Raw genomic sequence first — 288,358 nt, 5'->3', positions numbered from 1 at the left:
GCATTAGTGGGAGAAGCAGTATTTGAACCCCGGCTTCCCTAGTTCTCAACCTGCAATTCTGACCACTAAGCTACTCCCTCCATACCAAGAGGAAAATCCAAAATGAGTTAATGAGATGCATATTTTTGCAATGAAAAATTAACATGCTGCACATGTGTTTTCTTATTACAATTATTCTTTACTCAGTCAAGAATAAAATGTATAGTGAACTATGAGGGCAACACATACTTCTTTCAATTTATATTTTAAATAAATGCGAAGCGAGTTTGAAAAGGCACACACTTCATTCTTCTGACACAGAAAACTGAATTTAAACTTAAGAATAAAACTAGCCTTAGGCTTCCAAATAGTGCCACCTTAACTTAACCTTGACATTCAGAAAACCATTGCCATTCCTATAGAACCTTATATAACACTCTAATGAAATGGACAAAGCCTCCAATTGTTTGGGGTTTTTTTTAATATAGTATCTTTCCATATGTGAAGCATGATGTTTCCGACATCGTGGTTTGGATAAAATGCTAGAAAGGGTGGGGGCAGTGGCGTAGTAAAAAAAAAAAAAAAAGAAGGGGGTCCACTCTGGGGGCCGTCATGGGGGGCACCTGCTCTCCTCTCTGCCCCCCGCTCCTTCCCACTCCTCTCCCCCACCGTACCTCTAGCTTTTCGCCAGCACGAGCACCAACTCCAACCTGTTGCTCACGCCAGTCAGCTCTCTCTCCGACATCACTTCCGGGTCCAGCATCTAGGAAGTGACATCAGAGGGAGAGCTGACACAGACAGCAAGTTCGTGATGCTGCTCGCTGGGAAAATTAAAGTGGTACGGGGGAAGGGGGCGCACATGCGCGGCGGAGGTGGGGCGGAAAAGAGGACGGGTGAGGGGCACCAATGCCCCAGGCATCACTTGCCCTTGCTACACCACTGGGGGAGGGGACAGTGATAGCATTCATTCTTTTACATAAAAGCAGGAATCTCAAGTTGCATAAAACAGATGTGCTTTTTTAAACATAAGAAAACTTGCAGAAAATATACTTTGTGCATATTGCCTAGTATCATAACAAATCAGTCAATGAACAAACAGGTGCAAAACCTAGACATGCAAGAACTAGATGACCCTTTGGCTCAAGAATGGTAAGTATTTATGAATACAAATTAACTAATATCTTTCAACCACAGTTGATGCACTCGAGATACAACACCTACTCTCCAAATATATTTGAAAAGTCATGCTGAAGGAGAAATTGCAGTGGCTTTGGTGCACCTCATGTATAAGTTAGCTTTAAAGGAATGGAAAAATCACCCATGCCAGAACAGCTCCAGACCTGAATGTTACCCATCAGATGCACTGAAATCACTGCAAAGCACTTGCTAACGTGGAGAGTAAAAGCAGCGAGAAAATGCTCCAGAGGAGACCGACTTACTTTGGAGGCCCATGGTTGCAGACAGTTGGCATAACAGCGTACAAGGAAAGCCATCTCCAGGATAAGAATGCAAAGTTTCCCTTCTAGAGATTTATTTTTTTCCAAGAAATCCTTTGCCAGTTCTCTTTATAAATCATGAACCAACACAGTGACCATAGAGCTAGGTTATGTTGCCTTGGACTTGCTTTTCAAATTGGTACAAGTGGGCTAAAATTCTATTAGCACCATATTTTTCTTACAGTGATGTAACAGAAGTGTACCAGCTCAAAAATGGATCAAAAATACCCAGTTTCCAACACAATTTTGCAGACAGACATATGGCACTAGAGGCTTCCCCAGGCATCCAAAATAATCAGTATTATCTGAATGGCAATGTTAAAAACAAAGCCTGGTCTGAAACAGATTATACTACACCAAAAAAAACAGGAGATGCTGGTATGCAAAAGAAAGCTCACTAACACAGGAAGCTGTTTCTAAAACTTAATATTTTATCCTGCAGGCAAAATGTTGCATATGCTTCTATATCTTGAGGAGTTTAAAGAGTCACATCTTAAAAGTTACCATTTTTCATTCTTACTCAGGGAAAAAAAAATGCAGAACTGATCCGGCATCCAAACTGTAATTTTCTCTGTACTCTAACAGGTTTATGCTGCAGAGGGGGTGCCTTCAGATCCCTCCTCATCACACCAACTTCTTTTCTCTTCCTCTTCTTTCTTTTTCATACCCTGCACAGGTTGAAACATCCACTAATGCTGTCACACAGGGATGGTTAGCACAAGCCTTTGCTCTGCACTGCAAAAAAATAAAAAATAAAAAAATACGAGGTCCACAGCCTGTGTGAAGACTATGTGCTGAAGCCCTAATTCCTACTATCTCTGCTTGGTTCTCAGCAGCTCCCTCAGGAGAAGCTCCTATCGATTGGATGCTCCGCAGCAAGATGAAATATCTAATAAGCAGAAAAGAGAGTGGGAGGGAACAGAGCAAAAAGGATGACATCACCTGTATAGAAAAAGCCTTTAAGAAGCTGCATTAGATCAATTGGCTATTTGAAGATGCAGGCAACAGACCTTTATTGACAACACACATACACACAAACCACGTTACAATAGTTCAGCAAAACATTCCTACTTTGTATTTTAAAAATACATCACATTCCCTGTATATCAAGTCTTGAAATCCGCCTGTCCAGCTACTGTACCACTCCTCTGCATATTTTCAAATGAGAAATCCATGGCTACGGTCACTTTTAACCAGTCGAGTATCCTTGAGTTAAGAGGTAAATTTCCTAATTTGTCCTCAAGCCTCAGGTCCAGAAATATTTAAAATACTGAAATAAAATTAGCTATGCAATCTTTCATTAACAATAAAACACAATAACATAACATAATTCATGTTTTTCAACCTGGCTCTCAGCTGCCACCTTTCTTTTCCTTCATCTAATTGCACAAGGGTTTGGTTTTTCTTCTTTTTTTTTTTTTTTTAACCTGCCTGTACCAACAGAAAGCATCTCATTACTTCAAATCTATATTCAAGAAAATATCAGAAACAGCTGGATGAGTTCATAGTGCTATGCTTATTTATCAGTTTATATCACAAAGTTCAGGTTTATAAAATAAAACCTAATTTAAGGAAATACAGTTTTAGGCCCAGCAATTGAAAATGTATTAAGAGAAAGCTGAAGAACTATGATCTAGATTTTTATTTTAGATTTAATGACTCACCTTTCCAATCTCAGTTCAAGGCAAGTTATAGGTACAACTGCAGAATTGTACCTCTTCTTTCCATCAATAAAGATTTCATTTGGAAACATCCCGATTGACCCACTTGTTTCTGCTTTGATCTAATTTAAATACTCTGCCACACATGGGTGTGCGACACTAAACTAAAGCAGTATACAATCCTAGAACAATGTAAGTCAATTTAGGATTTACTCCAGATGCTCCCAGTTACCCTCTATATCAAAGGGGAGATTACAAGGCAAAAAGTTCTGTAGGGGCTTTGTGTATTATTATTCAGGGAGGAACAGAGGGAGGGTACACAAACCCTTTTGTCAATCCCAAAATGCAAAGGAACTAAATGTAAAATTATTTTACTTCTGAAGACGTACCTCACCACATTTTAATCCTATGCTTCCTCGGGGAGCATTTCACCCACTTTTTTGAGCTGGTTAGGTTTTGGGTTGCTTCAAAGACAACATTCAGCCAGTTCAAGCCACAGTTCATCAGTGTAATACTTTACCATAGTTTATTTTCAAATTTGATAAACTGCTTGATAACAAGATGCAGTTATAAATTAATCCAGATCCTCACCTCAAGACAAGGAAGAACTCCGAACCCTTTTGCCTTCCCTCCACTCAAGGGCACTCAACGCAAAAAGATGTTTGATAACCTTCTGGCGACGCAAGCAGCAAAACTTAACCCCTCCATCTCCAACCTGTTGACGGCAACGGGCGACTTCAAAACTTTTCGAAAAGAAATCAAAACCCTGCTTTTCAAAAAATTTATCCAGATATCTTAACCCAACCCTTCCCCCTCCTCCTAGATAAATTCTCCCCCAAAACCTCCACTTAATCTCTTCCTGCCTAAAACACCAACCAAGTATTCAGATCCCTGAAATGTAACGTAATCTTATTTGTACTCTAACTGTAATCTATTTGTTATATCACACAGTAACGTACAGTCAATTTAATATCCAATTTGCAAGTTCTTCCAGAATTAATCCAGGTACCTCTCTCCTCCCTTGTAACCAAAACAAAAAAACCCCCAAAACTGTTGTAACTTCACTGGAAATGTCCAGTTAGTTCTTTTGTAATCCGCCTTGAACTGCAAGGTATAGGCGGAATAGAAATCCCTAATGTAATGTAATCATAGTAATACACCATAAACAACACCCAAGAACTTAAAAAAAAATGCCATCAATACCTATGTGGAGAGAACTGAGCCACACTGCATCCTCAATGTGGTTCCTGGTGCTCAGTTATCAAAGTATATCTAGAACATAAGAATAGTTTTGGGTCAGACCAATGGTCCATCAAGCCCAGTAGCCCATCCTCACGGTGGTCAATCCAGGTCACTAGTACCTGGCCAAAACCCAAAGAGTAGCAACATTCCATTCAGAATCCTAAAGAATAGCAAGATTCTGGAATCCCAAAGAGTAGCAAGATTCTAAGCTACCGATCCAGGGCAAGCAGCGACTTTCCCCATGTCTTTCTCAATAAGACTATGGACTTTTCCTCCAGGAAACTGTCTAAACCTTTCTTAAAACTAGCTATGCTATCTGTTCTTACCACAACCTCTGCCAACGAGTTCCAGAACTTAACTATTCTTTCCACGCTCCTGCCCCGTGCAGATCGCTCACAGGAAATGGCTGCCTTGAGCTCCCGTAGTCTCTCGAGCCATTTCCTGTGAGCGATCTGCACGAGGCAGGAGCGTGGGAAGATCGCTCCTGCCCCGAAAACCAACTAGACCACCAGGTAAGGCTTAAGGGGGGGGGGCTTACAGGGCTTAAAATAGCCCAAAAAAGAAAAAGGAATTTTAGTTTTAAAATCGCGAATAAGTGAATCCGTAGATACGGAAGCCACGAATACGGAGGGGGAAGTGTACAAAGCAGTTATGATCTGTCATCAATTTCTATATGATACGATCCCTGAACTTTAAGAGTAAGATGGCCAATTACCAACTGAAAAGATCGTTGCTCTCTGAAAAATCAGCTCTCTTAAAGGCAAATGTCAATCCAAAATATGTTGAAAACCAACGCAATTACTTTTTGCTGTGCAAGGGTAAAATTATGGAACTCACTTGTAGGGCAAATAAGAAAATGTGGTAGCAGAGATAAATTTAGAAAATTATTCAAATCATAATTGTTTGTAAATACCTTTTGGTAGGCATTGAATTTTCCCGACTGCTGATTTTCTGAGGATCTGATGATTTATGTTTGTCTTTTATTTTAAAACCTATGTATGTAATATTTTGTAAACAGTTTAGGCTTGAGACAATATAGAAATTTTTAAAATAAATGAAAGAACAAACAAAATTCTAGACAGAACCAACTATTCTGTATACTATATCATCGTTTGTTCATTCAAGGTTCAGTCAGCATTCTCTGTTTCTGCATTCACACACCTACTAACACTGTGCAGGCAATGCAAATATTTCTAAGTAAAACAGTGTGTGAATGTCATCTATTACAACTACCATAAACACAAGCTCCATAATGAGATCGCAGTTCTATTCCCTGCTATTTCAGCCCTTAAGTGAAGATGACATCATCCTTTCCCTCTTCCTACCAATCAGATCATAGCAGCCTCCGTTCCTGGGAGACTATTTCTCTGAGCCCCTGCATGCAAATCTGCCAAGCAAGAGGTTGAGCAGAAATGACCTTTTTCTAAAATCAGCGCTCCCCTTCTACTAGGCCACCTTTACGATTCATTCACAAGTCAAATTGTTAAATAAACCATTTTCAGGCTTCCCTGAAGGTAATTGCTAGCATTCACTACATTTTCATGACCAGTGCCAGGGAAAGGTGGGAGGGGCGAGGCTGGGGATGTAGCATATGCAGAGATGGTTGTATGCTGATCACAGCAAAACAGATCTGAAAAGAACCGAAAAAGTAACGCTGGGTTTTTAGCAGCACGTGGTATGAATTACACTGATTCTACCTAACGAAAGGTGGCTTTCCCCACATCCTTCCCCTGCCACGTCACATCTGCTAAAAAGAACGAAAGATTGAGGCTTATCTACATTTTACTGGCTGATTTCCTGTCACCACTGTCAAAGTAGCATGCAAATAAATCTGGACACAAATATGGCAATGGTTTACCCTGACAGTTTTACAGTTTGCCTTATTTCACTGCTCCAAACACACATGAAAAAACACAGGAAGACAAACGTCCCACACAGGCAAAACAATGTAGCTTTTACACAATGAAATAAGGTGTCCTGCATTTACATATAGCAGAAAACCTAATGCCCCCAGCCAAGAGTGGGTGTCGCAGGCACAAAAACAAAAATACAACCTAGGTTGTGAGTATCTGTATATTTTGGACTTGTCCCACCATATCTTGTTGACAGATTTGATATTTTACGTGCATGCTCGGTCAAGGGTTGTAAGAGTAAGAAATATCTCTTATTATGATAAAGATTTCCGACTACTATTAGTTAGATCTACTTCATATGAACACTTCAGAAAGTTGCTGAAAACCTCTCTCTCGTCTAAATTTTTGATTAGATACCTTTGTATTCTTTATAACATTTTTTTTTTCTTCATTAGTATCATCTTTTGTTAACCGCATTGAACTCATGGTTATGCGGTCTAGAAATCTGCTGTTATGTTATCCTATATAATAAAACGCTAGCCGCGCATGCGCACTCCAACTTTTGTGAACTGTAATCCCTGTTCCATGTTCAGTAGGTCCGCGGCCAAGCAGGAGTGCGCATGCGCGAGTCCCCAGCTCCTACCTACACGCGCAGCACTGGCCGCCATTGCTGGACTCCCTGCTCTTCGGTAACTCAGCAGTGGATAGAAGACACCGCCGATCTCCGTTCCTCCGGGGGCGGGGGGGTCTGGGAGGAGAGGGATCGCGGCCAATCAGCGCCCCCACCGAGGAACCCAGCAACTTTCGCACTGCAGCAGTAGGGAACAAGTCGACGACTCCCCCCTCCCGCACCAACCGCTGCCGCTCCTGTTTGAAGCGGCTTGATGAGGTTCGCGGCCGACTGTAGCAAACCTCGCAGGCCACTCTCCACATGAAGCACGTTCCCTCTGACGCGATCGCGTCAGAAGGAACATGCTACCATATGGAGAGCGGCCTGAGAGGTTCAATACAGCCGCCCATGAACCTAAGCAGGCCGCTTTGAACAGGAACAGGAGCGGCAGTGGCGGCAGGAAACATGGATGCATGGAGGAAGGTAAGAATGGGAGGGAAAGCCAAAAAAGAAGGGCCCTGGAGCAGCCAGAAAAGGGAGCTGTTTTGGTGGGAGGGTTGTGCTGAGTGCACGAAGCAAGCAGGCAGCCATTGCACAACAGAGGGAGAAGCAAAGGGGGCTGCTTTGGGGGAATGGTTGTTCTGGGGGCAGAAAGCAATCATGGGGGGACACAAGGGGGCCACAGAGCAGGCACAACTGGGGGCCAGGGGGGGGTGAGGGAAAGGGGGCTGCTTTGGGGGATGTTTGTTCTGGGGGCAGACAGCAATCATGGGGAGAGGGGAACAGAAGGGGGCCAAGAAGCAGGCAGGCATTGCACAACAGGGGGAGAGGGAAAGGAGGCTGCTTTGGCAAGCAGGAGGGCCAGGGAGACAGACAGAAAGAAAGACGCACAGACAGGGAACCAGGGAGAGACACAGACACAAAGAATGACAGACAGACAGCGTCCAGGGAGAGAGAGAGAGAGACAAATAAAAAACAAAAAACAGACATACAGACATCTACTCTAGCACCCGTTATTGTAACGGGCTTAAACACTAGTTTCTTATATACCGCTTCTATTCAAAGTGGTTTACATTCAGGCACTCTAAGTATTTCTCCCATCTGTTCCAGTAGGCTCACAATCTTAACTATGGAGTGTTAAGTGACTTACCCAGATTCACAATGAAGTGGCATGGGGTTTGAACCCATGACCTCAGGGTGCTGAGGCAGGGGTTCTAACCACTAGGCCACTCCTCAAACCAATTTTATTGTAATGACAAAGGGGTATATCAAATCCCATCCCCCTCCATGTTAATTGGAATTTTAATCCATGTTAGTTGATTGGACCCCAGCATGCATTGCAGGTTCAATTCCTAAGTGCAAGAAGAGTCCAAGTGGATTAAAGCCAACTAGCCAATGTGCACCAGCAGTGTCTACTATCCTGGTTTGTTGTACATGCATGTAAAGGTTCTGGAGGGAGTCAAGGGTTTTGACTCCTAACCAACAAAACTGTTGCCTTCAATGGCTGGACTATAAAAGTGATGACAAATAGAAGACCCAAGTTCGAAAGGAGGTGAGAGGGGGAAGGGGTGGAAGATGTGCTGGAGCAGACGGAACATCTGATAAGCATTGAGAAGGAAACATTTTATTTAGATTGTTTTATGTAGAAAAGATGAATCAGAAATCTAACAATTATTCACAAACGATGCCAAACACGCAAGGTTGTAGCACAGAAAACTTGCAAGCAAACTTTTTATTCCTTGAGGGCGACAGGATGGCTATCATCGATCTATATCAGTGCTCTTTAATGCAAGGCCCAGAGGCCAATGGCAGCCCTTAGAGACCCCTGGGGTGGCCCTCATCACTCTGGCTTTTTTTCTGCTACTCTTTGACTCTCTAAAAGTGAAAGGGGAAAGTGCATGGGAGTAAAAGTCGCATGTTTGAAGGACAAGGCATTTCTCAGCAGATGAAAAGAATGTATTTGGAAACAGTGACCTCCTTGAGGATACCCTCAATAAAAAGTTTGAAGGTAGAGTATCTACTGGTCAGCAGTGTCGTGGCCTCACATGGAAAAATATTTAATGGCTCTCCTTCAGCTCATTTGGATCTAAAGTGGCTCTAACTTAAAAATTAGTGAATACCACTGATCTATATCCTTCCTCATGAACTACTTGGATGGATATGCTTCAAGCACTAGTTCTGCTTTGTTTTGTTTTCTCAAAAATATATATACATACAGTGGTGCCTCACACAACGGACGCCTCGCACAGCGCACGCTGCGCACAACGAACTTTATGTCTTGATTCGTACAACGAACTTCGTTTCACACAACGAAGTCGCCCGAGCTGCATCCTTCCGCGCAGGCACTGCGCTTAACTGCCCTCTCTCCGCCTGGCTCCCTCTTGCCCCCCCGACTCCCCGACACGATCGGGGCAAAAAGGAGCCCAAGCCCTCTTGCCCCGCCGATTCCCCAACTCCCCGACAATATCGGGCCAGGAGGGAGCCCAAGTCCTCCTGGCCACGGCGACCCCCTAACCCCACCCTGCACTACATTACGGGCAGGAGGGATCCCAGGCCCTCCTGCCCTCGACGCAAACCCCCCCTCCCCCCAACGACCGCCCCCCCCAAGAACCTCCGACCGCCCCCCCAGCCGACCCGCGACCCCCCTGGCTGACCCCCACGACACCCCCAACCCCCTTCCCCGTACCTTTCTGTAGTTGGCCGGACAGACGGGAGCCAAACCCGCCTGTCCGGCAGGCAGCCAACGACGGAATGAGGCCGGATTGGCCCATCCGTCCCAAAGCTCCGCCTACTGGTGGGGCCTAAGGCGCCTGGGCCAATCAGAATAGGCCCGGGAGCCTTAGGTCCCTCCTGGGGGCGGGGCCTGAGGCACATGGGCCCAACCCGACCATGTGCCTCAGGCCCTGCCCCCAGGAGGGACCTAAGGCTCCCGGGCCTATTCTGATTGGCCCAGGCGCCTTAGGCCCCACCAGTAGGCAGAGCTTTGGGACGGATGGGCCAATCCGGCCTCATTCCGTCGTTGGCTGCCTGCCGGACAGGCGGGTTTGGCTCCCGTCTGTCCGGCCAACTACAGAAAGGTACGGGGAAGGGGGTTGTGGGTGTCATGGGGGTCAGCCAGGGGAGTTGCGGGTCGGCTGGGGGGGCGGTCGGAGGTTCTTGGGGGGGGCGGTCGTTGGAGGGAGGGGGGGTTTGCGTCGAGGGCAGGAGGGCCTGGGATCCCTCCTGCCCGTAATGTAGTGCAGGGTGGGGTTAGGGGGTCGCCGTGGCCAGAAGGACTTGGGCTCCCTCCTGGCCCGATATTGTCGGGGAGTTGGGGAATCGGCGGGGCAAGAGGGCTTGGGCTCCCTTTTGCCCCGATCGTGTCGGGGAGTCGGGGGGGCAAGAGGGCTTGAGCTCCCTTTTGCCCCGATCGTGTCGGGGAGTCGGGGGGGCAAGAGGGCTTGAGCTCCCTCTTGCCCCGATCGTGTCGGGGAGTCGGGGGGGCAAGAGGGCTTGAGCTCCCTCTTGCCCCGATCGTGTGGGGGAGTCGGGGGGGGGCAAGAGGGCTTGAGCTCCCTCTTGCCCCGATCGTGTCGGGGGTGCCAGGGACCACACGGAGTCACCCACCGTACCACCCGATTCGGGTAAGCGCAGGTATTGGTGGGTGGCTTATTTGCGGGGGGGTGCCTTATTTTACATTTTTTTCTAAAAAGGGGGGGCTGTCTTATTTGATGGCCCTGCCTTATCATCGGGGAAACACGGTAGAAAAAAAAAAAAAATGAACAGTTAAGTCCCAGTTTTTGCCGCTGAGACTCTGCCCTCTCTCACTGTAAAATTAGACTCTACTTAGTCTGTCTTTAAATTTAAAAAATGTGTGTTGTTTTAAAAAACAATTATGTTTTTAGATGTATCTAAATAAAAATAATAACCAAAAATTTATCTTTTTTTATGTCATCTTAGCATATTTTATGCTACAGAACGAATTATTTTTTTTAACATGTATTGTTATGGGAAAACGCGTTTCACATAACGAACTTTTCGCATAACAAACTTGCTCCTGGAACGAATTAAGTTCGTTGTGTGAGGCACCACTGTATATACAGTATATTATACACATGTATTATACATATGTACACACACATTGTAAGTTCATGCAAATCATTTTATAATCACGCTAAGGGATTCAGAAAATGTATTAAAGGAGAATATCTGCAGCTTTTGAGGAATTTTGAGACAGTGCCTCAACAGCGTACTTGAAATTCAAGGATACCCCACAGCAGCATGCAGCCAGTGAAATTTCTCTCTGCAATAAATCAACATTTGGTTCTTCAGGCTTGTGCTTTTTCTTCTAATTGTGAAAACAATGCAATAAAAGAAAAAATTATTTTTCTTTAAAAGCAACATGATTGTATGGTCCTACAGCCAAGAATGCCTCACCCTTTAAGCCTCATAAACATTCTATTCAGAAATAACAGAAGTAAACTGTGTGCTTTCTGGTCCCTCCCTTAGATGGTCACTGGGTTTTGTCCTGGTTGCATCAACTTTAATGGCAGCTAAATGTCTGCTACACACGGTGCAGAAATCCCTATACTAGCACCAACAGGATTCATAATTGTTGTGATGATCCATCCTTAGGGAAGAGTAGAAAGGAGGGAGAGGGGGAAAGATTGTCATCACAACTAAGCTGATGTAAGCTTCTAAAAATAGAATTGGCAAGGAAGGAACAATACAGTGGTGCCACTGCCTTCCCAGCAGCCACTGCAGCTGCCTCATCCACCGGCTTCAATATTTTCTTGTTCAATTGGAATGTTGAACGAACACAAAGGTCACTCCTGCATGAAATATATGCTATTTACTCACCAGACTAATCTGAATTCTGCCCCACTGCACATCCTTCATTTCAAACACTCTGTAGATACACATGTTCAGCACATGCTGCTTGCATAATTATACAGGCCAGAATGTTAGGATTAGGCCCTGAGCTTGGGTTTGGCTGTCTTCACCACGAGAGGTACAGCAGAGTGAGAGGCAACCTTCTAAACGGGGAAGAAAAGCAATCCAGCAAGGAGAGTGGAGAAAGGCAACATTGTCATAGTTAGGGTTGCCAGATTTTACTATAGTAAAATCCAGACCCCTAGACCCGCCCCAGACCTGTCCAGTTCCACCCATCCCTGCCACATTGGGCAGGAGGAAATCCATGCGTGCATAGATGCCGCATATGATGTCATCACATGGCATCCGTGCATGCACAGATTTCCTCCTACCCGACACAATTTAGAGGAGGCTTTTCAAAACCCAGACCACATGCTGGGTTCTGAAAAGCCGTCCGGATCCCCGGACAAGTCCTCAAAAAGGAGGACATGTCTGGGGAAATCCGGACATCCGATAACCCTAGTCATATTACTTTATATTTGCAGAGATTACATTGGTTGCCTGTTCTGTTTGGAGTAAGGTTTAAGGTGCTCATGAGACACCATTGTATGCACAGAAGAAGCTTAGTTTGTATTGTCCTACATGGGTGTCGAGATCAGAGAGCTCCCATCAGCTTGTTGTACCTTTGCCATTAAAAACGAGGGAGTCTGCATTTTCCGTGATGGGACCTCTGGAATGGAATAAACTTCCAGTGGGGTTGCAGCAAGGTAAATACAGCATCAGTTTTAAAAAGTGATTGAAAACTTTTTTCCACGCATATAATGGGTAATAACGAGTGTGCAGTGCTATTCAGAAGCTAAGGGGAGGGGGGGATTTGGGGAAAGTTTATGTTTTGAGGTTTATGTTGTATGTATACTGTAGCCTGCCTAGAAATACGTAATCAATCAATAAAACACTCTCCAAATATTTCATTGCTTTGGAAGCACTAGAGGACAGGAACCCACATGTGATGCTGTACATTTTAACATCTCTGTTTAATATTTATGTGCTTTCATAAAACAATCTCCACCAAGTACCACTTCTCAGATCATTATAACATCAATGACCTCTGCTCGCTGCTGAAGGATTACTAGTGTACATAATGAGAGAGGCTGCATAATCCCTATACACAGCAGAGAGAAAACATAGTGACAACAGTCGCATCTAGACTGCCTCTGAACCCCTCTTTACAAAGTCATCTACCTACCAGGGGGTAGGTGGGGGGGAGCGGGATTAAGCAACTTCTTAATGATTATAGAGCAAAATGTTGAAGGTAAGCATGGCACCTGTAATCCCTAGGTTATACAGATTTGGGAGTTCTAGCATTACAGTTTATATTTATATTCTGCCTTTATACAAGGCAGGTGATAGATAGATAGATAGACAGACGTTGTGTGTGTGTGTGTGTGTGTATATAATTGGATGTATGTATGTTTCAAGTTTCAAGTTTGACCTTTATTTGATGGATCGCTTATAATAATATCTAAGCGATGTACAGAATTAAAAACCATCAGAATGTGGTAATACAATTAGTTTACAGTCGTTACTCATAAGACAGACACAATTAGACGAACAGGAGGGGGTGGGAGGGAAGGGGAAAAGTTACAATCTTGTTCTTTGTTAGAAATTGACATCGAAGGGGAAGCACATTGGGTAATAAAGGGTTAGGAAGAATATTGGACCTAAAAGGTGGTATTTCATATGTCAAACGCGTCTTGAAATAGATAAGTTTTTAAAATTTTCTTAAACATAACAAGGTCAGTTTCGTTTTTAATGAAATTTGGAAGGGAGTTCCACAGTGTAGGAGCTTTTACAGAAAATATATCATTTCGCCTAGTGCCTATGACTTTTAATGAAGGGACCGAGAGCAATTGTGAAGAAGAAGATCTAAGAGAACGTAAAGTTTTGTGTGGGACAATCATTTTTGCAATATATTGAGGTTCATTGAAGGTTAAAGTTTTATAAACCAGGAATAAAATTTTAAACGTAATTCTATGGGTTATAGGAAGCCAGTGTGATTTAATTAATAAGGGGGTGACATGGTCAAATTTCTTTGCGTTATGAATTAGTTTGATTGCTGTATTTTGGATAATTTGGAGACGTCTATTTTCTTTTTGAGTTATATTAATTAGAAGAGAGTTGCAGTAGTCCAGTTTGGAAATAATAAGAGAGTGAATTAAAATATTGAGGGATTTAGTATCCAAGAATGTAGAGATTGAACGTAAAAGCCGTAGTCTGTAAAAGCATGATTTGACTATTACACTGATATGATCATGATAAGATAGATCTACATCAAGGGTTACACCTAGGATTTTTAGCTTAGGTACCGGTTCTATAGGAATATTGTCAAGTGTGAATGGTATTTTTTGGGATATATCTCTTTTCCAAGTGAAAAGCATGGATTTTGTTTTTTGAGTGTTTAGAACCAGTTTGTTATTTTTTAGCCAGTTTTTAATTTTTTCTAGTTTGTCATTGATGATTTTTATTTCTGCAATATTTTCTGGATTGAGAGGGTGCATTAGCTGAATGTCGTCAGCGTAAGAAAAGGTTGTAAATCCTAGTGATTGTGACATGGTGATAAGTGGGGATAGGAAAATGTTGAATAGAAGAGGAGAAAGTATTGATCCTTGTGGAACTCCAAAAGATGAGGAGAAGAATTCGGAATAGGATTCATTGAATTTAACTCTAGAGAGACGATCCGATAAAAAGGAGGTTAACCATTGTAAGACTTGGCCCTCTACTCCTAGTGATTGTAGATGATTGAGAAGGATTTCATGATCTATGGTATCGAAGGCTGCGGATAGATCTAAAGAAAAGAGAGCTACAGATTTGTGATGGTCAAGGAAGTAGTGAATGTTTGTAACAAGACCAATCATGGAATATTCGGTACTGTGATATTTACGAAAACCTGTTTGGTTTGGATGTAACGCATTAGAGGATTCAATGTTCCAGCATAACTCCAAAACACATGGACAGATTTCAACCAAACTTGGTATACATAGCAATTACTATCTGGGAACAAACACTGTGGGGGTGGGAAGGGGGTGACGTAAAGAATACAGATATTGCTTTAGCCAATGGTGTGAAGCTTGGGCAATGATGTCACACAGTCAGAATGATGTCACAGACAACAGTATATAAGGAAGTGCAGCTGTGGTGTGCTGAAGCCTAAACAGAAACTGAAAACGGAAAATTTGTGTGATGTTAATCCTCAAGTGAATGTTCCTCAAGGGAATTTATATCCGGGCAATGCTAGTTGATCAGCTAGTACATAATAAAATACAAAACCAAATGACATACGAAACATGTTACAAAGCAATCGATAACATGCAAACATCGACAAGGACTCATCACAGAAAAGCGCCTGGAGGAAGACGATCTAAATATCAAACTTCACATCAGGAGGCAAAAAAAGATGCTGCATCAACAGCTGCTTAAATTGAACCCAATCTTTCTGCTCTTGAACAAACGCTGGAAGTTTGTTCCACTCCACAGTCCTGTGGTTATAGTTCATCACTAAATTTTGAGCTCTCGTTTCTTCCCTCCCCTTCATTTTATAACCCTACCTCGGATTCCCCTACGATGGGGCCTGAACTGAAAAATAGTTTCAACACACCTTCCTTTCCTCCGACACAAAGCACTATCCATGGTTTTTGTCATTACTTCTGCTGGTGTTCCAAATAGTTTGTCACAATTTCATTGAAACGAGAGTAAAATATTGGGAGACATTTCATCCCCTGACACTAGAGTGAAGCTGGGCAGTAAAGAATATAGGGACAAATTTGTCCCCGTCCCCATGAGCTTTATTACTGGCTCTGCCTTAACCATACGAGCTTCAAACACTTAAGAACATAAGAATTTGCCTCCGCTGGGTCAGACCAGAGGTCCATCGTGCCCAGCAGTTCGCACCCGCGGCGGCCCATCAGGTCCATGACCTGTCATGTTATCTTGATTTAGCCCTATAGCCCCCTTGTTTTTATCTATACTCTTTCCATACTCTTATCTACCCTTATCTGTATCCCTCAATCCCCCTATCCCCCACTTATGATTTTAAAGTGTTTGAAGCTTGTGTAGATGAGGACAGAGCTTGCAGGAATGGGGCAGGGACCGGAAAAGAACTCACGGGGATGGGAAAATGAGTTCCCACAGGGAAAGGGAACAATTTGTCCCCGTGTCATTTTCTACTGAGGAGTATAATCTAATGGTTAGAGAACTGCAATTTCTTTGCCTCAGGTACAAACTCAGACTGTGAACCCTCTGGTGACAAATACCAACTATACCTGAATGTAAACCACTTCGATAGTTTTCAAGCTTGCAGATGACATATAAGAAATGAAATAAATAAATAAAGGTCTTGGAGTTCAGATTTCAGGTCAGGGTTTTGGTAATTAATGCTCATGCCTGCTGTCGCTTTAACTGCAGTCAGCCTATCACAAACTGAGCCCTCGGTACATGTCAACCAACATTCAGCTTCTGGAACGAGAGCTGCCATGCTGAGGATGCCTTTGCCCAACTTGCAATGTTTAAACAGGCAGACAGGCCTGAACTTTACACAAACCGCAGAAGCCAGAACAGCAAAGCAAGCGAGATGACAAGAGAAGAATCTGAGAACCAAACAATTCAGATCGCTTCTACTCTGATCAGCATACACAATAAAAGAAAGAAAAAGAGAGAGAGAGAGAGAGACTGACTGGACAAAACCATACGCTGCCTTCGTCTGGTCTGATGTCTCAGAGGCCAATGCTCAGTGCTGCTATGGAAAAGGATACAAGTACAGTAAAACCTTGGATTGCAAGTAACTTGGTTTGCAAGACAAGCAAAACATTTGATTAAATTTTAACTTGATATACAAGCAATGTCTTGCAATACAAGTACATATGGTATACACATATCACAACTGAGTCGATGGTTCTTCTCTCTCTGATATTACAAGAATGTAGTGTCCGTTCTAAATGAGCAAATATAGTATACACGCAATACGAGTACATACAGTATACACGTGTGACTGTTCTAAATGAGCGAGGTCTTGCAATACAAGTACATATAGTATTCTGTATTAAAGTTTTTGGGTTGTGGAACAAATCGTCTGAGTTTCCATTATTTCCTATGGGGAAATTCGCTTTGATATACGAGTGCTTTGGATTACAAGCATGCTTCTGGAACAAATTATGCTCTCAAACCAAGGTTTTACTGTATTCCCAAAACTGACACAATAATCTAGAATTCTGCAGAACATTTCCAGCTCCTTGTTTGAACAAAGGACATCTCAGTAATTGCTCAACAACCCAAATTAGCTAGTTTGTCCAAAGACTCAATGGCCACATTAAAGTTGAGAGTGCATTTGAATATGGGGAAAATCCTCAGGTAGTTGCAAAGAATGACACGGTGACAAAATTCATCACCACTCCCATCTCACAGATAGCCACGGGAAACCATCCCCTGTCAATCTTTAGTGTCTATCTCAACCTCAGTCTTTCTCCACCAGCATTCTTCAATACAAGACTTGAAGGTCAGTGGCTTTTCCCATTCATACTCTGATTCTTCCCTCTCTCCTTAAAGAATGACACGAGGATGGTTTCCCATGGTCAACTGCGGAGACGGGGACAACTGTCTCCATGTCATTCTCTATGGCAAATCTTATGTTCTTATGTGAACCAAGCATAGAACAATCAAGCCACTGTGACATCACTGATGAGGTTGGTTCTTAGGCATTGGCGGAATGTGGCATTATTGGCATCACAATCTCGGTTTCTTCAATCAAAAAAGGGGGTATGTTGGATAATCCACAAAAATTTTTTTTTTTAATTTATTTACACGCTAGTGTCGCGATTTTATATGTAGCTAAAATGTACCATATAGCTCCTATTTCAATTGAAACTGTTCATATGGTACCCCATTTCATCAACAAACTCTCTCAAGTGAAAAATAAACTAGGAGGTTGAAGTATCATATAAAGGCTATAGACTCAGTGTATAGAATCTTTATAACCTATACGTTATTTCAGGTCCTTATCTTGGATTAATATGTTAGCAGTCCAGTTTCTCCCAGCCCCCTCCTCCAAGTCACTTTGCATGCAAACTCATCCTCCCACACAACCATTGAAGTGATACCATGTCAGAAATGCACATCTTTCTGTAAGGTCTGACACTATCATTCAACAACAGTAAGTATGGGAGAGAGAGGCCCCGGCCCTCTTCTATCTCCCAACCCCTGCTAGCAAATCAAAGTCATCAGCCCTGCAAAATATTTGCATCTATCAATTCGTAAAATCAATCTATGCTGCCCGATAAAAGTCCCCTGCATAACGTGCTCGTTTCCCTTTGCTTAAAAAAAATAACAGAAATGAGCAAGGGTAAAAAGGCATGCAAAACTGCAGCCTTTATTTAGCTCTTAGAACATAAGATTAAAACTGCCTGCGGCTCACAGACTAGTCAGGAAATGATCAGGCCGCAGACACAGCATCTCTCTTTTCTGCAGAGGAAAAGAAAAAAAAAAGCAAACCCACAAAACAAATGCAAGAACCAAATGGGCTCTTTTTTTCTTGGCTGTGTTTCTTTCACTCTTTTGCTCTTAGCTGATACATTGTGCATGTAGAACTTAAAGTAAAATCATCACTGAACCCTCTATATCCATCACGGCTGTTTTTCACCAGGCCACAGAGTTCACTTCAGGAGAAGCTGATGCATTTTAAGCCAGTGGTTCCTAACCAGTAGTCTTTACAAAAAGAAAAGAAAAAATTTTTTTTCTGAAAGTTCGGTTCAAAGCAAGCAGATGACTAATGGTGGTGGAAGCAGCAACAATAGAATGCACGAAACAGTGAAGGCAGGAGCATGTATAGACCGAGACACCACCATTGCAACAGGAATTATTAGATGAAGGGAGAGAAGAAGAGGCAAAATGTTGTGCGGTATGGTCTGGTTATTCTCCTCTAAACACGAGTTGTGTAGAACAATGGTTCCCAACCATGTCCAATTTCTTGATGTTTAAAATTATAAAAGACTGTGGTGAAATTTTAAAATTTTGGGCAATTAGATAACAAAATAAAAATATTAGAGACCAATGAAGAAATGTGTGCCTACATACCCAATGATAAATTGGTTCCTGGACTGAGGTCCATGTAGTTGAGTCTAGAAGAGCATTATATTGGACAAGTTTTAATGAATGAGACATGTCACCTAGTTATGCCTTTTTGTACAGAAATTTTCTGCCATCAAAACTTCACAGCCTGCTATAAGATGAATGGCCATTCCAGCACTCTCTTACAGAATCTACATACAGGTGTTTGTTGTACCAGTTTACTTTCCTATACTTGTCGTGAACCATCTTATCCATAATCTGATATCCTGTGCTTTAAATATCAATTGCTCATCCCTATATTTTAATTCATCTCTCCTTAACTATTCACGTGTCTGGTTTTGATCAACAAAGGGGATCCAGGAGTAACAATTTTTCTATTTCCCACTGTGGAATGGGATGGCGTTTTCCAAAGCACATGATGGCAATAGCGTGAAAAAGCTACAGAATGGGTGCCAATTACTCCAGTCAACTATGCTATGTAGTATTTCAGCTCTAACACCTTACAAATGCATTTCACTCCAATCACCACAAGTCAAAATGCATCTTTAAAACCAACTTCAGAATGCAGAGCAAACAAGCAACATTTATCTTTTGTACTGCATGAGCATGCACAAGCAGACATTATACGAATACTCAAGGGGCCACTTATATTTCTTGACAAGTCGAAGGAAACCCCTCAGGATAGCATTTTCTTCACACAGGACAATGATATCACTGTAAAATGAGCCTAATGCCCATGGATCACATCAAAGGTCATGGAAGGACATCAAAACAGGATTAGACCAAATTTACAAGATAACCCTGAGGAGTGTCAAGATAAGTTTAAACTGGACCAAGTTAATCCATTTGAGATCTGCCTTAGGGAAGTCCTAATTATTTAAATGCTTTTTTTTTTCTCTGCCCTCCCTTTACACTTAGTTCTGACTTGTGGGAGAACCATTCCTTCCCAGTGCCATCATATTATGCCAGACTCAATACTGCTTATCGAGAGAAAAAATATTAAGTCTGTCAGGTTGAAATTGTTTCCTTAGGGCTCCTTTAGTGTTAACTGTCAACTTAAAAATTCAACTTGATTTCATTTGTTTGTCTGAATTTGTTTTTTTATTTTAAAATTTCTTTCCCACTTAAATCCTAAATGAGTCACAAACGAAACATACATAAAATGCAACAAAAAACAAAACAAAATCATCCTAATATTCTCTTCCTTTCATCCAATCAGTATATGAACAAAGAGTTATATTCAGGTACAGTAAATATTTCAAAACAGAAACATGCTAATTAGAAACACGGTGGCAGATAAAAGCCAAATGGATCCATCCAGTCTGCCCATCTTCAGCATCCAATATTTCCTCCTCTCCCTAACAGATCCTATGTGCCTGACCTACACTTTCTTGAATCCAAACAGTCTTTGTCTCCACCACCTTTACTGGGAGACTGTTCCATGCATCTGCCACCATTTCCTCAGATTACTCCTGAGCCTGTCACCTCTTAACTTCATCCTATGCCCTCTCATTCCAGAGCTTCCTTTCGAATGAAAAGAGACTCACCTCATGCGCATTTATGTGACATAGGTATTTAAATGTCTCTATCATATCTCCTCTCTCCCGCCTTTCCTCCAAAGTAAACATATTGAGATCTTTAAGTCTGTTCCCATAAGCCTTCTGATGAAGACCACGCACCATTTTAGGAACCATCCTCTGCACCGACTCCATCCTGTTTATAGATTGTAAATGAGGTCTCACCAGACTCTTTCACAGGGGCATAAATACCTCCATTTTCCTACTGGCCATACCCCTCCCTTTGCACTCTAGTATCCTTCTGGTTTTTGCCACCTTAAGATCATCACACCCAAGTCCCGGCTCCTCTTTCGTACACAAAAGTTCTTCACCCCCTTCATTTCCCATGGTCTTTTGCAGTCCAAATGCATGAACTTGCATTTCTTAGCATTAAATTTTAGCTGCTAAATTTCAGACCACTCTTCAAGCTTCACTAGGTCCTTCCTCATGTTATTCATGTGGGGAATGTGTAGTGCAGTGGTTAGAGCTACAGCCCCAGCACCCTGGCGTTGTGGGTTTAAATCCCGCACTGCTCCTTAATCCCCCAGTGCCCCAGGTACATTAGATAGACTGGGAACCTGCTGGGACAGATAGGGAAAAATGATTGAGTACCTGAATAATTTGTAATCCGCATAGAATTAATTGTAGGATATGCGGAATATAAATAAATTCACAGCATCAGGTGAGTCTGCTCTATTGCAGATTTTGGTATCACCTACAAAGAGGCAAATCTTCCCTTACAAAAACACACACACACAGAGGCTGATGCAGAAAGCAACTATGATCTTAGCTGCAGGCTTAATCAGGGATTGAGCTGAGGAATGCAGAGAACATGTGTGTGCAGGTGTTAACTTGTGCAGAAGACAGACACATATTTTATGAAAATATATGCCGATGAGGTAATTTAGGTATTCTGTGTTGTGCAGAGAGTACACTGTGCACCCATTAAAAGTGGCAAAGTGAGCAGGATTTCATATCTTATGTATATGCTCGAATATAAACCGAGATTTTTGGGCTAAAAAAATGGGAGTCTCAGTTTATATTCAAGCTAACACCATCCTGCCTCTGGTACTGCTCTGGTGGTCCAGTGATGCGGGGAGCTGGAGCTGCTGTCAATCCCTACCTCCCAGCGACTTTGTACAACTAGCCTGCCCCTCCCAGTCCACCTGCAGGTCTATCTTAGGTCCCCGGTGGTCCAGCGGTGAGGCAAGGCAGGGGCAATCCCTTCACGCTCCTGCCTGGCAGTCTCTATAGTGAAAAAATGAGTACTGCAAGATCCCGCAGTAAAGTTCACGCAATCTCACAAAATTTGCCCGGGATCTCGCAGCAGTCATTTTTTCACTACAGAGAGTGCCAGACAAGAGCATAAAAAGAACGCTCCTGCCCCATCTCACCACTGGACCACCAGGGGCCTAAGATAGACCTGCAAGGGAGGGGCAGGCTAGTTGCACAAAATCACCAGGAGGGAGGGAATGAAGGCAGCTCCGGTTCCCTGCTCTACTGGACCAGCAGAGCAATACTGGAGGTCCGCGGTGGGTCTGGGAAGGGGGTTTCAGACTGACTGTCTGTCTGCATCCCTGGACCACCAGGGCAGTACTGCAGGCCTGCTGGGAAGGGGGGGGGGAAGATTGTCTACCTGTCTGGCTGCAGAGCCAGCAGACAGGACACCAGGGAAGGGAAGAGGGGATCGCTTCTACCCTGTACTAGTACTTGAATATAAATCACTGGTTTATATTCAAGTCAACCCTTATTCCTCCTTTTGGGGGGGCAAGATTACTTCGGCTTATATTCAAGTATATACAACATCTTTCAAATTAAAGTGCTGGTTTTGTCTTCTGCAAGCAGAAAGAAGCTCATGCAAGTTTTGAAAGGCAGATGGTAAATAACAAACATGTAAGTATGTGCACATGCCCGAACAAAACTGAAAATGAAAGCACACGCTGGCACCTGTTCTTATGCATCTACAGTAAATGTGAACCTCTTGAAATTTCAAGTGGAAAACAATTTGTGCATGGCTTATATTTAGGCACCGGACAAGCAACACTAATTGTGCTGACACTTTCATTTTTTGGTCTGGACATACCAACAAGCTGTTCTTATTGCTTGTGCATATGCATCTAGAATAGTCCTCCCACATTTATCGGTCATAAAATTTGCATGTACTCAGTGATGTAGCGCGGGTGAGATATGCCTAGGGCAGTGACTCCTCTCCCCCTCCCTCGTCTCCGCACTCCCCCCCCCCGTCACGAGCGCGTGGCCCCCTTTCCCTTCCCTCGTACCTCTAGTTGTTCACCACCACGAGCAAAAAAAACTTCAACGTGTTCCTCAAATGCCTGTCAGCTCTCCCTCTGAAGTCACTTCCTATGCACGGCACCCGGAAGTGACATCAGTGGGAGAGATGATGTGGTCACGAGGAGCATGTTGAAGTTGTTGTTCACGATGGCGAACAACGAGGTACAGGAGAGGGGGGCGCACGTGGCAACGGGCGGAGAGGAGAAGGGGTGCCAGTGCCCCCACCAACATGATGCCCATGGTGGACCACCCCCCTGCTCCCCCCAACCCTTACTATGCCTCCGCATGCATTTTGCTTCCTGTATAATGAGGTATTACATTTGTGGTAAAAGCAAATGCATTCTACCGCGAGCCCCTCTGCATCACCCCTAGTCACCAACACTATTAGCACCCATTCTATCCATTTTACTGCTGTCTACGGCACAATCAGATAGAAACATCCCAGAAAACCCCCATCACTTCTCTGACAGCTTTTGTATTCTAATGCGGATGGTTTGATCTACAATGTGCACATTTCCTGAGAGTAATGGCTGAATTTCCAGCTCCTCTTGGAGCAACAGCAAAGTATGATTAACACAGTGTCACCCAGAGACTCAGTTCAAGTCACATAAACAAGACAATGCTGTCATCTGCCATCTCAATATACAGAAACATGTCGTCATTAATTGTACACAAGGAACAACTTTGTACCAAAGAGAACCAGGGGGGGGGAACCCCAACCCCCAAAACATGCATAGCTAATTAACAAATAAAACCTTCAAAACTTCTTTTCATATTATTCTGTTCACCCACGGTGAAGTAAGAGTATAACAGGTAAGCAGAGGTTAAAGCAAGTGTAATTTCACTAGTTACAGTGTTACAACCACCTGGGGGGCCGTATTCACAATTCCAATCAGCAAGCGGTGCGGGGCCAGGCTAGATGCTAAAAAGATCGCAACTGCCCTGCAGCGCTAGAGATTCGAGGAGGCAGCCGTCCAGCAGGTAATATATCAATGAGATCGGCTGGGGCGGCTTATCTACCGGTTTTAAAACATAGATCGCAGTTTGCTGTGGCCTATATATGAGGAAATACAGGAGTCATTTCTTCAAACAATTTCTCGACCCTTTCACAGATCAACTAAATGCACAGATTATGAGCTTAGATAACATTAATAAGCCCATCCCAATCCTGTTGGCCCCCAACATTCTGAGAAACTGCTAAGAGATACAAACATGGCAATTCAAAAGTCCCATTTGCTGCTTTTGAGCCATTCCTGCCCCAAAACACTTAATATTTATAGATGTACAGAAATGAGTGGAACATAAAGTTTAAAACTGTAGGGCCGTAAAGGTGGATTTAAATGCAATTCTGCCTTTTATGTCCCTCCTGAACACAGCCACAGAAAAAAAAAAACCCCAGTTAGTAAAAATGATATAATCAAGCAAAAATAAACAAACATAAAACCAGCATCCCCTCCCACAAAAGCAGTACTTACAGAGAGGTAACTGCTGGTGTCCACGTTGTCTATAATGGTCTGGCGCTCTCCCCTCTGGTTGATTTTCCTAAATCTGCGGCGAGACTGCCTGAGGATCGTGTCCCTGTGCAAGGCCTTCTCGTCATGCTCTTTGGTGTTTTCCACCTGGAACACATGTTCAGGATCCTGATTAAACATCCAGTTCTTCCATAGCAATGAGAGTCTATGAACCTTGAACAGGTTCATTAAGAAAACATGCAGGACTGTGACCCAAAAAACTCAGTCCCCCTAAAGCAGCAAATGTGTGAGCTTCTGGAGTGTCTCACACTGTTTCAGAAGACGTAGCAATGTTATTACAATGAGTTAGAGGCCATTTCCTTCCAGGAAACAGTAAAAAAAAAAAATGAGTATATATGCCCCTCACAGAAAAGTCACTTGCCAGCAACAAACATCTCCTTACAGGTCAAATGCTTTCATTAATTTAATGTTAACTTTTTCTTTTCCCTTACCAGCTAATATTTTTCTAGCAGAAAACCATTTCTTTCTTTTTGGCAGGAAACATTCATTCTCTCCCATGAGAGCACATTTAAAGTAAAGAAACGTTTACCCTCAATGGTTTGCTCTGAAATTTTCAGTACGATTAAAGCAGTACTGCTTCCTACTTGAGACAATGATGTAAAAGCAAAGAAATGTTGGATCTTCCTACACCCGAAACAGTTTATAAGACACATTATTTGTAGAATAAACTTGAAATCTAGAAAATGAGCCATGAGGTCTTGCTTGGTCTTCTCCCATCTAATTTAACCGTTCATGCACACTAATGCATTAACAAATTATTTAGTGCAAGTCTTGTTTTATTCTGGAAGCCTAAAATGAACAAAAGCAGAACAATCCCTTTGACTCCATAACCAGTTGAGTTTTCAGAATACCCACAATGAATGAGACAGATATGCATAAACTAGGAGCCTAAATTTACATACAAATATTTAATTTACATTCACTGCATATGGCCTGAAAATCCTACTACCTGTGTAGTTACCAGGACAAGTTTGGGAAACCCACAGCAAAAGAAATCTAAACAAAAGTCACTACTGTCATCTTACTTACATTACATTACATTACATTAGGGATTTCTATTCCGCCTGTGCCTTGCGGTTCTAGGCGGATTACAATATAGAAAATATCTGGGAATATTCCAGTAGAATTACATTTCAGGATAGGAGTAAGTTACAGGAACAGTGAAGAGTTATGATATTACAATTTCACAGAAGATATTACTTATTTCAGAAGATAATACATATAGTAGAAGATAATGCATTTTACAGAAGTAATACATGTCAACTCGATCAGTTAAGTCGGGTGTAGTGTAGAAGAGTTACAGTATATTCTTGATCACAGACAAAGAGGTAATATGGATGAGTGATTCCGAAGTCGTTGATTGGGAACTCATTGGGCGGTGGTTAGAGTGATGGGAGATATTTTTTGAACAGTAGTGTTTTTATTTCTTTGCGGAACTCTTTTATGTCTGTTGTTTTGGTCAGTAATTTAGAGATGTCAGAAGTGTGGAGGTTGTAGTGGAGGTTTGAACTAGAGGTCAACTGAAACCAGATTTTTCAGTTTTAGCTGAAGCTGGCCTAGCATCTACCCTCCCTTCCCCTCTCCAAGCTCCGGTAGTCTAGTAGCCAAACTGGGGGAAGCAATCCTTAGTGCTCCTGCCATCTCCACCATCAAAATGGCTGCCGAGACTGCCACTGAAGGTCTCGGCAGCCATTTTGACAGTGGAAATGGCAGGGGGATCACCCCTGCCCCAGTTAAGCTACTTGACCATCAAAGTTTCTATGGTATGCCTGAGAAGACCTATGGAAGGTTGGAGAATGGTGATTTTGATTGGGGGCAGGGGGTTGGTTTCAGCCTTAAATGCACTAGCATTTTTGGCCCAAACCAAAACATAGCTGAAAATGAATTTCGGACTAGTTTCGGTGTCAAAACCAAAACTCTGTCGGCACCTAGTTTAAACGTTAGCAAATCTGAGCTACCTGATGCTGAGTAAGGGTGTTCAAGTCAGATATTTTCATTTTCTTTGTAATTTTCTTTAATTCATTGCTTCAAGGGCAATGCCATCATTCTACTGCTCTGCAAAGTGTACGATTTCAGCAATAGGGAAAACTACTTGAACACTACTGAAAAAGGGAAAAAAACGGTTATTCCCTGTCAGTTTGGCTTAAATTTTATCAGATAAAACATAGGAAATGACAATAACATTTCTTATGTCATTTCAAACAAATGCACGTCCTTAATGCTGAGATTTCTTTTCTCTAAGTACCGTATTTTTACACATATAATGCGCGCGCTATACACGATTTTACAAACCGCGCAATAACCATGCGTGTAATATTCGTGAGCGTGTTATACAATTTTTTTTACATTGCTGATACCACATTCGGCGATGCCCATATGGCAGAGACAGCGTCGCCGCCGCATGGATCGCAACAGCATCGACTGTATCGTCTATGAGGACCGCTTGTTATTAGAATACGTTTGGCGATTTTTTGTACAGGTTACATAGTCACTTTTAAAGGATATTTTCACAGCAATGACTATTTTCACCTTTACCCCAGTGACATTGGTAGAAATAAAACATTGCTGTACGCCAAAAGTATTCTGATAACAAGGGGTCATCATAAACAATGTTATAATATACAGTTGTGGGGTGCAGTAAACCTACATACGCCAGTTTGCAGCAAAGACATCCTATTACATTTATTCCTTTAGCCCTTAGTTCTGTAGGCTGAAGTCAACCGGTCTTTCCATTCATCCCGGGTCTTTGTTAATCCTTCTACTGGTTTGGTCAGTGGGCCGACTTTATGAATGTAAGCGCCCCTATTCACCTGGTCGAACTCAAATTGCCCCGCTACGATAGAGTTGAGACTAAGTTTTTCAATTCAGAAGTTTTTATTTGGCAGATTTTAATATTTAATCAGCGGTCCAGCGGGTTACTTATAGAACATTCTAATCCCCTTCACACCAATGGGGTGGCAGAAGGAGTTTCTAGTTCAATGAGGAGCATGCACGGTATATGCGTGGGCGCGCTATAAGGAAATTTTTGTTACATAAATGCTTTGTTCCTGCATGCTATACGCATGGGCGCATTATACACATATGCGCATTATATGCGTAAAAATACGGTATTTCGTTCCCTTCTCCTCTTCTACAGCTCCTGGATATAGCCTTGAGCAAGTGGAGGACGAGTCTTTAAAAAAGTGCCACGGATAAAACGGTAAATAGACGACCTATTTCAAATCTATTATGCAAAGGCTTTATTCTCCCCGCATTTTTTGTGGTTCAGTAAGTTTATAGTGCAGGACCTGACACTTGTCTGAGTATTTTTAGTTATGTGCATACCGTGAGAATAATGAACCTGACATCAAATGTGTATGTCTAATTTAAACATAAAGTGGAGTTCCTTGATTTGGGGAAAGAAAGAGCAAGAGAGAGTGAGAGAGAGCAGTCAGTTCTGGGACAGGGGATTCCATGCATAGGCTTCTCCAAAAAAAGCCGCAATTATTTGTGTTCTGGCTTCAAGGATTTCCTGTTTCTATAAAAAGCAGGAGCATCCTTCCTTTGCTTGCTTTGATTTCTTGGGGAAAAAAAACATTTCTTGAGAGGACATCTTTATGAGGACTTTTAGATGAAAAAGCAAATCTCCTGACGCCCTGGTCCTCCCCTTTCCGTTTCCATGTTTCCTTTAATTTTTTTGTTTGCCCAACAGTTTTCTCCCATTTTATTTGGAATTCAGCTCAATCATATTTGCCTCAAAGTGAGGGTATCAAGAACAGAATGGCAGCCTCTTGGTTCAAGCAGCAGGTTGAGAATCAGAGAAGTGAGGGTTCAAATCCTGCTTCTTTCACTGATGTTCCTTTTGACCTTGGGCAAGCCATATGTATTCTCTATTGCCCAAGGTACAAACTTTGGGCTGAATTTACCTATATGCATGAATGTGTTACAAAATAAAAGCCCCATTAGTCTCAATACAGCCAACCTACCAAGTTTACATTTAGTAGTTCTTAAATGAGGGGTTTATATTTGTGCAGTAGAAACATATTTAGAGTATCTGAATTGAAATGTCCTGGTTGTAGGTTTAGACAGACAATTAATTCAAAAACAATCCAACATTGTGCACAATAATTAGGCAGCATAAAAAAAGGGGCAATCCAAACATAAAACGTATTTAGCAGATGAAATTCCCAAGGCTCCCTAAACAAATATTACAAAATGAGAAGATTAGAGTTTAGACTGGATTCATTCATTCCATTTCTATACCATTCTCCCAGTGGAGCTCAGAACGGTTTACATGAATTTATTCAGGTACTCAAGCATATTTCCCTGTCTGTCCCAGTGGGCTCACAATCTATCTAACGTAGCTTTAACCACTGTGCCAAACTTTTTACTAGGTCATGAGAAGATACTATGTTATGGAATTAAGGGAAAAGGAAAGGGAATGGGGACTTGTACGAGGGCTGTTCAAAAAGTATCAGACCTTTATTCATAAAAAATACTCGTATTCAGATACAATAATCTTATACTAATCTCCTTCAAAGTAGTCCCCTTGGGCTGCCACACACTTCTTCTGAGCCTTTGTGTTGCTTTGGTATTTCAAAGCTGATATTCAAAGTGGTGGGCACTTCAAGATTAAGTGACTTGCCCAAGGTCACAAGGAACATACACCAGAATTTGATCTTTGGGTGTAGAGGCAGCAACCTAACCATTGAACCACAGCCCTTCATCCCCCAACCAGTGAGCTGCGGTCCTTCCTCAAGGGACTGGGACTTGTATACCACCTTTTTGCAGTTCTACAACCACACTCAAAGTGGTTTACAGACATGTATTTCAAGCATTAATATTTTTTTATCAAACCATTTTTTAATTAAAAAAATTAAAGCCTGCTCCTTGGTTTACATCTTTGAGTGAATCAGGGCACCAGAAGGCATAGGTCAGAGACCTCATAGTGCAGATGTCACTCCTCTATGAGATGTTCTAGGTAGTGAAAACAAATCTTGTCTTTTCATCATGTGTCCAATTGCTTAAGTACAAGCAATGTTCCTCAGTAGGCCATTAAAAAGCAAGATTTATATCCCAGTGTTCATAGTGTTTACAGCTAAGCATGATATTGGCTTCCAAGTACAGTAGTCTTAAATTTAGTATGTTGACAGGCCTTGCTTTTGGTGAAGACCACAAAACAAAAGCTATACAAATAATTTTTATACTTTAAACACTTCAAGAGTTTTGAGAAGCAGTAAAAAGTAAGAAAATGGTTATATCAAGGCTACATAGTCTTTTTCTTATGATAATATTCAAACACACTGTAAGTAAGGTGACAGCCCTTCATTATTGTCTAATGTTAATACTGCAGTTTCCACTTGCTCAGGGCATCCAAAATCTATCCCAGTAGCCCTGTTTATTAAAGCCGAGGTCTACAGCGTGAAGCTTGGGCCAAAAATGTTTTCCTGACTTACCTGGAAGAATCACTAATCTCCTCTTTGTGGAAAAAAATAATTAACTTCTGCCATAACACATTCTGGTCCTTTAAATTAACGTGCCATTAACCAGTGAAATCTCTAAACAACAAAATCTTCTAATCCAAGCTGTAGGCATAGAAAAGTGAGAACCATAACTCCTCATAAAATAAATATTTAATATTTAAAAAAAAAAAAAAAAAAAGAAGCAAAACTGGCAACCATTCACAAGGGGGAAAGAAATTATTCATGCTTCAATTCAATCTAAAATCTGCAGTTGTAATCTGATTTTTATAAAAATTAAAAAAAAAATTGTAAAATTTGTTTTAAAACATTGTTTAAATGAACCTAGTTCAATCATCTCAACATGAAGGTGACTTTAGGAGAGGGGTAACGCGGGTATAGCGGCTCTCACAGAATATGAGCCATGCAGCTGAATTTTGAATGGATTGAAGGGGAGAAAGATGGCTGGGCAGAAGACCTGAGAATAGCGAGTTTATTTTATTATTATTTTCATTTTGTGAGATGAGTTTAATTCTAAGGGGCACTTCCTGATATTTGTCCTGAACTAAAACAAAACAAAAACTCTAAGGGGCAGGTCTAGCTGCAAATGAAATAAAAGGGGGAAAAAACCCAGTTGTTTTAAATAATTTTAAACAGTGGAGTAGTAACGGGGGGCTGCCCAGGGTGCCAGCACCTGTCCTCCTTCCCCCCCCCCTGCTCCTACTGCACCCCACCCCCCACGTGTGCGCCCCTTCCTTTCCCTCATCTCTAACATTCTCAGTGCGAGCAGTAACCCCAACCTGCTGCTCGCACCAGTGTCAGCTCTTCCTCTGTCACTTTCTAGACTCGCACCTAGGAAGTGATGTCAGAGGAAGAGTTAACGTTGGCGTGAGCAGCAGGATGGGGTTGTTGCTCGCGCCGGGAACATTAAAGAGGTATGGAAAAAGGGAAGGGATGCGTGGGGGAGGGGCGCTACCGTCCTGGGCGCCTCTCACCCTCGCTATGCCACTGTTTGTAAAACAGTTGTTTTAACAGTGGCAAATTGGAGTTTTATAGTTAAAAAAAATAAAAAAAACACACTGCTGTGTTAATTTGAATATAATAAAGGGCAGTGGGGATTTCCTGCCTGGTCACTGACCCGGAACTTCATTATAACTTGCTTCCCTTTGTCATTGCAACTAGAGCAAATAGTGGAAAGCCCCCATGGCCACAACCCAGGTTTTGGTTTTTCTTTTAATAATGAAAATTAACAGTGACAAAGAAAGCCCAACGAAAACTTGCAACTTCCTAATCGGTAAATGTGTGCATTTGGTGACTCAGACCTAAACCACACTTAAACTCTCTGTACTGAGCTGATGAGTGCTGAAATTTCACATGCAACTTTGCTGTAGGTCCCTAAAAAAAGGTGTCACAATTCAGTAAGAAAGATTCCTAATTTCACCAGAATCAATTTATCATGTACTATAAGGCAACCAGCAAAAAGAAGTGGAGTAGCTACTTAATGATGAGAGAAGTGAGCTGAAAACCAAAGAAGTCAGGTTTCAAATCACCACTTGAGATATAGGGTTAAGTCACTTAACCCTCCATACTTCAGGTACAGACTTACATTGTAAGCTCTTCAGGGACAACAATACAGGCAGTCCCTAGGTTAAGAACTGGGTTTTAAGTCGGATTTGTATGTAACTCAGAACTTGTAGATTTTAAGATGCTTTTTGCTTACCTCTGCTCCCAGCTGAGAAAAGGGTCAACTGTCCCTACCAGTGTTCCCTTTTAGGGACAGCATGAACAATCACACACTGTTCTTAATGTGGCCATGCATCATTCCTGAATCTAATGCAGGAGAAATGAAGTTTATGCCACTGGAAATGCTGCTTATTGAAATTAAATGAAGCCGCAATTGTGTTCTTAAGTACGAGTCATATTTAAGTCAGGCATATGTATTTCAGGGACTGCCTGTAATAATGATCTTGCTGTCCATGAATATGACCAACTCTGAACCATTCTCTCTCATGCATATTCATTAGGGATATCTTGAAAACCCGACTGGCTGGGGGGTCCCCCCCGGACAGGGTTGGGAACCACTGGTATAGAGTACCAGCACCTTAAAAAAAAAAAAAATGCACTTCCTTGAACTATTGAGAAAAGTGTGAGCAAACTCCTCCCCACACCTTTCCTTCTGAGTTTTCTTAACTTGTTCTTCAAATACCATGCTCAGTTAAGAGCCTCTGCTACCAAAATTTCCTGCATTCATGTGGCAACAGCCTTAAAATTGGGCAAAAGGTGGCAGACAAATATGTGTTAAGAAGAATGAATAGACTTCCTGTGTCTTTATGTTAGAGGTCAAACCTTTGCAGTTATCAAATACACTACTCTTCTCTTCAAAACAAGAAGGATGTGGACTGAGTAACATATCTCACACCAACACTGATGAAACGTTGGAGAGTTCAAGTTTGTGTTTATTAAGAAAAACACACACACACAGGGAAGCCTTTATGACTGCACAGGTGATTTCCTAGTTAAAATAATTGCAACTATCAAAATATTGGACTTTTCTAACCTGAATTTACTAAAGTGGAAAACAAGGGCGTAGCCAGATACCTATTCTTGAGTGGACCTGAGCCTAAAGTGGATGGGCACAACACCACCCAGCATCTCTCTCTTCAAACACCCCACACCACCACCACCACCACCAGTGACCCAATCATTTCTCAATTCCACCCTTCCTTCCCTCCGTACCTTTTCAACCCTTCACTGCTTCTCTAGCAGTGAACAGAAACTCATACTCACTACTGGGTCATTCCATGTCAAGTAGCCTAATACTGAACATCATCCCCATTCGACCTCCTCCAAATTGAATAAAATTTTGTGTTGATGTTCCCTATAGCCTCAAATGAAACCATGTAAAATTTTTCAGCTGGATCTCTATTGGTTTGAGATTTAAGAAGCTGTCAAATGTAGGTCACTCTTGGAGTACTGTGCTCTGTGTAACACAAAATGGCAACTTTGTCCAGCCACTTCAGCCCAACAAAGCCTCCAAGAGAATTGAAATTTGAATACAACCCCTGGCATTAACTTCAAGTGCAAGGTTTGGAATGTAACATTAGTTTACCTCCCCTTTTATGCACCAGCAAAGTAGGCAAAAAATGTTATAAAAGAAATGTAATGCCTACTTCGACAACTCATTGCTCCTGACCTATATTTTGACTTGAGTCATAAGAGTACCAGCAGTCATGGAACATGATATGCCTGTAGGATTTGCATTAAGAGACTAGCAGTCAATTGGAAGCAAAGATATAGCTATACAAAGAAATGATATTAGTGTTTTAGACAAATTTTGGCCATTTTGGGGGTGCAAATATCTAACTGTACATTGTCCAATTTATTATTTTTTTTATATCACTTGAAAAAGTATCATTTTTGCTACAAAAGCCATTCTGTTTCATATTTGACCTGGCCTTGCTTTGGCAGGAAGTTAGGTCTCAAATGTATGCATTATTCACATATGTATACATGCAGTGGTAAAAAAGGACATCTTTGGCATTCTATTGTGTAATATGAAAATGAGCTAAAGGTGTGAAATTGTGTGGTGCGTCTAAGTTTCTTGGGCTTGCCACGCTAACTCAGGTTACGACATATACTCTTGTAAATGTCCCATCAAAATGGACAATAAAGCTGATAATCCTTCTTCATTTATTCAACCTGTTAACCTGCAGCCCTGCAAATATGTTGCTTAAAAGTATGACAATTATTGGTGGATTAGAAATATCTCTGAAATCTCCTCAGAACACAATGATGCTTTAATTAACTTTTTTGCATCCACAAGGTCCTGCTCAAGCCTTTCATTAGCACTTTAAAAAAAAATAAAAATAAAAATATCGTATAGGTTTCAGAGGAAGATATTTTTTGGGTTCTTGAAGCTCCAATGACAACCTCAACAGGAAAGTAACACAGCTAATCACGAACTGTGTTCTCCAATATTGACAACAAATTTAAGACAATGTACTCAAGCTAGATGCAAGATGAGCAGCATTTGAAGTAATAGTGAAACACAATTTATCTTTGAAATTGTTACTCTTTCCTCGCCATACTGTTCCTTTGATCGCATTAATTTTTTGTCCTAATAAAAAATTACAGTTATTAGAAAGCCACAAATTTCCAATTCAACGTTTCTCTCATTATTCCAGTGTCTGACTACATCTCCAAAATACTTTAACATTAAACGCAGGTTGAAACCTTGGTGTACTTTCAGGCCTATTTTAAGCTATTAGGACTAGTGGGTCAAAAATGTGGCTCAGTGAGTTTTGTAGCCAAAAACTTGCTCTTTCAAATGGTGCAAGAAAGAAAGATTGGAGGATGTACAGTTGCGATATATCCCAAAAACTAGGGAAACAAATACAATCTCGTAGCACACTTCTAAAATTAAATATGTAGTACTGTACATGCAAAAGAAACAAACTAGAAGTGGCTAATACTTCATATGTGTCACATAAAACTGTGGTTAACACAACCTTAAAAAATAAAATTTTGAAAGTATTTACAATTCAAAAGTCAGTGCGATGATTAGAGGAGAAAAATACAGACGTTCATCTGCTCAGGCTTGTCCCATGGTCTGACATCAAGTAATCTCCGAGCACTGAAGAAAAGGATTTGTCTCTGTTTCAGTTGCGATATATGACATTAAATATAGGCAAAAATTTGCATACTTTTTTTCATTAATCTTAAGATTTATCTCATATACGAAAAGTGTAGTGAGTCTAAAGGTTTATGGGACAGTAACAGACCTTATTCTCTTCCAGTTCCTAAAATCTGAACCCTATTGTGCTTTCTGTTCAGGAGCTAAGTTGTGTCAAATATTTGACTGTGCATTCCACGATAAACTTTTTCATCAACTTTGTGATCCCCAAAGCATGCACCAATGATCTGAGTGGTATATTTAGATTCAGCACAAAATGTTGTACTAGAAATATGACTTTTAGCTTGGTCAAGCAACTATCCTTTCCACAACCTGAACCAAAAGTTGACGTTTTTTCACGAACAAAAAAAATGGCCCCAATAACGAAGCTCCTAACTTTGGGAGAAGTTGAGATCCTGCTCTAAGACTTTGCACATATTGATTTCATGTCCTATTGTACTTCCAGTAAAAAATTCATCAACTTCTGAGATAGTCAAGTGGAGAGGCCTAGACCCCTTGACATGGAATGGCCCTACTCACATCAATCCAGAGCCTTCTCTCTGACCTGTTCCTGTCATTGTAGAAACAGGAAATTGCATCAGAGGGACGTCTCTGGGCTGGCACGAGCAGCAATTATGAGTTAGAAGCATAGAAACATGATGGGAGATAAAGACCAAATGGCCCATCCAGTCTGCCACTACACCCCTCAAAAGAAAAAAAAAAATACCAGCCATACCCCAGGGAGAAGTTCTCACTTTTTCACCATTAAAAATCAAGGTGAGATATTTAGTACTGCATGCAGATGTTGCTTATCTCTGGATATGAACAATGAGAAATTGGATCTCTTTTTTTGGGATCTGCCAGGTACTTGTGGCCTGGACTGGCCACCATCAGATGCAAATTCCTGGGCTTGAGGGACCTTGTCTGACTCTACCTGGCTTATCCTGTGTTCTTAAGAAGCCAGAGTTCAAATCCTGCTTCTCCTATTCACGTTCTTTGTGACACTGGGCAAATCACTCAAACCTCTCATGTGTATGCACTACAGATATCCTGAAACCCCAACAACTGAGTTGAAAACCACTAGCCTAAAGCACGATCGGGAAAGGTGGACTAAAAAACCAAGCATTTATAAATAAACAGAAAATTGTGAGTGTTGTGTTAGCCTACTTAAGATATGTGGAAGTAAGGTTCAACAACCAAGTTGCAATATATCTTTGATAAGCTTTTGAGAGCCATCAGCAAGGATTAATTCACGGAAACCCCCAAAATGTGCTATGTAATGAAAAATATAATAAAAGCATCAATTGTATGAAGTATAATTAAGACTGTATCAAATGTATGCTTACCACAATCATTTCAGAAGGTTCTAGCACAATACATTCACAGCCTCTCTTGCCACCAGACTGCTTGCCAAAACTGAAAAAGATGAAAATAAATGACATTTTAGCCATCTGAAAGCTATGAAGCATTGAACTGGCAATGGGACAGCTCAACAGATCAGATGAAAAAAAAACCTGATCTCTCTCATGCTGATTTCCAAACTCATCCTGAAGGCTCCCCAAGAGAGAAGTGAAGCCAAACCAATGGAAAAACAGGGTGAGAGGTAATTAAAGGACAGAATATAAAATAATTATCCCCCCCTTTTACAAAACTGCGCAAGAGGTTTTTAGCACCGGCGTTGAATATTCTGCGCTGATCTGATGGTCAAAGAGTTCCTAGGAGCATTCAGTGTGCCAACCGGTACTAAAAACCTCTTGCGCGGGGAGGGGGGAGATATTTGTATATATGCATTATACAGTTAAAGTACACAAAGTACAATATTGTTAAATGATAACACTTTTCTAGTATCAGAAAGCCAGCTAATAACAAATTATTACTTTTATAATATTAATAAAACATATTTCATTTAGAACATTCTACTGGATGTATTTATTCATTCATTCGCTTTTCTCTACCGTTCTCCCAGGGTTTACATAAATTTATTCAGGTACTCAAGCATTTCCCCCTGTCTGTCCTGGTGGGCTCACAATCTATCTAATGTACCTGGGGCAAGTCTGACAAAGATGGCAAAACATAATATTACAAAGCATGGTAAAAATACAATATGATAAAACATGATATGGTGAGACATCTAGAATTCTGGGTTTCATTCTGGATTCTTCACCCTCATTATCTAATCAAATTAATCATGTTACTAAAAAATGCTTTTTCAGTTTAAAGATGCTTAAAAGAGTACATCATCTTTTTTTTCAGCAACATTTTGCAGTTTTGGTCCAGGCCACTATTTTATCTCAGTTGGACTATGGCAACTCGCTTTACGTTTGTTTAAACAGGAGCACGATACAGGGGTTCAAAGAAGATTTGGATAGGTACCTGGAAGACAAAGGGATTGAGGAGTTCAGATAAGAGTAGAGGTAGATTATAGGGATGGGATTAGAGGTAAGTTACAAAATTAATCAGGGACCATTGTTCAGGCACTAGGCCTGATGGGCCGCCGCGGGAGCAGACCGCTGAGCAAGATGGACCTCTGGTCTGACTCAGTGGGGGCAACTTCTTCTTTCTTTCTTAAGTAAATATAATTTGAGGAGGCTACAACTTATCCAGAATATGGTGGCTAAACTGATATACGGTAAACACAAATATGATCATGTCACACCTTTAATGATTTCCTTCACTCGCCGGTGCTCTGGCTGCCCTCTCCTGTCTCCCCCCGCTAAGAAACGTTTGCGGTTTTTCAGCATTCGTGGGGGTTCCTGGAGCAGAACCCCCATGAATATCAGGGGGGAGTACTGTATTACAAAGCATGGCTAATATAGTATGCCACTCCCCAGGGATCACTAATAAGAGCACCAGGTGGTCCAGCCTCCTAATGCCACAATAAGAAAGAAAAAAATACCCAGCACCTCTTTCCTGAAGGATAGGTTCTTTTAAACCATGCTTTTTGAGGCAACATTGCAAGAGCACATTCCTGTTTGTAATGTTAAAATGTGATGTTCTTTTCAAATGTTTTCTTGGCAGAGGATCAAAGCTGCATTCATCTTACCCTACTGCATGACAGATCCCCAGTGATAATTCAAGGCACTGTGCCTGAATGGCTGATGTCAGACTGCCGTATCTTCTAAAAACACAAATCCCCTCAAATACACTGTGAATTGATCACTACAGAAAGCAGAGTCCCTGTGACATTTAACTGACATCAGCACTGCACCATTTCTGTGCATCAATCAATGGCGTCGTGAGGCATTAGGAATGCTTCGCTACTGCTAAAAACAAAAAGAAGTGGATACGTTAAACTCTTTCTTGTCAAAAGGCTTGATGGCACAAGATCAACAAAAATAGAAGCTGATGTGAAAAGAACCCAATAAGGTTTGTGTTTCGGGATACAGTGCCTTCCTCGGGAGTCCTGTTTCATCACTCACTTCTCTTTCTTCTCTCAAACTGCGTTCTCCTGGATGACATCATGGACAATGATCAGAAGTCAGGATAAACTTGCTGGAAGCGTCCAGCCACCCTCACAGCCTATTATCCAAAAACATCCTCTCTGATTTATTCATTACTTTTGGGTCATAGTCACTCCCCAAGGAATTTCAGCCTCTGGAACATCTTGCTTCTGACTTATTCACTGCCCAAAGGGGTTTTAATCTGTGTGTATGTTCCTCCTGTTGTCCTCTGCACTTAACATACAAAAACTGCATGCTTGCCATTTGTGGAGCTTACACATTGGTTTCATGACTGGCATAAGTGCTGGAATGCTGCCTAACTTTTAAGTGCATATTTAAGTGGATACACTTGTTTTCTATAAAGGAAAGCCGGCGTCTACATTCCTTCGTCTCTGGCCAAGTAAAAATCTTACCATTCCACTTCCTTAAGCCACTGGTGAACCTCTCAGATAAGAGCACCCTCTCCATGTCATGCCATGCTTTATACAAGTCTATCATTTAAAAGGCCATGTCCTCCAGTCCAGCAATTGAGGACAGCTCTGGTTCTGACTAATGGATCTTTGTAAACGTCAAAATGGCTGATACAAACATGCAATGCAATTCATTAAAAGGGAAAGACCCGACAGCTATAAAGCATAAAGACAAACCCTTCCCCACTGTTTTACTTCTCTAAGGTATTGTGATAATATTTTGAAGCCTTATTTGATATACATTGGATCATCATCTAAAAGCCAATAAAATGATGAAAGGAAGACAGACCATTCATTTTTTCCCACAAACCTATATCCCTGACTTATAGCAGGTGACGTCCTTTACTTCAAGCTGGATGAACACACGAGGCAAGAGCACTTGTGATGCTGTTCACATACAGGAATTAATATGGGAAATAAGGCTGAAATTACAACAATGGATCAGGAGATCTGCCTGCTGAGAAAGGAAATTACCTACAAAATCTTAGAAAACCTGTGATGCTAAGCAATACTCCTACCGTGTTTCCCTAAAAATAAGACACTGTCTTATTTTAATTTTGGGCCCAAAAAAGGCACTAGGTCTTATTTTCGGGGAGGTCTTATTTTTTTTTCATGTACAATGATCATCACTCATTTCCTCTCCTCCACCCCAATTCTTCCTATTTCCTTTCTCTCCCTCACATGTGCAGCATCTTTCCTCCCCTCTCACCAATCCCCTTGTGCAGTATCTTTCTATCCCTCCCCCTCCCTCCCATCCCCCTGTGCAGCGGTGGGTAACTGTCTACTGTGACATCAGCCAGAAAATTAGTAAGTTGAGATGGTCTGAAGAACACATATTTCTTATCTTCATATCTTACAATACATTTACATGGAAAACTAAGAAAAAATACTCCCCCTGAGTAACCCCTGATTTCTGAATAAGAAATTGCTTTTTATGATTTTGAGTTTCTCTGCTAACATCTGGGAAAACCTGTATTTTCAGGCCTAGAAACTCCTTAAATTCATTCCTAAAGTACATTCTCATTATCCAGTCCTTGTCTGGTAGTAATGACACAGATAATAGCAGCGTAGCAGGACTTGAGTGAGACACTGTTCTAATGCATAACAGTTAAGGTGTTTCATTTTTATTGTGTTGACAACATATCTATAATAAATGTTCTTCATGGGGCAGGAGCATAGTAAGATTGCTCCTGCCCCACTTCACCACTAGGTAAGGTTCGACGAGGTGAGGATGGGTCAAGATTTAGAAACTCACGACAAACTAAAGTCTCGAGTCCTAAACCCACCAATTTGGAGGGAGAGGTATTAATTGCCAATTATTGGTGCTGATTAAGCCTATTTATTATTCAGTTAAGTTGTGTGCGTACATTGGCTACTCTCACTGATGTATGCACACAGCTTTAGGCACCATTTCTAGAATTTGGGGGTTGCCTCAAATCCAGACCTTTAGTAAAAGGAGCTGTGAGTTTGGACAACTGAGATAAAAATAACTTGTGTTTTGCAGATTTTTACTTACACTTTCAGTAAGCTTAGTTGTAAGACAATCAAATCAGCAAATATTATGTAGAATGTAATGGAGACAGATCATATCACAGTAGAAATCATCAGTTGAAGCAGTTCGATACCAGAGCTTCAAGAGCCTGCCTTATTCAAATCTCCAATGATAGAACATTCTTTATGCAGATTACCTGGTTCTGATTGGACAGAATTTACCTCTCTGCTTTAGTTTAGAAACGTGAACACACACACACTGCAACCGACTATCCACCCACAAGAGTCTGCCTTATTCAAATCTCCAATGATCAGTGGAGTGATCAGTGGAGTGCCACAGGGCTCGGTCTTGGGTCCAATCCTATTTAATATCTATTTAATACCTGGCTCAGGGGCTTCGAGGGAAAATTACATTATTCGCCGATGACGCCAAACTATGCAACATAGTAGGCAACAGCACAGTGCCCGATTATATGACGCAGGATCTACTCTTACTGGATCATTGGTCCTCAACTTGGCAACTAAGTTTTAATGCCAAAAAGTGTAAGGTCATGCACCTTGGAGCAGAAATCCATGTAGAACTTACACCCTAAATGATGAGACCTTAGCAAGAACTGCAGCAGAACGGGACTTGGGAGTAATCATTAGTGAAGACATGAAGACTGCCAATCAAGTGGAGAAAGCTTCATCCAAGGCTAGACAAATGATGGGTTGTATCTGAAGAGGTTTCATCTGCCAGAAGCCCGAAGTTATAATGCCGTTATACAGATCCATGGTGAGACCTTATCTGGAATATTGTGTGCAATTCTGGAGACCACATTATCAAAAATTCTGGAGACCATATTATCAAAAAGTCGGTTCAGCGAATGGCGACCAGGATGGTCTCAGGACTCAAGGATCTCCTGTATGAGGAACGGCTGGGTAAGTTGCAGCTGTACTCACTCGAGGAACGTAGAGAGAGAGGAGACATGATTGAGACGTTCAAATTAGTCACGGGCCGTATTGAGGTAGAAGAGGATATCTTTTTTCTTAAAGGACCTACGGCGACAAGAGGACACCCATTGAAACTCAGGGGTGGGAGATTTCATAGTGACACCAGGAAGTATTTCTTCATCAAAAGGGTGGTTGATCATTGGAACAGTCTTCCACTGCAGATAATTGAGGCCAGCAGTGTGCTGGATTTCAAGAGAAAATGGGATAAGCATGAGGGATCACTTCAAGGAAGAAATTAGGGGGTGGGTAATTAGAGTGGATAGACTTGTTGGGCCGTGGCCCTTTTCTGCCGTCATCTTCTATGTTTCTATTCTTTATGCAGATTACCTGGTTCTGATTAGTCAGAACTTACCTCTCTGCTTTAGTTTCGAAATATGCACACACACACTGCAACCGACTATCCACCCACTCCACACCTGGACTAGCATATGATCTTGTGGGGTTAATAACAAAAAGCTGCTAACCCAGCAAAATGTCTTATCTAGAGGCAAAATCTTCTAATGCTGTGCACTAAAACCCAGAGCCTAGTGAGGAAAGAAAACTGATGCATCAACTAGACCTTATCCATTCCAGGTCTCTAGGTCTAATGTGACTAATTCAGTTCAAATTACTAACATTTCTATAACTGGGCATCAAAGTTAGACACCTAGATGCACAGAGCACTAATTCTGTAACAGCATCTGGGTGCCCAGGTTTGTTATAGAATGCTAGCGTAAATTTGTCTACAATTAGGCATGTCGATAGCAGGCATAAATGTGTACCCCCTTAAAGCAGCACTTTAGCACGTAACTTACAGCATTATGTTAGGTACATACCATGGTTTCCCTGAAAATGTGATTTTAAAGTACCAAATGCACGAAACCCCATGGAACTGTCACAGATGTAAATGACAAAGTCCAAACAGATTTTCAGCTGAAAGAGCAGTTTGAGTATGGACAGGTTATATTATATGAACAATATCTGAAGCACAATCAACATGCATAAAGCTATACAAATGGGTGGACAAGAGGTCCCTATGCTAGAGCACAATACAGGTGAAGTTTGAACTTTGGGTGATTTTTCCCAGCTAAGTTGTGGATAAAGGGAGAGTACTGCATCCAAATCTTGAAGCTCTTAAGCCTGCACCCAATACATTATACGGAAAAAAACTTTTTTACAGTGTTGATTGGAAAAGGTTTTGCTTCCGTATACACTATCAGAGTGAGCTTAGACCACAGATCACGAAGACAACAAGAAAGAGCCCCCACGGCCTGCAAACAGGCTGTGCCTTTATCAGCTCTAAGCAGGTATAGGCATCCAGGGTAATTGCCTCTTACAAGCAGCCTTCTTCTATCTTGATGCTTCAACTAAAGCTTTAAAACTTATTCAAAGACTTGTATTCAGAGGATGCACTGTCACCAGCCTTGTGTAACACAGATAAGTTAGGTGATAATAAAGTGATAGCTGACAGCCTTACTATGCTCTTTGTGACGTTCTTTAGAGTAAGGAACATCTGAAACAGCCAAACCTACGCAATATCCTCTTACAGAAGGATTTAGAAATACCCTGGGCTACCTTGCATTTTACTATTATTCCACTGGAATCTTTAAGCATCCCCAATTGAGACTGAAATTCCTGACACAATCTCTTTAATATCTTGATAAGGTAATCTGTTGGTTTTTTTTACCAAAATAGCACAACCTCAAGAGCATAGGATAACAAGTCCAAGTGTTACTCTTATGGGAGAAAAGACCTCAGTGTCTAATAGGGAAAATCAAAGCAACCCATATAGACAGGCTAGTTGCAAAAATCACTTGCAGCCAGCAGACACATCCTCGGTCCAAAACTCCCAAAAAGTTAAGGACACAATTTCACAGCAAATTTCAACAGTCTTAATTCTAAGTCTCAAAAAGTTTTCAAAAAAACACTTATCTGAAAATTGTTGTCTTCTCAATCAAATTGCAAACACAAGAACGTGATCCTGGAGCTTGGAAGCAGGAGAAAATCACTCCATAGGAGACAAACTCAGAGCATAGCAGCTACTAAATATCACCACTAGCATAATCCAACAGGGTTCCCTGTTTCGCTGGTGCACTTCTTCAGGGATTTGAGCATCGATTCACCCGCTTCAATTTCTGTCTGGACATGTTGATATTTTTTTTACTATAACAGTTTTAATGTGTATTAAAGCTGGTGATTCTACAAAAAATATTTACAGAACTGAAAGTCGGTGAAAAGAAGACAAGGATTTCCAAAGAGCAGTGAAGACTCTCCTTTTCTGTTTCAAACATGTTCACCCATGACTTTGGCCAAGACACTGTTTAATCTTTTGTTGCAGCTTCCTCTTCAAGGCCAAAAAATTTGCACAGATTTTACTTTTTTTTTTTTTTATTTTATCCTTATTAGAATTTCAATATTAATTCACAAAAATAATCTCTTTTTATAAGCAACTCAGTTAACTGGTTTAAATTTAAAATTATGCATGTAAATTTAAGCATGGAATCTGCGCCTAAAATTTACACTCAACACCAAAAAGGGGATACGGAAATGGTAGAGTCATGGACAGACTGGGGGCGTTTCTCAGGTACATACATAATTATAGAGTAAAGAGCATCTGCTCTTAATTTTAGGTGCAAGGTTTTGTAGCATGTTAGTGCAAATGGTTAGGCATGGCTCTTGGGTGTAAGCGTTATTCTGTAAACCAGGCAATGTTTATGCAATAGCACTTCGTGGGGAGGGTTTTAGCGCCGATTTGTAGGCACAACATAGAGAATTCAGTCCTAAAGGCAGTAAAGTTTGCTTATTTATAAGGACAAAAAAATAATGCGAGATTCATTGATTTTTATTTATTAAATTTTCTCAGAACAGTTTACATGAATTTAATCAGATACTCAAGCATTTTTCCCTGTCTGTCCAGGCGGGCTCACAATTCATCTAATGTACCTGGGGCAATGGGGGATTAAGTGACTTGTATCAAAAAATTATATATACAGGAAATAAGAGAAGAAAAAAATCTTTTCAAAAATACCTCTCCTTTGTGTACTTTAAATATAAACTTTATCAGGGATAAATGGCGGTGAAAAATCTTCTTCCCCACCTTGTCTCTAATGTGTTTTAGTGCATATAGTATTTCAAAAAGGGAAGGAGCCTCAGATCCCCGCGCACTGTGAAGTGAATTGCCCAGGGTCACAAGGAGAAGCGTGGGTTTGAACCCACAACCTCAAGAGTGCTGAGGCTTTAGTTTTATCCACTGTACCATACTAGAAATCAAAATGTAGTAAAGGTGAGCAAAGTATAACAATCAAGCCATTGTGACATCACTGGTGAGGTTGGCTCTTAGGCATTGGTGGAATGAGGCATTATGATGTCACAATACCAGCTACCACCTCTGGTTATAAGAGGCTGAAACGTTTCACACTATTTTATTTAATTTTCTATACTGTTCTCTCAGGGGACTCAGAATGGTTTACATGAATTTATTCAGGTACTCAAGCATTTTTCCCTGCCTGTCCCAGTGGGCTCACAATTCATCTAATATATCTGGGGCAATGGGGGATTAAGTGTTTAGCTCTGAGGAAGTTTTTTTATTTTAAAAACTTATCTAAAAATTATAAAATAATTAATTTTATAATTTATAATTTATAATTTGATTATGAAATTATAAAATTGATAGGGAGTTATAAAATTAACAAAAAAACCTAGGGAGGAGGAGGTTTTTGAGCCAATGAGGCAGGCTGGGAGTCTGAGGCTCTTTCCTCCTTTCCTTATGGTATCCTTTGAGCTGGATACAGTATGATAGCATAACATTATATTGAAAGTTAATTCCTTTTAATTAGGGAACAAGTGAATTTATCCCCTAGGTGTTTGGAGTATTGAATTGTTGGTTTCCTTGGAGTTGTGTGATTGTAGAGTGTTTCACTTGGTAATTAGGATTAAGTGATTTTCCCAGGATCACAAGGAGCAGCAAGGTTTGAACCCACAACCTCAGAGCGCTGAAGCTGTAGCTTTAACCACTGCGCCACACTCCTCTTGTTTTAGAGTCAGGCTAAATTGAGCACATTCATGTAATTTTTTATATATTATACATGTATATAGGAAACATGTGAGGTACTGGCCTGCTTACGTCATGCTTCCCTTGAAATCTTTACTTGGCTTTGAGGTAGATTATCTGAAGAAGGATCTTAAGGCAAGATACTTAAACATACTTTTCTCTGAGGCAAATTCAAATGGGATGCTTTCCAAGCCTTTAATCCTCAGCCTTCTCTATCAGAATAATCAACATAATAGATCCCCAAAGCAATACAGTAAAAGCATCATCTCTCTCTTTCCAACTCTTCAAAAAATAGGCTCACATACACTGAATTATACCATACCAACTTGCATAAAAATTAGCAGGTACACACATGCATGAAAGATTATAGGCAAACACTTAATGAAATAAAATTAATAAGCAGATAGAAAGCAAATTTAATTCCAGTGCTGGCCCGGATCTTCTCGCTGACGGCAGAATTGACATCGGGGGTAAGGCTTCTGGGCTGGCGGCATGCAATCACTGCACCCGCCTGGCCTTTCTCTTCCTCTACTTTCGGCGGCAGTGAAGTCCACCAGAAGCAGCAGCGGGTGAGGGGCGGGTGGTGGTCTAAATAAGGTAACCGGGGGGGAGGGGTAATTTGGGTATTTGCTCCATAGGATGCACCCTTTTTTCCACCCACTTTTTTGGGTGGAAAAAGTGCATCTTATGGAGTGAAAAATATGGTACCGCATTTGGAAATCCAAAGCCTACTAACAGTAAAATAATTCTCAGGTTCATACTGTTCTTACTGTTGAAGTCAGTAATATTTCCCATGCCATAGCCAATTGAACCTTTCCCATTTTAAACACCCTAAGTCAGGGGTGTCAAAGTCCCTCCTCGAGGGCCGTAATCCAGTTGGGTTTTCAGGATTTCCCCAATGAATATGCATGAGATCTATTTGCATGCACTGCTTTCATTGTATGCTAATAGATCTCATGCATATTCATTTAGGAAATCCTGAAAACCCGACTGGATTGCGACCCTCAAGGAGGGACTTTGACACCCCTGCCCTAAGCAGTCCCTTCCCCCCCTCCCAATGTAATGCTTAAAAGGAGAGGGAACTACCGCAAATATAACTTGAATTACTACCACATTCTCCAACAACAAAGATGCACCTACCTGCTAAGAAAAGCTACGTTACCTCCATGTTATATCTACACTGTAAACGCTACAATTTAGTCCATCCTATGTCCACTAAGTCTGTATGCTATGTCTTCACTGTAAATGCTGTAACCTAAACTCCCTTTGTCTATACTGTAAAGTCTGTATTTCTCAATAAAGTTTGTCCTACCCATACTATGAATGTACTCTTGTATCCCCGTTTTGTGCTCCTTTGGGAGGAAGGGCTAAATAATTGACTTAATTAATTAATTAAATTTTCTATACCGTTCTCCCAGGGGAGCTCAGAATGATTTCATGAATTTATTCTGGTCCTGAAGCATTTTCCCTGTCTGTCCCAGCAGGCTCATAATTTATCTATTCTAACTACTTTCACCAAATATAATATGCCCATTTAAAGAAAGAGGAAGGGAAAGGGGACTTGCATACTGCCTTTTTGTGGCTTTGGCATTCACTAGAGGATTAAGTGACATACTCAGGGTCACAAGAAGCAGTACTGGGATTTGATCTCACAACCTCTAGGTGCAGAGGCAGCAGCTCAACCAGTGAGCCACAGCCCTTCCTCCTTATCTGGGGCTTTTTTTTTTTTTTTTATTTCCATGGCACCCTAACTTGCCCTGCCCCACTGTGAAGCCTTCTATGCCAAGTTTTTGAAATCCTTCACAAGGCTTCATTTCCTATTTCTGAGAAATTCTAACAGTTCAGATTTCCATGAAACAGAAAGCAACTAAAGCAGCTGTATCAGATGAGATTCTTCAGAGTATTAATCTGCCTACTCATACTACTGCAACTAATCATTTCTATAAAGCTACTAGATATACACAGTACTGTACACATTATATGCAGGTACTTTCTCTGTCCCTAGTGGGGTCACAATCCAAATTTTTGTTATCTGGAGCAACGGAGGATTAAGTAACTTGCCTGAGGTCACAAGGAGCTGCACTGGGAACTGAACCCAGTTACCCAGGATCTCAGTCCAATGCACTAACCACTGGGTTACTCTTCCATTGCCTTCCCCTTTAGTCTTACTCTTAAATTTCCTTTCTGCTTCATGTGGATGCATTTCATTTCTTGCATATGTGCTCTTATTTTTGGTTAAATACAAGGATATGTACTGACCACACTTGCTGCTTTTATGAACCCCTTTTCCCAATTTCACTCTCTCATTCTAGAGCCTGCTTGAAATTCTAATGGGGCTGCATTCACTCTGTAGCCCTTCAATCTCTTTTATCTCCTCCCTTATGCTCCCTCCCATGAACTTCATTCATCAGGTAAGTCCCTCTTAGCCATACTCTTCTCCTCTACTGACAACTCCAAACTCCGTCTGCACCGTATGCCTGGGACAGGCTGCCAGAGACAACAATCATACTTCTTCTCTAGCAGTATTCAAATCCAAGCTAAAGTCCACTTTTTTGAAGCTGCTTTCAACTCTTAACTCTCAATCACTGTCAGATAGCTATACCCATTGTATTATTCCTTCTGCCAGAACTCCCCATTCTGAAATGTCCTATTTGTCCAAATTAGGATTGTAAACTCTTTTGAGCAGGGACCGTCTATTGAATATTAAATATACAGCGCTGCGTATGCCTTTCAGCACTATAGAAAAGATAAGTACTGTAGTAGGGTCCGCAGAACAGCTGCCCAATCCATTTAAGGTTCATAGCAATGGAAGTAGTTAAACAGAAGGTGCTCAAAGAACAACCATTAACACTGGCTTAATGTGTGCTTAATTTTTTTTTTTTTTTTTTAAATCAGAGGGAAAATGTTATTGTCTGAGCTGAGCAATCACCCAACTGGGTTTGCAAGATTTCCACAATGAATATGCATGAGCTCTCTTTACATACTATGAAAGCAGTACATGCAAAGTTATTTTATTTTATTTATTTAAAAACACTTTTATCCTGCATATAAAATCTATGCAGGTTACAAAAGTATATGCACCAATCAGTAAACAAACATAAAACACAATTTCTTAAACATCGCTAGAATCGTATTTAACATGACATAACTTTATTTTTCTATACCACTTCAGTCAAAAGAATTCTAGGCAGTTTACACAAAAGAGAAAAACTGGACAATCAGCGAAATACAAAATGGTAATAGTAATACAGCATATTAACTAAAAAGAAAGTAAAAAAAATTTAAGTTAATACAGTAACATTATTATACTGAGAATAAAATCTCAAATTAAGAGATAAATTTATCAAATAATACTGTCTTGATTTCTTTTCAAAAGGCGCCGTAGGACAGCATGGCTCCGCTAATAAAGTTACCCAACCAGGACTGTTTGCTTGCTTGAAATGCAAGTATCCTGTCTAAAAAAGACCTAAATTTACAGCCTAAAATCTTCGGGTATGCAAATAAGTTACAATTCCTGGTTATCCTCACGGGGTTATATAGCACAAAATGAGATAAGAAGTAGGTAGGGGCCAATCCCCAAACCAATGCAATGATCGACAATAGGGACTGATATGATCGCTTTTCTTCAGCCCAAATATCAGGCAAACGGCCGTATTCTGCACCCAAATAAACAATATTACAGTAGTCCAATATAGATAATACCAATGCCTGCACCAACAATCTAAAAGATAGCAAGAGAGCAAGACTAATGATTTAACAGCTCAATTGAACAGATCTCCAATTCCAAAAGCTTTCTGAAAAATATAAGCCTTCAACGACTTGCAAAAGAACAGCAGCACCAGAATCTGACAAATATTAATAGGTCCAGCAACACTAGAAATTCTCAAACATATTATAGTTTTGGCAACAGACTTCAATGAAGGAGTTCCCAACAAATGTTGCGACTCCAACCTAAGAGATCGAGAGGGCATGTATGTAGACACCAAAGCACTGATTGCCTTTGGCAGAACGTCTTGAATGGCTTTAAACACTAGTACCAGGATCTTGAATGGAATTCTCCAAGATACAAGTTTCAAGTTTTTATTTAAATTTTTTATACCTCTCAATCGAACTTCTGACAATAAAAAAGTTTTACAGCATTCAATAACAATATCACAGGTTAAACAACAATATAACAGGTTAAAACTTGACAAAAACTAACAACTGGGGGAGTAAGTGAAACAAAAAGACTCAAACTAAGACAAACGGGAACAGGAGGAAAAATATAATATTCAAAGAAAAGAGAACAAAAAAGGGACAAATGATAGGAAGGCATGTATGTTCCAACGGTAAGGATTTCGCCCTGATAAGGGCAGTTTAAATATCAAAAGCATCTTGAAATAGGAAAGTTTTTAGCTTAGTTTTGAAATGGGGTAGAGATGCTTCTTGGCGAAGATAGTTAGGGATGGAGTTCCAAAGAGAAGGTGCAGTCACAACAAAATTGTTATGATATAATTGTATTAATGTGCTTTTTTAGGAGGGAATTGTTAGGAGGTTTTGAGTCATAGAATGGAGGGCTTTTGATAAACAGTAAGGTATGAGAAGGCTGTTGATGAATTCAGGTTGATTACTTGAACGGGTTTTAAATGTAAATAGAAGGATTTTATAACTAATTCTGTATTCAACTGGTAGCCAATGTGCTTTGCGAAGAAGGTGGGAAAACATGATCGTATATTTTAGCATTCAATATAATTTTTATTACAGCGTTCTGCACGATTTGAAGGCGCCTAATTTCTTTTTTTGTTATGCCTTTAAAAAGGGTGTTGCAATAATCTATGCAGGAGAATACTAGACAGTAAATTAGAGTGTTTAAGGAGGAAAGTTCCAGGAGTTTGGCTAGAGATCTGATCATTCTTAGTCAATGGAAACAACGCTGAACTACAGTACTGATGTGACGTGATGATGGCCAATAATGGAGTTACATGCTCATAACGAGAAATGCCACCAATTACTCTCACCGCTTATTGTAGGAATCTTTGCAAACTTAGCTGGATTGTAGCCCTCCAGGACCTCGGTTGCCCACTCCTGAAATGTCATACAATTTGCTCCCCTACAAATGCCACTTTAAAGTTTGCTTTGAAAACCAGCCACCTTAGCAGTAGGTTACAGAGAAGCCACATCTGATTAATCAGTGCAGTGTAATGTGACCTGATGTTCTCTGCTAGCAAGCTACATGTTTATTTATTTGGGGAGGGGGTTTATTTTATTTTATAACCTGCAGCTTCCTCCTGTTCCTTTTGTTTCCAGCACAGCAGGAAGGCTTCAAGTCTTCCTTCACAACTACCCAAGGATGTTTCCCTTATTTTATAGCCCCTCAGTCACTTTAATGACATTCCTCATCCTCATCTTCTGGCCATACATCAACAACGGTCCTTCTGGAACTCTGCAATAACAGGCCCTAAAACCAGTCACTAGGTGTCACCATTGCACAATGACCGACTCACTCCCCAGTAAATCATGTGTGCAGCACTGCCACTGGGCCACCAGGTCCTGCATATATTTGTTCATTTTTATGCACTGTAAAACAATTCATCATCCCACACTAGTAAACAAAACTGAAAAAAGCAGACCCCTCTCCCGCATTTCCTTTTCAAACCTATTAGATGTTCTGCTCAACAATGACATAGGTTACAAAATGACCTTTTTTTTTTACTAGAGGAAGTCAGTGCTGCAGAACCCATCATGCCAGTGATTAAAGAGGATGGTGACCTGAATTTATAAACAATCCATGTTCAAACATCAAAAAACTTTTTTGAGGTTGTTTTTAAACTCCTAGTCCGCACTCGCTTGCAAAACGCCCATGCCCGAGAAACTTTCTAATCCCCTACTTGTCCTGTTTGATTAGACTGTAAGCTCTACTGAGCAGAGACTGTCTCTTGAATGTTTTAATGTACAACGCTGCATACGTCTAGCAGCACTATAAAAATAAGTAGTTGTAGTAAAACAAAATAAGGAAATAGATCATTTAAGAGATGAGTGCATTAGACTCCAGAAGGAGCAAATTAGAAAATGCAGACCTAGTGTGACACAATGGTGTGCTTCCCTTTCCTCCCCTGACTATATTAGAGAAGAAAAAAATGGAGGATCAATTCAAAAGCAAACTAAAATGCTACTTATTTAGAGATGCCTTCAATCTACCTCAATTAATAGTCAGGTTTGCTAGCTTTTCCTTCAAATTTTTCATTTCCATTTCCCATCCATACTGTTTTTTTCTTAAGTTTCTTCCTGTCCTATTATAAAAATGTATTTCTCCCCCTTTCGTCTCGGATCATGTAAATTGCGTTTGAGTTATTTTTATTATTTATTAATTCCCTTTTATTCCTTGTACATTGCTTAGGATTTGGATAGGCGATTTATCAAACTTTAATAAAAACTTGAAACTTTTCTGGTCCATAAATATGACAGCAGAAGTGGGGTTAAGCAGGCCCTGTTAAGTTGCACAGGGTTGTTCGTGAACACTCTTTACCCATGTCTAATGTGGCCATTTTTTTTTTTCCTCAAAATGGGACAGGACCCCCCACCCCCCGTTCAAAACGTTAAATATAGTGCAAAATATAGACAGCAGATATAAATTCTCAAAACTGACACATTTTGATCACTAAATTGAAAATAAAATCATTTTTCCTACCTTTGTTGCTGGTGATTTAATGAGTCTCTGGTTGTACTTCCTTCTGACTGTGCATCCTTTCTTTCATTTCTTTGTCTTTTTTTCTCTCCCCCTGCTCCCCCTTTCATTGTCTTTCTTTCTCTCTCCCTGCCCCCTTTCTTTCTTTGTCTTTCTTTCTCTCTTCCTGCCCCCCCCCCCAGCCATCGACTTCTCCAAGCCACCACCGCCAACACAACAACAGGTCAGGTGTGTGCAATAACTGTACAACCCCCCCCCCCCCTGACATCAGAGAGGAAGTTCTGGACCAGCAAGGCCAGCCAGCCTCTCCGACTTCAGAATTTTCTTTGGGGGATGGGAAATTTATGTTTGTTCTTTGTTTTATATGTTAAGCAACTAAAGGGTGATCAGAATAATATGTATGTAGCAAATGTGTAAACCGCATAATTCTATGCAGTATATAAATTGTTAAATATTGTATGTGTCTGCATTTTATAAGCCTCCTAGGAATAGGCGGATGAGAAATTTTTTAAATATATTAATTAACAGACAACAGGACAAGTAGGGGCTGCACCTCTAGCTCCTGAAATAATACAAGACCCTAGTGCTTAGGATATTTTTCTCCCCTTTAACTGTGATCATAAAAGAACTACAGAAGCCTGAAACCTTTCCTTCCCCTTTTCAAAAAAATACTCATATTTAAATTGTTGTTGTAACAATGCATTTCTTCATAAATCTCCTGGCCTTCTGGAATTTTTCTTTTTAAATTTCACTGTGTGAGAACAAATATTTGACTAAATTTACACAGGAAGAACAAACAATTCTAGACAGACTGCGCACCACCACCATGTGGTCAATGGATAAAACAGCAACAACAGTGACAAAAATTTCCCAATCAGTGTATGTAAAACGCAAGACAGAATTACACAAAAATGATTGAAAAGTCACCGACGCGAGAGCAGGAAGGCAAGTTTTCAACAATGAAACGCGTCATCTTAGCTCCGCGGAAACTAAGAAACTGAGGGACCGCACGCCTATGTCGGGTGGGAAGGCACTCACGCATGCGCGGTGTGGGCTAATCGCGAACTTTCTAAAACTTAAAGATGTGATTCACTTTTCAAGTGTCCGTACCGAGGCTCCGTCGGTGACGTCACCCATGTGTGAGAATACGCTGCCTGCTTGTTCTAGGATAAAAAAATAAAATCTGAGCTTTGCTGCAATCAAAGAACTTTGCTAATTTTCTATCACTCAATAACTATTACACACACACAATGAAATCCTTTCCTAGCACTGCCAAAGCCATTATTGAGTCAGAACGGTTAACATGAGGCTGGCACAGTGGCATAAATTCCACTCAAGCAGCTTCTACCACACAACAGAGATCCAGGGAAAGAATGGAACCACTTAAAGCTGTTTCCATATTTTCTGAAGTGGATCTCTCCCCCTACTCTAGGGCTCTTAATCTGAACTTACATAAAACATATGAATAGCCTTACTGGGTCAGACCAATGGTTCATCAAGCCCAGTAGCTCGTTCTCATGGAGGCAAATCCAGGTCCCTAGTACTTGGCTAAAACCCAATGAGTAGCAACATTCCATACAGATTCCCAAAGAATAGCAAGACTCTGGAATCCCAAAGAGCAACAAGACTCTAGAACCCCAAATAGTATGAACATTCCACGCTACCGATCCAGGGCAAGCCAGTGGGTGGAAGAGTCCACAGCTTTTGCATCAAAACCCAAAACAAAAATAGAAGAAAAGCAATAATGTCATATGTTTTTTTCTACTTCCTTTTTCATCAGCTCAGCCAGCGTTATCCATAGTTTTAACATTGAGGTTTCTTTATTCTGCGTTTGTGGCCCAATCATTCCCTCCAGTAATTAGCAGAATGAAACACACACCACCACTACCACCACCAATAACATTTCTCCTTTCTCTGGCTAACGTATGCTGAATTTTTGAGTTGCTAATGGTTGTTTTCTTTGGGCACCGCTGGACCCACCAGTGACGCCACTGACATCTTAGCTCAAAACTCACTCCAGCCAGGGAGAACATGGCCAGAACCACAGACGACTGTGCCATACTCAATGAAACAGCAGAAGGCTGAAGGAGCTGAACTCAAGCCACAAACCAGTTCTTGACTGAAGTAGAAAGAAATTACTCACAAATATATAACTACAAGACTTGTACCTTAGGTAACATACACATTTTATACATATGTATAAAATACCAGTTCTTAACCCATCACTTTGGGGGCCCATCCCAAGATCACTCAGTTTATTTATTAGATACTCCCCCGTTCTATGTAAGGGTGCTTAATTTACATGTCAACTGTGCATATAATTTTATAAAATACTGCCATCTTACAGATGCTCATGGCAATAGAGCATCTAAACAATATTCTGTAATCGCACACTAGACTGCCATAGCACATACATATCTTGATGTATTTTTTTACCACCTATTGTTTCTCCCCCTCCTGTTAGTCTTTCTTGGTTTTGTGACCCCCTCACCACTGCAAATGTTATTAGTTGTATGTGGAGATTATTTACTTTTTTTATATGTCATTTTAATCATTGTAAACAGTCTAGATAAAATTACTGATAGACGGTATATCAAAAGAACAATAAACTTGAAATTACATGCCACTTTCACGCGTAAGAGGACCGAGACTTGGGTGTGATGATCTTAAGGTGGCCAAAAAGGGTTGAAAAAGCAAGGGTAAAAAGATAGAAGGATGCTAGGGTGCATAGGGAGAGGTTTAGCCAGTAGGAAAAAGGAGATATTGATGCCCCTGTATAAGACTCTCACGAGACTAATTTAGAATATTGTGTATAATTCTGGAGGCCGCACCATCAAAAAAAGATATAAAAAGGATGGACTCGGTCCAGAGGAAGGCTACTAAAATGGCAAATGGTCTTCGTCATAAGGCATATGGGCACAGACTTAAAGATCTCAATCTGTATACGCTGGAGGAAAGGCGGGAGAGGAGAGATATGATAGAGATGTTTAAATACCTACGTAATTTAAATGTGCATGAGTCGAGTCTCTTTCATTTGAAAGGAAACTCTGCAATGAGAGGGCATAGGATGAAGTTAACATATGATAGGCTCCAGAATAATCTAATGAAATACATTTTACAGAAAGGGTGGTAGATGCATGGAACAGTCTCCCAGAAGAGGTGGTGGAGACAGAGACTGTGTCTGACTTCAACAGGGCCTAGGATAGGCACGTGGAATCTCTCGGAGAAAGAGATAATGGTTACTGTGGATGGGCAGACTAGATGAGCCATTTGGCCTTTAACTGCCATCATGTTTCTATGATTATTCTTTCCAAAAATACTAGGACTAGGGGGCATGTGCGGCGGCAGCGAAAAAGGCAAACAGAATGCTTGGAATGATTAAGAAGGGGATCATGAACAGATCAGAGAAGGTTATCATGCCGCTGTACCGGGCCATGGTACGCCCTCACCTGGAATACTGCGTCCAGCACTGGTCGCTGTACTTGAAGAAGGACACAGTACTACTTGAAAGGGTCCAGAGAAGAGCGACTAAAATGGTTAAGGGGCTGGAGGAGTTGTCGTACAGTGAGAGATTAGAGAAACTGGGCCTCTTTTCCCTTGAAAAGAGGAGACAGAGGGGACATGATTGAAATCTTCAAGATAATGAAGGGAATAGACTTAGTAGATAAAGACAGGTTGTTCACCCTCTCCAAGGTAGGGAGAACGAGAGGGCATTCACTAAAGTTAAAAGGGGATAGATTCCGTACAAACGTAAGGAAGTTCTTTTTCACCCAGAGAGTGGTGGAAAACAAACGCTCTTCTGGAGGCTATCATAGGGGAAAATACCATCCAGGGATTCAAGACAAAGTTAGACGAGTTCCTGCGGAACTGGAATGTACGCAGGGAGGGATAGTCTCGGTTAGGGCGCTGGTCTTTGACCTAGGGGCCACCGCGGGAGCAGACTGCTGGGCACGATGGACCACTGGTCTGACCCAGCAGCGGCAATTCTTATGTTCTTATGTTAATGAAGCTACTAAAAATATTTCTTCACACAATATGTAATTAAATTCTGGAATTTGTTACCAGAGAATGTGGTAAAATCAGTTAGTTTAAAAAAGGTTCGAATAATTTCCTAAAATTAGTCCATAGGCCATTATTGAGATGACTTGGGGAAATCCACCACTTATTCCTAGGACAAACAGCATAAAATGCACAGTTACATACTGTAACAGATGTTATCTGGGGACAGCAGGCAGATATTCTCACATGTGGGTGACATCCCTCCCACCTCCCCTGGTGGAACTGAGGAACCGCGAGCTGATGTAGGGCAGGTAGGCATTCATGCTTGCTCGGTGTGGGCAGTCTCAAAGCTTTGCAAAACTTATAGCGACAGTGCACTTTTCACTATTCATACTGGACTCCGTGGATGATGTCACCCACATTGTGAGAATATGCCGGCTGCTAGTCCTAGGATAACCTGCTTTACTACTTGGGATCTAGCTAGGTACTTGGGACCTGGGTTGGCCATTGTTGGAAACAGGATACTGGGCTTGATGGACCTTTGGTCTGTCCCAGTATGGTAATTCTTATGTTCTTATGTGAGCCAAGTCTAGGACAATCAAGCCATTGTGACATCAATGATGAGTTTGGCTCTTAGCCATTGGTGGAATGAGGCATTATGACGTCACAATCTCAGCTCTGGAATGTTGCTACTCTGGGTTTCTGCCAGAAAACAGGATACTGGGCTTGATGGACTTTCGGTCTATCCCAGTATGGCAATTCTTAAGTTTTTATTTTTTCTGTTGTTGGTAATTTGATTTTGTCCATCTTTCTTTGCTGCTCTCTCTTGCTGTCAAAGAATGTTTTCGTACAGTTCAGCTTATCTATTGCATTTTTAAAGAATTTCTGATACCAAGTTGCAAAGGCAGGATGAACGTGGCAAGGAATTTTTTTATAGATTTGCTAGTTGCCTTTTGTCAGAAACACAAGGTATTTTTGCCTGCCCTGCTGAAAAGAGTAAAAAATCTTCCAAACAACACTTAATGTCAGCCTGTGGCAATCACAGTGTCTCACATTTAAATGTTCTGAGCTTGCTCATTAACTGAGAACAGGAAATGATATGTTGGGTTCTACAGAATTAAATCTGGAATTCCCTGAGCCACTATTAAAGGCAGAAACTGATTTGATGGCTTTTCCACCTACGCTGCAAAGGCGCATGCTTTGCTCGCCCTTCTTGCTGGGTATCTCGGCCTTCTGTTATATCTGTGCAACATTTACATGACTTAACACTGCGAAAACAGAAATTTGAAAAACAAAACGTTCTGTTCTTGGGCTGTAGTCAAAGAATACCATACATAGACCCTGGGACATGCTTTGTAATGATGATCACTCCTGGACAGGAAGGGATGGGAAAGGAAGGGAATCTAATTATTAGATTCTTTTTTGATTGACAAAAACAGCTCTGAGCATCTGCTGGTGCAATGAACAGACTGTCTTCTGCCTAGCGTCAGAAGGTCCTGCCGTTAATCTGTCTCTTCTCCACCAAGAGCTGCTTGTACCATAAATAAGAGCTATAGATCACTCTGTCACTAATACAAGTGTTTTGATAAAGTAACACATTCCAACTCTAAACAGTTGGTTTGTTTTACTAGTTTCATCAACAGTAGACATCCATTTGCACCCAGGTTCCCAACAAAGCCGGTGACAAGGCCTATGTCTCTGTATCATTTCTAATATTATGTAAACTGCAATGATTCCTAGCTGACATTTGTGGGATACAAGAATCAATATGGTATGGTATGTTATTCTTGTAAATTTTTCAGGAAATCTATCACAGGGTGACAGCAGAGAGATAAGAGATTAGCATTTTCCCAGAATACATACACCGAGATAATCATGTTACTCATTAATTGTTGCCTTATAAAAACATTTTCTGCCAAGTCAGTATAATGGCTAATGCAGGGGTCGGCAACCTGAGGCTGGCAAACCACATGCGGCTCTTCTTGCATGTTTCTCTGGCTTTCTAGGCCCCGACCCTTTAATCTCCCTCCCAATCCCATGATCCCCCCTCCCCCCCGGGCCTACCGATGTATCTGCTGGTCCAGTGAGAGTCTCTGTGGCAAAAGCGCGACCCTCACGCTCATGCTTCCTCACGGCTGCCTTCTAAAATAGCTGCCGTGACCTCTCGCAGCTGCTTGCGGCATTTCCTGTAGTATCGCAAGCAGCTGCAAGAGGTCGCAGTAGCCATTTTAGGAGGCAGGAGGGCCGTGTTCCTGTCACAAAGACTCCTGCTGGACCAGCAGGTACTTCAGTAGGCTGGGAGGGATCGTGGGGTTGGGAGGGAGATAAAAAGAGAGTACTGGCCTGGAGAGGAGCGAAAACCTTGGTTATGCTTGGGAGGATGGGAACGAGACAGTAGGGTTGAGAGGTGCAGAGACCTGCAAGGGGGTGTAGAGAAGAGAAGCTACAACATGCGTTAACACTTTTACTGACACCAAATCATCTCATCACAAAGGGAAGATATGAGAGAGACGTTTAAATACCTACGTGATATAAATGTGCTTGAGTTGAGTCTCTTTCATTTGAAAGGAAGCTCTGTAATGAGAGGGCATAGGATGAAGTTAAGAGGCGTTAGGCTCAGGAGTAATCTAAGGAAATACTTTTTTTTACAGAAAGGGTGGTAGATGCGTGGAACAGTCTCCCGGTAGAGATGGTGGAGACAGACTGTGTCTGAATTCAAGAAAGCCTGGGACAGACATGTGGGATCTCTTAGAGAGAGGAAGAAATAATGGTTACTGTGGATGGACAGACTGGATGGGCCATTTGGCCTTTATCTGCCTTTATTTGGCCTTTATTTGTCTGCCTTTATTTTGCCTTTATCATGTTACAATTGTTTCTATAACCATAAAGTTCTATAACATCACAATGCAGGTGTAAAGAGCCTTAGAGGAGATAATGGATGCTGTGAATCAGTCATTTGACCTTTATCTGCCGTCATGTTTCTATTACTTCTCCTCTTATCCTGCAGGCAACAAACTGCACTGTTACAGAATTGATAGCAGCAGTTGAATAGGACGGTTGAATTTCTCTTCCCATTCTTATTTCTCTTTCCTTTTCTCTGCCCTAACTCCCGTGACACACTTTTCATTGGTGTTCTGCTGACTGAATTTTAATCTTTTTTACATCTGTTTTGAGATTACGGTGCTACTTCATTTGCTCTGAAGTGGGCTTTCTGAATGAAACTCTTATCACATTCTGAATATTGAGATGGTTTCCCTCCTGTATGTATCATTATGCTTTCTGAGTTTACTTGTTCAGTCCCCTGAAAAAGGCATTCCAGATAGCCGAAACTGGGATCCTAGTTGGGACTTTTACTCTGTGGTTTCATCAAGTAAATGTACTAGGACTTTTGTACTAATAAATGCACCTTTTAGTTGTTTTATGACATCTTGCTTGCCTTTCTTTGTTTAACCTATATTGAGGCAAGTCTTCTTCCTTTTTCTCGTCTGTTTATTTCTCAGCTTGAACAAGACCTAAGAGAGGAAAGAGAGACTTGCAGACACAAGAGGGTGCTCTCTCCACTGTAATTTGTGGTGTTCGGTAAGGAAAAAAATAAAAACCCAGCACTACTTTCTCCCTCAGTTTGCACACTGAGTATCATTCAGTGCATTAAGGAGGAAATTTTATAATGCGTGGGAGGAGGCGCCCAGTTTAAAGCACCTATGTTAAAGCCATTTTACTTGTCTTTATAAAATACTAATATGAGTGGCAGCTGCAGACATTTACACAAGCCTCAGAGCAGATGTAAATGTCTATCAATATATTCAAGGAAATTTATATTTTATAATTTGTGTGTAATTGCTTGCTCTTCCCAAACTCCACCCCATACATGCCCTTGAGCTAAGTATGCATCATCATTTTAAAGAACACACAAAAATGCTACCAAAGTGGATGTGTACTTTACCACTTAAAAAGTACACACCCAAAAATTACCCTGCACAGGGGTGAAGGTTCTTCTGCATGCAAATGCTGTTTTAGATACTTAAAAGGCCTTCTACAAAACTGTGATGTTATACACACACAAATACAATGTATAGTGTGTGCACTTTTAAATGGACCATGCACGGGCATTCTCAGGGGTACAGTTTATATGGCGTAGAAATAGAGCTGTGATGCACCTGCACTTTATACATGTAGAGCATACATATGCATTGATATCTACTCTGATGAAAGTGTAAATTTGTGTGCACATTGGCACACTACTTAAGATTGTTCCTTGAGCGTATTTTATAAAAGGCATATAGGCACCTTTATAAAATGTAGATAAATAAGCCCTTTCTTTATTATTACATTATTACAATTCTTATATCCTACTACTTCGTTAATTAGGTTCAGTGCAGGTTACACACAAGATGCTCTGGATAATACCAGGGAGATACAATAATATATATTAAGACCTTAAGAATAGCCTTACTAGGTCAGACCAATGGTCCATCAAGCACAGTAGCCAATCCCCAAAGAGTAGCAACATTCCATGCTACTAATCCAGGGCAAGCATTGGCTTCCCCCGTATCTTTCTCAATAACAGACTATGGATTTTTCCTCCAGGAAATTGTCCAAACCTTTCTTAAAACCAGCTATGCTATCTGCTCTTACCACAGCCTCTGGCAATGCATTCCAGAGCTTCACTATTCTGAGTGAAAAAATATTTCTTCCTATTGGTTTTAAAAGTATTTCTCTGTAACTTCATCAAGTGTCCCCTAGTCTTTGTAATTTTTGACAGAGTGAAAAATCGATCCACTTGTACCCATTCTACTCCACTCAGGATTTTGTAGACTTCAATCATATCACCCCCCTCAGCCGTCTCTTTTCCAAGCTGAAGAGACCTAATCTTTTTAGTCTTTCATCATACGAGAGGAGTTCCATCTCCTTTATAATCTTGGTCGCTCTTCTTTGAACTTTTTCTAGTGCCACTATATCTTTCTTGAGATAAGGAGACCAGAACTGAATGCAATACTCCAGGTTAGGTCACACCATGGAGCAATACAGGGGCATTATAACATTCTTAGTCTTGTTAACCATTCCTTTTTTAAAATAATTCCTAGCATCCTATTTGCTTTTTTGGCTGCCGTCACACATTGAGTGGAAGGTTTCATCATATTGTCTATGATGACATCCAGATCCTTTTCTTGGGTGCTAACCCCCAAGGTGAACCCTAACATCCAGTAACTGTGATTTGGGTTTATCCACATTAAATTTCATCTGCCACTTGGATGCCCAGTCTTCCAATTTCCTAAAGTCTGCCTTCAATTTTTCACAATTTGCATGCTTTTTAACAACTTTGAACAGTTTAGTGTCATCTGCAAATTTAATCACCTCACTCGGCGTTCCAATTTCCAGATCACTTATAAACAAGTTAAATAGCACCAGTCCCAGTACAGATTCCTGCGGTACCCTTTATCTTCACTATCTGCTAAAATCCTCAAAACACCACCCACACACCTTTACTAATCAAACATTTATAAAATAAAAAGGTTTATAGCACCTTTTTAAAAACACTATTATCAGATACAACACAAACAGCAGCTAACAATGCGTTCTAAATCCCGGCCCCTTGATATGATATATGGACAGAAAGAAAATTCTCTCAGGATTTAATTTTTGATGGACTAGGGAAGCCTAACATCATTTCATTTTGGAGACATTTATTGTCCCCTGATAAATGTTTGCATCATAGACTTTTATGCATTCTGGGCCAAACCATATAAAAATTTAAATATAATCATGCGAAGTTTAAATTTCATCCGTGCCTCCACTGACAGCCAATGTAACCTAACCAAAAGAGGACTAATACTTTTAGCAAACACATTTACTTATTAAACTGGCATCTTTGAGTTAGGGGGTAACTGAAATCTTGAAGGACTACAAATCGGTCAAGCTTTCAGAACAAACCTAATGAATTTTAATACTTGGTATACCAAAAACTATATAAGATAGGGTATTTAATAAATATTTCACTTCCCATTTCACCATTGAAATATACAAAAGAAAGCTACTTAATTGATTTCAACAAAAATTCTATCGATGTAATATAAGGTATGATAGAAAATAGATATTGTAAAGTATATTATATTGCTTAAGGAGAGTGTGTTGCGCAGTGGTTAAAGCTACAGCCTCAGTATCCTGAGGTTGTGAGTTCAAACCCACGCTGCTCCTTATGACCTTAATCCCTCCATTGCCCCAGGTATATTAGATTCGTGAGCCCACCAGGACAGACAGGGGAAATGCTTGAGTGCCTGAATAAATTCATGTAAACCGTTCTGAGCTCCCTGGGGAAAACGGTATAGAAAACTGAACAAATAAATAAGTATATGAATACAAGTAAATATAAGAATCAATATTTTAAACGGTATGGTAAACGGTACCCCTTCCAAAACGTCAGGTGTGATCAGTGGAGTGCCTCAAGGCTCGGTCTTGGGCCCGATTCTATTCAACTTATTCATAAGAGATATGACCCAAGGACTTAGAGGAAAGGTATCAATGTTCGCCGACGACGCCAAACTTTGCAACATAGTAGGTAAAAGCATTTTGCCTGATAATATGACGCAAGATCTACTACTGCTTGAACGGTGGTCAGCAACATGGCAACTAGGCTTCAATGCTAAAAAGTGTAAGGTAATGCACCTGGGTAAGAAAAACCCGCACAGAACTTACATACTAAATGGTGAGACCTTGGCCAGGACCACGACGCAACGTGATCTAGGGGTGATCATTAGTGATGACATGAAGGTTGCAAATCAAGTGGAGAAAGCTACCTCCAAGGCAAGGCAAATGATGGGTTGTATCCGTAGAGGTTTTGTCAGCAGGAGACCTGAAGCTATGATGCCGCTGTACAGGTCCATGGTGAGGCCTCACTTGGGAGTATTGCGTTCAATTCTGGAGACCACACTACCGGAAGGATGTGCAGAGAGTCGAGTTGGTTCAGCGAATGGCCACTAAGATGGTCTGGGGGCTCAAAGATCTCACGTATGAAGAAAGACTGAATAAACTGAGGCTGTAGTCACTTGAGGAACGAAGAGAGAGGGGTGATATGATTGAAACATTTAAGTACATCACGGGCCGTAACGAGTCGGAAGAAGATATCTTCTACCTCATGGGACCCTCGACCACCAGGGGGCATCCGCTGAAAATCAGGGGAGGGAAGTTCCATAGCGACTCCAGAAAATACTTCTTCACTGAAAGAGTGGTGGATCATTGGAACAAACTCCTACTGCAGGTGATTGAGGCCAACAGCGTGTCGGACTTTAAGAGAAGATGGGATATTCACAGGGGATCCCTAGGGGAGTGAAACCAGAGGGCGGGTATTTGGAATGGGCAGACTTGGTGGGCTATAGCCCTTTTCTGCCGTCTTTTTCTATGTTTCTAATATTTTAGGTGATATTACACTTCTCCCTCCGTATTTGCGGTTTCAGCACTCACGGTTTCGCTTATTCACTATTTTTCATCTTGTACGTGCACATTTAATTTTCCTTCCACCTCCCCTTTTGTTTGACAAGGCAGATTAGCGCAAGGAAATAAACAAAACTGGAAATTACAAAAGAAGCACGCCAAAGCCGCTCTTCTGGTTTTGCCTGCTCCGCAGCTCTAGCAGCGACGTAGGATTGACGTGCAGGGCGGGATTTGTAGCTCATGGGTCTTGGGGAAATGGCCTGGCGGCGCAGAGCTGTGCCTGTGGGCGGGACTGGAAATGCAGAGCGGAGACTATGGATGGGCTAAGAGAGCTCTCGGAACAGAAAAGATGCTATTCAGTGTTTGTGGGCAGGGCTTAGAAGCACGAGGCAGTCTTTGGGGTGGACTCCCCTTGGCCCTGGTTGTAGGCCAATGACTGCCAGTGCAGAAGCCGGGGCCAGGATGAGCCGCACTGAGCTCCCGATCCTGCACTGCCTCCTTTTCTATTGGGACCAGAGGTTCGGGGAGCTCGGAGTTTCAGTGCTTGCTTTCCTGGACAAGCTGGGGCAGTTTGCACGGTAAGTGATTCCTGATAGGGATGGTTTGGCCCTTCAGATGTAGTTATTCACGATTTCATTAGTAAAAACGCTGGCTGTTACAAAAAACCGCAAACAACAAAAAGTTATTTGCGGTTTTTCCATATTTGCGGCTATGTTCCGCCCGCATCCACCGCGAATACGGAGGGAGAAGTGTACACTCACCCTGAGGAACCCTGGTTTTTGTCTCCACTCTTGAAGATGCTTTTCAGCAAAACACAGTTTGGTGTTGAGCGGGGCTTGGATTTATTCATCCAGAAACACATGTTTGAAGTGGATTTGAACAAATTTTCAAAGGTCTTTTGACAAAGGTTGAACAATATCCATCTACAGAGCATATTTGGAAGAATAATACTTTTTAATCTGGACTCAGCGATCAGTGGATGATCAAGGACTGTACTAACTTAAGTATATTAAGATATTGTGGTTTTGTCAGGAGTGGGGAGGATTGTAGTGTACTAGGCATATGTATTTATCAATAAAAACAATAAATGATTTGGAATAATATATTTCATGACAGTTGAGTGAAATAATATCAGTAGAATTTTTGTTGAAATCAATTAAGTAGCTTTCTTTTGTATATCGCATTAATGAATTTTAATGCGATATATTTGTATTCATGTATTCTTTTCTATGCAAAACTTTCATGTATATTCATTAAGGATATCCTGAAAATCTGGTTGGTTTGAGGCATAAATATAATACTTAGTTCATCCAGTTATTAATTTAAAAATTTTTTAATCTGTATTTTTATTCATAGCGATGCATCACCTTTCTGGCTTGCAGACAATCATAGCCACATTTTTCATGCAATTATATTTCAACAGCTGGCTGTCACTACAGTATCAACAAGGCACAATATACTGTCACATTAATTTATAAATGTATACAGTAAAGAAATCAACACAGTGAGACTACAATGATTAATTCATCTCATGCTAGCACATGAGGAATTTTCTTGTCTAAGGAGCTAAATTTCAGAAAACATGACACTTGAAAGGGGGTGGAAGGATGGGGGGCATTGCAGCAGACAGTATGGGAGCAGGTACACTGAGTAACACTATGAGGCATGTTTACTAAAGTGCATTAAAAATCATGGCCACAACGCTCAAAAACTCCCTGTGGCAGTAAGTCTTTAAAGCACTCTTTACTTAAGACCCACCTTTTCTCCTTGGACCTATAACAAAATCCCAGGAGCCTACCTCCTATCCTTCATTCAATGTTCATGTCCTCAGTTCTTAATCTTGTTGTAAAATGCATTGAATCCTACCTGAAATTTGCGGTATAGAAGAAAAATGTATGGTATGGTACAGGCACGGAAAGCTGTTCTGCCGATGCACAAAAAGGTTCTCCGTTGCTGCTACCAATCATTAGAGCAGCCACCAAGAATTCTATGCTAATGCATTACAAGGAGTTTATTAGTATTATAATGCTAATGCTGATGGTGTCTCATATACTGCTGTATCTCCTACTGAATTCAAAGCGGTTTACAAAAGATTACAAAAATTTACAAAGGGTGATTAAGAACAAAAATACTGACACTCAAAGTTATAGGGAACTACTTAAAACCAAAAAGAGGAAATATTTTTTCACTCAGAGAATAGTTAATAATAATAATAATAATAACTTTATTTTTGTATACCGCAATACCAAAGCTCTGGAACACACTGCCACAGGTTGTGGTAACAGCGGATAGCGTAGCTGGTTTTAAGAAAGGTTTGGACAATTTCCTGGAGGAAAAGTCCACAGTCTGTTATTGAGAAGGACATGGGGAAAGCCACTGCTTGCCCTGGATCGGTAGCATGGAATGTTGCTACTCTTTGGGTTTTGGCTAGGTACTAATGACTTGGATTGGCCACCCTGAGAATAGGCTATTGGGCTTGATGGACTATTGGTCAAACCAAGTAAGGCTATTCTTATGTTCCTATATTGCTAAACATCATGGTTCGAGTGATAGGTTTTCAGTAATTTACAAAATTTGCAGTAGCTAGGTCTAGTTCTAATTACCTTTGGAAGATAATTCCAGATTTTAGCACCCAGGTACTGAAATGTGCGATCATGATGTCATTTACATTAGACAGATTTTAATGATATAAATGTAAGTAAGACTTTGCTCTTGTGAAGTCTCGTGGTATCTACATTATGAAGTTGAAGACAGCTTGCACTTAATGAGGATGAATTTTGGACAGCTTTTGCCTTTAAAATAATGTAAGCAAATCTGAATTTGATCCTATCTTGTATTGGTAACCAGTGCAGATCACATAGTTCAAGTGTTAGTCTGTCAAATCGTTTTAGCCCACTAATTAGTTTGGCTGCCATATTTTGCAAGAGCTGAATTTTCTTTGTGATGCCATCATATAATGAATTACAGTAGTCAATTAGAGACAATATAGCTTGAGATACTGTGCGAAAGCTAATGTAGTCTAAAGATATTTCAATTCTGGGATGCACTGGGAGGGGTCTAAGGCCCTGATTGGCTGAGCACCAAGAAGGGACTAGCCCGCCATTTTGAAAAGGCGGGCCCGAAGAAAAAGGGAGTAGGCTGAACATTTCTACAAAAAGGTACTCGGGGGGGGGGGGGGGGGGTTCCCAAGGCATATAGCCGGGCGGGGGGAGGCCCACTGGACTATCAGGTATATTTTGGTGTTGGAGGCTCTGTGGGAAGGGGATTGGTGGGGGGGTTGGGGTTTGTTTGTTTTTTAGTAGTTACAGCTCTTGTGCTCACATGCACAAAAACTGCACCCAAAAATAAAAAAACTGTTAATCATGGATTCCCTTGCCGGCTCAAAAGCAGGAGCTGCCAGGGGAAGCCATGATTCAGCTAAGCCTGCAGCCGCCCCTCTTCCCTTTCTCAGCTGCAGGCAGGAGATGGAGCTGTACTTAGCGATTAGTTTTTTGAGCAGGCACCAGTTCCTCCCCTCTTTTACTGGTGCTGCCCCACATGAATAGCATGCATATAATTTGCATGCTATTGTGCTGAGCATCGCCAGTAAAAAAATATATATATATATATTGCTCCCAACATGGTATTTAAGATCGTGTTGTCAGAGCTTTGAGCATTGGTGTCCATGAGTTTTTTAACTCCCGGTATGTTAGCGCAGGCCCTGCAAACAGGCAGGCAAATGTGGTGTGAACTTAATTCCACTGAGATGGCATTTACATCCGGGGCTTTCTAGGTCAGGAACACTCAAAAGTATTTGGTTCAACTTTCCCTTTTTAGCCACCCCCCCCCCCCTCACCCCATCTTCTCCCTGTCCTCTCTCAACTGGAAAGTTCAGCATTACAGGGGGAGCATTAATATCCATGTTGAGTAGTTTCATATCTCATATCTGGGGACTTGAAAGAGCAGAGACAAAGTGTTAATTCCTTCCCCCCACCAACACACACCTTAGAAGGGAAACTCAGATGAACTTCAAAAGTCAAAGGGCACATCACAGCATACAGGCCAGCTGCTTTTCTTGGTTTGACATTCCACGTTATCCTCAGGCTGTCAAAGTTCTGAAATGCGCTCAGACTCCTGCCACCTACAATTACGGCAGACTCCGTGCATTCAAGTGACAGCAGATGCAAAGGCCAGGAATATGAAGCAACTAAGACAGACTCTCACGAGCGCCGACCACCAAAAAGACTGAAATCACATGGACTATATCAAATTGCTACTAATAATCTACAAACCAGTCTCTACATACCTGCATTGAGGCAAAAACATGGAGTCTTTCATAAGCACAGAGCCGGAAAGCAGAATATACCAACATCTGGCAAGACTTTCAGAGCTACAGAAGAGAGAAATCAGATATCTCTATTTAGTAAATGAATTTAAACAACAATAACTCAAATTTTCATGCACAGAATGAAAAATATTACAGCAGTGATTTCAAAATTTAAGGGTCACTGTGGATCTAGCTGGTTACATTTTTAAATATCCTTTTAAAGTTTTCCTTAGAAAAACACGTAAACTGTTCTTAAGCTTGTTGTTTGCTATGAATTCAGAAAGCACAAAGTATATTGAGATATGGAACAATGATCACAATAATCATCCATTATTGTTTAGAGTCAGGAAACCGTACATGCTGTCTTGTGTACGCACTGGCCGAACACCACATTGGCAGATAAGTAGCTACGCTGCTCTGGCAATAGGGAAATGAGACATTTTCATCCTGCAAGCTTTGCATGAGAGCCCATGTTTTCCATTTATGTGCATCCAGCCCTAAAGCTGATGCATTTCTCAGTGTTTGTTTGAAGGAAAGACAGCAGCAATTCTGCCTTTATTGGACCCTGGAGGAACCAAAAAGAAGAATTGCATCCCCTTCTTTACTGGAGCCGATTCAGGATATTTTGTAATCTCTGTCTTTTTATCTTTTTAAATAAAGTTTTTCCTCATCATGAATTTGGTTAACATTACTGTACAGATGCTTACCAAAAAAGAACTTGATTGCCGATATATCTTTCATACCGTGCAGTTGCAGACATCAATCTGCGAGAAATAAACAGTTTTATTCACATCAGAAACTGTGTTTCTAGGACAGTAATGAAAAACCCCAAGCACAATCTATATAATGTCAAGTAAAAACTATTTTGCTGAACAATCAAAAGGAAATTCTGTTCTGTACATTTCAGATATAAAGCAGGGTCTTCAAGCATTACTCAAATGGCATTTTTTTCTCATTATATCAGTAGAAAACATGAAATAAAGTTTGAAATTGCTTCAACAAAAAACAATTGTCCATGGTTATACAGCATGCTAGAAACTGAATATGAATTAGTTTTAATTTTACAAAGAGGTAAAATTAGTAAATCATTACCAAAAGAAGTATTATGGCTGTCATCTTGCTCAGAGTTTTGAGGCTGCTTTTAACTCCTTACTTCTACTCAGGAAAGGGAAGGGGGGGCAGTCCACCCCAGGCACCATCATGTTGGGGGCACTGGCACCGCTCCTCCTCTCCGCCCCCCCCCCCCCACCTCTTCCCACTCCTCCCCCCCACTGCATGTGCATCCCCTTCCCCATACCTCTAGTTGTTCATCGCCACGATTAACAACTTCAACATGCTCCTTGCAACTGCGTCAGTTCCCGCTGATGTCACTTCCAGGTGCCATGCATAGGAAGTGACATCAGAGGGAGAAGATACGGCTGCAAGGAGCACATTGAACTTGTATCCTCTCCCTCTGATGTCACTTCCTATGCATGGCACCTGGAAGTGACATCAGCGGGAACTGACGCAGTTGCAAGGAGCTCGTTGAAGTTGTTAATCGTGGCGGTGAACAAGTAAATGTTGCACACCTGTAACAGGTGTTCTCCATGGACAGCAGGATACAACAGCCACACAAACCCTCCCATCCCTACCCTTGCTGAATTTATTAGTATTTAGTACTATTTATTTTCCTTTTAAGCTACAGTATTTAACTGAAGGTATAGTGAGTGTTCTGTTGCTATTAACTACGTATGGGTAGGGAACTAGAGCATGAGCTCTGAACTTTAAAAGTTCATTCTGAGCTCTTGGACAAGGGCCGCTAGGCAACATCAAATGTGACGTCACCCAGGTGTGGCTGTTGTATCCTGCTGTCCATGGAGAACACCTGTTACAGGTGTGCAAAATTTGCTTGTTCACCGCCACGATTAACATCTTCAACGTGCTCCTTGCAACTGCGTCAGTTCCCGCTGATGTCACTTCCAGGTGTCATGCATAGGAAGTGACATCAAAGGGAGAGGATAAGGTCATGAGGAGCATGTTGAAATTGTTTGTAGTGGTGTGCGCCCCCCCCCTTCCCTTCCCCTGTACCTCTAGTTGTTCACCTCCGTGACCAACAACTTCAACGTGCTCCTCACGACTGCATCCTCCCCCTCTGATGCCACTTCCTATGTGCAGCACCCGGAAGTGACATCAGCAGGAACTGACGCAATTGCAAGGAGCACGCTGAAGTTGTTACAGCGGTGAACAACTAGAGGTACGGGGGAAGGGAAGGGGGTACATGCCACTGCAGGGAAGGAGCGAAGACTAAGGAGGGCACCACCACTCCGGGCGCCTCTCATCCTCGCTAAGCCACTGCCTACTCATTTGTAAAGTACCCACATCTATTTTAATCATTCCACTTTTAAGCAATTCCCTAAGCCCTATTTGTTGTCTATTTTGATTAGATTGTAAGCTCTATCGAGCAGGGATCGTCTCTTCAATGTACAGCGCTGCTATGTTTAGCAGCACTATAGAAATGTGTAGTAGTAGTATTGTAAGAACAAGAGAATTTGTGTAAAAGCAAGAGATTTAGCCCATCTTGTTGATCAAAAACACAATTATTCAACCCAGGTTTGTATATCAAGGAGAAATATTTATTGTGGACATTGTTGCATGACTGGCTCAGTGGCAGAACTGCACCCTGCCATGCAAAGGACACAAGTTGACTCCTGGCTCAGATATTCTACCCCTTGGGGACAGAATATCTGACAAAGCCCCAATCATTATACAACAGCTCAACCACGAGACTAGATTTGAGACCCATGACTGCAGATTTACAGGATCTCAGGTACATGACTCCCTTCCCTCCCACAAAGCGAATAATTGCTCTAAAGTCCATCAGAATGAAACAAAAACAAAAAAAAATGAAAATGTAAAAATGATTCAGCATTCTGAATATAGATTGGGATGCCAGAACTCAGCCCTAGAACAACTGAGCTGGAAGTACAAACAGGAAAAACAATTGCCAGGTCATTCATTCATAGGGGAGAGTGTGGTGCAGTGGTTAAAGCTATAGCCTCAGCACCCTTAGGTTGTTGGTTCAAAGAACCCATGCCGCTCCTTCTGACCCTTAGCAAGTCACTTAATCACTCCACTGTCCCAGGTACATTAGACAGATTGTGAGCCTGCCAGGGCAGATAGGGAAAAATGCTTGAGTAACTGAATAAATTAATGTACACCATTCTGAGCTCCACTGAGAGAACAGTATAGAAAGTTGAATAGTGTGAAAAGTTTCAGCCTCTGATAATCAGAGCTGGTATTGTGACATCATAATGCCTTATTCCACCAATAAGAGCCAACCTCATCAGTGATGTCACAATGGCTTGACTGTCCTATACTTGGCTCACTTTTACTACATTTTGAATTCTAGAGTGGTACAGTGGTTAAAGCTACAGCCTCAGCACCCTGAGGTTGTGGTTCCAAACTTATACTGCTCCTTGTGACCCAGGGCAAGTCACTTAATCCCTCCACTGCCTCAGGTACATTAGATATATTGTGAACCTGCTGGGAAAGACAGGGAAAAATGCTTGAGTACCTGAACAAATTTATGTAAACTGTTCTGTTTCTGTTGTAAGGGTGTTTATGTAGAAGGGCTATGATAAGCCTGGAGTGATGCCTATCCATTTATTTATTCAGTTTTTTATACCATTCTCCTAGGGCAGGGGTGGGCAACTCGATGACCGGATTCCAGTCGGCTTTTCAGGATTTCCCCAATGAATATGCATAAGATCTAATCTAATCTAATCTAATCCTTAGGTTTGTATACCGCATCATCCCCACGTTCGTAGAGCTCGACGCGGTTTACAGTAGGAGAAATAGGAAGGAACTACAACAGAGGGTTAGAGGTAGAAGTGTGAAGAAAATTTAGAGGACTTGGGATGCCAAGATATAAGTTTCCTTGATTCCTAAGTTGGAGGGAGACTTACATTTTTTGAGAAAAGCCAGGTTTTCAGATGTTTGCGGAAAACTTGGAGAGAGCTCAAGTTCCGAAGAGGGGAGGTAAGGTTGTTCCAGAGCTCAGTGATTTTGAAGTGGAGGGAGGTCCCTAGCTTTCCTGTGTGGGAAATGCCTTTTAGCGAGGGGAAGGATAGTTTTAATTTGTGGGAGGATCTGGTGGTATTAGGGTTTGAGGAATTCCAAGAAAGAGGGATAAAGGGAGGGAGGATACCTTTTTGGATTTTGAAAGTTAAACAGGCGCATTTATAGTGGACCCTGGCGATTATCGGAAGCCAGTGGAGCTTGGCCAGGAGCGGGGAGACATGTCAAATTTACTTTTAGCGAAGATGAGCTTGGCCGCGGCATTCTGAATCCGTTGGAGTCTGTGGAGGTTTTTCTTAGTTAGGCTTAAGTAGATAGAGTTGCAATAGTCCAATCTGGAGAGGATGATGGATTGGACAAGGAGGGTAAAATGTTTTTGATGGAAGCAGGATCTAACTTTCCTCAGCATGTGAAGGCTGAAAAAGCATTTTTTTACCAAGGATTGGAGGTGGTCATTGAAGTACAATGTGGAATCAATGATGATGTCCAAGACCATGCTCGAGAATTCAAGCTGCTGAGAGGAGCCAGAGAGTAGTGGGATGGAGGTGGGTAGGTGATCTAGTTTTGGACCGAGCCAAAGAAGTCTTGTTTTGGACTCATTCAATTTCATTTGCACAGTGTGGGCCCAGGATTGTAGGCTCATTATACAAGAGGATATGTTCTGAGACAGGTCGGTGAGGTTCGAATCGGTCTCGAGGAGGACAAGGATCTATTTGCATGCACTGCTTTCAATGCATATTCATTGGGGAAATCCTGAAAACCTGACTGGATTCTGGCCCTCAAGGACCGGAGTTGCCCACCCCTGCCCTAGGACAACGGTATAAAAAACTGAATAAATAAATGGATAGGCATCACTCCAGGCTTATCATATCCCCTCTACATAAACACCCTTACTTTTCTCTGTCCCTGTTTTTTGGATTATTCGTATTTTTTCTTTGATTTCCCTTTTGTATTTTGTTAAAAATTTTCAATAAAATTTCATGGAAAAAAAAAAAAAAGATGAGTCTCAACTTGGTTTCAAGCAAGAACACACAGCTCCTTAAATAAATTTCATTGTGAAATGAGAATTCTCCTACCTCAGTTGATGCTCCCTGAGATGGGACAAGATGTCCATCCCATGAAGACAGCAATAAATAGTATGTAAATCCTGCAAAGAAAAAAAAATATAAAATTTATGAACAAAATGTTGAAATGCTTCCTATTCACCCTGGCACACAGAAAACTTAACTTCAGATTCTTAACATTTTTGTAGCCAATAAAACTTAATCTGACAATTTAGGGATCCTTTTACTAAACCCACATTAAGTGTTAACATATCGTTAACACATAGTGACAGGCAAACTAAGCCTTTTTTCTGAAGTTAGCTCATGTGACAGCTACTTTAAAAAAATATATTTTTACTGGGGTTGTGTCATGGGGGAGAATGGATATTAACCAGCAAGTGCTTTCATAGTAGCATGCTAACTGGTTAACACAGAGTTAACATAGGAGCACTTTACAACCTCAGATACAAGGGATCGGCAGAGGAGGTGCGAGGGCAGGGAGGGGGGACAGGGTACAGAGCCTGACGGCGGCGGCCTGAAATAATTCTGGGAGGCATGCGCTGGCCCAAATATAAACCGGGACCCCCATTTTTGGGCCCAAAAATCCCAGTTTATATTTGAGTATATACAATAAACCTTCTCTCAGATAAAATACAATAAACCCAGTAAAAACCTATAAATCCTGTTCTTTCCCTTTAAGTACTCAACCCCTTCCTTAGCTCGATCTTTGGTGGGGAGTCAGGGAACCCAACTTAAAACAAGCAAAAACAAGAAATCTCTCACAAGGACATATGTGTGTGTGTGTGTGAGGGGGGGGGGAATCCAGCATATACGGAAATCTTGAAAAGAAAAGCAGCATTTTCAGCAGGGGGGAGGTGTGACTATCTTATAGAAGTGTGAAAGCAATCAACATAGGAAATCAAAAAAAGGAAAGCTTCAATTACACCTGGTCCAAAATGTTAAGAACTGTGTCAACTGAAACAGTAAGCATCCCCTGCACCCACAATATGAACACAATGGGTTTAGGTTAGCAAAGATGCAGGCAGTGGCCTAGGTTCAAGGTGGAGGAGTGGCTTAGTGGTTACAACCCTAATGTTGAGAGTTTGATTCCCTGCAACTCTGGGCAAGTCACTTCATTGCCTTATGTAAACTGCTTTGATTGTGTAAACTACACAGAAAAAGTGGTGTATACCTTCCCCTTCAAAATGGTGCCTCCTCCATAAATATTTTGCTGAAAGCCCCTTGTTCCTACCTCTCCTGCAAAGCCTTAAACTTAGCAGAAGGTAGCCGTGAATTTCACAAAACTCACATTTAATAGAAAGATAGTGTTGCCACAGGACCTCCCGATATCTTTCTCCAATAAAATTAGCCTACTGCTCAGGAGCAATAAATGAGATGGCCCTGCTTACATAATCCTCTAGCAGCCTATTGAATAGATTGGAAGGTTCCACAGCAAATTTGTTAAAAGTAAAAAGTGCTCGTGTTCTGTCTCTGTCCTAGCAGTGTGGAGGGGTCGCTGGGCCCCCTTCTTGACTACCCTCCTCTCTCCATACTGTGGGGGGCTGTTCCAGCAGAATTTACACCACTAGCCACAGGGCTCACCAACCTTGACAGAAGTTAATTACAAATCAACTTCCTGACATCACAGAACCTTGCACTCTTCAATGCCTCCTCCTCAGAGTCATTCAATTTGGCAAATCTCTAGCCAGAATCTGGAAACATCTCCAGTATACAACAGGCTCAACACAAATTTTGGTCAGACAGCTTTCTGATTCATTGAAAAAACTATACGGGTGCTAGTTAAAAGATACATCCTTTTTTTTTAAAGGTTGCATTTCTTTGGTTGTCAACTTAAAGTGGTGCTAGAGAGTTTCTTTAAGTATATGGGATGTTTTATGCATATTCAGAAAATACTGTAAATACATATAAGTTTAACTGTTATCTGTAAAAAGCAAAAGAATGTCTTTGTCTAGATGAGACCTGCCTCTTAAAGTGACATACTAGCTGAACATTGGCAGACTGGAGTGACGTGTCACCAGTCATTGCAAGAGTACATAAGCAGGCCCCCCGTCTCTGATCAAGGGGAGGAGACCCCACTCTCCACAAGGACCAGTTAGTCCTTCGGAGAGACAACCCCCCCCCACACACACACACACACACAGAATGTTTTACAGAGTTGGCAATGCATGTAATGCATATAATTAATTGGCAATTTAATCAAGTTTAACTGGATATAAATTGAATATTATCTTGATTAAAATACATGTCTGTGTATGAGTTATTGGCATAGAATACCCTGTATGTTGGAATGCGGCGCAGCACATGCGTACTCAACCCTTGTCCATTAACAGTCAGCATATTTCATTAGTTCACCACCATCAGCACTTGTTTCCGGAACATGTTCAATTATCTTAGTCTAAGAACTTTCAAATAATATCATAAGAGAGTTGCCATACTTGGACAGATGTCTATCAAGACCAGTATCCTGCTTCCAACAATGGCCAATCCAGGTTACAAGTTACCTCACAAGATCCCAAAACAGTAAATATACATGGCAAAGTATTACACAATGCAATGCAAAGATATAAAATCCAGATCAGTAAATAGTAAGGAGAAGGAGAAACCTGTAGAAATAAGGTAGAGAAGGGGAATTATATATCATCACAAAACAGCTCACATCCCTGTTGGCTGACCCATGGGCCTACCTACTGCTTAAATTATTTTTTTTAAAAACCCTTCACTCCTTGCTACTGAGATTATTCTGCCAAGGGTGACAGATGGCCAGCCCACAAAAGTCAGAGGTGAAAAAATATAAGTTTTGCAGGACACAAACAGGTTCGATATTCTAGGTCAAAGCATGCAAGCTATGCACAGTAAATATCAGTTTATGGCCCTTGCCATTGTATAGTATATGTCTGAACTAGGCCTTTCTAACAGAAATGAATAAAATGGTGTGGTAGTTTTGCCAGTCCACTTTTAAAAGTAATATATAAATAAATAAGAAATAAAATGAAATAAGATAATACCTTTTTTATTGGACTAATCAAAAAGCACAGTTACTTACCGTAACAGGTGTTATCCAGGGACAGCAGGCATATATTCTCACATGTGGGTGATGTCATCTACGGAGCCCCAGCGCGGACAGCTTTTCAAGCAAACTTGATTGAAGTTTCAAGTTTGCTATGCTGCACTACGCATGTGCATGCCTTCTTGCCCACTAGAGGGCGCATCCCCACCTCGTGGTCCTCAGTTCCATAGCCAGCAAAGAAGCCATCCCCGGGGAGGAGGGCGGGTTGTGAGAATATATGCCTGCTGTCCCTGGATAACACCTGTTACGGTAAGTAACTGTGCTTTATCCCAGGACAAGCAGGCATGATATTCTCACATGTGGGTGACCTCCAAGCCAACCAAAAAAGGGCAGGTGGGAGGATGGCAATTTAGGAAAACAGATTACGCAAAACCGACTGGCCAAACCGGCCGTCGCTTCTGGACAACGTATCCAGACAGTAGTGGGAGGTGAAAGTATGAACCGAAGACCAAGTGGCAGCCTTACAGATGTCCTCCACCGGAGTAGACCGGAGGAAAGTGACAGAAGCTGCCATCGCTCAGACTTTATGTCCCGTAACCCGACCATGCAGCGCGAGACCAGCCTGAGCGTAGCAAAAAGAAATACAAGCAGCCAACCAGTTAGACAAGGTGCGCTTGGAAACAGGACGTCCTAACCGATTAGGGTCGAAGGACAAAAATAATTGAGGAACCTTCCGATGAGACTGAGTGCGTTGAAGATAAAAAGCCAACGCCCTCTTACAGTCAAGCATGTGGAGCGCCACCTCGCCAGGATGCGAATGGGGCTTCGGAAAGAACACCGGAAGAACAATGGACTGATTGAGGTGGAAATCAGACACAACTTTAGGTAAAAACTTTGGATGGGTGCGAAGAACCACCTTGTCATGATGGAACACAGTAAAAGGCGGGTCCGCAACCAAAGCCTGCAACTCACTAACTCGCCTAGCTGAGGTAAGTGCAATCAGAAAAATCACCTTCCAAGTGAGAAACTTAAGATGAGATTTGTCAATAGGCTCAAAAGGAGGCTTCATCAACTGAGCCAAAACCACATTAAGATCCCAAACTACAGGAGGGGGTTTCAGAGGGGGATGAACATTCACCAGACCCCGCATGAAACGAGTCACCAGAGGATGAAGAGAGAGAGACCGACCCTCAAGATGCCGATGGAACGCCGCAACAGCACTAAGATGAACACGAATGGAAGTCGTCTTCAGCCCAGACTTGGACAAATGTAACAAATATTCCAGAACCGAAGACACCGGAGCCGAACTCAGATCCAGACGGTACGAGGAACACCAGGATGAAAATCTGGTCCACTTCTGGGAATAACAAAGCCGAGTCGAGACCTTGCGCGAGGCTTCCAAAACCTCCCTGACAGACTGCGAAACAGAAACCGAAATCAAGGGGAAAGGAACCAAGCCATCAGATGTAAGGACTGAAGATTGGGATGCAACAGCGAACCCCGACTCTGAGACAGCAGAGAGGGAAAGACAGGCAGAAGCAGAGGCTCCCTGACACTGAGTTGAAGGAGCAGGGAGAACCAGTGCTGACGAGGCCAACGAGGCGCAATGAGAATCATAGTGGCTCTGGACGATTTGAGATGAACCAGCGTCCTCAAGATCAGAGGGAAAGGAGGAAACGCATAAAGGAACCTCCCTCCCCAGTCGAGAAGAAAGGCATCGGCCTCTAGACGGTCCGGGGAGTACATCCGAGAACAATAGAGGGGCAGTTTGTGAGTCTCCGGGGAGGCAAACAGATCCACCTGAGGAGTCCCCCAGCGGTCGAAAACCTCGTGCAGAACTCGGGAGTTTAGTGACCACTAGTGCGGCTGGAGAAGACGACTGAGTTTGTCGGCCAGACAATTCTTCTCTCCCTGAATGTAAACCGCCCGCAGGAAGATGTTCTGGGAGACCGCCCATTCCCAAAGGCGCAGGGCTTCCCGGCACAGGGGCCAGGAGCCCGTCCCCCCTTGCTTGTTCACATAGTACATTGCCACCTTGTTGTCCGTCCGCACGAGGACTACCTGATCGTGCAGCAGGTGGCAAAAAGCTCGAGCGGCCAGAAAAATGGCACGAAGCTCCAACACATTGATGTGACAAAGACGGTCCTCCGCTGACCATAGACCTCGAGTCCGCAGACCGTCGAGATGAGCCCCACACGCGTACTCCGAGGAGTCCGTGGTCAGGACCTTGCGATGCGGAGGGATGAGAAAGAGCAAACCCCCGGAAAGATTGGAAGAGGTGGTCCACCAACGGAGCGAGCATCTCAAGGAAGGAGTCACTGTTACAGGAAAGGACAGCGGGTCCCGATCTTGACGCCACTGGGAGGCCAAGGTCCACTGAGGGAGTCTCAGGTGCAATCGGGCGAACGGTGTGACATGAACCGTCGACGCCATGTGGCCAAGTAGAATCATCAGACGGTGTGCCGAGACGGAGCGCTGCAGCGAAATCTGACGGCACAGTTGAAGTAGAGCCTCTGCCCTCGGAGGGGGGAGGAACGCACGAAGGTGAACTGTGTCCAGCACGGCCCCGATAAACTGAAGGGATTGAGCAGGGCACAGCTGCGATTTGGGAAAGTTCACTTCGAACCCCAGACGTTGAAGGAAGATGATAGTCTGTTGGGTCACTAAGATAACCCCCTCCCTGGATGATGCCTTGATCAGCCAATCGTCCAGGTAGGGAAAGACCTGTAGCCCCTGAGATCTTAGGGCAGCCGCGACTACCACCATACACTTCGTGAAGACTCGAGGCGACGACGCCAGCCCGAAAGGGAGGACCCGATACTGAAGGTGCAACTCCCCCTCCTGGAACCGTAAGAACTTGCGGAAGGCGGGATGCACCGGAACATGAGTATACGCTTCCTTCAAGTTTAGGGAGCACATCCAATCCCCGTCCTGCAACAGAGGGTAGAGAACCGGAAGCGACAACATACGGAACTTCTCTCGGACCAGGAACTTGTTGAGCTTCCGGAGGTCCAAAATGGGGCGTAAGTCCCCGGTCTTCTTTGGGACCAAAAAGTAACGGGAGTAAAACCCCCGCCCCCGTTGGTTTGGGGGGACCGGCTCCACCGTCCGAAGGCTCAACAAGGCCCTGGCCTCCGAGAGGAGAAGAGGAAGCTGGGCTCGACTGTAAGGAGAGGCCCCTGGCGGTTGTTCCAGTGGCGTGGTTGAGAAGTTCAGCGAGTAACTCTCGGAGATGAGACGGAGCACCCAAGCGTCTGACGTGATCATAGCCCAGGCCGAATGAAAGGCCCGCAGCCGGCCCCCGATGGGCAGGGGGTCCGGCGAAAGTGCGGAGGGGGCCCGCCCCCATCCGCTCATCACGTCAAAAAGACGGCGCCGGCTTAGACGCCCCTTGCACCTGAGGTTTTTGTTGGCCCGCTCTGCCCTGCTGCTGGGGGCGCCAGGGCGGGGGCCTAGAGAATGCCGGTGTAGACTTTTGAGGGTATCGCCGCGGTGGAGGTCTAAACGGCTTCTGCGGCGGCACCCGGGGTTTAGGACGGACCAAGGAGGCGATGGAGCGCTCATGTTCGGACAGGCGTTTGGTCGCCGCCTCCAGGGACTCATCGAACAATTCCGATCCAACACATGGCAGATTAGCCAGGCGCTCCTGCAAGTTCGGGTCCATATCAACCGTCCGGAGCCAAACGAGACGGCGCATCACTACTGCAAAGGCGGAGACCCTGGAGGCCAACTCAAATGCGTTGTAAATGGCATGAAAAAGGTATAGACGCAGCTGTGACAAGTTGGCCATAAAAGTACCAAAGTCCCCCTTATGGGAATCCGGCATGACCCCATGATAACGGGGTAACGCCTTCACCATCTGCCTCAGATAGGATGAAAAAGTGAACGCATAATTTAGGACCCTGGCCGCCATCATGGAATTGGAGTAGAGGCGGCGACCAAACTTGTCCATGGTCCGCCCTTCCCGTCCGGGAGGCACCGCAGCCGAGACCCTAGAAGGCTGAGACTTTTTTAACGCCGACTCCACCAGCTACGACTGGTGAGACAGTTGCGCTTTCTCGAAGCCCTTGCACGGGATGGTACGGTACTTCGACTCCATCTTTGATGGAACCGCTGTGACTGTAAGAGGGGAGTCCAAATTTCTCAGGAAGGTCTGATGGAGGACTTTATTGAGAGGCAGACGAGGAGTCTCCCTCAGGGGAGAAGGCAAATCCTGCTCCTCCAAAAATTCCTTCGTATATTGAGAACCGTATACCAGATCCAGGTCCAAAGCCCTCCCCATATCAAGCACAAATCTTGAAAAGGAGGAGGGTTTGGAAGGCGGGGAGGGAGATCGAGAAGCCCGCACCGCCAAAAAAGAAGGGGAAGCCTCACGGGAATACCGAGGTTCCCTACCAGTGCCAGACCCCGACCCGAGGGCGAGGAGCCCCGGGAGGACCTCGACGAGGAAGAAGTGGAAGAGATCCTCCTAACCCTACGCACCTTGTCCCGCGGCCGCACACTCCGCTCAGGCTGGTCAACCGAGGTCGAGGGCAAGGTCGGGGTCGAGACCGGAATCACCCCGGGGCCCGAAGTCGAGGGAACCGAGACCGAGACCGCCGAAGCAATGAGTGCACGGAGTAAATCCTGAAAAACAGGAACTCCCATCATAGCCAGTAGATCCGGGGCCGGCGGGTGCTCCCTCGAGGGCGACCTCGGTCTCGAGTATTCCTGCGGGGCACCCGACTTCGATGCTCGGGGCGGGGCCGAGGACGACCCACCCGCCCCCGTCGATGAGCCCGAGGATGGCTTCTTCGAGGCTGGAACAGAAGAAGGAAGTGAGGACTTACCCACCGTCGACTTCGGGGTCGAGGACGCAGGCTTAGACGAAGCGGGCTGTCGGGGCGAGGTCGAGGGAGTCGAGGTCAAGGCCGGGGCCGAAGCCGAGGCCGACGTCGAGGCCTTCCCCGCCGCGGGGTCCACAGCAAAGAGCTCCGCCATTCGGGCACGACGGCGGCGGAGAGCTCTCGTCTGAAACGTCGAGCACCTGGTACAGGGGTCAGTCGGGTGCTCAGGACCTAGACACAATAAGCACCACCGGTGGGGATCGGTAATTGAAAGCAACCGATCGCACCGGGTGCACTTTTTAAAGCCCGTCAAGGGACGGGACATGAACTCAAAAATGGCCGGGAACGAACGAGGTCCCGCGGCCGCGGCTACCGGGAGCCCCCGGAGCCGAACAAACAACTTTTTTTTTTTTTCGACGATAACTAATACACGAACGAATGAAAACAACAAATCAAGCACAGCGACCGAGAAAACACTCCCAGCCGCGGTGTCAGAAGGCAAAAGATATAGAGCACAATTTCCACAGGGCTTCTGGCTCCGCGGAAAAAACTGAACTGAGGACCACGAGGTGGGGATGCGCCCTCTAGTGGGCAAGAAGGCATGCACATGCATGGTGCAGCATAGCAAACTTGAAACTTCAATCAAGTTTGCTTGAAAAGCTGTCCGTGCTGGGGCTCCGTACATGACGTCACCCACATGTGAGAATATCATGCCTGCTTGTCCTGGGATAAATGTACTTAGTCAATCTTAAAAAAAAAAAAAAAAAGTTATCAACTTATTTGTTTTCTATCTATATATTACCTCTAACAGAAATGAAATATGTTCACCATAGAAAGTTTCTCAAAGCATGCCATCCAAAACAATGCTAACATGGGAAAGGAAAATTAAAAATTAATTTTATCCCATCACAGGCTGGACATGCAAAAGATGGAGTAACCCGATTATGCATTTATTCTCTAATCAATGGATGCTTTCAAGCTGTAAAACGAAAGATTACGTGAGAACTTCTTGAGCTAACAGATGACTCTAAAATGAAGTTTAAAAGAAATGAAGCAACACAAAATGTGTATAAAAATAATGTTCTAAAATAAATTTCCATGGTTACTTTGGTCAGCTGCTTTGGTTGATATCTCTAGGGTCTTCCTCTTCCTTCCAGCATTGGCTCCACCCCTCCTCACGTCGTCCATCAATCCTACCCTGGTCCTCCACCCAGAAAAATTTGTGAATGGTCTCTTTATGATGAATTTCTGACTCACCAGAAGATCTGTGTCACCTCCCCACCATATCTTCAGTTTCAGGTCCAATACATTACACATATGGAACAAAAACATTAGCCTTAATGTAGAAGCCAACAGTGTCTGATGTACATTAGGATAAGAACCAGCAAACTTGTTAATTAACAGCTTGAAAAGAAACTACCCCCCCTCCCTGCTTTTACAAAGCTGCACTAGCGGCTGCGGTAACTGCCCCAAGCTCATATGGATTTAAAGGGCTTCGGGGCTTTTGCTGCACGGCTTTGTAAAATAAGGGGTAGGTGATCTATACTGTGTTACAATCCTGATGTACTATAAGAAGGGGTATGCTATTTAAAAGTGTTACTGTGAAGGGAAAATATTCTGTAAACCAGTAAAGTCAGAAGTAGTAATGAAACATGGGGAGAGAGTAAGGGAGATGTTTGAAGGAAAGAGTGCAATAGAGGGGAAAAAAAACAACCCTCCCCTTATACCTTTTACACACCCGTGGCCTGGTTTTTGCTTCCTAGACTAGAGATTGTCAATTAGTGCATACAGCTACATGTCACATCTGCATACTTGATCATAAACTGAAATAGGCTTTTATAAGTGAAAGAGAAAGGAAGAGCCTTAGAAAGAGTTTCATAATTAATTTTTTAAAAAATTCAGAAAAATTAACAAGGGGATCCTTAGACCTGCTGATAGGTTCTTCAGTGAGTTTTATTATTTGTAAAATAGAATTTCAATATTTGTATTTTTTACTGTATTATTGTATTTCGCTGATTGTCCAACTCTTTTTAATGTAAACCACCTAGAACTTTTGATTATGACGGTATAAAGGAATAAAGTTATTATTATTAAAGTTATTATTCAATTCCCAGGCACATGGGGAGGAGATCCCTAGGGCTTTGCTGTTCTCGATACCCCAGGGAGTAGACGGGAAGGGAAAGAAGTGGAGAATCACTAAATGGCAGGAAGTGTGCTGTTCACACACTTTTCTGTGAATTATAGCCATCTCCCTCTCCTGTCTATCCAGCCCCCTTTCCTCTTCCCCGCTCGCTTCACGTTGCAGAATCACTGCACCCTCCCTGTTCTGCCCCCATAGTTGAGCATTGCAATACTATATAAATTAAAGCTAGCATCTACTTCCTGGTAAGACTTATCTGTTTTCACAAGTCTTTCTTCATTATATGTGAGCCATTTCCTCCAGTTGCTGAGAAACCTGCCAGGTTCTGTCTTCAGCTCCCCAAGCACATGCTTTGACTCTGTTGGTCATTTCCTGAACCCACTAATCTTATGGGTATTCTCTGCACCCCTCCGTGAACAGCAGAATTCTTCATCTTGAGATCAAGAGCAAGCTGCCCCCAACTCTCTTCGGGGGGGGGGGGGGAGGGAACATCCTCTTTCACCACAAAGCGATCAATATCCTTTGAGAAGAGGCTTTTTTAAAAAAATTTTTACAAGATCAAGATCTTTCCTGCACTGAGCTCTATATCTGTCCAGTCACCTTTTTCACTGAAGTTTAATTTCAACTTCCGCAATAATTTAGAAACCATCTCTCCAGATGGGCAGAATTCTTCATTTTCAACTATTTACAAGCCTAAATTTATCTGTTTTACTTATCTGTAATAGATAGTTAGAAGTTACAGTACTACATCCATCTTCCTTTAAGGTTAAACTTGGTTTAACTGGCTTTTTAATAATGCACAGAAAAGGGTGTGAACAACTGCCCTTTAGTGATTCTCCACTTCTTTCCCCTCCCCTCTACTCCCTGGGGTATCGAGAACAGCAAAGCCCTAGGATCTCTTCCCCATGTGCCTGGGCATTTAAGAACCTCTCAGCAGGTCCAAGGACTCCCCTGTTAATTTTTCTGAATTTTTTTTTTATTTTAATTATGAAACCTTTTCCAAGGCTCTTCCTTTCTCTCTCGCCTAATGAAAGCCTATTTCAGTTTATGTTCAAGAATGCAGATGACATGTATTCTAATGCCTGTAGCTGCATTCTTTCCAAACAGGTGGCAGTCTGACAAGTTTGATCTAAGTTATGCAAACAGATAAGTATTTTGCACTTTGTTTTATATGCCTAATATACTCTGAGAACAGATTAAGGGAGGTAATTTTTTTTCTTCCTTCAGCTGGCACAAAGTTATGTTACCTACACCCAGTGCATGCAGTTGTATAATGAAAATTTACTGTAGCTATTCTTTACACCAGACCCATTTGCATCCCATAAGAACCAAAGCTCCACACCCATGTTAAAGACAAGGATTATGGAATTTCAGTTAATACTAAAAGCTATAGAGTCACATACTAGCCACAGTGACTTTAACAGAATAACCACGCCCTGCAGTCTGGATAAAACTCGTTGAATCTGAGTTTGCATCTTTGGCTATAGTTTTAGTAGAGGAAGCAATCCCCCCAATCCCCCAAAAAAGTTAAGCATTGATTTTAGAGGAAGCTAAACTCTGGGCCTCAGAATAATTAATACAGTATATAAACATGTCAGGATCAGCGTCACAAGGGATAGCCAACAGTCACACCAAACCAACACATACTATCCAACTGCTTTCTGGTGTACGGGATGCTATTTTGAGTACTTCTTCTGATGTACTCCATCTTCAACCTGTTGACGGCAACGGGCGACTTCAAAACTTTTCGAAAAGAAATCAAAACCCTACTTTTCAAAAAATTTATCCAGATATCTTAACCCAATCCTTCCCCCTCCCCCTAGATAAATTATCCCCCAAAGCCTCCACTTAAATAATCTCTTCCTCCCCAAAACACCAACCAAGTATTCAGATCCCTGAAATGTAACGTGAAAAGAATTATACAGAAGTTATCTACCCATCTGCCAGAAAATAATTCTCTCAAAACTTAATATAATTGGATGAACTTGGCACAAGGAACAAACAGATAAACAAGCAAGTTTGAAAGTGGACCAGATTAACATAACAACTAGATTGATTTCCCAAAAGGGGAAAGCATGTTTTCCTGCAGGGGACCCCAGGAATGGAATCGGCTACCTTTGTGCATTAGAAAGCAATGCGATTTTGATGTTTTTAAGAAGTTATTGAACACACCAGTGTCAAAACGCCAATAACAAAAAAAAAAGAAGTTATTGAAGACATCTATTTTGTAACATGAAATATGGGCATTAAGGCATTTGCAATTGTGTAAGCACTGGTCGCTTATTTGTGTTTTATATGGTTTTTTTTATTATGTGAGATGCCTTGGGAAAGGCGGGTTATAAATAAAACAAAAAAAGGGTCAAATACAAAAGCGTCTCTCCACTCCTGAAGGAGTTACACTGGCTCCCCGTGAAGAGAACAGTACAAGACAGCATGGGGATAACTCCACAGGACTTAGCGCAGACATTACAGTTATGCACGCCTTCCTCAATGCAACGGTACAAACTAGCCTCACAATGCAGGTTAAAAAGCCTTAGCCAATAGGGAGAGGAGGAGATGGTGGATGGGCAGACTGAATGGGCCATTTGCCCCCCCCCCTATCTACTATAATGTTTCTATGTTCAGTAAATAAGAAGATGGGAAAATATAGAACACAGAAGCCTAAAAACACTGGCAAGTCAGTTCATGGCCAATGAATGAAGCAATTGGAAAGACTATTCATATGAAGATGTGACACCCACAAGAATAACCCCCCTACCCATGATAATCACCAAGGAACAAAGACTAGCCTGCAGAAGCTTATCTGTAGATGTTTGTTCATGGAACACATTAGCAAGTGAAATAGGCACATAAGCAGAGCAAACACACAAAGAACAAATCTCATCACAAATCAGATTCTGAAAGCAAGCAATCCTATGCACTAATCAATATATCTTAGGACATATTTAGCACAGCATGCAGATAACATGGCCCTGCTAGGTTACCATTTCTGCAACTAAGATAATAAGTTTCTAATATTGAAGGATCCAAGTGGAGCAGGAGGGTAGCTGAAAACTGAGGCAAAAAGAGTCACAATTTTTCTTATAAAATCACTTCATACTTCCAAAATATACATATCACTGCTTTAACAATACATACAGAGAATCAGTACAGATGTGTGTTTTAATGGCTCTTCAGGAAGAGGCATACTGCCAAAATCTAGTGCTATACACCCCATGAAAGTTACTGAAGGAGTTTAGGATTCTCTGAGGGGTCAGAGTATGCAGGGGCAAATCTTGCACTGGGTCTACAAAGCCCCACAATGCAGGGGGAAAACAATCATCCGTGCAGACATGTTACATACTTTGGTGGAGCATTTCAGCTAAAGTCAGCAAAAGTTAACATGTTTCACTAAAAGGTGACCAGAGAACTTAGAGTAATTCTGCCTTACTACCATAAGTTAAAATTGAACAATCCTTTTCTAAATTGGAAACCCACCTGAAAACATTTTATTTTGAACTGAGGGTTTCAATGTACTGAATGCTCTAAGTCAGGAGTGTCAAAGTCCCTCCTTGAGGGCCGCAATCCAGTCATGTTTTCAGGATTTCCCCAATGAATATGCATGAGATCTATTAGCATACAATGAAAGCAGTGCATACAAATAGATCTCATGCATATTCATTGGGGCCCTCGAGGAGGGACCATGACACCCCTGCTCTAAGTAGTTTCCTTTCCTCTTTCTTGCCCTCCTCCTCCTCCCCCCCCCCCTTTTTTTTTTTTTACTTCCTCCTCCTTGTCTCCCTAGCCCTGCCCTCTGTGACTAATTACTTTAAAGTATGAATGGATGGTTTTCTATTCTTTAATTTTATGGAGTTCTGCTCCCATAAGAAATACTTCAGCCTAACAAAACTAACTTCTCAAAGAATAATAGCAAGCTCTAGGACCCACCAGGGCCCACAGTGGTACAGGGCTGATGACGATCTACTGCCCACAAGGGGACTGCCTTTTTGCTCTTCTGACCTGGAAGTGATATCATTATGAGTTCAGCCATCTGACTTCGGAAAGCACTAGAATCAAGCAACATCCTAAAGGGAACAGAGGAATGAAACAACTAGCAGCCGAGGTGGAAATAAGTTCTTACTTCCAGGCCAGGTGGTCCAGTATAAGACACTGTCCAAAAAGAGACCATCTTTTCACTTTTTCAAGCCTACAGGAAACATCAGGGATAAAGCTGGTTGCTGCAAAGGAATGCAGTAGCTAGAGCAGTGGTTCACAACCCTGTCATGGAGGACCACCAGCCAGTAGGGTTTTTGAGATAGTCCTAATGAATATGAATGAGAAAGATTTGCATATAATGGAGGTGACTGGCATGCAAGTCTGCTCCATGCATATTCATTAGAGCCAGAATACTCTGGAGAGCAGAGAGGACAAGAAACATCCACAGCACTGTCCTGCTGAAACCGGAAACAGTGGAACATTTTTATTGCTTTTAAAAAGCTTAAAACTTTATTTCTGCAGTATTATGAAGCATAATAGTAAAGCAAAGCTGATTGTATTATGAATTTTCTTAGAAGGACAGTATTTGACTGATTTATGTTAGTTCTGTTATGTATGTCTACTTGATATACTGTGAATGTTTTATTTTTGTGAATTGCTTAAGATTGTTAGATTTGTGGTCTATAAATACTGTAAATAAAAAAAATCTACACAAAACCTCAAAATCACTTCCCCTTTCCTCTTATCCCTGACATCAGAGCCACAAACAGAAAAATAAGAATAGCTGGAAAAGGCAAGGCAGCATTAAGACAAGACAGCGGCTCAGACATATACCCAAATTAATGATCTGGGAATAGTTTATACAATAATATCAGACCAGTGGCTCTGTGGTAGTGTTGTGCATTGTCTCATAGAAAGATCTATGTTTGATTCCTGGTTCTAATTTTTCTGGACTGGATGGGTTTAGATTACTTCAAAGATAGCATTCCATAATTGCAGGATTATAAAAGGCCCCACAGTGATGGCCCCTACCCATGGGATGTCACTATAGTGACCGATTTCAAAAGAAGTGGAAGGACACACAATTGCACAATCGTCAGGTTAGATCCTGGTCTCAGTTAGTGCCAGCAGGTGGAGAGTTCGAGAGATAAATAGGTCATGGATGATGGTAAGCTTGTTGGAGACAGACTGGATATTCTACAGGGCACATGAGAAAGGCAGAGAGGAGAGGGGAAGAGAGGACCAAAAATAAGATTGGTTACATTATGGTATGACCTACATGAGTAGTATGAGGATTGTTTGGGCTTGATGTTCCCAGCAGAGAGAAAGAGGAAGAATAAGAATATTGATGCGTGTAGGAGAGGCATATTGGGGGTGGGGGGGTCATGTCGTGATCGAAATGCACATAGGAAGAGTGTGGCTGGCAGGATGAGAGACAGAGAGAAAGTGTTGAAGCTGTAGGGCTGAGAAGACAGTGGAAGACAGAAGGGAGAGTGAGGTGGTGAATTCAAAGAGTGAGTGACATGGTGGGTGGGGGGGGGTGAAGTGGGGTGAAGAGAGAAATTGGGAAAAATCAATATTAGGAGGAGGAGGAGGTGGTGCACAGAAGTGATGGGGAGCTAGTGTCATAGGGTGAAGGTGAGAAGTAGCTTAGAACAGACTTACCAGGGAGAGGTCACGCACAAGAGGCAAGGTTATATGAAAAATGAGAGCAAGAAAATAGGGTTTAAGAATGGGTACAAATAAATGGGAAGGAAGTGAGGGAGTGAATGGGTGCTAATGAGCAGGTGACAGGTTTTGTGCCAAACAGACTTCAAAGAGACAGGGGAAGATCTTGGGGAATCTGTTTATCTTTATATCTGTACAGTTTTTTGGTTTTTTTTTATTAACTAGACAATACTAGGAAATATTCTTTGTTTAATCAGGTAACTCAGCTGCAAGCATGTCGTCTGAAATACTTGGACCACTGTCTTTTGTGGAAACTTACAGTGCAAGAAGACATGAGTGAGCAGAAGTTGAGGTTCTGCTTTTTTTTTTTTGTCATCTTCTGGAATTGTGTGGATTTGTGTATTCTGATAGCTTGTGAGTGCTGCTAAGAACCTATGGGCTAGATTCACTAAGGACACTGATCGTGCCCTGACCACTTTGCAACCCGATTTTCCTCCAACCCGATTCACTAACCTTTGTGCCGATCATCCTCCGATCCAATCCATGCATGCAAATGAGGAGAAACAGCATGTTAAGTAGGCAGGCAGCGATTCACTAAAAAAACTGGAACACCGACTGGGCTGGCCGATCAAGAAACTGCTGGGGACCAGTCGCTGACGTCCTTTCCGACTGCATCTCCTGCTCTCTGCCCCGATCGCCACCCTGCTTCTGCCCCAATTCTGCTGCTCTCCTGCTCTCCTTGCCTTCCCCTGCAGTGCGAGCCCATGGTTTTAACCCACGAGTTTAAAGCGGGCTAAAACCACAGGCTCGCAAAGTAGTAAAAAAAGTTTAATAAAAAGTCACTGGTCTGTGCATGCATCGGGATCGCTATTCAGCGATCTGTGCAGTCGATTGGGGGCGTGATTCCGATCATCCCCATTTGCATGAGGACGCGTCGTGAATCTGCCCCCGGCCATGGATTGGTAAGGGTTTAGTGAATCTGACCCTATGTCCTACAGCTTTTCAGTGTAACCTCCTAACAATCTTCTGACAACCAGAAAATGAAAAAGAGAACACCCCTAACCACCACAAAAGGCTGTCCTTTCCTCTCCCCCAACTCCAAGTCATGAATCACAGAGATTGGCTGGAAGCCCAACAGACTTAGAAATGTTGAAAAAATATATGTTGGCTCCAGTAGATAATTAAGGCTTCTTCTGGATTCCAAATTTGCTGACTCGTGCTGAGCCTTTAAGCAGACCATTTGAGAAGCACCATCTCCTCAATAAGGGACAATCCAAGTTACATTATTTCTGCTCCAATAAAACATGGATTTTCCAGTATGACTGTAAAGGCAGACCAACAAACCATTACTTCTGCTCAGAGCCTCACTGACTCTCGCTGCAGCATTTAGGAGCCAGCTCCTTGCAGGATAAACAGTAGGCCTGAGGCATTAAATCTACCACCCAGCTGCATAGTCATAAACAGAAAATTCCACCATCAAGTCCAAGAAAGAAATGTGCAAAATGTCTCCAAAATAAATTTCTGGAAATTTTTTTAAGCTGCTCTGTTTTATTTTACAATAAGACAGGGTCGCTGAAATTAAAAGAAAAAAAAAAAGGTTTGGACAAGTTCCTGGAGGAAAAGTCCATAATCTGCTATTGAGACAGACAGGGGGGAAGCCCACTGGTTACCCTAGTAGCTGGTTTTAAAAAAGGCTTGGATAAGCTCCTGGAGGAAAAGTCCATAATCTGCTGTTGAGACCGACATGGAGGAAGCCACTGCTTGCCCTGGATCAGTGGCATGGAATGCTGCTACTATTTGGGTTTTTGCCAGGTACTAGTGACTTGGATTGGCCTCAGTGAAGACAGGATACTGGGCTAGTTGGACCATTGGTCTGACCCAGTTCTTATGATGTGAACAAGTCTTCAGACTGTTGGAGAACAGTAATGTAATTTTAGCATATTTTGTTGCATATTTCTCTTTTTCAGCTCTTGTAAGGGATTATTAGTGGTTTTCTTTGTTTATTAAAGCAACAAAAATAAAAAAACTTTTGCTGAATGGAAGAAGCTGAAATTGTTTTTCTTTTCAACATTGTGAATAACAGTGTTATGTTCTGCTGCCTCATAAGTTTGTGTGTTTTTATTTCCTTCTTCATGTCGCCATCTGAATAAAAATTTCTTCGTACAATAGACTCTCAGTTATATGGAGTGAGAGAGCTGTAAAAACACTGAAGGCAGCAAGAGCTCAGTGAACCGAATTGCTTGATTCTTTCCGACATCAATTTCTTGTTCACGCAGTGACTGGGGCAACTGTACGACTCAAACGTCACAGTCTGATAGGAGGAATCTGGGATAAAGTCCTCTTTCTACTTGGGTCAAAATACAGTACAATGTACTGGGGTCCAACAGGGGTAGGAAGGAATTTCAGGAAAAACCTTAAGCATACTTTAGGGAGGAAGGAGAACAAACCGTGCAAGTCTGCCCAGTACTGAGGCCAGTACTGGGCAGACTTGCACGGTTTATGTCTGTATATGGCCGTTTGGTGGAGGATGGGCTGTGGAGGGCTTCAATGGCTGGGAGGGTGTAGATGGGCTGGAGTAAGTCTTAACAGAGATTTCGGCAGTAGGAACCCAAGCACAGTACCGGGTAAAGCTTTGGATTCTTGCCCAGAAATAGCTAAGAAGAAAAATTTAAAAATTTAAAAATTTAAATTGAATCAGGTTGGGCAGACTGGATGGACCATTCGGGTCTTTATCTGCCGTCATCTACTATGTTACTATGAGGATGAGGGTATAAAAACATGAAAGGAAAAAAAATCTTAACAATTTTGGAAATAATTACCCATAACAGAAGTAGTCAAGATAATAAAATAACCATGAATTCTGTGTTCCATCTCACAGATTAAAAATAGAGGGAAAAAGTCCAGGGCAGCAGAGAGTTGGGGAAGAGAGCAGAAGATGATCAGCCAACCCAGTCGGTGTTCCAGTTTTGGGTTTAGTGACTTGCTGCCTGCCTACTTTGCATCCCATTTCCCCTCATTTGCATGATCGGCCATGAAGTTAGCCCTACGTTGAGGTAGCGGGAGAGAGAGAGAAACCCACCTCTCTAAACAACAATAAAAGTGACAATAACAGTGAGAACTTTCTACCTGTTATATCAAGCTTTCCTTTCCACACAAAAATGCAAAATAAGTTACTTATATTTACCAACCTATCAGTGTAAATTAGAGAATGACACAGGGACAAATTTGTCCCCATCCCCGGAGGTTCAATTTCCCTGTCCCATTCCTATAAGCTCTGCCTTAACCACACAAGCCTCAAACACTTATGACTTGTGCAAATGAGGACAGAGCTTGCAGGAATGGGGCAGGGGCAGGAAAAGAAGTTGCCGGAAAGGGACAATGAGTTCCCGCAGGGACGGGGAAAAATTTGTCCCCATGTCATTCTCTCGTGTAAATCTGAAGTTTGCTGCAATATTATTTCACCTTTACGACGGAACAAAGACATGATTTGCACTGGCCTGAACCCAGCGAAGGATTAACCTTTTGAAAGGCTGAAGAGAAACAAGCATAGTGTGTTAAGTGCCAAGATACATCTAATGCAGCTTAAAATGGTATACTAAGGGACGCTTTCAGGCATCCTTCAGTAACTGCCAAATCAGAATGTAGTTCTTTTTGGAGGGGCATGTCTGGGTATAAAGAGTGGGTACTGTTGTGCACTAACTGGCTAGCACAGGACTGAACTGTAGACGGCAGCAGTCAATTGGGACGAATGTTTTTAGACAAAACCCAGGCGAGGAAGGTCACCTACATTGTAGGCATCTGTCGCAGGTCTACCCACTCTGGACTCTCTCTAGACTACCTGTATGTTTTTGAAGATGCAGCTTCCAGAACTGGATATTGTTTTTCTATTGGTTATCTCTATGCACCTTAGCATCGCGATAAGCTGTGGGCCAGTGCCGTAATCACACTTTCTACTATCTATTCTAGATCATCCCTATTGTTGATTCACATCAGTTTATTACCATCCACTATAGAGAGCCCCACAGATTCTGCATCTCTCTAAATCAGGGGTGTCAAAGTCCCTCCTCGAGGACCGCAATCCAGTCAGGTTTTCAGGATTTCCCCAATGAATATGCATGAGATCTAGTACTATTACAAATGAAAGAGTACGCATCTTCTGGTACAACAGTAATTTCTCAAGTTACTCATTTTCAGAAGAAACAATCAATTTGTAAAGCCTCTGCTTTCATTTTTTTTTTGTGGCAGATGGTTGCAGATAGAGCCCTAGGCATGCATGCATTTTCCTTTGCTCTGCTGACCTCAACCAATCTGTACGCATATAGCAGCTGTGTTTATCCATATGGCTCTGAAGACCACCAAAAACCACCAAGGGGACGTGTCTACGAAGAAATTAGTGTACAATAGACTAGTCAAAGATCTTTTTAGGAAACTGTATTAAACTGGAAAGTTGGGCAGCCATACTTTGAAAATTTTTTCACTAACCCCTCCCCATCTTTTTACAAAACCGTAGCACGGTTTTTAGCGCCAGCCACAGCGGTAGCTGCTCCGACGCAGCCGATGGTAAAAACCACACTATGGTTTTTAAAAAGGATGGGGGGTAATTTTGGTAAAAACTAGAAAATGACAGGTCAAATTTTCCCTCGTCCCTGCAGGAATTCAATTTCCCCATCCCCGCAAGTTTTGTCACTGTCCCTACCCCATGCCTGTAAACTCTGCCTTAACCGCACAAGCCTCGAACACTTATGAGTTTAAAGTGTTTGAGGCTTGTGCAGATGAAAACAGAGCTTGCAGGAATGGGGCAGGGACAGGAAAAGAACTCACCGGGATGGGAAAATGAGTTCCCACGGGGAAGTGGAAAATTTTGTCCCCGTGTCATTTTCTAGTAAAAACCACAACCACAGGGAGGAGGAGGAAGTCTGCCCTACATCCCCTGCAGGTATACCTCCAAACCCCCTAAAATCTTTCCCTTATTTTCTCCTTGTATAGCCCACAGTACCCCCCTCTGCTAGAACCTGACTCCCTCCACTCTCACATACACCTCTACCTCTCCCCCCCTTCCTCCTCAAAGACTCTCTTTGTTTTCACTCCTAGTTAGGGACACCAACAGGTCAAGTTTTTATAATATCCCTAATGAATATGCATGACGGAGATTTACATGCCTACTATCCCCATTGCATGTAATACTCTTATGCATATTCATTAAGGATAACCTGACTCAATGGCTGTCCTTGAGGACTGGGAGTAAAGAAGACCAAGGCCATAGATATACACGAACAACCCCACCCTCGTCACCCTACCAAAAATAGTTTCACCACTCCCTACCAATTGCCCCACAAGGGTCAACAGAAGGACAAGAAAATGTGATATGTCAAGCTACACTTTCACTTTCCAACTTGGTTTTTATGATTTTATTATTATTTGCACTTCACCTTTAATCCACTTGAAGAATGCCCAAGAAACTGCAAACTATTTCAACACAGGTAAACAGGAAAATTAGTCACAAGTTGGGTTAGCAACCAACAGAAACCTATGCCTAGAGATTGAGAATCTTAATTACTTCAAGAGCGGACCTCACATACAGTATTATATATAGATGAACACCACTTTCCCATGATAAACTTACCTCTGATGCACCAAGACTTTTTTTTTGACATGGGAAAAAAATCAATGGTAAGACTGCTATGCTAAAATCGCTATATAGCATGGTGGTTCTAGCAGTATAACTTCAATAGCGGTTTTCTTTTTATAGTTTCATAAAGCAAACAGAGAAGCAAACAACTGAGAAAAGTCTCTTCATCTAGACAAGCGTTATGTCGTTGTTTCTAAGCAATTTTTGTTTTGTTTTGTATTGCTTTGTCTTCACCAAGTCAATTCTGGTGATTAAGAGCTGTGCTTTAGTTTCCAGGCACCTTGATTTTTTCTGGACATCTTAACAACTGCTCCCTCTGTTTAACTTGCATCTCTCCCCAGTTTTCTTCCTTCACACATTTATTCTAATCTGAAGTTAAAATAAACTACCCCTTCTCTTTTCCAAAGAACCATGTCAAAAACCCATTCCAGAAGATAAAACACCATCTAACAGCAGTACAAAGCAGATACCACAAGAGTTTCCTTCCTAGCTCAAGATTTAAACATTTAAGGATGGTTCTAACAAATGTCCGCAAGCTTCCTAAAATGCAAAATCAAGTATTTCTCAAGCCTATATCTATAGTCTTGGATAAAGCGGCAACAACATGATAAGAGGGGCTTGAGAAACTAAAGCAAAAGTTGGTGGGGGGTGTCATCTCTAGGCAGGCAATAACCCTGCAATAAAAGTATTTTGTACAATTATTTAAACAAATGAAATACATTGACAATTTCTACTGTATGGAATGCACCAAACATCCCTTACAGCCACGTTTCTCAACCAGTGATATAAATATAGGGCTGCCAGATTTTTCCTTTCAGAAAATCTGGACCCCTAGCCCCGCTCTTAGGCCCGCCTAGTTAAGCCCACCACCGCCCTAATACCACCCTAGCCCTGTCCCCACTACCTGCTCTTGTCGGGCAGGGAGGAAGTCCACGCATACATGCACGTGCATGCAATGTCCAGCCGAGCATGCGTGGACTTCCTCCCTGTCCGACACAGCTTTTCAAACCCCGGACAAAGAGCCGTGTTCTGAAAAGCCGTCTGGACCCCCAGACATGTCCTCAAAAGGAGGACATGTCCAGGGAAATCCGGACATCTAGGCACCCTATATAAAAAGGTACTTGCTAGCATTTCCTCCCCCATTACTGGTGCCCTCTGTCTTCCTGCAGGTTAAAGTGAGGCCCGAATGCACTAAAAATGGTCACTCAAACTGAGTGGGTGTCACTGTGGGTCGATTCATTGTCAAATTTTAAAACAGCAATCAATTTTCCAACGACTTTGTATACAAATTAGTTTTTGCAGAGCTCTGTCGTAAACCAACTGACACATGCGAAAAGCTGGAAGGGGAAATCCCAAAGCAGCTTCCTGCCGCTCAGCTGTTTGGGGAAGACTTTTTTTGATCTCCCACTAAATTAACCTTAACATGCTAATATAATTTTGAAAGTTTTCTGTAATATCACTGTCTGTATACAGTCTCTTCCTCTGTAAACCGCTCTGAACTATTTGTGGTATTGCAGTATATAAAAATAAAGTTGTTATTTTATTTTTTAATGGGCATGGATGTTGTGCGTGTGTAACACACGCACAGTATTTGTCCCCTTAAACAAACAAAAAAATTTGTGGCCCCCCTTGATGACTGCTCTCCTTCCCCCCAAAAAACAAAAACAAAAAAAGAGAGAGGCAGGAGGGATGCCTCCTGCCTTGGCCACCCAGACCCCTCCATGAAGATCGTGTGACAGACACACATCCCCTGCAAAGATTCTTGGCAGGAAGGATGCTCACTCCCTCCTACCTCTGCCACTTGGCTCCACTTTGCTCCCATACCTTAAAAAGAATATGACAATAGGAGGTATGCCCAGTTCCTCCTGCCTGCAGGCCCGCCTCTTCAAAATGGAGGCCTTCCCCTTCCTGGTGCAGCCTGTAATCCTTCCTGCCTGCAAGCCTGCCTCTTCAAAATGGAGGCCTTCCTTTTCCTGTGCATCTCTAAGGCCCTGATTGGCTCAGGTGCTTAAGGACCCTTCCGGAGGTGGGGCCCTAGGCCAAGACAGGAGTGGGCATCCCCCCTGCTGAGGATCTACCCGAGGGGGGTCCGGGATCTTTGAGGGAGGGGGGAGTGTGGAAGGGTCCAGTTCGCCAGGTTCTGCGTTACATACAAATCCAACTTAAGAACAGTTTTAAAAACATAACTCATTCTTAACCAAAGGACAGCCTGTACCCGATTATTAAGTGGTGCCAGAACTCCAATACCACCACTACCCTGTAGAGGAGGCTCTTGACACCCCACCAACCAAGACTACTAACCTGGTCCAGAGAGATGTTTAGCAGTGCCCTGCTCCTCCAATATTGTTTTGCAAGACCCCACGGACCATTTTACATGTTAATGACACAAGAGGCAGCAACAAATGTAACACAATAAATGATGGCAAATAAAGGCTCACGTGGTCCATCCAGTCTCATTCCAAAGAGGGGCCAGGGGTGGGGGAATCAGGGAGGAAATTAGGGGATCAAAAGGGTCATCTGACAAAGTGCTGCACTTCAGCACTGAGCTGCAGTAAGTGAATTTTACTGCAAGGCAGAGGAGCACCAAAACCTGCCATAATCAGTGCTCTAATATGGTTTCCACAACCCTGACCACATGCATGGCTTAGCTCTCCAGCTTTAAGCTGCAGAGTGCAGAAAGGAACTCCAGTGCAAGCCTTGCGAGACTTCCTGCACCATGCAGCAGCGGGAGCAACTTGAAGGGGAGGGGAAGAGTGGTGACAACTCCAAGGGGGTGAGTACCAGAAACCTGCACATACAGAGAATCGGACATACTCACATCAACATGCCGTTTATGGCAAAATCTGAACTCCATTCTGGGAATTTTCTTGCCAGATGCTCTGCCTGAACTCAACCACCACACCTACATCTCCCCCACTGAAATCATATAAAAGCTTCACTGTTTCACTACAATGCTCTCTTCTTTCTCCCACACACGCACACACACAAATTGTCACATTACCAAGAAATGCACAGGGAATGTTTACACATGACATCATGCACACACAAATATTTCACACAATCAGCTAATTATAAATGTATCTTTATAACGAAATAAGAAAGTTTAGCTGGTGCTAAATGGAATAAAACAGCATTGCCAGATGAAGAACTTATCACAACCCCAGGGAAAATGCCACTCTTTTCCCTTCTATTAAGGTAAAAGGAGAAGGGGTGAAGTCTTTCCTCTAACAACCTGTGTACACTTGTCCCTCCGTATTCGCGGGGAATGCGGGTGGACCATAGGCGCGAATACGGAAAAACCACGAATAACTTTTTTAATGTTATTCGCGGTTTTTGGGAAAAGCCTTCCGTTTTTATTGGAATCGCGAATAACTTTTCTACAGTGATTTCAGGGCAGGCATGCTGGGAAGAAGCCTTTCTCTCTATGGATCCTGGGAGATAGCGTTTTTCTCAGTGCACACTGGGAAGCATCGAAGCAGCGAATTTGTGGGAGAAAGCATGGTAGCAGCGATTTTCAGAGTGAATGGTAAGCGATACACTTTATCGGTACAGTAAAAGGAAAAAGAACTTTAATGATGATGTAATTTTGGGGTGCAGAGGCAGCTTCCGAAAAATCACAAATAAGCAAATCCACAGAAACGGAAATCGCGGATACGAAGGGAGAAGTGTATGTAGGCATCTTCCTGCTGGTGACTAATGAAGTATTGGAATGATTTCTGTAGTATCATTCCCACCTAGATTTTAAAAAAATAAAAAAAGCGAAAACACCCCCCCCCAAGCTTTATAATTGATGTTTAGTTACATGAAGAAAAGACTAACTTTTCAAAGTAGAAATACCCTCTTTCCATAGTTTAAAATAAATGATGGCCTAGTTCTAAAAAGTCTGAAATCTATACGTTTGCACCACATATGCATTACACTTCCTCCTCCAAATTCATGGGGATTAGGCAGGGCTGTGGAGTCAGAGTCGAAGACATTTTGAGTACCTGGAATTAGAGTTGTGGGTACCAGAAACCGAGGAGTTGGAGTAGAAGGATTTATTTACCAATTCCACAGCCCTACCAGGGCTGTGGAGTCAGAGTTGTAGACATTTTGGGTACCTGGAGTCAGGAGTCGTGGGTACCAGAAACTGAGGAGTCTGAGTCGAAGGATTTATCTACTGACTCTACAGCCCTGGAGTTAGGTCCCCCTCCAAATTCACAGGGGTTAGAGGCAGAGATGATCTGCAAATATGGAAAAATCGTGACTAAATTTAGGGCCAACTGACCCACCCCCACTTCCCTCCCACCTCCTGAACCTCTCCACACCTTAACTGGTGGTCTAGCGGTGAAGTGGGGCAGAAGCGATCTCCCTATGCTCCTGCCCCGTGCAGAGCTGTGAACAAAAATGGCCGTAATCTACTTCTGTATTCTGCCATGAAAACTTTGATATCATTATCAATTCGCTAGGACTCAAGCATAACTCAATGGCATCTATTTTAGTGGTCAGTACAGAGGACCAAAACCAAGAAAAGCAGAGAAATCTCCATTCATAAGCAATTTCTAGCAACATTACAAAAGACTCTCTAGACTGTTTACATATTAAAACAACAAAAAAATCAAGATACACAAAATAAGCAACATAGATCAACCCAAAACTGGAGAGGAAAAGCATCAAAATCATGAAAGGTCAGCATTCATGACTTATAAACACTGCCACATCATACTTAGGTTTATAAATGTCTAAGGGCAAGATTTATTAAAAGGTGCTGTTACCATCTGCTAACACCAGATTAACATTTATTTACAGCAGGTTCTGTTTCCTGCAGGAGGACCATCATTAATAACATATTAAACAACAGTGCAGGCTAATGTGGAGAACCTTTTTGGGTTTTTTTTTAGAATATTGAAATATTTAATTAATTTAAACACAGGCTGAAAAACGCATCTGAGTCATAGACTTTCATATAGAAGAGGGCAGGCTGGAGAAGGGAAGATCAGAAAAAGATTCTACAGAAAGTGTCCCGTCAGGAAAGGGAGAATATGGAAAGACTGAAAAAAAAAAAATAATTTAAGGACAGCCCTTCCATTTCCATGTTAGATTCTAGATGGCAGTTATGCGTATAACTACAATTTTAGAATTTGTACTCATCCCAGCACCTAAATTTAGGTGACTTTCTGAGAATTACCCACTAGTTGTGAAGGTCATTCCAAAAAACTTTATGCTACCTTCCTGAAAATACTTTTATGTTTGATTGAGAGTAGTTTTGAATCGTTGCCTTGCTGAAATGTCTGGCCTCTTTTCAGCTTCATTTCTTCACTGACAGAGAGACATTAACTTCTCCAATATGTTAATCTTTGAACACATTCTTCCTTTCAACTGTACAATATTTCCTGTGCCACTGGCCGCCACAAACCCCCAAAGCATGATAGAACTATCCCATTTTTAACGGTTCACCAGGTGTTCTTTTCTTCAAATCCTTCACCCCTTGTTCTCAAAATATTTTGTATGGTTGCAGCCCATCAGTTCAACTTTTGTTTCATTAGTACTTTGCTCCAAAATGTTTCACACAAAGTTTTCTTTGTGTACTTCAGACAATGACTTTTGTGATGAGGTAGCGTGGTGGAGTTTCCTTCTGGCAGACCACTGTTATTGAACACCAGTGTTTCTCAACCCGCAGTACACATACCCTAGGGGGTATGCGGGCTGCCTGTTGGGGGTACACAGGCTGACCACCATCCGCCTGGGATCTACCCCCTGCCTGCCCCCCTCCCTGCTGAAGCCACTGCCGTCGATTCCTCCCTGCCACCCGACACGCTCCATCCATCCATCTCCTGTAACTCTGTGCCCGGACAGGCCAGGCACGTGCACCCCCATGTCTTCCCTGGACTTTTCCTCCAGGACATTGTCCAAACCTTTCTTAAAACCAGCTACGCTATCCGCTCTTACCACAACCTCTGGCAATGCGTTCTAGAGCTTAACTATTCTCAGAGTGAAAATTTTTTCCTCCTATTGGTTTTAAAAGTATTTCCCTGTAACTTCATTGAGTGTCCCCTAGTCCTTGTAATTTTTGATGGAGTGAAAAATCAATCCACTTGTACCCGTTCTACTCCACTCAGGATTTTGTAGACTTCAATCCTATTTCCCCTCAGCCGTCTCTTTTTTAAGCTGAAGAGCCCTAACCTTTTTAGTCTTTCCTCATACGAGAGGAGTTCCATTCCCTTTATCATCTTGGTCATATCTCTTTGTACAATAGTGCCATGGCACAGTTTGCAATACACTGACTTAACTTCATTGCATGCTCCCCTAGTCCTAGTAGTATTTTTTGGAAAGAGTAAATAAGCGATTTCACATCTACCTGTTCCATTCCACTTAGTATTTTAAAGAACTCATCATATTATTGGTTGTTTTCCAAATCTGTACTGTTTTCGAGCATTTATATTAGATTTTTCTTGGTTTTCCACATCTTGCCTTGACCAATAGATTCATTTAACTGCTAAAAAACAGAAATGTCTCTAGCCGCTGAAATTACAGCAGTTTTTATTTACAGAGGGATTTTTTTTTTTCCCCCTTTACAGATTCAAAAAAAGAACACCATGCACTGGAGGTACAAAAATTTAGACCCCTTTGCAGTCGATTCACTACTATTTATTTTTCAATTTGTTAATAAGTATACTCATAATAACACTTCTAACCTCTCAGGACCGTGATTGTTCTGTTTACCTTCAATAATCATGACTTTCTCTAATGAACTTGCTGAACATTTGAAAAAGTAAAGAATATAAAAAGCTCTTAAATATATTCAGCTAACAATTATGTATTAAAATTTGCTGAACAATATTGTGTATATCCTATTCTTTGCCCATACAATTTGTTACATTATACTTATGTTTATATATTGCCTCCCTGAAACGAAAACTCATCCTAAGGCATGCTTGTTGCAGTTTTCTATGTCTCACCATGTCAGGGAAGGTAGAACAGAAGTTTCAGCCATCAGGCCATAGCTTTCTTCAGGGTGTACCATGTAATGCAGCAGTCTCAAACACGCGGCCCCCCCAGGGACTATTTTGCGGCCCGCGATCTGTCCTCGCCTAAAGCAGGGGTCCCCAATCTGCTTCCCTTCCCACTGCTCTCCCCCAAGCCGCCGCAATCGGAGAACAGGCCGCCACCACCACAATTGGGGAACAGGCCAGCGCCAAGGTCTTAACTCTCCCTGCTTATCTTCTCCAGCTCGGAGCCGACCAATTCTTGAAACCCGATGTCAATTCTAACATCGGGGAGGAAGTTCCGGGCCAGCCAATCGCTGCCTGGCTGGCCCGGAAATTCCTCCCTGACGTTAGAATTGACGTCGGGTGGCGTGAATTGGTCGGCCCCGTGCTGGGGAAGATAAGCAGGGAGAGTTAAGACCTAGGCGCTGGCCTGTTCCCCGATTGTGGCGGCGGCAGCCTGTTCCCTGATTGCGGCGGTGGCGGCCTGTTCCCAAATGGTGGTGGCTTGGGGGAGGGCAGGGAGATAGAAAGAAAGAAGGGAAACGGGACACAGACAGAAAGGGGCATGGAGAGAGAAATACAGAAAGAAAAGGGGCACGGAGAGAGAGAGAAAGACAGACATATAGAAAGAATGGAGGCATGGATAGAGAGAGAGAGAAAGAAAGAAGGAGGCAGGTGAAAGAAATAAAAAGTTGGGGGAGGGAAAGAGACAGATGCCAGACCAGGGGGAAGGAAGGAAGGAGGGAGGGAGGGAGAGAAAGGAAAGAAAGAGATGTCAAACCATGGAAATAGGGACAGAAGAAGAGAGAGATAGAAGGGAAGGGAAGACATGGAAATGTAGATTTTGAAAAGAATGCAGAAAAATTGAATATTAATGCCAAGATGGATGCAAGGCAGAAAATGAAGACGGAGAGAAAACCAGTCAAAGGACAAGAAGACCCTGGAAACATAGTTAAATGCACAGAAAAATAAAGTCACCAGACAACAAAGGTAGGGAAAATGATTTTATTTTCAATATAGCGATTGAAATGTGTCAGTTTTGAGAAAGGAAAGATATTAAACTTTAAATGAAAAAAAGTTAATGACAATTTTGCATAAGGTAAAACTCTTTATAGTTTATAAATCTTTCCTTTAACTGTTAAAGGAAAGATTTATAAACTATAAAGAGTTTTACCTCATGCAAAGTTGTCATTTCTTTAATAAGACATTAACTATTTTTTCTGCGGCCCTCCAAGTACCTACAAATCCAAAATGTGGCCCCACTAAGGGTTTGAGTTTGAGACCACTGATGTAGTGGGTCCTCAAACCTGATTGGTTGGGGCTTGAGATGATTGAAGCAGGAAAGTCCGTTGGTCATAAATTTGAATTTTGGCAGGAAAGTATAAAGTGGCCTTAACACGCCCTTATGAAAGTTTTTCCCCCATGTGATAAGGCCATTTTTAAATTGCAGCCATAAATATGGCATTTTTCCATTTTTTGTATTAATGACTATGTGCTAAAAAGTTGCCATTAGCTTGTAGTAGTAAAAAAAAAAAAATTAGCTCATGAGCACTTCCTGCCATCCATTTTGTAGGCAGTAAGGTCTCGCACAATATTTCTGCACCAATGGTGCAAGGTAATATTGCTGCGCTGATTAGCACAAGAACACCCACGCTCTATCCCCCAGAAAAATTAAAAATTTTTATTATAGTTAGCAAATGAAAATTTGGCTGATACCATAGGACATCCGAGCGTATCCAATGGTATGCCATTTTAAGCTGTGTTAAATGTGCCTTAGCGCTTATTAGAGCTTAGTAAAAGGGCCCTTAAGAGATTCATTGGAACACACAATTTGACCAACGCTGACTAAGCCTTTACATTTATCTCCAGAACTAATGCAATCAGGGCACCAGGGAGTTGACAAGGAAGGGTAATCAGAGTGATATGCACAGCTGATCAGTCCAAATTTTAAAAGTAGCAGCGTTTCAGATTTGAGATTCCACAGAAAAACAAAGTATCTTACTCCTAGATTCATTCACAGGGTATCAATGCTGATCTATCATAGGCCAAGGTATTCTTTATAACTTGTTTATCAACTTAAAAATTCCCACGTCTCCAACAGTACGGATACATTGGACTGAAACCCCTGTATGATCTCATACAGAGACATGCAGATGTGTCAAACTTTATAAAACCCCAAAAAGAAGCCACCAGAAACCAAGGAGCATGAAGAAGAAATAGTGAGCACAGACATTACACAGGAATGCTGGACACATACCACATACATTACATCATTTAAAAAAAACAAACCTGCACAAATTAATCTCATCCTATTAATAAAATAAAAGGAGCCCATCTCTTCATTACCACCCCCTTATAGGAAATGAGCATGGAGCATTTGGTCTTGGAAAGCTCTGAATCACAAGACCCACCGAACAAATCGTTTGAGCAGATGAGCAGTTCAAGTCATTCACCCATTCCCAGTTTTCAGAGACAAGACAACGCTTGCAAAAATCTTTCCAGCCCATTTCCTGTGGTGAAATAATCCTACTCACCCATCCCAGCTGCAAGGGGTCGGGTAGATATTTGAGAATTACAATTGCCAGGAGGAAGGAAGCAAGTTTCTTTGTGCCAGGAAACAGGGGCTCTGCTAACAGGTTAGCTTCTAAAAATCAAATCCAATTTCCATGCTCGCAAACCTAAAAAGCCTATTGTTCAGCTTTTGGAAATCAATATAAAATCAGGGCTGTGGAGTCAGTACGCCAAAACTTTGACTCCTGCTGATATTAGGTTTTACATCTTTTTATTTTGGATTTAGAATGCTGATAAATATAACATTCATCAGTACTTTAGATCCAAGACAAAAATATAGGACCTTTTTACTAAGCCATGATAGAGGTTTCTACCACGGTCCGGGGTGCTAAATGCTCTGACGCTCATAGGCAATTTATGAGCATCGGAGCATTTAGCACTCTGGGCCGGACTACAAACCTCTAGTAGTAAAAGGAGGGAAAAGAGAAGCATAAAATGATAAACTTACCACAAATTGTAACGTTGAAAGTTTTATTCTGAAGCTGGAATTGGTACATTTTTACCAACTGGCTGTATCCAAAATTGCTTCCAACTCAGACTCCACAACCTTATATAAAATTATTCCAGTTTTTAATGACAATTTATTTTTTATATTCTGCCATAAGCCCAAAGGTTATTAAAGTGATGTAAGTTCAGGTACAACAGTATTAAAAGAGGAAGTATAATTTCTGAAGGCACTCAATATACACCCTGTGACAAGTTATTTTATTAATATAAGATGGTTAATATACTTGGTGTGTTGCATTATTTGAATAAAACTCACCTAGCAAGTCCTGTGCTGGGCACAAAAATACTCTACTTCCAATTGTTATCTATATTTTTACATTGCTTCTAATCAGGAGGAAAAGACCTCAGCAGCTGAATGTGCCTCTAAAGAGGCATCACAGCCTCACAAACTGCTCACTATCTTTGGTCATAAAACTCCTCTCCTTCCTGATTTTTTAACTGAACAATTTATTTATTTATTCATTCAATTTTCTATATCGTTCTCCCAGAGCAGCTCAGAACGGTTTACATGAATTTATTTAGGTACTCAAGCATTTTTCCCTGTCAGAAACAATCTATCTAATGTACCTGGTAATGGGGGGATTAAGTGACTTGCCCAGGATCACAAAGAGCAGCGTGGGATTTAAACCCACAACCTAGTTCTAACCACTGCGCCACTCAAGAAATCAAAATGTAGTAAAAGTGAGCCAAGTATAAGACAATCAAGCCATTGTGGCATTACTGATGAGGTTGGCTTTTAGACATTGGTGGAATGAGGCATTATGACATCACAATACCAGCTCTTGTCATCAGAGACTGAAACTTTTCACACTATTTATTTATTCAATTTTCTATACTGTTCTCCCAGGGGGAGTTCAGAACGATTTACATGAATTTATTCAGGTACTCAAGCATTTTCCCCAGCTTGTCCTGGTGGATTCACAATCCATCTAATGTACAAGGGCCAATGTGGGGATTAAGTGACTTGCCCAGGGTCACAAGGAGCAGCATGGGTTTGAACACACCTCAGGGTGCTGAGGCTGTAGCTTTAACCACTGCGCCACACTCTCCCCTGTACCACAATTTCCTTATATTCTTCACTCTTTCTTTAAAATATTGATGTTTTAAATATGTTTTTCCAGGGTCAAAAAGGGTATAGTGGAGCTGCGGAAGAAGTCATCGGCAGCAGGAGGGCAATTGTTGGCAGGTCCTGAAGAAGCCAGTTGGCAAAACGGACAGTTCTACAGAGCCTTGATAAGCACGCCAGATTTAGAATTTAAAAAAAAAAAAAAAAAATCTGTGTGTTTTAAAGAAGTACTTTATTTAAGAACATATAAAAATAAGGAAATTATTTAATTAAACAAACAGGAAGGAGGGAGGTTATGACCAATGATGGTGAGCAGTTTGTGAAGCTGTGATGCCTCTTTAGATGCACATTCAGCCACTGAGATATTTTCCCGATTAGAAGTGATGCAAAAATGTCGATAAGTAGAGTATTTTTGTGCTCAGCATAATACTTGCTAGGTGAGATTGGTATATTACAAAAATATGTTTAAAAAGAATTTGTAAAAAACAGAAAATAAAATTACTTTTTAGATTAAAACTTAGTCACATCTAGTATGCGCTATAAAAATCATAACAATGGCTTGCCAGAATATGAAATAGATATCCACCTTAATTTGCAATGCACAAGCTTGGACTGTATTAAATTAAAGCCGATCTTGTCTAATTACAGCTTCAGATTTGCTCAAAATCATCCTAAATGGTGGCAAGGGAAAACGGAGGTGGGATGCACAGGTTTGATCTAAGTATTTCACCAAGCCTGCCCCAGAGGAACATTTAACCAGTCTGGTTATTAGGACATAGTACCTGCAATCCAGGAAAGCAGAGCTGATTAGGCCCAGCTTTAGAGTAGGGCTGAGCTGGAAAACTTTGTTTCAGCTATTACACACACACACAAACACCTCTACTGAACCTTCAAAAGATGACAAATTTGTTTCACTACCAAAAGTTGTCTTTATTTAATTGAGGCTCATCACTACTTTCTTTGGGCATTGTTCCAGCAGACCTCTTGGCAGGATCTTTGCAGCAGAGGCTGGTCCCAGCTATGGATTCAGAAGCACTACCTCCAAAGAATGTTGGCCCAGGTCAAACTACTTAACCCAACCAGGGAGACAGCCTGCCATCCATCTCACTACCATTTACTAAGATTGCAGCCAGAAATAACCTAACACTTTCGCCATAGAAACAGACAATAGATAATTAGGTGAAAGGGAAGTCCATGCTCAGATTTCAAGGTCAACTGTCCAGCAAGAAGACACTAAAATCACTCTGGTGGCTGAAGGAAAAGTTTAACCCAAAGCACATGGTAAAACAACTTACGGTAGCTCAATAGCTGAAAAAGGAATAGTGATATCCTGAACCCCTTTTCCATGTTTGGAATACAGAGGGGCTTTATTATATTACATTAGAGATTGCTATTCCGCCATTACCTTGCGGTTCAAGGCGGATTACAAAAGAGTTATAGAAGAGCTTCTCTGTGGGTACTGACACAAGTGGATTAAAATGATGCTCTGGGAAGCAGGACTGCAAGGCTTTTTAATAAAATAATTCCTCAGTACGCTTAGGCCTAAAATGGCCAGCAGAAAAAAAAGGCCTCTGTATGAATCTCTGGGGGAGACCTAATTTACAGTACCATGTACAAAAAGATATGATTAGGATAACCACCCTCTTCCGCTTTGACTAAGCCATAGTAGAGGTTTCTACTGCGACCCAGAGCATTAAATGCTCCGATGTTCATAGAATTCCTAGGAACGTCCGAGCATTTAGCACCCTGGGCCGCGGTAGAAACCTCTACTGCAGTTTAGTAAGAGAGGGCCAAAATTATTCCAGAGGGTGGCTACTAAATGCTCAGTGGTTTTATCACAGAGCATGTGAGAACAGACTTTTTAAAAATCTTAATATGTACACTTTGAAAGAAAAGCAGAACAGAACAAACAGCAGACCAACGGATATAAAAATTTAATGCAAGGACTTTAATTCAAGAGATAATCATATGTGGTCTGACTTGGGTCACATGTCACCGTGAGGCTGCGACAGCGGAAACAAACTAGAGAGGAACAATAAAAAAAGCATGCTTCTCTCTAGATTAACAATGCAGATAAACTAGCAGCCCAAATCTTCCAGAATTCGTCCAGCAAATTAAAAAAATAATTCCCTACAGTAAGGATGGCGGATGCATGGAACTGTCTCCCAGTGGAGGTGGTAGAGACAAAAAAAACACATTTGAACACCAGAAAACATGGGACAAAAACATAGGATTTCTAAGGGAGAGGAAGGAAGGAAGGAAGGGACAGTATATAGCAGGGATGGATAGAACATATGTTCTTCATCTGTTGTCATTTTCTATGTATTTATATTTTTCATTCATAGACTTAATATAGTGTGTAGTTAGAAATCTGAAAACAGCATACGAGGTCTGTTCAAAAAGTTCCAGGACTGATTTTATAAAATTGTATTAAACAATCTTACAATTTATTCCATTGGGTCACCTTTAAAATACTCCCCTTTCCTACATATACACTTTTTACAATGTTGTTTCCACTTCTGGAAACAGTCCTTAAACGCATCTTTAGGAATCGCCAAAAGTTGCTGCATCCAATTTTGCTTTATGTCTTCAATAGTGTCGAATCACTTTCCTTTCAGTGTGGATTTAAGTTTAGGATCAAGAAGTCGTCGTGTTTTTTTGCACAAAATTTGGGAATATTGACACATTCAAAACAACTTACAGACTCAAGACATGTTCCCCATAAGCCACTTTCAACATTCAAATTTTCCTGTATCTGCTTTAAGCTGATATCGGGATTATCTCCAGCTTACCTTTTTCCTCATTTTGTATTGCATAGACCATCAAGAGAAACTAGAAACTTCTACTAATTTGCTTATCCAAAAATTAATGGATGTAGATATATGACCTTCTTCGATAGGACCCTGGCATTTCAAGCTGGTAGGCAACAATCTTGGTTAGGTAAATGTATTCAGCAAGCTATGTTATCCTATTGCAGTTTTTGGAAATTAGTTAAGACCACTTTGTTTGATAAGTTTATTACTTAGTGAGTTTTATTATTGAAATTCTATTTTACAGATATTTGTATTTTTTACTGTATTATTGTATTTCGCTGATTGTCCAGCTCTTTTTAGTGTAAACCGCCTAGAACTTTTGGTTATGGCGGTATAAAAGAATAAAGTTATTATTATTATAAGTTTCTGCCACAGTCTTACCCAACTTAAAACAGAACTTCACGCTGTAGCATTGCTCATATGATGAAAAATAGCCGATAACAAAAACACACTTCACAAAAACTGCTGTAGCTCGGAGATGAAAACAGGTATCAATAAAAGGAAAAAAGGAGGTTGCGTGTGAGGTTTCAAGCTACTCAGCGCCCCCAAAACAACCTGCTCTACCTTTTTTTCCCCCTGATAAGGACCAGATTATCTTTTGTAATCCTCTTTAGCTCTTTTGTAATCTGTCTTAAACCACAAGGTAATGGTGGAATATAAATCCCTAATGTAATGTAGTGTGTCTCAAAAAAACTTCCCATTGTCCTGGAACTTTTTGCACAGACTTTGTACATTTAGAGTTTCCATGAGCCCACAAAATTCCATATATCCAAGTGTACTAGCAGGGCAACCATGCTATGGTATTCCTCCTTTGCTCTAGTTTCAGTGTGATAAGGAGGTTAATTTCTACAGTTATCTTTTCCATGTGCTTATTTAATTTGAAATTGTATTTTTCACTATATGCTACAGAGAACTAGGACTATACTGCTGACCATCCTGTCTTGGCCTATGGACACTTGAATAGTCAAATAGCATCCTGGGGTAACCTTAGGTAATGTGAAAGGATAAATTCTCCCTAGACAAGAAAAAGCAATTAGGCTCAGTAAAGGCCTGCCCTCTTTCTTTGAAGTGTAAAGGTACAAGACGTTTTACAAGAAAACTGAACTATTAACAACCTTATCTGGAAAATCCAGTGGGGTTTTTTGTTGGTTTTTTTTTTTACTTTTTTAAAGATTAAAAAAAACCCCAACAAAAAAACTGAGATTAATATTAATCCTAGGAAACTCAAACAAGCCCACATTAAGGGAGAAATTCAGACTTTAGGTAATATAAGATCTGTACATTTGTACTTGGAGCAAGATAAACAAAAAGTACAAAACTCTTCCTAGAATAACAAACAAATTCACAGTTTAAGCCTTCCAGTGGTGTATTTTTACATTAACTCCAAACAAAAGTCATAAATCCACTACTTTTAAGTTTCATGTAATTTCAAAAAACTGCTCAAGTTGCAAAGGGTCCCAAAAAATATAATCCAGTGTTTTATATGTTAGTTTTAAAACATTTCTCCTAATTTAAATACCAGTACTTAAAAACAATCCCAGAGCATGAGCACACATCTCAAAACAAAGGTTTGCAATTCAGAAAACTAAACCAGTTCCTTTCACACCCAACATTTTTCAGCCACGGTAGGCACGGGGTGCTCTTGTCATTCTGCCGTTATACCAAAAGCGCCTGGCACAGAGATAAATAACTGAAGTCGTTCCAAACCCTCCAAGCAGCTTCTTTCTTGTCCCACCCCACCAAAACTTAAGTGAACTATGAACATTTTTCCTGTTTCACGCTTCCAGAGAGGCACTGGGTAGTCTCTCAAAGAGCCACAGCATAACCCTATAAGGAGTCTTAAAATTTGTAGAAGTTATACAGGAGAGGGGAAAATAACATGGAGGCATTAACACACCCCAAATTTACAAGTAAGAGAACAGGAAGCCAACATCAGTGGAAAGGAAGTTACAAGAAAATGGGTCAATGCAAACTCAAGTGTAACTTATTTAACCCTGTGGAACCTATATAAACTTGTGTTTACATAAGAGTATGGGCTAGAACAGTGGTTCTTAATCCTGAGCTGGGGGACCCCTAGTCAATTAATTTTCATGATATTTCTAAAAAATATGCAAGAGAAATTTGCATGCCTACTATCTCCATTATAGGCGACTTCCTCTCATGCATACTCATTAAGGATATCCTGAAAACTGACTGGTGATTGCCAGGACAGGTTTGAGAACCCAATGATCTAGAACAGGGGTAGGCAATTCCAGTCCTTGAGAACCACAGACAGGTCAGGTTTTCAGGATATCCACAATAAATCTGCATGAGATAAATTTGCATCTCAAGGAGGCAGTGCAGGCAAATCCATCTCGTATATATATTTTATCCAATATGTTTCTCATAGATTGTAAGCTCATCTGAGCAGGGACCGTCTCTTGCTGTTTAATGTACAGAGCTGCAGGCATCTGGTAACACTATAGAAATAATAAATAATAGTAGTAGCAACTGTAGTAGTAGACTTCTCCAGGAACTTGTCCAAATCTTTTTTTAAAACCAGCTATGTTAACCACTCCTACCATGTCTCCTGGCAATGCGTTCCAGAATGTAACTAAAATATTTCCTCCTATTGGTTTTAAAATATCTCACTGTAACTTCATTGAATGTCCCCTCTCTTATTTTTTGTTGGAGTAAAAAAAAATCAAGTCACTTGAACCCACTCAGGATTTTGTAGACTTCAATCTTATCGTCCCTCAGCCGTCTCTTTTCTAAGATGAAGAGCCGTAACAAAAGGAATTCCATCCCCTTGGTCGTTCTTCTTTGAACCTTTTCTAGTTCCGCTTTATCTTTTTTCAGATAAGGCGACCAAAATTGAACACAATATGCAAGGTGAAGTCACACCATGAAGTGATACAGAGGAACTTGGTCCAGAGCAGTTCAAGGACCTGAAAGAGCCATATCAGTTCCATGAATAAATGGATCATAGTCCTGTGAAGTCTCAAGAATCGTACACTGACCAGTAGCAGGGTTCTGAGAACAGCATCATTTCAGAGGGTACCCCCAACTCTCAATGGTCCCAGAAAGAGACAGAAGTGTCTGTGAAATCATCAGAAAAGAAGAAAATCTATAAAAAGTAACCATCCTAGGCAGAGGAGAAAAGCTGGGGCAATGTACCCTGTCTGTGTCACAGCCAGGACTCAGAAGTGCAAGATCCCTGTGCAGGAGTTTGCTAACAAATCAAAAGCTAAACAAACACCGACAACTTGTGAATATCTGGAGACTCTTAAGGAACACTGGCTTGATATTTCTGCCCTGCCCATTACCAACTTGTCAAACACTGAATGCCCAACCACTAGAGGCGACTTACTACTTTGGAGTAAGCCTATTATAAACACAAATACTGGCAAATCAGATTAAAAATCATTTCAGGCAATTTGCAATTCACTTTTAATTATCAAGTCATTATGTGCCACAACTCTGACCTATTACCACCCAAATCTCCTTAAAACATAAATACTAAATTAAAATAGTCAATTTTCTGTGTAATCAATGTAGTTTTGCAATGGTTCAATTATATTGTACAGAATGGAATAAAGAGCTAGTTCTTGTGCTACTTCTGTGCATTGTGAGATGACAACAGGAAACTCTGCTAAGGTACCAAGACAAAAACCTATGAAATGTTAATGTATCCATAAATATCATAATAAAAGCACAAAAGACAAAAGAAGTAATTGGAAGATCACACTTGAGTCAAAGAACAGTAACGGTCGTCAAAATACTAGACATGAAAATCCTTCAAACCAGAAATTGAAAATAAGCAGGAAACTAATACCCTTCCCCCCCCCTTTTATGAAGCCTCATTAGGCTTTTTTTTATCACCAGCCATGGTGGTATTAGCTCCAACGCTCAAAGGAATTCTATAAGCACTGGAGCTAATACTGCCGCTGCTGGAGATATAAAAGCCTAACGTAGCTTTGTAAATGGGGTGGGGGGGGATTAAATTATTTTCCAAAAAAGGGGGAATGAAAACTAAGATATCCCAATATCCTGAAAATTCAGTATTAAAAAATTTGAAAGAACTTCAAAACTAATATATAATAAGACCTATTCACATGGGATCTCTAAGGGAGTAAAATCAGAGGGGCGGGAATTTGGAATGGGCAGACTTGGTGGGCTATAGCCCTTTTCTGCCGTCTTTTCTATGTTTCTATGTTTCTATGTTTAATCTAGAGTAGAAGCAAGTGAGAATCACACAGTTGATTAACACAACTTCCAGGGTGTGGCAGGAGACCAGGTCTACCGGGTTCCAGTCCTTGATATCCATGGGGCAGGGCAGGTTTTCAGGATATCCACAATGATGATTGAGAAATTTGCATACACTGCCTACTAGGTATGCAAAATCTCTCATCCATATTCATTGTGGATATCCTGAAAACCTGGCCTGCCTGTAGATCTGAAGGACTGGAATCGAGTAGCCCTGCACTAGACGCATTCAGGGATCTTCTATCTACAATATATCATCTACATCAGTATTTCTCAACTCAGTCCTGGAGTAACCCCTTGCCAGTCAGGTTTTCAGGATATCCACAAGGAATATGTATAAACTTGATTTGCAAACACCGCCTCTGTTATATGCAAATTTATTTCACGTATATTCATTGTGGTTATCCTGAAAAACTGACAGGCAAAGGGGTGCTCCAGGACCGAGTTGAGAAACACTGATCCACACGGCCTAACAATATAAAGAATGTGCAGAACCTTATGAGAAGTTTCAACAGAGAGATGCATAAGGATGGCAGATGAATGGCAGTCTCCCAATGGAGATGATGGAAGCAAAATTAATATGAAATTTAAGAAAGCTACTGGCAGAGCTACACTGGCTGCCAATGAAAAAAAGAATACAGTTTAAAATCAATTGTACAAGAACTCCAATGGGTTAATATCTGATAGCAAGGTCACAAGCGCCTTCTCTAGTTCAAGAACAATACAATGCTTAGGTTGACTTTTTCTTACTTTACACGAGTCCAACTATATAAAATCAGGACAGGCGGTGTCTTCCCAATGTGAAAAGTGCCAACCTGATCCTAAATACTTTGTTCATGCTTTTTGGAGCCTTCCCGTGATTAAGATATGCTGGAGGTGGGCAATTCACTATTTGGAACATTTGGTGGGACACTCTATTCCTTTTCCTCCTGTAGGTTTTCTTTTGGACAACTATGAGAACTTCCAATTGCCGGCAAGATATAGGAGGCTTTTAACCAAAAAGGCTGGTTTATTAGCTAAAAAGGTTATTTTGGGCGAATGGACCTCGGCCAATTCCCTGTCAATTGGGCGTGGTGAAATAGCTTATATGCTCCTCGAGAGAGGTCGAGTGTGAGATTCTTTTTGATGCTTCCTGTGCTCTTTCCAGTTCTCCCCGGTTTTGTCCTTTTTCCATATCAAGCTCTATATTCATTTATAGTTCAAGACTTTCACTGTAACTGTGATGTATGTATATCCATGAATCTTATTGTAAACTGCAATGAATCCTTGATGAAGTTTGTGGGATATATGAAATTGAGTGCTATGGTATAGTAAGAAAACTGGCAAAGGAAGAGATGATCCCTAGGTCTGAGGAAATGATGTTGGGGCAGGATATCAAATAAGCAGGGCTGGCTCAGTATTAGGCAAGACTAGGTGGTTGCCTAGGGAAGCAGCTTTTTTTTTTTTTTTGGGGGGGGGGCAAAGAGCTGTTGCAAACAAAGCAAAACAATATATCCCGACAGCCACAAACATTCCTAAAAACCACTAGCCTATACTTTTATGCAAAGGGAAAATGAAAATTTCCTAGGTAAATGATTTTTGGGAAATGCCCTTGTTAAGCATATATTAAAGTTTAATATTTAAATGTACGACATTCAATTATACAACTGGGAAGTGCTTAAAAGTCTTGAAATTAATCAAAGGGTGCACACCTAGGCCCTGCAAGTATTGCAGCAAGAAAGCAAGAATGGTACACTAGATTAGATGGTCTCTGATCTTTATGTTGTGTCATATTCTGCTTGGTTTAAATTTTATTTAATTTCCAGGATAAGGAGAGGAATGGAATAATAGTGCAAGCAAATATTTACCTATTTCCAAATTATTGTCCCTACCATCTCAATATACAGTGCACCAGGTACATGCTTCCCATAGCTTTGAAGTAAAATGATTAACTCATACAGGCCTGATTAAACACCTTCCTACCTCAGAATTGGTAAATATGCACTACAGTATTTCCAAAATATTCAACCAAATCAACCCATGAGCTGTCTCTGCACTTTTTATGCCCTGCTTTGAATCAATTTTAAATTTTGCACTTAGTCATCAAATACAGGAAAGAGGCAGCTTCCAAGTAATCTTGAACTTGCCCTTCAGCTTCACTGACTAATGCATGAGTGTGTACATGAAGAACAACTCTGACTATAAATCATGAATACAAATTAAAATTCTTGTTAAACATTATTTTTCTAAATCTGATTAATTTTCTGTTATATTTACAGAACTTCATGGCTCAAACATAAGGAAGCTACAGGACTTTTTCAAACTAAAAAAAAAAAAAGTGCACAAATCAGGCCTGAGTCACCAGTGATCCCCACTCCCCATCCTAGATCTTTCAGACACCATTAGTGCAAACTCCTGTAAAATGTTTCAGATGGAAACAATTTAATGTGAGAGCAGAGCAATTACCGTATTTTCTCGCATATAACGCGCGCGCTATACGTGGTTTTTACGTACCGCGCATACCCTTGCACGTTAAACGCGTGAGCGCGTTGTACAAAATTTTTTTTACATAGTTCCCCCCCCCGACGTCCGATTCACCCCCTCCCCCGCAGGACCGCTCGCACCCCCACCCTGAAGGACCGCTCGCACGCACCCGCACCCCCACCCTGAAGGACCGCTCACACCCCCACAGCCTCCCGACCCCCCCCCCCATCATGTAGAAGCTCCTACCGGTGTCCTGCTACTTCCTCTTGGCGGTCCCGACACCCGACACGATCGGGGCAAGAGGGAGCTCAAGCCCTCTTGCCCCAGCCAACCGCGGCACCCCCGACACGATCGGGGCAAGAGGGAGCTCAAGCCCTCTTGCCCCCCCCCCCCGACACGATCGGGGCAAAAGGGAGCCCAAGCCCTCTTGCCCCGCCGACTCCCCAACAATATTGGGCCAGGAGGGAGCCCAAGTCCTCCTGGCCCTGGCGACCCCCCCCCCCCCCGCTAGTTGTTCGGGCCAGGAGGGAGCCCAAACCCTCCTGGCCACAGCGACCCCCCCTACCCCCACCCCGCACTACATTACGGGCAGGAGGGATCCTAGGCCCTCCTGCCCTCGACGCAAAACCCCTCCCCCCAACGACCGCCCCCCCAAGAGCCTCCGGCCGCCCCCCCAGCCGACCCGCGACCCCCCTGGCCGACCCCCACGACACCCCCACCCCCCTTCCCCGTACCTTTGTGTAGTTGGCCGGACAGACGGGAGTCAAACTCGCCTGTCCGGCAGGCAGCCAACGACGGAATGAGGCCAGATTGGCCCATCCGTCCCAAAGCTCCGCCTACTGGTGGGGCCTAAGGCGCCTGGGCCAATCAGAATATGCCCGGGAGCCTTAGGTCCCACCTGGGGGCGGGGCCTGAGGCACATGGGCCCAACCAGACCATGTGCCCAAGGCCCCGCCCCCAGGAGGGACCTAAGGCTACCGGGCCTATTCTGATTGGCCCAGGCGCCTTAGGCCCCACCAATAGGCGGAGCTTTGGGACGGATGGGCCAATCCGGCCTCATTCCGTCGTTGGCTGCCTGCCGGACAGGCGAGTTTGGCTCCCATCTGTCTGGCCAACTACACAAAGGTACGGGGAAGGAGGGTGGGGGTGTCGTGGGGGTCGGCCAGGGGGGGCGCGGGTCGGCTGGGGGGGGCGATCGGAGGTTCTTGGGGGGGCGGTCGTTGGGGGGAGGGGGGTTTGCGTCGAGGGCAGGAGGGCCTGGGATCCCTCCTGCCCGTAATTTAGTGCGGGGTGGTGGTAGGGGGTCGCCGTGGCCAGGAGGGTTTGGGCTCCCTCCTGGCCGAACAACTAGCGGGGGGGGGTCACCAGGGCCAGGAGGACTTGGGCTCCCTCCTGGCCCGATATTGTCGGGGAGTTGGGGAGTCGGCGGGGCAAGAGGGCTTGGGCTCCCTTTTGCCCCGATCGTGTCGGGGAGTCGGGGGGGCAAGAGGGCTTGAGCTCCCTCTTGCCCCGATCGTGTCGGGGGTCCTGCGGTTGGCTGGGGCAAGAGGGCTTGAGCTCCCTCTTGCCCCGATCGTGTCGGGGGTGCCGTGGTTGGCTGGGGCAAGAGGGCTTGAGCTCCCTCTTGCCCCGATCGTGTCGGGGGTGTCGCGGTTGGCTGGGGCAAGAGGGCTTGAGCTCCTTCTTGCCTCGATCGTGTCAGGGGTGCCGCGGTTGGCTGGGGCAAGAGGGCTTGAGCTCCCTCTTGCCTCGATCGTGTCGGGGAGTCGGGACCGCCAAGAGGAAGCAGCAGGACACCGGTAGGAGCTTCTACATGATGGGGGGGGGGGTCGGGAGGCTGTGGGGGGTGCGAGTGGTCCTTCAGGGTGGGGGTGCGGGTGGGAATGCGTGCGAGCGGTCCTTCGGGGTGGGGGTGCGTGCGAGCGGTTCTTCGGGGTGGGGGTGCGAGCGGTCCTGCGGGGGGGGGGGGGGTGAATCGGATGTCGGGGGGGCATCAGGCTTTCAAGGTGGGGACAGGACTTCAAGGGGAGAGGAGAGTCGGGGCAGGCGAAAGGAGAGTCTTGGTGGCCAGAGGAGAGTCGGGCAGCATGCGCGGTATACGGGTGTGTATGGTATATAAAAATTTCTGTACATAAATTTGTGTTTTTCGCGTGCTATACCCGTGTGCGCGTTTTACACGGGTGCGCGTTATCTACGTGAAAATACGGTAGACAAAAATGTTCTTACTAGATCTGAATGGAGGCAGCACACTCCTACATAAGTCCCACATGCACAAAGCTATGAATGCCTTTTATTCAGAAAATGAGTACTGAAGAACTTATAAACTACTGTAGTTTTCATCTGTCCCTTTGGAGAATGACCAAACCCTTTTGACATTAAAAAAAATGCAGAAACAGCTCATGGATCTAAGACTATATAACCCAGGATCAGAACGCTAAAACAAAAACAAGATTATTGGAGCTGGGAGAGGGCAAGAAACTTCACAGTTTATCCGTGTTATTTATCTTAAGCAGCAAACTAATCTTGGGAGTGTTTGCCTTGAAAACACACAGACATCTTTCTTATGTTTGGATTAGAAGATTTGGCTACTGCTCTCGGAAAATACAATTTCTGAAACAGTTACACACGGACCTCCGCAAAGTCAGCTTTAAGCAAATGTTTTATACCCACAATGAGGTTTGTATAATGCTATTAAATATGTAGATAGCTATAGCGCAGGGTTTTTCTCTTCTCTTCTCGCTCTTTTCTTTGATTTTTAGGCTGTCGTCAACAACAAAATAAAAGTTCATAGCCCCAGTACAAACTGGCCAAACCTGTGGTCAAGGGCCCTAAAGAAGTCGCATCCCACACGGAATAACAGCATCACAAAGTTTTGCAAAGTCCTCAGAAGTGCCAGTCGTTAGCCAAGTGTTTTCAATGGCTAAAGAAGCCTTGTCGGCACTGCCCTCGACATAAGACCTGCTTTACTCCATAAACCATTTTTTTTGTTGTTGTTGTTCAATGTTTTCATTGTTTTATAGTAGTAAATGATTGGAAACATCCTGACAAACTCTCATTTGCTGCATGGTGGAATCTTGCCTGCAATCTTGTACAATATGAGGGCATAGCTGCCAAAAGGATGCATAGACTCCATAAACCATTTTAACATTTTTTTATGTTATAACATTTTTATTGAAGGAATCAAATAAATATACAATAATTTGATACAATTAAATTCATAATAAAACATTTGCATACATATTTTATCATTCCTCCAAAATATATATACCCAATCTATTTTTTTTTTTTTTTTTTTGCTTTCTTAATGCTCCGTGCTCATGAACTATTAATTTAATACTTAAAACTTATCGTGGTGGTGGTGGTGGTGGTGTCCCCCCCCCCGGTCTAGGAAGTGGTGGTGGTGTTGTCCCCCCCCCCCCCCGTCTAGGAAGTGGTAGTGGTGGTGTTGTCCCCCCCCCCGTCTTGGTGGTGGTGGTGGTGTGTCCCCCCCCCCGTTTTGGTGGTGGTGGTGTCCCCCCCCCCGACTTGGTGGTGGTGGTGTGTGTCCCCCCCCCCGTCGTGGTGGTGGTGGTGTGTCCCGTCCCCGTCCCCCGTCTTGGTGGTGGTGGTGTGTCCCGTCCCCCCCCCGTCTTGGTGGTGGTGGTGGTGGTGGTGTGGTGTGTTCTCCCCCCCTCCCCCCCTGTCTTAGTGGTGGTGGTGGTGGTGGTGGTGGTGTGTTCTCCCCCCCCCCCGTCTTGGTGGTGGTGGTGTGTTCTCCCCCCTCCCCCCCCCGTGTTGCATGCACTCACTGCACATTTCCTAAATCCTGGGTTTTCAGCGCGCGCTCCGCAGACTCTATTAGGGCTTTCACGTGAATTACGCACCGCCATAGTTTTGAAGCTGCCGAGCGCACAATCCCAGACGGGGCTGAAGTTTCGAACTTTTTCCTGCCAAATGAAGCGCAAAGCGGGAGCCGCCTTACCTCCGGGGTCCTTTCCGAGGGACGTTTCTTCAGAGCCTCTTTCAACTTCGGATCCACCACCGAGGTCATCATCGTCGCCCCGCGCGCGCGAGCGAGCTCACGAGGAGGAGAACGCGGGCTCGCGCCCAGCGCCCGCCAAAGCCCCCCGACCGCCGTCAGCCCCGAGCGCGGGACAGTCGCAGAAGCCGCCGCCCCCTCCCCCGGAGGACCGACGAGCGCACGCAGCCGGGGGCGAAGCAGCGAGCGAGCCGGAAACCAGATCTCCTCATGCCGGCTCCGCGTTCAACTCCGCCGGCGGACCGGGACAGGGCGGGGGAGTCACGGCAGCAGCCCGTGGCCACGCCGCGCGCCCCGTCCCCCTCCCGCAGACGGGAGGAAAGAGCGCCGGCAGCTCATGCTCCGCCCCTCCAACTCTCCAAAACTAACCCGAGCAAGAAAAACAGACAAAAAAGAAACGGTTCCGAGAACCCCGCACAGTTGGTTGGTCCCAACCGGCAACACCGCGCGAGACGAGGGAGAGCAGGGCACATGCGCGCGCGGCTGCCACGGCCAGTAGCGCAACTCCTCGCGCGCGCCCCACCAGAGGGAAAAAAAAATATACGGGATCCCTCTTTCCCCCACCCTCCTCCTCCTCCTCCTGCCCACGAAAGCTCGCGAGACTTCTGCAGCAAGCGGCGCGTTCGGCACTACGTCCGTCTCTTGGCGCGTCGGTTGCCGGGAGAGAGCGAGCGTTTACTGGTCAGTTTCGGGAAGTCCGGCGTACGGGGAGGAGGAACGCGGTATCAACCGTTCCTGCCTTCAGTTCTGTTGGTTTGGACTTTTTTGGTGCGTTTTGGTTTGTTTGGTTTTTTTAAAACACCGGCCGCTAAGAATTCTGGGGACTGTAGTTTTTCTTTTTGACATAAATCCGGTACAGAATAAGGTTGAAAACTATCTGTGAGCTAAGTTTAACAAGCTTGGAACGGCCCATTTTGACCGGTTGCAGCCGGTTTTGCACGTACCTTACCTTGTGCACGTAAGAAACCTAATCAGCTCTAATAATTGGTAAGTAACACCTTGGCCCAGACTAGTGGGAGCTGAGCGCATCCTAGACAGACTTATAGGGTCTGTGTCCCACCCAGGACTAGAGACAAGTAATTGTAATGATTCATCATAAATCTTATTGTTAAATTAATCCCGCTTGACATTTGCAGGGTATGGCCTAGATTCACTAACCTGCCCAATCTGTGTGCAGGCCAACTAATTCTCATCCTCATACAAATGGGGGCGATCCTCCCACCAACTGCACGGATTGCTGGAGAGTGATCCTTGAGCATGAGCGGATCATCTTCTTTGCCTGCAATGGAAGAGCTGGAAACTTTTTTTTTTTTAATAGCTGGAAACTTTCACAAGCCCATGGTTTTAACCCACGGGTTAAAACCACATTCACAGAAACTAACCAATAACTTCTGAATCTGAACTCAAAGATGGGCGTACAGAGAATACTTAAATGCACTGCCATCATCATGCACTCTCTCACTCCCACCAAAAATACATATCTTTCTATGTAAGCAATAGGCCATAACACACCTTGCATTAGCATGAATGTGTCACTACTATCATCCTTAGGGTACTACACAGAATATTGAATAATCCTCTTAATTCTACAGCTGCTAACACTTTAGTTATCTTTTCAGTGAGAGTCTATTGCCTGCAACTCTACAAAACATTCTCTGCACATCAAGGTATAATCTACAAGAGGATTTATTATGTTGACTTTTGAAAGCATCAGATTTGTTTCCTACTTGGATACATTTTTGTTGATTTCAAGATTAGCATTCAAAAAATACTTTCTATTAACCCCTCCCCCCCCCCCCCAACACATACACAAGTAAAACAATGGGTGTATTTTACCCAAACTGAATAGAGAAGTTAATAGAAACACGGAATGCAATACACATAGTTTTGTTTTCTGAAAAGGAGATAAATACTCAGAAGAAGAAAAAAAAAAAACAGGTACTTTTTATGCAGGTTTCAAAGGGGAAGTACAGAAATACTTCCCTTTGTGCAATAATGTACAAAAACCCCATGAAAAAATGTGCCCCAGACTACTTGCAAGTGTTTGAACTCTGCCTATCCATAAACATTTCTGTTGATACATCAAGCATTGAAACAATAGGCACCTCGATATTTGTTCAGGGTGCTAACTTTATCAGCCAGGGTGTAGGTTAAGATCCTATGGAATAGGCCTTTTAGTCATTCCAATTGCTGGTCATGGATGTTGGAATCAGCTTTAAGAATGCTGTCTGATGATACTTGTATTTTTAAAAGGCAGCTGAAAGCTTTCTGGCATGAGAGCATATGGAGTAAGTAAGTACTTGATACTGTTTAGTCTTAAATGATGCTACATACTTGATTGCTAGTAGAAGACCGGGTATGTTGCCATACGGGTACGAGATAAAGAAATTGCTATGTATTGTTTTTGTGGTTATGATCATGTGTTTTATTGTATCTAGTTATAGGTGGGTTATAAATGTAGCAAACAGTAAATTAATTTACCAATCAGGTCTATACACCTACTATTTACAAAGACAAACTGCAGACCTCAAAGCATACCCTAAAGAAAGACACGGCATGATAGCTGAAACGTCAGTTTCTACCTGACAGGATGCAGCGAGACCCAGAGAGAACATGTAAATTGACAGCCTGATACCAAACTGGAACAGTTTCGATATTTTGCAATTAAACACAGCACACCTGAACATCCTTTGTAAATTTCAGAGGTCAGAACACATACCGAGATTGGAATCCAATACAAATAATTGCTACGTGATTAACTACATAGCTACACTATGGACTTTGGCACTGTGAGACTCAAAGATGGAGGGGAGGAATAGATAGAGGCTGACCATGATGAAGCAGAATTGCTCAACAAATATTTTTGTTCTCTGTTAACAAAGAACAAATACAAACAGGCATAGAGGTGAGGTATACCAACAAGTTTCATAAGACTGTGTCTGGGAGGACCTAGTTAAATGAAAGAAAGCAATGAGACCAGATAGAGTATTCAATTCATGGATACTGAAAAAAACTTGGGGAAGAATTTTTCAATACTTGGTATCCAGAGTGGTCTGGAGACAATCAGATGTGCTTTTTCTGCTATGACCATCGTAGCAGCCATGGAGAACCCTTTTCTGTATTGGCAGGAGAGTTTCCTGAAGAAAGCATGGGAAAACCACAAAAGATCTCTAAGAGGGAGGAAGGGATTGTAGAGCTTAATAGTTGATGTGGATTAACAGAGCTGGTATGTCATATGGCCTTTACCTACTGCCATTTTTAAAGTTGTAATAATGCTGTTTGCTCTAGAATGAACCTGTGTTATTGAAGCATATTGTACTGTTTAAAGGTTATATAAAATGGTACTTCTCTTCTCATCACTCATATCACTACTTCATGGAACAAGACTTCACCCAACTACTCTATGCCTTTGTCCTTACACGCCTGGATTACTGCAATGCTTTATTCATTAGTCTTACAGCAAAAAAAAACAAAAAACACCAAACGACTACAGTAAGTTTGAAATGCAGCAATAAGTCTACTGAAAAACCTACAAGTCCATGACCCAGTCTCTCCAGCACTGATATTGGCCCACTGGCTACCCATAACCAAACGCTGCATTTTCAAAGGCCTAGTGTTGTCATATAAATCCCTCCACAAAATGACACCCAAATACTTCTCAGACAAGCTTCCTCTCTCCACCCCAAAGAGAACGCTATGCTCCCAAGATGAAATAAGCCTACATACACCATCAGGACACTCCCTCCAACTCCAGACAGCCTGGAAATGTTCCTTTTCCCATTTTTTACCAAACCTCTGGAACAGCCTACTTCCTTTCAGAGCTTATAAAGGACTTCTTAACTTTAGGAAAGCTGTAAAAAAAAAAATACCTTTTTGCCTAGTCACTCCCTCAACCCCATCAGTAAGTAATCCTATATGAAGATATATTACCACACACTGTATGTAAATCCTATATTGTAACACTGAATGTAAATTGTAACCCATTCTGAACTCTTTGGGCAGGACAGGATATAAGTCTAGATAAATAAATATAAAACAGGCCCTTCTCCATTATGGATTCTTATGATTCTCACAGTAACTTTCTGTTAAAGTTACACCCTTTAAAATCAGAGCACTGATCAAGGAAGGAAGGGTTGCTTGAAGTAGTGTGAACTTTAAGTTTTAAGTAATGAGATCTTGTACTTGCCCCACCCAAGCATGAGTATTCCTGTTTTACTTCAGAAAACAGGAGACAGCACAATTAAACCATTGATAGGCTCTGCCTAAATGTACAAGTTACAGAGAGTTCTGGTGTTTGCTGTGAATGAATAGCCAAGGACATGAACACAAGAGGGAGTCTATTTTTAAAACACACTTATACATCAAATAGGAAGAGGTTTTTCCCAAGATAATGCCCAAAGCTTGTCTCATATTTACAAATCCAAGTACCTACACTAAAGGATAGGAAAAGATTCTGGACAGACTGAATTCCACTGGGATCTTTTTTTTACCCTTACCCATAAAATGTGCTTTCTTGCAATTCCATTTTTAGGTGCTGACCTCTATGCTTTAAGTTAGGGTCAACAGGGAAAAAGCCATATGGTGGCCAAGCTTTATCTGATGGTGTCGGATTTTCAGCAGTTGTATGTTCCACCAAAAGGTGGACTCAACGGGTGGCATAGATCCCTAAATGAACCTCCCTGCCTAGTGTAGGAGGGGTGATATTAAAGGGTAGTCAGGACAGTAAAGTGTACTTGTTCAAGTGGCCATTTGAAGCTTTGGCTCTAGGAACTAAAGCAGGGATCTCAAAGTCCCTCCTTAAGGGCTGCAATTCAGTCGGGTTTTCAGGATTTCCCCAATGAATATGCATTGAAAGCAGTGCATGCACATAGATCTCATGCATATTCATTGGGGAAATCCTGAAAACCCGACTGGATTGCCGCCCTCAAGGAGGGACTTTGAGACCCCTGAACGAGGATCCTCTGTGGAGTAAATTGTATAGTGGATGCTCTGTATGATGAATTCAGAGTTATGAGCAAGGTTTCAGCCTATGCTATCTTGATCAGAGAGTGGGCAGGTGACTCTGCCTCTAAAGCTAGGCTAAACAGGCTTCCTTTCAGGGGCAGATGCTCTTTGGCAAGGACAGACCATCGAGCAGACTTTCTGGACTGCTCGAAATTCAAGACAGGGCAGTTTTCGAGGCTCTCAAAGATTCTGTCCTTATGCGGAAGGCCAAGTGATGCAGAAGTCCTTTCAGGGACCACATCAGAGGTTCAATGGGGGCAGGAGACAGCAAGCCTCAAGGCTCTTCACTCTCCACCACCATATCTCCCTCTCATCCTTTTCTCCCCCATGCATCTTTACTTCAATCCTGTCTCGACAAATATGTAGGGTTTAGTTTGCTTTTAATATCAATAGATGCTGCAGGACTTTGAGATGGAACTTAAATCAGCAGGACAGTGGCATCATCTGCTCATTTGATTCTAACCCCAGATCTAGAATTCCTTAAGGTTAAAGGCATATAAATAGATCGATCTAAGAGGTAGCATATGTAATTTAATTGTGAAAACTCTACCAGACTGTGTAATGTCTTTTCACTTTTGTGTTTGAGCACCACCTAGTGGATTCACTTAAATGTTATACAGTTTCCCATCCTACAGGTACTAGAACAGTGGTCTCAAACACAACCCCTTTGCAGGGCCACATTTTGGGATTTGTAGGTACTTGGAGGGCCTCAAAAAAATAGTTAATATCTTATTAAAGAAATGACAATTTTGCATGAGGTAAAACTCTTTATAATTTATAAATCTTTCCGTTTAGCTAAGTCTTAATAATAATATTGTCACATATCTAAAAAGACATATGATCAAGAAACTGTTTTATTTGACTTTTGTGATTATAATAAACATACCGAGGGCCTCAAAATATACCTGGTGGGCCACATGTGGCCCCCGGGCAGCGAGTTTGAGACCACTGTACTAGAACAAAGAACTGCTGAGTAACTTTTAGGAAATTAAATGGATTATAACTCATGTTTGTGTTCTCTGCAATGGCTCCCAGGTTTTTTGGTTTTTTTTTTTAGAAATGTAAGGTACTTTTTTTTATATATAGATACTGCAACTTATTTTCTCAGTTAAAATGTTAAAACTCCTGACTCAGAAATATCAGTAAATTTAAATTCATTAAAAAAGAATTTGAATAGAATAGTCTGCCATTGGAAATCAGGCTTGCATATACTTCATTGGTAAATATGTGTATGTAAATCTGTACTCTACCTGGAACTGGCAATAGCATAGATTATAAATATTTTAAATAATTATTGTCTGGATTCAGTCAAATTTTTTTTATTGGAGTGCTTTCCAATTTAGTTGACTTTTTTTGCAATTTATGTAAAACGACTATGGAGTCCTTTTACTAAACTGCAATAAGAGCTTGTGGGCACTTACAGCACGTTAAAAGGGCATACCGCAGGGTGTGCACTGCTGACCCTATCTGCACACGTACACCACATTTGTATGAGGTATTGCCACTCACTAATTAATGCATTAGTGTGTGGGCCCTTACTGCCTATAAAATAGGCGTCTAAGAGCTCACACAATAACATTGTTTAATTATCCTGCACCAATAGCAAGATTAGTGTGAGACCATTAATTAGGAAAACAAGAATATTGGCCATTTTCTGGCCATGGCACAAGTGACCTTAAGTACACAGGAAAGCCATGTATTAATTGTGTCCTAAGGTAACTTTAGTAAAAGGTCCCAGTATAAAAACAAATGACTCCCAAGTTAGGTGCCTATTCTTGTCCTTTAGCTTCAGTTTTCTGCTGAAAATTCACTAAATGTAGGCTTCCCATTCATTTACCTAGATTTATGACCTTAATTTTGGTGCTGAAAGGCTTTGCTAAGCTAACTTTATTCCCACCCATTTGGGGACATTCCAGTAAGTATTTGACAATTAATTTTAAGTGCATGTTTTAAAATTTAACATCAAGTTAACTCTTTCCATGCAACACAAATGATCGTATTCATATTGCATGCAATTAGGACTGCCAGAAACTGTAGTGAACACATGGACAACCAGAGCTGGATTTATCCGACATGTAAAGTAATAATTAGAAATTCTAACACCCACCGACACATTAGGAACCTGGGAGGCAGATATTTAAGGCAACCGATACACTAATACCAGTAGTTTATATTATTACAAAACTTTGCAGTGAAGGATGGGATGCTGGGAACCAACTAAAGGGTCCTTTTTACTAAGCACTACTGTGCACCTATCGCAGGATGTGGTCAAGGTCCTGCAGTGATTTCCTAATCTGTGTTTAGGAACCACATACTATTTTTTTTGTTTGTTTTTTCACAGGATGGTCTGAAAAATTGAAGAACTAAGGCCAGTACTGGGCAGACTTACACAGTCTGTCCCATATATGGCAATTCAGTTTAGGATGGACCGGGGAGGGCTTCAACAGGAACTCCAGTAATCTGGAGCATGAGGGTGGTGCTGGGCAAACTTTTATGGTCTGTATCACACAAACGATGAGATGGTTTGGACAGATTGTGATTCGGGTTAATTTTCCCAATGTGCATCACTTTGCATTTGTCCATATTAAGTTTCATCTGCTACTTGGATGCCCAGTCTTCCAATTTCCTTAGGTCCGCCTGCAATTTTTCATAATCCGCATGCGTTCTAACAACTTTGAACAGTTTAGTGGCATCTGCAGATTTAATCACCTCACTCGTCGACTGCTGCTGGCTGAATACCACTCCCTTTCTTTTACTTTACAATTGTTTAATTCTTGTTATTGGTTGCATCATTGCTTCCCCCCCCCCCTTAGGTGGTGGTTATTCCCCTGATGCATTTTGTATATTTACTCCCTCTTACTAAGGCACACTAAATATTAGCATGCACTAAATGCTAATGTGTCCATAGAATATAATGTATATAGATGAAAAACAGATCTCCAAAAAGAATTTAGATTGAAATTCACATACACTCAGAATTGTGTAATTTGGCCAACAGCCTGAGCTCCTATAGCCTAACTAGACAGTTTGCTTATTCATATGTGTGTTTTCTCAAAAAAATTCACAAATGGCAAAAAGAAAACTTTCACTTAGCTTTTGGGATGGTAACAGTTCCCTACATGGGCCATGTTTCGAAAATCTTTATCAAGGAACCCAAAAGTAAGAGTTGGTAACTGAAATTGCCAAGCCAGTCAAAAGCGTGCTATTCTAAAAAATAAAGAGCCGTGCTTAAAACTTACTACAATATTGTATACAAGGTTGCAACAGTGTGCAATTGTGAAAGGCATTTAAAGGCAACAAAGAGAAGGTACCTGTCATTTGTAGCTCTTGTAAGATGAGGGCTGCTTAATTGCATTACTGCTATCTTTGTGTGACGGTTAAAAAAAGGACGCCATAGATTTTAAAAGAGGATGTGATGACATCATCCCGCTGAAGACAGAACAGCTGAGAACGACGTCCTAGCAGAACGAGGAAGGCGGGAATTATAAAAATGCCTGCAATTCTAACTCGCTATTGAGACCTCCAGGATGTAAAGTATGTAATTTGAAAATAAAGCACTCTTCACGTGTCCACAGTACATGGGCTAAATCACCTCCCTTGTGCAGTAGGGTACATCTATAATAGAGAAGTGAAGATCATCAGTTGCATGCTGATTGTCTGTCCAGTGTTGAACCAATGGGGCATCCATTTTGCTGGTGCAGATTTTGCTTAAATGTTCCGCGAGCCTCAATTTTATGCTTTGCGTGGTCTGTCCAATATAATGTAAGGAGCAGGGGCATTGGATGATATATATAACCCCTTGGGTATTGTAATTGGCTTTCTTCTTAATCCAACTAGGTAGCAAGTTGGGCTAATTTAGTGCTGTATTGATAGTACTTACAGCAGCCACAGCACAACTGTATCGCGTTATCTCTAACAAGGTACTGTTTTAAATTTGAACCTTTAGAGAACATAAGAATTGCCACTGCTAGGTCAGACTAGTGGTCCATCATGCCCAGCAGTCCGCTCACGCGGCAGCCCTCTGGTCAAAGAACAGTGCCCTAACTGAGACTAGCCCTATCAGCGTATGTTCTTGTTCAGCAGGAACTTGTCTAACTTTGTCTTGAATCCCTGGAGAGTGTTTTCCCCTATGACAGACTCCGGAAGAGCGATCCAGTTTTCTACCACTCTCTTGCTGAAGAAGAACTTCCTTACATTTGTACGGAATCTATCCCCTTTCAACTTTAGAGAGTGCCCTCTTGTTCTCCCTACCTTGGAGAGGGTGAACAACCTGTCCTTTTCTACTAAGTCTATCCCCTTCAGTACCTTGAATGTTTTGATCATGTCCCCTCTCAATCTCCTCTGTTCGAGAGGGAAGAGGCCCAGTTTCTCTAATCTTTCGCTGTACGGCAGCTCCTCCAGCCCCTTAACCATCTTAGTCACTCTTCTCTGGACCCTTTCGAGTAGTACCATGTCCTTCTTCATGTACAGCGACTAGTGCTGTATGCAGTACTCCAGGTGAGGGCGCACCATGGCCCGGTACAGTGGCATGATAACCTTCTCCGATCTGTTTGTGATCTCCTTCTTTATCATTCTGTTCGCCCTTTTCACCACTGCTGCACATTGCTCGGACGGCTTCATCGACTTGTCAATCAGAATTCCTAAGTCCCTTTCCTGGGAGGTCTCTCCAAGTACTGCCCCGGACATCCTGTATTCGTGCATGAGATTTTTGTTACCGACATGCATCACTTTACACTTGTCCACGTTAGACTTCATCTGCCACACAGAACAGTATTGCATGATACTGCAATGTTTTTTTGATGATGTGTTTGATATTGAAAGCATGATGTGAAGAAACACACAGACAATAGATGGTTCTTGTTCTGTTGAGGTTGTAAAAGAGCTGATCGGTTGGCACTTGATGCTCGTTTATACGCTTTTTAAACAACTGTTCCAGGGTAGCCTCTATCTGAGAGCCTGTTTGTCATGTCCTGTGCTTTTTCAGTGAAGTCTTCCCTGAACGAGCATAGTCTTTTAAGCCTCAAAAATTGTCCAGTCGGTTTGTTGTCTCTTAAATGTTTGGGGTGGAAACTGTCATATTGTAACAGATTATTTCTGTCAGTTTGCTTCTTATATATGGTAGTGGAAAAATAACTATTATTAAGGGTGATCAACAAATCTAAGAATGGAATCTGCTTATGATGAATTTGTGCTGTAAACTGTTGATCCAGCTCAGGAACACATCTAATTCTGGTTGAGAGCCTGTCCAAACTGCAGTATCTTTTCTAACACGTTTTTGAAATGATCATATGGGTACAAAAATTGATTTTCAAAATTGGCCACATAGAGGCACGCTATTGAGGGAGCCATCTTATCCCCCTTTATTTGGACATAAAAATCTGGTCCAAATTTGAAATAATTTTTGCTTAAGGCTATCTGTGCCAATTGAGTAAAAAAATTGATTCTGTTGTCAGACATGTCCATACATTGAGGATGAGTTCTAATGATTGTAACTGCAGCTCTCCAAGGAATGTTTATATATAACGCAGATATGTCTAAGGTGAGTAAAACAGTGTTGGAGGGAACTTCCTGTATTTGATCCAAGAGGTTAATCATATCCATAGTATTCCTGACGTATGATGTGATTTTAGGGACTTCTTGTTTAAGAAAAAAAATCTATAAATTCAGACAAAGGTTCCAAGGCTGAACCGATCCCAGGGGGACAAGTCAAAGATTTATGTATTTTAGGGACTAGGTAGATGACGGGTATCCTAGGGTATTTCTTATTGAGCAATCTGTATATGCGTGCACTAAATCGGCTAACGCGCCTTATTAAAAGGACCTCTTAATCATTACCACCAAGCAAATAATGCTGAAGATTCTATTAATTTTTGCTATAAGACATGTATGTTTCTATCTGTAAATTAACTTTTTAGAGCATTTATAAAACTTGAAACAGGGATTTAGAATCATATTAAATTTAAAAATCATACCCAGTCTAACAATTATATTGAAAATATATTTAAACATGTAAGAATTTTTAACATATAAACAAGCATGATTTAATCTGATTTATTGAATCTCTTAAATTCAAAAAGTTTTCTATATCTGCTCAGTTTTAAAACGCAGAACCCCCAAGCATCTTGCATCAAGCATCTTGCATCAAGCTTGGCATCCTGCCAATAACACCACAATGACCAAATAAAATAATAATGTAGCTGTCTCTAATCCCATGTGTTCAGATGGCATCATGCCAGTACAGCAGGTGGTAGTAGGCTTCAGTCGGACACCATGCTAATTAAAGATGGGCAGCTTCTATACTATTGTGCAAGCCATCTCTTTTGCAGGAAGTGCTTCCTCTGTTTGCCCCATGTCTGTCACATGCCACCCTCCACAGCTGTTGACAATTATGCACAAAAATAGAACACCAGGGGAATGAAGAGAGCTCCATATATAGGCAACAAAGGCAGAAAAATAGAGCAGTGCTATTGCTTGAATACCTGGGAAACCTTTGCTCGTTAAAACATCAAAGGCTCAACAGAAGTTAAACACCCAGAGCTGCACTGTACATGTCAGTGTTTCTCAAGGTGGCTGGTTTTAAGGATATTGGCACATTTACATGCAATTTCAAGCATTTCGCATGTGCATATTCATTATGGTTATCCAGGACCAGTTTGAGATATACTGGTTTAGGCAAGCCTGTAGTAGATATGGTGCCAGGGACCAATTCATATATGTTCTGTATGCAAAACAAAAGGGGAAAATACTGAAAAGGGGAAAGCAACCAGCTAAACACCCCAATCATCAACTCAATCATTTGTGTTACATGGAAAGAGTAAACTTGATGCAACTTTTAAAATATGCACATTTGAAAGCACCTTCTTATGAGCGCTTTTTAGGTAAAGGAAGGCAATAGGGAGGGACAAAATACAGAAATATCCCCTCCCCCCTCAGTTAGTTCTATTTACATATCTACATAGTGGAATCTTTCAGACTGGCATGGAACCAAATAAGCTTAGTAGTGATCAGATGCCAACACCAGTAATTGAGAAGCAAAGCCAGTGCTGGACAGACTTTTATGGTCTGTGCCCTGTGCAAACCCACGCTGCTTCTTTTGACCCTGGCGAGTCACCAAATCCCACATTGCCCCAGGTACATTAGATAGATTGTGAGCCCACCGGGACAGACAGAGAAAAATGCACAAGTAACCATTCTGAGCTCCCCTGGGAGAATGGTATAGAAAATGAAATTTAAAAAAAAAAAATGAATCATGGCTGGAGAGATGTCCACTGTCCGATCCCATTATATTAGCAATTCATTCAACACTGACCACCACTGCTTTGAGACAATCAATGCTTTAACTCTCTCAGCAAGGAGCCCAGCCTGTGAAATAAATCCCCCCCCCTGGAGTTTCAAGGACAGTTTTAGTAGTTGTAGAACAAGGTTAGACCCAGGCAGATTTCTACAGTCTGTGCCCTGAAAATGGCAAGGACAAAGCAAGATCAAGTACCACATCATACCTTATGCAATGAGTTTATCTTGTTGGGGAGCCTGGATAGATCAATCCAGGTCTTTATCTGCCATCATTATTATGTTGCTAAGTATTTATGATTGATTGACCTGTGGTTAGCACATCACTAAAATGCTGCAGTTTAGGAATCTTTCAGACTGGCATTTTCACCTAGTTTGGAACATGTTCATTTATAAGAGATTCACATATTTATTCCTACTGTACATTAGCACCCAGGCAAAATAATTCAGTTCTCATTTTTTTTCTAACTTCCAGGAGTTTTTTTTTTTGGGGGGGGGTTTAGTTTCACACATTAAATAACACACACTATTAGACAATGCCTGTTAATTTGCAGGCTAGTGCACTAAGTTTAAGACGCACTAAAAATTAAATGCACAGCAATAAACATACATCCCTTTTTGCATTAGATTAACAATTTAGAAAACCCAAACCTTGGAACTTAACATTAATGGTGTGTTCCATATACAGCTGTGCACTCTCTTTTTACCTGCACAAAATAGCTATAAAAGCGAGACAAAAATGAATCTTCATAAATTTATATGAAATCATTTCATGTTGAATTCCAAGCTGCAAAAGTCAAATACAACTCTGCAAACCCATATGGGGCGGAAAAGTAAACAAATATACTTTCTTAGCTACAAACATTCTAATACTGTACTGGCAATATCTTTCCTTCCCAGTCAGCATTTGTATTTCTAAGAGAGCAGCAGTGTGTTCAGTCCATCTGTGACAACCTATTCCAGTGCATTTGAAAAGACAGATCTTACGCCATAAACCCTGGCTTAGGAGTAAGGTTCATTTACTCTCATGATGTGCACACAACTAATATGGAGACGTTCCCCCTTCCCCAAAATGGACACTATCAGATCTAGCTTCCTCATGAGTGTACAAAGGATAGCTACCAATACACAATTCTTGTACAACCCCACTCTATTCCTGAACATTCAGGTAGTCAATCCCATCTTGCGTGATCTCTTGTAGGAAGCTTCATTTGCATAGCTTTGCTTCTCCTTTCTTACCTCTAGATTGCCCTCCAACTTCCATTGTCTTCCTACAAGCAAGACAATAGGAGCTAGTCTTTTCTGCTCATGTCTACTTCCTTTATCTTCAAAGATGTGGCAGCCAATTCTGGTAGCAGGCTCATCAGTCCCACCATGAATTTCAGGGACTGCTCGGTTATGTCCCAAATGTTCAGGAATAGAGTAGTGGTGTACAAGAAGAAAAGATTAGGCTCTTACCTTGGTAATCTTCTTTCTTGTAAACCCTCACCCTATTCCTGAAGCCCAGGTGTACCAATTCTCCGGTTGTCTGTCTCAATAAGTACCATTAAGTTGGACTTCTGTTTCTTTGACCAGCCTTCATGCACTTTGCTCCAGGGAGGTCTCTTGCTAATGTGCCCCCACACTGTTAATGCAGGCTGCATCTCCTAGTTTTCAGTGTTTTATCGTTTATTCTTTTGACAAAACCTGTTTTGATTGTTATTGTTTATTAATGAGCAGATTAGACTTGTTTCTCAGGGACTTCCCCCATACCCCTGTGTTCTCTTCAGAAATGGGTGTCTGCTTTGTCACACACTGGAAGTTGGAGGGCAGCCTAGAGGTAAGAGAGGCAGAGCAGATTTGTGCAAATAAAGCTTCCTACAAGAGATCTTGTGAGATGGGATTGACTACCTAAGCGTTCAAAAATAGAGAGTTTTTACAAGAAAGAATATTACCAAGGTAAGATCCTAATCTTTCCTTTGTAGATGACCAAAGGCTGCAACCAAAACACAAAATTGTGCATTGTAGGTCAGTGACATAGATTGTACTCATTTCTAGATCAGGTGACAAATCACATTAGTCCAGCATTTAAAGAAATGCCAGATGTGTAAAAGTTTGTGGTATTTGTTTCCATGATCACAGTATTAATCCATGCCAGTGCCAACATCTACTGTTAGAGTAAAGTTGATTCCAACTATTAACTAAAAACAGAAAAAGATGGAACCTCAGGTTAAACATACATGCAATGTGACATATGTGGTCAGCGCAGAAAGAATATAACCAATTCTGGCTTGGGGGTGGGGAGGAGGAGTCAGATTCTGTACCCTAGTTAGCAAAAACCTAAACACCAACGTAATCCATTGCCATGGATTAGTTCTTTAAAAATTAGCTCCACTGAGCTGACAGCTATAGGCATATGGCTGAAAGGGTGTGCCCAAAGGGATATATGCCCCTTTGGAGCCTCAGAAGAGCAAATGAGGTTTTTTTTGTCTTCTCTCTCTTACATATAAAGTATTTAGGCACGTGCATTTACATCAGCCTTTGGCATGGCATAAATACTCACACCTGAAGTTTGGAGTTCAAATACCAATTTGTGTTAGCATTCTATGACTACTTCAGTGCCTATATGTGCCGTTGTAGAATACTTGCAATTTTGGCACCCTTTCTTGAATCTACCCCTAAATGTAGAATCTGGATCTCCTTTCCATATGCTTGACCTCAAAATACTTACATGAAAAACATAAGAAAATATTTATATCAGCCAATAAACTGACATACTGTATTTATTGCACAAAGGTTCCTTAAAATTAGGAATATACAGTGCACATTTAAAATATTTACAAAACAAGGAAATAAAAGGTATGTACATTTTACACATACAATCTAAATAACTTAGGGAAAGCAGCAATAGTTACAAAACATCTATTACATCTAATAGGCAGGAAGAAGTATGCAAAATCCTGTTTTTTACATTTTGTCATTTGATCTGCACGCTTGAATATACATCTCATCAGTTGATTCCAAAACAAGTGAATCTGAAAGTTTAACATTTATTATTTTATCCTGTAGTTAAGACATTAATGAATGTAGGGGAATATATTACAAAAAGTGTCAGATCAGTTAAGTCTGTGTACCAAGAAATATGTGACAATAAAAAAGCTCTCCATATTACAGTACTAACAAAAATTCATAGTTTGTTGCTGCGAGAAGCATTTTTCCTGGTTTATGTGCCGTATTTTATGTCTGTACCATAAAAGTTAAGTATGCTGACCAACTTATTTTGCATTCCTATCAGTCATCATAATTTTAAAGAAAATGTAAACACACTTCGGGTCTAAAAAGTATTCAGCTATTGAGAGTTGGGGTGAAAAACAGGAACGACTGAACATTGCTGTACTTCAACTGGTAGATGGGAAAGTTGACAATGTCAAGAGTTGAGTAGGTTTCTGGTTACTCAGCCAATTCTCTTTACAAAGATTGTTCTTTTATAACAATCTTGCTATTGGCTATAGAGTCCATTGTGTTCCTATGGACCTTGTGGCATACAGATACCATTAGTAAATGACCCCCTTTAAGCAACTATTCAAAATGGGGGTGGGAGAAGATGGGCTATCAGCAGTTGCTTAGAAAACATTTATACAGAAGCTATCAGTGTATGGATTTTTTCCCCCTTCTGGATTTTAGTGCCCTACTTCCCCCTTTCTGTTGAAAACTAGGATAACAAAGTAAACGAGTTTGATTAAAGAACAGCAAGGCCCATCCAATCTGCAGGGCTATAGCTGCTGCTCGGTACAGATTACCTTTCATGTCTTCTTTGTAGTGCAAATATTTCACTGTTTCAAACTGAGGCACACCTACTAAGGGAATTCATGTGATAAGGTAATACGTTTCCATGAACCAAAGCTCTATAAATAAAACATTCAGAATTTGCTTGTTACTCTTGTAGTAAAAATTTTAAGAACCCAAACCCTAGGGTTAAACATTAATGGGGTATACTTTCTATATACAGTCGTGCTCTCTCTCTCTCAGTACCTGTTTAAAACAGCTATGAAGTGAAACAAAATTGAATCTTCTAAGCCTTCATAAAAATTTAGATGCGATCATTTCATATTGAATTCTAAGTTACAAAATGTTGAATACAAATCTGCAAACCCAGCTAACACTTTCAAAACATGTAATTAAAAAAAAAAAGATTATGTATTTTGTGAAACCAGAATCTCAGTTTTAAATATAGGTAATTGTAAAATTGCCAATAAAATTATCAAAATACCAGTTGAATGAATCAGCAAAGGAAAAGAATACATCGTGCCCAGCTCAACTGAGGTAGTGCAGAATGCTGAGAGATTAATCCATCAACATGTACTAGTAGTTACATCAGATCTAAGATCAATTACCAGCAATGCACAAGAAATGACAAAGGAAAATCAATAAAAAAGGAGCTACTATAGGTTGGTGGTTGGTTTTGTTTTTTTTTTAGAATCAAGTGGCTCCTAACTTCGGGAAATTTACATAGATCACAACACAAACAGGACACAAAAAAAGTGAGAATGTTATAAGATCTCCTTTTGAGTGTACTTTGATTACCCATGCTGAAAAAAAACTTTTTTTTTTTTTCTCTCCAAAATGAGGGAATTCTTCTTGGGGGAGTATTAACAGCTAATCTTTGTACAGAAAATGTTAGAGTTGAGTTTTCATCAGTTATTCCAGAACTCTAAGAGTATGCTGCAGTGTGTGGATTGAGTTCAGATGAAAAAAATAAAGGGGTCCTTTCACTAAGGCGCACTAGCTGTTTTAGTGCATGCTAAATATTATAGTCTATGGACGCGATAGCGTTTCGCGCATCTTAGTAAAAGTACCCCAAAATCTGCAAGTTAGGGGAAAAAGAATGGCACAAAATGCAACTTTGGATACAGTCTATTAAAATACCATCAGTATGGATCACACTGCATAAGAAGCACACACCAGTAACAATTGTTCAGTTTTGAAGCACATCTGTAGAGAAAATCTTAACACACAAATTATACTTTTTTCCTTAGTGTGTGCTAATGGAATTAGCATGCACAAAATGCTAAGCGGCCTATTTTATACCAATGGGCTGCTTAGTATTCATTGTGCACTAATTTCATTCGAATGTGCTAGGAAAAGGGCCCCAAACTTTAACCATGGACGGCTGGCTCTCTGTAAGATAATTCTAAAGTCAATTCTTTCAAATGGATTTGATTCCTTCAAAGTATATAGCTTCTAACATATTAACTCTAAAACATCCTTAAGAGAGAACATTTGTAGAGTGATTTTTGACTTTATTAACTAATTAACAGGTATCTAAGGGTGGCTTTTACAAAGCTATGCTAGCGATTCCTTGTATAGCAAATGCAACTAAACATAGGCATTGAATGGGTTTTGTTGCATTAGCTGCGTGAGAATTGCTAGTGCGGTTCTGTAAATGGAGTCTAAAATGAGCTGGAAAACATTTGGTATAATCCGTACATAGACAAGATGGCAAAACACTTGTCTGAAAATTTTACAAAATCATTATAGAAATTGGTGACAAGTGCTATTACAATTCTATAAAATCTAAGTTTTATTACTTAGCCTGAGCAGTAACAGGGTAAAAATCTTTTTGGCCAGGGCCTTCGTACAGTAATTCCTGGATCTTATTTTGTAATGTTATCTTGATTTAAATGAATATCAGTCCTTGAAATATTAAAAGGAATGTTTCTACTAGATTGGGAAAAAAAAAAAAAAAAAGCCCCTCAACCTCTGCTTTTAATTTAGCTTTTGAATTGAGTCTACCTCTAACAAGGGAGCCAAGATTGGCTACCAACTCAGCACAGGCTTGCCATATTAAGCAAGTTATTTCCAAGGCAATGCTGCCTTTTTCATTTATACAAATATCTGAAAGCAATTTGTATGCAAAATATGTTAACATTCAGTACATCACCAAATTGCAATCGGGGCAAGTCTTACTTAGCTGGAACTTCTACTGTATATCAGATGCTCTCCCAGCAGATTTAAATATTGTACATTAAATTCAACTTTTGCCCTATTAAACACCTGTGCCTTAAAAAGAATACTAGAGGTTACTAAAACTGCTTAGGATGTGATAAACAGAAAGTGCTGCACTTTTAAACACCCCTCCCAGACTCTTCTTAAACATAAAGCTGTTTTCAGTACCATAAGTGAAATAATTTTATTATTTTTTTTTAGAAAAGGCTTTATCATCTTTTTTTAAGTACTATATATTTTTTCTTTTCGGTATGATGGTTCTATACTTTTTCACGGATATATTTACTTGATGAAAAGTGCACATGGCCAGTAGGGAAGCGCCTTCCTGTTAGTTTTGTCTCATGGCAATAGTATCCCTGAATCCCCTGAGAACATATCACTCACAAGCAACCTTGCAGGACACTCTGAAATAGTTAATGGTTTGGTATACATTACAGCAGGACACACCTAGCCAAGTCAGGTTTTCAGGATAGCCACAGTAAATATTCATGAGATAAATTTGCATACAGTTGAGGTAGGGCATGCAATCAATTTCATGCATATTTACATGGCTATCCTGAAAACCTAGCTGGCTAATTGTGTCCTGAGAACCTAGGCTGAGAACCTCTACACTACAGAAACACGGGGGCTACATGTGATTTCTCGGACCACACCGTTGCCAAGACTAACGTATTCTTATACGTTAACTAGACACATGTGTAGAAACAATGGTGCAAATCTAGCACAGCAAAGCAAGTAATAAAGAGAGCTCCGGGTTTATGTTTGTTACTTTCTAGCAACATGTGATCCATACACATAAAATATCTTCCAAACACGATATCTTTCACAAATATTTACACAATACTTTTTCCGGTGAGAAAGGTCCACATTCCGGTTGTTTGATCATTAAAAAAAAGGTGCCACAAAAAAAAAAAAGATAAATAATTATGGGAAGCTGGGCCACTGTCATCCAAAGAATTGGAAACACTGCATTAACTCCAGCCATTTTTCACCCCCCTCTCTGTCTCTGTCCAAATTCTGCTGACACAGTCCAGTCTTGTTATTGAACAATGCAACTGTTATTTTATACTTAAATGTTCTGCATCTTTGCAGAAAATGTCAAAAGCATTAAAAAGACTCTGGCCTTTAACATCTTTGCAGCTGAAGTATCTTCTTGGTTTATGTAGCTAATATAAAAAAATAAGCCTCCAAGGTTTTGCATAATACACAGTTAGAGATCAGCTGTGGTAATGGTAGCAAATGAAGAGTAATTTGCTTTGACCAGGGGAGTTAAAAAGTATATGCAGTGCTTCTGTCTTCCCATTCACTTCGCTCGCACACAGAGGGTATTTTTTTCCTTTTTACCTTGTGCCATTTTAAAGAAGAATCTGAGCAACATATGGAGAATGAGTGCTTGCTACAGCTGCCAATAGAGGGAGATCGCTGGATTCAATTCTAAAACATAATGAGATAAACACATTTAAGTCCATTAACCCACACAATGACATTGCAGATAAACATCAAGAGCACTTCTAAGAAAGCTGATCTTGTCCTTCTGAGCCATTGGTTTTCAGATCAAAATGTCTACATTCCTGATAGACGTGGGGAAAAATTTGTCCCTGCAAACTCTGTCTGATCCCATCCACAAAAGTTTTGATTACAGTAGTTATGATTTTATATTGAAATGGTGTTAGGCCAAAGAGTGCAATTAGGGCAACTGCCCCCTGGCTAGAGAAAGCTCTAAGCCTGCTGGAAGCTAAAGGCGGCAAGGGCTAGTAATGGACTTTGGGGTCCCTCTTCCAAATTTCTGCCCTGGGCCCTACCTACATCTCAGACCAGCAATAGCAGGATAAACATTTCAGTTCTCATATTTTCTAATCATAAAAAATAAAATAAAATTTTTCTACATTTCGTTGTCTGGTCATTTTATTTTTCAAGTCATGTTGGTCCCAGACTCTGGTTTCTGTTTCCCTCTGTTTTCTCTTAACTCACTCACCAGGGTCTCCTGCTCATTTGATATTTTTTCTTCTCTGTGCTCACCATCCATCTTCCATCTTTGTATACCTATCTTTTCCTTCTCTGGGTCCCCTATACTTTCCTGTCCAGTATCTCCCCTGTGTCCATCTCCCTGTATTTATCATCACTACTCTACGTCCTGCATTACTGCCTTGTGTCCCTATTCTCTCCCACATCTTGCACTTTCCCTCTGTGTCCATATACCCCCTCCCATGTCTGACATTTCTCCCCTCTGTCCATATACTATTCTTCTATGCAGCATATCCCTTTGTATCCCTGTCCCTATTCTCAACTCCATGCCCATTATTTTCCCCTATGTTTCTGATAACTCCCTGTGTCTCTCCCTCTTCCTTCATCTGCTTAGTATGGCATCTTTTTCCCTTCTCTTCCCCTTCAGCCCTTCCCCCAACAAGTCCAGCACCTCTCTACCTTCCCTCCAGCAGCCCCCCTTCCACAGGTGCAGCAGCTCTTCCCCTTCCCTCCAGCTCCCCCTCCTGCAGATCATGTAGCTCTCTCTTTTCCCTTTAGTTCCACCCCATCATGTGTCCCTTCCTCCAGCCCCAACACCCCCTCCTGTGCCCTTTCCTCCAGCCCTTCATCTGTGCCTTTTCCTTCTGCCCCACATCTACTTTGCTGACAGCTCCAGCTCCCCCCTTGCTGGTCCGGTGGGTTCATCCCCTCTCCCTCGTGGGTCCAGCAGATTCAGCCGGCTTCCTTCCCTCCCTGTTGCTGGCATATACCTTGAAGAGTGAGCCAATCGACGGTGCTCACAGTGATCAATCGGACAGGAGAGATGGGGGATTATGACAAACCTCTGCACAAATCATTCGCATGCAGAATTTTTAGTACATCAATAGCTCTTTTGAAATCGGCCAAAAATCAGATCGGACCTACACGGTCTTCCGATCCTGTTTAGTGCATCTAACTATGAGAGACTGTATGGCTGATAACTTTATTGTCTTAAAGAAAATACTAAGGGGTATTCGGTGTTAATGCTATCATTAGCTTGGTCTTCTTACCAACATTCATTTTGCTTTCAATTAGTAAGAGATCTCTCAGCTTTCAGTTACGTTATTCATAAGTATACATGTGGTGTCAACTCCTGTTCTAGCAAACTCCAACAGCTGCTAGTCTGCAGGCTTGTGGTACTCAATCTGAAGTTTAGGTCAAGGACAGCATATAAAGGAATTAGCTGAATAAAACACTTAAGATAAATACACCTGAGAATATATCCCACACATAAAAGATGTATATTTGAGGCCTTACCCCAGCACCATGCTCAGCTCCTTGACATGAACTCGTGTCTGGCCCTTAAGGTATTCAGAAAGCATTCTGCTTTTGAAATATAGCTCTTGCAAGCGATCTTCCAGGTGCATAATGCACTGTGAAAAGACATTACATATCAACATTCATCCTTCTCAGAACTACAAACAACTCCATCTAAACAGCACCTCGCCTATCTGCCAAATGTGTTACTTCTGCCCCCACAATATTTACTTATTTATAAATATTTATATTCTGCCTATCTTAACATCGTAAGCAGATTATCAATCAAGTATTATCTGCACTTTTGCACTGAAAAATGAGAATTATGAGACAGAATTATTCAAATCAAGACACCTGAAATGCCTTTCAGAGAATGAAGTACATATGATTAATGCTTATAAATATTATTACAGAAGCTAGTTGACAGCTGGTAAAATTCAGAAGATTCTTCCACATAACTCCAAAACTCCCCCCCCATCTTCCCATTCTCACCACCCTACCAAACCAACCACTGATGGCTAGAATATGGGTCACTGTCACATCCGTTATTGTAGTGATTTTTAAAAAGCAAGTCATTCTCCCAAAAATGCTCATGCAAATGAGGTTGGTGGAGAGTAGTGAAGATTCGCTAAATTTGCATGTGCATATCACTGGTGATAGCGATGGACACATGCACAGAATAAATGCAAAACAACCAAAAAAAAAATCCCCACTGGTTTAGCGTGCACGTTAAAGGCAGGTTTTAGTTTTAAGAATCTGGCCCTCTCCATTCCAACCTCATCGCTCATCCTCTGTTTCACATGCTTGTGGAGTTCACAGGCTCCATCCACCAGTTGGTACAGTCCAATACCAGCTACTGACACAGAGCTGCAGCCTCTGTGACCACAAGAGTCTTGCAGAAAGGTGACAGAACAGATTATACAGACTCATTGTGGAAAATAACTGCAGAAATGACAACTTATGTAATTTCTAGTAGATACTTATGTTGAATTTTGCAATTCGATATAAGGAGAAGCTGATGTCTATTCAAATTTCTGCTTTTATGTATTTCCTTTATAATATTTTAACAGTTGGACCTAGTTCAATCAAACTTTGTGGGGAAACACTAGAGTCTAGTGACTAGACCATTTTCATAATTAAACTCAGAGGGGGGTGGGTATGGGAGGAAGGCACATTTAATAATTTTGCCATAGGAAATGCACCAACACTTGAACCACGGCTAGTAATAAGGCTGCTTCTCCATGTTGATTATTTGAATTGTCCTCTCCAGAAAGTGATTTCAAAACAAACTTCAAATGGCCTTCTGGCCTGACCAGTTACACTAACTTTAATAATAATTCAGAATTTGATAATACGTACAAAGTTTGGAGATAAATTGTGCTTATACAGCTGAAGAGTGGAATGCAGCAAATTGGAGACAAGACTTGAGACTAGCACCTCTTTCCCCAACTTATTATCTGTTATCCGTCGCTGGCTACTGGCCACCTGTACTGCCCACTTATCCACATCTGCGAGAATGCAGACAGCTTCTGCAATAGGTTCATCCAATACTGGATGCTAAGGGAGAAAGAGAAGAGAAATACAGAAAACTATTATTGTAGTTAAGGAAATAATAAAAATTTACACAAGTACTTCTGAGCATTGTATATTCAAGGATTGTAAGTTAATTTTATACACAAACTGTAAAAATCAATAATTTTTTTTTTTTTAAATACACCTTTATCAGCATGCAGTCTCCCCTTCCTGAAAACCTGGGAAGGGAAATCTGACCCTGTGTGCTTTTTCCCCTCCACAACAATCGCGGGAGGAGAGATGCCCAGTCTCTCCTGCACACACCCCCAACCCCACCACAATCTTTGCCGGCATAGGAGGGGCCTAAGGGATCTGGCAAACTGGAATCTTAGGCCACTCCCTGTGCATCCCAGAATGTACTGGGAGATGAGCCTAAGATTCCAGTTGGCCCAGGTGCCTAAGGCCGAGGGGCTTTAAGCGCCTATGCCAATCAGGCCCCTCCCCGGTGCATCTCAAGATGCACTGGGAAGGGGCAGGCACGCCATTCCAGCGAAGGCAGGCATGCTGGCTGGACACAGGCAGGAGCTGTCCAGCCGGCCAACTAAACCAGGTTAGGAGGAGGGTCCTGGTAGGGGTGAACTTTTGGGGGTGGGTGTCTGCAGGAGGGACTGGGCATCCCACCTTCTGGTGAACTTTGGGGGGGTGGTGGTTGCGGGTGTTGGCAGGAAGGACTGGGCATCCCTCCTGCCACAATCATTAGTGGGGGTTCGCAGTGGGTGTCGGCAGGAGAGATTGGGTATCTCTCCTGCCGGTGAAGAGTGTGTGTGTGGGGGGGGATTTGGGGGGTATTCACGGGTGTTGGCAGGAGAGATTGGGCATCAGTTGAATATTTGTCTCTATTTACATGTTTGAATACCACACAATCTTTCTAGTATGATCACCAGTATCTAACAAAAATTTGTTTCAATAAGCCTCAATGAGTCAGATCCAGCTTTGTACAAAGAGAAACCAAACGAGTATCTGATGCACACAGTGAGTAGTACCATAGTGCAAGACTTTTTACACCTGCCATAGGGACAGCCAGAGCCAGTTGAAACCCAGTATATATGCAGCTTTCTCATGAGTATGCATTGTGGACATCCTAAAAGCCTACTGGCTGAGGGTCCGCTGCAAAGTTTTGGGAAGCTCCAACATAGTAGAAATTTAATCTTGGCTCCAAGATTTCTAGTTTTTAGGCTACAGCATTAGGTGAATTAGCCTTCCTCAGAAGTATTATAATTACCTACCTGCACTGCATGTGACAAATCAGACATCAAACAATGTCTTAATTTCTCATCATTTCCAATCCCCTGCAAAACAAAATCGGGCACGTAGGACGAGCAATAGCCAGCTAGCAGGGATCTTCCAAAATTGGCAATACCGGGTTTGACAGAATTCATCTCAACTAATTTTGACCTGCCAGAAAGGTAGAAAAATGTAAGCAATTGGGTACAGATTTCCATCAAGATGACAGATGTTGGAAGTATCCCAACCTTGCACATCCAACACAATGACTCTGAACAGGATAAGCACACAAGCTAGTGGACCGATATATCACACCATTTCAAAAAAGGCCAAGCGTATCATAAAGTAAAAGGTTATTAGTAGTTAATTTCTTAAACATGGAAAAGCATGACCAGAAGTATTTGAACACAACTGCAACAGAAATCATTCTTTCTGAACACATTTTATTTATGTATTTATTTTTTAGTCTACTCGAAGGGAAGGCAGACTTATGAGGTACCTGTGTATTCTCTTAATAACTTTTGTATCTGATGCCCAATGCACACCAAATATTCAAAACATATCAGGGGGTCAAGATATTCTGACTAGGATTTGTTTGTCTGTTTTTAAGATCCATGCATATGTGCTGACAAAAGACAAGCATGTTCTTCCCAGAAAGAAGGCTCGATTAGTTCTGAAGGAAACTTCTCTGTATGGTTTGTAATGCCTGCTAGTTAACAAAACAGGGCATTAAACCATTGGTGGTAGTCCTCATCCAATCGGCAACAAAGAATATTAACATTTCCGTCGGACATACAATTCAGTAAACACAACAGAAATAAAATATGTTTGAACATTTGTATAATGCAAAACAATAAGAATACAAATGTAACCATATTTAGATAAATCCTTCTCTCTACAGATTGTATGATACAAAATCTTCAGAGGAATGCTGGGCCCGCTTTTCAGTGTCGATGGCCTTATTAAGTGTCAGCATTTAATGTGTATATTCAGCAGCACTGAACATGTGCTATCTGTTTAGGTCTGCAGTTAGACAGGCTTATCCAGAGAGCAAGCAGTTGTATTACAATTCTATGGATAATGTTCATAGCCCACTCTTGCTTGACCTCCATAGTATATGAACAGTAAGTTGATTAAGATGGATTTTTGGTCCAATATTCCCCATATAGTGGCCAAAAATTCATGGATAAGCAACTTATATATTCACCAGCTGCCAGTGAACACAACTTGTTTTGAACGTCAGTCCCCATTATTCCTTATAACATTTGATTTAGTTTATGCAAAGGCTATTCTGGGGAAAAGAGAAATCTGTGGCAATCGTCTTCAATTCCATCACACAAATTTAGTAAACATTTTTAAAATGATATATGTATTATGGAATTCACAAATACATTTCCACAATTATCAGATTAAATGTATTTAATATTAATGTTTTATGATAAAACAGCTCAAATCTCCATAGAACAATCCCTCTGGGTTATCACAATTTCATCACTGCCCTTTATTTTATAGTCCATATAAAATCCCCCCCCCCCACCCCCACAATTAAAACTCCAAGTGAACTTATCTGACTGACTCATCTCACTGTTGGTCCAAAAAACACAGAATCATACTTTTTTTTTCAATATTTAATTATGTATGGAATGAAAATATATTTTCTCCGATTTGTTTTGAATGTGTTACTTAGTAACTTCATTGCATGTCCACTACTTTTTGTACTTTTTTTTTTTTTTTAAAAGAGTAAACAATTTATTTACATCTATCCCATTCCACTCGAATTATTGAGGTCAGAGGGAGGAATGAAGTTAACAGCAACTAGAGAATTGGGAGTGCATTATGAAGCAACAAAAGCAAAAATGTTTTCGATTGGTGGTGTGAATCTATGGAATGCCCTTCCAGGTCATCTAAGACTATGCACCGACTGTGGCACTTTTAAGAGACTGCTAAAATCAGTTATTTGTTGATGCTTATATGTAATGTATGGCAGGTAGACAGCTTAATGCTGTATCTGGCAACTATGTAGTACGTCTTGCATAGTGGTTAGGCAGAGCTAGAGAATGACACGGGGAAAAAATTTGTCCCCATCTCCGCCTCGTCCCCGCAAACCATCTGATCTCATTCACACAAGCCTTGAATAGTTTTATACTGAACTTATTTACTTAAAGTATAAAAAGAAACAATATTCTGTACAATTGCCATTTTATAAATCAAAGTTCTGGCTGCTGAACTAGAGAAAGAGATGTTCAGCTGGCAGGGCTTTGTTTATAAATTTTTATCAACACAACTAATATACTACTTTATCCTAAAGCAAAAAAAAAAAAACCAAAAACACAATAAAACAAATAGAATTTTTTTTCTACCTTTGTTATCTGGTTTCTGCTTTCCTCATTTTCTCCTCATTCAATTCCTTCCATCTACTGTCTGTCTTCTCTCTGCCTCTTCCATTTTCTCTGTTACTGTGCCTCCCCCCCCCCCCCCCCCTTTGGTCTGGCATCCCTGTTTTCTTCCCTTCCAGCATCTTCTCCCCACTCTCTGTTCTCCATTTCCCTCCAGCGTCTTCTCCCCACTCTCTGTTCCCCATTTCCCTTCAGCGTCTTCTCCCCACTCTCTGTTCCCTATTTCCCTTCAGTGTCTGTTCCTTTCCACCCCCTTTCCTCTCTCCACCCCCCTTCAGCACCCCTCGCGCGGTCCGTGCATCTCCCTCCCTTACCTTTGTGGCACATTTTAATTTAATTTGTTCAAGCAGCCTGAGCCTGAAGTCGCGTGCATCTCCTCTGACAGAACCGGAAGTTGCATCACAGAAGAAGCTTTCGCAGAAGCATGCAACTTCAGGCTCAGGCTGCTTGAACAAATTAAATTAAAAAGCGCCACAAAGGGAAGGGGGGGAGGAAGATAGATGTGGTGGTGATCGGTAGGTAGGAAGGAGGGAGGGGGCTGCATGCGATTGGTGACTGCGCGTGTTCCCTCCTTTAACTGCGGAGATAAGGCCATTTACCGCTCCACAGGGTGGTGAATGGCCTTGTCCCCATACTCGTGGTGAGCACTTTCTTTTTTCACACCATTTTGGCGGGTTACCCGCGGCTAACAGCCACCGTGTCATTCTCTAGGTACAGCATGATCAGACAATATCTATGTATTATGTGGTGTTATTGTTCTATAATATGTTTGTTTGTTTTTGGAAACCACTTAGATTTAAACAGTATATTAATTTTTAAAATAAATATGAGCCCTAACCAATTTAGTCTTTCCCATAAGGAAGCTGTTTCATCCCTTTTACAGTTAGTTTATTTGATATGCCACATTTCTTAACAATTGTAGTCAATTTTAGCATTTTGGTCACCTTTCTCTATACCTTTTCTGGTTTCAGGTATGCGTTTCTTTTCAGATGTGGGAGATATGGAGGCCACTTATTTAAGTGTAGACTAGCAATTGAAAACTCTTACCCTGGAAAAGGTATTTCATCTTCTTCTGTCCAGTCATCTTGTCCTCCCCCATAGTAGATGATACCTGGTCTGGTTGGATCATGACCAGTGTCTTCACTTTCACTGTCACCAAGGGCACTGTCCGAGCTTTCATTTCTCGGAATGTCCCATTCAGTTCCTATGGCAACCTTTTTCTCCAAGTTCTCTTTATCCCCATGGGGGACAATAATAGAGATTTCATCTCTTTGGTCCTGCTCAGCATAACAGTTTCTGCATAAACCTTGAGGAACAGAGTCCATAAATTTACAAAACCCACTGGACAATTTACTGGTCTTTAGCCTATTACAACAGTCTAATCTTTCATTAGCATATGAAATGTCTTTATGGGTTGCCATTGGAATATCATCAATAGTCCTAGTTTCCACAGAACCATTCTCAGTAAAATACTCTTCAAACAAACTGTTGCATTCGAGGCTTAAGCAATCTTGAAGTTTGCTGGCCACTCTGGGGATTGTTTCTTTTGTCTCACAGTCATTGATTTGGTCCTCAGTTCTTTTTGTTTCACAAGCTTGCTCAGCAGTTGCATCTTTCTCCACCACTGGCATCATATGATGCTTACTAATTTGTTCTACGACTGCCTGACTTCTGGTTTCTGTATCAGAGTCTGGCGACATGGAGTCACCAATCTGAAAAGTCACCTTTGTCTGAGGCTGGCCTGCAACACAGGGAACTGCAGCCGACAAGAGCTTATCCGGAGGCTTCTTTTCCACAGCAACACCATTTGGTCTCAGTTTATTAGCCAAGTTACCACCATCTTGAGACTCCTCATTGTTCCTCACTCCTGATAGTTCTAGAATGGATTCCACCAAACTGCATTTATCTGCTGAAGCCGACATCGTGGGAAGCACTGTTTCTAGCCTAGTATCCAGACATGGTCCTGATTTATCTTTGCATGGCTTCACGTCAACAGTATTTTCTTGGCAGGTGACAGAAGATGGGTTACATTCCGCAGAACGAGGTTCAGTCAGCTTTTCTACTGTGCTTTGGATTTCTTCAGTCTCTGTTCTTGAACTCTCTTCTATATCTTGCCCAATATTAAGAGGGCAATTGCAGCATCTACAGTTACCATTCGGCGTTCTGATTTCTTCTAGTTCTCTGAACAAGCAACTGTTATTCTTGTGCATTGTGATAAGCACATACTCAGAATCCTCTACTTCGCCTTTTTTCAGAGTGGTAGTAACAACAGTCCCAGGCATAACGATAGCTTCATCCTCTCCGTTCTCCAAAAGATGGGTTTCCTGTAGCTCAGAGCACCTGATGAAGTAGGTAAGAAAATAAAGTATCCGCTGGACAAGGTCTTGCCTTTTGCCAATAACCACTGTTCTTGATAACCTGACTGGAGATCCTATTGCTCCATATAAGTCTCCTAAAATACAGAAAATAAAGTGTAAGTTCAATGTGTTTTAAAATTTGACAGTTAGTGTAATTTGTTTGCTGGGCCGAGTCTTTAGCGGGCAGAATAAAAATAAATTTATGAAAATCAACATCCAGATTGTAATACAAATTGAGAAAAAGGAAATACAAATAAAATATCAGACTTAAAACCACACTTTCTAGTCTCAAGATTAAGGCTAGTTAAGTTCAGGAACATTAAAAACTAAGTGGCCTTCAGTGCAGAGCTAAACCTGTGTAAGGAAAAAGGGAAGACTATCTGAGACTGGGTTTTTTTTTGTTTTTGTTTTTTTTACAAAATAGGGATTTTCACTTGTTTCCCAGAGCTCCGGATAGCTTCTCTGTACTTGAGTTCAAATTCTGCACCAAGATGAATTTGTTAATAGGCTTTTTACTATTTTATGCTTTCTTAAAACAATTTAAAAAGCATAAAATGGCCTACTTAAAGTAACTTGGTTCTTCAAAATATTTTGAATGTGTACCATAACACGCCATATTTTAAAAAATAAAAGTGATGCAGTTAATACATCACATTTTCACAGAAACATACAAACCCAGAAAATGATGGCAGATATAGACAAATTAGCTCATCCAGTCTGCTGATCCACACCGACTACTAATCTCTACTATCCTTCCCTCTCCCTTAAAGAGGCTCTATGCTTGTCCTATGCTTACTTGAATTCAGAAATACCTATCTAAAGAAGGATATAATACTACTGGAGAAGGTGCAGAGGCGAGCGATGAAGCTAGTAAAAGGTATGGAGAATTTGAGCTACAAAGATCGCCTCAGAAAACTGGGACTTTTCACCCTCGAGAAGAGGAGACTGCGAGGGGATCTGATCGAGACTTTTAAAATACTGAAAGGATTCGACAAAATAGAACAGGAAACACCTTTATTCACATTGTCGAAGGTGACTCGGACAAGAGGTCATGGACTGAAGCTGTGGGGAGACAGGGCCAGGACAAATGTCAGAAAATTCTGCTTCACACAGCGAGTGGTGAATGCCTGGAACGCTCTCCCGGAAGAGGTTGTGGAGGAAACCACCATTCCAGGATTTAAGGGCAAGTTGGATGCATATCTTCTTGAAAGACACATTGAGTAACTAAGGTATTCGCCAGGGTAGACCTGGCTGGGCCTCCGCGTGTGCGGATCGCCGGACTAGATGGACCCATGGTCTGATCCGGTGCAGGCATTTCTTATGTTTCTTATTTCTAGATGCAATCACCACCTCCACTGGGAGGACTTTCCACACATCAACTACACTTTCTGTTAAAAAAAAAAAAAAGGTTACTCCTGAGTCTATTTCTTTTCACCTTCATCCTATGCTCCCTCATTACAGAACTTCCTATCATTTGAAACAGATTTGCCATGGAGGTATTTAAATGTGTCTACCATATCTTTCCTCTCCTACCTTTCTTCCAAGTATTCATAGTGAGATCTAAATCTGTCCCCCATAAGCTTTATGATTAAAAACAGACATTTTAGTAGCCATCCTCTGGACTGACTCCATCCTGTTTCTCCAGATTTGTAAAGCACTCTTATTATAATGACAGGTATATAAAGTCAATAAATCTAATCACATCAAATTGTACACAGTACTCTAAATGAAGCCACACCAGAGACTTTACACAGATGCACTATTCACCTCCTTTTTCCTGCTAGTTATTTCTATCCTTATGCACCCAAATCATAGTAACATAGTAGATGACGGCAGATAAAGACCCGAATGGTCCATCCAGTCTGCCCAACCTGATTCAATTTAAATTTTTTTTTTTTTTTCTTCTTAGCTATTTCTGGGCAAGAATCCAAAGCTTTACCCGGTACTATGCTTGGGTTCCAACTGCCGAAATCTCTGTTAAGACTTACTCCAGCCCATCTACACCCTCCCAGCCATTGAAGCCTTCCCCTGCCCATCCTCCACCAAACGGCCATACCCAGACACAGATCGTGCAAGTCTGCCCAGTAACTGGCCTAGTTCAATATTTAATATTATTTTCTGATTCTAAATCTTCTGTGTTCATCCCACGCTTCTTTGAACTCAGTCACAGTTTTACTCTCCACCACCTCTCTCGGGAGCGCATTCCAGGCATCCACCACCCTCTCCGTAAAGTAGAATTTCCTAACATTGCCCCTGAATCTACCACCCCTCAACCTCAAATTATGTCCTCTGGTTTTACCATTTTCCTTTCTCTGGAAAAGATTTTGTTCTACGTTAATACCCTTTAAGTATTTGAACGTCTGAATCATATCTCCCCTGTCTCTCCTTTCCTCTAGGGTATACATATTCAGGGCTTCCAGTCTCTCCTCATACGTCTTCTGGCGCAAGCCTCCTATCATTTTCGTCGCCCTCCTCTGGACCGCCTCAAGTCTTCTTACGTCTTTCGCCAGATACGGTCTCCAAAACTGAACACAATACTCCAAGTGGGGCCTCACCAATGACCTGTACAGGGGCATCAACACCTTCTTCCTTCTACTGACTACGCCTCTCTTTATACAGCCCAGAATCCTTCTGGCAGCAGCCACTGCCTTGTCACACTGTTTTTTCGCCTTTAGATCTTCGGACACTATCACCCCAAGGTCCCTCTCCCCTCATCCTTCTAGCTTTTGCTGTTGCCTTTTCTGTTTGGCCACCTCAAGATCATTAGATCACCCCGAAGCCCTTTTCTTTTGTGTGCAGAAACACTTCACCCTTATACTGTATCACTCGCTTGGGTTTTTGAAGCTCGTTTGTGTCAATTTTATAGATATGAGAGAATGAATTCTGAACAACTGGGACATAATAAAAAATTTAAAGAAACTTGGGGTCCATTAGCAAAATTTGTAAAAACTAATTAATCAAGTAAGCCTTTGATTCCTAAACTAAACTAAACCTTAGGTTTGTATACCGCACCATCTTCGCAAGCGCAGAGCTCGGCACGGTTTACAGAGGTTGAGAGGAAAGGAACTACAAAGATGGATATAGGAGAGGGACTGAGAAGATTGAGAGGGACAGGGTACTAGAGAACGGGGGGGTGATTAGATTTTTAAAAAGAGCCAAGTTTTCAGGTGTTTACGGAAGGATTGGAAGGAGCTAGCATTTCTGAGTGGGGATGAGAGGTTGTTCCAGAGTTCTGTGGTTCTAAAGGGGAGGGATGTTCCAAGTTTTCCTGCGCGGGATATACCTTTTGTAGATGGGAAAGATAGTTTCAGTTTTTTGGAGGATCTAGAGGAGAGTGGGTTAGAGGAATTCCAAAGGAGTGGGATAACGGGGGGAAGGATGCCATGTAGAATCTTGAAGGCTAAGCAGGCACATTTATAGAGGACTCTGGAGTATACTGGGAGCCAGTGAAGCTTGGAGAGGAGTGGGGAGACGTGATCAAACTTGCCTTTTGCGAAAATAAGCTTGACCGCGGCGTTCTGAATTAGCTGAAGTCTATGGAGGTTTTTCTTAGTTAGGCTTATATAGATGGAGTTGCAGTAGTCCAGTCTAGAGAGGATGGTGGATTGAACGAGGATGGCGAAATGAGAATGATGAAAGCAGGATCTTACTTTCCTCAACATATGGAGGCTAAAGAAGCATTTTTTTACCAGGGAGTTGAGGTGATCATTGAAGGAGAGAGAGGAGTCTAAGATGATGCCTAGGACTTTGCTTGAAAACTCAAGCTGGAGAGTGGGGCCGGAAGATAGTGGGATGGAGGTGGGTAAATGATCTGAAATAGGGCCAAGCCAAAGTAGTTTTGTTTTGGACTCATTTAGTTTCATTTGTACAGATTGGGCCCAGGATTGGAGGTTCGTAATACATGAGGATATGTTTTCAGTGAGGTTAGAGAGGTTCGAGTCGGTCTCGAGGAGGATGAGGATGTCGTTGGCGTAGGAGTAGAGAGTTTCTAGGGGGGATAGATGAAGGAGTTTCAGAGAGGACATGTATATGTTGAAAAGGATAGGGGAGAGGGGTGAGCCTTGCGGGACTCCACATTTCGGCTTCCAGGGGGGGATGAGGTACAGTTTGTGTTAACGGTGTAGGAGCGGAAGCGTAGGAAATTTGAGAACCAATCTAGGACAGTGGAGCTTATGCCTATTTCGGAGAGTTGGAAGATTCCTAATTGATCTTTACGCACATCCAGGGAGGGGGGGGATGTAAGTGCTGATTATTGTATTAATTGACTATATATTCTTTGCACTTTTGTATTTGATTTGAAAATTAATAAAGAATTATAAAAAACCCCACCAACTTTGTATAAAAGCAGTTTTACACAAAGGGTTCTTCCAAGTTTATTTAAAACTTACTATACCATTGATCGGCTAAGAGCCATCTGAGCGGTATACAATCTAAAACCACATATATGCAAAAGTAGTACACACACAGGAAGTGTACCCTTCCTATTACACAATCTGCATACAGGTATTTCCAGGGGAATAGTTTGGGCATAATAGTGTAAGCTTGTGATGTACATACATATTTTATTAAATAAATGGGTACATCTGTAGAGTGAATGCATGCATTTACACCTGTTTTCCAGAGTAAGTATAATTAAGCGTTGCCATTTGTACACTATAAAGGCAAATAGGCTTAAAATACATTTTTTATATTTCTCACTTAACTGTTCTAAAATCAAGCCAATATATTATTAGTTCATCAAAATTACAAACGCTGGCTTTATTTTTTTTGTGCAGAGAAATTGTGTATATTAATATATTTTGTACACAGTTTATGATATTAACTGATATTCCAAGAAAAGGCAAAATTCTATTAGATAATGCACATTATGAGCCATTCAGAAATATTGGTGAAATGTGCTTTGCATGCTGACACCTGTTTGAGTATATGCAAACCATAATAGCCAGAAGATGGCAGTAATGTCTGCTCCATAACTTCCAACTCGTCACACCCAATCGTTACATAACACAATGCAGCACTGTATAACATTTCTGCCTATGTTAAGCTGATGATAGCAGGATATAAAATCTATCATGGGCTTCAGCAATGCAACTTGGGCTTCCAGTTTAACTGGAACTATTAGGTTATGGCATCATACGCCTTCATGCACAATATTTTTTTTTGGGGGGGGGTTCAACCATACCTCCTCATTTTATTAGCCCCTTCCCCAAATCACTGCAACAAGAGTCATCAGACTAAGGCATAAACCATAAAGCTTGGCTCTTAAGAACCCTATAGCTGTTCATTAAGTATTGCTGTTTTTACAAGACTAGACACTCATCTCCAAGGGCTATGAGAGCAGCTTCAACAGCACCTCCAATACAGGCAGTCCCTGGGTTAAGAACATCCGATTTATGTCGGACTCGTACTTATGAATTGGGGTCTGCTTCTCCCTTCTATGTTCCAACACAACCCTCTTCCTCCCTCCTGTGTCCGAACGTGCCCCAAGCAGTCCCCTCCCTCTGCTCTGTCCCCCAAACTCATGCATCCCTCCCTCCCATGGGTGTTTATGTTCTCTGGCCGGCTCCCTCCTCCCAGCCGCACTTCTCTTCACAAAGCTGCGAACAGCAGCTTCTGCTCGCTCCCTGTAGCTGACCCATAAGCCTTCCCTCTGCTGAAAGAGGGAAAGCTTCTGGGTCAGCCATAGGCCGCATATGTAGGAACCGTGGCCACAGCTTTGTGAATAGAAGTGTGACTGGGTGGAAGGAAATGGCCAGAACAACAGTGTGTACCAAGGAGGTGGGGGGGGGAAGCGGTCCACCCTGGGTGTAGCCAGCATCATGAACTTCTTCCGACAGTAGCAGCATTCCCAATTCGGTGCTCTGCCAGCATCGGGCCTTCCTTTCTGCCAGGTCCTGCCAGGAGAGAGGGGAGAAAAATGCTGCACCCAATTGGGGACAGAGAGGGAGGGAGAATGAAGACCGGGGAAGGGAGAGCAGAGGAAATAAATGGTAGACCATGGGGAAGGGAGGGAAAGGAAGGAAAGAAAGAGATACCAGACCAAGGGGAGGGAGAGATGCCAGGGCATGGGAGGGAGGGAAGAGGAGACAGAAATGCTAGAGCAGGGGGGATAGAAGGAGGGAGGGAGGAAGGGGAAAGGAAGGAGAGGAGATGCTAGATCATGGGGGAAGGAGAAAGGGAAGTGAAGGAGAGGAGAGATGCTAGGGCATGGGGGGAGGAAAGGGAAGGTTTGGAGGCACAGGGGAGCAGGAGAGAAAAAGTCTGGTGTAGGTGAAGAGGCATAGGGGAGCAGTGGAGAAGAAGAAAGGTCTGGTCTGGAGGCAAACGATTTCGGAGGAAGAGAAGGAAGGCAGAGCTCAAGACCAGGATAAGTGACATCTATTATCTTTTCTTTCTATTTAAACCACAGTACTTTGAGGACTGTTTCTTTAATGTTTTTATAGACTGTATACTATACAGGAGAACATAAATACACACAGATTCTCACATGAACTGAGTTACATACAAATTCAACTTACGGAACTTGTTCTTAGCAGACACAGACAGCAGAAGGCAGGCCTCAAAAAACAAGTCACAACTATATCTGGATGCATCTGAACAGGCCAAACTGAACTGTAATATGATATTTGGGAATAAGTCATGTACACATATGGATGTTTTCTGAACATACCTAGCTGTGCCCATAGTGGGTTGTATGGATGAGTCTTGGCCAACATATGCACACTTTGTGAGGAGTGTTTTTCCAGGAAAATTTTTATGGGGGGTTGTCCATTGGGCATGACAGTAGGGACCCAGGCAAGATGGTTTGTTAGGACTGCAGTCAGAAGGGCTGGTAGAAATCTGAAAATTAAAATTAAAACAATTTTTTAGAAAAAACATGGAATTAAAATTTCCTCCCCACTTACAAAATTTAGCATCAGAATAATAGCAGTATAATACAGTTCATAAGGAAAGAACAGAATATGGCTTTAGAATAGAAAATCCTGCAAATATTTCCACAAAAAAAGAAAAGAAAACCACACACTTCGGTAGTGCAGAGGAGAACCAAGTTACATCAATTGGGGACTTGAACCTTGCAATAACTGAGTTGAGAACTCCTGGTATAGTGTCATATATATTTCTTACAGTATGACAGACCTATCCCACATTCCATAATATCAGACTAGGACTCAGATAGCCCTATAGCCTGAAACTATTGACTTTTGGAAAAAGTTATAGATGACACAGAACTTAAAGTGTGAGGACATGATTCTTTCTGAAGTAATCTTCCAGTGTCTAAAGCTTCCAATGGGGGATTGTAAGGTTTGAAATTGCAGCCCTCTAGATGCAAAGCAATAAATGTACCACTGAACACAATAATTTAGATCTTTTTAAAAGGATTTTCAACATTAAAAAAGATAAGGAAACTGTACTACATGAATAAAATTATTTTCTTTTGAAAGATAGTTCCATTATTCTTATTCTGAAGAGCATAAAAATATTTTTTCATATGCAGAATTGTAAAATTCCACTTATTTGCCTGCCTGGTGTAAATGGATTTTCTCAGTCAGTAGACAGGGAAAAGCAGATAACAGTGTCTCCCTCAACGATGCAAACCAGGAGGAGCAAGCAGTAGCAGTCTGATGCGGGAAATTAGAGGCATCACCTGAAAGACCAAGTGGACTCCTTGGTTTGAAAGGGCTTTTTTTTACCCTCTGGAAGCTTTGGTCCATCAGAGCATACTTTGATGCTTCATCATTCAGAATTCTAGTACAATCCCTTGTACTAGGCCATCTTGATTACTGTAATATCTCCCATTTGGCAATTTCCCAGAAGAACATGCAGAGACTACAACTGATGCAGAATGCGGTAGTCAGGTTGATTTTCAGGTTGAAGAAGTCCGATCACATAACCCCTTCCTACCAACTCCTGCACTGGTTACCGATGGAGCCACGTGCAAAGTTTAAGCTGGGATGTTTTTGCTTTAAGGTACTATCTGGTTTAACCCCTAAATATATAACTGACCTCTTCTCCTTCTCAACCAATAGACATAAGAGAAGCTCACATCTGAAGTTCGTCTCCCCACTGGTTAGAGCAGAGGTAGGGGACTGCGGTCCTCGAGAGCCGTATTCCAGTCGGGTTTTCAGGATTTCCCCAATGAACATGCATTGAAAGCAGTGCATGCAAATAGATCTCATGCATATTCATTGGGGAAATCCTGAAAACCCGACTAGAATACGGCTCTCGAGGACTGGAGTTCCCTACCCCTGGGTTAGAGGATGTAAATTTAAGAGACACCATCAACATCTTCTCTCTTATCAAGCAGCATTATGGGGCAAAGACATGGAAAGATTACTTATGCATGCAAATAACTATGGGGAATTTAGGAAACACCTAAAAACATATCTGTTCTTGAAGTACCTAGGTAACTGATCTGCACAATCTCTCCCACAACAACTGATCTCATAAACTGTTAGTTGCCAATCTCCAACTATGTAAGTTCTACTCAAATTTGTAGCATTTTTTCTTTAATCATTGTAAACCACATAGAACTTCACGGTCCTGCGGTATATAAACTATTATTATCATCACCTTCATCTGGGCCTCCAGGGGCAGTGATACAGTCCAGTCGGAGGGGGAAGGGGGAGGAAAGAAAAAGAGAACTATACTGTTGGGTACCTTGAAAGAGAATCAGCCAACTTGGTTGGGAAGGAAGGGATAAGGAAAAAAGTAAAAGGATTGCAGGGTTTAATGCATGAGATGACTGTGCCTGGTAAGGCTGGAATGTGTCTTCAAGCCCAAGTCTAAGGCCTAGGAGTAAGGGGAGGAGGGGCAGGACAGTTAAGGCTGAAGCAAAGCATCGGGGGGTTGCATCTGAGGGATTTGGGGAAGGAAAGTGTGTATGCTGCATCAGTATAGAGTAGAAGAGGCTGAACTCACCAAGGGAGAAATAGTTACTATGTACTCCAGCTGATTCTCCCCCAAAGACTATATTTTTGGGGGGTGGGAGAGGAAAAGTACATGACACATGCATTTTGTCCACAACATATTTACTTCCAAATATGGAAATGTAACACCATCTAAAAATAATAATTACAATAGTACATTCTTCCGTTCTCATTTCACTGTGTGTTCCTGACTTCTCTATGAGTCACTGCTAGCTATTTGTTCAGCCAACAGCACTGACTGAAGTCATTCAAACACTGGGTTAGAGTAAAAGTGACATACTTGAGGAGTCTTATTAGATTCAATATTGACCTATGTTTTAAAAGTGTTCTAGTGGCAGTTGAGGTTTTAAGGCATTTTGGGATGCCCTTATAAAGAATACAGCAAAAATGAGGATTTTTATTGCAGTGAAACAAAATTATTCAATACAGAGTTTTAAAACACTAAAAACAAAAAATAATACATCCTTCCTTTCAACTTTTCCTTAAAACCTGATTGATCTCTCTCTCACTGTGGTGACCCTTTGCATAAAATAACAAAGTACATGTAAATACATGAGTCCTTTTATTAAGCTGGGTAAGAATTTGGCCTTACCCATGCCCTTACATGGATCTTTCTGGTGCACTAAAGCCATTTTTACTGTAGCCATAAAAAAAGCCTTTTTAACAATTATTTTCATAAATAGTCATGCAGTAATGTTACCAATGGCATTTTAAAAAACTTACAGCATGAGCACTTACCTATTTAGGCTCCCATGTTAATGGTATGCTAACCAGTAAGTATGTGGTAATGTAGATGTGCCAACAGGTTAGCAAAGAAACACCCACTCCCATGAAAAAGAAAGAAAAGCTAACTAGGAACACTTTAGTGTGTACTTTTTTGCTGCATAGGCAGCTTAATAAAAGGACCCCCTAGTTTATTTGGATTTAGCGCACATCTCTTCAGTAGGAGCTCAAGACAAGTTGCATTTAGGCACACTAGATCTCCCTGTCCCAGGAGGGCTCACAATCTAAGTGACTTGCCCAGGATTTGAACCTGGCTTCTCTGGCTATCCTGATGCTCTAACCTTATGCTACTTCTTCATTCCTGCAAGTATAGTGCCCATTTGCAAGGGTGGGACATGGCCAGAGTTCCTAATTACTGTATAAACCGAGATTTTGGGGCCACAAAAATGAGAGTCTCGGTTTATTTTCAAGTCCTCCCTGGTTCTGCACTACCCTGCCCCCTCCCGGATCCACTGCAAGCCTCCCCATCCTGTCCTGGCCAGCTCTGTTCCACCTCCCCTCCCCTCCCCTAGACCCATCCACATTCTACCTTTTACACCTTGTTGGTCCAGAGGTGAATTGGGGCAGGAGCAATGCTCTAATGTTCCTGCCCCATGCAGAATCGCTGTTCAAAATGGCTAATGCAAGTTCCCGTATCAACCCTGCACACTCTGCAGCCTCGCAAGGTTGCCATGGGAACTTGCAGAAGTCATTTTAAACAATGAGTCTGCACGGGGCAGGAGCATAGGAGCATCGCTCCTGCCCCAGTTCTCTGGACCACCAGGGCATAAAAGGGAGGCTGTAGATGGGTCCAGGGGATAGGAGGGAGGCGGGATGGAGCAGTGCCAGCTGGAACAGTATATTATTTTTAGTTTGCCTTTATCTAAAGCAGATTACAAAAACGTCCTATATAATAAAACCATAAGCGCACATGCGCTCTTAGGGTTTCGTGTTCCCTGCCGCTGTGGTGTGTGTTCCGTGGCCATGTTCCATTTTAGAACCCGGCGGCAGGGAACATTCTGACCACTCCCCTCCTCCCGCCCTCACTCACCATTTGGCCAGGCAAGCTCTGTCCCTGCCCGCGTTCTCAGCAGGGAACACACCTCCCGCCCTCACTCACCACTGCCGCCGGTCCTCCTCTTCAGAGCAGCCTGTCCTGCCCTCACTTGCCACCGCTGCTGCTGCTACTCTTCTAAAGAGCAACCTGCGATGGTGGCCGGCTTTAGTGAACCTCGCAGGCCGCTCTCCAACCTCAGTAGCACGTTCCCTCTGACGCACGGGATCGTGTCAGAGGGAACGTGCTATCGAGGTTGGAGAGCGGCCTGTGAGGTTCGCTAAAGCCGGCCACCACGATCGCAGGCTGCTTTGAAGAGGAGCAGGCCAGAAGACGCCGGGATGGAGGGAAGGTAAGAAGCGGATCAATACCGGAGGCTAGGGGGAGAGGGAAAGGGAAAAGGAAAGGGGGCTGCTTTGGGGGGAGGGATGTGCTGGGAGGAGACAGAAGGGACGATGGAGAGGGAAAGGTGGCTGATTTAGGGGACAGGTGTGCTGGGGATAGACAGTTTTGCTCTGGGGGGGAAGACAGAAGGGGCCATGGAGAGACAGGGAGAAGAAAAGGGGGCTGCTTTGTGGGGAGGGGTGTGCTTGGGGCAAACAGCTTTGCTCTGGGGGGGAAGACAGAAGAGAGCCATGGAGAGACAGGGAGAGGGAAAGGGGGCTGCTTTGGGGGAAGGGGTGTGCTTGGGGCAAACAGCGAGAGGGAAAGGGGGCTGCTTTGGGGGGAGGTGTGTGCTGGGGGCAGACAGCTTTGCTCGGGGGGGGGGGGAAGGGAAGACAGAAGGACACAGACAGCGGCCAAGGAGAGAGAGATAAAGAAACACAGACAGACAGACACATCTATTCTAGCACCCGTTAATGTAACGGGCTTAAAGACTAGTACATATATCACAGAGGTCTCAAACTCGCGGCCCGCCAGGTACTATTTTGAGGCCCTCGGTGTGTTTATCATAATCACAAAAGTAAAATAAAAGTTTCTTGATCATATCTCTCTCTAGCTATAAATTACAATATTCTTATTAAGACTTAGCCCAAAAAAAGATTTATAAACTATAAAGAGTTTTGCCTCATGCAAAATTGTAATTTCTTTAATAAGACATTAACTAATTTTTTCTGAGGCCCTCCAAGTACCTACAAATCCAAAATGTGGCCCTGCAAAGGGTTTGAGTTTGAGACCACTGATATATAATAAAACAATTAAAAGTACATACACCATCAATTAGCAAAGACTGCTTTCCTTTACAACCCAGACATTTTACCAAATGCTATACTCACATTACAGAGCAGATACCTTCCTGACAACTGCTTAAGCTATTACATATCACTGAGTACCATATTTCATAATGCAAAACAAATGCTTTTTTAACATTCACTTAAATTCCTGCAGGTCTTTCAACTGCTCTAAATACTCAGGTAATTTGTTCAACTCCATAGGCCTTACACAGGATGCGGGAGAAACCGCTCCTGTTCCACCGTTAGACCACCAGGGCTTAAGACAGGCTCATGGGAGGCCTGCAATGGCCGTGGCTGAGGATGCAGCTGGAGCTGCCAGGCTGGGATAGGTTAGGACTGGACACTTTAATGAAGATTATTTTTTTAGGGGGGGTAGGGGGAGGAGGAAGAGAAAGGAGAAAGAGCATTATTGTACTTGGATATAAACCCTCAGTTTATATTTGTGTCAACCTTTTTAACTCATTTTTGGGGGGAAAAGATTACTTCAGTTTATTCATTTGAGTATACTGTATACAGAAACTATAAATTACATGTATTCCTGTTGCTTTTAGGCAACCCCCCTTCCTCCAGCTCTTAAGTTAGCGCTCTTTCTATTTTTTTAAACTTACCTTGCTGTTACACTGAACATGTAAACAAAATTTGTAGTATTTATGCTCAATCCAGTGCTAAAGTTCATATGATTTACAGTTTGATTAGTATTTATTACCATCAGCAAAACAAGCAACACTAAGCTTAAAAGACAGCTGTTTGCTCTCAAAAACTAATATAACAAAGGTGGAGAAGCAAACAATTCAGAAAATTCCTCCCTTACCAGTTTAAAGCAATAGATTAACCAGGAACTAAAGTGTTATATTAAAAGGAAGGTAGTAGCCTCGGTGAAAATTTATGATATTTATTTTTACAACTAACAGTGGAAAAGATGTTCCAAGTTATTTTACCAGAAAACCTGCATTCTAAAACATGTCAAAAAACTTTTGGGAAAAGGGAAGGGGGCGTGGGTCCAACTTAAAATGTAAACAGGACTGGAACAATCTTATTTCAAATGTAAATCCCTACTTAAAGCACATCTTTTTCAACAGACATAATATCCAGTCCAATATTACGATTTTCAAAAAAATATATTGACTTTTTTTGCCCATGAATTTTCTACCTGGTCTTGTCGTGGACCTTAACCGCTATAGTCTGCTTTCCTTCTTCCTACCCCTGGACTCTGGGATTTTCCTATTTTACTAATTTTTATCTTTCCTATTATAAACTGGCATTCCTTTATTTTGAGTTTTAAAATATCAAACCACCTTATTATCTTTTGACATTGCTAAATATCAGTTTTTTTGCATGAAGCAATGCAAACAAATACACCACAATGAAATAAAATTATATTTCAGGACATTATAATTTTAACTTATAATCCAGAGGTTAGTCTTGAAGCATACCATAACATTTTTCTCTCTGAACAACTTGTATAAAGCATTATTGCTCACCTTAACAGGTATTTTTTTGTAGAATGCAGAATTAAGACATACAAGTGGGTGGCATAGTGGTGCCAGGACAAAAAGCTCTCTCAAATAAAGTTTAACGTTTTGAGAATGAGCAGCCCTTCCTAAGTCCATCAGTTTAATTCCATAACTCAAAAAGGAAAGGCAACTTCAAGGGAGGTAGAAGGGACTGTATGCCTCACAATCCTGTTCTCTATGGAAAACACTTTATACAGGTGAGAAATGCATGCTTATTCTGTTGACATATAAGACAGAGTCAGGCATACAAGTATGCAACTGCCAAATGCAGGACTGCTCAATTTATTAATAGTTTGTTGTCTAGGAGCAACCTGTTTCAAAGAAAAGATACAGAGCTGCCCACATTACAAAGTTATTCATGCAGTAGTGGAAATGAACAAGAGAGGACCAAGCAGCTGCTTTGCATATGATGTACATCAATAAATATTTCAGGCTTCAGGCGGTGCAATATTCAGCATTTGTGACTGTTATTTTTCCTATTTTTTGGTGGCTAAAATCCTTGTAGGTTTCTGATGGTGAGCTAGCCAGGTCCTACTGCAGCAAAGCATCCCCAAACCATGACACTTCCACCTCCATGTTTCAAGTTGGTATGAGGTTCTTATCTTGGAAGGCTGTATTTGGTGTACGCCAAACATGCCCTCTTTTCTGGTGTCTAAATAGTTCCATTTTAGACTCATCTGTCCATAGAATACACACTATTCCAGAAATCCTGGAGTTTGTCTAAGTTCTCTCTGGCAAACTTCAGTCTGGCCTTGATGTTTCTCTTTGAGAGCAAAGGTTTCCTCCTTGCACACTTCCCATGCAAGTTAAATTTGTGCAATCTCTTTCCGATTGTAGAGGCATGCACTTTCAAATCAACAGTAGCAAGAGCCTGCTGTAGGTCCCATAATGGCATTTTAGGGTTTTTGGAGACTTCTTTTAGCTTCTTACGGTCTGCTCTGAGGGTCAATTTGCTTGGACAGCCAGACCTGGGAATATTGGGAGTTGTTTGGAAAGTCCTCCACTTGTACACTATTTTCCAGACCGTGGAATGGCTAATGTCAAATTCTTCGAGTTTTTTTTAAATCCCTTACCAGAGACTTATAAGCTGCTACAATCTTCTTTCTGAAGGCCTCTGACAGCTCTTTTGATCTCACCATGGTGTTCACTCTCACTGCAGCAGTCATGAGCACACCAAACTAAATATCTGAGGTTTAAGTAGGGCAAACCTCCTTCAAAATGCTGAGTAACGATGTTCTAATCATGTGCACCTGATGTGAAACACTTGTGTGTGATTTAAAGTGGGAGGATATGTGGGGGTATCCTAATTTATTCCTCAGTTAGCATACACATTTTTGTGGAAACCTTTTGTTTCATGAGTAAATCAAGGAAAATATTTGTTGTTCACTTGCAATTACATCACTTCCTTTTCCAGAGATAAATAAAAAAAAGATCCGACATTGATATGTCAACATTTCTTAAGAAAGAACTGAATATTTCATAGGGTGTCCTAATTTTTTCACATGACTACGTTTGATACACTTTCTGACTGTGGTTTGTTTTGATTGCAGTAGTTTTTAATGTCAACTGTTTGTACAACTTTTATTGTTATGTAATCGTGTGTCATTTTATTATGCATGTTTTATTGTTACCTGCCTAGAATTGCAGGATATGCGGGTTATAAATTTTTAAATAAAATAAAGTAGATAATGCAGATTATGTCTATGCAGGTCTCTGCTTTGGGGTAGCATTCTAGTAACATCTACACTGAAGTATCTGTGCTTCTCCAGTGATTTAAATAGAATCTGCAGTATCACCTGATATCAGGCCTGTGCAAGTGTGCTGAAGCCTGAGTTTTTGGCCTGGAAGCCCCAAAGGAGGTTCATACCCACTTTGGAAAATCCTTGGTACTGTTCTTTGTGGCTGGATTCAGTTATTGTGCAGGGAACAAGAGGAAACATTCAGTGATGAGGATTTGCTAGAGAGGGCAGAAAGCAGATATTGTTCTCTTTTCCTCTTTCTTGATGCGTTGTCTCTTCTCTGCCTCATAATGACTATGGAGTCAGTTGAAGTGGTCCTTTTGGGTTTGCAGAGACAACCTGCCACAATGTTTGCAATCATCCTGATTATTACAAGCCACAACAAATCAAGCATATGGAATGAATGTTGGAGTTTGGATATTTCTCCATTCTGAGAGCAAGGCCAAGAGCCCAAATGAATCTGGGAAATTTTCTATTTCTTAATTTTGTGGGGGAAAAAAAAAAGCACTAATAAAAATAAGTAAGAAAGATGATGAAAAACAATGGGTACAGGCAAACTTTGTTTTCATAACCATTCAGCCAAGCAGACCCCCCCCACCCCCACAAAACAGAGGGGCCAACTGCAACCTGCAAGGCCTATTCATATTCAAAACTTTATACTACTGAGTTCCGGGAGAGCTCTTCCATTCTAGCATTATCAGATAATGGCACCCATTTGTGTTTTTGGATTTAATCTTGCAGGTCTGTAAAATCTGAATATGTGCAAAAAGATTATTAACAGGATAATATCTAAAGTCCAGAATCAAATATCAATCAAATATATTTTTTTAAACACATAGCAAGAACACACTGTAGGTCACATATCTTTAGGTCATTCAAAAATGAAAATGACATTAAATGTTAATTTTAAAAGCAACTGTGTTAGAAGGCAGAATCGTAGATATCAACAGGCGGTGGCCTAGTCCCAGTGAAAATCGTACAGACTGGCAATTTGTCACATCCACTACTGAAGAATACATTATGCTTTTATGACATAATTGTCTAATACAAATACTAAAAACCTTACATGATGCACTAGTCTACAAATATCGTCTTTATATGTGGCATAGCCATGTGTTTGATATGTTGTTCAGAATTACATAATAAAATACCGTACTGGTTTTTGGAAGCATGCTCCATTAAAAAAGCAAACTCTCTCATGAATCGATGGCAAAGCTGGTGTTTCTCTGGGGCCCCAGACATCATGGTAAGCCAGACTGGCTCTGAGATCCTTGGCATGGTATACAGATTGCAAACAGTTGTCCTAAATAATAAAAATATACTCTAGGTTAGCAAAGAAGAGCAGTATCTGAATCTAGAAATACAAGTGTTACAGGGTGCTGATCACCACAGGTGTGCTAACCTCGGTTCTGGAGGGTTGTAAACAGGTCTTTTCAGAGCAGAAAATATGCAAATCAACTAATGTTTGGATCAAATAAAAGCAATTACATTTCAAAATTTGCCTATAAATCAGATCTTTTTGCAATCCTCTAAAACTATTTGTGTACACCCTATCTACAAATACAGTTTCATAAAATCTTTTTATACCAGTGTTTCTCAACACACGGTACAAGTACACTTATGAGTACCCTTCCTCCTTAATGGCTGCTGCTGCCAAGGATCCCTTGCCCTCCTTATTGCCTGCCCACCCACCTCTGCCGAAGCAGAGGATTCCTTGCCCTCCTTTCTGCCTGCCACCCACCTCCACCAAAGCTAACCCAGAAGGCTTCCCGCTGATGTCGGAGGGAAGCCTTCTGTGTCAGCGGGGGATCCCAGTTACCTCCTTCCAGGGGGGCTGTTCCTTTCTGCCTTCAGTAGCACTTGTTTCAAGGATGTGTCAGCAGCTCCTTCACATTGCACGTGGCTGACCCGGAAGCCTTCTCTCCGACATCAGAGGGCATACTTGTGGTCAGCCACATGTAGCATGTAAGAGCCGCTGCTTGTGTGCCACTGAAGGCAGAAGGAACAGCCCAGCTGGATAGCCCTGAAGGGAGCGAGCAAGTAAAGGAGATCTCCCTTTGTCTCAGATCTTTATTCCTTAGGTGTTGGGATGAACACCTAAGGAATAAAGATACTATTGGTTGAAAGGAAATTTCTCTTGCCTTTTGTGTTGTTTTGTTTCCCTAGCAAGGCAAGGTTTTCTCTGCTTGTCAAGATTGTATATTGTTCACATCATTCCTTGCCCACAAGTACTAAAAACTGAAGCCAAGGTAACCTCTTTGCAGCTGTCTAGCCCATAAGAAAACATAAGCCAAAATAAAGGGCACATTTATAGTATTTTAATGCTAAACCGAGATCTTAAATGCTTGTTTGTACCGAAAAGATAGACTGGGTCTTATGACACATTATTTACTATTCTGGTAACCCTGGCTGAATCTGTAACTGATAGTGTTTCCTCTGAGAGAGATCATGTTCCACTGGCTGCTTGCCAACAGGCATGTGACTGCAGTAAAGGGAACCCTCAATACCACACATGCCAGTAATCACGGGGCACGGACCAAGGGCAACAGATTAACCACTTAGCAGTTCTCTGAACACTGCCACTCCCTGTAAAGTGCTCTTCAGCAAATTAACTATGCTTCATTATTTCACTCTTCTTTTTTTTTTTTTTTTTATAAGTAGCAACCAGCCAGTTATACAGACTACCTTTAAATGTTGCATGGTGAATAATACTTTTTTAAATACTTCCTGTCTTTTGGTCAGCAGCACTGAAGAAAAGCTTTTATTATTCATAAATTGTATCAGACTGACAGCAAAAGGGGGAGGGAGACAGTTGCTAAGGTTAGTTTGGCTTCCACCAAACAAAGAGTGTTCTGCTCCCTCCACATAGAGCAGATTTAACATGAACTAAGTCCATGCAAGCTCCTGCATCTTGCTCCTTTGTTTAATGGTGACAGTTTGAGCTAGGGTGGTTCTTTTTTATGCTGTTTCTCTTTGGTAGTTGTATATCTGTCTATCATTTAGTGTGATTGTGTATGTAATTTTTGTTCTCCGCTTAGATTTGTGGATAGGCGGGTTATAAAAAATTTTAAATAAATAAATGGTCTCTCTATTCTTATAGTAGATTGAAATAAAGCAATTTTGTCTCTCTTAAGAACATAAGAAGTTGCCTCCGCTGAGGCAGACCATAGGTCCATCCTGCCCAGCGGTCCGCTCCCGCGACGGCCCATCAGGCCTCTTTTCTCTTGTTTGCTTTGGATAGGAACAGTGTCTGTGAGAATCCCCCTAGTTTCCTTGCTTAAATTAGTATAAAAACTTTTACATCTAGCCTAGGGAACTAACAGCCACCTCAATACTATACATCCAATAATCTGATACCAAAGGCAAGAACCTTCTGTCTATTAATAAAGTCAAAATATAGTGGATAAAGTATGAGGACAAGGTGTCTCGGCCTTATAGTGATGATGCTCTAACACAAAAGCTTTACACATAAAATTTATTACTGGGACCAGTAAAGCATAACTTTAAGATGTCCTTTGTACGAAGATTTAACCTCCTATTATAATTTTCAATTAGTTCTAATTTGTTATGTATAGAGGAATTATCTTTGATTGTTGCTATTTTAAACAGTTGCAACTGCTGTATATCATCCTGCATCTGTTTGGTTTGGTTTGAGAAATCCATTTTAACTGAGTCAATAGTTTTAGTAAAGGTATCAATCTTAGAGTTAATGTCTGTTAACTCCTCAGTGGTTTTGGCCATAGCAATCTCCAGCCATTGTAGGAGCAACCAAATGTCTCCTAAGGACAATCTGCCTGCTTTTAAATATCAGCAGCAGTGGAGATCAACTGCTTTTACACCTAAGCAGCAATGAGACCAGCCACAACCACCGAGAGCACACAGACCCGATCCTACCAAGAGTGTGAACTCTTCCCCCCCTGCAATCCGCTAAGAAGATCGACTGTCGGCTCCGGGCGGCTTTCCCGCAGAGGAGAGAATCCTGCATTCACCGTGGGCCTCATCTGGGGCAGCCTCCTTGGAGCAGCTGGGGCACGGGCAGTGTGTCTGGGAGGGAATGCATGGATGGGAGAACATCGCAGGGGAGGAGACATAGGCATCCTGGGACTGTCTGCCAAGTCTCTTCCCTGAAGAAGCCCCTTCTGGAAACGTCAATTGCTCCTCCTAAACTTACTTGCTCCACTTCATCACTGACGCTGAAACCGTGGATTGAAGACAAAGTTTTATTTTATTTTTCTTTCCAGCTTCTGATTTATCTTTAATCTTATCTATTGTTTTGCCTTTTGTCTTTGTTTTGTTCTATTTCTATCATTTAAATTTCTCCAGAATTCTACTGTTCAACGGCTCCCCCTTCTGCTTCTATTCCTTTCTCTCCTCTCTTCTACCTTCCAAAGTATTTAGATCAATGCTGTCTTGTTAAAATGTTTATTTTATTTTTATTTTTCCTCTAACTCTACTTTTCACTTCTCTATTACCCTCCAGGTACTTTAGTTAGATTGTGAGCCTTCGGGACAGTAAGGGAATTTTTCAAGTACCTTTCTTATTTCTAATCTTAATGTATATTTTCTGTAAACCGCTTAGAACCTAACGGATGTAGCGGTATATAAGAAATAAATTATATTACATTACATTACCTCCGTAGAAGGATTAGTTCCCTCTCTCTCTGTTGGTGCTGGTGTTAGTTTCTTCAGCTGTCCTGCGATTACTGGCGCAATGCCCTCGCCAGGAAGCCCCTTTGATTCCCTTCCGGGATTGTGGATCTCCCGCAGCTTGAGCCCCGACAGAAGCTGGACACACAGGGGTAGTTGGAGCCAGAGGGGATAAAAATATTTTGATCCCCGAAAGGGGAAAAGACTCCCCACCGCCTTCCCCCAAAGCCGGGTCACTTCCTCCGGGAACAAGTTGTCCACCTTAAACTTTCACAAAACTCTAAAATAAAAACAGGCCATGTACCCTCCAGTTCAGGATTTTGGGAGGAAATTAGTAAACTATGACACGCCTTTTAAGGAATCCTATGGCCGGGTTGTTATTGGATGAACATAAAGCGTTTCATCTCCCTCACAGGGAAGCTCGTCTTTTTATGAGGAAGGCGGCAATACTTGGCAAGAAAGAAACATTAAGTTTGGGTGGGAAACAATCTGCCCTAGTATTGGGCATGGAGGAATCGGCTGCATGCATTGTTGCTTTTAGAGCATAGAATGGCCAGATCTTCCCCAAAGAGGAAAAAAATTTTTCTTCAAACCTGGAGACCCTAAATATTTTCTTTATCTCATAAGGCCCGCAGTGATATTTTGAATGGGTTGTAGGGGTGGTATTCCTGTTCTCTAGTGGTTTGGTGATCCCATACGAGTCTCTTCTTCCTTTTTATTATTTTTTTCTTCTTCTCTCCTTTTCTTTCTCTACAACTTTTTCTTTTTTCCTTTTTGTCTATCTACTTGCTGCCTGTTTCATGCTGGCTTGGGGGGGAGGGGATTTGGAGATTCTGGGTTGTGGGGTGGGGTTTCGCTCACTTTGGTATAGGTTGGTTCCTTCCCTGTGAAAACTTGTGTGGCTTCTGGATTGGATGGGTGGGGGGGGTTGATCTGCTCACTGTTATGCAATGTTTATACTTGCTTTGGGTGCTCTTTAACACTTGTTTATAGTGGTGGGAAGGGTGGGGGCAGGAGGATTCGGGAGCAAAAGGAAAACTGAGTGACATGTTTGTATTTTGTTGGTTCATTGGCTTGTTTATTGTTGTTCTTGTATTGTCCTCAATAAAAACTTTTTAACATAAGCACGAAAAAAAAAAAAAACCCAGGCCATGTAGGCACCACATATAATGCTGCTTATAGACATGCTCCTAACTCAGTACCTTATAAACTGCTTCTTTATAACCACACTGTTCACTGTAATATTCCACTGTTCTTCATTGCAAGGTTCCATGAGCCAATGGCAGCCCATGGGGATCTCTTGTGCGGCTCGCCGTTCCCCATCGAGTTCCAAAGCCCTCCTCACCTCAAAAATTACCAGGGTGTTGGTGTGGCAGCGATTCTCCAGTGCTGCCAATTTTTTGGCCCCAAAATCACGGTTTATATACGAGTATATACGGAAAATTACGTGCCCTATCTCCACTATATGCAAATTTCATAAGAATATAAGAACTACCATACTAGGACAGTCCGCAGGTCCATCAACCCAGTAATCTGTTTCCAACAGTGGCCAAACTAGTGGCAAGATCCCATCTCATTCATATTCACTATGGATTCACTGCAAAATTTAATGGGTATGACCCAAGCACTGGGTTGAGAACCCCTGCTCTATATCACATCCTCAAATATCAACGTTTTCTCTATGATCCTGTAACCCGCTATCATCAAGGTAATGTACTATTCAAGTCTTATTCTCCCTTTACTGTATTCAGTTTGCTAACTTACTCTCTTACTCAAAAATGTGCTAACAATTTCTTACCAAATGGTTCTCATCAATCCTCATCCTCTTTTTTCATAAAATAATTTAACATAGGACCCTTAGGAGCCTCTAAGAATCTCCTGCAGCATATTACTGCACTTCACGTGTGCTAATCTAAAAGACAGAAAAGGTAACACTACAAGAGGGACAATTGAAATGTGCCTGTTCTCATGCAGATTAAAGCATATGTAAATAAAAGAAACTCGTGGATTTAAAAAGATTACTTCTGGGTATAAATCATTTCAAAACATGCCTTTAAAAAAATCTTAGATTTTAGATGCTGCAATTGCACTATTTTCTTTCCATTGAAAATGATCTTAATGTATTTGATTCCATTAGCATACTTTATTATGCTTGTCAAAAGGCAGCAGGAAACACCCTTGTCTTGCCATAATGGACACTGCACAGATAAAATAAGCATGTTTCTTATTCTGTTTCCAAATTTGTTTGGCTTGCTGCTGTGGGAGAGCACTGCAAAGTGCAGGTATACACACCGTACCGAAGACAGACAATGTATCAAGGCTGCTTCTGAGCACAATACTGCACATTCACAGTTTTTACTTCAGCAGAAAAAAAATAAAAGGCGTCCCTTGTGAGACTTTTCTTCTACATGCATCTGCACGTTTATTGAAACTTCAGTCACATGATACTGCACCAAGGAGATATATTTTAAGACAAAGCCAAATGTTTTTTTTTCTTCTTTATGAAGCGAGCCAAGTTCTATGTCTCCAAGTACAGTAGTGACTGTTTCAAGTCATTAGCCGTTTAAATGTCGAGGTCCCCACATACTGCAACAATGCAAAGCTATTCTAACATTACAGGGTGAGGGTGGATTAGATGAATGTTTTTCCTTGATTATTCCATACCAGGGTCTCAAAACATTCTTTTTTTTTTGTTCAATATCTTTATTGAATTTTAAACATACAAACAGGAACACCAATATATATTACTAATATTAATCTTGTACCAGAGGAGTCATATACATATGTATTCATTTATAAAAATTTAATTCACTAAGTGGTTTACAAAATACATACACAGCTTCAGATAACATACCAACAAAAACAGCATTCTATCAAATCTTAATAACTATCACTTCCCATTTAATTAAAAGCCTCTAGAAACAAAGTGATTCTCACTACCTTTTTAAATTTCTGATCAGAAAGTAATCTTAATGGTCCTGTCATATTATTCCATAATACTACACCTGCAACTGAAATCACAGACGCTCATGTAGTTTCATAATGCATATGTACAAACCCATCCATTGACAAATGCATTGCTCCCTCAGACCATAACAATCTAAGTGGTTGATAAAGCTTCACCATTTGTGTCAAATACCAAGGAATCTTATAATGAATGACTTTAAAGGTCAACGTGAGAACTTTATAAACAATGCAAAATTTTTACAGATAACCAGTGGAGTTTCTTCAACCATGGTGTTATTTGCTCAAATCTGCTTCCACCGCATATCAAACGTAGTAACAGTATCATCATCTACATTAAGAATACAAGTCTGCAACAAAATAGGAATCTAGTACTGACCATATTTTGGGGGGCAGGCTTAAAAGCGTTAGGTTGTTATTCTAAACTCACACAGCCACCCCTCTGAAAGTTTGCATCAGAGAAAAAAAACACATTTAAAGCACTGGTCAATTAGAATTTAAACAAAACATAAAATGAAAATAGTATTTATAAGGGCTCACCGGAATTCATTCAGAGCATCTACAATTCTGTTGTAGGCCAGACTCCGTTGACTGGCATCAACTGATCTCCGGCTTATTTTCATGGCCTTGAAAACAAGAAGTATGCAGATCCACAATTCAAGAGTGCGATATGTACAAACAATGGTGAATCACTACCTAGGCACCTAATCCTACAAAAACGATTCTTCTCAAGTAAACTGGCAAGATACAAAGCCAAGATACAACATGAACACATAGGTGTAATATTTTTCAAAATTCTAGGTCAATAAATGAAAGGATTCAACAATGTTGTGAAGCCTTTCATAACTTCACTGTAGTTCTTCATTAATGGTACCTGTGATTACTTTAACAAATAATGCTGTATAATTCTGAAAAGAACTAATACCTAAAGTCATTTTGCAATCCTTAAATTCTCTCTCTCTCCTCAACCAGAAAAATTAAATGTCATGACTTTTACGAATATAAAGTTCCAGAAACACTCAGCTTTTTATGAATTCTGAGCTATGCATTTATGACACTGGATGGAAGTTCATTAACCCTCCAGCTAATGCTTTTATTCAAGGCAACTACAAAAATAATCTAAATGTTTATATGTACCTGTTCTATTGCACTTTTCAGCTTGTTCATGTGACTTTCAAAGATCGGGAAATGTGAAAAAAAGAATTCATGGAATTTGCCATTTTCATCGTCATCCTTTGAAAGTGAGAAGATCACACCAATTGCAATTTTCTTTTTCCTAACAATTCCTGGACTGGCACCGCAGCTGTCATCTGACATATTAAAGCTCTCTTCTACAGACCTTTGAAAAGAGTTAAAATAAGCCAATTGCTCAAGACTGTCAATCGTGGCATCTTTATTAAAAAGAACATAGAATATACATCTTACAAAAATCTTCAAGTTAATTTTACAGACCTGTGAAATTAACTCATTTCATTTATAATTACAGTAAGAATCTAGCATGTGTTTGGAACTTTCACAAGAAGGCATAAGACAAAATATTTTCTGCACACATCAAACTGCATTCACAAAGAGGGAATCCCCACTACCTTTTTACTACACAGAAGAAAAGAACATTTGTATCCTACAAACAATCACAACGTCTGGAAGCTAACGAAGACTATCTGGTGAAATCTAGAACTGTTAAAACAGCAGTCAGAGATGCCAAACTCCAGATGGAAGAAAATTTAGCTAAGAATATTAAAAAGGGGGATAAATCCTTTTTTAGATATGTTAGTGACAGGAAAAGGAACACAGACGGGATAGTGCACCTAAGGAAACCTGACGGTAACTATGTAGAATCGGACTTCGATAAAGCCGAACTACTCAATGAATACTTCTGCTCAGTCTTAAACCTGTGAGGAGCTGGGATCCGGTCCACAGCTGCAGACAAGGGAGAGCTCAGAAGACCCGTTCCAGAATTTTGAATTTATCGCCAGCAGCGTCTACCAAGAGCTATCAAGGCTCAAAGTGAACAAAGCCATGGGACTGGATAAACTGCACCCCAGAGTGCTTAGGGAATTAAGAGATGGCGGACCCGTTAGCTGCACTCTTCAACTTTCCCTAAGCACAGGAAAAGTCCCATTGGACTGGAAAACAGCTTACGTCATTCTGCTCCACAAAAAGGGATGCAGGTCAGAGACTGCAAATTACAGACCGGTAAGCCTCACATCAATAGTGTGTAAACTTATGGAAAAGTTGATTAAACACAAATTAGATACGATTCTGAACGATAAAAGGCTGAGGGATCCCCACCAGCATGGATTTACAAAAGGAAGGTCCTGCCAATCCAATCTGATCAGCTTCTTTGACTGGGTAATGAAAAAGTTAGATAAGGGAGAGTCCCTGGATATCGTGTATTTGGACTTCAATAAGGCTTTTGATAGTGTCTCACACCGCAGGTTATTGAACAAGATGAGTTTGATGGGACTAGGAGAAACATTGACTGCATGGGTCACAGACTGGCTCAGTGGCAGACTTCAAAGGGTGGTGGTAAATGGTACTCCATCCGAAACATCGGGAGTGATCAGTGGAGTGCCGCAGGGCTCGGTCTTGGGTCCAATCCTATTTAATATCTTTGTACGGGACCTGCCTCAGGGTCTTTGAGGTAAAATTGCATTATTTGCTGATGATGCTAAACTGTGCAACGTAGTAGGCAGAGAAACCGGGCCCGACACTATGACGCAGGACCTACTTTTATTGGAACAATGGTCCACTACTTGGCAGCTGAGTTTTAATGCCAAAAAGTGTACGGTTATGCACCTTGGTAGCAGAAACCCCTGCAGAATTTACACCCTGAATAGTGAGACCTTAACAAGAACTATTGCAGATCGGGACCTGGGAGTAATCATTAGTGAAGATATGAAGATTGCCAATCAAGTGGAGAAAGCTTCATCTAAGGCTAGACAAATACTAGGTTGCATCCGTAGAAGTTTTGTAAGCCGAAAGCCCGAAGTTGTAATGCCGCTGAATAGGTCCATGGTGAGACCTCATCTGGAATATTGTGTTCAATTTTGGAGGCCACATTATCACAAGGATGTGCTGAGAATGGAGTCGGTTCCACTAGGATGGTCTCAGGACTCAAGAATCTCTCATATGAAGAACGTCTAGATAAGTTTACAGCTATACTCTCTCGAGGAACGCAGAGAGAGGGGAGACATGATAGAGACGTTCAAATATGTTACTGACCGTATTAAGATGGAAGAAGACATCTTTTTCCTTACAGGACTTACGATAACAAGAGGGCATCCGTTAAAAATCAAGGGTGGGAGATTTCATGGTGACATTAGGAAGTATTTCTTCACCGAAAAGGTGGTTGATCGTTGGAATGATCTTCCACTTCAGGTAGTTGAGGCCAGCAACATGCTCGATTTTAAGAAAAGATGCGATAAACATGTGGGTTCACTTCAAGGAAGTGCTTAGGGGGGAGGGTTCTTGTGTGGGCAGACTTGGGCTGAAGGCCCTTTTTCCTGCTGTCATATTCTATGTTTCATCATAGTAATGCAACATACATATTCAGCCAATATCACCTGCTTAATTTATTTGATTTGATACAAATCATGATAATAATGAAAGACATGTAATTCTTGAAAACTAGTCAGGAATATATGGTTAACGCAATTTAAAAAAATACTATTACCTACAACTTTTCATTTTCCTTAGAAAAAGGCTGACAATAGGACGATGATAAATCCTTTGAAAACCAATATAGTTCATTTGGTCAAATGTTAATAAATGTGTTTCGATAAGTGTGGCATGAAAAGGATACTACCTAAAAACAACTGGAAGAGCAAACATTCTAGATTTTTAAAATTATGGCCCTTGGTACAAAAATATTCACATATTTAAGCCCTGTCAGCTAGAATTTTTGAATTTAAACTATTTCTCTGGTAATATTCCCAGCTCACCATCGAGGAAAAACTCCATTCTCCAGGCTGGTAGTTTGACTGCGACGCACTCGCCGTTGGTAACTACTGGCACAGCTGCTGGTAAGTGATGAGCTTGGGGAAGGAAAGGGAGTGATAAGGAGGCTACTCAGGGATGCTGTTAGGAAGAAAGAAATGGAAATCTATAAAGAGTCTATCAACAAAAAGTGAAATAAACACAGAAAATGCAATTCTCTTCCACAGTAGACATAATGCACTGATTTTTCAACCAATACAAATCCATGAAAACTGTTTAAAAATGTGTTTTAATTTCAAATCACAAATTAATTGGAGAGCCCACTAAACCTACATAATGAAGCTTCCTCTGAAACTATGGGCTCCTTTAACTAAGCTGCGATAGCGGTTTTAGCGCAAGTTGGCGTTAGTTCTAGCCACATAGCGCGGGTTTAGTGCGTGCTAAAATCCTGTGTGTACTAAAAATGCTATCGCAGCTTAGTAAAAGGAGCCCTATGTGGGCAAAATGATTCACTGTCCTTGACAGAAGAAAACCTGTTCATAGGTATTTGGTGAGAATATTTTCATATATTTCAATCTGATTAGAATACAGAATTTGGATTTGAATCTGGAATGAGAATGAATATTGCAAAGCTTTTTTTTTTTATCTTCTCAAGTATTAATTTTTCAATACTTTGATTAATGTTTAACATATGTACAAAGAATTCAAGGATACTGATGAACATCAGCAGATAATGTATATAATAAAAAGTGCACTGACAGTAAAGATAGTTACTTCTACAGAAAATTCTCTGTAGAAAACAGGAAAAAAAAAAAATCAGACACAAACGGGTAATGTCATCTAACAAGCCAATCATCACTATCTCATGTCTACTGCAGATCTTAGACATCCCTGGGAAGGTGAAAGATATGTGTCCAATCTATCTGGCATCTACAGAGACCTCATCAAAAGACAAGCAGCTTTGCTTTATTCATCAACAAGCAGAATGAATCAGTCACACAAGAGCAGAGTCCCATAGCTAAAGGCTGCCGTATTTTATTAAGCTTTAGGATTTTTAGGGCAATTCTGACAAGTATATTAAGGTCAACTGATTTAATTGAAAACCCTCCTAAACTGGTTGTTCAAATGCATTGTATCTTTGAAGACATTGTTTTACAGTAATGAGATGTAAAAGGTGTGGCTGGATGATCATGTAGCAACTCTAAATGTTTCATCAATTGACATCAAATAGAGATAGGAAAAGCAATCTCGTCACAGCTCTGCCCTTAAAGTGCTTTCACACCATCATTCAATTGCTATGGGCTATGCAGTCTACTACTGTAATCAGTTTGATAATGTTCTTCTAGCTATCGTAGTTTCTAATCTGTTTGGTTCAAAGCTAATAGAGTGGAATGGCAATATGGTTGTATTTTTTTCATATAATAACCCAGCAATCTTTTACAATGTATTGTATGCAGGGCCTATTCTTCTTTTTGGGCTTAAGGCTTTGAGATGAAAGTAGGATGCATTAGATTGACTTGAAAACTAGATATGAGTTCTGTATTCACTTTTTCACGCATTAGAGAGTTCTGTATTCACATTTTCACTATTCATGACCATGCAGAGTGTGTTCCCATGAGAATGAAGGTATTCATAGAGCTGTGCGTGAGTATTGTTACAGTAAAAGACTCTACACACTGTACTTTTATTTTTTTTTAAAAGTGTGTAAAGTACATTTATAACAGCTGTTCTTTACAAGAAGTGTAAAGAAGCAATTATGGACAGTTAACATGGTTGTACAGGAACCTAACTTCCTTTTTCCATAGGATCAATGGTTCTATATTTGTGCTTTCAGTATTCACGTGGTTTTCTAGGAACCCCAGCAAATAGCAAGAATGCACTGTAGTTAGGACAAGTTTGAAGAACTGTAAATATTGTAGAAAAATGACAAATATGTTGAATAAGAGACCAGGGCTTGACATTCAGTTTCTTTTAGATTTAGGTTATTGCTAATAAAAAAAAAAGAGTGCTTTCCAGTTAACGAATTTCAGCTCTGCTTGTTCCAGGACTGTATCAAGCCAGAATTGTACCTTGCATGACTTGCCCTCTGGTACCCTTAACCCGCCCGCTGTGCCATGGCTAAGAGGAGACAATGATAGGGAGCAACATTGGCACCTTACTTCCCTTCTGCCTGCACCACTCGCATAGCCTCAGTTTGTGGTTCAAAGAACATAAGAATAGTCTTACTGGGTCAGACCAATGGTCCATCAAGCCCAATAGCCCGTCCTCACGGTGGTCAATCCAGGTCACTAGTACCTGGCCAAATCCCAAAGAGAAGCAACATTCCTTGCTACCGATCCAGGACAAGCAGTGGCTTCCCCCATGTCTATCTCAACAACAGACTATGGACTTTTCCTCCAGGAAATTGTCCAAACCTTTCTTAAAACCATTTACGCTATCTACTTTTATTACAACCTCTGGCAATGCGTTCCAGAACTTAACTATTCTCTGAGTGAAAAAATATTTCCTCCTATTGGTTTTTAAAAGTATTTCCCTATAACTTTGAGTGTCCCTTAGTCTTTGTAATTTTTGACAGAGTGAAAAATCAATCCAATTGTACCCGTTCTACTCTACTCAGGATTCTATAGACTTCAATCATATCTCCCTTCAACCATCTCTTTTTCAAGCTGAAGAGCCCTAACCTTTTTAGTCTTCCCTTATACGAGAGGAGTTCCATCCTATTTATCTTGGTCGTTCCTCTTTGAACCTTTTCTAGTGTTGCTATACACTTCATCTTCCTGATTCGCACTTTTAAGACTCGTGACTTTGGTTATTTACGATTTTTTAAACCCAAACCCAACCCCGCCTCCCCGACCTCTGTACAGCTTACCTCATGAGACTACAGCGGGAATTCACAGCAGCCATTTTTGTGGACAGCTCTGCATGGGGCAGGAGCGTAGGAAGAGCACTGCTGCCCCGCTTCACCGCTAGACCACCTGGTAAACTGTATAGAGGTCCGGGAGGAGAGGGTGGGTTAGAGTCGGCTCTAAAAGTTATTTGTGTTTTTTTCAATATTCGCGGGCTGGCTCTGCCCCTAACCCCTACGAATATTGAGAGGAAAGTGTATCTTTCTTAAGGAGACCAGAATTGAACAATACTCCAGGTGAGGTCGCACCATGGAGCGATACAGAGGCATTATAACATTCTTAGGCTTGTTAATCATCCCTTTTTAAAAAATAATTCTTTTGTTTGCTTTTTTGGCTGCCACCTCCACAAATTGGGCAGAAGATTTCATCGTACTGTCTACGACACCCAGATCTTTTTCTTGGGTGCTAATCCCAAATGTGGATCATAGCATCTGGTAAATGTGATTTGGGTTATTGTTCTCAATGTGCATCATTTTGCAATTGTCCACATTACATTTCATCTGCCACTTGGATGCCCAGTCTTCTAATTTGCTAAGGTCTGCCTGCAATTTTTCACAATCTGCATGCGTTTTAACAACTTTAAACAGTTTAGTGTCATCTGCAAATTTAATCACCTCACTTGTTCCAATTTCCAGATCATTTATAAATAAGTTAAATAACACCGGTCCCAGTACAGATCCTGGTGGCACTCCACTGTTTACTCTCCTCCATTGAGAAAAATGACCATTTAGCCCTACCCTACCCTCTGGTTTTTATCTAATAACCAATTCCTAATCAACAACTGAACTTTGCCATCTATCCAATGACATTAATTTTCTCAGGAGCCTCTCATGAGGAGCTTTGTCAAAAGCTTTCTGAAAATCTAGATACACTACATCAGCCGGCTCACCTGTATCCATGTTTATTCACACCTTCAAAGAAATCAAGCAAATTGTAACGCAAAATCTCCCTCAGCTGAACCCATGCTAACTCTTTCCCATTAAATCATATTTGTCTATGTGTTCCACAATTTTATTTTTTATAATTGTTTCTACCATTTTGCCCGGCATTGAAGTCAGGCTTACCGGTCTGTAATTTTCTGGATCTCCCCTGGACCTCTTTTTAAAAAACTGGCATAAAATTGGCTACCCTCCAATCTTTACAAGCTGAACTAAAACCACTTTGGGTTCCACAAAACTAGCAGTTTCTATGCCTTCATAAACCTGATTGGTGAAGGATGAAATGATGCAACATTAAACATGAGTATGGTATGCTGCTATCATAACAAGATACAGTTTACCGAGGAGATACTTGGACCAGGTAATAAGAGATTAAAAATACTGAAGTAAAGCCAGTGGAGAACAAATAAATGGGTCAAGCTTTGTCTGACCAGATCACCTCTTCCACTTGAAGCAATCTGATTTCCTAGTGGACAGCTTTCTAGGAGCAATTAGAGTGGCATTTAGAGTGAGCAAGCTAGACAGATCCTACTGAGCATTCTCTTCAACACTGGGTAGACAAATACAAGTGCACAAACCACATCTGAGTGATGGCACAGCTGAAAATAGTCAAACTTGGGAGGTAGCAGATATGCAGAAAGTCCTGCACATGCTCAGAAAAACCTGCTAATTTGCTTTCCTGAAAGAGTTGTCTGTGTCACCACCATCAGATGTCGTCACCCACTTGTGTGGCCAATTCATCCTTCTTGTCGACAAGAGAACTTCTATTACACAAACACTCTTGAAGTCAACTATATGTATATTATACCTATTAACAAAATGTTTGCTAGAGCTACATATTTCTAAAAATAATATTTCTCTAAGTGTAATGCACTATATTTCACATTAAGATCTGAAACTGGGCTCTTTACACCGCAGAATTTTTAAGATGCCACAAAATAAAACAGGTGCACACACATTTAAAGCAAGTTATATAGCTATGAAGGCCCTATTTCTTTTATAACAACTCAGTAAGACTTTATAATAGAAAAGACTCCTTTTCAAAAACAACATTTTTAAATAGGTTTATTTTACATATTAAACCTAAGCTCTCAAGTTATAATATTTTAAAACACATATATTCAAATAACTATGTTATTTGGATCCCTATAACAATAACTGTTGCAACTCTACTAGATATATTACCTTTGTATTTTTTTTCTTTTTAATTACAAAGCCAGAGGCTAAGAAGAGAACAACTAACCTAGAAAATGCTATAGACTGCCCAAGTAGCTCCAATGAAATCTATAGAATCAACTGAGAAATATAAAAACCGGCCTTACCTGATCTTGCTATTCCACTGTCTCTGTCATCATTCAGTCCTCTACCAGGCATATCCATTGGATTACTGTGAACTGTAAAATATACATCCATTATCAACTTGATATTAAAAAGCATTGTTTTGGACTTTTGTAAGTCTAAAATAATATCCATGCTAATCCTATTTATTTTGTTTTTTTCAAAGCACAGCACAAGTCCATCACCAAACAGTTTGCTAGAGATAGCTGAACAAACGTTCAAATCACCATTACTTTTGAGTATTACTTGCTCAAAACCAACACATTTATTCTTCAATTATAAGTAATAGTGGCCTGATATAGATATTTTGTACAAACAGGCCACAAAGTTCTCCATATATATACAGGGGGAAGTATCACTGCAACATGCATGCAGAGACAGGGTGCAAATGAACTACAGAAGTGCTATTTATATACATGCAGAGATTGTTATAGTATTTAATAAATGAAAAGGAAGACTAAATAGGAGGAGAAGAGATTACTATTAAAATATATTTTGTTTGTTCAACTGAGCCGTGAGAGGTCCAAATCATTAGATATTCCCAAGTATTTCATTTTGATTTGATTAAAAATTAAATCCATCTTTCCCAAACTGACAACTCAGCCATGGAAATAACAGTTGTATCATAAGACTAATAGCAGCTCCTTATGATTTGTACTAAATACAAGCTCATTCTTAATTTCAAAATTATAGGTTGACAAACTCCAGATGTTTTAAAATTTCATTTGTAGTCTGAGCTTTTACAGACATCAAAGTTTTCAGTTATATTAAACCTCATGAGAAACATTTTAGAATTCTGTTGGATTTGTATGATACGAACACATACAAAGATCCCAAAATGTTGCCATACAGGGTCAGACCAATGGTCCATCTAGCCCATTATCCCATCTTCACAATGGCCAATCCAGGTCACAAGTACCTGGCAAAAACCCAAATAGCAGCAGTAATTTATCAGCTACTGGTAAAATTTTTCCCTAGAAATATTGGGAAAATATTATTTTTATTTCTATAGCTGAGCAAGTTCAACTAGCATTTTTTTACACCAAGCTACCCACACAGCACATGGCAAACCTGCAAAGAAAGAGGTGCTCCGGTTCAGGCGGAGCGGACCTTGCTCAGAGAATGCCCGCCTAGGGCTGCAAAGCTGTGAGAGACCTACATAGCAAAACGTAAAACACATAGGAAAGAATGAAATTAGTAAAGCAAAACAAAGTCCTGGGAGTGGGAAAATAAGGGGAACCTAGGAGCAGACCAAGAGATACAGAGAAGGTTGTTGCTGGGGGGGGTTTCATTGTTTGTTTTTAAGAATTAAAGCAGCAGTGCAGCCAGGCCAAATAGCATTTTCAGTTAGGACACACTTTCTGAATGGTGTAAAATAGGATATGCCAAGATTTGTTCTTGCCACCCCCAAAACATGTTAGAATACCAGAAAGAATTCAGTGTTTTTTGGTTTTACCCTTTTAAAATATCAGGACTACATATCCCAAAACAGTTTGGCATCATGGAAATTTAAAAACTGCAACAGAAAAGCAAAATTGATACTGTGGGAAGTGTATGGCACAGTGGTAAGAGCTACAGCTTTAGCACCCTGAGACTGTGGGTTCAAATCCCATGCTGTTCCTTGTGACCCTGGGCAGGTACATTAGATAGAATGTGAGCCCAGTACCTGAATGTAAACCACTTAGGATATAAGTGGTATAGAAATACTAAAAAAATAATAAATACTGGAATTTTGAAGTGTTTCCCTGGATTTCTCTCCATTGCTTTTTAACAGAAAAAAGGGGGAAATGGATAGAATTACTTAGATTGACATGCTTTATTTAAAGGGCTGTGGCTCACTGGTTGAGCTGCTGCCTCTGCACGCAGAGGTTGAGAGATGAAATCTCAGGGCTGCTTTTTGTGACCCTGGGCAAATCACTTAAATCTTCCAGTGCCCACCGCTTTGAATGTAAGCTTTTAAATGCCAAAGCCAGAAAAAGGTGGTATACAAGTCCCTCATGCCTTTTCCCTCCAAAATTATGTGGTATAAAATAATACAATACATAGGAGTGGTGTTCAGTTTTTCTGAAAATGTTTATTTTGGCAAAATGGTAACTACTGCTTTAAAAAGGTTTAAAAACAAGCTGCCATAGCCCCAAAACAGTCCAGGTTAAAGATCAGAAATAATTATCCATTACCAAGGTCGAGCAATTCTTAGAGGCGTAAAACAAGCGTAACTCAAAGCGGTAGCATTGATCAGATACTTCTCCGTTCCAAGCTCTATTGCTTTCTCTTATATCCTAGACCTTATTCATTCAAGAAATTTATTGTTTCATGCTGTATGGCATAAAAGCTGTCTATCTCTGATTAATGTCCTTTTCCTATTCCACTCCTTAGTGTCTGCCTTGTATTTATGATGTCTGCTTGGGGTTCTGAAACAGTACAACATCATTTCAACTAGGAGTGGAAAACTTCTGTATACTTGCTTGCACGGGCAACTAAATTCTGCTTGCTAGTACCTGCTACTATTCTCAAACTAAGGAGCCAAGATGGCCTGCAAGGTTCCCGTTCAGCAGCCACCACCATGATCCATGGCAGCCTCTATTATCAGCCCCACAGAAAGAAAGAACCACTGTTTTGTGCTGAAGAAATTGAGAGGAGGGAAGGATGGTTTGAAAGGAACATGGCAAAGCAAACAAGAGGTAAAAAATACAAATTCCCCCACTTCACTGAGTAAATAAAATAACAAAAAGCAAAAAAACAAAAAAAAAACACACCCCCAAAATGTAATTAGAATATTCTCCCTCCTACATCCCCCAACCATATAAAAATAAACATTACAGTAGTTAGATAGGAAAATATTTTCTACTTGCATCTAAAAACTTCGGTTGGTTTCTAAAAATTTTCTAACCCTAGTTGAAAGCTATGCCATCGGTAGTTTCACTACCAGTAGGACCTCCCCAAGGCGGACAGATTTCAGTGGAGATGTCAAACTAGCGGTGTACCACCCATCTGGGCAGCAGAAGATAGGCACTGCTGGAGGTGGTGGATCACATTTGATGCGACAAAGGTGACAACATCAAATTTATACTGCGCAGAAGAATGACCCGGCAATCTACTTCTGTATTCTGTCAAGGAAACTTGATGATGATGAGACAAAGAATCAATGTATAGTGCTGGAAAACAGTTTCCTAGGTTAAAAGGCACTCATCACGCTACTAGGGAAGAGCTGATTGTCACCCAGAGTATGCCCACAAATAAAAGCTGCCAGGATGTCCTGATGCTGATATTGCTGGACAGAAAAGGGAGATCAGAAGCTGTAAAGATATTCTCAACATAGGAACATGGAACGTACGAAGCATGAATCAAGGAAAATTGGAAATTGTTAAAGTTCAAATGGAAAAAACAAAATTGATTTGATAGGGATCAGTGAACTCAAATGGACAGAACAGGGCCATTTTCAATCAAACGAGCACTGGATCTGCTACTCTGGCCATGAAACATACAGGAAAAATGGCGTGGCATTCATCCTCAACAATAAGCTTTCAAAGACAGTACTAAGTACAATGTTATCAATCTGTCTACAGGGAAAGCCAATCAATGTCACCTTGATCCAAGTATATGCTCCAACAAAAGACGCAGAAGATGAAGATGTAGAATTGTTCTATGAACAACTTCAAAATGTAATAGATCAAACACCGAAACAAGATCTATTGATCATTATGGGGGACTTCAACGCAAAAGTAGGTAGTACACCTGAAGATACAGTGGTTGGAAAGCAAGGTATATGAGAAAGAAATGAAGCTGTCAATCAAATTGACTACATCTTCATAGGACAAGAGATGGAAATCTGCAGTTATGACTGCAGGGACTAAACCAGGAGCTGATTGTGGAAGAGATCACAAGCTTTTGACATGCAAGATCAAGGTAAAGCTTTACAAGAAGATATTGGAGACCTCCTAAAATATGATATTGAAAATAATCCATCAGACTATTGGAGAAAACTAGACAACAGATATGCCTTTTATGATACAGGAGACAGCTCAGTTTGGAATAACATCAAAACCATAATTAGTAATGAAGCTTAAAAAAAAGGACTCCAGAAGAGAAAGAAAGCCAAGAAATTGGATCTCAGAAGAAACCAGAAAAGTAGCAGAACAAAGACTATGAGCAAAATTTTCCTGTGATAGAGAAAAAGTATCATAAATGAATCGAGTGTTTCAATATCAAGTTCAGCAAGACAAACAATGATATCTCAAGGATATTTGTCAGAAAACTGAACTGGAACATATAAATGGATAAACCAGATTAGCTTATCAGGATGTTAAGAAATTGCGGCAGACAAAAGTCAGGACAAATACTGGAACATGGTATAAAGAAAGAATTATGACAAAAACTGTGAAAAATAAGACAGGAGGGCACAAAAAAATTTGAAAGGTTTGATGCGTTATGGGAATACTGAAGACACAGCTTCTCAGTTCCGTAGAAAACTAAAACTGATGGTCCTGCGAGCCAATGTTGAGTGGGAAGATACCGGCATGTGTGCGGCATAGCCACTGCCCAAAAAATTTAAAGTGACAGTGCACTTTATATTGTCCATACTGAGTTTCATGGATGACATAGAAACATGACAGCAGCTAAAGGCCAAATGGCCCATCTAGTCTGCTCATCTGCAGTAACCATTATCTCTTTCTCTCTCTGAGAGATCCCATGTGCCTATCCCAGGCTCTCTTGAATTCAGACACAGTCTGTTTCCACCACCTCTTCCGGGAGACTGTTGCATGCATCTACTACCCTTTCTGTAAAAATAAGTATTTCCTCAGATTACTCCAGAGCCTACCACCTCTTAACTTCATCCTATGCCTTTCAAATGAAAGAGACTCAACTCATGTACATTTATATTATGTAGGTATTTAAATGTCTCTATCATATCTCCCCTCTCCTGCCTTTCCTCCAAAGTATACAGATTGATATCTGCCTTATCACGAAGACCACACACCATTTTAATAGCTTTCCTCTGGATCGACTCCATCCTTTTTATATCTTTTTGAAGGTGCAAGAATATTATGTGACTGTCCTCAGAGAATTTTGTTTTCACAGTCACACTAGAGTTATCTGTCTATTCTTTTGCTACTTACCAAGAAATGAAATATTGTGTATATCACTGTAATTGAATAAAGGAAGTAAAATCAAAGCTGAAAACTAATTCCATAAAATATCTGTACATACTGTACATACTTAAAAGAGATTATAGATTGCCTTACCTATGTTTCCAAGAAGTCCATTCATAATTGTGTTATGGTCAGGTTTCAATGTGTTGTTGTCTTGGTTAATGAATTCAAGGCTATCTTGAAGTCTGAAAGAAAATGTATTTGTGAAATGTACAACACAACAAAAAAAGAGAGACATAACTTGCCTTACTAGAGGAACAAAACAGAAAAGGCAAGTAAGATGTCTAAATCCAACAAAAATCAGTTTAATTATATAGATTATGCCCCAACAAGGATCCTAGTTTTGGTATACATATATGCCTTCCTCAGGGGACACTGAGTGTTACGGTAAAGAAATCTAACAGTCAATTGTAATATAGACTCGGTATAAACCAAAAGGACTAAATATAAACTGGAATATAAATACTTGCACAGGGAGAACTCTGATAAGAAATTGGACATCTTAATTGCCTTTTGATTGTCTTTGTGATTGAAAAAAATGATCAAGGTGGCTTAGAATAAGAATATCCATTAAAAACAAAACAAAACATGATACCCTAAAATTCAGTCTTTTTTATTATGCGAGACAGGCATTTTTATACTCTGATTGCAGAAAGGTCTATGTTTTATTTATGATATATACCAGTAAAAGTGGCAATCTATGCTTTACATAAGATTCACATAATATATGAGGGCTGATTGAAAAGTAATGCGACTTCCTCAGTTTTTCTTTCCAAGAAGTAGGCGTGGCAACGCTGTGCTGGTTCTTGTGAAGCTCATACATCGAAGTTTCTGAACCTGCAGTTGGACTGCCTTAGTCTTCATTGTTGGTTCACATCAAGAGGATGAACTTTGTATATTTCATCATGGCAGATGAGGAAGGCATGTCTGTGACTATGCCAGAGGTGTGCGATTGTTTCACAACCATATGTCTGCCACAACATTTCAAGAGTTTCATTACTGCTCTTTCCGAGTTTAACATAAAAATTCAATCATACACCTGTGGAGTACTCTTAGGGACATGTAATCCTCATTTGCCATGACAAAATGTACATAGTTCTTACTCTTGCTGTGACCCAACAAAGATGACTATGGCAGTCCAACCACAGGTTCACAAGAACTAGCACACTATGTCTACCAGATAATGACACAGGGACAAATTTTCCCCCTCCCTACGAGAACTCATTTTCCTGTCCTGTCCCAGCGGGTTCTTGAACGGGGACAAATTTGTCCCCGTGTCATTCTCTAATGTCTACTTCTTGGAAAGAAAAACAGAGGCAATCTCATTACCTTTCAATCAGCCCTCATAAACAGAAAGGTGGCTATTTCAGAGCATTGGGATCTCAGAATTACTAAACTGATGAAAAATATAAAATGCCCTCAAGATGTGGCAAGAGGAGTAAGTATGAAGCAGAGCAAACATTACATTGTTGACTATAACTAGAGAATGACACAGGGACAAATTTGTCCCCGTCTCCACAGGAACTCAATTTCCCCATCCCATCCCCATGAGTTTTGTCGCTGTCCTTGTCCCTTTCCTGTAAGCTCTGCATTAACTGCACAAGCCTCAAACACTTATGATATTAAAGTGTTTGAGGCTTGTGCAGAAGAGGATGGAGTGGCAGGAATGGGGCAGGGACAGGAAAAGAACTCGACGGGGCGGGAAAAGGAGTCCCTGCGGGGACGGGGAAAAATTTGTCCTCGTTTCAGTCTCTAACTATAACCAAAGACTATGAAAATTTCCATGATGATTGTCTAGTCCTAGAGCAGGGGTCTCAAAGTCCCTCCTTGAGGGACGCAATCCAGTCGGGTTTTCAGGATTTCCCCAATGAATATGCATGCGATCTATGTGCATGCACTGCTTTCAATGCATATTCATTGGGGAAATCCTGAAAACCCAACTGGATTGCGGCCCTCAAGGAGGGACTTTGAGATCCCTGTCCTAGAGAGACTAGAGTAAACATTTTTTAAATATTATTGCTGTGAGAAATACATCCTGGCATTGCTCCCGAGTCGTACATCGTGACCTCTTACTTCTACAACTTTCTTTCCATGGAAAAAGTTTTACATCTCGTTTATGATACCTTTCAGGAATTTCAAGAAATATTTGAGGGAAGGGTGGGGAGGGAATAAATTTTATGTACTTACGAGGACAATAGAAAGAAATTCAAGTGATGTGTAAAAGTTTTAAATGATGTAATATTGTGTACTTGTTATAAGATGAAAAAATGAATAAAGAATTTGGAAAAAAAGATATGCAAGTAGTTAATATATTCCATCCATTACAGAGTCCTTAAGTACTTACGTATTCAGGCTTCCGTAGATGCTACTTCCAGTTCGTGCTGTAAAAACTTTGCTGATCATAAGCTGGGGAGGTGAACTGACAGAACAAGAAAACTTTTGCTTAGAAATATGCTGGTTATTGCTCATCAAACGCACTCCAGGCAAAAATAAGCCATTGATTATAAGTAGGGCTGCATAAAACACTCATATTTGAATTTAAATCACTATTTGGCTGAATATGAATAATGTATTGGGCCACTATTCGGGACCAAATGGAATCGAATACGAATAACCCAGGGCTCTACTGTGCTAAATCCTACTAAAATAAACACCTGATTTCATGTTGCTTCTTTTATTTATTATGTTAAAGCTCAATGTTATTATTTGAATTTGGTACTTGTATTTGGCTGAATAATAAAAATGTACTATTGCATACAGCTCTAAGGACTATGTTCCAAAAAATGAATATGTATTATCAAACATCTAGAATAGAATCCCATAAAGTTATGGTTATCTTGAATTATTTTCATTTTGAATAAATAATGCATACTTACACTTAAAAAAAAATTACACTTATAGCACAGTTAATAATATAGGTTACAGTGAAATAAAAACCCCATACAACAAATACAATTAAAAAGTACTTGTAAGGGCTTCCAAACACTTGTAATATTATGGTTCATTTGGACTCACCGAATCTGATGAATTTTTAGCGTTGAGCCTTTGTAACTCATGGCTACAGAACCAAACATCATCTCTCCAAGCATATTAGCATCTGAGGAACACCGAGAACCCTATAAATGATATATTTCAATAAACACACATTGGTCAGTACGCCAGCCTAGATTTACAACTAGCAAGACTTAGGCTGTATGTGTAGGTGATGTGTATGGTAGAGAGGGAGAATAGCTGTGCTTTAAGAACAATCAATCACAAAAGAGGGCACTGAAGGGTTCCTTCCAGCTTTCTATTATGAAGTTCCAATTGCCACAGCAGTCATCAGAGGTGATGATGGTGGGCAGGTGGAGACAGAGAAATTAAAATATATCCTGAAACAGAATTACAAAGTGGGTGGTATTGACACTCCTTTAAGTGTGGTGGGGAGCTTAATACGCTCTCTCATTCTTTCTGGGGTTATTAGTGTATTCAAAAGTTTTGGTCATTTATTGTGTGTTATCTGACTAAATTATTGGGCTGTGCAATAGCAGGAACAGTAGAGCAACTTCTGTTTGACATCCCTGGTACCTTTCAGGGATTGCCCAAAGATGGGGTATTGATGTGTCGTAAGATGTGTCTCCTGGCTCCAAGAGTATACTACAATCCTGGATCTCATCTGAATCACTATAGAGAAGTCAGGTTCATGACCTGGTCCTGTAGGAAGCTTGGGCTATAGGGAGCTACCCTAAGAGAAGGAAACAGTTTCTGCTCTCTCTGGGGGGCCTACCTAGACTCCCTGAGCCCCAGGGGCTGGAGTTTGATATAGAATACATTGTAGTGGTGGGACTGGTGCTGATTTTGGAGGGAGGGGCTCATGTGGATTTTTCTTTTTTGGTTGGGGGGGATCCTGGAGGCTATAAAAGTCAAAGCCTCTGGAGCAATTACTTTTTTGTACGGGCACTTGGGTCTGACCTTTTTGAGAACATCTTGGGTGGGGGGTGGGTTGGCGGTTCCTGGGGAGTTTTTGTAGTTACTGGTGGTCCACTTTATCTTTGGGAGTATCTATTAGTACTTAATGTTTTCCTGACCCCTTGTTGAGTAGGGGTCCAAGATTATCTCACTGTTTTGACACCCGCTGTTCAATTATGGGCTCTTTTGTAATTTCTTGTTTGTTACTCAGCAGGAAGCTCATTGTTACTGTCTTGGACCTTGCAGACTAGGGGGGGGGAGAAGGAGGAGGCAGGGTTGGTGGGGGCTTTCCTGTGCTAATGCTATTTGCTGTTGAAGCCTTACCGTCCTGTAAATGTTTTTATGGGATTTTGTCTTTCCATCTTGTAGGATGAATTTGAAAAAAGGTTTTCATAATGATACAATTAGTTAATGTTTTATTGTGTTTGTTCTGTCGAAACATGTTTTAGTATTTTTAATATGTATGCATGTAATTTTGTAAACCACATAGTTTTTATGCGGTATATACATTTTTAAATAAATAAACGATACTGTACACAATCGTATTATTCACTGTCTTTGTTCTTGTTAATTGTTTTGTGTGGTCATCAATAAAAATTGTTCAACTTAAAATATGTCCTGAAAATTCACCTACAAACTGAAGCAAAGCACAGACTGGCAATTAGCGCCTTTCTAGAGAAAAAAATGGTTAAGGATCTACCATGCAACACTATGTGGACTTCTGATCAAAATCTCTTATTGCTGGAGTTATTTTACAGCACAGCATCATAGGTTGACAAATAGAAATCTGTGGACATGTATATAGACTAATCCTTAGACAAACTGCAAGAAGAGTCTTAATGGGTTTTGAAAGGACCAGCAAACAAAGGATGTTGTAGTACATATGCTTTAAAAACAATGCTTCTCAACCATTATGCTGCAGAAGCTTCTGCAAAATGTATTCCTAAAACACCCTTCTGGCAGACACCTCACATTGGCAGGACAACGATATGTTTGGGGGTTTTTTGTCTCCTCCAACTTAACCACCAAGCAAGTTCTCAATATTGGGGGAGGGGGAAAGAAGAGATTGCTAATGAGCTTCCTTCCTCCCTCATGGAATACAGAAGCAGCAGAAGGAAAATAGTAGCAAGGAGCCTTGCAGCCCATGTGGGTGCTCAGCATCTGCTGCCTCGCCCCCTCCAACCTAAGAAGTCACATGGGGGAGACGGTACTGAAGATGCTGAGCATATGCTTGGGCTGAGGCCCTGCCCTGCCATTTTCTACTTCTAACATAGATTCAGGCATGAGGATGATGATGGCAGCAGTGGAGAGGTATATCGGGGAAGATGCTAGACATTATTTTAATGCACTGTTTACTACATTAGCTATTTTTCCATGTGGGGAAAATGTGATTTGTTATTCTTCTGTTTAATGACCATTCATTCACATCTGAAGAGACTGAATTGTATCCTGCCCTGGTCTCCTAAATCTCTGTCTACTTTGGCTTTTTAATACTGCATATTTTAAAGCACAATATTTGACATTTTACAATCAAGTGGCAATATGACAACTGCCAAAGGATCAAAGTGAAGAGCATGCCCTGAAATAAAGGTTGAGAAGCAATGCTTTAGAGATCATACAGTTGTTAAATAGTACATGTTCCTCTCTTTTCAACTGGCTGAGCTACAAACTAACATAGCAAACAGTGAAATTTTCTAAAGATAGGACTTAACGTGGGTTTAATAGCTTATGTACCACATTTTTCTGTGGATTCCTTAAAAGGGAATCAATGCGCCACTAAGACACAGTTTTTCTAAGTCAAATATAGTGCCAGATTGCCCACAAGGATAGTAATTCTCTAACATTCACTGCAGGACTTGCAACAGCACACAAAATATGAGGTAGGAGACACCCCAGCAATCCCCATAATGCAGAAATAGCAGCTTTGGGGTGTGGTAGTAGGGAAACTCAAAACATGCTGAAAGCTGATCAAGACAGACAGCACAAGCCTACATTAGTGCAAGACAATCCTGAGAGACATGAAAGCTCAGCTGGGAGCCAACAATGAGCAGAGCATGCCACAGGTGTTTGTGCAATTGGCATCACATATGCATAAAACCAGATACACAAAAAGCAAAAGAATAGCTGGCCCCAATGAAAACAGCATAGGTCATTTTTCAATCTTTTTCAATCTCCCCACCCCTCATATACGAGTAAAAAGTCAAATAATACAAGACCAGGGAGCTTTGCAAACTCTGTACAGTAGTTCTTGGAAACAGCAGCATAATACAATTCTGGAAGAAGATCTTATAAGTAGAAATTGGATTTTTTTGTGTGTGTTTCTAATTTTGAATCCCCCTTGCAAATGAAGAGTTGGAAAAGATTAGGGACAAGATCAGAGCCATTTAGATCATCAGCATCAGTGATGACCTCATGAGGTTGGTTGTTTCAAAAAGTTTTTGGCACAATGCATGTATAGCTTTTAGCTGTTTAAGATACTATATAATCAAAAGTTAAATTTTTAAGAGTGGGATAGGATTTGAGGCAGACCCAAAAATAAGGATAGACAGGCTGAATACAGAAACAGCAAAGGATAACTTTATACAGATAACTTATCTGTATAAAGTTATGCTGGCATGTGCAGTGTTCAAACTTGAATGCAAGGCTGGATTGAACATTTGCATAAGATATATAGATAAATATTCATAACTCCTTATGTACTCCCTATCCCGCTGCATATCTACTTAAATGGTCATATTTTCTTCTCTTATGTTGAAATTGTAATAGAATAGTTTAGAGCTCTGATTCACTTTAATATTTATTAAGTCATGTGATCTTCAGATAACTGCCACACCCCTGGAGAATCTCTGAATGAATCATTTTAGCCAGTCATGTTGTATCTTGCCCAATACTTGTAATTTTCTGGATTAACATGATGGTTTCTATTATACAATTGGAGATATAGGATATGATGTTATGACTACTGAATTTCCTGTCATGTGTCCATTGAGGTATATCCTACCTGAAGCTGTCATTACACTGCTGGACTATGAAGAATAAATTTCAGTATGGTACAACAGTTTCTGGATAAATTGATGCATATTTCAGAGCAAAATACATACATTAACCTAAAGGAAAATCATTCATGTGGCCAGTCCAGGGCCCTCAGATTGGAGGATGCTGTTGGGAATACATCTGAAGGCCTCCACTCAATGAAGGGAGCCATACACAGAAGATGCCAGCAAAAATCCAGTGAATCACTACTTGCAGCATGAGAGTTAAAGTCATCATAATTTATTTATTTCATATAACAGTTTTAGTGGATATGTTTTAGAAATGTTAATTTCTTTGATGTTCTCAAGCTCTGCCAGTGACAGATCTGTGAAGTGTGCTATGCCGAGAGTTGTATTAAGACCTGCACTAAAATATTAACACATAACAATAGCTGTCAATGAAGAGAGAGAGAGAAAAAAAGAGGGTGACAGGAAATCTGTTAGCTGAAGAGGAAGAGCTGATAGCAGTGAGGCTAGGGTTCAAACCTCACCTCTCTCACAGATACTCTCCTTGTGGTCTTGGGCAAGTCACTTCACTCTCTATTAGCTCTGGGACAAACCTGGGGCTAGGTTTATTAATGTGCATTATTTAACATGAGCCACATTACTGTCAATAGTCATAAACAGAATCCAAAGAGAAAGAAAAATAAAAAAAAATATCCTTCCTCTTTCACTTATACAATGCACTATGAAGAATTTCAATACATCCACGATCAATTAAGTGATTAAGTAAAGCAAAGTGAACATCTAAGACTGAATTTCTCATACACTGGAGCTCAATACCATGACTTCTAGAATTGCTGCTTTATAAGTTTTTGCATGGATAAACTTCTCTCTACACACGATTACTTCATCACAAAGAGCCTTCCAGCTCAAGATTCTATTTTAGGATGTTGTAATATAAAACACTTGTGATCTCTGCAAGTCAAGATGACAGAAAGAATATATTCATGTCAGATGACTCTGCTTCTAGCTTTAGCCAAAAAATTCAGCTCTTATGTAAAATGTAACCTTAGTTCACTGTAGATATTCCCAACACACACAAGGAAAAACTACAAGTTGCATTTGTAGGTCATTTTGAAAACAAGACAACAATCCAGTAAAGGGGTTTTCTATTTTAAGGTTATGGGGACAGGAATGAAGGCTTAAGACAATTTGTAGTATTACCTGATCTTTGGGATATTGTTCTTTTGTATCAGAAGCTGATGAGCTTATTGAACTGTCCAAAGAAGTGGAGCTGTCTCCACCAGGCTTCAGTTGGCAACACTTTCCAAAAACCCTCACTTGTGCATCACTGCAAAGCTTCTGAAAAATAGAGAGTTCACATTATTTAACTATTAAAAAGGATTCCATCTTCTAAGTAAAAGCATGGCCTTTATTAGATTTTTTTTAACTTAGAAATAAGTGTTTTGAAATTTACCACCCTCCCCACCTCTTTTACTAAGCCACAGTAGAAGCATCTACTGAAGCCCGGAGCGTCAAGAGCATTTAGCGCCCTGGGCCGCGGTGGTAACCTCTACCATAGCTTAGTAAAAGGGAGAAGGGGGGGAGGGGGAGGCTTTTACAATGTTTCACTCACTGAAGGTACAAGAAATCAACCAAATTATGTAAATAGATATGTTATGTTCACCTCACTGAATCAGAATAATGCAGTTCAGAATCTCATTGGGATATCTGCTATGTAATTTTTGGAAAGATATTCTCAGCCATTTTGCCCTTAGACTACTCCATTATACAATGGAGAAAATAGGAAAGAAAGTAACAAAAAAATCTTACTATATAGCCATGAAAGACATGGAATTCTAAACTTGTTTATAGGTTGAGGATCTGCATCTGCACCCTGTGTGGATGGTATATATTTTTAATTATACCAGCACTCCTACATTTGTTGGGAACCTTTGATGAAGTCTATCAAAATGACCATTTTTCACCTTTTTATAGGTCCTAAGCCTTGGCCCATTGCAAAGGATGGACAAGCACACAACAGCCAGGACGCCCAAATCAAGGAGCAAAATACTGTCCTTAAGTCAGAATCTGAGTGCCCAAAAGTACAGGAAGCCTGTGGAGGATGTGGGATTATATATGCAGAGCCTAATTGCGAGACCTCATTTACATTAGTCAGTAAGGACTAAAAGCAGAAGTGGAGAGAGGCAATGTGTGAAAAACAGTTGCTCAATGGGAGAGCCAGCCCTGTCAAAAAAAAGAAGGCGGTACCAAAAAACAAACCTTGCCCAGGCTGTTGCGTTTTTCAGGAAGTGCACTGCCTAATCCTACTACTGTATATACCCAAATATAAACAGAGGTAACCTTCCCCCTCCCCCCAAAAAAAGGAGGAAAAAAGGTTGACTCAAATATAAACCAGGAAGGGGGGGGGGTTTAATATTCAAATGCAGTGCCTTTGCCTTGCCCTGTACCCTGTTCCCTCTCTTTCACTGTTCTGCCAGGCTCTGCACCCAGCCCCCCTCTCTCCCTGACAGGTTCTGTACCCTTTTCCCCCTTCCTCCTAATGCCTTGCAGGCCTCTGCTGGGCCTGCTGTGAGACCTGATGGTCCAGCGGTGTCCAGGACAGGAGGAATCCCTCCCGTCTCCTGTCCCAGTCAATTTTAATTATTTTTATCTCCCTCCCACTTCTTCCGTGTACCTTTTAGTTTCCCTGGTGGTCCAGAGGTGAATCACAGCAGGAGCAACCTTCCTTCCTCTTGCCCATGCAGAGCTGCGGCAGCCAATTAGCTAGCAGCTCTGCATGGGCAGGAGGAAGGTTGCTCTTGCTGTGATTCACCACTGGACCACCAGGGGAACTAAAAGGAATGTGGGAGAAGCGGGAGAGTGATAAAAATTTGTATTAACATGTGCCGCTAGCGGATCTGCACGGGAAAGAGCAAAGGAAGGTCACTCCTGCAGCAATTCACTACTGGACCATCAGGGAAACTAAAAGATACACAGGAGAGGCAGGCGGAAGATAAAAATAATTAGAATTGACTGGGACAGGAGGTGGGAGGGATCTCTCCTGTCCATTGCTGGACCACGAGGTCTCAGGGCAGGCCCAGCAGAGGCCTGCAAACGGGTTCGGGGGGACGGGGTGGCAGCACTGACCCGAATATACATAGTAACATTGTAAATGATGGCAGTTAAAGACCCAAATGGTCCATCCAGTGTGCCCAACCCGATTCAATTTTTTTTTTTTTTTTTCGCTATTTCTGGGCAAGAATCCAAAGCTCTGCCCGGTACTGTTCTTAGGTTCCAACTACTGAAGTCTTCATCAAAGCTCACTCCAGTCCATCTACACCCTTCTCTGCCATTGAAGCCCTCCCCAGCCCATCCTCCACCAAACGGTCATATAAAGAGACAGACCATGCAAGTCTACCCAGTACTGGCCTTAGTTCTTCAATATTTACTATTATTTTCTAATTCTAGATCCTCTGTGTTCGTCCCACGCTTTTTTGAACTGTCACCATTTTCATCACCCCCATTTTTTGGCCATTTTTTTTGAATCTTGAGAACTTCTCATCCGTGCAGAGTTACATCTAAGATTGCTTTTAGTTTCTAATCCATGAGTTTCTGCATCAGGACCTTTAGGGACCCCTGATGAAGATAGCATCGTCGAAACACGGACCGTGTTGGGTTCAAGTTTTTAAAAAAAGTTTCAAGTTTATTAAAAATTTGATTAATCGCTTATTGGGTCCTAGATATATTTTTATGCGGATTATTAAACTGTATTTTTAATAAAGCTTGCATCCAGAACATCACCTTCTCCACAGAGTTTTTTTGTCTCATTTACTAGTGGATTTGTTTCAGGATGAGAATTTATATAGCTGTTTTGATAGTCAAAACCAATGCCTTCATTTCATCAACCTCTTGTCCCGATACATAAAACGACTCAGTTGAAACTGAAGAGAACTATATACAAACATGCCAGAAGAGCTTCTTCTCATACAGTACAAGGTGCTAATACACTGTGACCAGAAGCTTGCAGAGAAAGCTGCAGACCTATCGGCACAAAGCAGTTCATTTATCTTAAAACTGAAGACAACCCTAGTTGACCTTTTACACAGCTCCTACAGTTACCAGGATCCAAATACCAGCTAAAGTCCTCAACAGCATGCACTATTTGCTAATGCATACAAAGAATGGGGGGTCTACAGTGCAAATAACAACATAGCATATTTTATTCTAGCACAGAGTTGAGCAAGAATGAATGACATTATTGGTGGATATCATCAAGAGGACAAATGTAAATAGCTTTCAACTACAGTGGTACCTTGGATTACGAGCATAATCCGTTCCAGGAGCATGCTCGTAATCCAAAATGCTCGTATATCAAAGCAAGTTTCCCCAAAGGAAGTAAGGGAAACTTGCTTTGATATGTTCCCACCCCAAACCCCCCTCCCACGAGAACCGGCATTGCTCCCCCCGAAGGCCCCCCCCCCCGCGAACGGGCATCCTCCCCCTTGCGATCCGGCACCCCCCCGCCGCCATCATGCACCCCCCCCCGCCGCCATCGGGCACCCCCCCCCCGCCACCTGAGATCCCCTAACCCACCCGAACCCTCTTCTTACTTCCAGTGTAGCCTCCGCATCGGCATCGCCGGCATCAGCATGGCCTGTGCCCGAAAATCTGCTTCCTGTGCCGGGCCTTGAGCATGCGCACATGCTCAAGGCCCGGCAAAGGAAGCAGATTTTCGGGCACAGAACATGCTGGTGCCAATGCGGAGGCTACACTGGAAGTAAGAAGAGGGTTCGGGTGGGTTGGGGGATCTCAGGTGGCGGCGTGGAGGTGCCCAATGGCACCGGGGGGGGGGGGTGCCGGATCTCGGGGGGGGGGGGTGCCGGTTGGCGGGGGGGAGCGCTCGTACAGCGAGGCAAGCTCGGTTTACGAGGCACCAAATTTGCGAATGTTTTGCTTGTCTTGCAAAACATTCGCAAACCGGTGCACTCGTAAACCGAGGTACCACTGTATATGTAAAGTGCTAGCCTTAGAAGAATGTACCTACTAGAATGGTTCACAGCAATTTTAAAAGAAAAGAAAACAAATAGAGCAAATCCAACTCTGAAAACAATTGGAAAATAGTTGTATAGTGGAAGTTTCATATTGTAAGTTGTGATTGTTTAATTTTCTCAATAAAAATATTAAGTTCAACAACAAAAAAATAAAAAGGATATAGAAAATACAGAGATCCAAGAGCCATAAAGAAATCATAAGAGCAGGATGACCAGAGAATTGGATAGAGGGAGTGCGCTAGATGAGGTGTATTTAGATTTTAGCAAAGCCTTTGACAGTGTTCCACACAGATGTCCAATAAATAAACTGAGTGCCCTAAGGAAGGGCCCCAAAGTGACAGAGAGGGTAGTGGTCAATGGAGATCACGCTGAGGAAAGTGATGTTACCAGTGGTGTGCCTCAAGGTTCTGTTCTTGGGCCTGTTGTTTTTAACATTTTTATAAGCGATATTGCTGAAGGACTGTCAGGTAAGATTTGCCTCTTTGTGGATGATACCAAAATCTGCAATAGAGTAGATACCCCAGACGGTGTGAACAACATGAAGAAAGACTTAGCGAAGCTTGAAGAATGGTCTGAAATTTGGCAGCTAAAATTTAATGCTAAGAAATGCAAGGTCATGCATTTGGGCTACAAAAACCCGAAGGAACACACCACACCTTCAAAAAGATATAAAAGGATGGAGTTGGTCCAGAGGAAGGTTACTAAAATGGTACGTGGTCTTCGTCATAAGGCATATGGGGACAGACTTAAAGATCTCAATATGTATACTTTGGATGAAAGGCAAGGGGAGATATGATAGAGACATTTAAATGCATGTAAACGCGCATGAGTCAAGTCTCTTTAATTTGAAAGGAAGCTCTGGAATGAGAGGGCATAGGATGAAGTTAAGAGGCGACAGGCTCAAGAGTAATCTAAAGAAATACTTTTTTACAGAAAGGGTGGTAGATATGTGGAACAGTCTCCCGGAAGAGGTGATGGAGACAGAGACTGTGTCTGAATTCAAGAAAGTGTGGGATAAGCACATGGGATCTCTTAGAGAGAGGAAGAAATAATGGTTACTGCGGATCGGCAGACTGAATGGGCCATTTGGCCATTATCTGGTATCATATTTCTATGAGGTCCTTTTATCAAGCTGTGCTAGCGGGGTTAGCGCGTCAGACATTTCATCAAGCGCTAACCCCCGCGGCCAGCTAAAAAAACTAACGCCTGCTCAATACACACGTTAGCGGCTAGCGCGGCAGGCGGTTTAATGCGCGGTATTACACGCGTTAAACCCCTACTGCAGCTTGATAAAACGACCCCTATGTTTCTACATTATTTCCTATCAAAGAAAAGAAACAATTAGCTAGAAAGAGAACAGCAGCTACTGCAAATTTGCTTACATTATATTGAACATAAACAAAACCCACGAAAGATACCTGAAGAACCACACTTAACATGAAACTTAGGGCTCCTTTTACGTAGGTGCGCTAGCATCCCTGTTGTTTTATTTCATTGCATACTTAATTATAAATAATTTGAATACTTTAAACAAGTTAGCTTTTAAGTAGTGCTATTTCATGGTTCAAATGTATTTCTCCAGCATTTCAGTAATGCTCCCCTTTGCCTTTGACTGGCATAATTAAGTATGCAATGAAATAAGACAACAGGGATGAATGAGGAATTGACAGACCCGATGAGTTAGATAACTCAAAAGGTCAATCGGATATTCCGTATAAGCTACATCAGAGCTGTCCTACTTCTGTTATACCACTGAGGAAAGTAAACAGTCATACTTACATAAAAATACATTCAAACTTGTTTTTAGTGAACACAAAACAATACTAATCAAAATTATACAAAATAAATCACAACAAATCAAATCAAATGGATATGATCGAATCCTGAGAATGCGCAACTTATGTCTATGAAAGTGCACGGTGGAGAGTCTAAGGCAGTCATGTGGCAAAACAAAAAAATAGTGGGCCGCGGACTACATGGCCCCAGAGGATCGGGCAAGGTGGTGAATTGCCCAGCTGATGTGGTGCAGACTCCAGAAACTATGTCTGCTGTGGAGAGTGAGCCATCATCAGTTCTGGGAGTGCCCTAGCTTGACCTTAAGACATGGTTTGGAGAGCTAAAAACTGAGATCACCTCTGTGAAATCAGTTAAAGGAGGCTGTGCAGGAGATTAAATCTGCTTTAGCTGAATAGGCCTCAGGATTGATCGAGTGGAGCAGATGGATGGGTGTGAGCGCAAATCTCTGAAGTGCAGAGCATGATGGAGGAGTTGCAAGGTGACCAAGAGGATCTGCTGAGTAAGACTGAAGATTCGGAAAATGGAACATGAAGACATAACCTGCTGATCCGTGGCCTCTTGAAGACTGCTGAATTTAATGACTTGACAGTGATGGAAGAGGTCCAGGAGCAGGATGCTATGCATCCCTGCCCCCTTCGAAAATGAAGCGGGTCCACTGATCATTGGGGCTATGTCCGCTTGATCATCCCCGCAATGTGGTAGTCTCTTTTTTTCAGCTATAGTGCAAAGGTGGCCATGTTGCAGAAGGCCTGTGAGCAGAGTACCTTTGAGTGGCAGGGGCACTCTATTGAAATCTATCATGATCTGGAAGCACTGACATTGCAGAAGCAGAGGGCCTTTCAGGAGGTCATGCAGGCTCTCACATGGGCCCAGATGAGATAGCAATGAACTTTCCCAATGGTCACTATCAGTGGAGTACAACCCAAGTTTGTCACAGTAGTGGAGGCCTGGGATATGCTGCAGAAAGCAGGAGTGCAGAAGCCGGAGAATCCACAGTGGCAGGAGGACATTTGGCGGCGCTTGGTGGGATTCCACTGAAGAGGAGTGGAAACTATGACAGGCCAAAGGAAACGTAGCCACATAAATTTAAGCTCACTCATTTGTAATTACTTTATTGATTAAAAACATACACGTGTAGCTTCAAACACCAGGCCAACCCCTGAAACAGCCCACCCCACAGCAGTTAAAGCTTGTATATATTGCAACAAGGCAATATATACAAGCTTTTATAGAAGTCAGCTTTCCATTTTACCTACACAAATGTCTTAAAATTGCCCTATCTGGAATAATTTTATGAAGCTTATTCTGCATTACAGTCTGTTTTATAAGACCACAAAAGAAGTAGAAGTTACGGTACCGCTGGGGACGAGCGATCACAATGTGATCAACTTTAAGCTTGACATCGGGAATAGAAAACGTGCCAAAACCTTAACCAAAACCTTTAATTTTAAAAAGGGCAAATACGATCGCATGAGAGCCATGGTGAAACAACGACTCAAGAAAAAGGTGGACAAACTTGAAACGGTAGACCAGGCATGGTCCCTACTGAAAAATACTATCTCAGAAGCACAAAATCTCCACATTCCAAGGATCTCCAAAGAGGGGAGAACAAAAGGTAAGGGAGAACCGGCATGGCTTACCAGACAGGTGAGGGTAGCCATAAAAGAAAAGAAGGACTCTTTCAAAAAATGGAAACACATGAAAACAACCAAAGCATGGAAAATACATAAAGATGATCAAAAGAAATGTCACAAGGCGGTGAGGGATGCCAAAAAGGACTATGAGGAAAAAATAGCGCAAGAAGCCAAAAACTTCAAACCCTTCTTTAGATACGTGAAAGGGAAAAAACCCGCAAAAGAGGCGGTGGGACCCCTGGACGACCAGGGAAGGAAAGGGTACATCAAGGAAGATAAACAAATTGCTGACAAACTAAATTCCTTCTTTGCGTCCGTCTTTACGGAGGAGGATACCGCTAAAATACCAGAAGCAGTGAAAGTGTTTAGTGGAGTAATAGAAGACAGCCTCACCACAGTTGAAGTGGAGTTGGACCAGATATACTACCAGATCGACAAACTTAAAAGTGACAAATCCCCTGGACCGGATGGAATTCACCCGAGAGATTTAAAGGAATTGAAGGTTGAAATCGGAGAGCTATTGCAGAAACTTGCCAATCTGACAATCAGAACTGGACAGATACCAGAAGACTGGAAGATAGCGAATGTCACGCCAATTTTCAAAAAAGGATCGAGAGGGGAACCGGGCAACTACAGACCTGTGAGTCTTACGTCTGTCCCTGGAAAGATGGTTGAAGCACTGATCAAGGATAGCATAGTCCGGCACCTAGATACACACGACTTGATGAAACCCAGTCAACATGGGTTCAGGAAAGGGAAATCATGTTTGACGAATTTACTTCAATTTTTCGAGACCGTGAACAAGCAAATTGATAGTGGAATGCCGGTGGACATAATATATTTGGACTTCCAGAAAGCATTCGACAAAGTTCCACATGAAAGGCTTCTCAGGAAACTACAAAGCCATGGAATAGAGGGAGATATACAAAGGTGGATAGGCAAATGGTTGGAAAACAGAAAGCAGAGAGTGGGCATAAATGGAAAGTTCTCAGACTGGGAGAAAGTGACTAGTGGTGTGCCCCAGGGCTCCGTGCTTGGGCCGATCCTATTTAATATTTATATCAATGACCTGGAAGACGGAATATCCAGTGAGATCATTAAGTTTGCAGACGACACAAAGCTATGCCGGGCAATCAGATCGCAGGAGGATAGCGAGGAACTCCAGAGCGACTTGTATCAGTTAGAGAAATGGGCAGATCAATGGCAGATGAAGTTCAACGTGGAGAAATGCAAAGTAATGCATTTAGGTAGTAAGAATAAGGAATACGAGTATAGAATGTCAGGCGCAACTCTGGGTAAGAGCGAACAAGAAAAGGACCTGGGTGTACTGATAGATAGGACCCTGAAGCCGTCGGCACAATGCGCGGCAGCGGCAAAGAAAGCAAACAGAATGTTAGGCATGATAAAGAAAGGAATCACGAGTAGATCGGAGAAAGTCATAATACCGCTTTATAGAGCAATGGTCAGACCACACTTGGAATACTGTGTCCAACATTGGTCTCCCAACCTAAAGAAGGATATAAAACTGTTAGAGAGGGTACAGAGACGAGCAACGAAGTTAATAAGAGGTATGGAGAACTTGGAATATGAGGAACGACTCAAGAAACTAGGACTGTTCTCCCTTGAGAAGAGAAGGCTGCGAGGGGACATGATCGAGACGTTCAAAATGCTGAAAGGCATCGATAAAATAGAGCAGGAAAATAAATTATTTACATTGTCCAACACGACACGGACAAGAGGACATGGTTTGAAGCTAAGGGGGGACAAGTCCAGGACAAATGTCAGGAAGTTCTGTTTTACGCAGCGAGTGGTAGACGCCTGGAATGCTCTCCCAAAGGAGGTTATCAAGGAATCCACTGTGCTGGGATTCAAAGGCAAATTAGATGCACATCTCCTTATGAGAGGCATAGAGGGATATGGGTGACTAAAACTACATCAGGTGTATACCTGACTGGGCCTCCGCGTGTGCGGATCGCCGGACTTGATGGACCATGGGTCTGATCCGGAGATGGCAGTTCTTATGTTCTTATGTTCTTATGTTCTTATATGCATGTAAAAAGGACATTCATGAGAAGTATGCATCTATTTACATGTTTGAGTGAAATGGATATGGTGTGATGTATGCACATATTTACACAATTTTAGTGTGTAGAGTACATGCACAAATTCACACCTTCAAGGCAAATGTAGATTTGTGAGTCAGCTTTTGTATCATTTTGGGGCAGATGCCCATTACCTTTACAGAACAGACTTAAAAGAGATGTCCATTTTAACTTTTCATATAGGTGTCCTGCTATAAAAATCAAGCCCTTTAAGTCCAAAAGCAACAGAGTAAAAAGTATTTATAGTTTAGTATGTAAAAAGGTAAGACTTTTTATATGCACATTTTTAACAGAAAGTGCTTCTTTGAATTATGACTTAAAACCTAAAAAAGCCATTTAATGTTATGGCAGAAACCAAACATTAAAGTGGCTACTTTGATTTTGTAGAGTGTAAATGTGCTAATGGCACCCAATAAAAAATTTATACTCTCAGAGCACAATGGGTGGAACCTGTTAATGATCGTATGATTTTCACAGCAACTCTTGAGCTAGAATAGCATTTTATCTCTGACACAGAAAGCAATGTGTCTAGCTAAGCACTGCATCATGTGATATAACCATATTGAATCCACTTAGCTAGAACCTCTGTTCACAGAAAAACCACACTTCAGCACGTCCCCAACAAAAGCTGCAAGCTCCTGTCTTAAGACATACTACAGCAGCAGAGAAGCAGAAATCTGACGACAGACTACAGTGAGCTGTAATTATTTATCCAGACATCCTAATATTCATAGCATTTAACAGCTTGTCTACTTCTCAACATGGAAGCAAGATTAATTTGTCTGAATGTTTCCTTAACACAGATAAAGCTTCAGCATGTGCATTTGTCACATCTAAGATTCACTATGACTCTGCTCTCAATCTGTCTCTTTTGGGAGGGGGAGCAAACTTAGTTAAACCCAGTTCTAGAACAGGAATGTAAGTTTATACAGGTGACCTTGATAGTTCCCAAAACTAAGAATACAAGGTTAAATTATTATGAGGACATTTTGGTTGTCTGAAACTTACTTTATTTCATAATTGCAACCAAAACACTGCCCTTGGCTTATAGATGGCACTGCTTACAACAAAGACACCAACCATGCTCCTTATTTCCTCAACCCAGCCACTAAAACATTCCTCCCACACTCTACTTCCACAGCTGAAGATTCCAGCTGCTGCCCTTCCCCTACCAGAACAGTATTAAATAGAGGCCACAAGCATGGTACATAGAGACAATGTATAAGCATATAAGAAAAGACATGCCCAAGTCAGACCAAGGTCCATTGAGCCCATATTCTCCCCTGACAGTGGCCAATATGGCTACCAAGTGTGCAGATCCCAAAATGTGTATCCATTTCACATAACTCATTTCCAGGTATTAAAAATGGCTTTCGTCCTGCTAATAATTTATGCACTTTCCCTCCAGGAACTTGTCCAAACATCTTTTGAATTTTGTCGGTCACCTTGATCAAATCCTCCTGTAATAGATTCCACAGCTTAATTATGCGAGGTGCATGGGGGAAGAAGGAAGAACCCCCGCCACCCCCCCAAAAAAAAACCCAACCAAAAAAAAAAACTTTACACAAATTTTTGTTTTAAACTGTGCTTTTGTTTTTGTTTTATTTGAAAATCTAAATAACTGTTCTCTATTTTACCATTTCCCTGCCCCTCAAACTAGACAGACAGTAAGACGAACATCAACATACTTTAATCAACCATGGACTTGTTGGCCTACTGGTATTAGAGACTTCAGATTAGGAACAACAAAACAAAGCTACTATACAGAAGCTGCCCTAGATGTTGCTATCATACTACCCCAAACATATGAATGTCATTAGGTGAAAGGCTATATTAGATTAAGGCAAGTATAGTGCATCCATTTCTAGTATCCGAAAATAATAAAGCAGGAGCAAATCTGTTTAAAGAAAACAATGTAAGACAAAAAAAATCCCTGCCATCTGTTCATCTTGTATGTCTAAAACAAGAGCAGACAAATCTAAAGGTAAGTTGAACATAAGAGCTGTAGCATGTAAAATTTTGAATATTTTTGGTAGAATAGCTAATTTATCACAAAAGTTTTTAATACATTTGTTTCAAGCATTGCTGAGTGAGCAAATTGTTAAAATACTCAATATTTACAGCAGAATAAAATGAACATGGGTTTTTGCAGGGAAAAGCAGGTCAACATGTTCAAGATCATTTAGACACCATCTGTCAGCTACTTCCATACAGTAAATCATCCATAAAATACAGTACACGGAGCAGTTCAGGATGCAATTCTAGAGTATAACATGACTGAAAGTAACTTGACAGACTGCTGTATCAGATTTCTCTATCAAGTGTCTATAGCCACTAAATTTCAGTCCTCATAAAATCAAGTCCATGCACTTGCCAGAAAATGTGTCTCATACTGGCCAATTCGACATCTGTTAGCTGGAGACATTTTCACATGCAGACAAGATAATCAATATCATCGTATGGATTAGATTTTAGACTCATTTTCTGGCAAGTGCATGGACTTGATTTTATGAGGACTGAAATTTGACATTAGCCATTCCACAGTCTGGAAAATAGTATACAAATGGAGGACTTTCCAAACAATTGCCAACATGCCCAGGTCTGGCCGTCCAAGCAAGTTGACCCTCAGAGCAGACTGCAAGATGCTAAAAGAAGTCTCCAAAAACCCTAAGATGTCATCATGAGACCTATAGCAGGCTCTTGCGACTGTTGATGTGAAAGTGCATGCCTCTACAATCAGAAAGAGACTGCAAATTTAACTTGCATGGGAGGTGTGCAAGGAGGAAACCTTTGCTCTCGAAGAGAAACATCAAGGCCAGACTGAAGTTTGCTAGAGAGAATGTAGACAAACACCAGGACTTCTGTTATAGTGTTCTATGGACAGATGAGTCTAAAATTGAATTATAGAAAGACAATCTAGACAAATGTGAATGTCTATTTTACTGTGATCTTTGAAAAGTCAAATATATTGCTGTTTTCCCCCACTGCACCTCAATCATAACATTTTTATTGGAATGCAGACTAACAGCGGAAGCTGGAATGGCCCGCTTTCTTAATGTTAACATCATCCTGCCCATCAAACCCTTGAACAAATCCCCAAAGAAGACCCGTAAACTTGTGTGGTGAAACCTGGCCGCAGCCCTGTTTATTGCAAATTAACATACTTAAATAACATTTAAATATTATAAATAACATTACAACAACTTTAAATAACCGTTTATCTATTCAAACCTTCACAATGGTATCACCATTGCGACCCAGATCCCGAGCTACTGATACACACATGTAAATGGCCCCCGACCCTGCCATCTAAGCAAGGGTCCGAGGGGTGGCATGTCCCCACATGCCCCATTGTCCAAGGTCATCCGACCAACCAGGCACGGCTCCCAACCGGCCCACCGCTCATCCCCATGATGAGACCAGCCGCCAGTAGCTCGGGATACCGCCTACCAAAGCAAACTCACACCCCAGGTACTAACGGGCGGGAGGGCGGGAAAGTTGTCTCGGAGGACCGGAAACCGTTAAGGTCCTCCGAGACCCTCCTTAAATAAACCCTCCACCCCCCCGCCCCCCCCACGGCCGCGACACTGACCTATCAGAGGCCAGTCCCTCGGCGGGAAGGCCTCCACCCGCCCGATTTAACATTTTCTACCTAACCCCTCCCTCTTCCCCAAAGCCTACTCGGCGGACGGCCCCGCGGGCCTCCCAGCTCCGCGTTAGAGCCGTCCGTCGAGACTAGCTCTTGGACTTTTTATAACATTTTAGTTAAATCTAATCCTCAATAACCTGAGTTTCTGAATTGAACTCTGGGGCTCTAATATTTGCCATGTTAGAGTCTATCCTGATATTCTGACAGTTGCACTGGAAATTGCTTCCTGAACAGAATACCAAAGCTTGCATCATACTTTTTCACAAACAGTATATAACATAATTCAATCAAGCTACTTAGATTCTGGTGGGCAAGTAGTGCAAAAAACCTATACAGCAGGCTACTGGAAAAGCATTTGCCTGGGTAATCCAGAAAAAAACCCATACATGTTTATCATAGCCAAAAAAAAATTATTTGCAGCGTTCAGAGTGACTTACCAACACAAAGGGCTCCTTTTACTAAGCTGCGCTAGCAGTTTTAGCATGCTTAGCGCACACTACAATGCCGCGCGCGCTAGATGCTAACGCTTCCATTGAGCTGGCGTTAGTTTTTCTGTGTAGCGCAGGGGTTAGCATGCGCTAAAAACGCTACCGCAGCTTAGTAAAAGGAGCCTTTTGTGTTTTCCCTTAGAAACGCTTAAAATTTAATATATTTATTGCTTTTTAAGGGTAGCTTACACAGTACCGAGTGCAGATTGGCCTAGAAACTCACATAAGGGAAGTTATTAGTTTTCTTTAAATGCAAAAAGACCTCCAGTCCAAACCATATTTAATACAAAAATTAGATCCTATTTTGTTTCATCAGTGCATAAATGGACTACAAAATACTGCTTGATCCAAATTCAGGTGAAGGCAGGCCATGCTGCTTCATCAAACTAAAGACACTTTACCTACAGCTATTTTTACAGTAGCATTTTTTATACTCTACTTTTTTTTATTTATTTATAAGTTTTCAAATATACAATTCAAGTTTTCAAATATATAATTCAAGATTAAACTTGTACAGAAAGCGATTTAGAGCAAAAAAAAAAAAAATAATAATAAAAAACATTTCAAAAAGTAAATATTAGCTTAAATCAGCTCAAGTTCACAATAAGATCCATGATGTATAAACGGAATAACTGAAGAAAACTAACATAAGAACATAAGAAGTTGCCTCCACTGGGTCAGACCGGAGGTCCATCTCGCCCAGCGGCCCGCTCCCGCGGCGGCCCACCAGGTCCTTGACCTGTGAAGTGAATTCTTGACCTTTATAATCTACCTCTACTTCTATAACCTACCTCTGCTGCTATCTGTACCCCTCAATCCCTTTATCCTTTAGGTACCTATCCAAACCTTCCTTAAACCCCTTTACTGTGCTCTCGCCTACTACAACCTCCGGAAGAGCATTCCATGCGTCCACCACCCTCTGGGTAAAAAAGAACTTCCTAGCATTGGTTCTAAACCTGTCCCCTTTCAATTTCTCCGAGTGACCCCTGGTGCTTGTGGTTCCTCGCAGTTCGAAGAATCTGTCCTTATCCACTTTCTCTATGCCCTTCAGGATCTTGAAGGTTTCTATCATGTCTCCTCTAAGTCTCCTCTTCTCATAAGAAACGTGATGCAAAATTAACTGAAATACAGGCATCTAATATTTTCTATAGCCCTCATTTCTTTTCCTTCTCCAGACAGGATAGAGAGAGAAAGGCCGTCAGTCAGAAAGGCTCAAAGAAAACAAATTTTTGAGAGTTACCGTATACTGAATTATACACTTGCAAGGGTGACAAAGATAAAAAATCACCCCAAGAGTTTTAATAGAAGAAATTATTTTCTACGTCTTTGTGTATCTCTTGCCAAGTCAGGAAACATTTGTATCTTGAAGCCCAAGAGTTATTTACTATGCAGGTGGAACCCAAGCATAGTACCGGGTAAAGCTTTGGATTCTTGCCCAGAAATAGCTAAGAAGAAAAAAAAAAAAAAAAATTTAAATTGAATCAGGTTGGGCAGACTGGATGGACCATTCGGGTCTTTATCTGCCGTCATCTACTATTCTTGAAGAAAAGTCTCAAAAGCCAGTTTTTATCCAGTGTAAGGGCTAAAGTCATTACCAATGTTGCAGAAACAGCAGTTTCCTTATCTGATAATTCAAGTAAAGCTGATACATTTATTGGTCTTTGACTTTTTTTCCTGTTGCTGGTTCTGGGTTTTATTTGGCAAGTAATAAACCTGCGTAAATGGAGGTAATGAATCCTCGGGCACTTCCAATATTTCCATCAGATAATGTTTTTAGCATTTCTCGAGGAGTTGCTGTTACAATTCTAGGAAAATTAATCAGTCTAAGGTTATTACTCCTTGAGAAATTTTCTAATGTCTCTATCTTCCTTCTTAAATTAACATTATCTTTCATTAGTGTCTCTTGTATTTGTTATGAAGATTTTAATCCATTTTAATACCCTGCAAAGCAGTCTTAGAGTCACCAATATCCTGTTTTATTTGAATAATTTCGTTTTCTTGCTCTTTTATTTTCCCATCCATCTGGATATGCTGGGTGTTCACAGTTTTAACTAAATTGGCAATCAGGTCCCACAAAGCGTCCAAAGTGACTTCTTCGGGTTTTACAATAGTAGAACATTGCAAGTCTGTTTGTGTAAAGTTCTGCTCCCCAGCCGGTAGCTCTTCTCCTCGGCAGGTCCAAACCCTGATGTTGCAGTATCCTCCTCCATACTCAGGCTCCCTTGGAAAACCTGGAAGTCTGAATCAGCAATCGCCATATCTCCGGGGGGAGACCGCCTCCCGACTTCCGGTGGCTCAACCCCTGGGGAACTGGTGGCTCGAGGATGTGGGGTAGGTGCTCTTACGTCAGGACTCAAAGTAGTCTCAAAGCTCCGTAGAGACACCTCCATTCCGTTCCCCTGGAGTGATTCAAGTGGGGGTATCACCGACGACACTGGGACGCCCTGCATTCGCCTCAGCAATTCTTCGATATTGCCGAGGGTTGCTGTTCCAGAGCGCCGCGAGGTTCCAGCGGTGCTCTTGCCCCTCCTCTTCGGCATATCGAGGTATTATAATTTACTCAATTTCTTACAAATTCCAGACATAGTAACTTAGTAAATGTTGGCGGGTAAAGACAGTTCCCAAGTTACATCCAATACTGTAGGCCTGAAGTAACTTAGGTAAATTTTCTAACACACACAAAGGAGATGCAATAGATTTGCTCATTGAAAAAAAAAAGCAAGCTGGATGTCAAAACCTGCCACTGCTTGAGACACAGAAAGAAACATCACAAAAATGCTGTCAAACTGTGCAAAACCCTAGGCTGCGGGCTTGTTGGGCTTGTAAACAGTTTGTCTTTCACAGTGGAGAGCGCCCATCCCACACAACCATCATACTGCAAAAGGGCAAGTGCCCAGGAATTTGTTTAATGCATGTGCATGCTGCTGCCAACTATTATCTTTGCATATTAAGCATGTAATTCTTCTAATGACACCATGACAACAGCAAAACAATAAACTCCTTAGCAACATTTTATGGGCGTTCTTCAAACGCCTATGTCTGGCTGTATGGTTCATCAAGTCATAAAAAGGCCAGCTATCTTGCAGTCAGTCAAATGTCTATGCTCTTTAGCATGGTATTCTACCATAAACCCAAATTCCCAAAATTAATTTATGGAAAACATCTTGCATGAAAAAAAATCCTTAAAAAAATAATATTTCAGCAGTCAAGCAGAACAATACATATCTCTCTATAGCTTCTATCAGTGGTGTGTGGTCAGGGCCTCCAAGGGGTTCAGTGAAGGCTGTTATCACAGGCTGGGGCTCCCAGCAGTTCATCATCCTTATCTGACGCAGTCCAAAGCGTCTTGCCAGCATCAGGCCACCAAGGGATTCTCTACAGACACTGAATCTCTTGACGGCTCAAGGATGACAAATCCCAGGCCAGAAGACTATTTGGGCTCCTCTTCTGTAGTGTACTGTAGCAGTCGAGCACATCATGCCATTGTAGGATTCAATTTCTGGCTGTGAATCCCTGAGGGAGTTTTGGTTTTCTTTTCTTTTGATTGGTTGGGTCTGGCAGAACGTCTTGAGTCTGCCCAATCAATCAGATTAAAACAGACAAAAAAAAATGCCTTTGGCAATTCTCTACAGGCACTGAATCTATGCATGCATTGGGGTAGCAGTGGCTGAAGGGATGGAAGAGTGGAAACACAGGGTTGTCCTTGCGGTTGCCATGAAGCAGGTGGACAAGTGCTTGTAACACCGGAGGCGAGATCGCTCTCCAACTGTTAGCCAGCTTCAGTGCAAAGGCTTTTAGAGGGAGCTGGGGAAGGAGGCAAGCTACCTCCTCCATTCTCCTCTTCTTTTTGTGTGCATGTGCCTTTGCTTCTGGAGTGGGGCTCAAAGGCTTATGGATCTTGGGGTTCTGCAGAACCCACATGTATCTTCATACAGGATTGAAGATGGGCTGCAGCAGCCTTCAATCACATGTAGCACAGAGGAACTATGGCAATCTTTTATTTTCTTTTGCCAGGAATGGAAAGAAATCCCTTTGATGCTAATGAAGTGATGCCTGTCTACAGAGTTAAAGTCACTTTTTTTTTCCCTTATGTGCAACAAGCAAAAGTGAAGTCCCCCCACTACTCAGCTCATCTCACTCAGGAATACTTGTCTAATTTAGATCGGTTTTTATGTACCTGTTGTCTATTCAAGGCAATGGCAGGCAGAGATTTTGAGCAGTAAACTTTCCTCAGTATTTTTGAGCCACTTGGTCCTCTACAGAAATGGGATTACAAACCTGGGGCATCTCTTTTCTGTTCCTGGCATTCAGTGGCATGCCATCAGTGGCATGCCATCCTGTTGAGCTGCTCTTGCTCAACAGGAGCAGCTGGAGCCTGCAAAGAGCTGCACAGTATCAGAGGAGACGGTCTGGAGCAGCCGCAACAGCCTGCAACAGAAGTGGTCCCACATGGATTTGGTCTTTAATTCTTACTGCAGGTTGGTAGACATGGCAGGGCAGTGTGGAAGAAAATAAATGGGTTCATGCCAGCTGAGGGGGAGGGGGAGAGACAGAGACAGGAGCAGTGCTGAGTGGGAGGAGGAACAGGGAGAGTCAGAAGCACTGCTGGTAAGGGGGAGAAGTTGCAGGGAGGGAGAGAGAAATAGTGCAGAGGATGGGGAGAAACAGGGAGAGACAGGGGTATTGTTAGGTGGGGGGTGGGAGGGAGAGAGAGAATCAGTGTTTACAGTGGCACATCTAATTAATTTTGCTATGCTACATCCCATACAAATAAGTTGGGTCTTTTTGGGGGGGAGGCTTTGGGGAAGTGTGTCTATATCTCTGGAACCTCCAATCCAATTTGGCCTATTTTCATGTGTTTTACTGATTTTTCTTCTCGTGCCAAATTTCATCCCATTGGGTTAAGTTTTCAAACAGTTATTTTCTGTTAGGTTGGAAAGAATAAGAACAAAACAAAGATTAAGATGACCTGCTAAAAAAAATATATATATATATTTTCTTTCTAACTCCACCTATATTTGAAGATAGTACTGCAGGAAGGCTTCCGGCTCAAAGCACAAACAAAACTATTATTCTGATCTGAAATTAATAAAATTGCAAAACATTTTGTATTATGATCTTAAACCATGAACTTTTAAAAAAGAAGCATAATCAAGTTTCAAATATCTCACCGAAATGGACAGATCCTCAGTTTTCCGCTTTGCGCTGGAGTCAAACAACACATTTCGCCCTCTTCTTTCACAGTCCTGATAAACTATTAGTCGAATTTGACTTGGATCAAACTCTGGGGAAGGCCAGCTATGATGGAAAAATAAATGCCAAAAAAAAAAAAGCATTACTACTTCTGTCACATTTATGCACATTGTGTTATTTTGGACTTAAAAGGGCCTGGTTATATAAAAGGCTAGTCAATATTCAAAACAATTCAACTAGCCAGAAATGACCACAAACTGGTTAAATCACTTGCTCAGGGCTATATGCTAATTTTCAGCAGCACTTAACTGGTTATACCACTGAAAATTAGTGGATAGCACCTAAATGAAAACTGGCTATTTTTTTTTTTTTTTTTTTTGGGGGGGGGCATTCCAGGAGTGGAACCTTCACCAGTTAAGTGCTGACATTCAGCATTTAATTGCCAGGGTAACCACCCATGGCCATTAAGATCTAAATATTGACTTTAACCAGCTATTTGTTAGCCAGCTTAAAAATAACCAGATAAAACCAAAGCCCAGACACAGCCTAGCATTAAATATCCAGAATAACATTCACCACTACCAGCTGAATATTTACCCCAGAGTGCCTATGTGAGGAATACAAAAAGGCACCAATTTCAAACCTGTTTTATAAAGGCAATAGGCACCTAAGTGTCTTTATTAAATAGGCTTCCAGAAAAACTGCCAACAGTACACATATTTACACCCGTTCTGAAGTTAGTCACTGTAAATAAGTGCATGTACATGTATTTTTATAAAATATGTGCATGCATTACAGATTCCTCATTAGCTCTGCAGACATTTTTTCTATACACATTAAGCTGACAGATAAAAATACTACAATGAATATTTTGTGATAATCTAGTGAGTCACCATATTAAATATTATCCTATTCTTTTCTAATGTTTTATAAAAGATTCTTAAATATTATTAGATGGTTAATTCAGTAATCAAGTGTTCATGTTTCCAATATAGTTATAATACAGTTAAAGGGGCATAGTTTTAAAAAAAACATCTAAGTCCCCTTTTGGCCTAAGGCCCTAAACGCTGAAAGTAGCAGCAGGGAACATGTCCATTCTCAAAAAAGAAAGTCCAAAATAGGTGTTTTTTTGAGAATGGCCTACCTCTACGTTCAGCAGTTTATTCGGCCAGACCACCACTACGTCTAACCTTAGAACACATTATCAACCAAAAAATTGCCCAGGACTCAAACGCGCAAAACAAGACCTTTTAGGCAAAGGAGGGGACAGTCCTTCATCTAAAAGCTGGATTCTGTAACCAGCGTATGCCAAAAACAACACCGGTTACAGAATCCCCCGCCCCCCCCCCCCCCAACGATCGCAGCAGGAGAGATGCCTAATCTCTCCTGCTGCAATCACAATCCCCCCCCCACCCAAAATGCTGCAAACCGCAGCTGGAGAGATTGGGCATCTCTCCTGCCGCAATCGATGCCTTTCAAAATGTCTAAGTCAAAATGTATAAGTTCTGACTGGGCAACCTGTTAAAGTTTTTGGTTATACTTGCTGTACGACTAAGTCTAGGTTGGTCCACCTCCCGCCCTTTCCCCTCCTCTAAAAATGCCTCTTTTCGCTCTAGGCGTTTAGAGGCAGGGTAAAGGCCTAAGCTGGTTTAGATACATCTAAAACCAGCTTTGATTATTGGTACTTGGACGATCTGGCTTTTTTATCGTCCAAGTACCACCTTTTGAACTTTTTTTTTTTTTTTATTATGAGCCTCTTAATGTATACAGTGCTATTTAAAACAAAACAATCTACTAAGCATTTTTTCCAAGAAACACAAAATATGAGGGAAAAAACCCTTGGTACATCCAGCTGTTAGTTTGCATACAATGAGGTTCACAGATTCATATATAGTCAAACTATAAGTGGTAAAAATTGGATCTGAATCATTGTTTATCACCATTATCCTTCCCTTTATTCTTAATTTATTGTTATGCTTATGATGATCATGTATTCTGTTTATTTTAATTTCAACTTATATTTATACTTTCTGAGTCTGATTCTGCAAACACACATCCTAATGGTAGGCAGCAGTAGTCATCCTACCGCCGTCTCACAGCCAATCAGGGGACGCACATTTAAAAATATGAAAAGGGGATGGACACCTACATTGTAGGCATATGTCACACGCCTACAGAGAAGTGTACAGACATACGTGGGTGTAGAGACAGAGGCATGGATGTGGTTTCCCCCTGAAGTGCCTTTGGGCCTTAGTAAGCATCCCTGTGCGTCTCCATAGGCATGAGACAGATGCCTTAAATGTAGGCCTCTAAAATGCTGGTCTACATTTAAGGTGGCTGCCAATGACTGTAGATGCAATTCTCTTTAAGATGCTGATGCCTGATTGATACACAATCGGCGGCCACCTCTTAGTCATCCGCCGAGAACGGCATCCTATAGAGAATCAGGCCCTCTGTGCATAACAGTTGAGAAAATTTATCATTTATTTAAAAAATTTCTCACCCGCTTAAACCTAAGCGGTTTACAAAATACAATCATAGATATGACATGACAAAATACATAATCAGATAGTGCATTAAACAAGGTTCTCTTACAGCATAATTATCCAATTAGTGAATGCTTCCATAAATAAAGTTGTTTTAAATATCTTCTTGAATCTTAGCATATCCGCAAGTAATTTCACAGAACCCTTCAGACTATTCCATAGAGATACCCCTATCCAAAGCGTAACAATTGTACCCCTCAGCTAACTGGTTGATTATGATTGAGGTTTTTATAATTACCTTTTTAAATATTTTTATTAAATTATTCTTTGCGAAGGCTATCCTTACTATGGTATTAAAAATTATTTTGAACAGCAGCAAAAAGGTGCCTCAACAATAGCTCTTTTATAGATATAGTTCAGTGTGGGCAGTTACAAGTACCAGCTGAAACTTTATATCAACTAAATTTAGAGTGCTTATCAGAAGAAAATAGTTTGTACAGTAAGTAGCAAATAGGCACTTATATTTTAGGATTGCCATCTCTAAGGAACACAATTTTAAATGTAATAAGTTGCTATAAAGTTGCTGACCATAATATCATAAAGCCCTACAATAATGGTTCAAGCAGAACATCCAGATATTTAAGAGCACTAGAGGGATCAAGCTGCCAATCTCCCCAGCTCCTGCTCCATGCCGTAGGATTCAACAAGGGTCTGAAAGAACCTTGAAACTGGTTAACTTTGACAATCTAGCCCAGTCATGCTCTTAGGATTTCCCAATGCATATGCATGAAATCTATTTGCAAGCACAGTCTCAATTGTATGCAAATGGATCTCATACATATTCATCAAGGAAATCTGAAAACTCAACTGGGTTGCTCCCTTGAGGACTATTGTCGCCTCCTGATCTAGATATTGCCCTCTCTCTATAAAGTACCACTGGCTCCCCAGAAATCCATGGCAGAGTAAAAGAAAATTCTAAGAAAAATAACTGTAAAGGATTACAAAATGAGGCTCAAAGGGGGCAGACTCAAGGGGCCCACTACAAAATAGTGATATCATGGGATGGAACAGCAATAACAGGAAAACAACATTATGAGATTTTTAAGTAGCTCAAATATTCATTTTAAAAACTCCTGCACAAGAAGTATAGTTGCTAAAGTGAAGCAAAATGGTCCGCAGTTCTCAGTGGGCTTCAAACAATTAAGTTATTTTCTATCTAGGCAAGTGATATAGGAAAAAATACAGCTGCACAGATAGATTTGAAAACTGGAGGTAGTCCTTGGCCTGTCCATGTCAGGTAAGTCACAGAAGCTAGGCTATGCTTCAAATCTAAAAATGGACATTTGAAGTTTGGAAGAGATGCAAAATGTAGGACTGACTCCACAGAGTAATCACTCATCTATAAAGGTCAAACGGTAAGGACACATCTGTTCCATTACTGACCATGCAAAAAGGCAGAGTCCAGTTAATTCTTGGCATACTGTTGAAATGAATCATGAAACCAATTTAGCTGTCTTGTTAGTAACTGAAAATGCTGTTAGAATGCTTTATTTTATTTGAATAAGGATTTCAAATATTAGTAATTTAAGTCCAAAGGGAGGAATGTGAAGTACAGTTGTGTTCCAAGGTATCTCTTAGCTTCATTATTTATATTTCCCCAACGTTATTTCTTGAAGTTATTGCAACATCAGTTGATTAAGTTAAACTTCAAAGGCTTCTTTAAAAATCATCTGTGTTGTGATTTGTAAAAATATAAAATTAATGCATACTTAACACTAGAATTTAAAATTCTCACAAGAAACACACAGGAGAATGTAAGCACATATAGTTTGTGTCTGTGTTAACTGTGTGTCCAATAATATAGAAACATAGAAGATGACGGCAGAAAAGGGCTACAGCCCATCAAGTCTGCCCACTCTGCTTACCCACCCCCTGTCTATGCCCTAATGACCCAATTTCCTTATCTTGACCCTCGTAGGGATCCCACATGGGTATCCCATTTCTTCTTAAAGTCTGGCACGCTGTCTGCCTCGATCACCTGCACTGGAAGCTTGTTCCAATGATCAACCACTCTCTCTGTGAAGAAATACTTTCTGGTGTCTGACTGTGAGCAGTAGCAACAATCACATGAAACAGATACTCAATAGGTGACCATTTAGCTTGAAGACGGAAAGGGGGTGGGGTCAAATTAAACCAGTCCAAATTAACAAGACTACACTACCATACATGCACCAGGGTAAGACCACAGCAACCCATCTAGTCCCCCTGAAAATGGAACCGTATATCTAGAACCTTTTGCTACACTTCTACAACCATGCTACCAATACATTTTCCTTTCTAATTCAGATAACGAAACAAGACAGATATTCACCCTTAAAATATCACTTTCAATCCAACAGTTGATACCCTGTTGAAAAAAAAAATCCTATGCTTACTTTATTTCTGGAAAGAAAAAATATATCATTTGTGCAGAAGATTTAATGATGGCTATTTTATTCAAAACAAATCAGCATGCAATATTACCTCCAAATTATTTTAAAACTGCTTAACATAGTAGAAGAAATGTCTGAATAATCAATCACTTAAAAATATAAAGCAAGTCTAACAAGATAAACATTATTACCTATAACAATGCACGTCCAAACATGCAAAATGGCAGATTCATTCAGTAACCCACTAAAACTCAAAGAAAAAACTCTCAACTATTCTAACAGCAATTTTCGGCCTCATTTACATAAGAATTGCCATACTGGGATAGACTGAAGGTTCATCAAGCCCAGTATCCTATTTCCAACAGTGGCCAACCCAGGTCCCACATACCTAGCTAGATCCCCAAGTAGTAAAACAGATTTTATGCTGCTCATCCTAGGAATAAGCAATGATTTCCCCAAACCATCTCAATAATGGCCTAAGGACTTCTCTTTTAGGAAATTTTTTATTTTTATTATTTATATCCTTTTACAATTTATAATAATAATAATAATTTATTTCTATGCCGCCATATCGGGGAGGTTCTAAGCGGCTCACAGCACATAAAATACATACAATTCCATAAAAAGTATCCTGGTAAAATACAACAAGGAGACAATACAAACATTTCAATAATGCATCAGATTAAAAAGCAGACCATGTAGATAAAAATTACGTATTACTAACAATAGCTCTGCAGTTCATTTTCTAATTCTATCAGCAATCTGGGATGTATACCATCCAGTCCAGGCGATTTGCTACTTTTCAATTTGTCAAATTGACCCATTACATCTTCCAGCATTACAGAGATTTGTTTGGGTTTCTCCGATTCATCAGAATTGAATACCATTTCTGGCACCAGTAACTACACCACACCTTCCTATGTGAAGACCGAAAAAAATAATTCATTTAATCTCTTCACTATGGCCTTGTCTTCCTGAGAGCCCCTTTTATCCCTCGGTTGTCTAGCGATCCAACCGATTCTCTTTCCAGCTTCTTGCTTTTAATATACCTAAAAAAGCTTTTACTGTGTGTTGTTTCCAGTGCAATCTTCTTTTCAAGGTCTCGATTTGCCTTCTTTATTAGCACCTTGCTTTTGACTCACCATTCTTTGTGCTGTTTAAAATTAATTTTCAGACAGATCCTTCTTTCACTTTCTGAAGGATTCACTTTTGGCTCTAAAAACTTCCTTCACCTCACTTGTTAACCATGCTAGCTACCGTTTGGTCTTCCTTCTTCCTTTTTTCAATACATGGAATATATCTAGTCTAGGCTGTACAAATTTTAGACTTTTGCATCTGCTCTTCTAAGTTTCTTCTTTTTTTTTTCTTCTTCACTATTCTCCTTTTGTTATCAGTCTCCTTTTTTTAAGTTAAATAAATGTTGTATTCTAAAATTTCCTGTGTAAACTTATTCCAGGGATTATGTCAAATCTGATAATGTTTTGATCACATATAACAGGGTTTTATACACCAAAATGGGGTTTTTGAAGACTGCCCTACATATGCATATGGAGGCATGCGTTCCTGAGGGGCAAGGCTGGACAAGGAGTGCTTTATGTATATGCTTTTAGAAATATGCAAAAGTATCCACACATATAAATATTTATACAGATTTGTATCAAGTACATTTTCAAGCCTGCAAGTAGCTCCCTCTATTAGCCAGTCACCCTGCTAATCATAACTACAGGATAATGAATTCTACAAACTACTTTTGAAAGTATGTGCATAAGTGATATCTATCTGGTTTGCAAAGTTTTCAGATGAACACCTTGTGAGATTATTGATATGCAGTTAAGTCATTATGCGTTGCCTTCGCAGGGATTTAACAGCGTCTGAAGTTTGCAGACGCCGTTGCTCTTGTTAATTTTCAACTTTGGGAGGAGGAAGCTTAGTCATTGTGGCTCCTCACTTGTTTTGGGCAAGTTCATTGGGACTAATTTGAAGATATCCCCTGCCTTACACGCTAAAGGATGTTTATTTCCTGCTCCTGAAGACATCACAAAATGGAGCTCTGTCGGGCAGTAAATGTGCCCTTTGGATTAAGATAAGTGCACTGGGATTTTTCACTGATATGGGGTCAAATGACTTGTGAGCAATGAAAAATATTTTGAATTAGCATAGGAAGAAAGAGGGGAGAAGACTTCATAGACTTCAACTAATTCAGAACGCCGCAGCTAAGCTTATTTTCGCAAAAGGCAAGTTCGACCACGTCTCTCCACTCCTGTCCAAGCTCCACTGGCTTCCAGTACACTCCAGAGTCCTCTTTAAATGTGCCTGCTTAGCCTTCAAGATTCTACACGGCATCCTTCCTCCCGTTATTCCACTCCTTTGGAACTCCTCTAACCCTAACTCCACCAGATCTTCCCAAAAACTGAAACTATCATTCCCTCCCCTTTAGAACCACAGAACTCTGGAACAACCTCTCATCCCCGCTCAGAAATTCAAACTCCCTCCAATTCTTCCGCAAACACCTGAAAACTTGGCTCTTTTCAAAAATCTAACATCTCCTGCTCTCTGGGACCCTTGTCCCTCTCTTTCTTCTTGTTCCTTTCCTATAACCCTTCATTGGCGTTCCTTTCTATCCTAACTCTGTAAACCGTGCCGAGCTCTACGCTTGTGAAGATGGCGCGGTATACAAACCTAAGGTTTAGTTTAGTTAGTTTGAAAAATTTAAAGAAAAAAAAAAGTGTGCGATTTTGTTATGTTATTTTCACTTTTGATTAGCACTATTTTTGCATATTGAGGAGACATAGGGCCTGTTTTACAAAGCTGTGCAGCAACAGCCCTGAAGCCCATAGAGATTTAAAAGCATTCGGGGCTGTAAACTCATGGCAGCTGCTAACACGGCTTTGTAAAACAGGCCCATAGTGATGTATGGGGCAAACTCATTGAGGTTTCATCGCTATTAATATACAAGTTGTCTGCCTGCGGGTTTACTGCTGTCATTCATTGAGTGCAGTTCCCCAGTACTGAGGTCTTCCTCTTCACTATAGTTAAGGTATTATTTTATTTTCTTCCCCCTCTTTTTATATTAAGTGTTTGAGCTTATTGGCTTTTTTCACTTTTCCATCTATTTTAATACATTTACCAATTGTTTAGGTATTTTGCAAAATAGGTTTTGGTAAATTTGAGTTAGGTTTAGGCTAACTACTATTGATACATTTAACCACTTAGGAGCCCTTTTACTAAAGCTTATAACACATTAATGGCTCATTAGGTATAGAAGTAGGAGGTGCAATATTTGATGTATGCAAGTGGTCTTCAACTCCAACCCTTTGCAGGGCCACATTTTGGATTTTGTAGGTACTTGGAGGGCCTCAGAAAAAATGGTTAATGTCTTATTAAAGAAATGACAATTTTGCATGAGGTAAAACTCTTTATAGTTTATAAATCTTTCCTTTTGGATAAGTTTTAATAATAATAATATTGTAATTTATAGCTACAGAGACATATGATCAAGAAACTGTTTTATTTTACTTTTGTGATTATGATAAACATACCGAAGGCCTCAAAATAGTACCTGGCGGGCCACGAGTTTGAGACCACTGGTGTATGTTGAGCTTTAATATAAGGGCTCTTAATGAAAAAGGATTGCATTGAGTGATATTTGGATCAATTTTAACATGCCTATATTAAATTTAAAATACACAGCGGTCATTCACTAGCAGCAGAGGAAGAATGTGGCGCAGTGGTTAAAGCTACAGTTTCAGCACACTGAGGTTGTGGGTTCAAACCCACGCTGCTCCTTGTGACCCTGGGCAAGTCACTTATTCTCCCCATTGCCCCAGGCAAATTAGATAAAATTGTCAACCTGCCAGGTCAGACAGGAAAAAAATGCTCCAGTATGTGAATAAATTCACGTAAACCGTTCTGAGCTCCCTTGGGAGAACGGTATAGAAAATTGAATGAATGAATAAATATATAAATAAATAAACAAACTTAATGGTTAGTGCAGCTGAGATCACAGAGAACTAGGTTCAATTCCCATTGTGAATCTGGGTAAGTCATTTAACCCTCCACTGCTCCAAGTACAAAACTTAGATTGTGAGCCCATCAAGCGGCATTATGGGGCAAAGATCTGGACCAATTGCTCACGCCTACTACTTATGGGGAATTTAGGAAACACCTAAAAACATATCTGTTCCTGAAGGCAACAATTTAGGCAACTAACCTGTACAATCCTACTCCACAATAACTGATCTCTAGCGCTGTGAATAACTAGCTTCTAACTTTGTTAATTCTACTTGATTTGTAACATCTTTTAACCATTGTAAACCGCAGAGAACTTCACGGTCCTGTTATTATTATTATTAGGGTCAGAAGTACCTGCATATAATGTGCACAGCACTGTGTACATTTGGTAGCGCTATAGAAATGATTAATAGTAGTACTTTTTTGTTTAATCATACACACACAAAAAAAACAATTGCAGAAAATGAGCTATTATCAAAATCACTACTAACCTGTCCTTAAGGTCATGTATGTTCAGGTCCATAAAACTATCAATAATCTACCAGACACATGGATTCAGTGTAAAATTAAATATGATGCAAAAAACAAAACTGGATAGTATATTTAGCACAGCCATACTCTAGCTTGGTTTACAAACTATTACTGCAATTAAGATTTTTTTTTAATATACAGAAATATATTTACTGTATAATATTTATCAAGAAAATCATCATACAAAAACATTATAGTGATACTTAAAGTGAAATAGGAGCAGAAAATTAATTTCAGTAACGTGTTGTACCTGAGTAGCATCTTTGCCCCTCTGCAGTTTCACTTTCCTAAACCCCTAATGGCTCCTATTAGGTATGGTTGCTGTTCAGGGTTAATAATAGCAATGAACCATTTTCATTCGAAACCACAAGACTGTCAGGTGACATATCAAGCGGTCTGAATTTAACTCAAACAAAAGACTCTCCATGCTGAAACAAAAACCTTAATCGTATCAAAAAGACCAGAAAAACAACCTGAAGGAAAAAGAAATTATTTGCCAAAGGCAAAACCTGTGCTTTTGTACAAGGATCCATCTATGCTCTTCAGCCTTGGAGCAGATAATTTGCCTTTTTCTTTTGTGACAAGAGTCCAGGATTTTTATACATGTAAATGCTGTCTGCATTCCGTTCGGTCCCTTCAAGCGTGCTCCTGCAGAGAAAACATGATCCATCTAATTCACCCAAAAGCCAAGTGCTGGTTTATCTGCTAGTGACGATTGTATGTTGGTCTAATCTGTCCTCGTCTAAGTGAATTCGATATGGATTCCGCCTCCTGACCAGGGTCCCTTGGCAACTGCAGCTATAGCAATGTTGCACCTCCAGAATCCAAAATTTGTCAGGCATTCAAACTGATCAAGTGAGGGAGAAAACAGAGAAGCCTCCTCTCAGGCTGCCTCATAAAATTCCCGGGAGCTGCCTATCCTCATATTCAGCCTTGCTGTCAAGACAAGCCAGACAAGTAGAAAAGCAGACACTTAATAGCAGGCTGCCAGTGCATGCCACCTGGATATGCAATGAATCTGCCAGCCAATCCCTAGCCTAACTCCTCTCCAATCCATGTACTGAGTATTCTGCTAATATAAATTAAATTGTGGAGATACTTCACACACATAACTGCTTTTATTTAATTCAGGACTTGATCAAGGATGAAATACCTCTGCTTCTTTGTGTTCTACAGTATTTTAAATTCTAAAGCATGGTTTCTAATGTTAGCATTGTAGATAAATTTAGAGAAACAAATCTTTACAAAGGGGTGTAGTATTCAATGCTATGCAAAGATCAGAAACAAACTTGACTAATACATCAAGAATGATGTCACAATGATATATATAAGTGGCACTAAACCAAGCATAACTTCTTAAGAACTTTACAACTGATAACAAGATGTTATAATTGTTCTTTCAGTAACCAAATTACTACAGGAAGGAAACTACTCCTCACATGGGCACGATAAACTCATACTACCATATCAGAGATGATCACTCATTACATTTATTCTTTGTTTTCCATTCACTTCAAAGGACACACTCACCCTGCCTTTATATCTTAAGCACTATATAAAGAGAGCGAGAGAGAGAGAACCCTTAGAAAAAAAAAGTACAAAACCAACAGTTATCTGGGTACTTCTATAATGGGACAAGCATAACATCAAAAAGGCAAAAAAGGGAAGTATAAAGTAAAAAGAAAAAATATTGGGGTGGGGTAAAAATAACCCATACATTTGTAGGGGGCAACAGGAGCTGAAAAACTGTTGGTCCAAATAAAATATCAAAATCCTGATATGACAGAAGCAAGAACTCTTGAAAATTTGCAATCTATATACCTTCATTTCCCTTGTTTTTGATTTTTAATATGAACCGCTCAGATTTATGATGGTGGAAAGTAAATCAAAAGGTGTAGTGTGACAGATTCAAACTTAGGGCCAGATTTACAAAGCTGTTTTTTTTCTCCCACTTATCACCCCCCCCCCCACACACACACACAGACACTGGAAGAAAAGCCTTAGTAATCTAATCTACCCCAAACCAAGTCTTCAGGCAGACCATTAAATTATATGAATTAACAATGTTCTCTTTAAAGTAAGAAACTAATCATAAAATAGAAGCCTTCTCCTTGACAATAATTCTTGTGCAATAATTATAATTAAATCCCCAACTTTTTATAATAAGCAAATATGAATTTCAAGGTTTGCCAGATGCTTACAGGGTACATACACACAGTAAACCTAATGAGTGACAAACAAAATATTTAGGATATAGTTTTGCCACTAAATATTTACTTTGTGAATTTACATCTCAGTCATACTGAAAGATGCTTTGCATCTTGCTTTGGGTGTGTTTATTTCAATTTTTACCAAAACATGCTGGCAAGTTTCATGCTAAATAAATACGAGACCATTAAAAACCATGCCAACACAACTTCTTAGATAAAACCAATATGTGCAGCATGTTTCACATGGTTATGCTACTGCATTGTAGAGTGTGGAACAAAGCTAATAAAGGGTTTCTTTTACTAAGCGCTTACTTATAAAGGCTTCCCGCAAGATATGCCGAGGCGTCCTATGGTAAAAACCCAATGTGCACAAGAAACCATGCACTAAAAAATTTCTATTTTTCTCAGAGAAGGTATGCATGGGGGGCAGAAAGTGGGCATAACAGCGCAAATCAGCCCAGCCTGACTTCGGTACCGGGAAAGATGATAGAGGCACTGATAAAAGACCACATCATTGATCACCTTGACGGACACAAACTGATGAGGACCAGCCAGCACAGCTTCAGAAAAGGACGATCTTGCTTGACGAACTCGCTGCACTTCTTCGAGGGGGTAAACAAGCAGACAGACAAGGAACTAAAAACCTGGCTCTTCTCTAACATGTAATTTCTTTTTTCCCTTACTTTTCCACTCAACTTATAAACTTATGTAAACCTTTTCCTACCCTTTCTCATTTTTAAGTTCTTGTAAACCGTGCTGAGCTCTACTTCCGTGGAGATGATGCGGTATATAAACTTAAGGTTTAGTTTAGTTTAGTTTAGAGACCCGGTCGACATTGTATATCTGGATTTTCAGAAGGCGTTCGACAAGGTTCCGCACGAACGACTACTTCGAAAAATTGAGAGCCATGGAATAGAGGGTGAAATACTCAGGTGGATTAAAAGCTGGCTAGCAGATAGGAAACAGAAAGTGGGGGTAAATGGACAATACTCAGACTGGAAGAATGTCACCAGTGGGGTGCCGCAGGGCTCGGTAGTTGGACCTGTGCTCTTCAACATATTCATAAACGATCTGGAAATGGGTACGACGAGTGGGGTGATTAAATTTGCAGACGATACGAAGCTATACAGAGTAGTGAGGACGCAGGGGGATTGTGAAGATCTGCAACGTGTCATAACCACGCTCGAGAAATGGGAAACGACATGGCAAATGAGGTTCAACGTGGATAAGTGTAAGGTAATGCATGTTGGTATCAAAAATCCCACACACGAATACAAGATGTCCGGGGCAGTACTAGGAGAGACCTCCCAGGAAAGAGACCTGGGAGTACTGGTCGACAAGTCAATGAGGCCATCTGCACAATGCGCAGCGGCAGCGAAAAGGGCGAACAGAATGCTAGGAATGATTAAGAAGGGGATCACGAACAGATCAGAGAGGGTTATCATGCCGCTGTACCGGGCTATAGTACACCCTTCACCTGGAATACTGCGTCCAGCACTGGTCGCCATACATGAAGAAGGACATGGTACTACTCGAAAGGGTCCAGAGAAGAGTGACTAAAATGGTTAAGGGATTGGGGGGAGTTGCTGTACGGTGAGAGATTAGAGAAGCTGGGCCTGTTCTCCCTTGAAAAGAGGAGACTGAGAGGAGACAAGATCGAAACATTCAAGATAATGAAGGGAATAGACTTAGTGGATAAAGACAGGTTGTTCACCCTCTCCAAGGTAGACAGAATGAGGGCACTCTCTTAAGTTAAAAGGGGATAGATTCCGTACGAACGTAAGGAAGTTCTTCTTCACCCAGAGAGTGGTGGAGAACTGGAATGCTCTCCCAGAGTCTGTTATAAGGGAAAACACGCTCCAGGGATTCAAGACAAGGTTGGATAAGTACTTGCTGAACCAGAACGAATGCAGGTAGGGCTGGTCTCGGTTAGGGCACAGGTCTTCGACCTGGAGGCCGCCGCATGAGCGGACTGCTGGGCACGATGGACCACTGGTCTGACCCAGCAGCGGCAATTCTTATGTTCTTATTACTGTGATCTGATTAGCACATGAGCCCTGTCTACAAAATGGGTGGCGATAAGCGCTCATGTGCTAATTTTTGGTAACAGACGCATGCTAATAGCAATATTAGCGCATGGCTATTAATTCAGAAAATGGAAAAAAAAAAAATCGACCATTTTCTGGCTGCAGTACAAACAGCCTTAGTGTGTCGTAAAAACCTGTAGTAGGGTGCATGCTAAGACCCCTTTTTACTTCAGCTTTGTAAAAAGACCCCAGAGTAAACAAAACCACAATTCACCAGCTAACGTTAACTACTTCAAGTTGTCTAGGTAGCAGAAAACAGAGCTGATCAAGCAACACATTTACACTGCACCATTTGGAAATCGATAACCGAGCGTTATTTCTTTTACAATTATTACTCAGTTCTATAATGCCACCAGATGAATAGAGTGTATAGTGCTGTATATAAGACACACTAATATTAAACTATAGGCATATTCCTTGTTTCTATGCTCCCAAATAGCCACCAAGCCTTATTAATTTGTGGGCCCCCAATGCTCCACCCTTAGCTGCTATGGCGACTCAGAATTCATTCCTTTAGGTCCAGAGATCATCTGCTGAGGAAGTTCATCACAGCAATCTCCATTCCTGCAGTGTGCGCAGATAAAAATCGCTGCCAGGTTTTTTGCCCGACTACAGTGCCACTGCTGCACACCTGGCTCCTCCTTACTTGCAGACATATGCTAATGCTATTGGACATCATGTGAACTGCCTTCCCTTGCACTAAGAGGAGAAACTGCTTCCAGATGAATAGCATTTGACCTAGGCAATGGCCTCCTCATTCCTCAAGACTTACATCGGTGTTAACTACCACCCATTTGGAGGGTCCAGGGAACTCCTTTCAGATGAGATGAGAGACAGTAAGAATGAAGTCAGACCTCAAACTCTTGGGACTTCATTTAAGAAATTTGTGTCCAAAAGCAAATCATTCCAATTGCATTGGGAGGCAGCTCAAACATTGCTGCACTGCTCAAAATTGGCTCCAGGGAGCCATCTTTTGCTGAAACTGCCTCCCCCATCATACATGGGGCAATAGAGCCTGGTGGCACTGCTTAAGCATGACACACAGTAACATCCCCACCACCTCCCACAGAAGAGCATTCCAGGTATCTATCACACTACCTGTGAAAAATTATTTCCTGGATGTTGGTTTTCTGTTTTCCCCCTTGGATCTTCATTAATTCTACAGTTTGTTCATTTATATATTTCAAGTTTTTAAATATGATACAGATAAACTTAAGCTTATCTTCCCTCTCCCTCCTCTTCTCCAGGTTACACATATTCAAATCTTCAAGTCTCTTCTCAGATTTCTTGTGGCAGACCTCATACCATTTTGATTGCTTTCCTCTGAACCACTTCTAGTCTATGTCTTCAGCAACATATGGCCTCCATTAACCAACAGCCAATTTGCTAAAACTTTAATAGATACAAATGATACACTGAAAGGACTGGCAGTATTTTCACCACAAGGTCTATAAATCATGATGTCATCAGCATAGACTCCAAACCTCAATGTCATCAACAAAGATGATAAATAATATGGCAGGTAATACTGAAGTTCTCCCCACCTCATATCAGATCAGATCAGAAGTATCCTTTCCAGCTATTACCAGTTGGGTCATCAGATAAATAAGATTAAAACCGTTACAGAATCTTGTCTTTTATATCAGTTATCTAGAAATGGTTTCAAATCACAAAGAAATAGAGTACTTCCCCACCCAATTACAGTCCTAGGGCTACAAATGAAGGGGGGGGAAAAAGGCTGTGTCCACAACCTGGGAGTATTTATGGATGAGTTCTCATTTATTTTATTTTATTTTTTTAATTCTTTATTCATTTTAAAACTGACAAACAAGTGATTAATATTAAAACATTACATTACTAAAAAAAATATACAGCACTTGACATTCTTATACATATAATCCATTAAAGTAGAAATTATAACCCTTTCCCCCCCACCCAACAATTCTTCAATGAAAATTTTCATAATACATATAGAAATCCAATCACTAAATAAAAATATTAATCATCCAATTTCCTCCCCTCTCCCCAATAAAATACATGTATTCATCAGAAAGGAAAACGATGTTCATTCATTACAACAATTCTCTAATGGCCCCCAGATCTTTAATGCCCAAGTATCAGCAATCGAGAAGTAACCTTGACTGGTTTATATTAGATGGTTGTATCCTTACCTGCCTTTCATGGCTTCCAGTCAACTGTGTACAACTAATATTGTTCAAACTGGATTACTACAGTAAAATACAGTAGCACATACTATGATAAAATCTAGTTCCTAGGATCTTGCTTTGCCACTACCAAAAGCCTTGCATTAGTGGCCAATATAATTTAAATTGCTGTGCTTGATCTTTAAATAGGTTCATAGAATTTAGTTCTTTGAGTGGTTTGTTAGTTGAGTACGGCCCACAGAAGACACTGTATTCATCGCAAGGTTACGTGACACCTTTGTCAAGTGTGATAAATTTTGAACATAAATTTAGACCTGCTTGTATTCACCAAGGTCCAAAATTATGGAATTGGTTTCAATTAGCTCTCGGTGAGGAAACCTTGCATACAACTTGTAGGAAACATTTTATAAAACTTGACTTTGTGTAATTAATAGGAATTAGTGAATGTTTGGTAATATGAGAGAGAATTTAAAAACTTGCATTTTTATATTACGTTTATAAATGGGGGTTTTTCCCATGCTCTACTTTGAGGCTCCATGGCTGAGACTAAGGGCTCCTTTTATCAAGCCGCGCTAGCGGGGTTAACGCACGCAACTTTTCATCACGTGCTAACCCCCGCACTGGCTAAAAACTACCACCTGCTCAAGAGGAGGCAGTAGCGGCTAGCGCAGCCGGCGGTTTAACGCACGCTATTATGCGTGTTAAATCGCTAGCGTGGCTTGATAAAAGGAGCCCTAAGTTTACTGGTGATTAATATTCTTGGTTTTTTTATTACAATGGTTAAAGTTGTTTTGATTTGTTATATTGGTGAAAGCACTATTTCTATTTTATGAAGTTGTAGAAAATAAACATTTTCGGCCTCTTTTACAAAGCCGTGCTAGCGGCTGCGGTGTGCTAACGGCCCCGAAGCCCATAGAGATTTAAAGGGCTTCGAGGCTGTTGCTGCGCGGCTTTGTAAAAGAGGCTGTTTAAGGTTTTTTTTAAAAAACCCACAAAATTAAATGCTTGTAACCATTGGTACAGAATTTTTTTGCACCAGTGTCAAATGCTGCAGAATAGTCTAAAATCACAGTTTCTTCCACATCTTCTACCAAAGGTCAACCATTGAGACTAAAGTCTCTAAAACCATATAGATGGCTCATGGAAAATATTCTTTTAGCTGCAAATACATAGCTTATTCCAATATTTTTAGCTAAAAAAAGATAAGATAGAAAAGCACAAAATTGTTAGCTTATCACCTCCCTGCTTTAAGACTGGATGAAATGCTGCCTGTTTTAAATAGTAGGGCATAAGACCCTCGTTATCTCCATATTTCCTTGAGCCGAAGAACCACTTTGTAGCCTTGGAAGTAGAAAAGGAGATACCAAAGTGACAAGATCAGCAAACCAAAGTGGTTGGTGACTCCCTCCTTAGGAGTAAATGCATTCATCTGCTGGCAAGGCATGTTCCAGAAATGCCATTAAGGGATAGGGTACCTTTGAAGATAGGCTACTGAGGATGGCTTTAAGTTAGGACAAAAAAGAACAGTGAAGATGACCAATGGTGCTAAAATTGTTTATTTTATTCTAGGTGATAAGTTGTTCCCAAAATACTTAAGTCAACAGTAGTCTCGGGTAAACTCTTCTGAAACATGCACGTATGACTATTTTTTTTTTTTTTTAAATCTATTTAAACATCAGTGTCAGGAGATTTCTGGCAAGCTCTTGGCCAAAACACATACATGTCCAGTTGCCCAGAATAAAATAAACAATTTTAAAAACATTAGTCATCTTCACTGTTCTTCTTTCCTGTCCTAGCATTTCTGTAAAGGTGTTTCTCTTCTGTCTTGTGTCAGTTAATCAGGGATGAGTGGAAAAAGCCTTCAGGTAGGCAAAATTTAAAACATTTTTAGAGAAACAGGAAAGAACAATATCTGGAAAGTGGTATAAACCAGTGTTCTTCAACCTTTTGACACCTATGGGCCAGAGGAAATAAAATAATTTTTTTGTGAACCGGCACCTGTCCGCGGACCAGCAGTTGAAGAACACTGGGCTAAATCGTGCCCATCTCCACCCAATCTCCGCCCCAGACCCCGCCCCCATAACAGTACTAATTATAACACCATTTTTCCATTCATTTTTCATATATATATCCACATATATATATATATATATATACACACACACACACAATATAATTGTATTAACAACACATAATGGTTAACCACAAAATTAAAATACACAAAGCACACTGAATGCTTTTCAACATTCATTCCTACCAGAAAACAAATAACCCCATGCAAATGCAGGACCAAAAACTAAAAGTACCAATATTTACAAACAAACCCTAAGATGCAAGACTCTGCAAGCAGTAGAACCCCAGAGGAAAACAAACAAATGCATTTCTCCCTAACAGACAGCAGATACAAATCAATCACTAAAAAAAAAAAAAAAAAAAAGCATTCCCCCTACCATTGTCGTCTCTCTCCCTCCATGCTGTGCCTTGCCTTCTGGCCTGCCCCCCTCTCCCCCCCCCCCCGGTGTTATCTTTGGGCTGGTCCACGGTGCGATCAACGCAACGTCTTCGGGCCGGCTCCCTGAGTGCTGCATTCCACAAAGTTGTGGGCAGCGGCTCCTCGCGCGCGTCCCACACCTCATTTGGAAGCCTTCCCTATGACATTGCGACATCAGAGAGAAGGCTTCTGGTTCAGGCACAGGCTGTGCTTAGGAGCCTTTTCCCACTGCTTTGTGCACTGCAGCACTCAGGGAACTGGCCCGAAGATGCCGCGTTGATCGCACCATGGACCAGCGGCATTAACACTGTCTTCTGCCCTGTGGGCCAACACCGGTCCACAGACCGGCGATTGAAGAACACTGGTATAAATTAATGTTCATAATATGAAGGAAAAACTCTCTAGATTATGATCAAGCACAAAAGTATGTATTGGAGAAAGAATTTGATACATAGTTCATTTAGTGTCAAGTTTCTAGTTGCAATCTACTATAAATAAAGACATGAGACACTAAACAACTCTACATAATACCAACTGGTACTGCAAAACAACAGGGCATTTCTATCCAAGCAAACTAAACAGCTATTTCATTGTGTGTACTGAGTGCTCACATCAACGTCACCCTAAAGCTGAAACAAGTATAAAATCTCTCTGCCAAATAACTGAATATCACTTACTGCAGCATTAAAAAATAAAAAAAAATCAATTCCACCACAAGGAAATGCAAAATCATTTCCAGTCACAACTAGAGGTCTGCACGGGAATGGGGATCGTGGGAATCCCCCCCTAATCCACGGGACTCCCACAGGGACCCCCCTCTAGCCAACAGGACTCCCACGGGGATGGAAGGCTTTGGAAGCAGGGTTCGTCTATATAATATAACGGACACGTCAGCCTTAGTAAAAGAGGGGGTTTATAAGTAATTACCTGAACAGAAAACAAAAAAAGGGTTCCACCAATGAGATTCTACAAGAAAAACAGCAAAAGAAACTGTGGAATTGATGATCCTGTCAGAAGTAATTGTTGCTTTTTATGGGGACATGCGGGGATGGAGGTAATTCCTTGTGGGGATGGGTGGGGACGGAGAGGATCCTGGTGGGGACAGAGAGGATTCTGGTGGGGATGGGTGGGGACGGAGAGGATCCTGGCAGAGACGGGCGGGGATGGGTGGGATTTCTGTCCCTGTGCAACTCTCTAGTCACAACTGACAAATAACACCTTTTTATCCTTCCCAAATGATTTCCACCTTGCTTAGAAGTCCTTTGTCACAAGTTAACTCAAAAATATATTCTATGTAACTCAGAATATACTTTGATAAGTTGCATTATATACCAGAAAGGTCCAGTGATCAGTGACTAAATAGCTTTTCTGTCTCATGTGACTAGCTAGTTATCTGTTGATTCATTTAGTCATGAGACACCAATTGGACACAAGCAAATAAGGATACAAGCCCTAACTTCAAAAGGTATGGCAAGGCCTGTTCTGCCAGTTTCAGTATGAACAAAACACAGAAGGGAAGTAAATGTCTATAAATGAAAATCCACACGTCTTCCTTAAGTTTCATGCCAATTCTTGTGGTAATTCACTTACCATTTCAGTCCTTTCCTTCACTGGGATTTAAATCTCTACAAATTAACAGGCTAAATCAGAACTTCAGGCATATCAAAAAATACAACAAAACATACAAAATTCCTTCCTCAAAGATAAAAGCAGTATAATATAAAAAGATCTTTTTGTAAAAAAAAAGCAGTATCGAAATGTACCATGAATAGAACTTGGAAAACATTTTTCAGAGATGGTTGGTTGTATTTTCTGGTATGTAATCAATTTACTCTTATTTCAAAGACTGCCTTGGCTATTATCACTTTGCCTGTGTTCATTTACATTTGAAATGCTTCTTTTAAGTCCCTTTTTATATAACTTTGAGCATGTTGCACATTATTCTCCTACTGATTTTAATTTCATAACTTTGAGCATGTTGCACATTATTCTCCTACTGATTTTAATTTCATTGAATATATACTTTTACATATAAGAGTATATACAGTATGTACACATTCCACAGCTTGTTCACACTATGTATGTTTATGTGATGAATATCAAATAAAAAATTATAAAATGTAATTGTTCAGATATATTGATTTGAATAAATATGTTACAATGTGGCCTAGCATTGCTCGAAACATGGTCACGTTGGTTTTTTGATGATAAGGGCACTTTTCCGAGACCAGTTTGGGCAATCTACACAACCTTTCTAGTACTATTCTGTTTGTGGATCACATCAGCCTCCTGTTTTACTCTCTGCCTCCATTCTCACATTTCTACACTTACAGGGAAATTCTATAACCAGCGCCTAAAAATATGCCCTGACGATGCCTAAGTTAATTGAAAAAACACCATCAGAAATGGCAAAAAACCAGCAGTGTTAAAACACCTACCAATGCCTAAATAAAAAGGTGGCTGGCTTTAGGCCGTGGGATGCCAAAGTAGGCTTGGCCAACACTGGAAGTGGCATTAGGTGGGCTAAAGAAACTATTCAAGGCAAGATAGGCAGCTGAAATGTAGGCCCGGAAAACCCTGGCCTACATTTCAGCCGCCTATCCTAAAGTCAGGCTGCAGCAGCCATAAGCTGATCACGGCAGGGGATGTTATCCCCCATCAGCTAAACTGTCTGTGCTCCCTGAAGCTGTGGCATATTTCAGTTTTTGGAGCTTTTCGTTTTTTGGAATGGTAATGTTAAGTCAGAAAAAGACTAACCATAAGACCATAAAATTGCCTCCAAACTGCTATTAACAGAGATAAAACGCTTTTTTTTCTGCTTCTCACTGCATCTCTTGTTGCCATTTGCATTGATTTCAGCATGTGTTATGTTGGAGAAATTGACTACTTCCAGTATGTGCCAAATTTTGATTTTGGGAGCTTTTTGGTTTTCAGAATTTTGGATAAAGGCTCTTGTACCTGTTCTGCTACAAACACAGCATCACAACTGTTGTAAACTAGCACTTCCTGGGGAGTGGTGGTGGTGGGGAAAAAAATCAGTGAGACTTGATGCTGGTCTGGAGTGTGGTGGTTAGCAGAAGGCTGGTCCATTAGACAGTATTCTGGCCCTGCTGGCTCTTGACCTCCTTTTCAAAAACAACCAGACTGACCCAATACCAGCTGGCTGGCAACCCTACAAATAGAAGATGGTAGAACAATTCAAGGAAACATGAGAAGCACAGAGAAAAGTTGCAAAGAGAAAGTCAAAGAACAACTAGGATCTGTGGCACTGCAAAAGGAAGCAAACTGGGCAGACCATGTGCTTTCTGATCCTTATCTGCGGTCATCCCTGCTTTATTTAACCTTTGCAGGTTAAACTGGTTCTGTTTTTTCTTTAAAGTTAATCCAATGGTGTTATAGGCTTTACAGACGAAATATGCATCAGAACAAACAAGGACCAAAACATAAGAGACAAAGTAAAAATAAAATAAACACACAAGGAATGCAGACAAAACTATTTTTATACAAATATGATTGATTTATTTATTCAATTTTTTTAGCCCGTCCTCCCAAAGGAGCCCAGAACGGGTTACAAAGTACATCCATAATAATCAAGACAGAACAGAGATGACAATTTACATAAATTACAATATAGACATGACAATAATTAATAATATACCGGTAGACATGACAATAAAACATATGCACTAAGTAGCATCTGGTGAGATTAAGTGGCGTAGGTGTGTTGACTGAGTGGCATTTCTGGGTGAATGACTAAGGCTAAGGGTTAGTAAAGAGGAAGGTTCCTTCCTGAAGTTCCAGAGTCCATCTAGTGATCTGACAGATGAGGAGATGGTGTGCCAAAGTTTGGGTATGAAATGTGAGTAGGAGCGTTTGCGGGCTGTTTCAGTTTTGAGGGAGCGGCCAGGAGGTACAGTCAATCGTTTTTCTCCTTGGGACCTCAGTGGCCACTTTGGGAAGTAGATTTGTAGTTTAGTTTTCATGTAGTACGGAATCGTTTCATGGAAGATTTTGAAAGCGAGGACCAGGGCTTTGAAGGTGCAGCGTTTTTGAATGGGCAGCCAGTGTATGGAAGCTCATGCAGGGGTAACATGGTCGCGGATGCCTAGGTTTTTCAGAAGGCGGATTGAGCGTTTTGGTAGGCAGGCCCACTAGTAGAGTGTTACAATAATCTACGCATGATGGTACAAAAGCGTAAAGTAGTTAGGCAAATTTGGGTTCTGAGAAGTATGCACGGATGGTTTTTAGCTGGCAGAGGTAGTAGAAGGAGGATGATACTAGTTTGGATACATGATCTGTCATTGATAAGTTAGAGTCAAGAGTTACTCCTAGGCTTCGGACGTTGTCTTTGGGTATAAGGGTGTTTGTGGCCCAGGAAAAGGACGGACAGGGGTATACGCATATTTCGTGGATCCAGAGAAGTTCTGTCTTGAATTCATTTAACTTGTTCCGGTCATCCAGGTCTTTATTTCAGTTAAACAATATTGGAAGCCAATCAGGAAGTGGCATGGGGCGAGGCTTGAGATCGCAAACATCACTCCTGCCCTACATAGTGTGATTGGAAGAAGGCAGTCGGCAGCTGTCCAGGAGGTATTTAAGGGGGGGGAGATGATGTATAGGCCGATTTACGCTTTAAAACTCTTACATATGCTGCGGCTAGTAACATGGGGCGGCTTATCTAAGAGTTTTAAAACGTAATTCAGCATTTCCTGTGGTCTATACTTGGGGAAATACGGTATTCAAATTCACTTTTAACTGTAGGAAATGAGGTTAAAAAGTCCTCTTAGTTTTAGTCCTTTTCTTGGACAGTTTCAAAAGCACAAAATAAGTACAGAAAATTGAGGAAAGGAGTCATGCATAAACTAAAAATACATATTTAATAGAACCTGAAGACTACAAACTATTTAAGCCTTTTACATTTTTATGTGCAACCTTCCAGTTTAAAAAGAAAAAAAGGTAGTCATTTCCAGAAACTGAAGTCACTTTAAAATATGATATAAGGCCTGTTCTCCTTAGTCAATTAAAAAGCAAGTGTCATGGAAAGTTGATACACACTTTCAAAAGTCATTTTGAATCTAAGTTAAAACGTATTTAAATTTTCCTCTCTTCTTCATTTCTAGCTTGCAGATTGCCAGTGGTGATGAGAATCAAATGGCTACAAGGGGATAAAGGAGGGGGAATAAAGTAATAGCAGTTGGTAACAGTGCCTAGCCAGGACAGGTCAAGAACAGCAACTCTAGTTGGAGAAAAGCCCTAAAACCAGTCTCTCTCTCAGACTGTAGGATTCTGAACCCCACAAGTTGGCAGAGTGGGGTCATACTGAGATCATATGTTCCTGCTTGCTAATTCACTTCTTGGATATATCTTTGCTCCTCTTTGCCTCCGAGAAAATGGCCCAAGTCCCCATGTCAACGAAAAGTATTTTCCAGAAGCCTTCTATATTTAATGAAGGGCTTCAGTCAAAGGGCATTTTACTACGCTGTGATAGAAGTCATATAGGTGGGTGGGGTGTCAGGTAGAGAGTGGGCATAATGTAGATGCACTAACTGGTTAACGTAGGAGCTTTTACCTCCTAACAAAGCAGGTGTCAGTAAGTGCTCCCATATGGCCTTTAATGGAAAAATTTTAAATTAGGGATTTTTTAAGGCTGCAGTAAAAATGGCCTTAGTGCACACTAAGGGCTATTTTTACTGCAGCTTAGTAAAAGAATCCATTAGTAACACTTAGATTCATGAATTTTATTTGTACACCTGTGTCATAGGGTTTAATGTTGCCTATCAGTCCATCTAGTGGGCATAATCTCAGGTCTTCATAAGCCTCTGGACAAGGTTTCATTTCCTTCTCAAATTCTGATTTTGTGCTTTAACTGATAAAACCCCTTTTGCAAAAAAAAATAATAATAATAATAAACATAGGTGCTTATTGGATAAACACCAGAAAACCATCACTTAATGTAGTGCTCTTTCATTCTTCCTCTGGCTTGTCTTGCATGCTCCATTCAGTTTAGTGCCATTTTCTGCATCACTTAAGTGACACAAACATACATATTTGATTCCACTAGAAAAGGTATTATGCAATAGTACCTGGGAGTCATAAAAACCACCAATGCACTGATTTTTATTCCTTCAAAAGAATCCACTAGCTAGTTTGAAAATAAACACCAAAAAATAAAACTAAGGATAGCCTGAACTACCATCAAAACCTTCATGCAATGACATCAACCTGTGTGTGTGTGTGGGGGGGGGGGGGGGGAGGGAATCAATGGTTGCTTCTTTTTTTTTTTTTTTTAAGGCAAACACTTATCTGGGGAGAGGAGAAGCACTAAAACAGGGGTGTCAATCCAGGTGGGTTTTCAGGATTTCCCCAATGAATATGCATGAGATCTATTTGCATGCACTGCTTTCATTGTATGCTAATAGATCTCATGCATATTCATTGGGGAAATCCTGAAAATGAAAACCTGACTGGACTGCGGCCCTAGAGGAGGGACTTTGACAGCCCTGTTCTAAAATAAAAATAAATTTGACACTTGCTATCTCGGATGTAAAAAGAACAAGCTTATGAAGCTGATACAGTGAATTTTATTCACTGAACTAAGCACTCTTTCTGCTTCTATATTTAAGAACAAATGACTAACCAAACCAAGGGACTGTCCCTTCTGATGGAAACCCTGATGTCTGAATCACTTCTGCTAGGTAATCACAGTGACTCGTGTACATGCTAACATTTCTTTCAAGTTATTTTCTGTTATGAATCAAAAGCATGCACAATCCTGGGCTCTGACACTGTTTAATGTCACGTAAGAATTATGGTGAACTAAATCTGCACAAAATTAATCCCAAGTAACAAGCTGGAAATGATTTCCAGTTTAACTGACAAAACCCAGGACAGAAGCAGCTGTACATCACCTCGACTGACACATTCCTATCCTGGAGTGACAGTGTTACAGACTATGCCTGAACTGCTTTCTGCCAGTTTTGCACAAGGTCAGAGTCACTTTATGAACAACATGTGTTCCTGCAGACTTTCTACAAATGCAGCAGAATACAGTACAGTAGGCAGATGGGAGAAGTCTTGTATGAATTTGGGATAGAACTTTATATTATAACTCATTTCAAACCCTTTCTTTTACAAAATTAATAATCCATACACATGCATAAGAGGATAAGACAAGTCACCATAAGAAATTAATCCACATTTTATACAGTATCTGTTGATCACACATGCATTCCATGATTTACAGTATACACTCTGCAAATACAAATTTTCTAAATTTGTTAATATGTAAAACAGGAATCTCTGCTGGCATTCTCCATGTAATACCATTCAGGCTTTAAAGATCCAGCTCACAATTCTCTGCTATTACTAGGTATGTATTTTACATGAGAAGATGATATTCAATGTCAATAAAGGCAAACTCCTCCCTATCTAGGAATAGCCTGGAATTAGATCCAATTCATGAGTCACGCTCTCCCAAAAATTCTCCACCACCCTCAAAACAAAAAACAGGAGGTAGCAAATGTCCTTAGAACATATTTGCCATGCTTCTTTTTGAAATAGTGCATTATGTTGGTGGTGTCTCAGTGGTATGATATGAAAAGAAGTCCACCAATACTACTCATAACACTTTGAATAGTACTCAAATAAAGTTTACTGGTATTTTACTGGTAAAGACCCTCCTCTTCAACTAAAGGTCTCCCTCAGTCTACACCCCCCCTTAAACCCCACCTCTCTCTTCTCTCCCCTATTTAACTTCTCCTAAATTTCAGTATAGTCCTCTCTTAGTCTGTACTCTGATAAATTGTCTATACTCTGAAAAATTGTCTGTAGCCTGATAAATACTGCTCAATCTTGTATGTCCAAGCATCTAAACCTATTGCACATTTATTTGCCTAACTACTTCTACTGTGTATGTTTACTTGTAGACCGTTCTGAGCTACTGGGAGAACGGGATATAAATCTAAATAAATAAATAAATAAATAAATAAATAAATAAAATAAATTTTTTAAATCTCATAAACCAGTAAAAAGAAGTCCAAACTGGTCTATACCTTGAGATGAAATGGCAATAAAATAAGGTACAAAGAATGAGAATATAAACCGGGGGGGGGGGGGGGGAAAAGGTTGACAAATATAAACTGAACTCTTGTCAGTCTCACAAACTTACTGTGGGAACTCACGCCACTCTTGCCCAGGCTCACCACTGGATCAGCAGAGCTTAAGGTAGGCCCTGGGATAGGCCTGAAATTCATCTATGTCTATTTTATCATTCCCTCTGTGAGAAATTCCCTAACCCCTATTTGTCTGGTTTGTCCGTCTTAATTAGATTGTAAGCTCTGTTAAGCAGGGATTATCTCTTACATGTTTACTGTACAGCGCTCTGTACGTCTAGCAGCGCTATAGAAATAAGTAGTAGTAGTAGTAGAAACATAACATAATAAATTATTTCTATACTGCATAACCAGTAAGTTCAATGCAGTTAACAAATATTAAAAAAATAATACAGGTTAGAAAGATTTGATTAGTTAGTAAACAAATGTGTCAATTGCTTTTGAAAATGACGATAAGACACAGCACCGAAAAGTAACCTTTGCTGAATTTGACGATTTTTCAACGTGCGTTTTTTTCAATGTGGCACAACGGGTGCAGGTGGAAGCCCTATGATCTGGACCCAGGCACTGTAAACACCAGTTGTGCGGGTCGGTCAGAGAAATGGGCCGTGCGCACCGCTGGCACTTCTTGAACCCTGGCTGAGGGGGCATGAAAGTAAAAACGGCTTCTGCCAAATCGAGGGCCGAGGCCTCGATGATGGCAACAGGCCCCACCGGGGCGAACCCGAGAGAAAAAAAGAAAGGGGTTGTTTTTTTTTTTGAGAAAAAAAGAATGAAATAAAAAGAAAAGAAGGAAGATTTACTTCCTCAAAAGATTTTCGCGAGCGGGAAGGCGAGAAAAAGTATTTTTCAACAGCCGTCTTCTTAGCTCCGCGGAAACTAAGAAACTGGGGACCGCACCTCCGTCGGGCGGGAAGGCACTCGCGCGTGCGCGGTGCGGCCTGCTAGAACTTTCCAAGTTCTTAGAGTGCAATCACTCTAAAATTGTCCGTACCGGGGCTCCGTCGGTGCCGTCACCCCCATCAGTCAAGAATATGCTGCCTGCTTGTCCTGGGATAATATTTCTATACTACATAACCAGTAAGTTCAATGCAGTTAACAAATATTAAAAAAATAATACAGGTTAGAAAGATTTGATTAGTTAGTAAACAAATGTCTCAATTGATTTTGAAAATGACAATAAGACACAGAGAGTAACAGAGGTTTCAGACAGCTGCCTGATAGGTAAACAAACACTGACGGTATTTTTTATAACAGCCTTTGATAGATGGAAAATTAAAGAGACTTTGTGAACTATGTGGACACTTAAGGCTAGATTCACTAAACCTTCCAACTGTGTCCCGACGATCGCAAAACCAGTTTTACTGTTCTGGAGATTGCAACTTCAAAAAGATATAAACAAAGAATCAGTCTACAACAATAGTTCTCAGGCATATTTGTTGGGGAGGGGGTGGGTGGGAGAAGGAACTTACAAACTACTTTCGTGCAGTTATGCATACTTTTATCTGAACACCAAGTTTTGAATTCTGGACCCTAAATGTCGATTTAAACTTCTCAAGTGTTTCCCAAATTCAAGCTCAAGTTGAGTTCCAATCAGGTACACAAGAGATTTCCAACTGAAATGGGCCCAGGATCTAAGGTTTATTTACAAAGAAACAGAAAATGAGAAGATAAAAGACTATCCATCCTGACTACTTAAGCTCTACAGTCCCCTTCATGTCCCTTAAAGATCCATTGTGCATGTCGCTGCCACCCTTAGATTACTCTGAAGTCTATCCACTTTTCACCTTCATCATATGCTTTCTTGTTCCAGAGCTTCCTTTCCTCTGGAGAGGCCCAACTCCTGCATATTTATGCACTCAATGTACAATATTTAAACCAAATATCTTTATGTGTACTTTGGAGGAAAGACCAAGAGAATGGAAACTGATAGAAACATTCAAGTTTGTACTCATGTGCTTTACGACAAGCCACTGATCATTTTAGTAGCCACTCTCTAAACCAGAGGTTCTCAACTTTTAGTCAGGTTTTCAGGATACCCACAATGAGTATGCAAAAGAAAAATTTGCATGTACTACCTCCATGTATTTAAACCTCTTTCATGTATATACGTTGTGGGTATCCTGAAAACCTGATTGGCTAAGTGTGTCCTGATGACTCGGTTGAGAACCCCTGCTCTAGAATGATTCCATGTTCCTACCTTTTTGAATGTGCAATCTCCAGAACTGTACATAGTACTCCAAATGAGGATGCATCTTCCTTTTCCTATTGGTCATTCATTGTTTTGTGTATCCTTTTGACTTAGTACAATATACATGATGATCTTACTGTATCCAATATTCACTTAAAATAAACATTACAATAACCAAAATACATAGTCACCTGGGCACTCTGCAATATTACATTTCAGGGAAAGGAGAGAGAATTTGTCAACAAACAGCTTAACAAAGAAAGTGTACACAATGAATCTGATTTACCAAGGCTTCTTTCTTATTCAGTGATTACAGGAAATAGGCTTAAGAAAATTAGGATCTGCATCTGCACACTCAGGAGCTGATGCACTAAGCTTGGGTTAGATCTACAAGTTAACAGCTTAGCACATAACTTCCTAACAAGTATAATGTCAAATATTTACTCACCAATGCAGTAACCCAAACTCAATGCAAATAGACCTTGCTTTAACCTGGGAGAGCACACCAGATGCACACAACTGCATGGCTCTGCTCTATAAATAGCTAGAGTAACGCATAGGTCCGAGAAGAAATATAGTATTGGCACAGATCTAGGCATTGCTAGAAGCCTATTCTGTGCATAAAATATTTGCAACACCACTACAATATGTGCCAGCACAGTTTTTATACTCAGACCTGTGTGCATCTTTAGATGCTCTTAGAGCAGAGTGGTGAGCTCTCAACAGTCCAGCTCTTCCAGCGCATTTTTAACCAATGCTCTTCATGGAAGCCAAAAACAGGTTGCAGCTCCTGAACATTTACAGCAAAAAGCAGCATTAAATCCTCACAATATATTGCAGAAGAATGAGCTAACCCTCTATGCCTCCTCAGACTTCATGCTAGACATTATGCATAGAAGACTGAAAGGCGGAGCACTTCTCTGTATCTGCACAGAACTGCCAATAGTCTCATTACCATGATTTTAAATGTACACTAGTATCTAACAAGACACTGTACAGGATTAGCATCTGTGCAAAACCCTTTTTTTTGCATCTATACACTCACAAAATTGTGCCTTAAAGCTGTACTAACCCTGTGTAAAGTACTGCATACATTGCCATTGGCCCCTAAGTATAAAAAATAGCGTATTGAACAGCATATTTAATACAAGAGACTAGAAAAACTTCTCTAGTACAAGAGCTTCTAATTACAAAATTTGGTACATAAAATTAATTACACACTGTTATTACAAATACTTTGATTTCAGTTAAAGTTATACCTTGCATAAGCTTCTCCAACTGTAAACTTAGATTTGCTAAAAGCCCAAGTCGTATCATTTTGCTGAAACTCCTTCTGGCACACCGCTCAAAGGACCACAACATTTGGAACATCTGCTTTAGTTTGCAAAGACCAAATGCAGTTTCAAGATGATCAAGTGTAAATTTAGATCAATATCTGCCTGATCTATTCTGATGTCTGTCAGAGTTGCAATAACTGACAATAGTGTGAGCCCCATACTCTAAGGGAATTGACAGCAGGTTTGATGATTTCATGGGCTCATTTCTATCATTTGGTGACTTCCCCCAACTCCATTCCCTTTGCCTCCTATGTTGCAACTTGGAAGACGGGGAGGGCAAGGGGAGAATATGATTACCATGGGGAAAGGGAGAAGAAATTATCAAAGGTGGAGTAGCCACCTAATGGATCCTAGGAAACTGAGTTCAAGTCTCACTGCAGTTACTTGTGATCCTGGGCAAGTCACCTAACAATTCATTGCCCCAGGTACAAAAATAGATTGTAAGCCCACTAGGGACAGAGAAAGTACCTGCATATAATGTGTACAGTGCTGTATAGGTCTAGTAGCACTAAGCTATAGAAATGATTAGTAGTAGTAGAACATGATTAAGGGGTGCCCATTTGTGGTCTTCTAAGGCCCCCCAGCTTCTACTAGTAAGGGGAAAAGAGTGATGCCAAAGAGAAAGGAAAAGTACTGTACTTGGCAGCTACGCACCCACTGAATATTTCTATGGGTGTTCAGGCACCCTCTCCCCAATCCCTCCCTTTCAGCACTCAAATAGTTAACAGCTTTGTCATACTACTACTATTGAACATTTCTTGCTAGACATATATAGTGCTGTACATCAACACCTTTAAGAGACAGTCCGAAGAGCTTACAATAATATTAACAAACAGGTCACGTTTTACTAGGATCTACCTTCTAAACACCAATATGTGTCTTATCCCCTCTGTAATTCCCCCCACCTGAGCACAGTGTATATTGATGCATCTTCTTGTTTAATTTGTCTGTCTTGACCAGATTGTAAGCTCTTTTGAGCAGGGACCGTCTCTTCTGTATTTTGATGTCTAGCACTGCGTATGTCTAGTAGCGCTATAGAAATTAGTAGTAGTACCGTAGTAGGGACCGAGGGAGTTTCTCAGGGTACATGGGGGGGAGGTTATGAGTTAAATGCATTCTCGAAGAGGTGGGCTTTTAGCCTGAATTTGAAGGCCTGTCACCAGAACCTTCCCCCCCCCCCCCCCAACAGACTCCAAAGCTCAAGCCCTGCACCAAGCCCCAGCAGCAAAATGTGTCTTATCATTCCCCCACCTGAGAACAGTGTACATTGATGCATCTTCTTGTTTAATTTGTCTGTCTTGACCAGACTGTAAGCTCTTCTGAGCAGGGACCGTCTCTTCTGTATTTTGATATCCAGCACTGCGTAGGTCTAGTAGCAATATAGAAAGTAGTAGGAAGCGAGGGAGTTTCTCAGGGTACATGGTGGGGGGGGGGAAGATTATGAGTTAAATGCATTCTCAAAGAGGTGGGCTTTTAGCCTGAATTTGAAGGCCTGTCACCAGAACGTCCCCCCCCAACCCCAAAGCTCGAGCCCTGCTCCTATTCCCCCCCCCCCCCGCACCAAAATCAAAATGTGCCTTATCATTCCCACCTGAGCACAGTGTATATTGATGCATCTTCTCGTCTAGTTTGTCTGTCTCGACTAGATTGTAAGCTCTTCAGAGCAGGGACCGTCTCTTCTGTATTTTGATGTCCAGCACTGCGTACGTCTAGTAGCAATATAGAAAGTAGTAGGAAGCGAGGGAGTTTCTCAGGGTACATAGGGGGGGGGGATTATGAGTTAACTGCATTCTCAAAGATGAATTTGAAGGCCTGTCACCAGAACGTCCCCCCCTCCGACCCCAAAGCTCGAGCCCTGCTCCTACGCCTCCCCCCCCCCCCCTCTCAGCTTTAAGGCCGGGGGGGAGGACGAAGGAGCAGAGTCTGCAGCTCACACACACATCAAAGCCCCCCCCCCTCGGGGTAAAGGGGCAGCTCGCCTGGCGTTCTATTACCTGAAGAGCCCCTCCTCGCGCGAGTCCCTGCCGGGGGACAGCAGCCCGCCCCTCTTGCCGAAGAGCTTCTGAAACAAAGTTGGCGGCATCTCGGCGGGCTCCCCCTCCAGCGACCGCTTCTCTTCACGGCTCTCGCCCGCGCGCAGCCACGGCCGCCGCCGCCGCCACACACCTAACGCCGCCGCCGCTGCTGCGACTCCATTTGTGTCCGAGTCATATGACCGAAATTAGTCAGTCGACACTGCCAGGAAAGGCGGGGCCTCCGAGAAGGGGGCGGGGCGTCGGGCAGCCCGCGGCCACGCACCACAAGTGTTTACCTGAGGAACCTTGGGACGCAAGGCCGCTTCCCGCGTGACAGCGTCCGAGCCGGCTCCCGATTGGCCGGGCGCTGCGGCGTTCCGATTGGCCGGGGAGGCGTGCCCTCCGCTCGTGGCTGCTCGCTGCTCCTGCGTCCGGCGGCTGCTGGCATTGCAGGGTGTTGGGCGCTTTTTCTTTCAGAACGAATCTTTACGGCTGCAGACGTGTGAATGCGGAAGCTTTCGTATTCAGTTTTTATCAAATGTACTTTGCAATGATGTCCAGTTTGGTTGCATGACAGATTAACCAGTTTGGGAGACACCCAGTCATAGTAGATGACGGCAGATAAAGACCCGAATGGTCCATCCAGTCTGCCCAATCTGATTCAATTAATTTTTTTTTTTCTTTGCTATTTCTGGGCAAGAATCCAAATCTCTACCCGGTACTGTGCTTGGGTTCCTACTGCCGAAATCTCCGTTAAAACCTACTCCAGCCCATCTACACCCTCCCAGCCAGTGAAGCCCTCCCCAGCCCAACCTCCACCAAATGGCCATATACAGACACAGACCGTGCAAGTCTACCCAGTAACTGGCCTAGTTCAATATTTAATATTATTTTCTGATTCTAGATCCTCTGTGTTCATCCCACGCTTCTTTTAACTCAGTCACAGTTTTACTCTCCACCACCTCTCTCGGGAGCACATTCCAGGCATCCACCACCCTCTCCATAAAGTAGAATTTCCTAACATTGCCTTTGAATCTACCACCCCTCAACCTCAAATTATGTCCTCTGGTTTTACCATTTTCCTTTCTCAGTCAAGGGATGCAGGAGACCCACAACCCCTCAACCCAGTACAGTAAATTCTCAGTTATCCGGTACCCATGGGGACTGGTGGATGTCAGATAACTTGTTTCTGGTTGCCTCAGTTAATGTACAAATAGTTTTGTCTCCCTTCCCACCTCACTCTATCATCCCCCACCCCCACTTGCAGGTCTAGCATCTGTTCTTCCTTTCTTTCTGGGTTACTTTCTCCCCTTCTTTCCCCAAGTGGATCCAGCACCCATCCATCCCTCCCCCTCCCCCCCCACACACACTTCTGATCCACCTCCCCCTCCATCTGCCCTCCCTCCACACGGTATGGTCTCCTGGGGAACCCCCCCACACACACACACACACACACACACACACACACACACTGAAGTAGCAGCCATTCAGCAGATGCAGCACTGAAAACAGCTGCTCATGGTCAGCCCTGGCAGGGCCTTTCCTCTGCTGCATTGGAAGTGACATGTCATAGGAAAGGTCCTGTCGGGGCTGGCAACAAGTAGCCTGTACAGAAAGGATGCATCCCAATAGAACTAAACTCAAACAAGATTGGATCAGGAACAGCAATAAGTGACTTCCAAACTTAGGTTCTACTCATCTGTCTATTGTGCATTATTCAGTAGCCGCTCCACATTCTAAAGATGCAAGAATTGCAGTATTACACAGAAAAGACTGGCTAGCAATGCTTGACCAAATGCACCATCTATGGATTGGCTCAAGCAGAACTATGATGTAAATGTAAAAAGTGAGGACCCAACTTCTGTAAGTAGGCCCCGGCCCCGATTTTAGATGTCTATTGTGGACCTACTTGTACAGGAAGTAATTTTCTAAGGCACAATCTAGTTTAGCACTAAGAATAAGCACAAATGCCAGTATTTTAGTCATTTGCATGAATACGTAAGTGGTCTCATAAAATGCATACTTTCATGCTAATCAGTATGGGGCTCATAATCAAAACTTTAAAAAGCAGCCTAAGTCGGCATTTGGACATCCTAATAGCAGGGACGTCCAAGGGCTGATAATCAAAACCAACTTTCTGTATGTGCAGCAGCACTTCTAAGCTACTGTATGTCCAGAGAGCAAAGGGGCGTGTTGGGAGGTGAGCAATGGGCAAGAATCCGGCGGGCTTCAGCCTGGACGTACCCCAGCCATAATCAAAGCTTTCCTATTGGGAACTTAGACACCAGCAGTTAAACCTGTTTGAACTGCATCTAAGTTCACAAGGGTGCCCAAACTGACAAGAAAACACTGGAGGATTTAAGGCATAAGCCCCCTCCCCCCTTACTCCCCCAGTGGTCATAACCCTCTCCCACCACCGAAAGAGCAAAAAAAAAAAAAAAAAAGCCAAAAACCTGTCGGCTTCCCATCAGCTGATTGTGGCAGAGGAAATCTCCATCAACTGAGCTGGTTTTGGGGATTCCTGGCGGTTCAGCTGATTGGGATTCCCCGTCAGGATCAGCTGAGCTGCAGAACCCTACACCCCTCCTCCTGACATCTCTCTGACATTCTTTTTTTTTTTTTTTTTAATTGTATTCTGTACCTCCACCGACATCCCCTCAAGCCAGTGTACAGCAAAAATAAGTCAAATAGGTTTACATGTAGGAAAGTCCCATATTAAAAAGTCCTAAGTCCATTTCCTAATATGTTTTAGTAAAAACATCCCTTTTACAAAGCTGCGGTAGCAAATACTGGAGCAGGATTTGAATGGGCTGTGTTGCATTTTCCAAGTGGGAATTACTACCATGGCTTTGTAAAAGGGGCCTTTAGTCATTTAACCATGAACACAGAAGGGAAAGCTCAAGAATAATACAAGCATAAATGGAGAAAAGGAACAAGTGCAAGATTTAACATTATTCTAAACTGTTGGACATTGGGGTGGGTGGGTTGGTAGGGACTTCTTTTTTTGAGAGAGAAATTTAAAGGCTTCCAGCAAATTAACAAATAAATACAAGTTATCACATCCTAGAGATTTTTCAAACTATTTAATGCATATCAAAACTACAGCTGAAGAATGAACAAACAATGCATTTGTATTTTTTTTTACATGAACATTCTCTATGCTTAAAACTACAATTTTTTTTTTTTAGTGCTGCATTAAGTATAGATCAGTCAAATGCTTCAGTCCATAAACAAACAGAGAAGGTGTAACAACATACACTAAGTAATGTTACTATCGTATTGGTGCTTGGAATGCACTATACAATGCAACTGGCATTTGATTTTCATAGCAAAGAAGCGCCGAGTATAAAACTTTTTCTTTTCATTTTGGGGCGTTTTTTTGTGTTTCTTTCTTTATTGAAAATAATCCTCTTTCAAAAAAACTCTTGTTCTCCTTTCCCTCCTTTTACATGGTGTCCCTTACTTGTCATCCATCTTTTGCGTGCGAGGCTCCTACTGCTGCCTGGACTTCTGACTTTGTACCCACTGCAGCAGAACGGTTAGTGAGATCAATACGAAGTGGGCAAGAGCAAGCACTAAACAGATGCTGTTGGCAAGAAAAGATTTCTAACATATAAAGGGTGAAAAGGAAACAAGCATGCAGCTGCGCTCATGACTAAGCAATTTTTATCCCATCGTGAAAGCTGTCATTTGAATCTAAATCCAAAATTCAGCATGCACCAATTGCTCACCTACAATATACAGTTTTAAGCACACTTCCAAGGGAAAAATAGCTGGCTGACTACAGTTCTGGAGTTAATTCTTCAAGCATTATGTTCCTAGACAAAAGGTTTGCCAAATCTTCCAGGACTACTAGACAGTGTGCTCTAAGTTGCTGTGTAATAGAACTGACTGGAAATTACAGGGCAGCCTGGCACTAGGAACTTCAGTATCCTTCCAATTTGCAAGAGTTTTTCTTTCTTTTTAAAAGTTGTGCTGTGTAGCACTATTTGTAGAGAGGAACATTAAGCTAACTTTAAGGTCAAAATACCACTTCAGTATTTAAATAACCATAGATTGATAACTATAAAGAATAATGATCTTATATTTAAATAGATGTATTATTTACCATAATTAAATATTTTCAAAAATTTCAAACTACTCTGATAATGTGCTTGCATTCCAATGGGTTACAATAGTTAATACTCACTGACTGGTTTGCTGGAACTTGACATCAGAGAAGTGATGTAATGCTGCTGAAATATATTAAATATGCTTAAACACAATGATCTAGTGTGTATTTCCTATCCCTGCGAAAAACACAGGAAGGACATTAACCATAACACTGACAACAACATAATTCCTAAGTAAAACAACTCAACGCAGGCTTGTTTCAAAGGGGTTCCTCTACTTTCTTCCTGGAGCCTTGGAAAGAGTTGTCCCCATGTTGCAGGTCATCCAAAAAATTATTCAGAGATTACAGAATACATCCAATATTCATTCCATCAATCTAGATTACATTGAAGATATCTGCACATGCCCAAACCACTTCATTTGAGAACTGATCCTTTACATGAACTGGAATCCATGATGGGCAAAAGGTTTCACTGTACATCTAAAAGCCACATTTTGTCATCAGAATACTTAACAATTTAAGAAAGGCTTTTTGAGGATGTTGTGATCCACCTAATCAAACAAGTCCAAACAAATGTCAGATCATTTCCTTTAGCTGTTTATTGTACTAATGGATTACCGAGTGGTCTTTTCATGACACTGACCTTGCAGAAATTCAGAGCAATATGATTACATTTTTGCAGAGTAGAAACTGTATAAACTCTCTTTAAAGTTTATATTTCTGGTTTTGAAGTGAACACCTCTGCCAAACCCAGTGAACCGTGCTTTTGGATTGGGTTTATCTGGTCCATTTTTACAGACCGTAGATATAGAAAGCATTTCTCTGTTTTGTATTTTTACATAAACCTTTCAACAAAATGATAATGAAAAAGGAATGTGAACACACTTATGGGGCTTTTGTTTCATTTCATTTTGAAAAGTTATTTTTAATAAGGGGTTAATGATGTTTTGCCTATGCAGTGCTACCTGTCCAAAATTAATGATCATGAATAAATATCCCCCTTAGTTAACAGTATGAATAATTTGCTTATCATAACACACATCATTCCCACTACTACAGTGCAAACAGGGAAATGGAAAATGGGGACACCAGTGAAAGAGATGCTTTAATGTTTACTATCTTCTACCCTATGAATTTTAACGCACTGCTTAAGAGTTAAGCACAATGATTTTTTGCTTATGTCAATCTATTTTTAACACGGAAATATGTCACATAAACTAATGAACTCCAATGAAGGTACACCTCAATTTCTCATTACAATCTGTCACAACTGGCTATTGATGTCCTAATTCATGCATTCCCTATAGTTGTCTTTTTCTCCTCTCGAGCAATCTGATTCACTGGCAAAATCTGCTTCTGATCTTCAAACCTAATAATATCATCTGTGAGGAAAAAGAGCAACAGAATTTACTACTGCTATATTTCACAGTTTATATTAACACCTCAGTAATGCCCAAGTTACTTGAAGCTCATGAATTAAACCAGTTTAACAGCCCTGGAAAAGTGGCGTTGCTCATCTGTAATGGGGTTTCTCCACAGACAGCAGGAGAATACAGCTACGTAAACTGACGACATCTTCCTGAATCCTCTGCTGGGTCAGGAAAGTTACTTATGTCCCCAGGAATCTGGACTGACAGTGGCCTAGCATCGGAACTTTGTCTACCTCTGCTTGTAGTTTGCAATGGAACTTTTAGGATACTAAGGGGCTCATTTTCCAAAAAAAGAAAACCATCCAAAAAGTGGCATAAAGGGGCAGATGGACTCCTTCCTTTCGATTTCTATCCCGTTGTTCCCAACGAGCTCAGAATGGGTTACAGGTTAAACATACATAATTTCAGCACAAGGTTTTATCCTAACTTGACACATTCTAGGGGTCTAATATTAATATACATAATATACAATTTACTGGTTACAATTTGCCATAGGTTTTCAGTATAAGTTTTATCCTAATTTAACACACAAAGTTTACAGGTTAATTTGCCATAGTTACAGTGCAAGATAGCACAGTTACTTACCGTAACAGGTGTTATCCAGGGACAGCAGGCAGATATTCCCACACATGGGTGACGTCAGCAACGGAACCCCACAGCAGACAGCCTCGAAAGCATACTTGCTTGAAGATCTCGAACTTTCGAGTGCTGCATCGCGCATGCGCGCGTGCCTTCCCGCCCGAACTAGGGGGCGCATCTCCTGTGAGGATCCTCAGTTCAGATACCAAGCCAAGAAGCCAACCAGGGGAGGTGGGCGGGTTGTGGGAATATCTGCCTGCTGTCCCTGGATAACACCTGTTACGGTAAGTAACTGTGCTTTATCCCAGGACAAGCAGGCAGCATATTCCCACACATGGGTGACCTCCAAGCTAAGTAAAAAGGGAGGAGGGAAGTTGGCAATTACGAAAAAAGATTTTGCAAAACAGATTGGCCAAAATGGCCATCCCTCCTGGATAAAGTATCCAGACAGTAATGAGAGGTGAAAGTGTGAACCGAGGACCAAGTGGCAGCTTTGCAAATTTCCTCAATAGGAGTTGATCTGAGGAAAGCCACAGAAGCCGCTATAGCTCTAACTTTGTGGCCCGTCACTCGACCTTGTAGAGGAAGACCAGCCTGAGCATAGCAGAAAGAAATACAAGCAGCCATCCAGTTGGAGATGGTACGTTTCGAGACAGGACGTCCCAACCTATTTGGATCAAAAGAAAGGAAAAGTTGAGGAGATGTCCTGTGAGGTTGAGTACGTTGAAGATAAAACGCCAACGCACGCTTACAATCTAAAGTATGTAGAGACGCCTCACCAGGGTGAGAATGCGGTTTAGGAAAAAATACTGGTAGCACAATAGATTGATTGATATGAAAATCAGACACTACTTTAGGTATGAATTTTGGATGTGTACGAAGAACCACCTTATCATGGTGAAAAACCGTGAAAGGCGGGTCCGAAACTAAAGCTTGCAACTCACTGACTCGACGAGCCGAAGTGAGAGCAATCAAGAAAACAACTTTCCAAGTAAGATATTTAAAATGAGCTGAATCAATAGGCTCAAAAGGAGATTTCATCAGTTGAGCCAGAACAACATTAAGATCCCAAACCACAGAAGGTGGTTTAACCGGTGGATGAAGATTAAAAAGTCCAAAGGTTGATGAAAAGCAGCAATGGCACTAAGATGAACTCTAATAGAAGTGGATTGGAGACCAGACTGAGATAAATGAAGCAAATAATCCAGAACTGAAGTCAAAGGGGAAGATTTTGGTTGAAGACTATGATTGGAACACCAAGTCGAGAACCTGGTCCACTTTTGACCATAACATTGACGAGTGGACGGCTTTCTGGACACCAGAAAGACATCCTGAACCGACTGAGAGAATTGAGAAGGATCAGTCAAGTGGAAAGGAACCAAGCCGTCAAGTGAAGAGACTGCAGGTTGGGATGAAGTAAAGACCCCTGACTCTGAGTGAGCAGAAAAGGAAAAACTGGTAGAAGAAGAGGTTCCCTGATGCTGAGTTGAAGAAGAAGAGAGAACCAAGGTTGACGGGGCCATTGGGGTGCTATAAGAATCATCGTGGCATGGTCTGACTTCAATTTGACCAGAGTTTTGAGAATTAGAGGGAATGGAGGGAATGCATAAAGAAACTGACCCCTCCAGTCCAGAAGGAAAGCATCCGCCTCCAGACGAAAGGGCGAGAAAATGCGGGAACAAAACAGAGGTAGTTTGAAGTTGTTGGGTGACGCAAAGAGATCCACCCGAGGAGTTCCCCATCGAGCAAATACTTGACAAAGTGTAGGGGAGTTGAGCGTCCATTCGTGAGGTAGAAGCAGATGACTCAATTTGTCTGCAAGGCAATTCTGTTGACCCTGAATGTAGACAGCCCGAAGAAGGATGTTGTGAGAAATCGCCCAATGCCACAACCTCAGAGCTTCCTGACAAAGGGAGTGGGAGCCCGTCCCGCCCTGTTTGTTGACATAATACATCGCTACTTGATTGTCCGTCCGAACAAGGACTACTTGGTCGTGAAGGAGGTGAAGAAAAGCTTTGAGAGCAAGAAATATCGCTCTGAGTTCCAACAGATTGATGTGACATCGACGATCTGTGGCGGTCCACAACCCTTGCGTACGGAGACCATCTATGTGGGCTCCCCATGCGTATTCGGACGAATCTGTTTTGAGTACTTTCTGATGAGGGAGATGTCAAAACTGCAAACCTCTGGAAAGATTGGAAGAGAGCATCCACCAGCGGAGAGACTTTTTTAATAAAGGCGTCACCGCAATACGACGAGAAGGCGGATCCAGGGCCTGTTGCCACTGAGACGCCAGGGTCCACTGAGGAATGCGAAGGTGGAGTCTTGCAAAGGGAGTCACATGCACTGTTGATGCCATATGCCCGAGAAGGACCATCATTTGGCGAGCCGTGAGAGTCGACATTGAAACTACGCAATGACAAAGGCGAAGAAGTGTCTTGACGATTGAGAGGAAGAAAAGCCCTCATGTGAACAGAGTCCAACACGGCGCCAATGAATTGAGTGGGAACCAACTGTGATTTTGGAAAATTGATATGAAACCCCAGGCTCTGAAGGAAAGAAATAGTCTGAAGGGTCGCTTGAGTAACCCCTGGAAGAGAAGGAGCTTTGATAAGCCAATCGTCGAGGTAAGGAAAAACCTGAAGGCCTCGAGCACGGAGGGCTGCAGCTACCACAACTAGACACTTGGTAAAGACCCTGGGAGAGGTCACCAAGCCAAACGGAAGAACCCTGTATTGAAGATGAAGGTTCCCCACCTTGAACCGGAGATACTTGCGAAAATTCGGATGGACAGGAATGTGAGTATAAGCCTCTTTGAGGTCCAGTGAGCACATCCAATCTCCCTGATCCATGAGAGAATACAAAACTGGAAGAGAGAGCATGCGAAACTTCTCTTTGACTAGAAATTTGTTGAGAGCACGGAGATCCAGAATGGGTCGCAAATCCCCCGTCTTTTTGGGAACTAGGAAGTATCTGGAATAAAACCCCAGATTGTTTTCGGAAGGAGGAATCTCCTCCACCGCTCGAAGGCGAAGAAGTGCCTGAGCCTCCTGAAGAAGAAGGGGGAGTTGCGAGAGACTGGAAAGACACTCTCCTGGAGGATGATCTGGAGGGACCTGAAGCAGGCGTAGAGAGTATCCCTCGCGGATGACCTTGAGGACCCAGAGGTCCGATGTAATGGTTTCCCAGACAGATATAAAAAGGGAAATGCAGCCTCTGATGGGCAGGGAGGAGTTCGGATGCAAGGCGGTTGGAATGCTCACCACTGGACCGTCAAAAAGACGGAGCGGGTTTGGTTGTAGTAGGCGTCTGGGACTTCTGAGGACGCTGTTGTTGAGGCCTTCTAGATGGAGGCCTAGAGAAAGCTGGCATGGACTTCATAGGGTATCTACGAGCCGGAGGCTTGTAAGCCCTAGATGTAGAAGGTTTTGGTTTAGGGCGAATAAGAGAGGCGAAGGAGCGTTCATGCTCCGAGAGCCGTTTAGTAGCCGCCTCAATCGAGTCGTCAAAAAGCTCAGAGCCCTGGCATGGTAGGTTTGCTAACCGATCTTGTAAGTTGGGATCCATGTCCACTATTCTGAGCCAGGCCAGACGTCGCATGGCCACTGCGAACGCCGATACCAGAGAAGAAAGCTCAAATGCATCATAAGATGCCTGCAACATGAAGAGACGCAATTGTGAGAGAGATTGAATAATTTGTTTATACTCAGCAAGGCATTCTCTGGGCCAGTCTGGGCAAAAAGATGACAACTGCTTCAAAAAATAATTAAAATATGAAGTGAAGACATAGTTATAATTTAGAATTCGGTTAGTCATCATCGAATTTTGATAAAGTCTTCGCCCAAATTTATCCATAGTGCGGCCTTCACGCCCTGGTGGAACTGTAGCAGACACTTTAGAAGGATGAGCTTTCTTCAGGGATGATTCCACTACTAAAGATTGGTGAGAAAGTTGTGATTTCTCAAACCCCTTGCAAGGCACAGTACGATATCGAGACTCCAACTTAGATGGGATCGCTGTCACAGAGTAAGGAGTGTCCATATTCCGCAGGAAAGTCTGCTTCAGCACAGGTGTCATGGGCAGACGCAAAGTTTCCTTGGGAGGATGGGAAAGTTCCATATCCGCCAAATACTCAGGTGTGTACTTCGAATCTGAATGCAAGTCGATGTTAAGAGCCTGGCCCATGTCGAAGACAAACTTTGCAAAGGAAGAAGACTTCGACGTAGAGGCTTCCTGAGGAGAGGCAGAGCGAGAGCGAGGCACCACTGAAAAAGATGGGGAGGCCTCGCGTGAATACTGGGAAACTGGCTCCGAACCGAGATGTAAGGTAACAGAGGATGCTGCACTACCAGTTAGAGGTGATGTGGTGGAATGTTTCCGCTTAAGACTCCGAGACGGAGAAGTGCACGGAGTACGAGGTTTCGCTAAAGGAGACTGCTCCCGAGGCAAAAGTCTCGAAGGTGGGGGTCCTTGACCTAGAATGCCTCGATGAAACAGAGGAGGCAACAGTACTTTGAGAGCGAGGCACGTGCTTCGAAGAATCTGAAGGCCTCAAGCTCCTCGAAGAAAAGACCTTCGAAGACTTAGAGCGGTGCTTCGATCGAGGTAAAGACCGCTTAGAGGCTCGATCAGGCGAAGAGTCCGAGGAAGAGACTCGAGATCGAGACCTGCGGCGAGGTGACCGCCGACGAGGCAGAGACTGCTGCTCAGGCTGGACCTGTGAAAACAAGGTCGAAGTCGGGACCAATTGTGCCATGATTGAGGAAATTTGCGTGGTCAAAATTGATTTGAGCATGTCCTCAAACATAGTGACAGAGACCAAGGGACTCGGAGTCACGGGAGGCCTCGTGCGTTCCATTGAGGGCAACCTCGGAGGAGAGTATTCCCTCGATTTGGAAGCACGTTTGGAGGATGGTCTAGAAGACGGAGCCGAACCTGGAGCCCCAGGTTGCGAGGTACTAGACTCCGTTGGCTTCTTAGGAATGGTACCTGAAAAGGAAGCAGGAGACTTACCCCCCAGTCCAGGCTTCGAGGACACCGAGAAGGCCTTTGAGGCCGAGGACCCGGAGGTCTTCGACGCCGAGGCCTGCAGAGTAGGCGAAGTCGAAGTCTTCGTACTCGAGGCTTGTCCCGAAGTGGAGGGTTTCACAGATGCCTCGGCCGAGGCCACCGCTTTTTCGGGCTCCATTCGAGGGAAAAGCTCGAAGAACCTGTTGCAGCGGCGCTTAAAGGCACGAGGTTGAAGAGTGAGGCAGCGAAGGCAGTCTTCGGGACAATGAGTCGTCCCCAAGCAGAGCATACACCGACTATGGGGGTCAGTTATGGAAATAGTCCTGCCACACTGATAACACCGTTTGAACCCGGTATCAGGCCGGGACATAGAAAGGACAAAGTCCGTGTCGAGAATGAGGGAGAGAGGCCTAGGCCTCAATCTCCCAACCCGACGCAAAAAAACAAAAACTAAAAGTTTTACTTTTTTTAAACTTTTACAATTAGAAACAAAGCAAAAAACACAGCGACCGAACAGAAATAAAAACTACTCAGCCGCGGTGAAGAGAAGGCACAACGCTACGGGAACTAAGTTGACAAGTCTTCTCAGCTCCGCGGAAAACGTTGAACTGAGGATCCTCACAGGAGATGTGCCCCCTAGTTCGGGCGGGAAGGCACGCGCGCATGCGCGATGCAGCACTCGAAAGTTCGAGATCTTCAAGCAAGTTTGCTTTCGAGGCTGTCCGCTGCGGGGCTCCGTTGCTGACGTCACCCATGTGTGGGAATATGCTGCCTGCTTGTCCTGGGATAATTTACAATACAAGTTTTCCTTATGTGACACATACTGGTACCAATATATACTTCTTTGTAGTCCATCAGTCAAGGGCAGGGGAGTTATGTGAAGAGGTATATTTTTATTGCTTTCCTAGCGTTCAGGAGTCCTTCAAGGGATCAGATCTGCAGGGGCAGTCAATTCCAGTGGTTAGTATGAAGTGGGAGTTGAAGGGCACAATTAGGGGGCATTCTGAGGCGTATTTCATCCTGGGAGCGGAGGGACTGGTTCAGCACGTGCGGAGAAAGTTTAGCCGTCACGTAGTCCGGCGCCATATCGTGCAAGGATTTGAACACTAGCATCAGACCCTTGAAGACACGTTTGTCAAACCCTTCCAATTTGCTATTTTCGAAACCTGTTCATCCTCAGTTCATCTAAAAAATATCAAAGGGGCTTGTTAAGAGGTTTCGTGTGGGTGGGTCTAGGGTGGGCTTATGACTTAGACATTTTTCTGCCATAATCAAACATTTAAAAATATTTCCAGGGCACAATTTGGACATCTGGGGCTAGACCTGTTTTAATAATTAATAAGTGCCAAAAAGGTACCCAAACTGATAGATTTATTTATTTAGATTTTTATCCCGTTCTCCCAGTAGCTCAGAACGGTCTACAGATAAAGTTTTCAAGTTTCAAGTTTATTAATTCTTTTGATTAATCGCTTAATCATAGTTCTAAGCGATGAACAATTTAAAATACATTCAATGGGAAACAATACAATACAAACTTTAAACAATACAGTAAGGTTAAAAATAAACTCATCATATTCATAACATAAGGTTAAATAGGGGATGTGAAATACAATTTAATATAGAAAAGCAGAACAAAAAAGGAAAGGTACACGAGGGAAAAAAATAAAAGCATATTAATAGAATAAAATCAATGGCCTGGGTGTTAAAAGATTAAATATCAAAGGCATCTTTAAAAAGAAATGGAGAGTAATTAGACAAATAAGATGTATAGAGGTGAAAGATGATATCTTCAGTCTTACAGGGCCCTCAGTAACCAGAGGACACTTGCTGAAAATCAGGGGAGGGAAATTTCAGGGTGATGCGAGGAAGTACTTCTTCACTGAAAGGGTGGTAGATCATTGGAACGAGCTGCCTCAGAGGGTAATTGAGGCCAGCAGCGTGTTAGATTTCAAAAGAAAATGGGATATTCATGTGGGATCTCTAGGAGAGTAAGAATCAGGGAGTGGGTCATTGGTATGGGCAGACTCGATGGGCTATAGCCCTTTTCTGCCGTCAATTTCTATGTTCTATGTTCTATGTTCTATAGGTTAAATGTTTGGACATACAGGACTGTGAAGTAGTTAAATACAGGGAGTATGCAGCAAATTAAGAGTAGAGTTTAAGTATAAGTAGTTTAGTTTAGTATAAGTCGTTTAGTTTGGTATGAGTAGTTTAGTTTAGTACAAGTTATTTGAGTTTAGATACAATTTATCCGAGTACAGACTAAGAGAGGACTATACTATACTAGATGACCACAGGAGGGATGTAAACATGTCCCCTCCACTCCACACTACTTCAGTAGTCTCCCACCCCTCAAAGATTTGAATGAAATAGTTAGCAACCTGTATAACAGCTTCAGATGTTATGGCTAGTCCTAGTACAGAAGCAAACAGGTTCCTTGAGTAGCCCAGTGAATGGTGTAGGGACTCAGGCCAATATCCCACTTTACTACACTTATGGTGGATTATGTGAACCTTCCAAAACCCACCCAAATGCACCCAACTGTACAGTTTTGGTGTACAGTTGGGTACGTTAGGTTTTGGGTGAGTTTTTTTTTTGGGGGGGCTCCCCATAAAGAGGTTATGGTGAGATGTGTACCTGAGACCTTTTATGTGAGGTTCTCTGCAGTGACCTCTAAGGTGCCCCGCTGCTCTGCTGGGATGTCTGTGTGGCCAGTCTGCTACAAATGCTGGTCGCTCCTAAATGCCAATGGCTTGTTTTGTGTGGTTTTCATTTAGACATGGGTTGTTTTTTTTTAATGGTTCAAAAAAAATAGAAGAACAGAACAAGCAAGATAGATGTTTTGCAGTTTTGAAAAAGAGCATGTTTGGTATTGGATTTTTGTGCATGTTCCACAAAACATCTAAACTCGGATTTAGACATCATTATCGAAAATGCCCCTCTAATATATCACTTGAAAAAAACTGCATTTATCAATTTAATCTTACTTCCCAGAGGATATTTCTCCTAGTACCTGCTCATTCTTTACTTTGCTGCCCCCTAGTGGAAGATGGTTGACTTGCCGACTTATTTGGACTACCTATTCAATATGTGCAAACACACCACTTCGTAGGAACAGTGCCTCCACTAGCATTACTTGTTCTATATAGGAAATAGACTCGGGAAAAGGCCTCAGAATCGGAGCCTACGCACAGTCTTGATCATAGACTGAGAGTATCAGCGTAGTTTTTTTAGCTCCTTAGCTCACGTCATTGGCCAAAAAACCCAAGAATATGTTGTAAATGTTTTAAATATTTTAAATCTTTTTAAATAATTTTTATAAATATTTTTAATACTTTTAAATCATTTTCAATAAATATTTTTAATACTTTAGTCTTAAATAAGTAGATGCAACTATTCCTCAGTAATGAAAAACACACCAGCAACTGAGCACTTATCTCGGTCTTATGTACTTCAGTGTTGCCTCAACTTCAAGTGTTACATTGTTTGGTGTTTTTCATTACTGAGGAATAGTTGCATCTACTTATTTAAGACTAAAGTATTTAAAATATTTATTGAAAATGATTTAAAAGTATTAAAAATATTTATAAAAATTATTTAAAAAGATTTAAAATATTTAAAACATTTACAACATATTCTTGGGTTTTTTGGCCAAAGACGTGAGCTAAGGAGCTAAAAAAACTATGCTGACACTCTCAGTCTATGATCAAGACTGTGCGTAGGCTCCGATTCTGAGGCCTTTTCCCGAGTCTATTTCCTATATAGAACAAGTAATGCTAGTGGAGGCACTGTTCCTACGAAGTGGTGTGTTTGCACATATTGAATAGGTAGTATCCTTTGAACCACTTTGGGTGATTTTTTGAGTAAGTTTGACTTATTTGGACTAAGCACATGTTTGTTGTTGGTTGGTGGTGGTTGTTTTTTTAACTAAAATGTTAAATTTCTAATCCATTATGCTTAGCTTTTAAAAATTCCAACTTTTATTGCTCTGTATTTCCAAGTTTTTTTCATGTTCAGATCGATCCCATTTAATTATGGTTACAAAATCTGCAGCTTCTTCTACCTGCCCTTCTTGTGAATTAGATGAATAAAATTTAAATAAACTATGGATCAGGAAAGTGTCAAAATAACTAGGATCATTTGATTTGAGAGGATTAGTCTTAAGCAATAATCTTTCAAAAGACACAAATAAAATATTAGAAATAGTCTGAAGTGAAATGACTGTTAGTCATCCTAGACCTCATATCCCTATTCATCTCTCCTACTGGCAATTTCTTCCATTCATGTTTCTCAACAAACATTATCAGTACAAGGTTCTACCCTTAAGCCTGTCATCAGCACTTTGAGTCTTCACAAAGTGTCTGGTGGTGGTAAAGCCCACCTGCGGAAACAACACATGGGGTTCCCTTACCTGGACGACTGGCTGCTAGTAACACATTCCAGGGAATATTTACTGCTCACTATCCAGATCACAGTACTCTGCTTACAAACCCTAGGTTCCCTGCAGGAACTCAATTTCCCCGTCCCCACAAGTTTTGTCACTGTCCCATTCCTGTATGTTCTGACTTAACTGCATGAGCCTCAAACACTTACGATTTTAAAATGTTTGAGGCTTGTGCAGATGAGGATGGAGCTTGCGGGAATGGGGCAGGGACAGGAAAAGAATTCAAGGGAATGGGACAGGAAAATGAGTTCCTGCGGGGACAGGGAAAAATTTGTCCCCGTGTCATTCTCTAGTTTCATAATCAACTTCAAAAAGTTGCATCTCGCACCAGTTTGCTCCCTCACATTCACTGAAACACACCTAAACACGACCATGGCAAGGGCCTACCTTTCAGAAGAACGACATCAAGTAACCATCAACCTAGCCAACCATACGAGACAATCTTCTTACCTTCCAGCACGCAACATTTTACACCTATTAGGCCACACGGCAGCATCACTTTTGCTTGTGCCGCATGTAAGACTCCACATGTGGCACCTCAGGCCATATTGGACTCAATGAACTCAGTCACTCTCTTGCCTGATTCCTATTCCAGAAACAGTCAAGACTTTGCTCCTGTGGTGGATCCATTCTACTTCCCTTCAAGAGGGCTGTCCATTCCAGCCCCACCTACTCTCCTGACCATCACAACAGACACTTCAAGCAAAGGTCGGGGGGCACCCCTTAACCACCTCCAAACCCAGGGTCAGTGGTCAATGACAGAGCAAAGCCTCCACATAAATCACTTGGAAATAAAGTAATATTTTTATTAGAGTATTTTAATACATTTTTTACTAACCAAGTCAGGACAGAATACCGTAACAGCAGTATACTGTACTGACCTGAAGAATGAGGTTTTGGCTCTGAAAGCTAATTCAAAAATGGATTTGTCTAATAAAATGGTATTTTCTTATTTTCCATGGTTTTCTGTTAGCACTGACTGTGCAGGATCGATCTATGTTAATCTGGCTTGTTTAGTTTTAGAATAAAAACGGATTCAACTTTAAAGTTAAAAAGCTGTGTCACTGAAAGTGAATCGAAAAATCGATTCAATAGGCCCAACTGAATCGAATCGAAAAGATTTTCCCTGAATCAGGCAGCTCTGCTACATACCCTACGTTCATCCCCTCTGCTATTACCTGTTGGCAGCTTCTTCATCAGGGCCAACACATTCTCATCCACAGGGAATCTTTCTGCTGGACAGTGGGGATCATGGGATTCTGGAGTTCTGATTACACTGCAGGTTTCTAATGTCTTAAATAGTGCCTGGAAGGAAACCCCAAACCCAGAAAACATTGTTAAGTAGCTATGTTTATACACTTTTAAACCAAAAGATTATGGGGGCTATTCTGTAACTTGGTGCCACAAATTCTATAACGGCACTTAGGTGCCTAAACCGCTTTAAATTATGAGTGCAAAGCTGCATTAGTACACTTCTCCCTCCATATTCGCTGTGATAGGGGATTAACAGAACGTCAAATACAGAAAAAACGCAAATAACTTTTTCATGAATATGGGGAAACCACGAATAACATGGTGGGAGACCTGGCCTGTTCCTGAAGGAGAGGCAAAACATGGTGAAGAAAGTGATGGGAATCGGTGATTTTCTCCGTAAATGCTTGGAATCAGCGATTTCTCTATGCAAGCTGATGTAATTTGGGGGGAGGAGCCAGCAAGCTAAAAACCGTGAATAATCAAAACCGTGAATGCTGAAACCGCGAATACGGAGGGAGAAGTGTACACAAAAATGTATGTATACCTAGGTCAATGGCACATAACCGATAGTATTCTATAAATTGTGCATATGGTCTGCCTGCATGAATACCCCCCACACTTACATGTATTTTATAGCACACAAAAAAAAAAACAGCAATTCCACAGTGAAAAAGGAAGGTCCCAAATAAACACAAAAAGACTGTGGAAAGACGTTTTCGATGATGATCCAAGTTTCAACTTTCCAAGTTTATTTAACCTTTGATATACCGTTTATCAATATATACCTAAACGGTTAACAATTATCAATGTTCTTTTTTAAAAAAGGGTAAAAAATAAAAAGAAATTTAGAAGGGAGAACAATACAAACTGACTTACTGGAACCAATAAGGGTGAGGCAGGAACTGGTAAGTGAATAAGTACATCGAAATGAAAAAAAAAACAACCCAAAAGAGGGAGGGATGCGAGGGGATTGATACAGGAGGGTGGGGTAGGGGTCGCGTCAAAAGAAGCGTTTTAATTTAGTATAACCAACTGCATGGTGTTTAATGCCCACTTGTAGGATTAAACAAATCCATGCAAAGAAACAATATGATAAATCCAAACTCATCCAAAGTGAAAAGCAATAATGCAGACCCAACATGGCGTTTCGGCTCATATAGCCTTCCTTAGGGGTTCCAGATGGAGGCGCACTATGATACAAAGTGCTAATGAGGATGAGAATAGAGCGTGTCCTGGCGAACCGCAGGAGCAAAGTATCAGCGACAGATAAGCATCATCAAGAACATATTTCCAGCCTTTTTACATGTATTTTATACAACAGCACCTAGAACTTATGCACAAAAATACCAATTATTGGCACCTCTGGCAGTGCAATGCTAGCATTCTGTAAATACATGTGCACTTGAAATCTGAATTGAAAACGCCAAGCTATGGAATGAGAAAGTACATATTATTGCATCTCTTTCTGTATAAAAATAATGGGCGTCTATTCAGTTATCTTGAAATGCAATGATGTGTTGCTCAGAAAACAACAAACAGACTGCAGACAATGTACAAGATGCAGGCGTTGTTTATTAGTAAATGCAGTAACATATACTGCAGACTACGTTGGATTTTCTTTCTCCCTTTTATGATGTGTTGCTCAGACATTCCAACAGTAGCAAAAAAAAAATAAACCTAAACCAAAAACCCATGAGTTATGGAATGCTTCTGCCCTAACATTTGCATAACGGGGCTAAATGCAGATATTTGGAACTGTATAGATGAGGGGAGTAGGGTAAAAATTTCACTCTATCTCCTACTACGCAACCAGATTTCCACTAGTATATTTATAACTTAAAGAATTATACTTAAAAAGTCAGTAGTTTCCTACTCCACTGCACTCAGTTTGAGGGCGATGATGTGATACACTTACATTACACACTCAAGTTAGTGTTCTTTTGACAGTATTAGTAGTGGTCTGCTGTATAGACTGTGGGACTTTATCATAGGCAGCGGAACACTGTTTGATTTGGGGGTGCCCAGGAGCTCCGCCCTAGTCCTAGTGGAATCCTGCGGCATGGCCCATCACCAGCTCCCGACTCCACCTCCTCCCGGCGTTGTACTTTAAATCTTTGGGGCAGCTGCCATGCAGCATCAACGAGCAGGCCTACTCCCAGAAACAGAATGAAGGATTCCAGAGAAGGCCTGCTTGTTGACGCTGCAAGGCAGCTACCCCAATTTTTGGGAGGCCATGGCCTCTATGGACTCTATTATGAACAATTCAACCCTCAACCCTTTTTCTGCTTAGTTTTTTACAAAAGTTTTAAAATCATCATTTTCTCTCATACTTTTCTTGAGTAAATCCCTGAATGCTGGTGACTAGGGTGATGGTCAATGCACGTGGATAGCTGTGTGGTAGATTTCCAGAGTTCATCATAAATATAAAATATTAGAACCTGGTAACGGATAAATTCATCTCTGGAGAGGTGTACAGGAACTATCTCACTGGAACAAACAAAGGGTCCGGTTGTATTGACTATTAACTCATCTTCCAAAGATGAAGTACAAACTGGTGATAAATCCATCTGTAACTCACAAAAAAATAAAACAAAACAAAACAAAAATTCCTTAATATTGTTTCTAGCAATGAGATCTGAGACATTAACTCTTGGAGCAACATTTCTTTTGGCATATCCTTGCAAATGTTTGATTCAATTTCTAGGAATTAAATATGTCTTTTTTTATGCCAGAACAACTCCGAGCATTCCTGGATTTGAAGAAAATGGCAGCCGGGAAAGTTTAGGAAAGATCTTAAGATAGTCATAAAATGGGAACATAAGGGCCGTTTTTTTTAAAGTTACGCCAATTTCTTTGTAATTTTGCTATATTCCAGTTGCTTCCTCACGCTTAATAATTGTGGTCTAAGAAAGATCTAAGTTTGTTTTCAACTACAAAGTATTGGTTTCGTGTTAAAAATGTTCTATCTGTTTTGCTTGAACAACAGATATCTTGTGAAGTTATATTAAAATTTCAATAAATACATACATTTTTTTTTTAAATCTTGTACTGTGAATTACCATTCTGTGTGCCACTAATTCTATATATAGGACAGAGATGTTTGCATTGCCCACAACCACATATGTATTTCTTTACCAGTAAAATAGGCTAAATATATTCACCTGGGATATTCTACTTGTAGCCCTCAAGGTCCAGAGTTGGCCCCATACATACCATTTATTCAACCTGTCACACATCAATGACATGCAGTAATATAGTAGGTAACAAGAGAAAAAGAACTGTCCCATGCAGTCTGTCCACTATGTTTTGTCCACAATGCCAAGAATGTATCCCAACTGCCAACAAGATTATCAGTCCTTATCCAAGACAGATTTTGGCAGACTCTTCTGCACAGCTGAGCACTTTTAAGCTCTCGTCCAGCATTCCTCCCTTCCCAGATCGCACATTTACCAAGACCAGAACAATAAAACCATTGACATCATTTTTCTGCGGCCAGTCTTGGGTGACTTCACCCTGCGAGCTGCCATGCTGGATTCGCTTGCTCTCCTCAAAGCAGAACTGTGCCAACGCATGTGCAGGATTTCCTGTGCTGCCAACTCGCTATCTTTTACATCCATGTGACCATGCCAGATATTTTTCTTAATGCTCTCCTCAATCAAACTTATCTATAAGGTCGGGAAATATGATCATGTCACTCCTCTTCTGCGAGAAGCCCACTGGCTACCCATTACCCACCGTATCACCTCTAAAACTTTAATGCTGGTCTTCAAAATCAAACTTTCGCGTCTCCCATCTTTTCTTCATAAACTCATCATCCCTTTTTGCCTTTTCCGGACCCTTAGATCGGCTGATCAGAATTTACTGACCATAACCTTCCATTAAATAATTCTACTACACTAGAAAAGCTAACTTTTCTATTGTAGCTCCAATTTTATGGAACACCATGCCACCTCAACTCCGCCTTGAAAATTCACTCGATAAATTCAAGATTAAACTAAAAACGTTTTTATTCCAAGACGCATACCATAGCATTTAAATATTTCCTCTCCAACAGCTAGCAAAATAAATATGAATCGCTTTCAAGAAGCGATCCCCTTTCCTGATGTTATATCCTCCCCCATCTTCCTCTTTTTAAATTTGTTTTTAATGATGTAATTATTAACTTCCCCCTCCCCCTCAAGCTCATGTTCGTATCTGTAATTTGTCCATTTAATGTTCACATTTCCCCTCCCCCTATAATAATTTATTTTAACTTTTCATTTTTAGCATTGTAAACCGGCCAGGTGCACGTCGATGGCCGGTATATTAAAATCAATTAAACTTGAAACTTACTAAACATAAATTTAAAGCAACAACAAAAAAACACAATGACCAATTCAAAAACCCCAACAGCCATTCCAGGCACCTGAGTGATAGAGTTGGGTGAATTTCTTCTAAATGGCAGTAAATACATCCTAAATAAATAAATATGAATTCAATTGCTCTTCTCTTAAGGGGCCTGAACCAAATACCCTCTGGAATAACTGAGGAGGTAATTGAGTCACAGACCTGTCGAGTCCCTCTCAGACATTGCGGCCAGAGTCAGAAAGAAGCAGGGCAAGATAAAATCAAACATTTTATAGAAATTGGAATACTGCACATACCACTAAATCTTCTCGATGAAAGAAGGGTGTGCTTGTCAACACTTGCTTATTTGTCCACCGGAGTCCACTGGAGCTTTTATGCTATGCAGAAATATAATGTGTTATAAGCAATTACTGGCTTCAAAGATTCAATGACTATAGTACAGTGGTGTAGCCACGAGTGGTGGTGACGGGGGTCTTGGGAGCCTAAGCTCCTGTCCCCTCCAAAAATTGCAAAAAACAAACAACGAAGGGGACTGATTGGTGTTCAATCTCATTTATTGAGTAAAATGACTCAAAAAACAGAAAGTTAAATGGTTATCTATTAGTTAAATATACATATATTAGAAACCATTAAAAAATCAAAAAGGACTGTAGACTATAAATTATACTCATTAGTTAATATTTAGATTTAAATTTTGCAAGGACAAGCCTCAGATTATAGATTACATCTTCCCATACTGGGATTTCTTCAAGAGAAAGAAACCATCTTTTCTCTTCCTCCTTTATAACATCACCGGCTTGAGCCCCATCTCCCTACCAAATTAATTAATTGCTTCTTATTAATCTGCTACTTTCTAAAATACATAAATCTTACTATTTAAATACTCTCCAATTTTATTTCTTTCACTATTTAAATAATCTAAAAACTCATTCACTATTTAAATAATCTAGATATATAAAACTCTTAATTTTATGGTATGTGATATTTAAATAGTGAAAGAAATAAAATTGGAGAGTATTTAAATAGTAAGATTTATGCATTTTAGAAAGTAGCAGATTAATAAGAAGCAATTAATTAATTTGATAGGAAGATGGGGCTCAAGCCGGTGATGTTATAAAGGAGGAAGAGAAAAGATGGTTTCTTTCTCTTGAAGAAATCCCAGTATGGGAAGATGTAATCTATAATCTGAGGCTTGTCCTTGCAAAATTTAAATCTAAATATTAATTAATGATTTAATGAGTATAATTTATAGTCTACAGTCCTTTTTGATTCATAAAATGACTCGACATGATTGTGTTTCGACCCCTCAAAGGGCCTGCCTCAGGAATCTGGTTATAAAAGTGAGGAGAAAATGTACATGTTCCTTGTTCTCTAGTCCAATATACATAACAATAAGCATAGAGCAGAATGGAGCAGCAGATGGTGGCCACAGGGAAAAATTGCCTGGAGTATGTGCCACTGTCAATGTGAAAACGAAAGTTAGTACCATCATGGGGAATTGGACTATAGAACAAGGAACAGAAGATTGCTTCCCTTCATGTACATTTTCTCCTCACTTACCTTACTTAATACCTTTTTACTGATGTACACCGCCTAGAAGTCTGATTAGGCGATATAAAATTTTTTTTAATAAACTTGAAGATGAGGTTGACTGGAGGATGTGGCTCCCTTTCATTTAACTTCCTATATAAAACTAGCAAGCTGGGATCTTTTGATATTTGTCGAGACTTACTTTGTGAGGTTCAGATGTTCTCGTGTGTAACCGCTGTGTAATCACGCCTGCAGAATTATTTGACATTTCTGTTTGGCTTCTACCAACATCACAGGAAGGCATCTCATTATCCAAATGGCTGGAAGAGTTTACTCTTTTTTTGCATTTAATATACTTAGATTTTAGAATGTCCTATCATAAAATGGATGAAATATTTAATTTTAAAAAAATTGTCAAACGGTACAGGCAGTACGGACATGAGTAAAAATTAATACATGATAAAACAAGAACGTCAACTATCCCGTGGTAAAATAAAGTTTAAACATTAAATGCCCTCACCTTTGACACTGGTCTTTTCAGAACTGGACACATTCCTTTTGATTGTTTTGGTGTTTTCTCCCTAGCAGACACCAACTTACACACCTTTTTTCCTGCATTTTAGGTTTAATAAAGCTTGTTATTTTACAGCAAATGCAGTCTTTTTGGTATACGGTATTACAAGATACAATGCCAATAACATCAAAAAAGCAAATAAGCATCCATATAAAGTTATCAGCACTATTCATGGCGAGAAGTACCTTCCAATAACTTAATTGCATACATTGAAGATCAAGCACTCAACTTCAATTAACTCCTCCTCCTCACTTAATGACCGAGTTCTGTTCGTAAGACTAGGTTGTTAAGTGAGGGGTGTCTGAAGATCACTCCTGCCCCTCAAACCTTAAGTCTAGGACCCCTCCACAGCTTACCCTAAAGCCCTGGTGGTCTAGCGGTGAAGCTGGGCAGGAGCGGTCTTCCTATGGCTCCTGTCCCGAGAAAAATGCAGTCAAAAATGGCTGCCATGAGTTCCCGCGGTCTCTCGAGACTGCCCTGGGAACTTGTGGCAGCCATTTTTAATTGCGGCTTTCAGGGGCAAGGGCATAGGAAGATCGCTCCTGCCCCGCTTGATGCTGGTCATAAATCCGGGTGGTCATTAACCAGATCGGTCATTAAGTGAAGAGTAGCTATACTGGTTTCTACTTAGTACTTTATCCTCTCATAGTTCGTCAATATTCAATACAAAATTAAATTCCTCATTACCCACAGTTTGCTATTTGCCTATCATATTGCACTTCTACAAGGACAGAGGAAATAAACCCAAATGGTGAAAGAGCCGACAAGAGGCAACGTCACCCTGGACTTGGTGCTAAATGGCCTCACGGGACCGACAAAAGAAGTAGAAGTTACGGTACCGCTGGGGACGAGCGATCACAATGTGATCATCTTTAAGCTTGACATCGGGAATAGAAAAAGTGCCAAAACCTTAACCAAAACCTTTAACTTTAAAAAGGGCAAATACGATCGCATGAGAGCCATGGTGAAACAACGACTCAAGAAAAAGGTGGATAAAATTGAAACAGTAGACCAGGCATGGTCCCTACTGAAAAGTACTATCACAGAAGCACAAAACCTACACATTCCGAGGATCTCCAAGGAAGGGAGAACAAAAGGTAAGGGAGAACCGGCATGGCTTACCAGACAGGTGAAGGAAGCCATAAAAGAAAAGAAGGACTCTTTCAAAAAATGGAAACACATCAAAACGACCGAAGCATGGAAAAAACATAAAGACGAACAGAAGAAATGTCACAAGGCGGTGAGGGATGCCAAAAAGGACTATGAAGAAAAAATAGCGCAAGAGGCCAAGAACTTCAAGCCCTTCTTTAGATACGTGAAAGGGAAAAAACCCGCAAAAGAGGCGGTGGGACCCCTGGACGACCAGGGAAGAAAAGGGTACATTAAGGAAGATAAACAAATTGCGGACAAACTAAATTCCTTCTTTGCGTCTGTCTTTACGGAGGAGGATACTGCAAAAATACCAGAGGCAATGAAAGTGTTTAATGGAGTAATAGAAGACAGCCTCACCACAGTTGAAGTGGAGTTGGACCAGATATACTACCAGATCGACAAACTTAAAAGTGACAAATCCCCTGGACCGGATGGAATTCATCCGAGAGTCTTAAAAGAATTGAAGATTGAAATCGGAGAGTTATTGCAAAAACTCACCAATCTGACAATCAGAACTGGACAGATACCAGATGACTGGAAGATAGCGAATGTCACGCCAATTTTCAAAAAAGGATCGAGAGGAGAACCGGGCAACTACAGACCAGTGAGCCTTACGTCTGTCCCTGGAAAGATGGTTGAAGCACTGATCAAGGATAGCATAGTCCGGCACTTAGATACACACGACTTGCTGAAACCCAGTCAACATGGGTTCAGGAAAGGGAAATCATGTTTAACGAATTTGCTTCAATTTTTTGAGACCGTGAACAAGCAAATTGATAGTGGAATGCCGGTGGACATAATTTATTTGGACTTCCAGAAAGCATTCGACAAAGTTCCGCATGAAAGACTTCTCAGGAAACTACAAAGCCATGGAATAGAGGGAGATATACAAAGGTGGATAGGCAAATGGCTGGAAAACAGGAAGCAGAGAGTGGGCATAAATGGGAAGTTCTCAGACTGGGAGAAAGTGACTAGTGGTGTGCCCCAGGGCTCGGTACTTGGGCCGATTCTATTTAATATATATATCAATGACCTGGAAGGCGGAATATCCAGTGAGATCATTAAGTTTGCAGACGACACAAAGCTATGCCGGGAAATCAGATCGCAGGAAGATAGCGAGGAACTCCAGAGCGACTTGTATCAGCTAGAGAAATGGGCAGAGCAATGGCAGATGAAGTTCAACGTGGAGAAATGCAAAGTAATGCATTTAGGTAGTAAGAATAAGGAACACGAGTATAGAATGTCAGGAGCAACTCTGGGTAAGAGCGAACAAGAAAAGGACCTGGGTGTACTGATAGATAGGACCCTGAAGCCGTCGGCACAATGTGCGGCAGCGGCAAAGAAAGCAAACAGAATGTTGGGCATGATAAAGAAAGGAATCACGAGTAGATCGGAGAAAGTCATAATGCCGCTTTATAGAGCAATGGTCAGACCACACTTGGAATACTGTGTACAACATTGGTCTCCCAACCTAAAGAAGGATATAAAACTGCTGGAGAGGGTGCAGAGACGAGCAACGAAACTAATAAGAGGTATGGAGAAATTGGAATATGAGGAACGACTCAAGAAACTAGGATTGTTCTCCCTTGAGAAGAGGAGGCTGCGAGGGGACATGATAGAGACGTTCAAAATACTGAAAGACATCGATAAAATAGAGCAGAAAAACAAATTATTTACGTTGTCCAATGTGACACGGACAAGAGGACATGGTTTGAAGCTAAGGGGTGACAAGTCCAGGACAAATGTCAGGAAGTTCTGCTTTACGCAGCGAGTGGTGGACGCATGGAATGCTCTTCCACAGGAGGTTATTAAGGAATCCACTGTGCTAGGATTCAAAGGCAAATTAGATGCACATCTCCTTATGAGAGGCATAGAGGGATATGGGTGATTAGAACAATCAGGTGTATACCTGACTGGGCCTCCACGTGTGCGGATCGCCGGACTCGATGGACCATGGGTCTGATCCGGAGATGGCAATTCTTATGTTCTTATGTTCTTATGTATGGTTCTTTTTTTCACTGACTCATTGCATTTTAAAAAAATCTTTTATCTTATTCAATGTAACTGGTTTTATCTAAATGGCAAATCCCTGTGAGCCAGAATCTATTCTTATTCCTGTAGGTTTCTTCCTTATATACAATTATTACACTACACTTCAAAAATACAAACTTCATTTGCAATTTTAAAAAAATGAATGCTCTAAGCATCAGCCTTTTTATTTTACCTCAGTAGGTCCTCATTTTTATTCTAACTCAACAGGAGTTAACTACTCAAGAACAATTCACCCTATTTTAAGAAACCTTTCTTACCCAACTCCTAGTCTGGTTTTTGTAACGAGGGTCCTGAGGCTCTACCCATATCTCTAAAATTATAGGTCCTAAATCCAGCCACAATTTGCTGCTTGTGGAAATGACCATGGGTCCCATCTCTTACCATCCTCACAGCATCCCTAGCCAAGCTGGAGTTTGGAAAACCGGACCCAGGAATTGAACTAGGGACGCTCTGCCACTCAGACACCTGGGCTGGTTTGGTGATAACTTCCTGATCAATATTTTACCTGCTACAATAGTTGACACTTGCAGGGTACGTTCAGAACGTTCATCTTTTAACTGCTCTCTGCGAATAGAAAGGTTTAACACTTGCATAACTTACAAAGTATTTGTATTTTTCAAAAGTAATAATGAATATTATAATCATCTATTATTCTGATCTGGGAACTCGTTTTTCACCCAAGGAACTGAATTAAATTCTAACAGTTCAACTTGGCAACTTATAAACAGTTCAGCGTATAACTCAAGTCGGTTTACTGTTAGTAAGGAATAATACAGTGATTGCAAGTTCTCTCCAGTCCCGAGTTTCACGACACACATTACCTCAAACTTTTGTCCACGTGATTATCATTTGAAGAAGGATCTAAAATTAAAAATAAAAAAATCCTTAGCTTACATCAGGAATACAATCTAGAAACATTAAAATGAGTAGAAGTACTACCATGCTGGCTCATACTGAGGGTCCATCTAGGTCAGTAGCCTGTTTCTGACCATGGCTAACCTAGGTCACAAATAGCTGACTATTGCTCACTCTCATGGATAAACCGTGGCTTTCCCCACCTGTCTGGCTTATAATTGTTTATAGGCTTTACTTCTGGGAGCTAGTTTTATCCAATGGCTCCTTCTGCTTTGCTCTAGTATTTTTCTTAGACTAAGCATATTTGGGGAATTATAGTAGGCAGCATCCGTTACAACCCGAGGTATAATAGGTCTGGGATCCTAAGGATACTATACTTTTTAGGCCTGCGAAGATACAAGGCCGCACAGGTGGTACTTATAGAGACATGTGTGAGTGATCATAAGGACTCCACGTGAGCACCCCCTCCCTGAAAAAAAAACAAATAAATAAATAGGAATACACATATTGTGCCCTTGCTAAAAGATAAGACGCCTGCAGAAAATGTTGCAAAAACATACCATTCAAAACACAGCCCTCAGGCTGATCTACTCACTCGGAAAATTTGACCATATCACTAACGCTTACCTAGATTCACACTGGCTACAAATACGAGCTCGAATTCCATTCAAATTTTACTGTCTACTATTCAAAGCAATAAATGGAACTGCACCCACCAACCTCAACAACCGTCTAATTCGCAACTGCACACACAGACTAAGAAGAACCCAGATCCTATTCTCCTACCTACCACTCAAGGGAACTCAGCGCAAGAAGATGTACGACGGCCTCCTAGCGACGCAGGCAGCGAAGCTGGACCCCTCCATCTCCCAACCTGTTGACCACTACAACCGACTTTAAATCATTCCGAAAAGAAATCAAAACTCTGCTATTCAAAAAAACTATACAGCCTTCTTATTCCCCTCCCTCGCACCCTTCCCCATCCATGAAAATTTCCAGTTGTCCTCCTACCCCTCTACTAATATCTCCCCAATGACCTGTCAAGTAACCTACCCGGAACCTCGTCTTCCCTTCTATTAATCCTCCTCCTCCCTTCCTCTATCTCTTCCCTCTGCCTCTACTATTTAATGTCCCCTAATCTGAATCTCCCTTTGCCTCTACTATGTACCGTATTTTCACGCATATAACGCGCGCGTTATACACAATTTTACAAACCGAGCATAACCATGCACGTTATATGCGTGAGCGCGTTATACAATTGATTTCTGTTTTGCTGGCGCCCTCCTCCATCTTCCTGCAGCGTTTGCTGAAAGCCGCGGCAGCGGCTTCCATGCGCCTCCTGCAGCTGGGAAGTGTTCCCTCTGATGTCGTGACGTCAGAGGAACACTTCTGGGTCAGCAGCTAGAGGCACATAGGATCCGCTGCCCGCGGCTTTCAGCAGGAAGATGGAGGAGGGTGCCAGCAAGACAGAAAACACCGCATCACAATAGAATAGGCATTACAATAGAAAACCTGGGAAACAAAATTACTTCATTGGTATTTTCCCTGAAAACGTATTTTCCCTAAAAACAGGGAAAAAGTTAAGTTTTCAGTAAAATGTGGGGGGTTACAACCCCCAAACCCCCCACAACACGGCGCGATCTGTATTAAGTAAAGTGGGGGGGTTACTCCCCACACCCCCCGTCGTAGCCCCTAAAAACAGTCTTTTTCTTCGGCGCGCGCCTCCGCACTGCGCTCAGTTGTCTGCTCGCGCCTTTGTCCCGGCGCGCTTTTGACCTGACACCGAAATAATTGTTAGCAAACTTGCGTTATAGTCTTACCTTAGTCATTTTTATTTCCTTTTTTGATTAAGAAATGTACTTCTCCTTATTCTGGCTTTAACTCCCCTTATGATATCGGGGTCTAAGGAAGCTTATACAATTATTCTACTTATCAAATTTTGATTTTCGATGATATATATTAACTTTATTCTGCTGGATTTCTTTAACAAGAAGTTTGTTTTTCTTGTAAATGTGATTAAAAAATGATAAAGAATAAGATGGGCACTGCTGGCATAATTGTGGAGGTCTAGGCACTTTTGGGCATGTTTGGTGGGATTGTGATAAGATTGTACCTTTTTGGAGGATGGTTCAACAACTGGTGATTGATGTGTTACATATGCCCATATTATTGCGCATGGAAGTGTTTTTACTTAATTATCCTTTGGGGAGTTTGGATAGTGATCAGACCCATTTTGTGGCCCTGGTTGCTACGGCAGCTAGACTTAGCGTGGCCACTTATTGGAAACGTACTTATTTGCCTACTCGTTCTGATCTTTTGAACAAGGTAGACCAAATTTATTTGATGTCTAAGTTGACTGCTTTGAATAATGATACCTGTGGTACGTTTCATCGTATTTGGTCTAGGTATGGCTCCTGGAGGGGTCTTTTTTGAGTCCTGCACCTGTTTTTTTTTGTGTTTTTTATTTTTATTCTTCCTTTGTTTATGACTTCTGCTTTATCACTCGGTTGGGGGAGGGGGGGCTGTGTTTTTTGTGGGGGATTGTAGATTTGCTGTTGGCATTCTGCCTGTGTATTGTTTTTCATTTTGTTGAATAAAATAAAGTTTAAAATAAAAAAATAAAAAAAAAAAATGATAAAGAATAGAAGGACAAAATTAATGTACTCATTCTTGACAGGGACAAGCGCCTTTGATCATTTGATCATTTAGTGACGCCGGGATGCGATAGAAACCTGACTATGAAGGCGCAATCAGGAGTTTAGGGTAAGAGACTCTACTGTCCTTATGGCAGCCCCACTCAAGCTTTCTCCTTTGCTCATACGGAGCGGCGTGTAAAATAAGGATTCAAGACAGTTCTGTCTATGAACTGATTGAGAAATAAAAGACCCAAATGAAAGAGAACTTTTAAAAACCATTACCAAGAATTGCTGAAAGATCTGTAGTCTGTGATACCAGGTCTATGTTCAAGGCTTTGCTGGACTCCAACAAAGTAGAATTTTTATATGGAAGCCAGTCCACCGCAGGAGATTTTATGGTCCTTTTCAGACCTGATTCAGCAAAATAAAAAGCCAAATTAAAGACCTGCAAGAACTGGATCCTATAAAACAGTTACCATGTTTTCTACATCTTATACTTATGTTTCGCCACGTAAATGCAGGAAAATTAAGATTTTTAAATCACAATTTATATGTAAGATATTTTTAAACAAGATCTAACAAACACAAATTATTCATGAAAATCAATCACAAAACACTTATTTGTAGTTTCCTCTCTATCTTTTAACTACGACCTACAGTATTCATTCATTCATTTTTCTCTACTGTTCTCCCAGGAGATCTCAGAACAGTTTATATGAGTTTATTCAGGTACTCAAGCATTTTTCCCTGTCTTTTCTGGTGGGATCAAAATCTTTCTAATGTACCTGGGCAATGGGAGGATTAAGTGACTTTCCCAGGGGTCACAAGGAGCAGTGTGGGTTTGAGCACACAACCTCAGGGTGCTGAGGCTGTAGCTTTAACCACTGCCCCACTCTAGAAATGAAAATGTAGTAAAAGTGAGCCAAGTATAGGACAATGGAGCCATTGTGACATCACTGATGAGGATGGCTCTGATTGGTGGAATGAGGCATTATGATGTCACAATATCAGCTCTGGTTATAAGAGGCTGAAACTTTTCATGCTATATTTATTCAATTTTCTATACCATTCTCCCAGGGGAGCTCAGAACGCTTTACAAGAATTTATTCAGGTACTGAAGCATTTTTCCCAGCCTGTCCTGGCGGGCTCACAATCTATCTAATGTACTTGGGGCAATGGGGGGATTAAGTGACTTGCCCAGGGTCACAAGGAGCAGTGTGGGTTTGAACCCACCACCTCAGGGTGCTGAGGCTGTAGCTTTAACCACTGCGCCACATTCTCTCATTTCCTTCCTCTGTATTCAGTGGCGTAGCAAGGGTGAGAGGCACCTGGGGAAGTGGCGTTCCCTTCCCCACTCCCTTCTCTACCCCCCACCCCTCCCTCCTTCCCTGCCGCACACACACGCCCCCTTCCCTTCCCCTGTACCTTTTTTAACGTTCCCAGCATGAGCAGCAAACCCGGCCTGCTGCTCTTGCCAGTGCCAGCTCTTCCTCTGATGTCATTTCCTAGGCGGGGGTCCAGGAAGGGACGACAGAGGAAGAGCCGGCACTGGTGCAACAGGTTGGGGTTGCTGCTCGTGCCGGGAACGTTAAAAGAAGTATGGGGGAAGTGGAAGTGGTGTGCGCGAGCAGTAGTGGGCGGGTGGGGAAGGAGCTTGAGGGCAGAGAGGAGGACCGCCCCCCCAGCTCCCCCCCCCCACTACACCACTGTCTGTACTTACCTTTTCAGCCTCAGCTTCATCCTGGTGTCTTCCTTTCTGTTGTCTCCAGGCCAGTGCGTCTCCCATTTTCTTTTTCTTCCACTCATCCCTCACATCTAACATCTCTCTCCCTCCTTCTGTGCATCCAGTCTCCCCTTTCTCATCTTCAATTCCCTTAGTGGATCTCTTTCTTCCTTCCCCACCCCCTCCCCAAGTCCAACATGCCTTACTGCTCCTTCCCCCTTCCTCTGATTTTCACTGGGATGTCAACAGAGAGTCATCATTTTCAGATGCTGTGCCAAAACCTTGGAACAATTTCCCCTTAGAACTGTGATCAGAAGCCTCTCACCCAACCTTCAAAAAACATCTTAACAACAATTATTATTCTTATAGCGCTACCAGATGCATGCAGTGCTGTACATAAAATGCGTAAGACCTGCCCTCTCACAGTCAATGGAGATCACTGATGATAGTTCACGCCTCCTTAGAACGGAGACAAGTTGGCGATCTTGAAATGGGACCTGGCTGTCGTTTTTGTCAGACTTGGCAGTGTTTCTGGATGGATCTTACTCCTCATGCTCACAGTAGATTACTGAATTTGTGAACTTGATCACATGCTACTTTGTGTTCTCTTGGACCATTATCATTCTATGGGATTTGGGGGAGGATGGAGGATGGAGGGCTGATGGTGGGTGGGGATAGTTTTGTGCACATACGTGAGAACACAGTTTCCATTTTCTGTTTGTTTTTCTGGCATTTTATTGCAAAATTTTAATAAATATATTTAAACATAATCACGTAAGAGACAGTCCCTGCCTAATAGAGCTTACATTTTAATCATGACAGACAAACAGGCAAGAGCATGAATCTATAAAATGTGTCTTTCTAAACAAGTTTTTCCCCCTCTTAACTCTCTCCTTTATCTCTCCTTCAATTATGCTTTTAACTTACCTCTAGTTTTCTCATTGCTAACCACCTTACTACTGCTCTAAGAATGCCAATATATGTCTTTTCTCCAAAGTATACAGATTGAGATCTTTAAGTCTGTCCCCATACGCCTTATGACGAAGACCACACACCATTTTAGTAGCCTTCCTCTGAACCGACTCCATCCTTTTTATATCTTTTTGAAGGTGCAGCCTCCAGAATTGTACACAATATTCAAAATGAGGTCTCACCAGTCTTATACAGAGGCATCAATACCTCCTTCTTTCTACTGGCCATATCTCTCCCTATGTACCCTAGCATCCTTCTAGTTTTCACCGTCGCCTATTCAACCTGTTTGGCCACCTTAATCTCGTCACATACTATCACACCCAAGTCCTGCTCCAGTTCTTCACCCCCTAAACTGTACCATTACCTCGGGATTTTGCAGCCCAAGTGCTTGACCTTGCATTTCTTAGCTGCCAAATATCAGACCATGCCTCAAGCTTCTCTAGGTCTTTCTTCATGTTATCCACACTATCAGTGGTGTCTACTCTATTGCCGATTTTGGTATCATCAGCAAAGAGCTACTGTTGATCAAGGCAATTCTAAAGAGGATTACACCAATCCTGGTATCTTCTTTCCGACCAGGCCTCAACATTATAAACCAAAATACAATAACCTAATATACAACCATATCAAACAAAATCAACCAGTAACTGGTTCCTGTGACTAGCCCCTAACTGTTCCCTCTCTCACCCAAAGCCCCCCCTCCCCAGCTTGTCTCCACTTCAAGGTTAGCTGCTACTGAAGCAACAATACAAAGGAGGATCCAAACAGTCCTACAGATTTATTCAAATGCAAACATTTTTACTCATCTCTAACAAAAACTTTAATATTACCTGAACATTCTTCTGCTCCCCTGAATTCTTCAGGTGACAGACCACTACTTAAGTCACTCTTTATAGTTTCTGTGGTTTCTGAAATGGGTGAAAAGTCCAGACAATCCAACAAAAAGGAAGAAACACCAGTAGGTAAAGTCATTCCTGTAATTAAAATACAAATTTATACGTGTGGGTTTAGGTTATGTGCAAACATTCACGAGCCTGCAGAATTCACAGAAAATAACTAGATAAGTCAAAAAGAATACCCAAGGTATAGCAGCGGGTGCAACCTTCAATAAAAGAAATTATTTTCATAATGGGATTTATATTACTATTTTTGTTTGACCAAATTACTTACCTGTAGCATGTGTTCTCCATGGACACCAGGTAACCAGTCCTCACAAATGGATGCTGTCTTCCGATGGAACCCAGCACAGAGGAAGCTTTTCATATGCTTCACTGTGCATGCGCACTGTTCCAACTCAAATTTAATATAGCTCGAAGGAGAAGACAACTTGAGAGGTAGGTGGATTCTGTTGTTTGTATCAGGTATTCTCCACAGACAACAGGATACAAGTCCTCACAGCATGAATGACATCACCAACGAAACCCAAGTGGGAATCTACTTCAGCTTAATGATACTAAGAGCTTTAGAGCCATCTCGCCACATATAGGCACCATTTCCCACCTGCTGCTGTCACACAGGACCAACTCAGTCTAGCTATTAACTATGAGTAGACTGCAACTCCTCGTGAAGTGAAAGGATTTGTGTCCTGCTGTCCAGAGAACACAGGAAATAACTTGGTTTTCTCTGGAGGACAAGCAAGTCTTAACAGCTACAGAAACAAAAAGGGTAACAAAGTGTTGACATTTTCTGTAGCAAGAAACCTTTTCTATATTTTTTACCCAGGCATTTTTTTTTTTTTTTGGGGGGGGGAAGAGGGAGGGAGGGAAAGGCTGTCTGGAACAGAAAAAATATAGGCCTAAAGGGGATGGAGCTGGATTCTAGAGAACCATTTGTCTAAACCTACGTCTCATTCCTTTCCAAATGGATGTGAATGTCTGAATAAATGTTCATGTTGCAGCTCTGCAAATTTCCTCCATGAAGGCTGCTTTCAAGTGGGCTACAGGTGCCACCACAACTGCAACACCGAGTTGGGACACAACCCTCAATGAGTACAGCTTGAAGGAAATGCAGTCAACTAGGCAAATGGATACAGGAAGTTTGTCGGCAAAAGTCCCCATCCGGTTAGAACCAAATTTTATGTATGCATGGCAGTTTAGAGGAATAGAGTCAAAAGTTGAGTGTGAGTGAGGCCTGGGAAAAATAGAGGCAGAACCACAGGCTTGATTAACCATAATCTAGCTGTCGAAAACCCCCTATTGGAGCCTCCAGATTCCCATGATTTGAAGTGCCTGACCTGGAAGGTCTTGTTTTTGGTGGTGATAACTTTGACTCACAGTGTGCTCCAGGCTCTAGTAACTGATCCACCTTATACAATGGAACCTTGGTTTATGAGCATAATTCGTTCCAGAAGCATGCTCGTAAACCAAATTATTCATATATCAAAGCAAGTTTCCCCATAGAAAGTAAGGGAAACTCGCTTAATTTGTTCCACCCCCCCCCTGAGGCCAGCGGCACTGCTCTACTCCCCCGAGAACTGGCATTGCTCCCCCCACTCACGAAGGCCTCCCCTCGTGATCCGGAATCCCCTCCCGCTCGCGTTGGCCCCCCACTGCAATCCAACATCCCCCCCTCCCGCACACATTGCTTACCCCCCATCTAGCACCCGGCACCAACGCACAGGACATGCCGGTGCCGGTGCCGGTGCCCGAAGATCTGTCGTCCTTTTTGCTGGGCCTTGAGCATCTGCGTGTGCTCAAGTCCTTCAAGTTCCCGCTCTCTCCGAGAATCTCGGAACTGTGGAACTGTGTTGCATGTTAAGGCCCCGTTAGATAAATATGACGGGTACAGCTGTACAGTAGATTACGAGCAACTGGAAAAATTGGGACTGTCTTAATTTTACATTCTGGTGGGCAAATTTATGTTTAGTGTATAAATATGAAAAAAATGAATGCTGATTTGTCAGGGAACACAAAAATTTTCAAATTAATATGAGGCCCATTGATGTCTTTTGTAGAACTGTTATAGTTTTAATTTTTGTTGACATATTAATTGCACATCCAGGGGGGAGGGGGATATACGTTTAAATGATTCTCTGATTTTTGATCTTTTCTGGGGTGGTTGGGAGGGGAGAAGGGTATTTTTTGAGTAGTGATAAACTGTTTCTGAATGTTTATAAGTGCTTAATTCTTATGGTTATGACATGTATGTTATGATGCACTTTTGTAAGAACTGAAAATTTAATAAAGAATTATTTAAAAAAAAACAGCCTCAAAGGTGGGCGTGTAGGCTGGATTGGAATAGGAACAGAGAGGTTATAGCACTATTTTTAGAGCTGTTTTACCTTCAGAACTGTCAGGTGGAGATTCCTGTAACAAATGAAAAGTATATTTTTAAAAATCTATTATTTAGAATGACCACAGTTTTTGTTTTTTTATAAATCTTTATTGAGTTTCAAAACCAACAAAAATGCAATACAGTATCTATTCAAATAATATTAATCATATATGCATTTATAATCAATCATAATCCATACAACAATTTAAAAAAAAACCCACCCAACCAACATTTCATAAGGGAATAGAACCATACAAAGAAATACCCCCCTCCCGCCCTCCCTTCCCCTGGTGTGTGTGTGTGTGCAATATACCAACAGGAACAAAGGAAAAGGCAACTACAATGAACCCATAAAAGATGTCAAAGGGCCCCAATGTTAAAATGAAAGCTGGAAATGAACCACAGCCTGAAATAGTTCAAGACCTTCAACACTTTATATCTTTAAAATTAAGCTAAGCCATAAGCAAAAACATATGTAAATGCTAATAGCAGCAGATATCAAAGGTAAACTTTCTCTTGTTAAGTTCTCCGCAGGTTATTTAGTATTTAAATCAGGGGTGTCAAATACACAACCCAGGGGCCTCGGCAGGTCCAGTGGATGTTGGGTGCCCCTTTCAACTCCTTACTCCTCTCACTTTTGGGTTCTACATCCCAAACCCTATATGTCATGTCTACATCTGTCCAAGTTAGATTGTAAGCTCTTGCGAGCAGGGACTGTCTATTAAGTGTCAAAATGTACAGCACTGCGTATGCCTTTCAGTGCTATATATGTGATAAATAATATCAGTAGTAGTAAGCTCCTTCGCTGTATCCAGGGAGGGGTCAACCTTGCCGCATTTCATATTCCCAATCATTTTGAAAAGTTGCCTACTATGATTCCCCTCCATCTAGCAGAACTGCTAGTAACAGAAAATTAAAATTGTCATGGTCACGGGACCCGACTCACTAGATGTCAGGAGCAGAAGTTCTTTATCAAGTTTATTCAAATTTAATATACTGCTCATCAGACAAATAACACATTGTCATACAGTAACGAATGGTAAGATGGGTTAGAAATACAATTCAAATAGGATAGCAAACCATTAAGGGAGGGATCCTGGCTGTAAGTGAATTTTTGTTCAGGCATCTTTAAAAATAATTTTTTTAACTTGCCTTTGAAACGATCTAAAACAGTTTCTTCTCGAAGTTCTGGGAGCATTGCGTTCCATAGTGTGGGTGGCTGTGACCGAGAAATTTGTTTTTCAAGTTAAACTAAGGAGTCTGATCGATGGAATGGTTAAAAGGTGTCGAGAGTGTGATCTGAGGGTTCTCAATGGTTTATAAGGGAAATCTGGAAAATTAGAATTACATGTTTTAAAGGATAGGAATAGGATTTTATAGGAATTCTCTTCCACAATATATTACAATCGAAAGAGATTTGCATTCCTTTAAAAAATCTTTGAAAACACACCTTTTTAAAGACGCTTTTAATTCTTAATATTATATAATCTTTTCTTAGCATTTTAATTTTTTAACCAAACCCTTTCCCTTGTTTTTTCCCATATTTGTTTTCCTAACTAAGACAGATGTAATCTTTTCCCTTTCTTTCCCTCCATCTCAAGTTTGTCTTGTCTTAAACTTATGTTACTGCGTTTTAATTTTGTATCTCTATATTTTATGTTTTACTTATGTACATCGCTTTGTAAACAGATTTAGCGATAAATCAAATGTTAATAAACCTTGAAACCTTGTTATTCTATGAGTTATGGGTAACTAATGCACCTTTAATAGGAGTGGAGGTACGTGATCGTATTTATTTGCATTTTCAATGAGCTTTATTGCAGTATTTTGAATGATTTGTAGACACCTGATCTCTTTTTTGGTGATACAATTGTATAAGGCGTTACACTCCCTTGTCATAACCCTTTTGGACTACTGTATTAGTGTATTCAACGCGGCAGAGTCTAGAACTTTGGAGAGGAGGGGTCAACCTTGTTCATCTCTTTGCAACAGAAAGATAAGTGCATTACTTTTGCAAGTTTTTGCAAAGAAATGAACAATACAACATATTATATTATTGAGCTTTGTTTCAACCTATAAAGCTTATCTAATGTGGAAGACTGTACAATGATTGGGTGGTGAGGTGCTTGGGGGCTTCAGGTCTCCGAGCACAAACTTTTCACATTGAAAGCTTTATATTTACGTTTAAGTACATTTTGTAAGGGAAGTGTTTTTTGGTTGATTTCCCTTCTTCAAATTTGCCTTTGGACATTGTTCCCCGCATCTGAGTTTGACTAGATTTGAATACAGCCAGAAAGGGAGCATGAGCTACTGACTCAGGAAGTCTTTTCCAGGCACACGATGCAGCAAGAAAAAAGGAATAGTGTTTGGAGTGGACAGTAGAGGAGAAGGGTACAGATAAGAGTGACTTACCAGATGAGTAGAGCTCTAGGGGAGGAGTGTAGGGCAAAATAAGAGCGGAGAGATACTGAGAAGCTGCATAACAAATGTACTTATATATACAGTAGAAACAAACAGGGAGTTCCTATTTATTTAATTCATTTTTGAGTCCGTCTTCCCCAAAGAGCCCAGGAAGGGTTACAGGTCAACATACACAATATATAGTTAACAGGTTACAATTTGCAATAGTTACATTTAGAGAATGACATGGGGACAAATTTTCCCCATCTCTGCGGGAACTAATTTTCCCGTCCTGTCCCCGCAAGCTTTTTTCCGTCCCTGCTCCATCCTCATCTGCACAAGCCTCAAACACTTTCAAATCATAAGTATTTGAGGCTTGTGTGGTTAAGGCAGAGCCTATAGGAATGGGACATGGACAGTGACAAAGCTCACGGGGAAATTGAGTTCCTGTGGGGACAAGGACAAATTTGTCCCGTCATTCTCTAGTTACAGTATAAGTTTTCTACCACTCTCAGCTACACTTGTGATGTCTTAAAAGCTTAATTCATATTCCAAAAGCCAAACATTTTTGTCTCGCCAAAAGTAATCAACATACTTACGCTCCTTTCACTGAAGTTCTCTCTTCTACAGCTTTGATGGAGTGTGTTTTCGTCAGCTTCATTTGCATTTTCAACCACACACAATTGAAAGCTACACAAGAACAGTAAATGAGAAAAAATGCATATCAGAAATATGAAAAGTATTGGAAGTATGTGTTATTTGCTATAGCAGATGTTAGCATTACTTCCAAAGTAATGCAGTGCCGCAATAAAAGTCAAGTATTCCTCGGCACTCAGAGTTGATAGGCTATGGGGCTCATAATCAAAACTTAAATATGTCTAAAAATCTGCCCAAGTCAGCACTTGGACGATCTAAAAGACAGGTCGTCCAAGTACCAATAATCAAAATGGCTTTTTGGACATGTCTGGGGACATTTTAGGCCTCTGAATCCTGCTGTGTACCTAGAGCTGAAGGGATGTGGGCCGATCTAGACTTAGGGCTCCTTTTCCAAAGCCACGCTAGGGCCTTAACGCCTGTTTAGACTGTTGGACCAAGCATTGATATTGACCATTTTAGATTACTGTAATCTGATTTTTTTTAGGTTGCTCCTAAAAAAAACTTTTAAACAGTTGCAAATTGCACAGAATACCGCACAGCGCTTGACTTTTTGATTGAGGAAAAATGATTATACGGCAGATTATTATTACATTACATTAGAGATTTCTATTCCGCCATTACCTTGCAGTTCAAGGCGGATTACAAAAGAGTTATAAAAGGTGGGTTACAATATTGGATCATTGGTAAATTCAAGATAATTGCATTGGTTGCCTATTAAAGTAAGGGTGTTATTTAAGTTTATATGTGTTCTTTCTAAAGTGCTGAACGGTCTTGACCCCCTTTTATTTGGACGAGCGGGTTTTCAGTTCATATCTGTTCTACGCCCTATTCGAAGAACCACTAATTTCCCTACAAACCAAGGATGGCCAAGGCGCTGTTATATAGGCAAATTGCTCTCTTTTCAGGTTGTGCAATTCTGGAGGAATTGCAGGGTTGTTTTTTACATTCAAATTCTTTTTTGGAGGTCCTTTTACTAAGGCGCACTAGTGTGTCTTAGCGCGCGCTAAATGCTAACACGTCCATTATATCATTTGGATGCTTTAGCATTTAGCATGCTTTAGTAAAAGGATCCCTTGGTTTTTAGGTGGCAGGTGAAAGCTTACTTGTTTGAAAAATGTCTTATATGTGCAGTGCATTGAGTATTGTAGTAATTGTAGTCCTGGTGTTTAACATGTTTATTTTAACATTGTAAACCGCTCTGAACTATATGGTTCTTGCAGTATACAAATAAATTATTATTATTCAAAATGAAAGAAATGACATTTCAAATAGGAAAGCAGGAGTCAGTGGTGTATACAGGTAGCTTGGCAGACCTTTAAATCAGTTGATAACTGTGGAAACACGTTAAAAACCGTGCTGTCAAGAGATAAATACATTATAACTCTCAGATTTCAACAGAAGAAATATAAAGCATCTGGTCAACAATTAAATAATACAGTTTGGGCTTCAACAATAAAAGGAATTCATAGTTTAACTTTTCATAGTTTCATAGTTTTCAAAGTATAATTCATAGTTTAGCCTTACTGTTCTTATCAAAAATCGGTAACAATTGCAATTGCAAACTAACCTCTGCTCTGTCAACTTAGAGATGTATGTTGTATTTAATTCACAACTCTCTTCGATTTTGGTTAAGGTTTCTACTACTGCTTTTTTCTTTTTCTTCAACCCTAAAAAATATTATTTGAAACTATTTACGCAAATATTAAGTAGCTGGATTGGACATTTCAGCCCTCTACCTCCATCTGCTGGTAGGAAAGGGAACATCACCCACTTGTCCTAACTAATGTAGGATACTAACCCCCTCTTCTACGAAGCTGCGCAAGCAGTTTCTAGTGCAGAGAGCCACGCTGAATGACCCGCACTGCTCCCGATGCTCATAGGAACTCTATGAGCATCGGGAGCAGCGCGGGCCATTCAGCGCGGCTCCCCGTGCTAGAAACTGCTAGCGCAGTTTCGTAGAAAAGGGGGGGGTAAAGCAAAAGTAGCCAGAAGCGGGAACAGGCACAGCTTTTGGGTTACATGCACAGAAATGCAAAGTCACTTTGTAAAAATGCAAAGTCACTTTGTAAAAATGCATTTTGCATGTGCACTTCTACACAGTCACTTTGAAAACATACTTTCCTTAGTACAGGTACAAGATCCTTTACCCAAAATGCTCGGGACCAGGAATATTTCGGTTTTTGGAATGATAATGTTAAGTTAGCCCTCGCACCGTTTCTGCTTCTCACTGTCACCTCGAGTGGGATCTGCAGCTCTTTACCACTTTCCAGCCCTCTGAACTGAATTGCGTAGAGGTGAGGAGAAAAGCGTTCACATCGGGGAAATTGATTGCTTCTAGTTTGCATCAAATTTCGGTTTTCGGAATTTCAGATACAGGATTCTTGTACCTGTAATAAATGCTCATGCAAAATCTGTTTTTATGTGAAAGTTTATATAAATTTGACATGACTAAGCTGCTGCAATTGTGCAAGGCAGCTCATTCTATAGTGTTCATTTTGTAATCCAACCTGAATGAAAGCGGTCTATACATCTTTTAAATAAAAGCCAGAATTAGCAAATATGAGCACACCAAAAAGCCAATATAGACCTGTTCTTGCAAAAAAAAAAAAAAAAAAAAGGATTCTTAAGGTGGCATTTTTTTTGGCACTCTGGAAAAATAAAAATATAACACTATTGCATAGTAACAATACAATTTAAAAACCACTCATGGCCCAAACCTCAGAATCTCAATCCCCTGAGACTTCCAAGCCCTGGTAGTCTGACAGTACTGACTCAGGACATGTTTTTAATAAAGGTCCCTTAGACTCCTCTCCATAAGTGACTTCAAGATCCTGCTTTTCTAGCAGTACCATACCCACCCCACCCCCCTCAAATTCTGGGCATAAATATTGCAAAGCCCACCCTTTCTTTCTTTTTTTTCCAATCTGTATTTATTACTTTCAAAATTATAATTCACAAGTCTGATAAGTTTCTTCCTTTCTAAATTTTACTTAAATTTCAAATAAGAAAAAATAAATTTACATCTTCATTAGACCACAAATAAGGAGTAGAGTTCCAACCACATACATGAGATCAATTCAAGGAAAATACCGGTAAACAATAAATCAAAGGCTTAGCACCAACAACCAAATAAGCTAGGTAGTCCCAAGGACCATTTTCTTTGTATCAAGAAAGTCTCTCAAGTTGCTCCAGTGAAAAGAAGGTGTACTTCACTTCAAGATACTGAACTTGATAACATATTTACAGGGATATGCCAATAGAAAATGATGCACTCAGGAATACCATTTCAGTTCTCATTCCTAAAAGAAAAATCCTTCTCTCTTGAGTTTGCCTTGTTATATCAGAATACATCAAAATCTTTTTCCCACAAAAGAATACTTCTGAATTAGGAAAATACAATCATAACAGCATTCATATCTTGTTCAAAGAAAAATAGAAAGTGCCCAGCCTTTCAAACAGGCCCTGTCTTCCTCAGAATCCCAAAGGGTCTGGGGGACATAGTTCTTGTCCCTATCTCCACTCATTCCCCAATGGCTGCAATTGTTAAAAAATAGTGTCAAACATTAAGGAGAAAATAAACATTTTGTGGCAGATGGTCTTATACTGATTCCCAAGTAGATAAGAATAGTGTTACCTAACCCCTATGCCTGGAATAAATTACCCGTTTGTCCATCACACCCCTTCCCTTGTTTAAAAGCAAACTGAAAACCCATCTTTTTGATATAGCTTTCAATCCTTAACCCTACTCCTCTGCCCTCCAACCCAGCCAGCTGATTAACCGTTCCCCTTAACTGTATCCATGACATCCTGTTTGTCTGTCTTGCCTGTTTAGATTATAAGCTCTTTCAAGCAGGGACTGTTCTCCTATGAGCCAAACTACGGTAGATTGTTTTTTCACTGTACACCCTGTCTTGATGAGACTGTAAACCCCACTGATTCTTAACCCAGTTTTCAGAAAATTCACAATAAATCTGCATAATTTAGATTTATATACATAGCCTCCTAGTTGTGCAACGCTCTCTCATTACAGATAGCCTAAAAACCCAACTGGCTGGATGTAGCAACTGGCGTCTGAGCACCATTAGTATTGGAAGTGTCCATTATGTGTCTCTGTAAAGCAGCAATTCCCAAGCCTGTCCTGGGGAAACAGGTTTGCATGAATAAACTGCATATACCAAAGAAGTAGTGTTTGCAAATTGATCTGATAAATATCCTGAAAACCTAACAGAAGCTTGAGAATCACTGTAATGTAAAGCATGATATACACTTGTATAACTTATAAGTTTATAATGCCCCTCTCATTATGTACAGTAAATTTAAGCTGTTTCAGTCTGTTGAGCTATGGTTTCATCCCAATGTCTGCAGCAAAGCTAGCCAGTTCAGTTCTCAAGATATCCACCATAAATAGGCATGAAATAAACTTGCATACAAATCTAACTGGTGCATATCCTGAAAACCTGACTGGGCTTTAAAACCATTTGCAGCTATCTAATGTTTTTCTCCTCTCAATTCACTCAGCCCACTCCCACTAAGTACAGATCTTGGCCAGGTCTGTGTACTAAGACACCTTCTAGCAGCTCCAGTATTAGTGCCTAAATCCAGTTACTGTGGGTCAGTGTTCTGAAGTAATTTAACCCCCCCCCCCCCAGTTGCCAGTGAGCCCAAACAATGGAAGATCTGAGCACTGAGCCCAGGCCTTGATAAGCTGCCAAAACAGGCCTCCAACTGTTGTCACTTAGTGTGATGCTTGTTTAATATGGTAGGGTACAAGGGGAGAGAGTAAAATGGGGATCCCAAAGACTGCATGGCCTTAAAAAGAAAGTGGCCATGGTGTGGGGTCTGTAGGGATCCTCGTTTTAACTCCTGCAGACCTCACCCCATGGATCGTCGTCGTACCCTCCTCCTGCGGATCCCACAGATCGGTAGCTGTATAGGCAGGAAGAGGGTAAGATGAGGATCCCCAAGGCTGTGCGCTTCACGTCTGCAGGAGCCAACTTTGCAAAATGATTGGGGGCTGCTCTCCCTTCCTGGACACATTCAAGAGATTGCTCAAGCACCCACAGCACTGCCTCCTATGGACGGGTACGAGCGTTGCACATTCGATTCGGCTCTTCCCCTTAGAGACGTTGAAGGCTGAACATGCGATACTTGGGGCCGCCGCGCGGGGGCGCAGCTGCGGAGCCAGAGAACGGGTCGCGGCGCGCGTCGGGAGCGGGGACAGGCGTCGAGCAGGCCGCGCCTTCTTGCTACCGACGTCAGCCATTCGGGACGCTCGCGCGGGCCCGAAGTTCAACGACTTCCCTAAATTCCCAACCTTCAGACCGAGCTAGCTCTGAGGTCGAAGGTCCCGATGTCCCGTCTCCAGACGCCCGACCGCCCCCCCCCCTGACGTAACTTCCGCCCTGCCGAGCCTAAGAAACTGGGTCAGGCAGTGGGCGGAACGCGGGAGGAAGTTGCGTCAGATAGGTGGGCGGGGCTGGAAGAAGAGAGAGCAAATGGGAAGGAAGGGGCGGGGTCTGCTTCCTCTGGACTAGGGAGCCTGAGAGGCCTCAGTGGCTTTGCTCCTCATTTTCTCCCCATTCATGCCCCCTACCAAAATGCAAAATATAAATACCTGAGCTAGCCCACACCAGTTGAACTGATCCAGCAGCCAGAACTGCCAAACTACTGCTGGTGGCAGTGGCCCCAAGCTGCACCCTGCCTCTACAAAATGCAGCAGTGCCACTGATTTTCGGTATTAAAAAATGGGATCACATAACCCCCTACTACCAAAAACTCCACTGGCTGCCCCTAGAAGCAAGAGTACTGTTCAAATTTGCCTGCCTTTGTTTCAAATCCATTCTTGGTCTAACCCCCCCCCCCCCTCCCCCCCTATACCTGGTCTCCCATTTTAAACTGGATTATTCCATCAGACCTACTCGCAGAATACATATGTTTAGCCACCCTACTCTAAAAACCTGCAGATACAAAAGATTCCTTGACAGAACCCTTGCTTTCCAAGCAAGTCAACAGAACGGCTGGCTGGGTAACATCATCAAGCACTCCTCATCCTACCTCAACTTCAGAAAACTAGTTAAAATCAACCTGTTTAACCGATTTGTAACCAAGAACTC

The 288,358-nt window shown here is 41.4% G+C and overlaps 3 protein-coding genes across 17 annotated transcripts in view; all 3 read right to left on the bottom strand.

The window, feature by feature from the left end:
• RAPGEF6 (Rap guanine nucleotide exchange factor 6) overlaps positions 1-118,716 on the bottom strand; it is a 251,129-nt gene extending 132,413 nt beyond the window's left edge. For 2 of the 5 annotated variants that reach the window (XM_033926955.1, XM_033926960.1), the window contains exons 1-7: positions 118,079-118,716; positions 72,252-72,322; positions 67,827-67,883; positions 67,099-67,182; positions 57,912-57,959; positions 35,645-35,714; positions 24,132-24,275 (exon numbers count right to left, since the gene is read on the bottom strand). In XM_033926955.1, coding sequence (XP_033782846.1) covers positions 24,132-24,275; positions 35,645-35,714; positions 57,912-57,959; positions 67,099-67,182; positions 67,827-67,883; positions 72,252-72,322; positions 118,079-118,150 — 546 coding nt within the window. In that variant the 5' untranslated portion in view covers positions 118,151-118,716. The remainder of the gene's footprint in view (positions 1-24,131; positions 24,276-35,644; positions 35,715-57,911; positions 57,960-67,098; positions 67,183-67,826; positions 67,884-72,251; positions 72,323-118,078) is intronic. The other 3 variants (XM_033926956.1, XM_033926957.1, XM_033926959.1) reach the window with 3 other exon arrangements.
• A 14,457-nt stretch (positions 118,717-133,173) lies between these two features.
• FNIP1 (folliculin interacting protein 1) lies at positions 133,174-243,479 on the bottom strand. Of its 4 annotated transcripts, none has more exons than XM_033926962.1 (18): positions 243,223-243,479; positions 211,155-211,281; positions 192,484-192,618; positions 187,352-187,452; positions 186,681-186,755; positions 184,430-184,521; positions 180,258-180,341; positions 179,171-179,242; positions 174,010-174,145; positions 171,203-171,404; positions 170,606-170,691; positions 163,612-163,758; positions 153,895-154,064; positions 145,915-147,319; positions 142,474-142,642; positions 141,035-141,232; positions 139,676-139,791; positions 133,174-137,848 (listed from the first exon to the last, which is right to left on the bottom strand). In XM_033926962.1, the coding sequence occupies exons 1-18, from the start codon at positions 243,309-243,311 to the stop codon at positions 137,770-137,772; spliced, it is 3,483 nt and encodes a 1,160-aa protein (XP_033782853.1). In that variant the 5' UTR covers positions 243,312-243,479; the 3' UTR covers positions 133,174-137,769. The 4 variants fall into 4 exon arrangements, with proteins under 4 accessions (XP_033782853.1, XP_033782852.1, XP_033782854.1 ...); XM_033926961.1 differs by having other exon boundaries at positions 192,484-192,621; positions 243,223-243,473; XM_033926963.1 differs by lacking the exon at positions 243,223-243,479 and adding an exon at positions 220,887-221,305 and having other exon boundaries at positions 192,484-192,621.
• Positions 243,480-246,309: 2,830 nt separating this feature from the next.
• On the bottom strand, positions 246,310-287,638 carry LOC117351923 (meiosis-specific kinetochore protein-like). Of its 8 annotated transcripts, none has more exons than XM_033927819.1 (15): positions 287,307-287,638; positions 283,813-283,912; positions 282,188-282,278; positions 279,196-279,220; positions 276,746-276,889; positions 273,503-273,631; positions 270,551-270,590; positions 270,235-270,293; positions 266,472-266,563; positions 266,154-266,324; positions 264,718-264,798; positions 262,513-262,641; positions 259,999-260,125; positions 247,433-247,478; positions 246,310-246,829 (listed from the first exon to the last, which is right to left on the bottom strand). In XM_033927819.1, exons 1-15 carry the CDS (start codon positions 287,506-287,508, stop codon positions 246,736-246,738), a joined length of 1,530 nt encoding a protein of 509 aa, XP_033783710.1. In that variant the 5' UTR covers positions 287,509-287,638; the 3' UTR covers positions 246,310-246,735. The 8 variants fall into 8 exon arrangements, 6 of the variants coding, with proteins under 6 accessions (XP_033783710.1, XP_033783711.1, XP_033783712.1 ...); XM_033927820.1 differs by having other exon boundaries at positions 247,433-247,475; XR_004537526.1 differs by having other exon boundaries at positions 246,741-246,829; positions 247,433-248,739.
• Positions 287,639-288,358: the final 720 nt, after the last annotated feature.

Source organism: Geotrypetes seraphini, chromosome 18 (genome assembly GCF_902459505.1).
Source record: "Geotrypetes seraphini chromosome 18, aGeoSer1.1, whole genome shotgun sequence".
Classification (NCBI taxonomy): domain Eukaryota; kingdom Metazoa; phylum Chordata; class Amphibia; order Gymnophiona; family Dermophiidae; genus Geotrypetes; species Geotrypetes seraphini.
The sequence above is the reverse complement of the archived record's forward strand: the minus strand, read 5'-3'. Positions and strand labels throughout refer to the sequence as shown.

What these genes read in the sequence shown, in the direction of transcription:
- FNIP1 (XM_033926961.1), bottom strand. Translation starts at nt 243,311, where the DNA reads ATGCCGCCAACTTTGTTTCAGAAGCTCTTCGGCAAGAGGGGCGGGCTG. An exon ending in GATGAAATACCTTTTCCAGG is followed by an intron (nt 142,643 to 145,914) that starts GTAAGAGTTTTC and finishes CCTTTCTGGCAG; the next exon opens with GTCAAAATTAGTTGAGATGA. An exon ending in ACAATTTATCTCCAAACTTT is followed by an intron (nt 139,792 to 141,034) that starts GTACGTATTATC and finishes GTCTTTTCACAG; the next exon opens with TGCATTATGCACCTGGAAGA.
- LOC117351923 (XM_033927819.1), bottom strand. Translation starts at nt 287,508, where the DNA reads ATGGCTGACGTCGGTAGCAAGAAGGCGCGGCCTGCTCGACGCCTGTCC. An exon ending in GATGAAGAAGCTGCCAACAG is followed by an intron (nt 247,479 to 259,998) that starts GTAATAGCAGAG and finishes AATATATTTCAG; the next exon opens with CAGCATTACATCACTTCTCT. An exon ending in AAGTTCCAGCAAACCAGTCA is followed by an intron (nt 246,830 to 247,432) that starts GTGAGTATTAAC and finishes TCTTGCCAACAG; the next exon opens with CATCTGTTTAGTGCTTGCTC.